General features: G+C 43.8%; 3 protein-coding genes across 12 annotated transcripts; 2 read left to right on the forward strand and 1 right to left on the reverse strand.

The window, feature by feature from the left end:
* Window positions 1–26,120: 26,120 nt before the first annotated feature.
* On the forward strand, window positions 26,121–85,111 carry MTMR1 (myotubularin related protein 1). Of its 6 annotated transcripts, none has more exons than XM_077146842.1 (17): window positions 26,121–26,257; window positions 31,171–31,276; window positions 44,853–44,876; window positions 45,455–45,481; window positions 50,424–50,499; window positions 53,892–53,986; window positions 54,353–54,460; window positions 56,770–56,871; window positions 57,205–57,288; window positions 58,116–58,265; window positions 59,102–59,290; window positions 61,807–61,992; window positions 62,366–62,572; window positions 70,513–70,605; window positions 76,196–76,309; window positions 79,156–79,332; window positions 83,691–85,111. In XM_077146842.1, the coding sequence occupies exons 1-17, from the start codon at window positions 26,121–26,123 to the stop codon at window positions 83,853–83,855; spliced, it is 2,040 nt and encodes a 679-aa protein (XP_077002957.1). In that variant the 3' UTR covers window positions 83,856–85,111. The 6 variants fall into 6 exon arrangements, with proteins under 6 accessions (XP_077002957.1, XP_077002956.1, XP_077002960.1 ...); XM_077146841.1 differs by lacking the exon at window positions 45,455–45,481 and adding an exon at window positions 46,930–46,980; XM_077146845.1 differs by lacking the exon at window positions 45,455–45,481.
* CD99L2 (CD99 molecule like 2) lies at window positions 84,948–179,234 on the reverse strand. 4 transcript variants are annotated; one of them, XM_077146851.1, is made up of 9 exons: window positions 179,098–179,234; window positions 102,049–102,111; window positions 101,161–101,229; window positions 100,718–100,801; window positions 98,980–99,045; window positions 91,484–91,522; window positions 91,108–91,227; window positions 88,101–88,159; window positions 84,948–85,379 (listed from the first exon to the last, which is right to left on the reverse strand). In XM_077146851.1, the coding sequence occupies exons 1-8, from the start codon at window positions 179,162–179,164 to the stop codon at window positions 88,107–88,109; spliced, it is 561 nt and encodes a 186-aa protein (XP_077002966.1). In that variant the 5' UTR covers window positions 179,165–179,234; the 3' UTR covers window positions 84,948–85,379; window positions 88,101–88,106. The 4 variants fall into 4 exon arrangements, with proteins under 4 accessions (XP_077002966.1, XP_077002965.1, XP_077002964.1 ...); XM_077146850.1 differs by lacking the exon at window positions 84,948–85,379 and adding an exon at window positions 86,543–87,082; XM_077146849.1 differs by lacking the exon at window positions 84,948–85,379 and adding an exon at window positions 86,543–87,493.
* Window positions 179,235–233,747: 54,513 nt separating this feature from the next.
* HMGB3 (high mobility group box 3) lies at window positions 233,748–240,751 on the forward strand. Of its 2 annotated transcripts, none has more exons than XM_077144844.1 (5): window positions 233,748–233,885; window positions 238,095–238,249; window positions 238,557–238,696; window positions 239,068–239,242; window positions 239,738–240,751. In XM_077144844.1, exons 1-5 carry the CDS (start codon window positions 233,840–233,842, stop codon window positions 239,873–239,875), a joined length of 654 nt encoding a protein of 217 aa, XP_077000959.1. In that variant the 5' UTR covers window positions 233,748–233,839; the 3' UTR covers window positions 239,876–240,751. The 2 variants fall into 2 exon arrangements, with proteins under 2 accessions (XP_077000959.1, XP_077000960.1); XM_077144845.1 differs by lacking the exon at window positions 233,748–233,885 and adding an exon at window positions 236,071–236,169.
* The last annotated feature ends 47,607 nt before the right edge of the window (window positions 240,752–288,358 follow it).

Below are 288,358 nucleotides of genomic sequence, written 5' to 3' on the forward strand. Positions count from 1 at the left end.
CTCCTGGGATAAATTTCACTTGGTTGTTAAGTTAGAGGAAAATGTTGGGAGATATCTTATGAAACTTACAATTGGAGGCGGTTTTATGGACCTTAAACCTAAAGCAAGAGCACTGAAGAAGGAAATAAATAAATGGGAACTCCTCAAAATTAAACACTTTTGTGCATCAAAGAACTTCATCAAGAAAGTAGAAAGACAGCCTACACAATGGGAGACAATATTTGGAAATGACATATCAGATAAAGGTCTAGTATCCAGAATTTATAAAGAGATTGTTCAACTCAACAACAAAAAGACAGCCAACCCAATTACAAAATGGGAAAAAGACTTGAACAGACACCTATCAGAAGAGGAAATACAAATGGCCAAAAGGCACATGAAGAGATGATCAACGTCCCTGGCCATTAGAGAAATGCAAATCAAAACCACAATGAGATATCATCTCACACCCACCAGAATGGCCATTATCAACAAAACAGAAAATGACAAGTGCTGGAGAGGATGCGGAGAAAGAGGCACATTTATCCACTGTTGGTGGGAATGTCAAATGGTGCAACCACTGTGGAAGGCAGTTTGGCGGTTCCTCAAAAAGCTGAATATAGAATTGCCATACGACCCAGCAATACCATTGCTGGGTATCTACTCAAAGGACTTAAGGGCAAAGACACAAACGGACATTTGCACACCAATGTTTATAGCAGCGTTATTTACAATTGCAAAGAGACGGAAACAGCCAAAATGTCCATCAACAGACGAGTGGCTAAAAAACTGTGGTATATACATATGATGGAATATTATGCAGCTTTAAGGCAGGATAAACTTATGAAGCATGTAATAACATGGATGGACCTAGAGAACATTATGCTGAGTGAGTCTAGCCAAAAACTAAAGGACAAATACTGTATGGTCCCACTGATGTGAACCGACATTCGAGAATAAACTTGGAATATGTCATTGGTAACAGAGTCCAGCAGGAGTTAGAAACAGGGTAAGATAATAGGTAATTGGAGCTGAAGGGATACAGACTGTGCAACAGGACTAGATACAAAAACTCAAAAATGGACAGCACAATAATACCTAATTGTAAAGTAATCATGTTAAAACAGTGAATGAAGCTGCATCTGAGCTATAGGTTTTTGTTTTTTGTTTTGTTTTGTTTTGTTTGTTTGTTTGTTTTTTGTTTTTGTCGGTCTGGTTGTTTGTCTTTTTTTTTTACTATTATTACTTTTATTTTTTTCTGTATATTAACATTCTATATCTTTTTCTGTTGTGTTGCTAGTTCTTCTAAACCGATGCAAATGTACTAAGAAACGATGATCATGCATCTATGTGATGATGTTAAGAATTACTGATTGCATATGTAGAATGGTATGATTTCTAAATGTTGGGTTAATTTCTTTTTTTCCCTTAATTAAAAAAAAAATCCATTTATAAAATTTAATATACTACCAAATTGAAGGAAAAAACCAAAATGATCATCTCACAGGATGCAGTTTTAAAAGTATTTGATAGAACTTAAGAACCATCCATGATTTAAGGGGGGGGGAAGCTTTCAAACTAGGAATAGAAGAAAACTTCTTAATCTTCACGGCATTTGTTTTAAAATAATGGAGACAAGGCTACTCTCCATCACCATTTCCACTGAACACTACTAGATGTCCAAGCCAGGGTAGGAAGGCAAGAAAATTAAATAAATTGTAAGAGCATTGGAAAGGAAGTAACAAAACTATCTGTTCTAGTCTGCTAGCCGCCAGAATGCAATATATTAGAAACGGAAAATGGCTTTTAAAAGGGGGAATTTAATGAATTGCTAGTTTACAGTTCTCAGGCCAAGAAAAATGTTCCAATTAAAACAAGTCTATAAAAATGCCCTAAGTTGTGGTAGTTAGATTCAGGTGTCAACTTGGCCAGGTGAAGGTACCTAGTTCTGTTGCTGTGGACATGAGCCAATGGTACGTGAACCTCATCTGTTGCTGATTACAGCAGGAGGCGTGCCTGCTGCAATGAATGATGTTTGACTTAATTGGCTGGTGCTTAAATGAGACCGCGCAAGGTAGCACAGCCCAAGCAGCTCGGCATACCTCATCTCAGCACTCGCAGCTCAGCCCAGGCCTTTGGAAATGCAGAAAGAAATCACCCGTGGGAAAGTTGTTGGAACCCAGTGGCCTGGAGAGAAGGCCAACAGAGATCACCCTGTGCCTTCCCACATAAGAAAGAACCTCAGTTGAAAGTTAGCTGCCTTTCCTCTGAAGAACTAACGAAATAAATCCCCTTTTATTAAAAGCCAGTCCATCTCTGGTGTGTTGCATTCTGGCAGCTAGCAAAGTACAACAAAAGGCATCCAGGGAAAGATACCTTGGTTCAAGAAGGCCAATGAAGTTCAGGGTTTCTCTCTCAAGTGAGAAGGCACATGGCAAACACAGTCAGAGTTTCTCTCTCATCTGGAAAGGCACATGGTGAACATGGTCAGGGTTCCTCTCTCATCTGGAAGGGCACATGGTGAACAGGGCATCATCTGCTAGCTTCTTCTCCTGGCTTCCTGTTTCATGAAGCTCCCCAGGAGACATTTTCCTTCTTCATCTCCAAAGGTCGCTGGCTAAGCAGTCTCTGCTTCTCCTGGCTATGTCGTTCTGCTCTGCTCTCTCTGAATCTATTTCTTTCTCCAAAATGTTTCCTCTTTTATAGGACTCCAGAAACTAATCAAGAACCACCCAAATGGGTGGAGACACGCCTCTACCTAATCCAACTTAACAACCACTCTTGATTAAATGATGATCTAATTACCGTTTCAAACATGCAGTGCTGAATAGGGATTAGAAGAAGCGGCTGCCTTTACAAAATGGGATTAGGATTAAAACATGGCTTTTCTAGAGTACATACATCCTTTCAAACCAGCACACTATCGTTAGTCACAAATAATATGATTGCTTTCACCTAAAGGAGGCTACTAAAACATTATTAGAATAAGAAACCTTAGTAAGGTTGTCAAATATGAGTGCCAATTGCATTTCTATACATCAACAATAAACAATTAAAAAATGCACTGTTTAAAAAAAGAGAGTGAGAGAAAGTATACAAGTGCTCTGGAACAAATCTAAAGGTGTGCAAAACCTTTAAATAGAAAATTATAAAAACATATTGAAGAGGGTGCAAGGGTAGTGCGGTGGTAGAATTCTCACCTGCCATGCAGGAGACCCGGGTTCCATTCCCGGTGCATGCACTTCTCAAACAAGCAAAACAAACAAAGGAAAAAACAACAAAAAATTCAACAAATGGTGCTGCAATAACAGGTTACACACATGGACAAATAATGAAATGTGACCCCCACCATACAGCATACAAAAAAAAAAAAGTATTGAAGGTGTGAAAGAAGACCTAAATAAATGGACAGAAATGACTTGGTGGTGATGGGGAAGACTCCCCCTCATGAAGATTAGCCCTAAATTGATCTATAGGTATAATGACATCCCAATAAAAATCCCAGAAATTGTTTTATGTGAAACTAGGCAAGCTGATTCTAAAATTCTCATGAAGGAACACAGACTCAAGAAAGCCAATATATTCCTGAGGAACCAGGCAGGGCAACTTGCACCAGATATCAGGAATTATTATAAAGTTGTAGTCATTGAGAAAAGTAATTTTGTCACAGGCGGAGACAAAGAAACCAATGGAAGCAAATACAAAGGCCAGAAATAGATCCACTTCTACATGCTGTGGGAGGCAGAAGCATTGGCCCCCAAAAGATGTCCACATCCTAAGCCCCAGAACCTGTGACTATGTTCCCTTACATGGCAGGGGGAACTTTGCAGAAAAGATTAAGTTAAGGACATTGAGATGGGGAGATGATTCTGGATTATCTGGATGCCCCTAAATGTGATCACAAGTGTCCTTACAAGGGCAGAGGGAGATTCAACTATAGAAAGGAGGAGATGTGATGATGGAAGCAAGAGTTTGGAGTGATTTGAAGAAGGAGCCACAAGCCAAAGAATGCAGACAGCCTCTAGAAGCTAGAAAAGCCATTAGCCAGATCATCCCTAAAGCCTCCAGAAGTTACCAGCCCTGCCAACACCTTGGCTTTAGCCCAGCAAAACTGAGTTTGTACTTCTGGTCCCCAGAAAACATCGATTTTAGTTTTCTAAAACTACTGGAATGCAACACCAGAAATGCATTGGCTTTTAAAAAGGGAAATTATTAAGTTGCAAGTTTACAGTTCTAAGGCTATAAAAACGTCCAAACTAAGGCATCCGGGAGAAAATACCTTGGTTCAAGAAGGCTGATAATGTTTGGGGTTTCTCTCTCAGCTGGAAAGGCAGATGGTGAGAACTGCTAGCTTTCTCTTCAGTGGCTTCCCCCAGGCTCTGTCTACTCTGTTGACTCTGTTGGTTCTGCTGGCTCTGTCGGTTCTGGTTGCTCTAAAACTTTTTCCAAAATGGTTCCCTCTTAAACAGCTCCAGTAAGCAACCCCACCTTGAATGGGTGGAGACACATCTCCATGGAAACCATCTAATCAAAAGTTACCACCCACAATTGGGTGGGTCACTTCTCCATGGAAACAATAAAAAAAAAATCCCACCCAGCAACATTGAATGAGGATTAAAGAATGTTGCTTTTCTGGGGTCCACAACAGATTGAAACTGGCACAACATCAGAGAATAAATTTATTTTTAAGCCATTGAGTTTGTGGTAATTTGTTACAGCAGCAAGGAGAAACTTACATGTATGGAAACCTGATATATCCTAGGGTTGGTGTTGTGAATCAGTGGGGAAAAGAATCTCCCTGGAGTCTGCAGAGGGAGTGCTGGCCTGAAGACACCTTAATTTCAGCCCAGGGATGCGGATTTGGGACTTCCAGCCTCCAGAACTGGAAGAGAATAAATTTCTGTTGTTTTAAGCCACCCAGTTTGTGATAATTTGCTACAGCATCCATAGGAAATTAATACAGATCATGTGTGGACATGTTTTCATTTCTTTGGGAAAAATACCTAAAATTGGAATGGATAAGGATATGGTAAGTGTACACTTTATAAGCCAACCTGCTTTCTAAAGTGGTTGTACCATTCACGAGAGCTCCAGTTGTTCCACATCCTTGCCAACACTTGGCATGATCAGTCTTTTCAATGTAGCCATTCTAATGGCTGTGTAGTGGTATACCACATTGTATTTCCCTGGTGACTAAAGATGTTGAGCATCTTTCATATGCTTGTTCACTATTTGTATTTCTCCTTTTGCAAAACGTCTGTTCAAATATTTTACCCATTTTTTTTGAAAATTGTATTGTCTCATTATGATTGGTTGTAGGACTTCATAGCATTTCCCCCAACATTTTATTATGAGTATTTTCAAACATACAAGGAAGTTGAAAGAATTTTACAGTGAACAAGCATATACCCACCATCTAGGTCCCTACTATTAACATTTTATTATATTTACCTCCATACATATCTATCTCACCATCAACCCAACCTGTTTTTTTGGGAAAAGCAGGAAAATATGGGGTGCAAAGAGATTTAGTCACAAGTTCTTGAGATGGAATGAGTTGCTTTGCAAGATGCATAGCAGGGAAGGAACAAAGCTCTGCTGGATGTCAATTTGGGTAGTAATGAAAATAATCTGCTGAGGACCATAGCAAAATTGTTTCCTGGAATTTACTTTGGAATATACAGTTGGTTTCAGTCAAAATTTGCAATAGTAGATAGAGATTGAAGTTTACCCATGGAAGGGAAAGACAGATACAGTTTAAAGGGCATATCCCACCTCACACACACTATTTTTTCCATGTTATTAACACTTTGCATTAATGTCCATCCAATTTGTGATGCATTTCAAATGGAAGGCATCATTACATTTTCCTCTAAATATTTCAGAAAGCATATCATTAGCTAGCATTCAATATTTGTTTACAGGGCTTTTTTTTTCTTTTTTAAGATAAAATGTACATATGATGGTGTGCTGATTTGAAACTCTATACCCCAGAAAAGCCAGGTTCTTCTAATCCGATATTGTGGGGCAGACCTATTGTAGGGTGAGACCTTTTGATTAGGTTGTTTCCATGGAGATGTGACCCACCCAATTGTGGGTGGGACCTTTTGATTAGATGGAGATGTGACCTTGCTCATTCAAGGTGGGTCTTAATCCTTTTACTGGAGCCCTGTATGAAGAGAATAAAAAACAGAAAACAGAGAAAGAGCTGAGAGCTGACACAGAGAGCAGAGATGAAATGAGACACAGATGTTTGGAGATGCTGAGCTAAGAGATGAACCCAGAGTCTGCCCCAGAGAAGCTAATTGAGGCCCCACAGATGCTTAGAGATAGAGCTACTGGAAACAGGAGCTGAGAGAGCTGTTTGAACCCAAAAGCCAGGAGAGAAGGACAGCAGATGTAACCATGTGTATTCCCATGTGACAGAGGAACCCCAGTCAATATTGGCCTTTCTTCAGAGTCAAGGTATCTTTCTCTGGATACCTTAATTCTAAATTTTCATTGGCCCTAGGACTGTAAATTTGTAACTGAATAAATCCTCTTTGAAAAAGCCAATCCATTTCTGGTATGATGCATTCTGGCAGCTTTAGCAAACTTAAACAGATGGCATGTACAGATTTTAAGTGTGTTGGCTAACTTTCGATAAATGTGTATACCTGTGTAATCCAAACCTCTGCTAAGATCTAGAACACCACCATCACCCTGGAAAGTTCCCTTCTGCCTCTTCCCAGTCAATCTTCACTGCCAGCCTTCAGCGGCAATCACTGTTCTTACTTTTTTTTCCACCATAGATTGTTTTTCATGTTGTAGAACTTCATACAGATAGAATCATCAGTGTGTTTACTTTTGTATCTGGCTTCTTTCACCTATTGTGAAGCTTTTGAGATTCTTCTGTGTTGTTGAGTGTATTGGTAGTTTTCTTTTCTTTTCTCTTTTTTTTTTTCTTTTCTTGCTAGATGGTTTTCCCTCATATAAATATATAGATAGTTTGTCTATCTACTCTCCTACTGATGGATCCTTAAGCTGTAGGTTTTATTCGTGGTGTGGGAATGGATGTTACTTTCCCTCGCTTCAGTGAAGTCAAGCACCCAAGGTCAAAATTCATCCTGAAGATGACATTCCCTCTTCATTTGGCTTCCATAAGTCTCCCCCTATTTCTGACTCTTCTGCCTCCTCTGCAGAGCCCACCTCCTCAGCCCCCTGCTGAAATTTGGCTGTCCCAAGGGGCTCTATCTTGGGGGACTTTATGGAAGTGTTTACTGAGAGAGGCTGAAAGTATGTCTCTGAAACCTGCTTGGCAGTTTGAGGCAAATGTTGTCTTGGAGCTTTGGGAGTTGGGGGTCTCTGGGCAGCAGTGTCCATGTGAAGGGGTTGCTGCATTTGTACAGGACATGGCATAAGACTGAGAACATGTTCATTTCAATATCAAAGACTGATGGGTGGTGGAGATAATGGGTGACTACTCCACCACTACTGTTTCATTTGCTAAAACTGTCTGAACACAACATACCAGAAATGGATTGGCTTTTATAAAAGGAATTCATTGAGTTACAAATTTACAGTTCTAATTCCATGAAAATGTCCAAATTAAGGCATCAAGAAGATAGTTCACTCAAGCAAGGCTGATGGTGTCTGGGGTTCCTGTGCCACATGGGAAGGCACATGGTGACATCTGCTATCCTTCTCTCCCAGCTTTTGGATTCAGTTGGCTCTCTCAGCTCCTTCTGCATCTCCAGACATATGTGTCCTCTCCAAAATGTCCCTCTCTGAAAGGACTCTAGTAAGTGGATTAAGACCCATCTTGAATGGGTGGGGTCACATCTCCATGGAAACAATCTAATCAAAAGGGTCCACCCGCGGTAGGTCTGCCCCTGCAAGATTGGATTAGAAGAACATAGCTTTACCAGAGTACATAACAGTTTCAGGCCAATACAACCACCATCATCACTCTTCATCCCTGCTACTAATTGAACTTATGGCTGAGAACCTTCCAGATAAATTAGAAGGCAAAGTTAAGTAATCTGTGGCATTTTCTAAATCAGCTCATGAAGCCACCAGTATGAGTAGTTTCACTCATTTAGTTGTACTTATTTGAAGCATCAATGAGAATTTCTTTTTTTAATTAAAAATTTTTTTAAACATAACAACATACAAACATAAACATTCTTACCATCTGATCATTCCATTCTTAGTACATAATCAAAAACTTACAATATCATCACCATGATTATTTTTTAGAATGTTTGCATCAATCCAGAAAAAGAAATAAAAAGAAAAAAGAAAATAACTCGTACATACCATACCCCTTACCCCTCCCTCTCAATGACCGCCAATATTTCCATCTACCCAGTACATTTTAGCCTCAGCTTCCTCTTTTTTCTATACCCCTTACCACTCCTTTTCATTGATCGCTAGCATTTTCAATCTACTAAAGTGATTTTAACATTTGTCCCCTCCTATTATTTATTTTTAATCCATATGTTTTACTCATCTGCTGATAAAGTAGATAAAAGGAGGATCAGACACAAGGTTTTCACAATCACACAGTCACATTGCAAAAGGTATATCATTATCCAATCATCTTCAAGAGACTTGACTGCTGGAACACAGCTTTACATTTTCAGGCAGTTCCCTCCAGCCTCTCCAATACACCTTAACTAAAAAGGGGATATCTATATAATGCGAAAGAATAACTTCCAGGATAACCTCTCGACTCTGTATGAAATCTCTCAGCCATTGACACTTTATTTTGTCTCATTTCTCTTTTCACCCTTTTGGTTGAGAAAGTTTTCTCAATCCCATTTCAACCTCAGAAAAGGACCTTTGGACCTGTGGCCTGAGGTAGGCAGTCTTGTCCCCTCAAAATATCCATATCCTAACCTCTAGAACCTGTGAATGTGTTATGTGTAACAAAGGGGGACTTTGCAGATGGGATTAAGGTTATGGAGCTTTCATCCTGAGTCATCCAGGTGGGCCCAGTTTAATCTCATGAGTCATTCAAAGCAGAAACCTTTCTCCAGCTAGAAGCAAAAGAGATTCTGGAAAGGGGAATCCAGAGAGCTTGGAAGCAATGACTCAACATTGTGAGAGGGGGCCACATGAAAAGCATAAAAAGAAACGCAGGCTGCATCTGGGAGCTGAGGGCCAGCAAGGAAATGGAGAACTAAATCCTGCAACCACAAGAAACTAAATTCATCCAACAACTTGAATGGGCTTAGAAGTGGATTCTCACCCCCAGAGACTCCAGAAAGCAGCACAGGCCCACTAACACCTTGATTTCAGCCTGGTGAAACCCTAGACAGGAGACCCAGCCATGCCATGCTGGATTTCTGCCCTTTAGAAACAATGAGACAGGGGTGCGAGGGTAGTTCAGTGGTAGACTTCTTGCCTGCTATGTGGGAGACCTGGGTTCGATTCCCGGCCCATGCACTCCCCCCACCCCCCATAAAAAACCAAACAAACAAAAGAAACCAACAAAAACAAGCAAACAAAAGTTCAACAAGTGGTGCTACAATAATGGGATACTCACATGGAAAAAGATGAAATGTGACCCTACTGTACAGCATACAAAAAAAAAAGAAAACAAGAAAAGAAACTGTGAGACAATGAATTCATGTTGTTTTAAGCTGCTAAGTTTATGCTAATTTATTATGGCAGCAATAGGTAACTAGTACTGTGCCTAATGCTGCACAATATCAAGCAATGATTTATTCATTTAAATTTTCTGTTAATATATATATAACACAAAATTAGCCATTTTAATTAAGTTTACAATTCAGTGGCATTAAGTACATTCACAATGTCACCATTACCATCTATTTCCAGAACATTTTCATCATCCCCAACAGAAACTCCCGTTCTCCTGCCCCCCAATCCCTGGTAAACTCTAAGGAATTTTCTGTGTCTGTGGATTTGTTTACTCTAGATATGAGGGAAATCATACAATATTTGTCCTTTTGTGTCTGGCCTATTTCTCTTAGCATAATGTTTTCAAATTTCGTCCATGTTGTAGCATGGATTAGACCTTCATTCCTTTTTCATGACTGAAAATTGCATTCTATAGCTACACCACCTTCTGGTTATCCATTCATCTGTTGATGGACACTTTAGGTTGCTTGTACCTTTTGGCTTTTGTGAATAATGCTGTGAACATTAGTGCATGCTTTCGTTCCTCTGGCTGCTCAGGCAAACACCATGAAATGGGTCAGATTAAACAATGGGAATTTATTTGCTCATAGGAAAATGTCCAAATGAAGGCAACATCAGGGTGATGCTTTCTACCTGAAGACTGTGGCATTCTGGGACTGGCTGATGACAATCCTTGGTCCTTAGCTTGTCACATGGCAAGACACATGATAGCATCTCCTGGTCTCTCCCTTCCCCGACAGGCTGCATTGATATTCACCTTCTAGCTGCTCCCTCTGGCTTTATCTCTCATGTCTGAAATGCATCTGCTTATAAAGGCCTCCACTAATGGAATGATGGGCCATCCTGATTCTAGGGGGCCACATCTTAACTGGAGTCACCTCAGCAAAAGGTCCTACTTACAATGGGTTCACAACAATAGCAATGGATTAACTTTAAGAATATGTTTTTCTTAGGTACTACATTATTTGTTAAGCTGCCAGAATGCAATATCCCAGAATGGCCTTTACAAAGGAATTTAATAAATTACAAGGTTACAGTTCTAAGGCCATAAATATGTCAAAACTAAGGCATCCAGAGAAAGATACTTTGGCTCAAGGAAGGCTGAGCTGGGAAGGCACTTGGCTGGTGTCTCCTGGTCCTAGTTCCCAGTTTGTGGCTTCCAGCTTCTGATGCCAGTGGTTTCCTCACTAAGCATCTGTGGGCCTTCACTTAGCTCCTTCAGGACATAACTCTGAGTTTTATTTCTTAGCTTAGTATCTGCCAGGGCCAGAGATTTCTTCTCTTCAGGTTTTGGCTATTTCTATGAGTCCTTGCTTAGCACCTGGGCTGTTTCTGTCTCGATCTCCAAATGTCTACATCAGCTCTGCCTCTCAGTTCTGAGCTCTCTCCAAAATGTTTCCTCTTTTAAAGAACTCCTGCAAATTAATCAAGACCCACCTCAAAAATGGGTGGAGTCACATCTCCATTTAATCAAAAGGGCATACCCACAATTGGGCATGTCATATCTCTGTGGAGATACTCTAATCAAAAGTTTGAATCAGGATTAAAAGAAATGGCTGCCCCCACAAGATTGGATCAGGATTAAAAATTGCTTTTTGGGGGGTACATACTAGCTTTAAACCAGTGTATTTTGCCCTCTGGATGACCCCCAAGACATGTTCTTTTCATACATAAAATATATTCACTCCATTACAATATCACAAAAGCATTAAGCCATTTCAGTAACAATACAAATGCTAAAAAAGTCAGAAATAGAACAAAATCTCATCAGAGTTAGTTACAGGCATGATCTGTTCTAAGGCAAAAGGTTCTCCTCTGGCTGTGAACCTGTAAACTTAGAATTATCTGCTGCCAATATACAAAGGTAGGACAGACATAGGATACATGTTTCCATTGCTATAGGGAAAAACTGAAATGTAAACAGGGGTCACTGGACCCAAACACCTCCAAAAACCTGCAGGACAAACTCCATTGGGTTTCAAAGTCTGAGAGTCATTTATCCTTGAGGCTTTAGAAAGTGGCAATCCCACCCTTTCCAAGGGTCTATGCAGCAGCCTAGTTCTCTCCAAATGCTAGGGTTGGTTGCAACCTTGAGGGACATTGGGGAGACCACCGTCCTCTCAGCTCCATCCTCTCCAACAATGGGGTGGCAGCCAGGCTCCCACCAATCCCCAAGGAATGTGCTTCACATTCTCTAAGGCCTGAAAGGGGCACAACTCTTCCAGAACATCTAGGTGGAAGGCCCACCCTCTGTATCTGGGGCAAAGTCACCCTCTTCAAGTGTATGGGTCGGTCTACTCTCCTGGCCCGAGGTTTCTTGGCTTCAGACCTTAGCTTCCATGTTTCTGCCTCTGAGCCATTTTTTTTTAATTTTTTTTTGTTTTTTATTTTTTATTTTTTTTATTAATTAAAAAAATTAACTAACACAACATTTAGAAATCATTCCATTCTACATATGCAATCAGTAATTCTTAATATCATCACATAGATGTATGATCATCATTTCTTAGTACATATGCATCGATTTAGAAAAAGAAATAGCAAGACAACAGAAAAAGAAATAAAATGATAATATAGAGAAAAAATAAAAATAAAAATAAAAATACAAAAATATATAAGAAAAAAAAACTATAGCTCAGATGCAGCTTCATTCAGTGTTTAACATAATTACATTACAATTAGGTATTATTGTGCTGTCCATTTTTTTTTTTTTTAGAAATCATACCATTCTACATATGCAATCAGTAATTCTTAACATCATCACATAGATGCATGATCATCGTTTCTTAGTACATTTGCATCGGTTTAGAAGAACTAGCAATATAACCGAAAAAGATATAGAATGATAATATAGAGAAAAAAAATAAAAGTAATAATAGTAAGAACAAAACAAAACAAAACAAAACAAAACAAAAACCTATAGCTCGGATGCAGCTTCATTCAGTGTTTTAACATGATTACTTTACAATTAAGTATTATTGTGCTGTCCATTTTTGAGTTTTTGTATCTAGTCCTATTGCACAGTCTGTATCCCATCAGCTCCAATTACCCATTATCTTACCCTGTTTCTAACTCCTGCTGAACTCTGTTACCAATGACATATTCCAAGTTTATTCTGAGTGTTGATTCACATCATTGGGACCATACAATATTTGTCTTTTAGTTTTTGGCTAGACTCACTCAGCATAATGTTCTCTAGGTCCATCCATGTTATTACATGCTTCATAAGTTTATCCTGCCTTAAAGCTGCATAATATTCCATCGTATGTATATACCACAGTTTGTTTAGCCACTCGTCTGTTGATGGACATTTTGGCTGTTTCCGTCTCTTTGCAATTGTAAATAACGCTGCTATAAACATTGGTGTGCAAATGTCCGTTTGAGTTTTTGCCCTTAATTCCTTTGAGTAGATTCCCAGCAATGGTATTGCTGGGTCGTATGGCAATTCTATATTCAGCTTTTTGAGGAACCGCCAAACTGCCTTCCACAGTGGTTGCACCATTTGACATTCCCACCAACAGTGGATAAGTGTGCCTCTTTCACCGCATCCTCTCCAGCACTTGTCATTTTCTGTTTTGTTGATAATGGCCATTCTGGTGGGTGTGAGATGATATCTCATTGTGGTTTTGATTTGCATTTCTCTAATGGCCAGGGATATTGAGCATCTCTTCATGTGCCTCTTGGCCATCCGTATTTCCTCTTCTGGTAGGTGTCTGTTCAAGTCTTTTTCCCATTTTGTAATTGGGTTGGCTGTCTTTTTGTTGTTGAGTTGAACAATCTCTTTATAAATTCTGGATACTAGACCTTTATCTGATATGTCGTTTCCAAATATTGTTTCCCATTGTGTAGGCTGTCTTTCTACTTTCTTGATGAAGTTCTTTGATGCACAAAAGTGTTTAATTTTGAGAAGTTCCCATTTATTTATTTCCTTCTTCAGTGCTCTTGCTTTAGGTTTAAGGTCCATAAAACTGCCTCCAATTGTAAGATTCATAAGATATCTCCCTACATTTTCCTCTAACTGTTTTATGGTCTTAGACCTAATGTTTAGATCTTTGATCCATTTTGAGTTAACCTTTGTGTAGGGTGTGAGATATGGATCTTCTTTCATTCTTTTGCATATGGATATCCAGTTCTCTAGGCACCATTTATTGAAGAGACTGTTCTGTCCCAGGTGAGTTGGCTTGACTGCCTTATCAAAGATCAAATGTCCATAGATGAGAGGGTCTATATCTGAGCACTCTATTCAATTCCATTGGTCGATATATCTATCTTTATGCCAATACCATGCCGTTTTGACCACTGTGGCTTCATAATATGCCTTAAAGTCAGGCACTGCAAGACCTCCAGCTTCGTTTTTTTTCCTCAAGATGTTTTTAGCAATTCGGGGCACCCTGCCCTTCCAGATAAATTTGCTTATTGGTTTTTCTATTTCTGAAAAATAAGTTGTTGGGATTTTGATTGGTATTGCATTGAATCTGTAAATCAATTTAGGTAGGATTGACATCTTAACTATATTTAGTCTTCCAATCCATGAACATGGTATGCCCTTCCATCTATTTAGGTCTTCTGTGATTTCTTTTAGCAGTTTTTTGTAGTTTTCTTTATATAGGTTTTTTGTCTCTTTAGTTAAATTTATTCCTAGGTATTTTATTCTTTTAGTTGCAATTGTAAATGGGATTCATTTCTTGATTTCCCCCTCCGCTTGTTCATTGCTAGTGTATAGAAATGCTACAGATTTTTGAATGTTGATCTTGTAACCTGCTACTTTGCTGTACTCATTTATTAGCTCTAGTAGTTTTGTTGTGGATTTTTCTGGGTTTTCGACGTATAGTATCATATCATCTGCAAACAGTGATACTTTTACTTCTTCCTTTCCTATTTTGATGCCTTGTATTTCTTTTTCTTGTCTAATTGCTCTGGCTAGAACCTCCAACACAATGTTGAACAATAGTGGTGATAGTGGACATCCTTGTCTTGTTCCTGATCTTAGGGGGAAAGTTTTCAATTTTTCCCCATTGAGGATGATATTAGCTGTGGGTTTTTCATATATTCCCTCTATCATTTTAAGGAAGTTCCCTTGTATTCCTATCTTTTGAAGTGTTTTCAACAGGAAAGGATGTTGAATCTTGTCCAATGCCTTCTGTGCATCAATGGAGATGATCATGTGATTTTTCTGCTTTGATTTGTTGATGTGGTATATTACATTAATTGATTTTCTTATGTTGAACCATCCTTGCATACCTGGGATGAATCCTACTTGGTCATGATGTATAATTCTTTTAATGTGTTGTTGGATACGATTTGCTAGAATTTTATTGAGGATTTTTGCATCTGTATTCATTAGAGCGATTGGTCTGTAGTTTTCTTTTTTTGTAATATCTTTGCCTGGTTTTGGTATGAGGGTGATGTTGGCTTCATAGAATGAATTAGGTAGTTTTCCCTCCACTTCGATTTTTTTGAAGAGTTTGAAGAGAATTGGTACTAATTCTTTCTGGAACGTTTGGTAGAATTCACATGTGAAGCCATCTGGTCCTGGACTTTTCTTTTTAGGAAGCTTTTGAATGACTAATTCAATTTCTTTACTTGTGATTGGTTTGTTGAGGTCATCTATGTCTTCTTGAGTCAAAGTTGGTTGTTCATGTCTTTCCAGGAACCCGTCCATTTCCTCTAAATTGTTGTATTTATTAGCGTAAAGTTGTTCATAGTATCCTGTTATTACCTCCTTTATTTCTGTGAGGTCAGTAGTTATGTCTCCTCTTCCATTTCTGATCTTATTTATTTGCATCCTCTCTCTTCTTGTTTTTGTCAGTCTTGCTAAGGGCCCATCAATCTTATTGATTTTCTCATAGAACCAACTTCTGGCCTTATTGATTTTCTCTATTGTTTTCATGTTTTCAATTTCATTTATTTCTGCTCTAATCTTTGTTATTTCTTTCCTTTTGCTTGCTTTGGGATTAGTTTGCTGTTCTTTCTCCAGTTCTTCCAAGTGGACAGTTAATTCCTGCATTTTTGCCTTTTCTTCTTTTCTGATATAGGCATTTAGGGCAATAAATTTCCCTCTTAGCACTGCCTTTGCTGCGTCCCATAAGTTTTGATATGTTGTGTTTTCATTTTCATTCACCTCGAGGTATTTACTAATTTCTCTAGCAATTTCTTCTTTGACCCATCGTTGTTTAGGAGTGTGTTGTTGAGCCTCCACGTATTTGTGAATTTTCTGGCACTCTGCCTATTATTGATTTCCAACTTCATTCCTTTATGATCCGAGAAAGTGTTGTGTATGATTTCAATCTTTTTAAATTTGTTAAGACTTGCTTTGTGACCCAGCATATGGTCTATCTTTGAGAATGATCCATGAGCACTTGAGAAAAAGGTGTATCCTGCTGTTGTGGGGTGTAATGTCCTATAAATGTCTGTTAAGTCTAGCTCATTTATAGGAATATTCAGATTCTCTATTTCTTTATTGATCCTCTGTCTAGATGTTCTGTCCATTGATGAGAGTGGTGAATTGAAGTCTCCAACTATTATGGTATATGAGTCTATTTCCCTTTTCAGTGTTTGCAGTGTTTTCCTCACGTATTTTGGGGCATTCTGGTTCGGTGCGTAAATATTTATGATTGTTATGTCTTCTTGTTTAATTGTTCCTTTTATTAGTATATAGTGTCCTTCTTTGTCTCTTTTAACTGTTTTACATTTGAAGTCTAATTTGTTGGATATTAGTATAGCCACTCCTGCTCTTTTCTGGTTGTTATTTGCATGAAATATCTTTTCCCAACCTTTCACTTTCAACCTATGTTTATCTTTGGGTCTAAGATGTGTTTCCTGTAGACAGCATATAGAAGGATCCTGTTTTTTAATCCATTCTGCCAGTCTATGTCTTTTGATTGGGGAATTCAGTCCATTGACATTTAGTGTTATTACTGTTTGGATAATATTTTCCTCTACCATTTTGCCTTTTGTATTATATATATCATATCTGACCTTCCTTCTTTCTACACTCTTCTCCATAACTCTCTCTTCTGTCTTTTTGTATCTGACTCTAGTGCTCCCTTTAGTATTTCCTGCAGAGCTGGTCTCTTGGTCACAAATTCTCTCACTGACTTTTTGTCTGAGAATGTTTTAATTTCTCCCTCATTTTTGAAGGATAATTTTGCTGGATATAGGAGTCTTGGTTGGCAGTTTATCTCTTTTAGTAATTTAAATATATCATCCCACTGTCTTCCAGCTTCCATGGTTTCTGCTGAGAAATCTACACATAGTCTTATTGGGTTTCCCTTGTATGTGATGGATTGTTTTTCTCTTGCTCCTTTCAAGATCCTCTCTTTCTCTTTGACCTCTGACATTCTAACTAGTAAGTGTCTTGAAGAACACCTATTTGGGTCTAATCTCTTTGGGGTGCGCTGCACTTCTCGGATCTGTAATTTTAGGTCTTTCATAAGAGTTGGGAAATTTTCAGTGATAATTTCTTCCATTAGTTTTTCTCCTCCTTTTCCCTTCTCTTTTCCTTCTGGGACACCCACAACACGTATATTTGTGCGGTTCATATTGTCCTTGAGTTCCCTGATACCCTGTTCAAATTTTTCCCCATTCTTTTCCTGATAGTTTCTGTTTCTTTTTGGAATTCAGATGTTCCATCCTCCAAATCACTAATTCTATCTTCTGTCTCTTTAAATCTATCATTGTATGTATCCGTTGTTTTTTTCATCTTTTCTACTTTATCCTTTACTTCCATAAGTTCTGTGATTTGTTTTTTCAGTTTTTCTATTTCTTCTTTATGTTCAGCCCATGTCCTCTTCATGTCCTCCCTCAATTTATCGATTTCATTTTTGAAGAGGTTTTCCATTTCTGTTCGTATATTCAGCATTAGTTGTCTCAGCTCTTGTATCACATTTGAACTATTGGTTTGTTCCTTTGACTGGGCCATATTCTCAATCTTCTGAGTGTGGACCGTTATCTTCTGCTGCTGGCGTCTGGGCATTTAGTCAGATTTCCCTGGGTGTCGGACCCAACCAGGTTGTAAGATTTTTCTGTGAAATCTCTGGGTTCTGTTTTTCTTATCCTGCCCAGTAGGTGGCGCTCGTGGCACACGTTTGTCTGCGGGTCCCACCAGTAAAAGGTGCTGTGGTTCCTTTAACTTTGGAAATCTCTTGCTGTCTGGGAGGTTCGCTAGCCGAAGCGGCTTGGAAGAGTGCCAGCTGGCCGGGGTCCGAACGAACGCGGGGAGGGTCGCTGGCCGACGCAGCCCGGGAAAGCGCCCGTCCGAATTTCCTAGTCAGCCCGGGGCGCCAAGCTTGGCGGGAGGGAGCCAGCCGCAGCGGCCCGCCTGGGAGAGTGCACGCTCCCGGGGAGTCACGGGTTTGGAAGGGGCCCCCCCCCCCGGTCGCCATTCTCTGCGGCCTGGGGATTTCCGATCCAATTATCTCAGTTGGTCCGGGGGGCCGCGGTTTGAGGGGACTGCCTGTCCAATTCTCCCAGCCGGCCCGGGGAGGGGGAAGGGAGTGACTCCGGCCGCTTGCCGCCCCACCTGGTGAAGCCCGCGCCCGTCGGCGATCTCACCAGAGCAGGTTCTCTCAGCCAGCCAGCCGTTCCAGGATGGGGTACGCTGTCTTTTTTATCTGTGTTGTGGCTTTGGGAGCTGTTCTGTATCGTTTCTACTCCCCTAGTAGCTGTCCTGGAGGAGAAACTAAGATCTGCACGTCTTACTAAGCCGCCATCTTCTCCCTGAGCCATTTTTCCTTCAGTTTTTCCCTTTTCTGTCCTTTTAGTCCAGACTTGCAGTGGGTCCATTCATACAGATCTTGCAAAAAAAAAAAAAAAGTTGATTTCCCATGTAGTACACAAGGATCAAAGCCATCAGACAATAGGGCTTTCCACAAATCCTTTCTAGATAACTCTGTATCTAATCCTGGCTTTTTTTTCTGAAATGGCTTACCAGTTCCACGTTTGATTAAATCCTATTTAGAATAGGGCGTGGAGCCCTTTTCACTGGGGTCTCACTTTCTGGTAGCCCAGAATTTTCCAGACCATCAGTTTCTGTTTTCTTTGTACCCAATAGTTCAGTTCTCAACTTATCTCTTCCTTTCGCATTTTACTATAAGCTTCAAGGAGCAGCCAGACTACATTTTCCACATTTAGTTTAGAACTTCTTCTGCTAAATATCCAAAGTAATTACTCTCAAATTCTGCCTTCCATCTACAGAGAGTGCCTTCCTTCCAGTTTGCAAAGACACATGCATCATTTTTGTCTAAAGTCTGGTCAGAGGTATCTCTAGAGTCCACATTTCTACCAACAATCTCTTCAAAGTCTTCTGGGCCTTCTCTTTCAAAATCCTCACAAGTCCTCCAGAATCCTCCCTTATCTATTTGAAAAGCTGTTCCAACATGTCTGGTATTTGTAAACTGCAGCACCCCATTTCTCTTGTATCAAAATCTGTATTAGTTTGTTAAGCTGCCAAATGCAATATACCAGATGTTCTAGTTTGCTAGCTGCTGGAATGCAATATACCAGAAACGGAATGGCTTTTAAAAGGGGAAATTTAATGAGTTGCTAGTTTACAGATCTAAGGCCGAGAAAATGTCCCAATTAAAACAAGTCTATAGAAATGTCCAATCAAAGGCATCTGGGGAAAGATACCTTGGTTCAAGAAGGCCGATGAAGTTCAGGGTTTCTCTCTCATCTGGAAAGGCACATGGCGAACGCAGTCAGGGCTTCTCTCTCAGCTGGAAGGGCACATGGCAAACACGGCGTCATCTGCTAGATTTCTCTCCTGGCTTCCTGTTTCATGAAGCTCCCCGGGAGGCATCTTCCTTCTTCATCTCCAAAGATCGCTGGCTGAAGGACTCTCTGCTTCGTGGTGCTGCAGCATTCTCTGCTCTCTCTGAATCTCTCTGAGTCCAAAATATTTCCTCTTTTATAGGACTCCAGAAACTAATCAAGACCCACTCAGATGGGTGGAGACATGTCATCCCCTAATCCGTTTAACAACCGTTCTTAACTAAATCTCATCAACCAGGGGGATGATCCCATCACAGTCCCAAATACACAGCATTGAATAGAGACTATTCTACCTTTAAGAAATGAGATCCATATTAAAACATGGCTTTTCTTAGGGGACATACTTCCCTTCAAACCAGCACATTCCACCCTCTGGCCCCTAAAAAAGACATGTTTTTCCCAAATACAAAATACATTAATTTCATAACAATATCAGAAATCCTTAAACCTATCAGTAGCAATACAATGAAGTAAAAAATTAGAGACAGTATAAAATCTCATTAAGTCAGTTACAGGCATGGTCTGTCCTAAGGCAAAATTCTCTCCATTTGCTCTGGACCTTTGAAAACTCACAACAAGTTATTTGCTGCCAACATACAAAGGAGGAACATTCATAGGATATGTATATGCATTTCCATAGGGAGGAAGGAACACAGGGGTCACCGGACCCATACGGTTTCGAAAACCTACAGGGCAAAGTCCATTAGATTTCAAAATCTGAGAGTCATTTATCCTCAGGGCTTTAGAAAGTGGCAGTCCCACCCTTTCCAAATGCCTACGCCTGCCTCTCTCTGAATGCAACCTTGGGGGATATTGGGGAGACCACCTTTCTCTTGGCTCCACCCTCTCCAAGCATTGGGGCCACACCCGGGCTCTCTGCCATCTCCGGGGCACACGCTCAACCCCTCCATGTGGTGGCAGCCAGGCTCCCCCCAAACCCCAAGGAATGTGCTTCACCTTCTCCAAGACCTGAGGCGGCATGACTCTCCCACTGCAATGAGGTGGAAGGCCCATTCTCTGCCTTTGGGGCAAACTCACCCTCTCCACGGGCTTGGGTGGGTCCACTCTCCTGGCCCGAGGCTTCTTGACTTCAGACCTCAGCCTCCACGGTTTTGCCTCTGAAGTTATTTTTCCTCCAATGTGTCCCTTCTCTGAACCCCTCAGTCCAGACTGGCAGCAGCCCTGTTTATACAGGTCCCACAGCACTCTCGTTGGCTTTCTATGCAGTAGCCTTGGATCATGCCCATCAGACATAAGGAGTTTCCACAAATCCTTCCTGGATAATTTCATGTCTGATCCTGACTTTCTCTGAAATGGCTGGCTGGTTCCACATTTGGTTAAATCCACACTATACTCTGTAGTCTCCCTTTCTGTAGGCCCAGAATTTTCCAGGACCTCAATTTCTGGTTTCTTTTTACTCAAGAGTTCAGTTTTCAATTTATCTCTTTCCTGTCGCATTTCACTATAAGCTGCAAGGAGAAACCAGACTGCACTTTCGACATTTAATTTGGAGATCTCTTCTGCTAAATATCCAAGTTCATGGCTTTTAAAATCTGCCTTCCAGCCAAAACTACCAGTCAATTTTGCCAGATTATCTGCCATTTTAAAACAAGGATCGCCTTCCTTCCAGTTTTCAATAACATGTGCCTCATTTCTGTCTAGGGCCTCATCAGAGGTATCTTTAGAGTCCACATTTCTCCCAACAGTCTCTCCAAAGCATTCTAGGCCTTCTCTATCAAGCTTCTCACAACTCCTCCAGAATCTTCCCCTTATCCAATTAAAAAACCGTTCCAACATGTTTGGTATTTGCAAACTGCAGCAGTAGCACCCCACTCTCCGGTACCAAAATCTGTTCTAGTTTGCTAGCTGCTGGAATGCAATATACCAGAAACGGAATGGCTTTTAACAAGGGGAATTTAATGAGTTGCTAGTTTACAGATCTAAGGCCGAGAAAATGTCCCAATTAAAACAAGTCTATAGAAATGTCCAATCAAAGGCATCTGGGGAAAGATACCTTGGTTCAAGAAGGCCGATGAAGTTCAGGGTTTCTCTCTCATCTGGAAAGGCACATGGCGAACGCAGTCAGGGCTTCTCTCTCAGCTGGAAGGGCACATGGCAAACACGGCGTCATCTGCTAGATTTCTCTCCTGGCTTCCTGTTTCATGAAGCTCCCCGGGAGGCATCTTCCTTCTTCATCTCCAAAGATCGCTGGCTGAAGGACTCTCTGCTTCGTGGTGCTGCAGCATTCTCTGCTCTCTCTGAATCTCTCTGAGTCCAAAATATTTCCTCTTTTATAGGACTCCAGAAACTAATCAAGACCCACTCAGATGGGTGGAGACATGTCATCCCCTAATCCGTTTAACAACCGTTCTTAACTAAATCTCATCAACCAGGGGGATGATCCCATCACAGTCCCAAATACACAGCATTGAATAGAGACTATTCTACCTTTAAGAAATGAGATCCATATTAAAACATGGCTTTTCTTAGGGGACATACTTCCCTTCAAACCAGCACACCAGAAATGGAATCCCTTTTAAGAAGGGAACTTAATAAGTTACAAGTTTACAGGGTTCTAAAGCCATAAATGTGTCCTAGCTGAGGCATCCAGAGAAAGATACCTTGGCTCAAGGAAGGCTGATCTGGGAAGGCACTTGGCTGGCATCTGCTGGTCCTTGTTCCTAGTTCATTGCTTTCAGCTTCTGATGCCAGTGGTATCTTCTCTAAGGGTCTGTGAGCATTCACTTAACTGCTCCAGGACAAAACTCCGGGTTTCCTCTCTTAGCTTTGAATCTGCTGGGACCAGAGATTCCTTCTCTTTTGATTCTGGCTATTTCCCTGAGTCATAGCTTAGCACCTGGGCTATTTCTGTCTCAATCTCCAAACGTCTATATTGGCTGTGAACTTTTTCTAAAATGTTTCCTTTTTTAAAGGAGTTCAGTAAACTAATCAAGACCCACCTTGAATGAGTGGAGTCACATCTCTCTCTAATCAAAGGTTAATGTACACAATTGGGTGAGTCACATCTCCGCAGAGATAGTCTAATGGAAAGTTTCTGCCCTATAATATTGAATTAGGATTAAAAGAAGTGGGTGCTTCCACAAGATTGAATCAGGATAAAACATGGATTTTTTGGGGTGCATAATATTTTCAAACTGGCACACCAACCAGCTGCCTACTGGACCCCTCCATTTGGTCATCCCATAGGCACCTCACAAGGCTGCCACACAGTCTTGCTTAGGTTGTGCAGTGCACAAGACATCACATTAAGGACTTTGTAGATTTCTGACTATTAACTGGCACATGGCAGTCCCGGGTTGGGAAAATACGATCATCCACCCCTCTCCAAGACCTTGCTGGGGCTCCTGGTGCCCTCTAACACAATTTCCCAAAGTGTGGTCTGAGGTGCTTTTTAAAAATGTGGATCCCTGGCACCCTGTCCTTCCTTCCCCACTCACTAAATCATCAGAGTCTTCGATTAGACACATGCATCTGCATATTAAGGGGTGTAGCAGTCATTTTTAAAAAAAATTTATTTATTAATTAAAAAATTTAACAAATGAACTAAAACATCAACGTATATAATCAGTAATTCACAATATCATCACATAGTTGCATATTCATCATCATGATCATTTCTTAGAACATTTGCATCAATTCAGAAAAAGAAATATAATGAAAACAGAAAAAAAAACAAAAACAGAAAAAAAATTATATATACCATACCCCTTACCCCTCCCTTTCATTGATCACTAGCATTTCAATCTAAATTTATTTTAACATTTGTTCCCTCTACTATTTATTTTTATTCCATATGTTTTACTCGTCTGTTGATAAGGTAGATAAAAGGAGCATCAGACACAAGGTTTTCACAATCACACAGTCACATTGTGAAAGCTATATCATTATACAATCATCCTCAAGAAACATGGCTACTGGCACTTCCCTCCAGCCTCTCCATTACATCTTGAATAACAGGTGATATCTACTTAATGCGTAAGAATAACCTCCAGGATAACCTCTCTGGAATCTTTCAGCCACTGACACTTTATTTTGTCTCATTTCACTCCTCCCCCTTTTGGTTGAGAAGGTTTTCTCAATCCCTTGATGCTGAGTCTCAGCTCATTCTAGGGTTTTCTCAATCCGTTGATGCTGAGTCTCAGCTCATTCCAGGATTTCTGTCCCACATTGCCAGAAAGGTCCACACCCCAGGACTCATGTCCCACGTAGACAGTGGGAGGGTGGTGAGATTGCTTGTTGTGTTGGCTGGAGAGAGAGGCAACATCTGTAGCAGTCATTTTATACATGAAATTTGGAGGCTACTGCTTTAGACAGCACACTGTCTAAACATTTCATAGACGAGCACTGCACACTCAAAAGCACTTCCCATTTCCCCAGCAGGAACTTCAGAGTGCAGCTGGGAGAGGAAGTGGCCCTGCCTGTCCCCAGGGAGTAGCAGCATGGCCTGTGAATCCACCCTTTACCTGCCCCCGCCACACAACTCCACCTCAGGAGGGCTCTGGAGTCATGAGTCGTTAGGGTGACTCCTGGGAAGGCAGGATGGTCAACCCCACGAATATGGGTAAGTCTTGATGTAGGTCTTCTGGAGCAGAAGGAGGCAGGGCACATGTGTGTTGGGAGACAATTGTGTACGAATAGTTCCTGTCTCTGCACAGTGCACATCCTCTGGGCCAGTACATTCACAGCCAAGTAAGCAAGTTTCTATAGAGATATTCTCTCTCTCTCTCTCTCTGGAGGGGAAGATGTGCTGATCTCTACTGCCCTATATATGATCAGTTTCCTGGATTGGGGGTTCCTCTCTTGTGATAGCGTATGCAGGTACCGTCTGGCCCTCTATTGGTCAAAATGGGTTACAGGGACAGCTCACATTCAAGAGGATGTCAAAGTGGCAAAAGGTCACCGTGCAGAAGAACATGTGGGATGGGAAATATTATTGCAGCTGTTTTTGGAAAGCCAAGTTACATGGCGGGAATGGTAATATTTCTCCAAGAGCTGTGAGCCCTACATCAGAATCACCTGGGGCACCTGCTTAACATACAGATTGGGGTGATTCTTACACACTCAAATTTGAGAACCACTGATCTGTGGAACAAAATCCAACCTCCTTAGCCAACTAGAAGCCAGCAGGACCTTCCATGCTTCAGTGAACCACCTTTCTCGTCCTGCCTTGACTTGAGGCTCCAGTAATGCTGAATTCCTTGGAGTTCCCTGGCCCACCATCAGCTGCTTAATCCACCCCACATCTTTGTCCATAACTGTTCCTCCTGCCTGGAACCGATTGCCTTCTTCCCTTCATCCGTGACTTACTCATCCTTTAAGATTCAGCTTTGTGTCACCTTTTCTGGGACATCTTCATGACCTCCTTGGCCCCCATGGGTTGGGTTACATGTTCCCACAGCCCTTTGCAGTTGCCCCTGTTATAGCGCCAACCCGCCTGTAATGTCATGATGTATCTGTGTGTCTCCTTCACTTGACTGTGAACCTGTTAGGCAGGGATACATATGTCAGGTGCGTCTCTATCCCCTAAACCCTAAGTGTCGGAAGGTAATTGAGAAATTTTGTCAAACTGAATTAGAAGTCAAATAGTGTCACACTGCATTCCCCTTTGGCCTAATCGTCCTTGAAGAATATGATACTTAGAATATGCTTAAAATTTCACTGTTTTCTTTCTGACAAATCTCAGGGCAGCTAGGGTGCTTGCAGGCACCTGTAACAGAATACCTGACTAAAAGTGGCTACAACACCTATTTGATGATTTGGGATGCCCGGAAGCCTGCAGGAGGCAGTTCCCCAGTGCTCCTGGCGATTTTTCCTTCCTCCCAGCCACCTCCACCTTGCCAGCCCAGGCTCCTCCTGTCTTGGGTGCAAGATGGCTGCTGGGGCTGCAGCACCACATCCTCAAGGCTCAAGGGTCACCTGTCCATGGCCAGGACAAGGGGCTTCACCAGAGCCGAGCTCAGACGGCAGAACTGCTGGACATGTGACCAAAGCAAAATGGGCAGGGAAAAAAACTTAGCTCAGGAAGCAGATGGCCTAAATGCCTTCTCCATCAGACACTGGCTTGCTTCTCCTAGCGCTGATTCCTCCCAACAGAAGTTGAATGTTCCTGTCAACAAAAGCCGCAGGCGGCGCTTCCCAGGGCTGCTGGGGCAGAACAGGTGGCGGGAGGGGGCGTGGCCAGGAGGGAGAGGGGTCACCAAAGTGGGTGGGACGGCTTGTGTTTCGAGGTGGCCAGACGGGGGGCGCCCCAACCCAAAAAAACTCTTCTGGAGGAAAAACTGAGAACAGATTTGTTTGTACTCCTTGAATTTCCCCGGGTTCCCAGGCCCTGCAGGCCCGCGCGGATCTGTCCAGCTGACGTGGAGGGGCCCCTCGGGGCATACTCCCTTGGCTGATTTTGACCCCGAGTGGCCCCCGCCGTCCCCAGGTGCTCGCTGGGGCGGTCCTCCCCAACCCGGGCTGCGCCCTCCGCGCCAGGTGCGGCCTGGGGGGCGGGGGGGGGCGGTGAGGGGAAGGCCCGGCTTCCCACCCCCTCTCGCCCCGCCCCGCCCCCCGCGCCGCGAGGCCTTGTGGGTAGCGCGGCGCCTCCAGGTGACAGCTAATGGCGGCGGCCGCCTGAGGCGGGCGGGCCGTAGCGCGGGGACAGGGGCCGCCTGGCGGGGCTGCCCGGCCGCTGCGCTCCGACTGCGGCCTCCCGCGCCATGGACAGGCCGGCGGCGGCGGCGGGCGGCGAGGCCGGGGGTGCGGGCCCGGGCCCGGCGGGCGGCAGGAGGCCCCCCAGGGCCGCGGGGGGCCCCGCCGCCGGCTCCCGGCAGCCGAGCGTGGAGACCCTGGACCGGTAAGCGGGCTCCGGCCTGGGCCTGCGCCGCCCGCCCGCCCGCCCCCCGCACCCTCCTCCCCGGGCCCCCCGCGTCCCCTGCTGGCCCGGCCCGCACCTGGCTCACTGCCACCGCGCGCGGCCTCTCGCCGAGCCCCTGCAGGCCTTCAGGACTCCGGGGCTGCCACCCGGGGCCCGGGCCCCCGCGTCCTGCCCCGGGGCGGTGCCTTGGCCGTCCTTGCCCCGCCGCGGATCCTTTGGGAGGAAGTGGCCCCCTTGAAGCGTGACGCTTCCTCTCCCGGGCTTTGAAGATCCGCAGCGCGCGGCCGCGGCCTGGGGGCTCTGATGTTGGGGTTCCCAGTGGGGACTGAGGGGCGCGGCCGAGATTCCGGGACTCAAAACGCAGAGATGGGAAACTCCCCAACTGCTCCTGATGCAAGGACCTGGTTTGCCCTCCTCTGTGGGTACCCGGCCGTGGGGTTCTTGCACAGAAACCCGTACTGCTTCTTAGGCAGCTGCGGGACCGACAGACAGAGGCCAGAAGCGGGGACTGGCCGTGTGCAGCCAGGACGGCCACCTGCACGCACGCTCTGGGGCTGAGGGGTGCAGTCTCCCCGAGCCTGGGATGCTGTTTCAGTGACAGTACACTGCAGTTAGGCAGGCCGCTGGTCGGGTGGCTCAGACAGGCTCCCATGCTCATTCCTGACTGCCTTACTCATACAGGGGTGCTGAACTTTGGGGAGTTTCCGCGGCCATAGAAACAAGAAAAACTCCCTCGGTTTCTCCCTCATTATGTGATCACAATGTATTTTCATAATCACCCAAATGATGAACTTTAGTGAAGACTTCACATCTAGAACAGTACCTGTGATGGTCAGGATTTCACTCCTTGGTGGATTTTCTGTAACGTACAAGGTCTCCGTGATCCAGAGAATAATAGGAAATGCCTTGTGCTCTCTGGCTTACTGTCTAGTAGAGAGTACAAGCAAGCCAGTGACTTAAATGTGACAAGTACTAGGTTAGAGGTATTTGCAGATACACTGGGTGGGTGGGTGTCTCTGGATGGGCATACCTCAGAATCATCTCAGAACTTTTTTTAGAACTGCATGGGGCCAGGCCACACCCCTGAGGATTCTGATTCAAGATCTTCAGCATTCAAAAGCACCACACCCTCAGTTGTGGGTGGGTATGGGAAAGTGGGGTACTGATTTGTTTTGCGGCAGAATGAGGGCAGGGAGTCAGGGCAGTAAGCAAGGACCTTCTGAGGGGGCTGACATTTGAACAGAATGGTGGAGAATGAGTCGAAGTTAGCCAGGGTGTGGGCTGGGGAGGGCTTTTGGGTCACAAGATAAAAGGGACCAGAATGCAGACAACCCAGGATGGGGGAAACTGGTCAGAGAGATTTGCAGGGGTCAGATCTTGCAGAGGCTTATATGCCTTCATAAGGAATTGCACCTTTAGCTTCTGGGCCACTGCTTCTCAGAGTCTAGTTCTGTTTTACTTGCTTCAGAATCAAATGCAGTGCTTCATTCGAATGCAGATTCCTGGGCCCACACCTATTCTAGTAAGTCCACCTCCACAGTAGAGCCTGGAGTCCTGCATTTTTAACCACCACCACAGCTAAGACTAAGGTGGACCTTTCTGTCTGTCCTGGTTTACCCTTTGTGGATCATCATTATTAAAATCATCCTCCTCCAATCCTCAGTTGTGTTCCAGTTTGGATGAAAAATTCTGTGGTCACTGTAGCTGTAGTGGACCCAGAAAAGGATTTCAATCAGGCGAGCTGCAGGATCCAGTTGACACTTTAGAACAGTAACTCTGCAGTAGTGTGGAAAATGGACAGGAGGCAGGGAAGATAGTAGGTGATCAAAATGTTACTCTTTCATTCATTTGTTCTGCACATAGGAGTACCAACTCTTTGTCAGACATTGCATTGGGCCTGAATATACAGTAGTGAACAAACACACACAAATCCCGGCCCTTCTGGAACATACATTTGGTGAGAGAGGTTGACAGTAAACAAGTAAGAGGTTTTCTGTTAGACGGTGACTGATGCTGGGGGAAACAGTAAGCTGGGCAGGAGATAGGGATGTTAGGGGTATGTGCTTTGGGCAGTCATTGGAATTTTAGATAGGATGGTCAGGGAAAGCTTAAGTGAGAAAGGGAACATTTGACTAAAGGCCTGAAAATTGCTGAGGGATCCAGCCACACAGATAGTGGTAACCTCATGAGCCCCAGGGTAGGAATAAGTGCAGTGTTCAAGGATCAGCAAGACCAGGGTCACTGGCATGGGGAGAACAATAGGGAACGAGGTCAGGTCTGAGAGGCAGACGGTGGAACACTTTGGAGGCCATGGGGAGGACTCTACCATGGCGAGCCACTGGGGGCTTTGGAACAGAGGAGAACATAATCCGGAGCAGACTTCAGTAGGATCTCTCTGGCTTCTCTGGACAGTAGCTCAAAATGGGAAGGTATGGGAGCTGGGTACCTAGCAGATAGGAGGCTACTGCATAGTCCTGTGAGGATTATGGTTTAGACCAGAGTGAAGGAGCCGAGGAAGTGAGAAGTGGTCTTATTCCAAGGTATTTGACGTGTGGGAAATGGGGTTGCTGAGGTGGAGAACACTTTCGTAAGTGTGTTATAACTGTTATAAGTGGGGTGCCAGTTATATGTCTATGAGCAGGTGTGGCAGAGGCAGTTGGTTTATATGAGCCTGGAGTTCAGGGGTGATGTCGGGGCTGGAGGCATAACTTTGGGAGTCATTGGCATATAGGTGGTGCTTAAATTCATGAGAAGGAGAACATAGAGGGGTGATGGGGGCCTGGAAAAGGGAGTTGGGGTAAGAATAGGACAGGGTGGATTCTCAAGGCAGTTAACAGGTAAAAGTGACCCGACGCAGGTAATATTCAGATGTGAGGGTAAGGTGATGGGGGAACTATAAGATATGTCCCTCCCATCCAGGTTCCTGGCCCAGGGTAGCTAGGTAATTAGCTGAGTCTCTCTCTGACTTAGGAGGATGGGGCAGGTTGAATGGGCAGTGTCTGTGGTTCAGACAAGTGGAATCAGCTAGTAGGAAGTTATCATCAAGGTCAGGAGAGCCCAGGTCCGAGATAGAGAGCTTGGTTCTTCAGGTGTGGTGTGACCATATCCTGTGACCATCAGCCCTTCTCTCTCTTCTGAGTTCTAAACTCATGATGATAATGGAGCCAAGGTCCTGCGAGAGGATGTGGCTTGCTGAAGGTCACAGAACTAACTGGTGGCAGATAGATGACTCGAATCTAGTCCTCCTATCTACTAGTCCCCTACACCATGCCACTGGTGACTGTATCAGCCAGGGTGCTTTTGGTTGCAGATGACAAAAAACAACACAATCTAACTGAAGCCGCAATATACTTGGCCACAATTGGAACTAGGCTTGCAGTGTTGTCAGGATGCCTCATCTCTTGTTTTCTTTTATCTAGCTTTTTGTCTCTGAGGGTTCCTCACCGTGGCAGCAGGGGTGGGGAGCGGCATCCAGCAACTCTGGGGCACATTCACGCAGCTCAGCATTCAAGGGTTTAGACCTCCCCAAGGAGCCTGTGACGTGAGAAGGGCCAGGTCCCCAAAATAAAGAGAAGGGCCGTTATCAGCAGACAGAGAGGGGTGTGGGCAGACAACAGCTCACCATGGTCGGCAGTGGGTTCCTCCTGTTCATTTTAATCAGGGCTTGGTGGCCACAGAGAAAAAGGTCAGAGCAAGGCAGTGTAAGGAAGAGAAGTGCGATATAACCAGGCGGTCATCCTGGCTGTATCTCAAGTCAGGCTCCTCAGATTGGACCACTTCTCACCGGGTAACCTTGGATGAGCACTGGAACCTCAGTTCTCCCCAATGTAAAGGAAGTATGATCGCTTCCCTGTCTACTTCCCAGGGCCCCTGGAGCCCGGTGAGGCCATGGCTATGGAAATGCTTTGAGTCCTTTAGAACACTATGCAAACGGAAGATGCCACTTTCCTGACATTGCTGTGTTCACATATAAGATGGTTTGCTAAGCACTGGTGGCAGTGACTTCAGTCCAAGGATTCGGCAGCTAGTGATTGTGCCAGTTTCTGGAAGGACAGCCATGGTGGAACTGGAGGCAGGCCTGCCACTTTCTAGCAGGCATGTCACCTCTGTGCCTCAGTTTTCTCATTTGAAAGTGAGTTGGCTAGTCCCCGATCTGCCTTCTTGTCACACGGTGGTTGGGAGGTTCAGATATAATAATGGGTGCAGAGAGCTCTGTAAGTTGTTAGAGCCCATAGAGAAACGTAAGGTGGCATTATTACTGCATGCAGAACATCATTTTTCTAGTTTGTTGGTTATAAAATCTTATAATCAGCTTTGTTCTATTGAGTCGCTTTGATTACATTGTTTTCTAGATTTAAAAATACCAGTGTGAAGTTGAATCTTTGAAAAGCAGATGCTATAAAATACATATTAGAAAACAATATCCTTTTTGTGAAGGTACAACTTGATTTATATTTCATTTTAGAAATAATTTTCTATAGATTGTATTCAAAATGTTTATTCCATATAATTGTAATAGAGTAAAATTTCATTAAATGATAAAGAATCACAAATAATTAGTACCTAGAATCTTATATAATTTGTTGATTCATTTAAAATTAATCTGGAATGGATGGGCAGTGGTGGCTCAGTGGCAGAGTTCTAGCCTGCCATGCCAGAGACCTGGGTTTGATTCCCAGTGCCTGCCCATGCAAAAAAAAAAAAAAAATCTGGAATATAATCTTCCTAGTTGTCAAAGTTGTAGTTCTTATTAGTAAATGTAAAGATAACCAAGTGGTTGAATAGAAGTTCATTCATCTAAAAAAGAATATGTACATATATCCCTATTCAGAAATCATTTTTCTCACCAAGGTCCTATGTTAAAAAATTTTTAATGACACTATTTCTTTTAGTCCTACAGGATCACATGTTGAATGGTGTAAACAGCTTATAGCTGCTACAATTTCTAGTCAGATTTCAGGTTCAGTGACGTCAGAAAATGTTTCCAGAGATTACAAGGTAAGCAATATTAAGTGCTTGATTCATTTCCAGTATACTGAGTAGTCAAGAAACTCTGCAGATTTATTTAGCTGATAACCTGTGCAGAGGGTGACTCGAGAGGTTGCCATCAATGCTGTCGATTATACATATCAAAATCATATTTGTGAATAAGTGAAAAATCAGATAATTTAAAGACCAGGAGACCGTCTAGGAGAGTGACAGTGTATTCCTTTTTCTTTTTGCATTTATCATCACAGTTGACTCTTTTTTCTTTGTTGTGAAAATTAAAATACATACAAAAAAGCAATATATTTCAAAGGACATCACAACATTTAGTTGTAGATTTCAGTTTGGTATGGGTTACAATTACATAATTTTAGGTTTTTATTTCTAGCTGCTCTAAGATATTGGAGACTAAAAGAAATATCAGTATACTGATTCAGCAGTCATACTCATTTGTTAAACTCTACTTTCTCTGTATAACTCCACCATCACCTATGATCTTTCTCCCTCTCTTTAGGGGTATTTGGGCTATGCCCATTCTAGCTTTTTCATGTTGAAAGGGGCTGTTGATAATATGAGATAGGAGGATGGAACTAGTTAATATTCTGGAGAGGCTGGACCCTCTGCATTTCGGTACTTATCTGGTTCAGGGACCCATCTGGAGGTTATAGGTTTCTGGAAAGTTACCCTAGTGCATGGAACCTTTGCAGAATCTTATATAACAGCCTAAGTATTCTTTAGGATTGGCAGGAATGGTTTTGGTTGGGGGTTGGCAAGTTATAGTAGGTAGCAATGTCAAACTGAAGCTTGCATAAGAATGACCTCCAGAGTATCCTCTCGACTCTATTTGAACTCTCTTAACCACTGATACTTTATTAATTACACTTCTTTTCCCCCTTTTTGTCAGGATGGCATTGTTGATCCCACAGTGCCAGGGCCAGGCTCATCCCTGGAAGTCATCTACCATGCTGCCAGGAAGACTTTTACCCCTGGATGTTATATCCCATGTAGGGGAGAGGGCAATGATGTCACTTGCAGAGTTGGGCTTAGAGTGAGAGAGGCCATATCTGAGCAACAAAAGAGGTCCTCCAGAGGTGACTCTTAGGCATACCTATAGGTAGGCTAAGCTACTCCGCTACATACATAAGCTTCACAAGAGCGAGACTCAAGATCAAGGGCTCGGCCTATTGATTTGGGTGTCCCTAATGTTTGGCACAGTATCTGGGGTTTCCCGGTGGTAGAGTTTAATAGTTCCATAAGTTTTCTCCCATCCCTCAACGGACTTTGCCAATACTTCTTAATTATCTGCTTAATATACTCTGGGATGTATCCAAGTATTACATTAAGCTATACAGGATTACAGTCCCTCATTCTGTTTCTGGGTTCCCTGCGTTTGGATATGTTTAAAATGATCTATCCAGACAGGTTGAGTTAGATTATGTGCTACAGAAAATTTAGGTTCTGGACATAATAAAACTTTCTTCCTTTGGTTTCAAGAGTAGGCAAAGTTCTAAAATACAGGCAATGTCTTCCTTACCCCTGTATTCGAAATTATCTTAATCGCAACCTGTCCGGCTTCATTCTTATTCTCTAAATACCAGGTTATATATATATGAAATAGCCCCTCAAAGTCCAGAAATAACAATTACCACTCCAGACTAAATGTGACTGCTATAAGAGCTTGCAATCTAAGCCCTGGTTTTCTTATAAGTTTTTTCTAAATGAGATCATACAATATTTGCTCTTTGTTTCTCTCTTATTTTGCCTCACCAAATGGCCCACAGGTTCATTCATATCATTGCATACCTCACAACTTCGTTCGTTTTTGTAGCAGCACAATATTTGATCATATGTATGCACCATTGTTCACCAGTCTACTCAGTCACTGCATCTTTCAGCCACCTGCATTCATTAGGCATTATGTATAATGTCCAAAGTCCATAGTCCACCAACACTCTCAATTTTAGATAATTTCATTGTTCCTAAGAGACAGATAGCCAATAAACACACCCTCACCAAATAGAAAATCCAGACCTCCCCCTAACTCTTGTCCCTTCCCCCCATTATGTACCCCTGGTATTGCTGTGGTACTGTTGATGCTTTCCTGTTAAACATAGCCCATAACATGCAATAGCAGTTTTGTCCCTGCCCCTTGGACTTAAACACTCTTTGTAAATGAATCATATATTTGAAGTAGTTCTTGGAAGAACTAATTTATATTTCTAGTGTTAATCAGTGGGATACATAGGTCTATACAGCCACTTTCAATCTTGTTTACCTTCGATATGGTAATATTACTTATAGACTCACAAGAGAATGACCTTCGCTTCCATCTGTTCCTCACATTTGAGTTCAACCTCATTAGCTAATGTTCATCCATCTGTAGCTTCTTTCTCCAAGTCTCCTATGTTCTATATTATAAGCCTCTGATTATACCTTTATGCTGGTCATAAAAGTGGAATCATACAGTATCTATCCTTTTGTGTCTGGCTAATTTCACTCAGCATTATGTCCTCAAGGCTCATCCGTCTTGTCATGTGCTTCAGGACATGACAGTATGTTTCTTAATAGATTTCCCTGCTATCTGTTTTTCACGTTAGCCGACAGCATAGGAGGGCTCTTGATCCTTAAGTCCTGCTGGGCAAATCCTTAAGTCCTGTTGGGCAAATGCACTGTCTCTGGGAGGGTAGCATTTGCTGCATCATCCGTGCCTGGGGGTGGGGGTGGGAGGCTATTCACTGAGCAGTCACTGTCCCCACCTTAGCTGATAAACTGCCGTTTTCAGCACTGAGGCTCGAGGTTCCATATTGTCAGAGAGTAACTCTCAGGTCTTAGAGGGATTTTCTTTGCAGACAATTAGGAGTTAACTGTAATGTTTTTGTTATTGTTGACTAGTTGATAGTATTGTTTGGGTTCTGTACAGGATTGAATGTTGACTGTGTGCATAGCTTTCTAACCTTAGTAGGTCACACTGAATCTGTACTTTAATACAAAGTAACTGAGTTTCTTTGATTTTAGTTTATTTACAAATAGACTGTCTTTGTTTATTTGCCCTGTATCTAAGTCTGGAAAGTTGGTATTAAATTTATAATTCAGGTATTGTTCTAGTTTCTTCGAGGAGAGAGGTTTTTTTTTTTTTTTTAATAATAATAGCATAAAAGTTCCTCAACCACAAGGATAATTTTGCATGGTACTTATAAAGCAGTTCTTAAAATCAGCACAACTGAGATGGGCCTTTGGAACCCCTGTGGTATGGAAGCCAGTACATAGGGTCAGCCCTGAAGGTCCAGATCTAGTTCCTTGAGGATTTAAATTTTCAGTGATCAGTCAGTAATGCTTGAAATTATCTATTATGTAAATATCTTCCTTGAAATATACACTTAATTTGGGAGTTAATTCTATAATATGTTAAACTCAATATCAGTAATTAAATGGGAGCAGGTGTTTATATGGGACAGAGTTTGCCTCTTCACCTGAAGTACTGATTGTCCTCTGAGTTGCAGGCTGCTGAGAGTGTGCATCCTCACCATTGTCACCATCCTTCTCAACCATCTAACATACACAGGGCTCCACGGTCAGGTAATACTTTTAGATAAATCATCTATTCAAGCTTTAAAACAACCCAGTGAGGTAGCTACCTTTATAATCATTTAACATATGACGGAACAGAAGCTCAGAAAGATTAAGTAACTTGCTTAGCATCATAGAGTTAGACTTAGGGTTTGGAACAGGTCCTGCTGATTGAAAAGTCAGAGTAATTTTTTTTTGTCCTGATCCCCTTTCTACTATTTTTCAAAATGTCATTCGGTCTACCTGTGAAAATGCAGGTTCTTCGACACCATCTCAGACTTGGTGAATGAGTATCTTTGAAGGTGGGGACCAAGTGCCTCATATGTTTTTTATGCACAGTAAAATTTGGAAACCACTTCTATAGGCTTTCTAGGTATATCTGCTGAAATTGGTGATGGGACCATTCATATCTGGTACATTCCTACAGATCTGAATAATGAGCAATTCACCTTAGATGTTGGAAAACAATTGTTTTATTATTTTATTTTTACACATACCATAAATTGATGGTCAGCCCAGGGTCAGATCACCCAAATTGAGGCACATGAGATGAGTATGATATGTCCTGGGACATCTTTAATTGTAGTAGTTATGTATTTCAGTGTGTATTAGAAAAAATTAGCACATCACGGTTTGTGATGTAATGGATCTTATTGCTTAAAGCAGGGCAAAGTATAAAAAAGTAGATTTAGTGGTGTGATGGTGGCTCAGTGGCAGAATTCTCACCTGCATGCTGGAGACCTGGGTTCGGTTCTTGGTGCCTGCCTGTGCCAAAAAAAAAGATTTGCTGTCAATATAAAGCTAAATATTAAGAAGATAATAGCACAGATGGTATGCAGGTGCAACAGGCAAAACTTGTCAAGGTGGTATGTGAAATGAAGAGTTTGGGAAACACTGTCCCAGCTGAAAGAGTACATAGCTATTATGTCAAATTGTGGATCAACTAAATAGATAAATGTATGCTTTAGTATCAAGTCATCCTGAAGATTAGTCTGATATTTAAGACTACTAGAAGTACCCTGCTTTACCCCATAGCCAAGTCAAATTGCTTTCATTTTTCCTAGGCTAACAAGCAGTAAAAAACCTCTCAACAAATTTAAGAACAAGATCTGAATGTAATCTGCTATAGATAAGACAAAATAATACTGTTAATAAAGGTAATGAAACATTTTTAGGAGTGATTAGTACAAGTGACACAGTTGATCACAGCTTCCATTGTTTGGAAAGTTGAGCTAGACCAATAAAAAAAAAACATAACAGAGTAGTGAAAACAGTACTCAAAGGCAGGCCACGGTGGCTCAGCAGGCAGAGTTCTCGCCTGCCATGCTGGAGACCTGGGTTTGATTCCCGGTGCTGCCCATGTGAAAAAAAAACAGTACTGCTTAGTTTTGCGATTTGTAATCTTTCTGAGTCTCAGTTTCCTTAACTGTAAAGATAAGAGGGATTGGACTAGATGATAAGTCTTTAAATGCCTTTTTTCCTAGAATATTCTTCAATTCTCTTTTGTCCAAAAGGATTTGATTTGGGCCAGTCTTATGGAAATTAGGCTGCTATGGTTTTAGTGTGATCATCTTCCTTCCTCTCACTCCACTGCCATCATCATCACTTCTCTCTTAAAGAAGAGCATGGAGATGGTCATATACTAAGTTTACTCATTTAAACTAGTTAGTATTGTGGTTAAATTCTGAATCCTTAACAGTAATTTCCAGAAGGGCTTTGAGTGAAAGGGGAAGGGTATGGGAAAGGCTTCATTATGGTTTAGCTATGTGTTAGTTAGTATTCCTTACATTGAGAGTACTCTCTTTTCATAGAGAGTACTCTATGAAAGGGAAATTGGAGCATGAGCTTTCAAAATCCATTGTTGTTGGCCTAGCCTCATGACTTATTTGTTAAATCAGGACTTGCAAATCTCACATGCCTACGCTGGATGGTTAACAAGCTAGGCAGGCATGGGGTCAGGGGCTGGGGGCTATGAGGAACTGGAGAATACAGTATGCCCCCTAAAGGCAATTAAATTAAGAAACAAACCTTCTACTGCCTGTTTATAACCACAGAATTAAACGGCTAGAAAAATACTATCCTGTCTCCCAGGGTTACTTATGAGGAAGAATTACTTCTTTAAAATGTCAAGATTTGGACTTCTGCTTTGGGAAGATGCAATAGACATACTTCCCCCTTTTTTTCTTATAACTAAGAACTCTGGACACTATCTCTAAAATAAACATAAGAACACCCTGAAAAGCAGAGAGAAGGCAGACTGGCTAGGAATCTCAGGACCCAAGGAACAACACGGTAGCAAGCTGTCTAGGTTTTGTTTTTGCCACATATATCCCAGACTTGTTGAAAAAGCCAGCAACCTGGAAATGCCAATGGGTATAGACAAGAAAAGCCTACACTCTCTAGCCAAAGGACCAGGAAAAGGTCAGCCTAGCCAAACAGAAACTGAAAACATTTATACACTAACCACTCTACTCCAGCCAAACACCACAGAGAAAACTGTGACCACACTCACCCTGCCAGCAAAGGCCAAGTAGGGAACTTAGATTTATACCCTCACTGAGCTGTGACAAGGCACCCCAAGCCCCACACAGGGGTGGTGTTAGAGAAGACGGGTGAGGGGGCTGGGGCTTTCATCCCTGCTGGGTGGTAACCAGGCCTCCTCCCCTTAGTGTCAGTGGAGACTCTACTAGGAGCCTGGACTCCCACCCGCATTTGATGGTAATGAGGCCACCCTTCCACTGGATGGTATAGGAGGAGGCCTATTGGACAATCGTGATTTGTGCCATTGTCTAGCAGTAATGAGGCTATCCTGTCCACTGTGTGTTAGTGAGAGCCATTTGGGGAGCAGTAATGGGGCACTCTTACCCCTCCCAGCCAGAGAGGCTCAGTGGAAGCCCAGTGAGGAGCTGGGACCCCGACCACCGCCCTGTAGGACTGAAGTACCGTCCCTTGGGTGTCAGTAGAGGCTGGCTTGGGAATCTGAATTTCTACTCCCCACTGGGTAGTAACAAGGGAGTGCACCTCTTCTGCTGGAGCAGTGTCAGAGAAAGGCACCTAAAACAGGAGGTTTAACTAATATCTGGAGTCTCATAACATGATACCCAATGAAGGCAGGAAAAAGAAAACAGGGAAACCCAAAACAGAAAGAACAAACAGAAAAAGAGAAATAAAATGACAGATTTAAGCTCTGACATTAAATGTAAATGGTCTAAAATATACCAACTGTATTAGTTAGGGTTCTCTAGAGAAACAGAATCAACAGGGAACACTTGGAAATATAAAATTTATGAAAGTGTCTCACGTGACCGTAGGAATGCAGAGTCCAAAATCCACAGGGCAGGCTGTGAACCCAATGACTCGGATGGCCTGGATGAACTCCACAGGAGAGGCTCACCAGCCAAAGCAGGAATGGAACCTGTCTCCTCTGAGTCCTCCTTAGAAGGCTTCCCATGATTGGATTTAGCATCACTAATTGCAGAAGATACTCCTCTTTGGCTGATACAAATGGAATCAGCTGTGGATGTAGCTGACGTGATCATGACCTAATCCTATGAAATGTCCTCATTGCAACAGACAGGCCAGCGCTTGCCCAATCAGATGAACAGGTACCACAACTTGGCCAAGTTGACACCTGTCCCTAACCATGACACCAACTAAAAGAGAGTAATGTTGACTGGATTTAAAAACAGGGCTCAGCTATATGCTGTCTACAAGGAACTCATGTCAAATATAACAATTTGGGCAGTTTGAAATTAGAGCCACTGTGGAAGACAGTTTGGCATTTTCTAAAAAAAAAAAATAAGTTAGCAACTACCACATGACCTAGTAATTGTACTTTTGGGCATTAGTTCCAGAAAAATGAAAAGCTGTGTTCACACAATATCTGTTCTAGTCCAAACCTGGGAGCAACCAAGATGTTCTGTAATAGGTGTATGATTAAAAAAGACTGTTGTACATTGATACCATGGAATACTATTCAGCAATAAAAAGAACTGTTGAAACATACAATAACTTGGATGAATCTCCAGGGAATGATGCTAAGTGAAAAAAGCCAATCCCAGAAGGTTACTTAATAACAAACTTATAGAAATGGAGAACAGATTAGTGGTTGCCAGGAGTTAAGAGTGTAGGGGTAGAAGGGAAGTGGATGTGGCTATAAAAGTGCGACACAAGGGATGGGTCCTTGTGGTGATGAAATTGTTCTGCCTCTTGATGGTGTCAGTGTCGGCATCCTGGTTGTGATGTTGTACTCTAATTTTGCAATATCCTACCACTGGGGAAAATTAGATAAAAGGTACATGTGATCTCTCTGAATTATTTCTTACAATTTCATGTGAATCTACAGCTGTCTTAAAATAACATGTTTAATTTTTAAAAGTCAAGATATTTATAGTCTGGTGAATAATTCTAAATTGAATGTAAAATAAATTTTTGATTAATATTTATAACAACTCATGATATACCAGTATTATTTAAATGAAAAATATAGTTATGCTACTATTATTTAATTTTGTTAACTAAAATGGTATCAACAATTACACTTCTATTAGTTTCAATTACAAAAAATGGTATCAACAATTGCACTTCTATTAGTTTCAATTACAAATATACTTATTCCTTTTGGAAGTGAAAATTGGGGCTAGCATACCTCAGCAAGAATGGAATTGAACTGCTCATTTGCCAGTTTTCTTGGAGCGCTTTATAGAGTGATTTAAATAGACTGGGTGGGTGTCTCAGCCCACGTGTGACACAGGAGAGTTCAGGCATGGCTAGTCTTCTGTAGACCAGGATTGTGTTTTGTTGGAAAAATACTTCTTGGAAAGTGTATCAGGAAGCTCATTTGACTAATTGAGAGTTTTTCTGGGGCCTGTCCTTGGCCTCTGACTGAGGTTGGCTGGTAAGTGCAAGCTGTGTAGTGAGCTCCTACAGAGCATGCCCAGCTTTACTACAGCAGGAGGCACAGGCTCCTGACCTAACAACAGTCAGATCTTCTTAGGGTAAAACTCCTTCTTCTTAACTTATTTTAAGTTTGCTTGCCAAAGCAAAATTAGTTTATTTATACACTTTATACCTAAAACAGATGAGTGGGGTTTTTTACTCCAATATTATTTACTGTGTTTTCTTGAAAAGAAGCCTTTTAGAGACTTCTAAGTAATGAGTTCAAAGATCTTTGTACCCATCTTTTTTTTTTTTTAATTTTTTTTTTTGCATGGGCAGGCACTGGGTGTACCCATCTTTAATGAGTTTAGAGAGAGCCCATTTATTTAAAAAAAATCTGTTTGACTAATTAGAATTGTCTTATATGGTTTATTGAAAAAAATCATGAAATTTGGAATCAGAGCAAAGCATGAACTAGCTGCCTAGTGAGTTACTTATACGATGTCCTCATTGTATAATGGGTATCACAGCAGAGGTTTCATGTATTAAATGAGGCAGGATATATATGAAGCACACACAAATGTTCATTGTACATTATTACTTTGCAGAAGTTTATATGATCTGTCAAAGCAAATACAATTGCTGGACTCTAATCCAATTCTATAAACATGTTCTGGGCACCTATGAAGTGCAAGGAGCTGGGCTTGGCCTGCATGGAATTCACAGTAGAGGAAAGAGACACGTAATTATGGTACAGGCTGGACTGTGGTGAGTGTTAAAATAGACCTGTAAACAGTGTGGTGGGAGGAGTGTGGAGGGCAGGGTGGAGCATTCTGGGTACCCAGACTTCCTTGGCCACTAGAATAAGAGGAACCGGTTTAGGTGGGGCTATGTCACGGTCAGGAGCATGTGTGCTCAAAAGCCAAATGGCTAGGGTTTGAATCCCTTCTCTGTTGTTGCTGGCTGTATGACCTTGAGCAAGTTACTTCACCACTTGTTGCCTCAGTTTCCTCATTTGTAATTTGGGGAAAATAGTAGTAACTCCTTCTCAGGGTGGCTTAGAGGGTAGAGGAAACACATGTAAAGAAAGCATTTAGCTCAGTGCCAGGTGTGTGGGAGGCCTTCAGTAAAGGCTTGTTATTGTTGGTATTAGCTGTGTTTGAAAACTTTCTGAAATACTTTCATGCTGTTGGGGATTTAGGGTGTCAACTGTTCCCTTATCAAGAATTAACACTCAGGAGCCAAACAGAGTGAGACCCAAATATCAGCTTTCTTGATTGATGAGAGCAGTCTTGGAGGACATGGCTTAGATGTGGGTACACAGTGGGCTGCCTCATCTGTCATTGCAGAGTTAAACACTCACCACAGGCAGCGTGGGACAGCTATGGCTTCTCCTTTGGGGCAGGGCCCACACGGGAACTTGCTGCTGTGAGTCAGCTGGCCAGACCAAGTGGTCTGGAGAGGCCCCTGGCCATGGCCGCAGTGGAACCAGAGGGCAAAGCAAAGGAGTATTAGCCCCAGCACAGACTTTTATACAAATTCAGTTGTGGTGCTTTTTCTTGATTTAGTGAACAACATTTAGAGTGTGGTAAAGGCAGGTAAAATTTAGTTAACTTCAGGGCAGTATACTTGCTTTCTTAAATAGATTAGGACCATTACTTTTTTTTTTTTTCAACACCATCTCATAGCTTCTTGGAGCATGTAGGAGTTGAGGAAGGGGATGTGGGGCAGGTTAAGATAGTTTGTGGTATAAGTTGGGGAAGCTGAGATGGGGCACCTAAAAAAGGTTGCCTGAATAGTACAGGTATTAACAACTCCCACTTGAGTACTTATGCCACCGCAGGCATCGGTACCTTAACCAATTTAACCTTCCCAATAACCTGTGAGGGAGGTACACTTAGCACCCCCAATTTAGAGAAGAAGAGGCCAAGATTCTATGAGATTGTAGGGTGGAGCTGGGATTCGACTCCAGAACTCATTCTTTTAAGCTTTATTCCTATTTGTACCACCCTCAGCTCCGGTTTAGGAGATGTTCCCTGAAGTCTCCCAATGAGGTTTAGATAATCTGACTCCTAGGGTTTTCAGACCATGTCAAGTCCCTGGAGTCATTTGGTTGACTCCCCTCATTTCTTCTGTGAAAAACCTGAGGCTCCAAGTGCATTGGTTGCAATTGGTGAACCTATAGACTGAAGTCTTTAGGTAACATTAGGGTTCACTCTTGCTGTCACATGGTTCTGTGGGGTTTGACAAATGCATAATGTCATTTATTCACCATTACAGTGTCACACAAGATAGTTCCACTGCCTTAAACATCCCCTGTGTGCAGCTCTTCATCCTTCCCCATCTCTCTTGAACCCCCTGATTTTTTTACTGTCTCTATGATTTTACCTTTTCCAGGATGTCATATAGTTGGAATCACACAGTATGTAGACTTTTCAGACTGGCTTTTTTCACTGAGTAATATACATTTAATGTTCCTCCATAGCCTTTTGTGGTTTGATAGTGCATTTCTTCTTATCATAGAATAATATCCATCACAGTTTATCCATTCACCTTTTGAAGAACATCTTGATTGCTTCCACTTTTTGGCAATTATGAATAAAGCTACTGTTAGCATTCATGTGCAGATTTTTGTATGGACATAAGTTTTCAGCTCATTTGGATAATAAGTAGGGCCGTGACTGTGGAATCACATAAGACTGTGTTTAGCTTTGTAAGAAACTACTAAACTGTCTTCCAAAGCGGCTGTACGATTTCTCATTCCTTCCCAGTGATGAATGAGACTTCCTGTTGTGCAGCAGCCTTACCACTATTTGGTGCTGTCAGCTTTGGGGATTTTATCCATTGTAATAGGTGTGCAGTTGTATCTCATTGTTGATTGTTGGTTTTTTGGCCAACTTTTTTTTTTTTTTTTTAACATGGGCAGGCACCAGGAATCGAACCCGGGTCCTCTGGCACCGCAGGCAAGCATTCCTGCCTGCTGAGCCACTGTGGCCCGCCCTTTTGGCCAACTTTTGATGTATAACTGTTAAAAAATAAACTGTACATATTTAAAGTGCTCATTTTGATGTTTGTACACACTCATGAATATGTACACACTCATGAAACCATCACCACAATTAAGTTAATAAACATGTCCATCTCCCCACCCCAACACCCCCAGAAAAGACAGGTTTAAGCTTCTTAGTCTAAGAACTTTGGAACTTACGAGTTTTAATCCTCTTTGAGCTACAGCATCGCTTAATTCAGAATACCTTTTTCTGCAGAAAAATCACGCAGAAAATACAGAGTTTTCATATATCTCACTATTATTAACACCTTGTGTTAGTGTATATTTATTACAATTAATGAAAGAATGTGATTATAATTGTACTACTAACTGTAGTCCATGGTGTACATTAGGGTTCCCTCTTTATGTTGTACCATTCCTATTTTTTTTAGTTTTTATTCTAGTAATATTTATATATTCTAAAATTTCCCCTTTCAGCCACATTAAATATATAATCCAGTGCTGTGAATTATGTTCACAATGTTGTATGGTCATCACCACCATTCATTACCAAAACTTTTCCATTTCAAGAAGTATTTTCTTCTAATGATGATAGTGATTTTTAAAAAATGTTTTTTATTATAAATATAACAAATATACAAAAAAGCAATACATTTCAACATTGTAGCAAGTAGTTATAGAACAGATTTCAAAGTTTGGTATGAGTTACAATTCCACAGTTTCAGTTTTTCCTTCTAGTTACTCCAAGACACTGGAGACTAAAAGAAATATCAATATAATGATTCAGCAGTCATACTCATTTGTTAAATCCTATCTTCTATGTTATAACTCCTCCTTCTCCTTTGATTCTCCCAATCTTTGGATAATTTGTGTTATGCCCATTCTAACATTTTCATATAATTCTCATTTTGATAATGTGGGATGGGGGATGGAACTAGTTGATGTTCTGTGGGTTTCAGGGCTTACCTAGCCTAGGAACTATTTGTAGGTTATAGGTTTCTGGAAAGTAAACTTAGTGCATGAAACTTTTGTAGGAGCTCAGATAGAGACCTGGGCATTCTTTCAGGTTAACAGGAATGGTGTTGCTTGGGGTTTAGCAAACCATGGCAATTAGCGATATCCATCTAGCTGAAGCTTGCACGAGAGTCACCTCCAGAATACCACAGTGATGTTTTTTGAAATCTATCTCTTTGCATTCATGTGATTCTTGTCTATTCTGAGTAAAATCTGTGAAGTTAATAAGAATGTCTGGTGTTGTTTTTTTTTTTGTCATGTTTTTCATAGTACATATAATGGTTGATTATAGAATTTTAGACTTTGGAATGGGGAGCAGAGACAATTAAAAGTGTTCCCCAGATGACTTACCACTCTTCACTGTTCAGAAGTCCCATTCTGTGGACTGTGTGCAGCCAGGCTTTCCGAGTGTGGGCACTGCCTGTTCAGAGAGGACTGCAAGCTCGGGGGCGGGAAAGGTGTTGCTGAAGCCGGTCCTCGATGTCATACGGCTTGGCCTCCCCTCCTGCCTGGGGCCGCCTTTCCCAGGCAGCAGGGGCTGGGCGGCCTCCCAGGAGGTACAAGTTCAGTGTCTCATGAAGGAATTAGAAATACAATTTCAGTAGAAACCAGGTTGAGATTTGTACTTAACTAGGTTTCATGATACCATCGATGTTTTAGCTGAGCTGCTTTCTGTCAAATGGGGATTTTTATGGGTTGTTTTGTTTTGGTGGGCTGCTTTGGGAGAAATATTTCATTGTTTCTATGGGGGGAAATACATTTAGCATTCCAAACAGATGTATAAATTAACTTCTCAAATACAGCCTGTTCACAATCGCCTGTGATAGCATTTGACAGAAGGGGTTTATGTTTCAAGTAATGTAGTTTGCCTTAGCCTAAGGGCAAAACGTTTGTCCAAATCATTGACTGACCTGAAAATTATAGGGCAAATGTTTTAGGATTGATTTGATATGGAATGAAACTTAGAGGGCAATTGTGTTAGGAATGACCTGGTTGGCTTTATTTAGATGAGTAATGCCGTTTCTTAGGGGATGGCTGCTCGACCTAATGACATCTCTCACGGGTCGGTAGTAAGGTAAACATGTCCACGATGATGATGTTCTGTATTTTAACTGACAGGTCTTCAGGAGGCCTGATATAAGGGTAAGGGTGTTTGGCTTTCAGCACGCGGGCCTCCTTGTGTGTCTGTGCTTTAGTGGACACTTATGTATTTAGTGTTCTCTACTTCTCACTGGTGTTTATGAGTCACTCAGATCAATTTGCTGTGCAGTGTCCTAGCTTTAAGTGTTCACTAGAAACGCTTTGTTTGTTATAGTGTTTTTATGTGCAGTAAAAGCAGATGTGTGTGAGGGCAGGGTATTATCATTGTTACCAATGGGCAATATGGGCTTTTTGTTGTATTACATGAATTCTGACCAAATGGGCCTTCATGGCATAAGCCTAGGTCTACAGAGTCCTGTTGGAAGCTTGTTTGTTGTGTCATTCACGTGAAAGAATTTAGCTATCAAAGAAAGAGAGTGGTCAATGGTTGTCTGTCCTAAGTAAGATTTCAGTTCATGTTCATGTTTGCACGTTGAACCCAAAAAGCAATTGTGCTAATCTTAAAGATAAATTTAGCAAAATCAGCCCTATCTGGTATTCCTTAAAATATAGATGTAGCTGTTACAACTAGTAGATTATAGTTTGTATTTTCCTCATTATTTTCCTTCCCTTTTTTTCAGAACATTCATAAAACAAGACAAAGATTGGTAATGTGCATGCATTTAAATTTTAGCATCAGGTGTTGAAAATTAACCCGTTTTCCATTAAATGAAAATAATGTAGATTTTGACAGTATCATTTAATGACTTCAAGATTAAATTTTTTATCTTATCAAAAGAAATGAAGTAGTATAAAATAAGCAGGTTAAGTCAAATTTTTATGATTCTCCTTGATTTATCTTTTTTTTATCTTGTTTTGACCATGTTTCGTTTTGCTCATGAGAATCATTTTCTTTCATTGATTCATACTGTTAAATATTAGTGTTTGGCTTTACATTTGCATGGACTTTAAAATGCTGGCTTCTTGTTTGTTCATTCATTTTTTTAGTTTTTAAAAATTTTTATCAAAGAATGATTCTATTTTATTTGTACTTAAAAACAGAAATTCCAAAACATCGGCTGCATTTTAAAAACTATGTTCTTTGAAGGGTAGCAATACTATGTACTAAATTGAATATGGCGATAATATATAAAAATATGTTAAATAACTCTTGTGCTCTATTGACCGAAATTCAAGATGAGAAATAGTAAATCCTTTCAAAGCTTTACCACCTCTTCACTCGTTGCTTTTTAAGAAATAGAGTCATTGGAACCAAACATTGGAAACCAATGTTTCATGAAATCAAGATAAATTTGATAAATTTTAATATTTTCAGTCCCAGAAACTTACTGCAGTTTAAGAGATTCTAATCTCATTTTCAGTATTCATATTCTTTATACCAGCTGCTGAACTAAAAGTCCAATTTTTAAATTTTTAAAAAATAGTTGATTCTATGGAGAAATTATATTAGGAACAGTGTGTTTTAAAGGGATCAGAAAAAGGTTTTTAAAATTTAAATAATTGATCTTTTAGCTAATTTTTTTGAAGTTGTAATTAGAAACATTTAATATGCATGCACACACATATATGATCTGGAAATTTTGTTTGTATCAGTGGAGTTGTTCCCTGGGCAATCCAACCGTTCTTTAGAGTATAGGAATACTTAGGATGTTGAGGATGCATGCCTGTGAACTTGCTTTGTGCTTTGACTTGACTTTGCCCTTTCCCTTGTTTCTGTGGTATGCTTTATTTTCTATGAGCATAATATGTCTGTTATTTTGTTTCTTTGCTATATACCATAGTATTGCTTGATTTTTAAAAGACGGTACATTCTTTGAAATCCATGATATTTGTTTGCTTTTCATTTTCCTGCTCCATCACAGACACAGAATAGATACTCCATTTTAGGCCAAGAATGCTATAGATGACCTACATGTTTCCTTAATTCCTCGGGGGGAAATGTTGTGAGTTGCAAAGCTGTGAAGGGTGTGTCAACTTTTACATGCTTATTGTCTCTTTTAAAAAAAAAGAAATTCTGTCCTTTCACCTGTCTGTTTGCACGTGTTTCTCTTTCTCCTCTTTGCCTTTTCTTGTTCATGCACCTGGTGCTGTGCAGGAGATTCAGGAAGAACACAATGGCTACCCTTCTGAAGCTGAAGCTGACCAGGTGGCAAGTTCTACGTGTTCATCTGTTTGTAGCTACGGATTGTGTATTTAGAAGCCATTTCATACTAGATTTCTAGATGATGAGCAAAGCTTTCCAAATGCTTTTACCACTACAGTAGTGCCCTCATGTCCAAGTTTGGTAGATTATATTATGACATTATTTGCAAAAATTGGTTTATCCAACATTTTGTCAACCAGAAATGTGTTCATCTGTGCTTCTTGGTTTCCCCAGAGAAGATTATTGCTATTTAGATTAATGACCCTCAGTTGCTGTAGAATTCCAAGTTGCCCTTAAAAAGACTTAGAAGGGACCGTTGCATAGGCTGACCCCTTGAGGTGACATGGTCTGGGTCCACTATAATACCTGATGCCTTGTAGTATTTGTGGAAAAATTCATTCCTTAGGTATTGTTCAGTTCAACTAGACTCTCTGGTATCTTTCAAGGCAGAACTTTCCTGAAAATTTATGAAAGAGCTGCTCCAGGGAAGCTTGGGAAGCCCCAGGTATTCATTCAACTGTGCTTCTTTGCAATACCACTCAGCCCCACTCTCCCTTGAGACCCCAAAGCACCTTGAAGTGCCCAGTTTAAAAACCATTGCTTTGGGCATGCAGCTATTATTATAAACTTTCCCCTTGCAGTTTAGATGGGAAATGAGGAGAAAAGCAGTGAGGAGGGGGTTCAGGTATTGAATGCTGGTGAAGTAGAGAGGCCCCAGCAATATGGATGGGATGGAGCAGTCAGGGACAAATTCAGGGAGCTGATGGACTGTCGGCTGGACCTGAAGGTCACCAGGACAGGGATCAGATGAGATCATCGGAGGGAATTCCTCAACTGGGCAACACTTGAGCAAAGGCACCAGGAAAAATGGGTGTATTCAGGATATCAAATTTAAGTCATAAGAATATTCCATTCTCTGATCATACTGTACATGGGTTGGATAAATCAAGGGTCAAATCATGTCCTGTCCCATGCGGTAGTTTTAGTAAATGCTTAATATAGCACAAGTGTGAGCCCCATCTTCTAACACCAGCTCTGTAAGAGTAATCCACCTACTCACAAAACATGAGCCTTTAGAAACTCTTCTCTTGAGTTTACATGCTAAAGATAGATGTATTTCCTTTACAAAATGAACTTCTTATGGGGAAATCAGAAGCAGTGGTGTCACCTATTTGTTTTATTCTGATAGTTGCTTTTTCATCATTTAAAAAGAAATCCTAGATTCAATTATTGTTAGTGAGGGGTTTGTCTCAGCAATGTATTTGTGCTTTTCAAGCCAAACTTGATATGACTATGGGAAAAGAAACTTTGATCTTCAACCTTGAGAGCCTTGCTGTCTCCCGTATGTCACATTCTATTAGCTAGTCCTGGGTAGAGGACTTTAAAAAATCTTATGTGGCTTGTTATAAAGCTCAAAGTTAGTCAGATTTTCTCCCACCCCTTCCAGGTTCAGTTGATTAGAACAACTTGCTTTGGTGAATATATTTTAAAAAGCTTATCCCCATTTAAAAAGTAAGTTACAGTAGTGTTAAGGAACTTAAGTCTGTAATATATGATGATATTTAGCCATTAAAATAACCCTTCACAACATAACATTGGATGTCATTTAAAACTTTGGTATTGAAAATACTTTCTTACCTTATGACTGTGTTATAAAATTAGTGGCTAGTTCAGGCAATAAATTAAAGGAAGTAGGCTTTCAAATTAAGGCTTCATGTAAGACTGGTGATCATTCAGTGTTCCTAAAACTGGACATTTAAAAGTATAAATATTGGTTTATAGTTTGTTGTATAAAAGAGATACTTCCAAATCAGGTGCAAGTACAAAAATGAATCCATAAATGGGCCCCTGTGTCCCATTTAGCGTGTTTACTCCTCGAACATTTTGGCTGAAAAGTGTCTTAAAAATGAACCTAAACTAAACATTCAAATTGAATGAAGTGTTTGATGGTAAAGATGAATTCTAATCTATACTATTTTAAGTGTGCACATTTTGATAAGGAAGATGGATTCTGTCTTTTTTTGTGCCTTCCCAGTAGAACAGACATACATACCACTGATCAATATTTAGCATTAGATCTGCTATTTTGACTTTTTTGTTTCTTTTATAAAATGATGAAACTAGTCTTTTAAAATTGACCTTTAAGCCCCTTTAATAAAACATATTGAAATAGTCTTAAAATTATGAAAAATAATTATTATTTTGAATTTCAGTAATATAGAGTAATACTGTAAAAGGCATTGCTTTTAAATATCTTGCTTTGCAAAATTATGCTGAAAACTTGGTCTTGCCCCAGTTGTTTTCCGCGGAGCACTAGTATCGTTCCCGATGTTAACAGGTGTTCCCTGGAAAAAGCCGTCCTTGGTCGACTAGGTATGGGAAATGCCACGTAGCCCAGCGCCCTCTTGCGGAGTCAGTGTGCATTAACACACTAAAGTCGCAATAAAAGAAAGAACAAAATCCCAGTTTAACCTGTTTTGTTTAACCTAGCATTTCCCAAATGGTTTTTGTTTGGTTTTGCTTTGTTTGTCATTGTTTCTGTTGTTTTAAAGAAGACCTATTCACATCTCATGGGAAATTGATGCTCTGTGAAACACAGCTTGGGGATTGCTGTTTTTTTGATCACCTTATTTTTATTCATGACACATTCTATCAGACATGCCAAGGAGAAAATGACTGGTTTCCTTGGCTCCATCTCAAGGTGTTCAGTCTCTGGCCCCTCGCTTTGTTCTCAGCTCCCCTGAATTACTAGCTCACCCTATCCAACCAGGCTTACAACCACTGTCCCAATCTGGTCATAAGAAATGTGGGCTTTTAGCCTTCCAGCCCTCCAAGACATCAGGGAACATAAGACTTCATTAGGTTTGCTTGGTGAGCATGCTCTCGTGGCCTGGACCGGATAAACAATTCATTCCTACTCTCCACGTCCTGTCCACAGGTAGCTGAGCTGCAGTGTGGGTGCCCACAGGGTTCCTTAGTTAGGTTACTGTTCTGAGACCCTACTCTGCTTACTCTAATTAGATGTTTCCCAAACCCTGGTATAGCCCAAGTCATTTCTATAGATAGCTTAGCACCTACATCTACAGTTGATTTATTTGTATTAGTTTATGCTTAGAAGGTAACTTTTTCTGGCCTTATTTCTAAATTCTGGAGTCACCTTTTACAGCTGTCTGTGTAGTGATTACAGTATCTATCTGTCATGTCAAGCCATTTATGTATTAATGCTTTCTAACTGTGAAATTTAAATATGTTGTAACAATTTGCTAGAATAGGCAGCATGGTGTCCTGTGATGCTGAGCTTTGAAATTGTCTTTTAAAAAAGGGGGTGGGGTGTGGTGCATACATTCTGCATGCTTCTGTAGCCTTGTAGCAAGAGCATAGCACATCAGACTTCATCCCAGGTATACAGATGGAAGTGAGATTTACTCCTGTTTGTCTTTCACCAGGCTCTAAGGGATGGGAATAAGCTGGCACAGATGGAAGAAGCCCCTCTTTTTCCAGGAGAATCAATCAAGGCCATTGGTAAGTTTTACACTTTGCTTTAGTGATCCAGAAAATGAAATGGCATTTACTTGCCAGCATAGATGATACTGGTTTGGTGATGTATGCTGGAGATCAGCCAGACCAATTTAATTAGTGGAAAAATAGACCAGGTCCATTAATTTGTATTAATGTCATCTTGACCTTATGAGATTGAAGCCAGTATAGGATTGCCTAGCACTGCTATTGGGTGGCATCGCCGACGGAAGAGGGGTGCCTTTTCCTGCTTTCTCTCTCTCTCTGTCTGTTTGTCTGTCTCTCATATATGCCACAATACCCTGGGTAAATACCTAAGAGTGGAATGCTGGATCATGTGGTTAAGTTTTTAAGAAAGCACCTTTCACTCTTTCACCATTTCTATATTAGCTGTGGGATTTTTTGTAGATGTTATATATTGTTGGAGTTGATTTATCAAAATTTTGTTTAGAAGGTTTGTATAGATACTCATGAGGGGTATTGGTCTGTAGTTTTCTTTTCTTGGTCAGGTTTTAGTATCAGAGTAATGCTGGCCTTTTATATGAATTGAGAATTATACTCTCCTCAGTTTTCTGGGAGAATTTATTTCTTCCTTAAATATTTGGTAAAATTAACCAGTGTCGCCATCTGGATCTGGAGTTTTCTTTGTGAAAAGATCTTAACTACATATTTAACTTCTTTAATAGTTATAGGATAATCCAGGGTTTGTTTTTCTTTTTGAGTTTGTGTCTTTCAAGGAATTTGTCTGTTTAATCTAATCTGTTGAGTTTATTGGCATGAAATTTATAATATTCCCTTGTTTCCCCATTACTATCTATAGAATTTGTGGTGGCATCACCTTTATGATTTCTCAGGTTGGTACTGTGTGTCTTCTCTCAGTCTAGAGAGAAATTGAATTTAAAGATTTAATTGATCTTTAAAAAATATCATTTGGGATTTCATTATTTTCTGTTTTTTTTTCTGTTTTCTATTTCATTAATTTCTACTCTGATCTTTATTAATATCCTCCCATCTGCTCACTTTGGGTTTAATTTACTCTTCTTTCTCTGGTGTCTTAAGGTAGAAGCTGTGGTCATTTATTGGAGACTTTTGTCCTTTTCTGGTATAAGCATTTAGATACCCCCTCCCCATACTCTGCTTTAGAGGCATCCCATAAATTATGACATGTTGAGTTTTCAATTTTGTTCAGTTCAAAATGCTTTTGAATTCCACTTTTGACTTCTTATTTGACTCTTGTGTTATTTAAGAGTATGTTGTTCAATTACCATATACTTTTGAATTTCCCAAATTTCCTTCTGTTATTTATTCCATTGTGGTCAGAAAACAAGCTTTTAATGACTTGGATCCTTTTGCATTTATTGAGTCTTATTTTATGGCCCAGAATATGGGTTTTCTTGGTAAATGTTCTGAGTGCACTTGAGAAGAATGTATATTCTGCTTTTGTGGGCTGGAGGGTTCTATACATGTTACTTAGGCCACGGTGGGTGAATGTTGTCTTCTGTGTTCTTCCTCATTTTCTTTTTGCTAGTTCTGTCAATTAATGAGAGAAGATTTTGAACTCTCTTGCTACAGTTGTGTATCTCTTTCGCCTTGCAGTTCTGTTAGTCTTGCTTCATTTATTTTGAAACTCTGTTATTAGGTGCATAAACGTTTAAGATGTTTTTGTCCTGATGATTTGAGCACTTTATTATTACAAAATGACTTTCTTTACTCCTAGTCATATTCTTTGCTCTGAAAGCTACTTTGCCTGATATTAGTCTAGCCACTCCAGCTTTCTTTTCCAACAGGCATGGTGTCCCTGTTGCTGTCTGTTGACTTCCAAATTATTTGTGTCCATATATTTTAAGTGAGTTTCTTATAGACCACATATAGTTGGGTCTTGCTGACAGTCTCTGCCTTCTAATTGTTTACACCATTTACATTTTATGTAGTTATTGATGTGATTAGAGTTACATCTACCATCTTGATATTTGTTTTTCCTTTATCCAATCTGTTCTTTGTTTTTCCTTTCCCTCCTTTTTTTTTTTTTGCCTTTTTTTGGTTTGAGTATTTAAGATTCTATTTTATCTCCTGTGTTTTGTTTGAGTATTCGCAATAACTCTTTGTTTTTTTCTTCTTTAACTTAGGTGATATTGTGTCACTTTATGTATAGGATAAGAATCTTATAATAGAATACTTCAATCTGTCCCCTTCCAGCCTTTCTGCTATTGTCATCATCCATTTTACTTTTTATAAACACCGTTGTTATTTTTTGTTTAAAGTCAAGTATCTTTTAAAGATGACAATGATGATGTTGGTGATGATGATAGTAATAATAATAATAATACCACCTCAGTATCCCACAAAAGACCTGCCTGAGCCACCCCCTGCACACCTGTCTGGCCTCAGGCTCCTTCATGCTTCCTGCACCTTTCATTCAAGGACCCTGGCCCCTATCAACTCACAGATGCTGCCTCCATGGCTGTGATTGTGTTGCTCTCTTCCTCCTCCACTTTCCTGCCAAGTTAAGTTGATCCTTTTCTGAGCTTTTATCACATTGTGTCCACATCCTCATTACAGCATTTATCAGGCTGTATTATGATGGTGATTTTCTTCATAGTGTCTCTCACAGGTCATGGGCTGCTGGTGGGCAGGACTGTGACTAATTATGCCCAGGGCTCAGCAATCAAAAGCACTCAGTAAATATTGAGTTACAGACCAATGTAATGACAGTGTTTTGAGAATTTGGTCAAATAACAGCTTGAGAACCTTTAATTACCCCACTCTGACTTGCCTATAGCTGGGTATATTCTTGGGAGGGAATGCCGTGGGGAGGCTAGTGAAGGTCTTTGTGAGGGGTGTGAGCTTCTAAAGATTCATGTGAACCAAATGTGGTGAGCACTTGAGTGATAGTAGTAAAAAGAAAGTGAAAATAGATATTGAAGCTGGTAAGGAATTTGAAATTGAGAGGTCTCTTTCCGTTTCCTTGATGTGGTTCTAGATTCTGTCATCCATGAAGTGCTTTGTTTCCTCTGAGGGTGCATTAGTTAGTTTTCAGTACCAGTACTTTATGAAATGGGAGCCCTGGATCTTTAGAGTTCAAGTAATATGTTTCTGCATAGAATTAATTTATCACGCTGGGAAAATGTAACCACTTGGGAAAAAATGTCAACTTTTAACTAATTATGAGGCCTTTTACTTAAAACCTCCTTAAGTAGCAAATCTGAATTTTGGTTAAGGTTTGTAACTTTCATTAGAAGGCTCTCCATCTATGTTTATTTAAAGTAATAATTGACATAATTCTATACAAATTTAAATTCCTAGAAAACTGGAGTCACAAATATATATGCTGAAAGTTGTTAAGACTTATTGAAGCAGGACAACAGCAATAGTTGCTACTCTGGGCTTTTTTCTTTCAGTTAAAGATGTCATGTATATCTGCCCTTTTATGGGGGCAGTGAGTGGAACCCTGACTGTGACGGACTTTAAGATGTACTTCAAAAACGTAGAGAGGGTGAGTGTTTAAAAGTGTGTTTTACTTTTAAAAATACGTCAGGACAGTACAAAGCAGAACGTAAAGAGTCCTCTGAAGTCCCATCAGCCTGAGATAACCAGATGTGCACATTTGCAAACAGAATGTGTATCCTGAAAATAAAGCAGTTCAAATAGCACATAGAGCCAGAGGGGAATTTTAGTTGAAGTCTTGCTATATATATTTCATAAAGCATGCTATAAATCAGACTTCAGTTTCTTAGCTGGGACATAGAGGAAATGCAAAGTAAATAGACATGATTGATTTTTCTTTAACCCAGTGAAGATTTAAATGTGAAAACTCTGTTGACTGGCATTGATAGGCATTAATCCTGATTTTTAAATCTAGGACCCACATTTCATCCTCGATGTTCCCCTTGGAGTGATCAGCAGAGTTGAGAAGATTGGAGCACAGAGCCACGGAGACAATTCCTGTGGAATAGAGATTGTGTGCAAGGTATAGCACAAACCGAAATGAAATTTAAAAGGGGAACGTTTTCTGAATTGTTCCTTGTGGTCTTTGTACAGTAAGGATAATGTGTCCTGTTAGTAACTTCAATGTTTTCAGGACAGAGAGCCTTCCAAATCTCATATCAGCTAATTCAAACCATTATATCACCCATTAATATAAGCTTTTATGTTTTCTATTGAAGTGTTTCTAATTACTGTGGACCTATAACTTAAGTTTTGTTAGAGCTCAGAGAAATCAAGTGGAAAGCTAAGAGCAATTCTTTTTTCCAGTTGGGTGTTTTAAATTGCTACTTTTCAGACCAGTACATGGTCAGAGTCTTTCTGAGGTTTAGTAGTATCCTATAAATTCTGTGCTAAAAGGCATAAGTAAGCTTCTGTATTGGTGGAATTTGCACCTTGAACTGTACTTATTTTCACTGTGGTGCCTTCCTCCAGTGAATTAAGTAGAAATGTGTGTGGTAACTTTAATACTGAATATTCATTTAATAAACAGTCTGAACTGACATGTTTTATTCCCAATGACTTGACCTCATATAATACAGTTTATTAAAACTAAACTAAATAAGGCACCCAGGAAAGAGATCTGGCCTCTGGATCAAGAATCCTTTCATATTTGGGTTTGGAATTCCTCCCAATCGGTTGGCCTTGATCAAACCTGTGAGGACACCCCTCTCTAGCTGGACCTAGACTGCAGTTGAATCTGTTTTTCAAAGAACCCTTTACTCCTTCCTGATTATGTATCCATTGGCTTAGCAGACTAACTTCTGCTTTTCTCCTTTGGCAAAGGAGAGTGTTCCACAGGCAGAGCAGAGGGGAGCAACTGAAGAATTTAAAGCAGAGGAATGACTGGATTGGTTCTGCAGTTTTGAAATATGCCGTTTCCCTACTCCAAACTCTTCAGCGGCTTCCTATTCTCCTTAACAAGACCCTGCACATCTGAGCCTGGTGTACTTTTCCGTCCAGTTTCATCTCGAGCCACCCTTCCCTTTGTTCATTGCCTTAGCTGCTCACACTGGCCTTCAGTCCCCTCCCCCTTGGTCTTTTCACCTGCTCTTTCCCTTAGCAACCCTGAGAAGCAAGGGAGCCAGTCAGTTGCTAAGGGTGTCACCAGCAGAGTTTGAGAGAGTATGTGACAGGAAATTGTGTTGCTTAGGCAGGTGTCCTGTGGCTGTTTTCCTAAGATATTAACAGGTGATGCATCATTTAAAAGGTACAAAAGTTGTGTATGGTTAAAAAGTAAGTCTCCTCCACCCCACACCAGCCACCCAGTTGCACTCTGGGCAGGTACCCCTTGTTATCAGTTTCAGATGTCCCCCTTCACAGATGCCCTGTGCATGTACATGTGCACATATGTGTAGTCTTTCTTTGAAAATGTAAATGATAGCATATTATACACACTGTTTTGCACTTTTCTTTTTCCTCTGGGCAGTATATCTTGGAACTCCTCTAAACCAGTAAGTGGAAAGTTCCTTCTTGTTTTTAACAGCTCTGTGGTGTTCCAGGAGCTGTACTGTAGTTTATTTAACCAGCCTCCTATTGATCGAGATTTAGGTTATTTCCTTTCTTTGCCATTATAAATCATATCATAATGATGATTTTTAATTTCCCAAATGAGTATTGCTTTACTTTTTTGTGGCCATATTTATTTTCAATTTTCACATTAAAGGAGCAAAGCTTAACTAACAGGAGTGTAGGTTTGAAAAGGTTGGGGAGCACTGCTCTGAATGTCGTCCTGGGAAGACGTCACCCCATCTAAGTAGGCCTCCTTCCTACTCGAGTGTGCTGGGCCTTTGGCAGCTAGCAGCACTGGGGGACAGGGTAAGGAACTGTGGAGCGGCATTGTGATTACTGTAAGGATGGTACTAGGGGTGGCAGTCTTGCCATGACACAGAGTCTTTTCTGTGAGGGCCAGGGGAGCAGCGCCCCGATTTCTCTTTCATGGCTGGTAGGACTTCTGTCACTGACTCTGGGCAGCTTACAAAATCACAACTAATTCTGTGGCACACCTTTAGCAAGCGTATGCAAGGACTTACCTGCACACTTTTATGTACTAACCTTATTCTTGGTTTCATCTGATGTGGGTTCCCCCCCACACACACCCTTTTTGATCCAATTTCCTCATTTAATTATTTTATCTTGTTGGAGGTGTTTTTGTTCATTGCCCTTGGTCGTTGGAGCAAAATAGAGAATAAAATGAGAAATTGATGAAAATATTTTCCTCTATTTATGACGTGTTATCTGGCCAATAGGTACTGAGTAAATATTGAATAAATGGCTTTGCTAATCATTTAACAGGATATGAGGAACTTGCGACTTGCTTATAAACAGGAAGAACAGAGTAAACTGGGGATATTTGAAAATCTCAACAAACATGCATTTCCTCTTTCCAATGGGCAGGTAAACACGCCAAAGTAAACCTTTCTTTGCATAGATTTGTAGCAGTCCAAAAATTTTATGTTTATTGTCCTTTCCAAGCATTTCCTCTCTCTCTCTTTTTCCCTTCTATTGGTAACTGATATTAGAATATTTGAAATTTATCAGTTCTGTATCATGATTACGAAAGGCTGCCAATTGGTTACTTCAGAATTTACTGATTAAAATAAGAGTCTTAATAAGTTCAGTTTGTATCACAATGAAAAGCTTTAAAATTGGGCATCTGAAAAAAAAATTGGGTTCCTGGTATAAAAAACAAATACTGACATATGGATTTTTTATGGTTTTTGTGTCCAGACACTATTTGCATTCAACTATAAAGAAAAATTTCCAATTAATGGCTGGAAAGTTTATGATCCAGTAGCTGAATATAAGAGACAGGTAAAGTATGCTGCTGATCAAATTGAGAATAATAGGTTGAGCCTCGCTTTGTCCTTTAAACGGTTAGAAATGCAACGGAGAAAAAATCTTTAAAACAAATTGTGTGTTGGTATGACTTATTGAGGTTGTGGGTTCTTCATCTTCTAGATGCCCCTTTTTTGCCCAAATCCAATCCTTTAACTATGTTACTGTTTCTTCATCCTTATTCCAGAGGGTGAGTGGGATATGAGGGCAGGGAATTTAAAAACCAAACCAGCAAGATGGTTTTTATTAGATGTCCTGCTGCAGAGTTGATGAGTAAGCATCAGAACTAATGATAAATTAGATTTTAAATATATAGCATGACCAAATCAGTCTGACATAATGTTTATATTATCTAGAAACTCTTTAGAATGTTGTCAATTTCAAGATATCCCAGTAAGATTTTTTCATTGTGTTTAATTTTTATGTCTACCTTAAATTTGGCATAGTGTTTTGCATTTCTTAATTTAGACATTGGTAAGAAATTTCCATGTTTCTAAAGGACAGTCATGTGTATTTTCATTTTTATCCTTAAAACAACACTGTGGTCATTGTTTTATGGTAAACAGGATACAGAATGTATAGGACTGAGATTCTAGTGAATGAATTTCCATTTTGAGTAAGGTTTGGAAATTCTTATGCTTCATTAGATTTTTAAAATGACAAGGTGATAGGTTATATTAGATGAATATATTTAAAAATTTTTAATTAGCAATGAACCACACATAAGTGGATTGTGGTTAGTACTTTCTGAAAGTGTAAAAGTATTCTTTTCCCACCCTTCCCTCTTCTCTACCATCCTTCAGGGCTTGCCAAATGAAAGTTGGAAAATATCCAAGATAAACAGTAATTATGAGCTCTGTGACACCTATCCTGCCATCATTGTTGTACCAACTAGTGTAAAAGATGATGACCTTTCAAAAGTGGCAACCTTTAGAGCAAAAGGCAGAGTCCCTGTAAGTAATAGACACTGTCATTTCATTTAGATGGAAGCATATACTGTGTTAGATCTAATATGAAAAGACACAATACAGAAAGGAACCTAGTGAGCAAAGTGGAAAGTAGAAAAATAAGCCTAAAGGCATGAAAAGCTTTGAATTCTCAACAACTACCTAATTATATAAACATTCTGTTGGCTGTGACTCCCCAGTGGATAATTTCGTTTTACTAAGCACTAAAACTCTTGTACCTGGTTAGACAGTTGTGCTTTCAGAATGTAGTAGAGAATAACAAAGGAGTAGTAAGAAGGTGTTAGCCTGCTATTTTATTAATTTATGTTACTGGTTTCCACGACTCTTCCTAGAGAAAATATGCTGTTAGATGCTCAGTGGGATGCTCTAGCTGCATGGGAGGGAAATCATTACAGAAATAAACCTGGCAGCCAGCAGGCAGTGGATATTTGTGATTCCAGAGTTTGCATCTAGTATAATCCTGAGTCACTTGGCCGCTTGAGGGAAGTGGGGAGGTTTGGAGCATAGTTTTCGATTTTCTGAGAGACCATATGTACACTTTGCCCTCACCCTGCCGGATGTGTCATTGACAATGCAGGTCAAACAGGAATAGGGCTGGATTTTAGTGATGGATTGACTTCATTTTTGTTTTACTTAGACTCACAGAATTTTAGTGGTTGGAAGGGGATTCTTAGAGCTCATCTAGTCAGACTTGTTCTCACCTTTGCGGGGAACACGCCGCAGAGGCTGTGTTTGAGAAGGGAACTTGTTTGCACTACCTAATGATTAAAATATGTGCTGTTTTAGGAACTGTACTCATATTTGTTGCTTGAAAATACTAGGTGTTGTCATGGATTCATCCAGAAAGTCAGGCAACGATTACCCGTTGCAGCCAGCCCCTTGTGGGTCCGAATGATAAACGCTGCAAAGAAGATGAAAAATACTTGCAGACAATAATGGATGCTAATGCACAGTCACACAAACTCATCATCTTTGATGCCCGTCAGAACAGCGTTGCTGATACCAACAAGGTACATTCTCACTTTAGAGCTACAAAGCATGGCTGGTTCCTTACATATTGTCTGTGAATCGGTAAGCCGCTGGGAAAAGCCTCGCCTGCGAAGTTGGATTCTTTCTGAGCAGTCCATTGCTATCCCTCTCCAGTGTATACCCCTTGGGCTATGTTTGGTATCGCATGTGAGTTGGAATCTTGTCCCTCTCCTTGCTTCCCTACCATTTTGTCTTTTGAATTAGGCGAAGACTTAGAAGGAGAATTATCATCTAAAGAATCAAGTAAGTAAGTATTTTAGTGAAATGATTGTGAGGGCCTTGGCAGTCCCTTTAACTTTAGAAATGTAGTGATTGCTTGATTAATTCATGTCTGCTTTGGAAGGTCTTTTCTAATGGAGTTATCCAGTCAGCCATGCAAAAATATGCAAATACACTAAGTTTCCATAGTCACAAGGAGCATAACAAATTACTACAAACTGGGTGACTTAAAATACCCAGTGTTAAGCTTATTCTTTTCCAGTCCTGGAGGCTAGAAGTCTGACATGAGGGTGTCAGCAGGGCCATGCTCCCTCTGAAGCCTTGTCCTGGGCATTCCTGGGCTTGTAGCAGCATCACTCCAATCTCTGCCTCTGCCTTTTTTTTTTTTAATATTTTTATTGTGATATCTTCACATGTATACAGTCCGTCCAAAGTGTACAATCAGTGGCTCACAATATCATCACATGCTTGTGTATTCATCATGATGATCATTTTTAGAACATTTGTATCATTCCAGAAAAAGAAATAAAAAGAAAAAAAGAAAATCCATACATCCCATACCCCCTTACCCCTCCCTCTCATTGACCACTAGTATTGTAGTCTATCCAATTTTTTTTTTACCCCTTATCCTTCCTACCTATTACTTCTTTCTTTTTTGTCCTTTTTTTTTTCTTAACTCATCTGTCCATAACCTGGATAAAGTGAGTGCCAGCCACATTGTTTTCACAATCACACGGTCACATTGTAAAAGCTGTATAGTTATACAGTCATTTTCAAGAATCAAGGCTACTGAAGCATAATTCAACAATTTCAGGTACTTCCCTCCAGCCACTGCAATACACCATCACCTAAAAAGAGATATCTATATAATGCATAAGAAATGCCTCCAGGATAATTTCGTGACTCTATTTGAAGTCTCCTAGCCACTGATAATTTATTTTTCTCTCATTTCTCTTCCTCCTTTTGGTCAAGAAGTCTTTCTCACTCCCATGATGCCAGGTCCCAGCTCATCCTGGGAGTCAGGTCCCATGTTGCCAGGGAGATTTACACCCCTGGGAGTCATGACCCACGTTGGGGGCGGGGGGAAGGGAGGGCAGTGAGTTTGCCTGTGAAGTTGGCTTAGAGAGAGAGGCCACATCTGAGCCACAAAAGAGGTTCTCTGGGAGTGACTCTTAGTCATAATTAAAAGTAAGCTTAACCTATCCTTTGCAGGAGTAAGCTTCATAGGGACTAATCCCAAGATCAAGGGCTCAGTTTCTTGAATTGTTTGTCCCCACTGCTGGTGAGAATATTATCTGTCTCTCTCTTCACATGGCCTTCTCTTCTGTGTGTCTCTGTGTGAATTTCTTCTTCTTACAAGATCCACTCTAATTCAGTATCACCTTATGTCAACTTGGTTATATCTGTAAAGACCCTGTTTCCAAATAAGGTTATATTCACAGGTACTGGGGGGTTAGGACCTGAACATATCTTTTTGGGGGACACAGTTCAACCCATAACACTAGATTTTATGGTAATTCTATGTTTATCTTTTTAGGAACCAGCAAACTCTTTCATTCGTACCAGTAATGTTTCGAAGTTCCAATTTCTCTACATCCTCATCACAGATGTGTTTTGAATGCTGACCTCTAGAAAGTATAAGCTAATTGCAGATCATATTTTGTTATGAGATCACCAAGGGGTGGGCCCTATCTCCCTTTTTTGCTATATTTGCATTTTGTTATGCTTACATGACTTAAATCAGTCTGGTTGTTGGGACTTGCGAATTTGTTGTATTAGATATTTTGTGGTAGTACAACCTTTTTGTTCAAATATATAGCACTAATAGATGGAACCTTTTTAAACCTGTTTTTGTCTGAGTAAGATCCAGTTGTCAATGGTTTAAAAACTTACAATGGTCATGAAGGATGGAGGAATTTTATTAACAGATCAGTAGATTGCATCTTTTTTTATTTTGGTAACATATATATAGCATAAAATTTGCCATTGTAACCACTTTTAAGTATATGGTTCAGTGGCATTAATTGTATTTATTATGCTATGCCACCATCACCACTATTTCCAAAACGTTTTCATCATCCCCAACAAAAAATCTGTACCTATTAAGCAAGAGCCCTGCTTCCCCGCCTCCTCCCAGGTCCCAGTAACCTCTCATACACTTCATCAATTAATTTGTTTATTCTGGATATCACTGCTTCTTTATATAGTCCATATCTGGCAACACTAGAAAGAAAAGTTAAATCCAGATAAGGTAATCTGTATCTTTTATTTTTAACAGGCCAAGGGTGGAGGATATGAAAGTGAAAGTGCTTACCCAAACGCTGAGCTGGTGTTCTTGGAAATCCACAACATCCATGTGATGAGAGAGTCACTCCGTAAACTCAAAGAGATTGTCTACCCTTCAATTGACGAGGCCCGGTGGTTCTCCAATGTGGATGGGACGCACTGGCTAGAATATATAAGGGTAACAGTTTAGTTCTTTCAGCGCTTTCAGGTTCAGACTTCTCTGCCCCGTCCCTTCTCTGCTGTGTACCTGGCCTGACATAATTGTCACAGGCAGGATCCAGATGTGATAAAGAGGGGACAGTGCTTTCCTCAGATCAGGTTTGAAAAGAACTTTGTGGCCCTTTAATAAAGGAGCCTATTTACCATTTGTACTGTATCTTAAAATGTTTTCACATGCTGTGCTTCCTGGTGATTCTCTTAGCAATTCTCAGTTTATTGCATGGCATTCTTGTTTTGCGTATTGTCTTAACTTCAAAAGTTCCCCCCAGAATCATTTTATGCTGTAGTAGAAATTGAATGTAGCATCATTTAATGGGACTTCTTTTGTGAAGATGCTTCTTGCTGGGGCGGTGAGAATTGCTGACAAAATAGAATCTGGGAAGACCTCGGTGGTGGTGCACTGCAGCGACGGTTGGGACCGAACGGCCCAGCTCACAGCCCTGGCTATGCTGATGTTGGACAGTTATTACCGGACCATCAAAGGATTTGAAGCGCTCATAGAAAAGGAGTGGATAAGCTTTGGACATAGGTTTGCACTAGTAAGTTGAGATGATTAGTTTCAAGCTTGACTGTTTCACTCTGTCAGATGTGTGTGGATCACACGTAACATACACACATATGCATGCCTTTTAGCATAAGCAGCAGCTCATTCCTGGTCCGTCAGGGCTGTTGAGCTGTTTAGGATTCCTCTGTTCCATGTAGTGCATCAGAATCCTTCCAGAAGTCCCCCAAGACTTCCTGGTGGAAAGTAGGAAGGTGGGCCTCCAGCCGTGTTCCTGGTGGAAAGTAGGGGGATGGGGCTCCCAGGGAGGAGAGCCTTAGAACAGGCCCTGCAGAGAGAAGGGGCAAGTCCACATCCTCTAAGCTCCCTCCACTTTGGAAGCTATGGTCAGCTTCTTGGGCAGTTCCCTACTTCCCCTTGCTATGTCTTGGTCTGCTCATCTCAAAAATGGGCTGTTGTGAAGATGAAATGCATTTGTAGACATCAAGTGCCTGACCCTTGGTTCATGGCTGGTGAAGTTTTAGCTCCTGTCATTTTAAAACATTATCATTTATTCCTTTGTTTCTTCTTACTTCAGCAAAGGCTGTGTTCCATGGGGTAGGTGAGAGAGCATGTAGTCTTCCCAAATGTTTGTACCTGGCCATTGCTGAATTGTCAGAGGCCATTCTCCTCTACCACTCTTCCCCAGACTGTGTATATCAATGGGGAGAGAAAGCTGGCAGGGCACTTCCCTAATGGAGCCGTGGTAAAGGCTAACTATGGACATGCCAGGGCTGGCTGGGGGCATGCAGCAGGGTGTCCCCAGCACTCCACTCCATCCCACTTGCTAACGCTGACCTGGCCAGGCCACAGTTAAGGCAGTAAGATCACCAGGTTCATAATGGCCTCAATTGACTAAGCACTTACTGTGCAGCTGGCACTTGTTGGGTTTGTGTTGTTTACTCCCATAACTACCCTAGAAGGCAGACTATTATTCAGAGATGAGGAAATTGAAGTTTCAAGAGTGCCTAAGTTTCCTAGGGCTGCCATAACAAAGCACCATAATCTGGATGGGCCAACTGAAATGTATTGTCTCCCAGTTCTGGAGGCTAGAAGTCTAAAATCAAGTTGCCAGCAGGCTTGGTTCCTTCTGGAGACTCTGACGGAGAATCTGTCCCATGCCTCTCTCCTTGGCATCCCTGGCTTGTGCCTGCATCACTCCAATCTCTGCATCTGTTGTCACATGGCTTTCTTCCCTGGGTGTGTCTCTTTGTGTCTCTGGCTCTGTGTGTAAATCTCCCTCTCTTTTCTCTGATGAGGCTGCCAGGTGCTGAATCTAGGGCCCACCCTAATCCAGTATGACCTTGACGATATCTACCAAGACCCTATTCCACATGAGGCCACATTCACAGCCACTGGAGGTCAGAACGTGAACAGATCTTTTGGGGGAAAAACATTACATCCCTCTCTTGTGGAAACCCTTCTGAGAGTAAATTCCCCATTTCACTGAAAGCCCATATCCTTAAGACTGGTCCCTGAACACCTCCCTGACCTCACCTCACCACTCCACTTCAGGCCACATTGGACTGCTTGCTGATACTCAAATGTGCTAAGCATATGCCTTTTACGTCAGGGCCTTTGCACTTGCTATTCCCTTTGCTTCGTACCTCTACCCCCAGCTATCTGCATGACTTCTGCCTTTACTTCCTCCCAGTCTTTGGTCAGTGAGGGCCTTCCATGACCCTTATTTAAAATTGAAACTCCTGCCCCAACATTTCCTATCTCCCTTTTCTGCCTTGTTTTTCCTGTAGCACATCACCATTTATATGCCATATATATTTTTTTATTAATTTTTAAATTTTTTAAAAAAATATAACAATAAACAAATGCAAACATTCTTAACTTATGATCATTCTGTTCTACATATATAATCAGTAATTCACAATGTCGTCACAAAGTTGCATATTCATCATTATGATCATTTCTTAGAACATTTGCATCAATTCAGAAAAAGAAATAAAAAGACAACAGAAAAAAATTCATACATACCATACCCCTTATCCCTCCCTTTCATTGATCACTGGCATTTCAATCTAAATTTATTTTAACATTTGTTCCCCCTATTATTTATTTTTGTTCCATATGTTTTACTCGTCTGTTGATAGGGTAGATAAAAGGAGCATCAGACACAAGGTTTTCACAATCACAGTCACATTGTGAAAGCTGTATCATTCTACAGTCATCTTCAAGAAACATGGCTACTGGAACACAGCTCTACATTTTCAGACACTTCCCTCCATCCTCTCCATTACATCTTTACTAACAAGGTGATATCTATTTAATGGGTAAGAATAACCTCTAGGATAACCTCTCAACTCTGTTTGGACTCTCTCAGTCATTAACACTTTATTTTGTCTCATTTAGCTCTTCCCCCTTTTGGTTGAGAAGGTTTTCTCAATCTCTTGATGCTGAGTCTTAGCTCATTCTAGGATTTCTGTCCTATGTTGCCAGGAAGGTCCACACCCCTAGGAGTCATGTCCCACGTAGACAGGGGGGAGGGCGGTGAGTTTGCTTGTTGTGTTGGCTGGAGAGAGAGGCCACATCTGAGCAACAAAAGAGGTTCTCTTGGGGGTGACTCTTAGGTCTAATTTTAAGTAGGCTTGACCTATCCTTTGCGGGGTTAAGTTTCATGTGAACAACCCCCAAGTTTGGAGGCTCGGCCTATTGCTTTGGCTCTCCCCACTGCCTGTGAGAAAATCAAGAATTCTCCACTTGGGGAAGTTGAATTTTCCCCCTTTCTCACCATTCCCCCTAGGGGACTCTGCAAATATTTCCCTATTCACTGTTCAAATCGCTCTGAGATTTATCTGGGCATCACTCTGGACAAACCTACAAAATCTTATGCCTTACGCAAGGTTCCAAGTACTATGGTGTTCAGTTAAGCTGTCCACAAAAGTTATATTAGGAAATGCACTGGTTTGTACCAAATAAACATTTTTTGCTTGTCTCACACATACGTTAAAGTTTTAAAATATTAATTACTATCTATTTTCAGTACCCTGCAATAATGACATTCCTTTGTTCTCCCTCATGCAAAAACACTTTTAAAATTGTACCTTGTACATTTCACTATTATTATACACTCTAGGCATTCCTAGATTATACCATCTCAATCTTTAACATCTATCTTTCTTTCTGATTTCATTTATGTCCCCAGCCCTCCTCCTTGTATCATTCTCACATGCAGCTTCATTCAGTGTTTAAACAAAATTACATTACAGTTAGGTAGTATTGTGCCGTCCATTTCTGAGTTTTTTGTATCCTGTTTGTGTCCTGTTGCACAGTCTGTATTCCTTCAGCTCCAATTACCCAATATCTTATCCTATTTCTGTCTCCTGATGTTCTCTGTTACCAACGAAATATTCCAAGTTTATTCACTAATGTCAGTTCATATCAGTGAGACCATACAGTATTTGTCCTTTTGTTTCTGGCTAATCTCACTCAGCATAATGTCCTTAAGGTCCATCCATGTTGTTACATGCTTCTACATGCCGTATATTTTAACTCATTTGTTTTCCAGTGTCTGTCACCCCAGCTATATAAAGTGATCTCCATAAGGTAGAGGATTTATCTCTTGTTCAAGATTGTATCCTCAGCACCTAGTATAGTCCTGGTTCATAATTAAGTGCTTGCTGACTATTTGTTGTATGCATGAAAGGTACTCCAGAGCTGTTAGGGGAAGAGGTTCCTTTACTTTCAGCTCTCCCACTTTATCCCATAACACTGCATTCTTATCTTCGTTCTGGTTTCCTGTGTCTGGACTCTGCCCATTTTTTCTCCTATTCTCTCTCTCTCTCCCTCCCTCCCTTCCTTCCTCACTATCCCCACTCCCTTCCTCTTCCTCCTTCATTTCTTTCCCTGTTCATCTCTGTTCCCATGTCTGCTTTAGCTTCTCTCTCACCAGCACCCTCACCTGCTTGACTTCTTTGTCTCTCCTTTACAACATCCTGCCGTTCTCTGGTTCAGAGCCTGCCACCCTGTCTTTTGTTGCATGTGGGCTGCTAAGCGTATTTGGAGCAAATGAATCATGCTCCCCATGGAACATTACTGATGTGGTTTCCAGCCCCAAGTGAGAGCACTGTTGATCTGCAGTCTTTCTCTTCATCCTTGTCAGGTCACTTGCCTGTTCCCCAAGAAGCTATTTCAGACCTTCTCCATGATTCTAAGCCTTCTTTTCCCATCCCACCCACCATAATTACTTAGTTTTAGCAGATACCGTGGCCTCCTAGCTTACAGAGAAATCCACATTCTCAGGTATTAACTCCCTCCCCTCTGTGTGCCCCACCCCCACCTTGGGAGCCCTTGACCTTGCAGATTTGCCTGCTTTCCTAGAGGTGCCTTCCTCTAAGTAAATGAACTTAGTTTCTTCCATCCTAAACAACCCTCCCTTCGTTTTCCTCTCCTTCTCCTTAGCAACCAGGTTTTCTACTCCCTTGCCTCCCATTCTCCTCCTCTATGCATGGTACTCTGGATTCCACTCACCACTCCATTGACACTGTTCTCACTAGGACAACCAGAGACCTTCGAGGTGAAAGCCCACTGGATGTTTTCCCATCTTTATATTGCCAGCCCCCTTTCTAGCACTTGGCTCAGTGGGTCTTCCCCTGTTAAACCTTCTGTTTTCATGACTTGCAGGTTCTGTAAACTTGGTGTGTCCAAAATGAAGCAAATGGGCCTCTAGCTCAGAACAGGGCTTCAGAGGGTAGTCAGAGCAGGCTTCTCAGAGGAGGGGATCTTTTTATCTAGCAGACAACCAGAGCAGCAGAATAGAGCCTCCAGTAACCAACCCTGATAAGCATAAGGATTTAGGGAATAAGTAATATATGAACACAAAACTTGGGAAGAGGAAGAATCCCTCAGTAAATGGTGTTGAGATCATTAGTTAAATGTTTGGAAGAAGTAGAGATTTTTGGCTAAATACCATGCCCCAAATGAAAGTAGACATGGATGAAAGAGGTAAATATGAACACTTAAAACAGAGTTTAAACTTTTTTGGTTAATGGACTGAGGAAAGGTTCCACACACACATATTCATCCTTTATTTTATTTTATTTTTTTTGTATAAGAGCAGCAGAAGACCCGCTAAAAGAAAAGAATAGCTACATTTGACTGTATCAGTTTCAACGTTGGTATGTTAGAAACTATCATAAACAAAATCTAATAGATTAGTAGGGAAAATAAGTTTGTATAAATTCAATGAAATAACATTGAGGCACAGGTGACATCTCTTGCATCCAGGCTACCACCTGCGTCTCTGCTGATGGCTTTTCAGGCTCCTCTACTATTTTTTCCTTAAGATTTGTAGTGAAAAATCTTCACACACATACTTTCCATACATGGTATACAATCAGTGGCTCACAATATCATCACACGGTTGTGTATTCATCATCATGATCATTTTTTAGAACATTTGCATCCCTCCAGAAAAAGAAATTAAAAAAAGAAAAAATTCATACATACCATACCCCTTACCCCTCCTCTCATCGACCACTAGTATTTCCACCTACCCAATTTATTTTACTCTTTGTCCCTCCTATTATTTATTTATCTTTTATCCATATTTTTTTACTCCTCTGTCCATACTCTGGACAAAAGGAGCATCAGACACACAAGGTTTTCACAATCACACAGTCACATTGTAAAAGCTATATAGTTATACAATTGCCTTCAAGAATCAAGGCTGCTGGAACACAGCTCAGCAGTCTCAGGTACTTTCCTCCAGCCACTCCAGTTTACCGTAAACTAAAAAGGGGATATCTATAAAATGCATAAGAATAACCTCCAGGATAATCCCTTGGCTCTCTTTAAAAATCTCTCAGCCTGTGAAACTTTGTTTCATTTCTCTTTTTCCCCTTTTGGTCAAGAAGAATTTCTCAATCCCATGATGCTGGGTCCCAGTTCATCCGGGAGTCTTGTCCCATGCTGCCAGGAGATTTACACCCCTGGGTGTCATGTCCCACATAGGGGGAGGACAGTGAGTTCACCTGCCAGGTGGGTTTAGAGAGAGAGGCCACCTCTGCAGGCTCCTCTATGTAACCTCTCTGAGCCCATCTCCTCATCTATAAAACTGGGGTAATAAAATGACATACCTCATGGATGTTGTGACGATGCCATTTGAGTGACGTGTGGTATTCTGCTTGGACCATGGGAAATGTACCTTCAGGTGTAGCCATTATTACCTTCTTAGAAGCACAGCTTCTGTCACATAGTAGGCACCTGATAAATGGTAGCTATTTTCTGCTTACTCCAATTCTGCATTTTTAGACTTAACTCCCAGCTGCCCAAGCCCAAACCCTCACATCAAGCAAATAGGCCGTGGCCAAGTCCTGCCAAGTTTTGCTTCCAGGAAAGCTTTCAAATCTGTTGCCTCCTCACCTCCCTCCATCCTCATTGATATGCCCTTAATCCAGGACTCATCCTCATCTCCCTCTGGAATGTTGTGGCAGTCTCCTAAGTAACCTCTTTGCTGCCTGTCCCCTTCCAGTCTGTCTTCCACACCCTAGCTGGGCGGAAAGCAAATCTGCTGCCGTCTTCCCCAGCTAAGCCCCTCAGTGCCTTTCAGTGGCCTGTGGAGTTATGGGCCCCTTCTCAGTGTGGCCTGCAAGGCCCTAGGTGATCTGGCTCTTGGCCACTTCTCCTGCCTCCTCACTCACCCTCCCTGCCCCTGCCCTAGCCTCATATGCCTCAGTCAGGCCAAACCACCTGCTTACATGCCATCCCTGCTACTTAGAGTGCTGCCACCTCCCTGGTCGCCAGGGAAGCAGGCACCTGCCTGCCCCTCCTGGTTTATCTCAAATGAGACTGCCTTCCCGTCTATGGTTTTGGACTCTCATACTCATTTCCTTGCCCACCTGTCCTAGGATGGCCCATCACAGACTTAAAACCCTCGGAACACTTGCTTGCCTCTTTCTTTACTAGGCCACAAATGAATCTATCAGGCAAGGATACTGTATCTCATTTGTCTTGGTGCATCAAGGCCTGCATTCTAGTAGATGCCAAGAAAAGAGTTGAAATTCCCAGAGCCAAGCATGGTGTCTTGCAAACCCCAGAGGAGCTCAGTAAAGGTCTGATGAAAGAATGAATGCATCCTAAACTGTAGACTGTCAGTGAAACTGCTCTCTAGGCCTCTTAAATACTTCTGAGTATGGTCTACAAATGATTTGATGGAGGTCAAGTATGGAAATATTATTCTGAGGGGTTGACTTAGTTATTTCCTTTTTTATATCTTTCTAGATGGCAAGTTCATAAATCCAGTATTTCCCATTCTTTCTATGTGGTGATTGTGTTGTATTTTCATGTTTTTTTGTTTCTGATCATTTTTGTTTAGTTATATTATTTAAAGTCTCCTCTTAGAATGCTCACTTGTTAGCTGTTTTGTAGTTTTTCACTTGTGACATTTTCAGTGTTTTTGTTGATCCTACTTATCTCTTTTATCTTTTATTATGGGCCTCCACCCCATTACCACTTCAAGAACGAGCTTTTGGGGTCACTGACTCAAGTAGAATCAGTTCAAACTTGTAGATTATTAGTTATTATTTAACCCCAAACTTCCTGACATTTCTGCAAAATGGAAACAAATGTTTTCATACTTTGAGAGAAACTGGTATTCAAACTGTACTTTATGCCATGGTATGGTGTCTGGCATTGACGCCCATCATTCAAACTGCAAAGTGTACTGGCCAGTTGCTTATAACTTCTTGATTTCAACTATATTAATGAGAAATTATAAAACAATATGTAAAAATAGAGTAGTCTGAAATTTTGTTTCCTAAAAGTAATGGAAGGCACTTCAATTCAGTAAGCATTTTGAGTGCCTTTTATGTGCCAGGAATTATGTTAGGCCTTGGGGCATGCAAATGAGACATGATTCCTGCCAGCAGGCAATAGCCAGGGGCTCCTGGAGCATACTCTGATGTGCACAACCTTCTCTTTCTCTAGCGAGTGGGCCATGGTGACGACAACCACGCTGATGCCGACAGATCCCCCATATTTCTCCAGTTTATTGATTGTGTTTGGCAAATGACAAGACAGGTGAGAGATGTCAAGTATATTTCTGACCTATACATTCTGACTCAAACACAAGTCTCTCTAAGATTGAAGATTAGATAAACTTTCAGTGCAGTTTCATTCAAAATCATGTCAAATGCGACCTCCTCTGTTACTTAACTCAGTTTGATTCAAATTCATTTAGAAACATCAGCAAGAAAATTAGAAACAACCAATTCACACCAAAATTAGGTTTCTTGTGGAAATTTGTTTTGTCAGTCATCTTGTCCACCAGCTGTGCAAACCGAGCTCCCTGCTGCTCGATTGGCTCTGCTCCGGACTTCCTTTTACCAGGCTAAGAGCCCTGGTAAGCAGGGGGCCCTTCAGGGTCCCACCCCCCTGAGCTGGCCTGGCACAAAGGGCTTGGCCTGTGCTGTTTTATCCCTTGATCTCCTGAGTTAGTGGTCTTACCCTCACAATAGTGGATAGTATCAGGGGAACTAAGGGACCTGGAACTAGAGAGAGAAGTGGCCAGAGAGTAGTCTTCCCACGTGCCTGAGGCCAGGCTGGCTGAGGCAGGGCTGTGGGGAAGAGGGAGCTAAGGAGAGGGAACCAGTGTCTGGGCCCTTTCTGATCACCAGCAGCTCTGGCCTTTCTGCTTCAGCCTCAGGGAACGGCCATGTGGGGCCTCACCCAATAGCTGTGATGTTCAACAGGGGACCAATCCTCCAGGGAGCTGCTGCCCAGCACCAGTATTTCCCCAGTAGACCCTGGGAGCCTGTGCTGGGGGCAGAACAAAGGTTGGAAAGCACCGCTTGCCGGGGCTGTCTCTGTCCACCCGGCCGGGCCTCCTCCCCAGCCGCACTTCCCATGGCACTGAGCACAGGTGTTGGCACCCGGGAACTCTTAAGGATGTGCACTGGGCCCACCCCACAGCCTCCTCCGAGCTGGGCAGGCCACAGGTGCTCTCCAGGTGGTTCGGATGCAAGTTTGGGACCAGTCATCGAGAATGTGGTTTTTCTGACCAGCAGCCTCAGCACCCCCTGGGAATTTAGGCATGTAAATTTCCAGGCCCCCTCCCAGAACTCCTGACTCAGAACCCCAGGGTGGGGATTCTGATGCGGCTCCGATCAGCACTAGTCACACTTGTTAAAATGCGAGTCAGAACTCAGGGCAGCTGGAGTGGGCCTGCGAGGCTGCAGTTCTGGCCGCCACCCCAGGAGGACTGCGCAGCTGGGCGGGTCCTCAGCCCCCTCCTCGTGGGCCCTCCATCAGCAAGCTGACCTGGAGCAGGAGGAATGGTGGGGAGGGGTGGTCTCAGGTAGCAGCAAACATAGAGGCAGCAGACTGGCCAGGAAGCTGACTGCTAACTGTATTGGGTGCAGTCCCTGCTGCTCGTAATGATGAAGCAACATTAAATGCTCTTTATATTCAGGTTAAGACAAGAAGGTAGTTTTAGAGATTTTTAGAATTTTTTTAGAAAAAATTAAACACACAAAAAAAATTCTGATGGTCCTACAGGGATAAGCACCAAGTATACAGAAAACTTATGGACATGAAGTAGCTTCTTCCTCCAAAAAGCCTAGATGAATGCGTGTGGGGGGGATAGTGGTTTAAATGTCTTCAAACTGACTTCCATTCTCCATAATGCTTAGTGCCTGTTTTCATTTCTAAACTACATCGTTTATTTTTATTTTTTTAAAAAAATGTTTTTTATTGTTAAATATATATACAAAGAAAAAGCAAATGTTTTCAAAGTATACTTCAACAAGTAGTTACAGAACAGATTTCAGAGTTTGTTATGGGTTACCATTTCACTATTTCAGATTTTCCCTTTTAGCTGCTCCAAATGCTGCAGGCTAGAAGAAATAGTTTTTTCTTATTTTGTGTGAAAAATAACATGTATACAAAACCAGTAAATTTCAAAGCACATGGTGACAATTAGTTGTAGAACAGATTTCAGCGTTTGGTGTGGGTTACAATTCCACCATTTTAGGTTTTTACTTCTAGCTGCTCTAAGATACTGGAGACTAAAACAAATATCAGTATAATGATTCAGCAATCATACTCATTTGTTAAACCCTACCTTCTCTGTATAACTCCACACTCACCTTTGATCTTTCTCCCACTTTTTAGGGATATTTTGGTTATGGCCATTCTAACTTTTTCATGTTGGAAGGGGCTGTCTATAATATAGGATAGGGGGATGAAACTAGTTGGTGTTCTGGAGAGGCTGGCCCTTCTGCATTTTGGGACTCATCTGGTCTAGAGACCCATCTGGAGGTAGTAGGTTTCTGGAAAGTTACCCTAGTACATGAAACCTTTGTAGAATCTTATAAAACAGCCTAGGTGGTTTTGGTTGGGGTTTGGCAAGTTATGGTAGGTAGCAGTGCCTAACTCAAACTTGCATTAGAGTGACCTCCAGAGTAGCTTTTTGACTCTGTTTGAACTCTCTTTTTCCCCTTTTGTCAGGATGAAATTGTTGATCCCATGGTGCCAGGGTTGGATTTATCCCTGGGAGTCAACTCCTACATCACCAGGGAGACTTTTCATTCCTGGATGTCATGTCCCATGTACAGGGGAGGGCAATGATTTCACTTGCAGAGTTGGGCTTAGACAGACTAAGCCCATATCTGAGCCACAAAAGAGGTCCTCCGGAAGTAACTCTTAGGCATACCTATAGTCAGGCTAAGCTTCTCTGCTACCTACATAAGCTTCACATTGTTTCTCCCATCTCTCAAGGGACTTCGCCAATACTTTTTAATTATCTGCTTAATATACTCTGGGATGTATCCAGGCATTACATTAAGCTAAACAGGATTAAAGGCCCTCATTTTTATTCTGGGATCTCTGTAGATTATTTAAATGTTATATCCAAATAGGTTGAGTTAGATTATGTGCTACAGAAAATTTAGGTTCTGGACATAATAAAACTTTCTTCCTTTGGTGTCAAAGAGTAGATGAGGTTCTGAAATATAGACAATGTCTTCCTTACCCCTGTGTTCTAAAGTACTTTAATCCTGACCTGATCGGCTTCATTCTTATCTCTAAATACCAGGTTATACATATATAAAACAGCCTCTCAAAATCCCCAGAAATAACAATTACCACTCTGGACTAAATGTGACTGCTATAAGAGCTTGCAGTCTAGGCCCCTTAAACTACATCATTTTTGAATTGTTTATTGGCTTTTAAGAAAGAAGAAAGGAGTTTGGATTAGAAAATTTCAGATATCAGTCACAGCCCTAAAAGTCTATCCATGAAATGTATATTTAATTGTTCTTTAAAATAGCATTGTTAATGCATTAGAAGCAGAAACATCAGGAAGTCACAAGTGAACGAGATATGTAGTTTGTTCAGAAAAGATGCATTAATTTAACAAGTTTGATTTATTTTTAAATTGCCTACTGTTAAATCAAGTAAACTAAATCAGTGTAAAGTTATCAGAAATTTCAGAATAAAATGAACTAGTCTGTATGTGCATGAATTACATAAAGTAGAATTAAAGGAAAAAGTAATTGAGGGGCTTTTCAGAGAATAGTCTGCAATATCATAGTTTAATAGAATCTTTACCATTTTGGATAAGTATAATAGTCATTGATATTTTTGCCCCCTAAGAGTTGCTGAATTTTATCATAGATTATTTTATTATTACAGATTTTTTTTTTAGGTAAAATGGTATCATTTTCAAGAGACCAAAACAAACTATGAATTACAGAGTTAATCTCTCATGTGTTCCAGTTTTCATGAGTCGTACTGATAGGCTCATACTGAGTCCCTCTCACCTGTCACACCAGTTGGCTGGAATAGGCTGGTAGTGACACCAGAACATGCCCAACTAACCTCCCAGATCCAAAATGCAGGCCTGGGGCTAGGAACAAAGACTTAAAGAACTTAAAAAGCAGTCTGTCAATGACAGTCTTGCTGTCTTGTTCATACGCATATGTATTTACATGACTTAAAAATGAAATGTAGGGCAGATTCCTTAATCTTCCATTCTTATCCTTGATTGGATAAATTTTAAATATACCTAATTGTTATATATTTATTTAAAATTCATAATTTGTGCTAATAACCTACAAAGGTGGTATGAGTAAGCTGCCTAGATACATGCTGGTTAAGGGGTCATAGATTCCTTGGCCCTTTCACAGTTGCCAGCCACTCCGGGGTGACAGGGGAAGATTAACCACTAGCTGTCCTTAGATTTTTAGCTGGAGTCATAACATCTTGCTTTAATTCATCTAAGAACAAGAATGTTGGTAAGAGCAACCACCATGGCTAGTTTCCAGAGGTTTCTGAAGAAATAGGCTCCTTAGGACAGAGTTGTCCATTTCTATGAGAGGCAGCTGTTCATTTAAGGTAATTGGGCCCAACTCCTTAAATTAGCTAATTTAACAACTGGTGAAGAAAATGACTATTTTTAGGTAGAATTCGGACAGTCCTGGATTGGCTGTTGTTTCTAATTGAAAATCATATCTTGGGTCTAGTAAATGAATAAACTTATCAGCTAAAAAATAAACTTGTCTGTCAGCTGCCCTGATTGTCATTCTAGAGGTGACAGGACTAGTCATGATAGTGTGCAGCCATCACTAGGATTAGGAAATACTTAAGAATATACTAGGTAGTTCTATTTGGTTTTGCTTCATTCCAAGTGATCTATTTTTGTAGTTGATTGATAAGTTCTTCACTGTTTTTAATACAGAACCCTGGCCACCTGGTAGCATCATTTCCAGATTGTCTTCACACAGCTACTAAATACCAAATATTGGTTAAAACCTGCTGGTGATTGTAATACAGTCTTAGTTGGAATTCTGTAAAACCCCATTAAGAATTACCTAAAACTATCAATTGAGATGAATCTGCAGTTTTTCTTTCTTTGGTTAATATGGTGCATTACAATAATTGATTTGTTGTTGTTGTTTTTGTAGCATTGATTTTCAAATGTTAAACCAACCTTGCATTCCTGACATAAACCCCACTTGATTGTGTCTTTTCTTTTCTTTTTTTTTTAATATATTGCCAGGTTCAGTTTGCTAAAATATTGTTAAGAATTTTTATAATATGTTGATGGAGTTGTCTTTGTGATAAGGTTTTTATATTAACTTCAATTTCTTTACTAGACACAGAACTATTCAGAATTTCTCTCTCTTCTTGAGTCATTTTTGGTCTGTGCTGTTGTGCTGTGCCTCCCTGCTCCCCTCCCTGCTCCGTGGTGGCCCAGAACGTGCCTCCAGGAGGAAAGCCTGCAGGAATCAAGGGGTCCCCACACTTGTTTCCCTTCGTCCTGTGATGTCTGGAAACAATTGTTTCCTTTATTGTGTCCAGCTTTCTAGTTGTTTTTGGCAGAAAGGTGAATCTGGGCAGTTATTCCACAATGGCAAGAAGTGGAAGCTACATGAGCTTTTTTAGGCATTGCAGAGTACAACAATTTGTGTTGCTTCTGGTTGTTTCTCAGACAGAGCTATAAGCTCAAACTTGAAACTGTAGATATTGAAGTTCTGCATGGGCTCAGTCTTCCTTTTAATCTTTGACTATATCCCAAGTTACAGTTTAGCTGTCTTTCATAAAAATTTCTATAACCTTGTTTTAAAAATTGGACCTTAGGACTAAACCATATATATTTTTTCTATTTAAGTTTCCTTCAGCATTTGAGTTCAATGAACTATTCTTGATTACAATTTTGGACCACCTTTATAGCTGTCTGTTTGGGACTTTTTTGTGCAACTGTGAACAGCAGAGATTCAAAGAGGTAAGTGATTCTATTTTTGTCTGTTATTTTCCTTATTTCTCTTGTGCCTTTCCCATTAAGCACTGCTATAGAAAGAGGACTGAGCAGACTTGTGTGTAAGTGGAATAGATGCTCACTCAGGGTTCTTCCACCCCCCGTGTCTAATCTCAGAGGTTGTCTGATACCAGCCCTTTCCTTGGTGAACAGGTAGAGGTGGAGACTGGGAGCCAGCAAGCCCACTGTCTGTAAGGGGTAGGGCCCATACTAAACCCTGGACTAACTACATGTTTGTGTACTTTCTACTGCACCAACTCCAAAATCCACTTAGTGTTTGATGATGTGATGTGATTCTCCTTTGAATTCTCTGTGGTGTTGGACAGAGGTCATTTGGAGAATGCATCCTGTAGATTAGCCAAAAATGTCACTCTAGGTAGCAAGCTAAACTTTTCTCCATCAAGCTCATAAAGAAGCAGCTACCAAGCTTCTAAAGGTACATTGCCCCTCCTCTACCTTTTCTTTTCATTTTGGGATAAAGGAAAGAAGTGAAAAAGTACCTGAAAACAGCAGCGTAAAGCATCCTCTGGATAGTAGAAAAGGATTATAGCCTGTGAGCTAAGCATATTTGAAAATAGAGAATTTGGGGAACTACCGACTACCTGCCTGGCTCTCAGCAGCATCCCCTCCAGCTGACCACGCCCCCACCTTCTCCTGGTTCCAATTTGCCTTTTGAATTATAAATTCAGTAATCTTAGTTTAGTCACAGAAGTGTGCAACTGTCACCACTATCTCATTTCATAAAATTTCCATCAACTCCAAAAGAAACCCCATCCCCATTAGCAATCACTCTCCGTTCTCCCCTCCTCCCAGCCCCTGGCAGCACTGATCTGCTTTCTGTCTGTATGGATTTACCCACCCTGTACATACCACATAAATGAAACCATACAATACATGACCTTTGTGATTGGCTTCTTTTACTTAGCATAATGTTTTCAAGGTTCATCCACATTGTAGAGCATAATCAGTATTTCATTCCTTTTGATGGCTGAATAATAATATTCCATTATATGGATAGACCACTTTTTATTTATTCATTCATCCATTAATGGACACTAGAGTTGTTTCTATGTTTTGGCTACTATGAGTAAGGCTGCTGTGAACATTTATATACGAGTTTTTTGCATGCACCTATGTTTTCATTTTTCTTGGCTGTATACCTAGGAGTAAATGGCTGGCTCATATTGTAGTTCTATGCTTAACTTTTTGAGGAACTGCTAGACTGTTTTCCAAAGCAGCTGCACCATTTTACATTCCCAGCAGAAATGTATGAGGGTTCCAGTTTCTCCACATCCTCAGCAACTTATTACAGTCTTTTATTTTAGCCATCCCAATAAGTGTAAAGTGGTATCTCAGTTGTGGTTGTGATTTGCATTTTCCTAATGGCTAATGATGATGTTGAGCATCTCTATGTGTGCTCATTGGTCATCCGTATATCTTCTTTGGAGAACTGTTTATTCAGATCCTTTGCTCAGTTTTTAAGTGGGCTGTTTGAATTTTTGATCTTGAGTTGTAAGAGTTCTTTATATATTCTAGATTCAAGTCCCTTACCAGATACTTGATTTACAAATGCTTTCTTGAATTTCATGGGCTGTCTTTTCACTTTCTTAATGGTGTCTTTTGAAGCACGAAGTTTTTTAAATTTGATAAAGTCCTATTTATCTACTTTGCTTTTATTGCCTGTGCCTTTGGTGTTCTAAGAATCCATTGCCTAGTCCAACGTGTCAAAGATTTGCTCCTATTTTTCTTGTAGCGTTGTATACTTTCAGCTTTTAGATCTGTGGTCCCTTATTTAATTTTCCTATATGATGTAATGAAGGAATCCAACTTCATTCTTTTCCTTGTGGATATCCGGTTGTCCAGTACCATTCGTTAGAGACTATTCTTTCCTGTATTGAATTGATTTGGCAGCCTTGGGGAAAATCAGTTGACCATAGATATGTGGGTCTCTTTCTGGCTTCTCAGTTCTATTCATTGGTTTATATTGTCTGTTCTCATGCTAGGATCACACTGTCCTCATTACTGTAGCTTTATAATAGGTTTTGAAAGTGTGAGGCCCCTAACTTTGTTCTTCTTTTTAGGGATTGTTTTAGCTATTCTAGTGCCCTTGAATTATTATATTAAAAATGAAAGGGGCATAATTAACTGTTCCTATATTTAGATAGCTTGTGAGGAAGTCAGCTGGCTTGTGAGCAGAATGTAGAAACTGTCTCTTGGCCTCGCCATTTTCTCCTGTTGACATTGTCATTGTGACTGATCACAGTTAACGTTTTCTTGCCCCACCAGGACTCGTGGGTTTGGGTGTTTTCTTTCAGATGAATAATGCAAATAGTTACAATGATTCTAAAACTGTGTATTGTAAATTTGCGGGGGGGATACTTTAATAATGTGTTCACGTCTCTATATAAAGCATCCGAAGAAAAAGAGTCTTGTTACTAGGGCAGAGTTTTCCCCCAGTTGGCCATGATTCTCCAATGAAAAGACTCGTAACTATAAATCCTACCCACATTCTTTAATGTTAAGAGTGAAAAAAGCAAACTTTTTTTTTCAGTGTCTCCACAGACATTGGCCAGATATTACCTGACCTCAGCAAAAGTTTTCCCAGGACATTAGCCAGTATTTGTTTTCATGTCGTCCCAGCATCTGGCCATGCGTGCTGTATGGTGGGATGGGCTGTGCTTAGTGAATGTCCCAGAATTTTCCAGTGTTTAAATTCACTTCATTATTGAAGTCATTTCACTATGCAATACTAATTCTTGAGGATATGAAGGAAAGTTGAATTTATCTCAGCATGTTCCATTTTTGTTTTTCAGGATGTATATACGAAGACTTTATCTTTATGGTCTTATATCAATAGCCAGCTAGATGAATTTTCTAATCCCTTCTTTGTGAATTATGAAAACCACGTGTTATATCCTGTTGCTAGTCTGAGTCATTTGGAACTATGGGTAAACTATTATGTACGATGGAATCCACGAATGAGACCTCAGGTATCTTTTTTTTCTTTTCAAAAGAGCATGTCTTTGTTTCCAGGTAAAAATGATATAAAAACATGTGCCTGGTAGGTATTAGCATGTAATACTGAGGACCCCTTCCCTCACCTTCTAAGGTTCAACTTGCATTTGGGCAGGTCCCCCTGCCTCCCCCCCACCCCAGATCCTGTTTGTTGGGTTAGAGTTAATACTCTTAGCAGCTGCTGAAGGTGCTAGGGTGTCCCCCCTCCCCTCCACAGGGTGCAAAGCAGGGGCCAGGCCACTGGGTCTGGGTTCATCTCTTGAGGAACCACCAGTTAGTGTTCCCAGGAGCACTCTCATCCTGCACAACCGCTTCCATAACCCAGGGACACCCAAAGCCTCTGCAAGCCCTCAAATCTACCCCTCCTCTCTGACCTCCTCCTCACTCTCCAGGTGCTTTCATTCTCTAAGCCACACTCACCCTGGCAAAGGCCGAGCTGTCCACCTGGCCTGCCCTGCATTTTTAGACTTAGCTCCAGGCTCCATCTGACCTGAGCGGCAGCTTTTCATTGCCCACTCCTTTTCTCTCTGACTCCATAGCCTAAGCTCCTTCCTGTCCATTTAATGTGTCCCATGAAGCTGTAGCTGCAAAGGTCATTTCCTCTTCTGACCACTCCCCCCATGCCTGTGCCTCCTACCTGCTCTTCCACCCAGGCCCCTAAACCCTTTGGCCTGAAGCACTTTCCCTGCCCATAGCTGGTGTGCTGTGGGATCCTTCTGAAGGAGGCCTTCCATGGCTTGTACCCAACCTGAACCCCCCCCCACCATTTACCCTTGGTCAGCTGCTGTTCCTGACGTGGTGTGAGGGCTGCTGGTTGCTCCTGGTGCCCACTGCAGGAGCATTTGCTGGTGCATTCCAAGCAGCCTGGGTTCCCTCCCTCTGTCCCCCTCTGAGTCTTCTGCAGGCCCCTCAACTGGTCCCCTGGGTACCTGGGGCCTGTGTCAGGCTGGCTGGCACATGAGCCCCAGGGGTTGACTTGGGGGCGGAGCTGAAGGTGCTAGGGTGTCCCCCCTCCCTGCCATAGGGTGCAAAGCAGGGGCCAGGCCACTGGGCCTTCACCCACTCCCACCGGGGCCCTGCTGCTTATGTTGGTGTTCCTGCTGCCAGCAGGGTGGCACTGCCTACCTTAAGGTCCTGTGAACGGAAGGCAGGACACCAAGGGTGAGGTGGAAGCAGGTGTGGGCTGTTCTAGAGCCAGTGCCACTTCACTGCTCGGCTTTTTTCCCGTGCTCCCTCCCCCAGTTGAAATTAGGGGGAAGCTGCCTCTTGAGATTTCTTCTGCCAAATCTGATTTTGGTTCATGCTTTCATTGTAAGTTTCGGATAACACTTCCTCAGTGATACAAAGAAATTGCTATTAAAGGCCTTCAGCTGTAAGATAGCCAGAGCATGCTTCTGAACACCTACCTGAGTTTGGTTTGAGTGTGTGTTTTGAGTAGTGAAAATGCTTTTACGTTGTAAAATATTTTCTTTATTGAAGAGCACCTGAGGCTGGAGTGTCATAATTTCAGCTTTCTCCCTCATGAAAACAAGCAAGTAGTATGCATTTTGTCAGATTCTTTGGTTGGTCTTTAAAATATAGGTTTTCAATTTTATTTGCAGCTAGGAAGCTATTAAGTAATTGTAAGTGTTCCATCCTTCTGCTTATACCAATTAGGGTTCGCAGTCAGGTGTGGTTTCCACAAAGCCCTTGCACAAGCACCACAAATCTGTGTCCTGAGAAGCTCTCATCCCCCAGTGATGTGGCCCAGAGGTGCTCCCACCAGTTCCGAATGGCCACCCCTGCCTTGAGAACCTGTCCTAGGTGGAGGTGACTGGGAGTCAGGGAAAGGCAGTTCTCACCCCCTCTGCAGGACAGTCCAGAAGTGGGAGAGCAGCTCCTTGGCATTGGGGGCAGCGCTGGCTGTGTGGGAGGACAGCCGGCTGGGGCAGTGGGAAGTCAGCCTGGTGCCTCTTCAGGACCCTCCCCACAGCTCTGCCTGCCTCTGCTTCCCCTCCTGGGAGAGCCTGCTCAGCCCTTAGACCCCCACTCCCAAATCTGAATGGCCCCCTGGCCACCTTGTGTCTCCCTCTCCACTCATCGGCCAGTCCCCGGACTCAGAGAGCAGGACTGGTGCCTTCCACCTTGTACCCCCCCAGCGCCTTGTGTCCCTACAGCCTCTCCTGACTGGTGCCCTCCTCCTGCTCACCTAGTCTGACAGTGACACTCTGCTTCCTGTCCAACTACTGCAGTCCAAGAATGAAAGGGGGGAAGAGGAAGAGGCACACCCCGTGCTGCTCCCGACCCTCCAGCCTTCATTGCTCCCCTTGGCCTCCTACAGCCCTTTCCCCTCAGCCTGTGAACAGCTCAGGCAGCCCCCTCCTAAACCTTTCTGGCCTCTCCCCTCACCTCTCCCTCTAGTCTCCTCTCCATGTGCAAACTACGATCACCATCATTTTAATTACATTGTTAACTCCATAGTTTACATCAGGGATCACTTTGAGGTGAACCTATGGCTTTGCGTTTCTTTCTGTTCTAGTAACATATACCACTTCATATTGCTAATCCTAACTTTGTAATTGATTTGCATTTCTTTCTCCATTTAGGCTTTGCCCTCCACAAGGATAGGTCCCTAGAAGCAGCTGCTTGTTACCAGATTGAGTCCTCTCCAAAATGAGAATTGAGTTTGAGGAAGAGCTATGTTTTGAATTGGCATGCATGCCCAAAAAAGCCCTCAGCAGGCCAAAGTGGCTGCCATCCCATTGGCAGCAGCTTTTCCAGCTTTCAGCTCCCCTTTCTGGTCTCAGCAGTTTCATTTTGGAATGTTCAGCCTGGAGGGCTCTTAGCATTTCCTTCTGGTTTGCTGTCAGTGCCCCCAGCTCCCCAGTAACTGCTGTTTTGTTGCTGCCCTGCTTAGGCTCTGCTGTGCTCTTTGCTGGGCCGCTTCTGCTCCACCTGTTGGAGCCATGGGGCAGGCAGGTTGTAAAGCAGGGTGTCTGTAGTGCACTGCTTTAAACTGCAGAAGGGACAGCTGAGAAAGCAAGCCAGTGAGCTGCACTCTATCCTCCATGCACCAAACATGGGTTGAACACCTCTGGGAGCTGCTGAGTTGTTGAGTCGGGGGGCAAGGGAGACAGAGAGGGCTGCTGGGCGTGTCCATTGGGGGACTGCAGCAGGCAGGGTCAGAGACGCAGAAGGGGCAGGGACAGGGAGGAAGGAAAGGCCCTTCCTCCTGGGAAGAGGAGGCCTAACTGGCTGCTGGCAGAGGGGCAGGGGTGTCCCTGGGCCTGTCGTCAAGCCTCACTTTTGATTTATTCAAGCAAAGATACAAGGGCTGCCTGCAGCTGGGAGAGGAAGGCTTGGCCTTGGAGCAGCCTGTTTGTGCCACAGGGATCAGCAGCCGCAGTTTCTCTGGCCTTTGGAGGCCACTGCCACCAAACCCAGCGTACCTGTCCCCTCCTTTCTTCCTGGCACCTGTCAAAGTGCTGAGTGTGTTCTTGACCTCCTGGAACTGGCTCCTGCCTGCCTGCTGCCCTCTCTGGCTCTCAGTTGGTCTCTCAGCCCTCCAGGAGGGCTGGTCTCTGCTGGGGCCCCAGGTGCTCAGTGCACAGTCTACTCCTGTAGGCTGTGGGAAGGAGCCACAGAGGGTTAAGTGGGGGGCCCTGATCTGGCCAAGGTGTAAGAAGGGGCTTTTGGGCTGCGTGTGCAGGATGGATGGCGGGGGGGGAGCCAGGAGGAGCAGGGCCCCTGGGCCCTGCCTTGTGCCTGCTGAGCACCCTCAAGGTGCTGCACCTCCAGCCCCCAGCAGGTGCCAGGACAGCTTGGGGGGAGGGCTATAGTTATACACACAGGCCCCTGAGAAACCCTTCTCACTTCTCTATAGCCATGGGCAGGCTGGAAAGAGCAAAGGCCATGGGGGTAAGGCGGTGTGGTAGGGAGCCTGTCACCACCAGGGCCCCCAACTCTGCTGGCAGTGCCCCCCCCAGCCCTCTTTGCAAGCTTCTGTGCTGAGGAAGCAGAGCAAACACAGCTTTAAGTTGTACAAAGTCCTGAGTTAACAGAAGTACTTCCCATCAGCAGAGCTGTTAATAAAAGTGCAAAGTTACCTACAGAGGTGATTGGGGGAGGGGGCAGCCACTCCTCGAAAGGTGCTCCTGTGGGCACCTGGGTCCTCGCCTGGCTTGCCCTGCCCTCTGCTTCTCCTGGGCACCACCCCGCGCCCGAGGACACCTTGGAGGACACGGAGTGTGGGCTTTGGGGTCATGAGCAGTGGCCTGGTGTGCGGGCGCTGTGTTGGCAGCAGCAGGTGGGTGGAGGCGGCCTGCTGAATGCAGCTGTCTCTGTCCCCCGTCAGATGCCGATTCACCAGAATCTCAAGGAGCTGCTGGCCGTGAGGGCGGAGCTGCAGAAACGGGTGGAGGACCTGCAGCGTGAGGTGGCCACGCGCTCCATCTCTTCCTCGTCCGAGCGGGGCTCCTCCCCTTCCCATGCGGCCACCCCCGTGCACACCTCCGTGTGACCGGCACATCCACTGTCCTCGGCCAGCCAAGGCAGGGGTCCGGCGATGGCCGTCGTCAATGTAGCTTGTGATCTCTCTCCTAGGAGTAGGCCCGGGTCCCTCTGCGGCTGGATGGCCCCGGCCCTGGGGCCCGGCTGTGCACGTGGGGGTGGTGCTGCAGGGCCCCTCTTGCCGGCCAGGCAGCTTTGCAGGAGCTGGGGGCGCCCAATGCCCTGCTTGGAGCCCAGAGACTTCCAGCCGCTGCATCCCTGCGTTCAGTCCTTCATTCAAGGCCTGGGCCTCTCTCCACGACCACCTTGGCCAGCCGCGAGCTGCGCTCAGCGCTTCCTACAACTTGAAACTGTTTTTAAATGAAATCTTTGGTGAGGGAAGACAGAACATTGCCACCTTTGTACATTTCTCTTCACAAAAGGGGTCCTGTACTAATGACTGTTGCATACATACAAGGTATTTTTAAAAAAGAGAAACATGCCTTTATTTTCCTATGTCCTTTTTTACGTTTAGACCAGCTGCCCAGGAGGCGCTGCCCGGCGGCCCAGGTGGGACCGGGCTCTGCTCCAACCGCGCCTGCCAAGGGAGGTGCCGGGGGCGGGGCCGCCCCGCCCACATCACCCTGCCCCGCCCACGTGCTGACTGGGTTTCTGAGGACATGTTCTTAAAAGTTTTTTTACACTCAAATGTTTAGAGAATAGGAGCTGTTTCACCTTGGAACCTTCTAATTCTTAGGCTTCTCCTCAAGTAAGAAACCAGAAATACTTCTTAGAGGTCATTTGATAATCTAGAATTCTCATTTTTTATCGTCTGGGTGATTTGTTTCTAAGTCATAGTTTAACTGAGATTAGTTTTTAATTTATGCTCTGAGCATATAGAAAAACTTATTTATGGATGAAGAAAACAGATTATTGTATTCACTGCTTTTTAAAATGGGAACATGTCCCATTTTCCCCGAGAAATACCACCTGCCACTGCCCCAGGCCTGGTGCACGCGGGGGAGGGGGGTGCAGCCCCCAGCAGCCCCCCACGACGCAAAGAAGCACAACAGACTCCGTCCTTTGTGTGTCCCTAGAACAGAGCGGAGTTTCTCCAACAACTTGACGCAGAGCTTTGCTACCTAAGCAGTTCTTTTTTCGGTTTTATTTAAGTATACTAGAATGTAAAGCCTTTATGGTTTGGGTTTTAAACAATTGGTACAGTATTGTGTTTGCCTTGTCTGATGCACTGTATTTCGAGTTACAATTAAATTGTTAGTATGTCTCCTTCGTCGTCTTTTCTGTTGTCTTTTTTTTTTCTTCAGGTATTTTGGTAGATTTTGCCTGTGGGGGAAATTAGTAAAATAACCTGTGTGCCAGGCACGGTGCATCTATGGGAAGCACCTTTACGCAATCTGAGTCATTTCCTCAACCTTCAGTGTAACCGTAGGTGGCGCCGGAGATGACAGCATCCCTGGGCAGGCCAAGGGGGTGAAGGCAAGACTTCTCGGAACCATGCGGGCCTTTCCTGTGTCCACGTGAGGCCTCTTCAGGTCTGCAAAGGGTGAGGTGAAAGCACCCCACTTCATGCGGGCCTAAAGGCCCCCAGGCTCCTGTCCTCCTGTATCAGGCCCTGCCTGGGGCTGGGAAGAACGGCGTGGTGGCCAAGGGGGAGGATGCGGGCATATTTTGCTACAAGCCTGGTTTGACATGAAAATGCCATTTGATGTCAACCTGCTCCCAGCCCTCCAGAGCGCAGCGCCGTGGGCTTGCGCTGCTCCAGCTGGCCAGGCCACGCCACGGGGTCCTGGATGCGGGGGACCATCCCTGGGCCACCGCTTTCCCGAAGAGGTAGGGCGGCCGGCTAGTTGGCCCAGGCTGGGGTTCTTGCCTCGGCCCTGCTCTGGCCCGGCCGACCCCACCCTGCAGACTTTCACCTCCTGAGCCCCTGCGTGGCCACGTGTGCCCCAGAGGCCCTGACCCTGCGCCTGGGCGGGGCCACCTTGAACCAGAGTGTCCGGCAGAGGAGGGGCCCAGCAGCAGCAGCCCGTGGGTGTCCGGCGGGGCCGCACGGCTCAGGCCAGCGACACGCCCACCACTTGTGGACGCCCACCCAGGCTGCCGGGCCCGAAGGAGGCCAGTCATCGCGGGAAGGGGTTCACTCCAGCCCGGCACCCAGCGCCTCGGGGTCAGCTGGGCCGCCAGCACAGCAGGGAGTGGAGCTTCACACCTGCGGGGCCAGGCGGCTGGGCAGGTAAGGCCGCACCTACACAGGGCTGGAACTGCCCGGGTGTAGGCTCAATTCTGGACCGGTTGTGTGGGAATTCCACTAAGGGCTAGGGAGTCACGCAGTGAGGGGTATTGCCAAACCCGAGATTCTGAGAATAGTCCCCATTTTTTCTTCCTCCGGGAATGGCTACTGGCCCCAAGCCAAGTGGCCTCCTGTGCAGGTGCCACAGCCCAGATGCACGTGTGGCTGCAGCAAGAGCCCCCCGACCCCACCCATGCCTCTGCAAGCACCAGCACCCCAGCACCCCAGCATGTCAAATGCCAGAAGGAGAGGTGCCTTGGGATGAGTGCCCCTCAGCAGGCCTGTCCAGCCCCTGGGTAGCACCACCTGGGTGTCAGGGCTAGGCTGTGGACTTCATGCAGAAGGCACCATGGCGTCTAAGGAGCAGCAAGATGGGGCCCTTTCCACAGAAGTCAGCACTATGAGAAAAGGTTTTGCGGAGACTTTATTTAGTATCACAGCTGGGGGGTTCAAAGGTCTTTAGTATCAGACAAGCCTCAGCGGAAGGAGAAAGGGAACATTTCCTCTAACTGGAATCACACTCTATGTGCCCAAGGGGGGCGGGAGCTCCTGGAACCAGGCAGCTCTTAGAAGAGATTCCCTGCCTTGGGCCTGGGGAGGGTCACGAGGCCACATTCACCTGCCTTCCTGCTGACTCCCAGAGGAGTTTGCTCAGTGCTCGGGCCCCACCGTCAGACACGGAAGGCCAGCATGTCTGGGAGCAGCAGGCCAAGGAGGAGAAGGGGTATCTTGGGGTCTGCGTGCATGGGGGTGGGGGGGCTCGTTGCTAAAGGCGGCCTGGAGATGCAGCTGTGCAGCTGACTACCACCGGGCTGCAGCGGGCTCAGAAGCAGCGGCTGAGGCAAACACGAGGCCTGCATGCTGTACAGCATGGGCTCTGCTCTGGTTCCAGAGGAACCTTAGGGAGGCAGGGTGGCCTCATCCCCGCTTAGCACGCGTGAAGGAGCCTGTGGGCCAAAGAGAACCTTGCAAGGATGCCCAGCCGAAAGCAGATAGTGTGAGGGCAGGGGAGGGGCCTCTCCACGACCAGTTACCAGCCTGGGCGTTTCCCGAAACCAAGGGGACACCCCCATCCCACCCCCCAATAGGTATACAGGGTGCAGGGCAAGCACCCCCACCGCCTGAACCCAGCATAGACCTAGTGTACAATGAAAACATGATTCCTGGAGAGTGCACTCATGTCAGCCCCAAGCCCACACCTGGCCCCCTATGGAATCTGATGGGAATTGGGCCTGAACGTCACAGTCTCCTACTCATCTGGAGGATTCCTAAACCCCCAGGGCAGCCATGGGATGCCACCTTTGCACTGAAAGGACCGAAAAGCCTCCACTTGGACCAGTGCTCTGGAAGCCTTGTGACTGAAAGACAGACAGAAAGCCAAGTGGCCCAGGCTGTCGGGGGGCAGGCAGGCTGGGGACCCACGGAGTTACTTTTTGCAGCGGCTCTGAGGGCCCCAGGCGAGAGCTGGCGTGGGGGGGGGGGGGGCGAGGCGGGAACTGGCCACGATGAGGCAGGGGCGTGTAGGTGGGCGCCCCCAAAGCCCCAGACCCCAGGGCAACTCCAGAACACAGGGAGCAACGGGAAGCAGTGATGGCAGCGGAGAGGGCGGGGAGCAGGTCACAGGGTGTGTGCCCAGGCCCCCCTCCGGGGCTGGGTGGGACAGGTACTGGCGGTGCTGACGGGTCACTGGGGACAAAGGGGGCCGAGCATCAGTGTGGAGGCACTTCTGTCCTGTGCAGTCACGTCTTGGGCCACCTGCCCTCTGCTGCCTGCCCCCCACCCTGCCCAGACACCGGAGTTCCAGGGGCTGTGGGTTCCTCATCTCTGAATTGGGGCCACCCCTCGGGGGTCGTGTCGCAGTGGCTGTGCTTCTGCCCAGCCCCACAGCCCTGCACTTGGTGGGCAGTGCCGGGACTGGCTGCCCGCAGGGCCCCCCACGCGGGGACGGTGACAAGAGATCCTCACCTTGCCTCACACGACGGCTTCCACGTTCTCCCCCTTCACATAGTTGGCGTTGAGGCCCTCTGCAAGGCACGGGCGGTCAGCATGGTCCCCGTGGCTGTGAGGCGCCCAGGCCCTGGACCCCAGCACCTCGGGGCAGCGTGCAGGGTGCTCCCCCAGCCAAGCGGGTGCGGGACACGTGGGGATGTGGGCTGGGGGCCTGGCGGCTGCGGGGACAGGGGGAACGGCTTCTCCTTCACCAGGAACAACTGCTGTTCCCGCCCAGGCCGGGGGCCGGGACATGCCAACAGCGCCCGGGTCCAGTCATTTGTCCCCACCTCCTTCCCTGCGCTCGGGCTGCTGGGTGGCCCCTTCTGCTTGGGGATGCCAAGGGTCCTGCACCACATCCCTGGATAACGTGGGGCCTGCAGCCCTCTGAGAGCCATGCGGCTCAGCCAGGACTCACAGGCTCTGGGCACACAGCCGCACAACCCATCCCCCCACCTGAGCTCTCCACCTGCTGAAACACCCCCCGCCCCCATCTCTGCCGCTGTTGAGCAGCCCTGTAACACTGGGGGCCCGGCTGCATGGCGGGGTAGGGGGGGCGGCCTGGGGACAGAGGCCCGCCACTACATGGCTGCGGTCACAGCCAGGCTGCGGGAGGCCAGGGAAGTGCGGGGGTGGGGGGTGGGGTGCTGGGGATGGGGTGCACAATGAGGTGCCGAGGCCAAAGCAGGGGGGAGGCGGCCCGCGCGAAGCAGCTCGTTACCTTGGCCCTCTGCAGCGTCGGGAGGCAAGACCCACGGCTGAGTGGCCAGCCCGGCCCCGGGGCCTCCCCTGCCCCTATCCCACCAACCGGTGGGGGGCCCAAGGCCCCGTGGGATTAGCCACCCCCAAACACCCAGGGGCCCGCACACAGCAGGGGACACCCCGCAGGAGGCTGCTCCCCCCAGACGGGGTGGGCAGGGAGCAGCACTACCCTCAGGGGCTCGTGCTGAGCGGGGCTTAGGAAGCACGGGGGAATGGGGGAACCCAGGAGGGTTCCCAAAGACGAGGTGCTGAGGAGCACCAAAGGAGCAAGGGAAGGAACCCGAACATGAACTGTCCCCCCAGTTTCAACAGCCCCCCTTGATTCTATATCTCCCCCCCAAACCACTTGATTCTGTATCTGTCACCCCAGGCGGCAGGTGCACCCCACCCAGCCCCGCAGGCAACACCCTCACCTCCTCTGGGTTTATTCTTCCCCTAGTAGCACTTAAATTGTGAACCTCGACATCCATTTTATATGGCTTTCCTGTTGATCCAATTTGCCATACATCACCCCAAGGTGTTTTAGGAAACCATGTATTTTCATTGGAACAAAGACATCTGCACCGTGGTTTAAAAATCACCCTTTTGCCCTGCCCATTCCTGCTGGCACTTCAGCCCTGAGCCCATACCTTGACGGGGAAACCGAGGCCCTTGGCATCTCCCCCACAGTCTGACCCGCTCTTGGCAGGCCCAGGGGTGGCGGCCCAGGGCAAGGATGAGCAAGACAGACTGGAGGCTCAGAACCCCATTGACCTTGCCGTTGCTTCCTCTCCCAGGCCCCAGTTGCCCTGCCTGCATGCCCGGAGTTGTTCTAGAAGCTGGAGGTTCACACCGAGTCCTGCGTGGGGGCAATACCACCAGGCAGTGCTTTCCGAGTGCCTGTGGCCTCAGGGCCCTTTGGACAACTTGGAAGCTTGGGTTTGTGCAACCAGCCTCTGCGGGTCACAGGGTTCCAGTGAGCAGAGTTTGGAAACTGAGGCAAATATGCCTCAGGCTTGGAGGCTACGGGCTGAGGCAGTTTGGCTGCTTTGCTGTTCGTGCCACTGGTTTCTCCTCTGTGAGCTGAGGGGCCATCCTGGACCGGGGGCCCCATGGGACTGAACGTGGTCACAGCCTCTCCTTACCCAGCGTGCCAGCGGCAACGTGGGCTGGGCCCCTGGGGGGTGACCTTCTGCCTCACTGCCCAGGCCCGAGCCCGGAGCTGCAGGGTTCCCATCACCCCAGCCCCTCCCCAGCCTGCCAGGCCTTTGTGCGTCTGACACCTCCATGCACTTCTGTCCCAGAGGCCTGTGCGGCGTCCCCTTTTCTTTCTTTCCAAATGCCCTGGGTGCCTTGCTCTACTCCCAGCCCAGGGGTGCGCCACACCTGCCCCTCGACAGACTGGGCCCTAAGTTCCCTTTCACACACACACACACACACACACACACACACACACACACACACAGGTCAGGAGGTAGGCGTGCCATCCTTCCTGCTGGTTAGAAGGTTAGAGTGCTTTGGAGTGGGGACAAGGACAGCAGCAAGGCCAGGCCAGCCCCTGCTCTCAGCCCTCCTGACTGCACTGTTAACACGCTTGGAAACCCCACAGCACGGAGCCCAGGAGCAGCCGTGCGGCCCAGGAGCAGCAGTGTGGCTTGCACGCTGGGCCCCGCCGTGCCGTGTCGTGCTCAGCCCGGGCAGTGGCCATGGGGCCCAGCCATCCGGCCACCACAGTTAAGGGCAGAGGCCCAGCGCTGGGGCAGCTGAGCTCCCGGGCACACGCCTAGTCACTCCCAGGCCCTAATGGGGCTGCAGAGGACAGGAGGGACTGTCACCTGAAGGAGACGCCCTACCCGGGGCCTCCTGCAACAGGATCCTACAACTCCATTCATTCACCGCAGCTCAGAACCCCAGCTCCAGCGGAAAGGGGGGCAAAAGGCAGAGACCACATTTATTCCTCCCCTGCACACCAAGTCCTTTAAAGCGTATGTTTGGAGCTCTCCAGGCTCAAGGGGAGAGCAGGGAACGCCACCAACCCTGGGGCCTCTGAAGGCCACAAACCCCCTCTGGGAGACCCGAGGACACACAGAAGGCCGCCCCTGCCCCGTGGGAGGGAAGCAGCGGGCGTGGGGCCCTGCCCTCCACCCGATGCCCACCTGCCCCAGATGGGAAGTGGGACTCGCCCCCCTCAGCCCCCTTCCTGCAAAGGCCACAGGGGTCACGCCGAGGCACGGCCACTTACGCTGGATGCTGAAGCAGAACTTCTTCTGCTGGTAGGAGATGTAGCTGGACACGGCCCCGATGAGGGCCATGGCCAGGGCACTGGCAACGCCGGCGATGGTGCCCGTCTCCGCCGACATTCCTGACCAAGGAAGAGGGGAGAGAGGCAAGCAGACAGCTCAGCCCCCAGCCCCACACAGCCACCCCCCGCCCCGGCCACCCGGCACAGCAGTCACCCAACCACAGTGCCAGGATGGGGACAGCACCGCACCCGCTGGGTCTGCCCAGGGCTCCCAGGTTTCCCAAGGGCGCCCACATTTAGAAGCCGGCCAGGTGCCACCTGCCTCATGGCTCTCTGTGGGAGGCGGTCAGGGGAAAGTGGGGCTTCAGAAACCCACCAGATCCAGAGTCGTCACTGCCACCATGCCAGTCGTCACCTAGACAAAGGACAAGGACACTCAGCGCCTGCACCCAGCAATCGCCCAGCTCAGGGCCACAGGGTTTAATTCCTCAAGGCCATTGCAGAGTTTGGGAGCTACAATGCCCTGGGCAACTCCCACCACCCAAGGGCCAGCTGCACCCAAGAGGGGCACACTGCTTTGCCCAAGCATGACCCCAGCTGGCATGGCGAACCCACAGAGAGAAGGTTGCAAAGGGACATGAGGGAGGGCTCTGAGATGGCCTCTGCCCCCCAACAAGTGCCTGGTGCCTTTGCAGGGGCCTTGAGCTCTTCCCTCTTCTGTGCCTGGGTGATGCAAAAGTTTCAGTAATGGATGGTGAGGACAGTAGCACAACACTCTGAAAGGACTTGTATTGCTAAAACAAAATTTTAAAAAACCCAACAACACAGGAAATACAACACATGGACCCTGGTGTAAATTACTACAACTCTAATACTATTCTTCCATCAATTGTAACAAATGCACCACACTAATGCAAGGGATTCATAAAAGGGGGATACTGGGAAACTCTGTATTTTCTGCATGGTTTTTCTATAAACCTACAACTTCTCTAACAAAAAAATATTTGGGAAAACAGACTTCTGGCATGAGGGAAGGAAGAGATCAACAAATCCTCTGCTCAAAAAGCAACTATATGTTTATCACAAAAAAAGAATAAAAGACAGGAGGAGGGTAACAGAGAAGACATGATTTAACAAATGAGTGTGATGCTGAATCATCATATTGATCTTTCTGTTGGTCTCCAGTGTCTTGGAGCAGCTAGAAGAAAAAATGAAAAATCGTGGAACTGTAACCCATACCAAACTTTAATATCTGTTCTATAACTATTTGTTAAAATGTACTTGGAAATTTATTGCTTTTTTGTATATATGTTTTATTTCACAACTAAAAAGAAGTTTAAAGAAAAAAGCAACTATACGGTGGGCCATGGTGGCTCAGCAGGCAGAGTTCTCAGCCACCATGCCAGAGACCCGGATTTGATTTCTAGTGCCTGCCCATGCAAAACAAAACAAAACAAAACTATAAACAGAGATCACCATTTTCAGTGCTCTGAATTTTGACCAAAGGCATATAACAAACTGAAAAGAGTTTATTCATGAAAACTAATTTAGTTCCAGTAAGAATAGCTTGAGTTGCTGGTAATTTTGGCTGGGGTGCCTCCCATTTTCCCTGCCTGCAGGTCTTTTAATCCCTGTGGGAGCGACACCTCTGGGGGAACTGCAGCCATGCATACACTACATGCCTGCAGTTGGCCGAAGGACAGGCATGTAGCTCAATGGATCAGAATTGAGAGTCCAGAAATAAACTATTATATTTATGGTCAGTTGATTTTCAACAAAGGTGCCAGGGCAATTCACCAGGAAAAGGAAAACCTTTTCAATAAATGGTCCCGGGACAACAGGATATCCAAATGCAAAAGAATAAAGTCCTGCTCTTACTTCATACCATTTATAAAAATTAACTCAAAATGGAATCTAGACCCAAAAAATCTTTCATGACTTTGGGTTAGGCAGAGTTCTTAAACACCAAAGCATGATCCATCAAAGAAAAAAAATGATAAATTGAACTTTATAAAAAATATGTACTTTTGTTCTGCAAACAACATTAAGAAAGTGAAAAGATAAACCACATCCTAGGAGAAAATATTTGCAAATCATACATCTGATTATTTAAGGAAATCCTAAAACTCAACAAGGAAACAAACAACCTGATTAAATAATGGGCAAAAACTCTGAACAGATGACTGTAACCTCCCATCCCATGGAAGAGGAGGCCCAAAGACTGTAAGCCTGGTGGGACGGGTGTATTGTAACATAATGATGTTTTTGCATTTTGTTACATATGCAAGGGTGATACGGGTGCAATATCCCCCACCCTTCCAACATTGTCAGCACTTATGCACATATACATATATTTTATAGTGCTCTCCCAGCTCTATAAAATATACAAAATTCATCCCTCAACCTCCCTTTAAGATGAAAGGGATTTAAATCTTCATGGGGGAGGGGACTGAAGCTGGATAAAATAAGACAACTGTAAGTCCCTGGTTTCCTATTCAACTCTGAAAGAGTTGACAACGCAAGTCTCTTCTTTCTTATCTAGCTCCAAAGGAACTAATATGAGCTGCACACTTCTTGGGAAAAAAATTTCCCTGAAGATCCTAAACTTCTCCAAAACTATGGCAACCACCCCAAGCCATCAAAGCTTGTAAAATCCTGGGCCCAAAGCAGATTCTTAGTTAATAATAGGGAGCACAGGGTCATAAAGATTGGTAACCATTTGCCCAAAGACAGATTTTAGGTGTGTGACAACAAACCATGAATTCTGCCAGCTAGCTCCTCCTAGAACAAAGAAAACACCTAGTGTTCAAAGGTTACTATGGAAAACTGCTGCCAACAAAACTTTCCTATAAAACAAGATGGTCCACTCCACTCAGTGTGTGTGCCTCCCTTGGGTACATCCGTGCTAACCTCTCTAGCGTGTACTCTCTTTTTCTGATAAACTTCTCTTTTGATAAACTTTACTACTTACGCTTAAAATAAAATCTGTACATACACTTCAGTAATGAGTATCAAATAAGTCTAGAAACAGATGCTCAACATCATTTCTCATTAGAAAAAAGCAAATTAAAACCATGACATACCACTACAAATCTATTAAAATGACTAAAATAAAAAATAGTGATAACACTGAATGCTGGCAAGGATGTGGAGCAACAGGAACTCTCATTCATCACTGGTTGGAATGGTAAATGGTGCAGCCGCTTTGGAAGAATGTTTGGCCATTTCTTACAAAATGGAACATAATCTTATCACACGATCCAGCAATCACACTCCTATGCATTTAGCCAAGTAAACTGAAAACTTATGTTCACATAAAACCCTGCACATGAATGTTTGGCTTTTTTATTCATAACTGTGAAAAACTGGAAACAATAAAATGCCCTTCAGTAGCCGAAAGGGTAAATAAACTGTAGCACATCCATACAATGGAATATCACTCAGCAGTAAAGAAATTAGCTGTCACATCATGAAAAACCATGGAGGAAACTTAAATGCATGTTGCTCAGAGAAAGAAGTCAGTCTGAAAAGGCATGAGTCCAACTATATGACGTTCTGGAAAAGCTAACTGGGTAAATAGATCATGGGCGCACTGACAGAAAATAGATTATGGAAGAAGGAGGGAGGGCCAGCTGCCTAGAAAGGACACTTGATGGTGAGCATGTGACTTGGCATTTATCAAAACTCATAGAACTGCTTATCTCAAAGAGTGGACTTGAATGTATGTGAGCAAAAGTACAAAATAAACTAAAGAAAAAAGGAACCAATCTAAATAACTTTGGAAAGCAGTATCTTGACAGGAAACTGTAAGATTAACGACAAAAGGAACTGGACATAAACACCATAGTCTAACTGGTAAAGTTGTTTCTTACAGGAGAACGGGTTAACAAGTCAAGATCCACAAACACAGTACACATGTGTGGCTGAACAAAGAAGTATGGTGGTGGCGCCAGCTTTCTCACTGTCAGAGAGGCAAGGTAGAGGTAAACAAGAATAGACCCCGTACTACAGGATGGCAGGTGGACACATCAGTATGAACTCGTGTTCAAGTTAATATAGATACTGATGGATAGGCAAATAATGTAGAGATGTGTGTATACATGGATTAGTATACAGACATACCTTTCCTAGCAACTTCCTACCTCTGTCTGCTTGGAAGTTCTAGAAGGAGTGACACCCCAGTATCTGTGAACATACCAAGCACCCAGTTCTTGGTTTCTAATATCATTCTCTCCAATAAAAAGATTTGGGGCTCCTTGGAGGAATGGCTGGTTCGAGGGCTGGGGCAGGGGAAATACAAGGTTACTCTGGAATATCTTGTCATGCCAGAAAGTAAGGAAGTGCTCAAAAGAAAAACAGGCCGGGTCAAGGAGCCAAACTGAAAGAGCTCCCCAGAGCCAAAGTCAGAAAAAAATGAGCAACCAAATTAATAAAAGTATTGGATTATAACTTAAAATATGAACTAGCCATGAGTCTGTAGTGATATAAATAAGTGATAGAATAAACAGATAAATGGGGGGACAGAGCCAAATCTACCTTACAGAATAATTCCAAATAATCATGTGGATAACTCCCTTCCCCAAGGAATACAGCTTATTTCTCCACCTCCCTTGATTGCAGATTGAGCATAGTGACTTGTGTCCAAGAAATAGTGGGTTTTGAAAAGGGGGAAAAAGTCATCTCATATCACCTTACTCTAATCCTAAGAAAAACATCAGAGAAATCCGAATAGAGGGGCACCCTACAAAATCCCTGTTCAGTCCTCCTCAAAACTGTCACAGCCAAGAGGAGACTAAGGAAACAGGATGATTAAATATGTTGTGGATTCCTGGACTGGAGCGTAGAAGAGAAAAAGGATACAAGCGAAAAATGGTAAAATCCAAATAAATTAGGAGGGTACTAATATCGGTTTCTTAGTTGTCACAATGGGGAGCAGGGTAAGGGGTATACCAGAACCCTCTGTACTATACAATCTTTCTGCAAACCTAAAATTATTCCAAAATTATAACTTTATTTTACAAATGGGAAAAAGATTTGAATCACCATTTCTCAAAGAAGATGCATGAATGACCAATGAGAACGTGAAAAGATGTTCAACATCATTAATCATCAGAAAAGTGCTAATCAAAACCACAATGAGATCCCACCACTTTTTGGCCTATATAAAAAAAACAGAGCACAAACAAGTGGTGGTGAGGATGTGGAGGGAATTGTTGGTGGGAGTGCAATGTCATATAGCCACTTTGGCAGAGTCCAGCAGTCCCTCAAACTTAAATATCAGCTTATCAAATGATCCAAAAATTCCACTTCTAGAAATCTCCCCAAGAGATATGAAAGCGTGCGCTCACACAAGGACTCGAATGCAAGTGCTCACAGCAACATTATTCACAATATCCAAATGCCGGAAACAATTAAAAAATCAACTGGTAGGGGGTGCAAGGGTAGTTCAGTGCTAGAATTCTCGCCTGCCACGCGGGAGACCTGGGCTCCATGCACTTCCCAAAAACCAAACAAACAAGCAAAAAACAAAACTAACAATACAAAAAATTCAACAAATGGTGCTGCAATAACAGGATACTCACATGGAAAAGTAACAAAATGTCCCCACCATACTGTATACAAAACAAACAAAAAATCAACTGGTGACCAGTCGATCAGCCAACTAAAATGCACTACTCAGGTCTAAAAGGAATGTGAAGTATTGAGACATACTACAACAAAGATGAACCGCAGAAACATTATACCCAGGGAAAACTCAATCCACGAAAGACTGCACAGTTTATCATTCCACTGATATGAAATGTCCAGCAAATTCAAATTTATAAAGACAGAAAGCAAATTGGTGATTGCCTGAGGCTGGGGTGGGTGGGCGAGGAGCAGGGACTGTTTGCAAACAGGCTCAAGGAATTTTGGGGAGTGACAGAAATATTTTAAAATGATTTTGGTGATTGCTGAATGACTCAATAAATTTGCTAGCAATCACTGAGCTGTACTCTCACATCAGTTGAATTTAAGGCATGTAACTTAATTATACCGTAATGAAGGTGTTCTAAATGGGTAAGGGATTAGATGGAGGGTTGTAAGGAATCTAGGCTACTGTGCAGGTTTGGGGTTTCGTAGCACAGTTCCCAGAGGAAGGGAATTCCCAAGGAACAGGTTTGTGGGAAAAGACAAGGAGGAAGGATTCTGGGCTACACAGAGATTCTGCTGTGCAGGGTGACTGGCCTACAAGGAGATTTCCGAGAGCAAGATAGGGCTGGGGGGCTTCCGAGGTGGGGCAGGGGGCCCAGCTGGGGGTGTACGCAACGGGGCGGGCAATGAGGAGTTGAAATGTATCGGCCTCAAGCTTTTCGGTCAGGGAAGTGTGAGGGACAAATGGGGGACTCGCGGGAGAGGGGTGAGGGCAGGGGTGGGGTCCCCAGACCACCTTGTTAGGGAAAAGCAACAGGATTTGTTGGCAGAAAAGTGTCAGTGCCACCTACTGACAAGGACAAGCAGAAACGTTTTCTTGAGAAAAAAAATATTTTGCAGATAACACATTATTTCAAAAAGGCAGCCCCAAAATACAGATGAGCTTCTATGCATGCCCAGACCCAAGGCTGGAATATTCATTAATGAGGATGCATTTTATGCTGAAGATAATCACTGATTTAAAGGCAATGTTTTCCCTCCACTCAGGGCCTTAGCATGTCTGTGCAAAGGGTAATTTCACCGGAACCCCTTTATCTTCATTTACTGACACCTATAAGGACAGAGGGTATGACTTCAGCTGGCAATTCCTTACAAGAAAGAAGTTCAAATATGAGCCTAATTAAAGAATTTCTGAAAACTTCTTCCTTGCTAGAACATGGACTTTTAAGAAGAAAAAGCCCAGCGTGTCACTCAGCCTTTCATCACAGCCATTGGAACACACGCACCTGCTGCCCCCGTGTCCCCATCTGGAAATAGCATTTGTCACCCAGGAGTAATTGGCTAATTTGCTGCGTTGCCCTTTAAATGTTCCATGTTCTCCTGACACCTGTGATTTCACAGGGCAGCGTTCAAGCTTCTTACTAGGGATGACTTGGGCTGGAGAGGTGTTTAGAAGGACAGATGTGACTGTGGCCCCCTTTGATCTGTTCCCATATGAAGGTCACTCTGTTCCTGCAGGAGCATGGGAGAGGGTCAGTGCTACAATCAGACACACTCCCAACTTGTCACAGGCACGAGCTACAGCCACAACAAGCTACAGCCACAATTTACAGCCACAACGCGTGCCGATCCTAACTTGTTTGGCTACAGCAACAAACCTGGCTAACAGTCTCTCCCTACTTAGGATCTGACCTGGATGCAAAGGATAACGAAAGCTTTAAATCTCTGCGACCAGAGGGGGCATGGATGTGACTATGAGGGGCCAGGGCCACGGCCTTTCTCTGTAGTGATGGGACAGTCCTATCGCCTAGTTTTACAACTTCTTGTGGGCCTTAAATACTTTCAGGATAAAAAAGCATTTAAGAAAAAGCCTGGGACTTGCTGTGGATCTCTTTAAAAGACAGGCTTTGATCATAATGATCCATCTCAAGACTGCCAGGCTCCCCAGGTTGGGGGGCTGCTCCTCATGAGTCTCCCCAACTCTCAGTTCCTGGAACTGGCATCCGGGCTTCTGAGTCCCTTGGCTAGCGCCCAGCAGGGGAGCTGTGCAGCTTCCCCAAGTTGGTTCATAATTTCCCCTTGAGCTTCCCAGCCCACATCATTCCCGCTGAATCCTGACTGGCTGGCCCAGATGTCTAGAGACTACCTCTCAGTCGACAGAGGTGCAATGTCAGGGATACAGTGTAATCACCTTTTCAACAAGCACAAGAGGTGTTGGCTGCGTGGAATCAACACTCCTACCTTTATTGCGGTCAGGTTTGTATTCGCCACCCCCTAAAATGTCTGCAAGATCCTTGTCTGAAAATCCTGGGGAAAATAAAATACATGTTTTAATTACAAAAAAAGAGAAAAAACCCCACCATTTTAAAGTAACAAGACAGTTCTGTTAGCTGATGTTGCCCAACACTCGCAGAAAATTATTGCCAGCCCCACTCAGAATGCCCCTGATGAATGGGGTGGGCAGAATTCTAAGTGGCCCCCCAAATTCCTATCCACTGGTGTCCAAGGCCTATATACACCCACCAATTTGAGTGGGGGAGGGGGCCTGTGAATACCATGGATGCCACTACTGTGATTAGGTTACACTAGATGGCAAAGGTGAAGGGGTTTTTAGGTGGGCCTGGCCTAATCAGGCAAACCCTTTAAAAGCAGGCTTAGGCCTTCCCTAAGCTCAGCAAAGACAGCATTTCCCCCACCTCCTCTGTCTCTCCTTCTCACTGATGGGCCTTGAAGAAGCAAGCAGTCATGAGTTCTACAGCTGCAAGGAAATGTATTCTGCCAACAACCATGTCAGCTTGGAAGAGAGCCCTGAACGTCAGCTGAGACACAGCCCTTCACTGCAGACTTACGGGAACTGAACAGAAGACCCAGCTTAGCTGTTCCTGAACTCCTGACCAACACAAATTAGAAGGTAATAAATAAATGGATGTTGTCATAACCTGCTAAGTTTGTGGTCATTTGTTATACTGTAATAGAAGACTAATACAAGGAAACGGAAATATTTTAAACTTTATTATAGCTCAACCCTTGAGGACATGTGTTCTTTTTAATTGAGTGTGATGAAATGGAAGCATGCGAAAGTATTTCTGCTGCACACACGGTATGATGGTTGAAACTCAAGGAAAACCACATGTGCGACTATTTCAGCTCTGAACTCTATTAGCTGCTTTTCACAAAGAACTTAATTCTATCTTGAAAAAGTGAATGACGGACAAACTGGGGTTGCAGACTTGAATATTTGGCGGAGGTTTTCTTGAAAATGAATGAAATGAGCCCATTAATCCAAAGAAAGCAACTGACAGTATTCACTGGCAATGAGAAAACTGGAGCTTTCATGCAAAAATGAGAATTTTGGAATGTGTATCTGGCACTGGGAGTTTGACAGCATCTCAAAACTGAGATCAAAAGTGAGTTTGGTATTAAGTCATGAAATGTGTCAACAATTGGAAGCTTTGCCTAACCCAGTGAAGTAATATTTTCCAAATGCCCAATACATGAAGTTACAAAATCATAAATGGGTAAAAGATCCATTCAAAGAGCAAGAGAATTTAATGGGTTCAATGGATTGAGAAGGGAAAAGTCACTGCTTTGGGTTTATATTATTGGTAAGTTGAAATTAATTTGTAAATCAGGGTGCAGTGGTAGAATGCTCACCTTCCAGGCGGGAGACCTGAATTCGATTCCCAGATCATGCAACCCCCCCCCCAAAATTAATTTGTAAATAAATACTTAAAGATTTTTCAGTTTTATGTTCTACCATAAGTATTGATAGAGATAACGGGCATAAACATAAGCTCTTACGGTTCTCAATGACTTTCAAAAGAGGTCCTGAGATGATAAGCCTGGGAACTACTGTTTTCGTTTTCTCGTGGCCCCTGAACTCAGGACCAGGGTGCCCGTGTGGCTGCTTTGCAAAGGAAGCTGAGCTCCGGAAGGGAGCTGCAGGGCTGGCCAGTAGGCCCGCTCAGCTACCACTTACCTCCTCCTACAGTACTGGGTTTCCTGTGGCCACCATCTCGATCATTCGTATCATCTAAGGCATCAGCCAAGTCAAAACCATGATCTTCCATGCGCCCCCAAACATAAAGAAAACAGCCAATTAGCTAACAATCCAGTATAAGAGTCCATTGTTCTCACAACACAATACTATGGGCTTGACCAATCAGGGCAAACAAGTTAAGACAAAGTAACATTTCAAGTGAAATCTGAATCCGTGTACAGCTATCAGTGAAGAGTGGAGTGAGCCCTGGTTTCTGGTGTCTGGCAGTACATTGCCAGGTTAACACAGTGTTGGGATGGGGTCCTTGGGTGGCTTTGCACAGATAGGGCTTAACAAAATAGAGAGCTCATTTGGACACTGTCCCAGGGACACTCCAGGCTCCTCCCTTATTGCACCCCCCACCCCCAGGAGAGCCGTGTTACCTGCAGGATTTGCCGGAGCATTGACCATTCCTGGCCTCCTCGTTGTGGTGGTGAAACGGTTCCATCTCTCTAAAAGAGAGTGAGGACAGCAAGGGGAGGGTGTTTGATAACAGACACAGCAGCCATCCTGGCTCAGGATGTTGCACTGTGAGTAGAATATTCTTGCCTTGCTCCTTGAGGCCCCTTCAGGGCCTGTGAAGCATCACTCTGAGTGGATGACTACGAGAGATGCATGAGAGCTAGCGGAGATGGGCCTTGCTCACTGTCTTTTGGGGTGAGGGCAGAGGTGGTCTTGCATGTTATCTGGGGAGTGGTGGAGCTGGTGGTACTTGAGCACAAGTCTGCTGGGTGTTGACAGCAGGGACCTTGGACTTCTCTAGTGCTGACACTCCCTTGAGAGCTTCTAAGCTTTGGTTCTACCACTATCAAACTGTCACCACAACTGCAGATGGTCTCAGGACACAATCCCAGCAGAGCACAGATACGTTATCAACAGAAAGCCATTTCAACACACACACACCAAGTATTTTCTATAGGTGTGGTTATTACTGTAAATAACAGGACTTTGGATTCAATCAGACTCCTTAAAAAATATAGACTTCTGGCACGTGAATTACACAGTACGCATGAGCTTTCCAATAGTTTCCTTTCTCAAACATAAGACTGTGCCATAGGTATTCCTACTGCTAGAAGTAGTAGAGAGTAAGAAAATTTAAGGGCGGGGAAAGGTAGAGATGAAACAAGTTGAGCTCTATATGCAGCAAACACTTAATAATGATCAACCACTCATAACAGAAACAACAATGTTTCAGGGGAATAAATCTGATTAAATTTTACCGTTCAAGAATGTGCTCCCCAAAGTCCCCATGGCCATTTATAGCACGTCACCTGTCTTTTTCGGGTAGGTCCTTGGGGTTGTCCGTGCATCAAAGAAATGTACATCTGAATCTTCTGCAAAGAATGTATAAAAAACAAACAAAAAACAGGCATCACCAGAAAATTCTCACGAGACACAAATGGGGACATTACACGATGATAAAAGGATCAACCCACTAGGAAGATATAGCAACCCTAAACATGAAGCAATAACTGAGAGTGCTGAAAAGAGAAATAAATCCACAACTATAGTTGGATATTTCAACACCTCACTCTCAGTTATTGATGTAACTTCTGTATTTCTAGACAGAAAATCAGCAAGGATACAGAAGAACTGAACAATGTAATCAAACAACAGGATTTAATGGGTATTTATAGAACCCCTCACCCAACCACAGCAGAATAAATTTTCTTTTCTTTCCTTTCCTTAGTGCCAATGGAATATTTGACAATGAGATCATACAGTGGGCCAGAAAATAAATCTCAACAAATCTCAAAATATTGAAATTATACAGTATGGTCCATGACCATAACGGAATAGGAAATTAGAAACAAAGAAATTGAGCAAAAATAAGAAACTCTCTAAACACTTGGAAATTAAACAATATACCTCTATTAAAAAAAACACAGGTGAAAAAGTAAGTCTTGAAAGATAAAAAAGCATATAGAAAACGAAAATACAACATATACAGATATGTGGGATGCAGCTAAAGTCTTGCTGAAAGGGAAATTTATAGCACTGAGTGCATACATTAGAGATGAGGGCAATCCAAACTCCCATCTCAAGAAGCTAGAAAAAAGATGAGCAGAACAAACCCAAAGGAAGTAGACACAAGGCAATAATAAATGTATGAGCAGAAATCAATGAAACCAAAAACAGGAAAGCAATATAGAAAATCAATAAGATAAAAAGCTGCTTTTTTTTAAGTCAATAACATTGATCAACCTCTAGGCTTACCAATAAATATAAAAAGAAAGGAGACACAAAACACCAATATAAGGGATAAGGTATGAGATATCATTACAGATCCTGTGGCTATGAAAAGGATAATAAGGGAATACTATTAACAACTTTATGCTTATATATTCAACAACTTAGAAGAAATGGATTTCTTGAAAACCACTAATGAGCAAAACTTAACCTAGATGACACAGAAAATTTGAATGTTCCTAAAACTATTAAATAATTGAAATTTGAATTAATAAGCTCTTGAAAAAGAAATCTCAAGACACAGTAGAGAATTATATCAAACATTTAAAGAGGAATTAGCATCAAATTTACACAATCTCATCTAGAAAACAGATGAGAGAATACTTCGCAACTCATTTTATGAGGCTAGTATTACCCTGAAAATAAAGTTAGACAAAGACCATAAAAAATTGAAAACTACAGACTAATATCTCCCATGGACCTATATGTAAACCCCTCAACAAAACATGAGCATGCTGAATAGAATGCATAAAAATAATTATACACTATTAACAAATTGCTTTATTCCAGCTATGCAAGGCTGAATCAACATTTGAAAAACAGTCAATTGTAACCCACCAATTCAACAGGCTAAAGAATAAAAATAATATAATCATATAAAGGAATGTGGAAAAATTCAACCCACAAAAAACCCAAGTCTCAGCAATTCATGAACAAAGGTAAACTACCTTTGCTGGTGAAAATATCATGTACCCCAGAAAAGCCATGTTTCAATCCTGATCCAATCTTGTGGGAGCATCTGTTTATTTTAATCTTGATTCAACACTGTAGGTTGGAATGTTTTGATTAGATGGAGATGTGACTCCACTCATTCCATGTGGGTCTTGATTAGTGGGATCCATTAAAAGAGAAACATTATGTAATAAAAATTGTTGATGAGGTTACTTCAGCTAATCCATTCTCATTCAGGATGGGCCTTAATCCTATTACTGGGGTCCTTTATAAACAGAATGAATACACACAGAGAAGGAAAGCCTTGGAAGCAAGAAGCTGAAATCAAGGAAACCTGGAAGAGAATGAAGAAACCAGCAGACACTGTCGAGTGCCTTACCTTATGGCAGAAGAGCCAAGGATTGGCAGCTGGTCTTCAGGAAGAAAACCCTGCCTTGATGATGCCTCTATCTGGACATTTTCATGGCCTCAAAACTGTAAGTTAATAAATTCTCATTGTCTAAGCAAACCCATATATGGTATCTGCTTTGAGCAGCCTAGCAAATTAAAACAGAACCCCAATAAAAGTGAAGGTGAAGCCCCACCCTACTCAAGATGGCAGCGTGAGAGTAAGCAATCAACATGTTGACATAAGACATCTATGGAAAACTTCTCCCTAGAGATTCAGTAAAAAAAAGGACAATTCTCGCTTGTTTAGAGCTCTGGAGAATGTATACTGGAGAAGGATCCCACAAATGCTGACTCAAAGAAAGAGAAGAATATCAGGTAGGAAACTTCTGTCCCAGACTGGCTCCCCCTCACTTGGTCCCACACAGCTCGGGAAGTTCCCAGATGCAGCAGCTGGGATCTGTCCCACCTCCCACTGGAATCACAGACAGCAGTGAGACAGAAGCCCCTATATCCAGACACAGACACAGAAGCCCACTGGACCCACCTCAGGATTAAACCATGGGGTTGGGCAGAATACAAAAGGGCAGCAAGGAGGAGTTTCCAAAACAGAGGATAAAGGAGGGAACTGCAGAATCTTCCCTAAAAGCAGCAAGTAGCCAGGCAGAAAATACCCAATTCAACTGTTGGGGGACCCGGGGGACAGGGGAGGACATCTCCAGGCCCAGGTCAGTGAAGGATGAAGAGTCCAAGAAAACGTGGGCAGAGATGTTTCCAGCCCCGGGTCCTGGTGCCCATCCCCCACTCTACAGGAAAGCAGCAGTGGGCGGTCTGATCCTTGCCTGGGAGACGGCCACAGATTGGGGAGCCAGGGGAGTCCTCCACCCCAGTAAAGTGGGGGACACAGCCCCACACGCAGCAAAGTGAGGGCACAGGAGCCCCCAGTTTCAGCCGCACCTGTTAGCCGCAGCCTGGGCTCCGGGAGGCAAAAACCTTCTGAGGACAATTGAGTTAAGAAACAACGCCATCTGCTGGACATGCTGGAAAGTGCAGGGGAACTGCAGGGCTGTTCAGAGCCTCTCCAGACCCTATCCCAGGCCCACTGGAGCTGGCCTACACCCCTGTACGGGAACCCGGCCCTGTTTTGGCTGCAAAATACAGACAACCCACTACTAAAGCACTGCTGTAATACAAATCCAGGCAACAACTAAATTCTAGACAAGACAGAGAAATCTACCTTCTGAATAGACCCATCAAGATAAGCAGATGACCAGATATCAGTAAAAACTGACAAGGCAAATTAAAACACAGAAAGAAATGGCCCAGTCAAAGGAAAAATAAAACAGTCAGAGGAGACACAGAATCTAGAACAACTCATCATACATGTTGAAACAAATTTCCTGAATCAATTCAAAGAAATGAAGGAAAATATGCATAAACAGATAAAGGATATTAAGAACTAGGAGAACATAAAGAAGAATTTGAAAGAATACATAGAAAAATAACAGATATTATGGAAGTTTTGAAAGAAAGATACTGTAGATGAAATTTAAAATATACTAGAGACACACAACAGCAGATTTGAAAAGGCAGAAGAAAGGATCAATGAACTAGAAGACAACAACTGAATTCACTCAAACTAATCCCAAAGCAAGCAGGGGAAAGGAAATAACAAAGATTAGAGTGGAAATAAATACAGATAGAAAAATAACAGAGGGAATCAATAAATCTTGGGGAAGATCAGGAACATCAACAAATCCTTAGCTAGATTGACAAAGACAAAAAGAAAGAAGATGCAAATAAATAAAATCAGAAATGAAGGGGTTCATTACCTCAGACCCCAAAGAAATAAAAAAGATGAGAGGATACTAAAAGTAACTGTATGCCAACAAACTAGACAATGCAGATGAAATGGGCACCTTCCTAGAAACACATGAACATCCTACACTGGAGAAAAAATAGAAGATATCAACAAACCAATCACAAGCAAAGAGATTGAATCAGTCATAAAAAAAATTTTTTTTTAAAAAACTAAAAAAGAAAAGTCCAGGACCAGATAGTGTCACAGGGGAATTCTGCCAATCATTCCAAGAATGAAGAGCAATCCTGCTCAAACTCTTCTGGAAAATTGAAGAGGAGGGAACACTACCTAACTCATTCTATGAAGCAGGCATCACCCTAATACCAAACCCAGATAAACATATTACAAGAAAGAAAATTACAGACCAATCTCTCTAATGAACATAGATACAAAAATCCTCAACAAAATACTTGCAGATGAAATGAATGAACAGGGTCTAAGGGTACATCGACTGATGAATGGAAGGTAAACTGTGGTGTACACACATGATAGGATATTGAGAGCTGCAAGAAAGAATGAAGTTGTAAGCCAGGCAATGAGGTGAATGAATATTGAGGATAGTATAATGAGTGAAATAATCCAGAAACAAAAAGAAAGATATTATAATGCCTCACTAATATGGATAACTATAATGTGTAAACACTGAGGACACAATTCAAGAGCACAGGTTATGAGAGGAGGGTTTCCTGTAAAGGTTTCTAGACTGTAAGCTCTTACAACAGTCACATCTATTCCCGAGTTGTAACTGTTATTTCTAAATTCTGAGATGCTGAGCTCTTTCTGTATTACTTGCTCATTCCCTGGAATTTTGGGTATCTGTGTGACACCTGAGACTCAGAGCTAGAGTACTGAAGCTATGAAAGTCAGCATTACCCCATACAGCAACTGTTTAAAAAGATGAAAAAGAGACCAGACTTCAATTAGAGATATAAATGAAGCTGATCTGGATAGGACTAAGGTAAATCAGAACACAGGGTGAAAGGATGATATTGATTGTATTTTAAAACTTCAACTTCTGTGTGAGACCAAAGGAACAAATGTTTATTTGGTACAAAATTTATATTTTCTGTAGCACACAAACTAATTTAACCTGAATGGTCAGTTTATTCAACAACATAATTACCTGGAACCTTGAATTGGGAATAAGATCTTGTTACTTTGTACAAGTTAATGTAATACCCTGATACATCCCAGAGTATTTGGAGTAGGAAACAAAAAAGTATTTGCAAAATCCCCTTGAGGGAATGGGGAAAAAGTGGAAATATTCTTCCTCAACTGGAGAATTCCTGATATTCTTGCAAGCATAAGGGGTGTAGGATGTTTTGGGTGTTCTTTTTTACTTTTAGTTTTAAAAACATAACAAAAACACTTGCAAATCAAATCTAATAGCACATTAAAAGAATTATACACCATGATCAAGTGGGTTTTATCCCAGGTATGCAAGGGTGGCTCAGCATAAGAAAATCAATTAATGCAATACACCACATTAACAAAAAAAACACAATATCATCTCGATTGATACTGAAAAGGCATTTGATAAAATTCAATATCCTTTCTTGATGAAAATACTTCAAAGGATAGGGAATAGAAGGGAACTTCCTCAACATGACAAAGGAATATTTGAAAAACCCAAAGCTAGCATAATCCTCAATGGGGAAAGACTGAAAACCTTCCCTCTAAATCAGTGTTCTAGCTTGCTAGTTGTCGGAATGCAATATACCAGAAATGGAATGGTTTTTAAAAAGGGGAATTTAATAGGTTGCTAGTCTAAGGCTGAGAAAATGTCCCAGTTAAGCAAATCTATAGAAATGTCCAATCTAAGGCATCCAGGGAAAGATACCTTGGTTCAAGAAGGCTGATGAAGTTCAGGGTTTCTCTCTCAAGAGGAAGGGCACATGGCAAACACAATCGGAGTTTCTCTATCATCTGGAAAGGCACATAGTGAACACAGGGTCCTTCTCTCTTCTGGAAGGGCACATGGCGAACATGATGTCATCTGTTAGCTTCTTCTGGCTTACTGTTTCATGAAGCTCCCTGGGAAGCATTTTCCTTCTTCATCTCTAAAGGTTGCTGGCTTGTGGACTCTCTGCTTCGTGGTGCTGCAGCATTCTCTGCTCTCTTTGAATCTCTTTCATTCTCCAGAATGTTTCCTCTTTTACAGGACTCCAGTAAACTAATCAAGACCCACCTGAATGGGTGGAGACATGTCGTCACCTAATTCACTTAACAACCACTCTTGATTAAATCACATCTCCAGGGAGATGATCTGATTACGGTTTCAAACATACAGTATTGAATAGGGATTATTCTACCTTTATGAAATGGGATTTTGATTAAAACATGGCTTTTCTAAGGCACATATATCCTTTCAAACAAGCACAATCAGGAACAAGACAAGGATGTCCACTGTCCCCATGGTTATTCAATATTGTGCTGAAAGTTCTAGCCAAAGCAATTAGATAAGAAAAAGAAATAAAAGGCATCCAAATTGGAAAGGAAGAAGTAAAACACTCACTATTTACAGATGACATGATACTATATGTCGAAAATTCCAAAAAAATCTACATCAAAGGTATAAGAGCTAATAAATGAGTACAGCAAAGTGGCGGGGTGGAAGATCAACATCCCAAAATCAGTGATGTTTCCATACACTAGTGATGAGCAATCTGAGGAAGAAATCAAGAAAAAATTCCATTTACAATAGCCAATAAAGGAATCAAATATTTAGGAATAAATTTAACCGAGGATGTAAAGGACTTATACTCAGCTAACTACAAAAAATTGCTAAAAGAAATCAAAGAAGACCTAAATAATTGGAAGGATGTTCTAGATTCATGGATTAAAAGGCTAAATATCATTAAGATGTCAATTCTATCTGAAATGATTTATAGATTCAACACAATCCCAATCAAAATTCCAAAAGCCTACTCTGAAGAAATGGAAAAGCCAATTATCAAATTTATTTGGAAGGATAAGAGGCCCCGAGTAGCCAAAAACATCACATAAAAGAAAAATAAAGTTGGAGGATTCACAATACCTGACTTTAAAGCTTATTACAAGGCTACAGCATGGTGCTGGCACAAGGATAGATATATTAACCAATGGAATCAAGCTGAGAATTCAGAAATAGACCCTTACATCTATGGCTAACTGATTTTTGACAAGAGTGCCTAGTCTACTCAATTGGGAAAGAATAGTCTCTTTAATAGATAATGCTAGGAGAACTGGATATCCATATGCAAAAGAAAGAAAGAGGACTGAACTCTCACACAACATATACAAAAAATTAACTCAAAATGGATCAAAGACCTAATTAAAAGAACCAGGATTATAAAAGTACTAGAAGAAAATGTAGGGAAGTATGTTCAGGATCTTTGTGTCAGGCTTAAACCCAAAGCACAAGCAACAAAAGAAAAATTGCATAAATAGGACTTCATCAAAATTTAGAACTTTTGCACTTTAAAGACTTTATCACAAAAGTGAAAAGACAACCTCCTCAATAACAGAAAATATTTGGAAACCACATAGCTTATAAGGGTTTAATATCCAAAATATAAAAAGAAATCCTTCAACTCATCAATAGATAAACAACCCAATTTAAAAATGGGCAAAAAGACTCAAATAGACATTTCTCCAAAGAGAATATACAAATGGATAAAGGGACCCTAAAATGATGGTTAACATCACTAGCTTTTAGGAAAACGCAAATCAAAACCACAATGAGATACCATTTATAACCAATAAAATAGCTACTATTTAAAAAAAAATCTGAAAATTACAAGTGTTGGAGAGATTGTGGAGTAATAAGAACACTCACTCATTGGTGGTGGGAATATAAAATTGCGCATTCAATGTGGCATTTCCTCAGAGAGCTAAATTTAGATTTACCATATGACCTGGCAATCCCACTACTAGGTACATACCTGAAGGAATTGAAAACCAGGACTTGAACAGATATTTGCACACTGATGTTCATAGCGGCATTATTCACAATTGCCAAAAGATGTAAGCAACCCAAGTGTTCATCTCCTGATGAATGTATAAACAAAATGTGGTATATACATTGGAATATTATTCAGTCCTGAAAAGGAATGAAGTCCTGATACATAAGACAACATGTATGAACCTTGAGGATAGTATGCTGAGTGAAATAAACCAGACACAAAGGATAAATTTTATATGATCTCACTGATATGAAACAATTTGAATAAGCAAACTCAAATAATTAGAACCTAGAATACTGATTACCAGGGGCTGGGTTGGAGGTAGAGAATTGGGAGTTAATGCTTATTTTGTACAGAATTTTTATTTAGGTTTATTGTAAATTTGTGGAAATGGATGGTGGTGATGAGCACATTTTCAGTGTAATTAATAGCACTGAAATATTTATGTGAATGTGATTAAAAGAAGAAAGTTTAGGTTGTATATATGTTACTAGAATAAAATTGAAAACATAAAACAGGACTGGATAACAGTAGACCCTATTGTAATCGATGACCTATAGTTATAGTAAAGTTATAAAAATTTTCTTTCATTAATTATAAGAAATGTACCACATTAATGCAAGGTGTTAATAATAGGGTGGTATATGGGGAAAATACACCTAATGTAAACTATAAACTATAGTTAATATTAAAATTTTAATATTCTTTTATCAGTGGTAACAAAGGTACCACACTAATGCAATGTCAACACTAGGGGTATAGGGGAATGCTGTAATTTTTACATAATTTTTCTGTAAACCTATAACTTCTTTAATTAAAAAAAGTAAATAAATTATTTTAAGAAAACAGTAGGATCTTATGGCACCCTGACTGGCCCCTCCCCCATACACTTACCAGCTCAGTTTAGAGCTAGCCTGTATTCCAGGGTGAATTCCAGATCCCGGTTCGAGAGGAAGCAGAACAGCCCTTAGTGCACATATTGGGAGCATGCATGTCTGCCTCAGTCTGTCTGATGGCAATCTGAGGTATTAAACCAGGGCACTTATTGCAGGCTCAACATCCTAGAACCTGCCCTACATGTAGAAGGTAGCTCATATAGCTCTCCTACAAATCACTGTGGAGTGCAGTCAAGTCATGGCTGCCCTGGTACAAAGGATTGCTGGCTATAGGACATAGATTTCAGTGCCCAGACTGTGAGGAAACTGTGTCCTAGGGAAGAGGGCACATTGTAAATAAGGGAATTTCTAGGGCCACACCAGCATGGCCAAGAAAAGACAGATTCATGGAAAGGATCAGGGAGGCCTCTCTGCTTTGACCTTCAGCTATTCTCTTAATTCACTGTATGGTTAAACTCTGCAGGAGAGCACTCACATAGGTCAATCTGCAAAGACTGGGAAAGGTGTTTTTGTTGTTGTTGGCTCCTGGCATTCAAGAGAAACTCTGTCATAAAACTAGCTGAACATAAATTTAAGGAAAAAATGCCTCAGAGTTTAAATTCCAGCAATAAAACATTAAAATATGAAAATGTCCAGATTTCAACAAAAGATTGCAAAACATACAAAGAAACATGAAGTGATGGCTTGTGCAAAGGAGAAGATGGAAACATTAGAAACCTTCAATGAGGGGGATGAGACCTGGGACATACCAGATAAACACTTTAAAAAATGATCCTAAATATGCTCAAAGGAGTAAAGTAAAACAAAGGAGTGAAGTAAAAAAGAAATAAATGATATCAGGAAAATGATAGAAGAATAGCACTACAGAAATGTAAATTGTGAAAAGGAACCAAACAGAGCTGAAGACCACAGTAAAAGAAATAAAAAATTCCCAAAAGGGGTTTAACCTCAGATTAGTTCTCACAGAATAAAGAATCAGTGAACTTGAAGATAAGAAAATTGAAATCATCCAGTCTGAGAAGTATAAGGAAGAATGAAGAAAAGTGAACAGAGCCTGAAGAACTTGTGGGACACTACCAAGCATTTCAATATATGCATTGCGGGAGTTCCAGAAGGAGAAGAAAGAAAGACAGGGCCTGAGAGAATATTCAAAGAAATAATGGCTGAAAACTTCCCCAATTTAACAAAAGACTTGAATATACATATCCAAGATACCTAATGAACTTCAAATTGAATAAATCCAAATAAATCTACACTGTGACATATTATAATGAAACTAGTAAACGCAAAACAGAGAATTCTGAAAGTCATGAGAAAGAACCAATGCACCACATACAAGGGCACCTCAATCAGATTAAACGCCAATTTCTCATTGGAAACCACGGAGGCAAGAAGGCACTGGATGACATATTTAAAGTACCAAAAGCAACAACAACAACAAAAACCAGTGCCAACCAAGAATTCTATATATAGTAAAACTGTTTTTCAAAAATGAAGGCAAGGTTAAGGCATTTCCAGATAAACAAAAGCTGAAGGAATTCACCACTAGACCAGCTCTACAAGAGATGCTAAAGGGATTTCAGTATGTTGAAAGGAATGGACAGGAGCCAATAGAGCCAAGCTACATGAGGAAATAAAGATCCCCTATAAGCATACGGACATGAGTAAATATAAATGCCAGTACTTTGTGTTTTTTGTTTGTGACTCTACATTTTATATCCAACAGGATCTGTGGTAGTTAGATTCAGTTGTCAACTTGGCCAGGTGAAGGTGCCTAGTTCTGTTGCTGTGGACATGAGCCAATGGTACGTGAACCTCATCTGTTGCTGATACCATCTGCAGTCAGCTAGGAGGCATGCCTGCTGCAATGAATGATGTTTGATTTAATTGGCTGGTGCTTAAATGAGAGAGACTCAATGTAGCACAGCCCAAGCAGCTCAGCATACCTCATCTCAGCACTAGCAGCTCAGCCCAGGCCTTTGGAGATGCAGAAAGGAATCACCCCGGGGAAAGATGTTGGAACCCAGAGGCATGGAGAGAAGGCCAGCAGAGATCACCCTGTGGCTTCCCATGTAAGAAAGAACCTCAGTTGAAAGTTAGCTGCCTTTCCTCTGAAGAACTAATGAAATAAATCCCCTTTTATTAAAAGCCAATCCGTCTCTGGTGTGCTGCATTCCAGCAGCTAGCAAACTAGAAACAGGATCTAAAAAGCAAATGTATACAATGTAATGATAAATCAGTGGTTTTGAACTCTGTATAAATTTGTAATTTGTGACAAGAACTACCTAAAGGTGAGGGGACAAAGGATATGGGAATATAGTTTGTGTATGCTGTTCAAGTTTGGCATCAAATGAAAGGAAATCGTTATAGATTTAGGATGTGCAATCTAAGCCCCATGGTAACTACAAAGAAATTATTGGAGAATATGCAAGCTTATAGAGGCAAAAAATAAATTACAGGTTGCCAGAGGCAGAGGGGCAGAGGGAATGGGGAGTTAATAAATAATGGGCGTGGGCTTCCTGTTTGGGGAGATGGGAAAGTTTTTCTTTTTTAAAAAATATTTTTATTGAGAAGTCTTCAGACACAGTCCATCTATAGCATACAATCAGTGGTTCACAATAACATCACATGGTTCTGTATTCATCACCATGATCATTTATAGAACATTTGCATCACTCCAGAAAAAAAAAGAAAAAGAAAAAAGAAGAAACTGATACACTCCATAACCCTTACCGCTCCCTTTCATTGACCACTAGTATTACACTCTATCTAATTATTTTTACCCCTATCTACCCCCCCTGCCCATTAGTTCTTTATTTATTGTCCATATTTGATTTACTCGTCTGTCCATACCCTGGATAAAAAGAGCATCAGAAACAAGGTTTTCACAATCACATGGCCACACTGTAAAAGTTGTATTGTTATACAATTGTCTTCAATAATCAAGGCTACTAGAACCAGTTCAACAGCTCCAGGTACTTTCCTCCAGCCATTCCAATACACCATAAACTAAAAAGGGATATCTATATAATGGATAAGAATAACCTCCAGGATAACCTCTCTCTTGACTCTGAAATCTCTCAGCCACCGAAACTTTATTTTGTCTGATTGCTTTTCACCCTCGTGGTCAAGAAAGCTTTCTCAATTCCATGATGCTGGGTCCTGGCTCATCCCAGGAGTCCTGTCCCATGTTGCCAGGGAGATTTACAGCCCTAGGAGTCATGTCCCACATGGGGGGTGGGGGGTGGGCGATGAGTTCACCTGCCAAGTTTGCTTAGAGAGAGAGGCCACATCTGAGCAACAAAAGAGGTTTTCTGGGGGTGACTCTTAGGCATAATTTTAAGTAGGCTTAGCTTTTCCTTTGCAGGAATAAATTTCATAGGGGCAACCCCCAAGATGGAGGGCTCAGCCTATTGAATTGGTTGGCACCACAGATTAAGAGAAATACTTCTTTATTCTCTGCCCAAATTACTCTGGGATATATCGGGGCATCACACTAATCTGTACAAACCAATAAGATCTCATGCCCTATTCAAGAGTCCATGTAATTATGGTGTTGAAGTAAATTGACCACACAAGTTAAATTAGATAATGTACTACAAGATCGTAAAGTTTCTGTAATGGAAGGTGGTGAGGGTACTGCAATGGTTTTAATGTGATTAATCCCATCGAATGGTAAGCTTGGGAGTGGTGGAGATGGGAAAGTTTATGCTGTATGTATGTACTAAAAACTTACAATAAAGAATGAACAACTAAAGAGACAATGACAATTAAATAAATACGTGATCCTGAACAGGATCTAATAAGGGAGTAAAGACTCAAAAGGAAATTATTGGAACATGAAAAATAGGAAATATAGGCTGTATGCTTTATATCATTGTTAAATTTCTTGAACTTGATAACCTCACTTATAAGGTGGTTACATAACTGAATATTCTTGTTCTTAGGAAATGTATAGTATTAAGTGTTCAAGAGCATGATATATATATATAACCTATATTCTAGTGTTCAGGAAATGGATAGACAGACAGAGAGGCAGATAAATGGACTGACAGACAGATGGATAGATACAATGATTCAGCAAATGTGGTAAAGTGTTAATATTGGTAATCTGGGTATCTGGGGGAATCAGGATATTGTTGGAATTCTCTATATGAGGTTTGTATTATTTTTGTAACTGTTCTGTAAGTTTGAAAATATTTCAAAATAAAAAGTTTTCAAAAAGTATTGCAGAACCAAACAACAAGTATCAGGTGACTCCTTGACAGGAACAATGGAGGCCAGAAGACAATGGGATTCTATATTTAAAGTGCTCAAAGAAAAAATGGTCAACCGAAAATGCTATGTCCAGCAAAATTATCTTTCAAAAATTAAGGCACAGTAGACCACAGTGGCTCAACAGGCAGAGTTCTTGCCTGCCATGTTGGAAACCCGGGTTCATTTCCCGGTGCCTGCCCATGCAAGAACTAAAATACAATAAAATAAAGGCAAAATAAAGACTTTCCCAGATAACCAAAATGTAAAAAATCTATTGAAAGCAGACCCACCTTACAAGAAATATTAAAGGAAATTCTTCAGGCTGAATGCAAGTAAGCCCAGATGGGAATTCAAATTCAAGGAAAAAACAAAGAGTACCATAAAGGTAATTATGTAATTATAAAAGAATACAAATTCATATTTCTTCTACTTTCTTCTCTTAACTGAATCAAAATGCAGTTGTATAAAATAATATGCATATAATGTTGGGTCTAAAATATATAAAAATGCAATATATGTCTAATATATTTGGCAAATAACAACACAAAGGAGGTAGGTGGGAGCAAAACTGTATCCAGCTAAGGAAATAACTACAGATGGTAAAGTAATAATTCAAATAATATATTATTTCATTTGTAACATTAGTACATATAATATGTATAACAATAATAATGCAAAAATGGAAAAAGAAAATAACTATATAGGAGTTAACTGTCTATGTATCACTGGAATTGAAGCTTAATTGAAGTTAAGTTGTCTATGGTAAGCCCTGGAGAAACCACTAAAATTTTTTCAAAAAATATATGGTGAAAAAAATCATTAAGGAAATGAAAGTGTTACAATAGAAAATATTAACTTAATGCAAAATAAATCAGTAAAAGAAGAACAGAGGGACAAAAAAGACATGAGACACAGAAAACAAAAAGTAAAATTACAGACATAAATCTAACTGCATAAAAAACAAATTAAACGTGAGCTCAAGATTAGCCCTGCTCTGCGGAGAACTTAGAGAAGGGACAGGAGGGCAACTGAGGCAGTGATTCGTGAGTGCAGCTGACCTGGGAGAGCCTTCTGCACCACATGGGGTGGCCCTGGTTGCAGAGGCCGAGGACCTGAGAGGCAGAAAGCTGGAGCCTGGCGCGGAGGCACAGAGACCACGGGAGTGCATGGGCAGGAACATGAGATTAGGAAGTAAGCCAGGCCGTGTTCCTTGGGTGTTACCCTCACCAGCACAGATCCGTGATCGGCAACTCACCCTACACCCCACACACCTGAACCCCTCATCTGTTCCCATTCCCTGCACTCCAGGCACCCCCACCCCACCAGCCCCCAGTGCACATATCTGCCCCCCACCCCACCCCACCCCAAGTGCAGCCCGGCCCACCTCTCCTGACACTCCTGAGCACTACCTACCCCTCCCTGTTCCCTGCAGGCTGTTGCCAGCACATAAAAGCTGCGGGCTCTGACCTCCATATATAGGTTACCCCCGCCCCCCCCATATTGTGGCACAGCCTCACCCCGCCCACCCTAAGCTCAGCGCATCCATTTACGGCACTCCCAGGCCCACACATGCGCATGGGGCCCCAATCATCTCATTCAGCTCTGAGATCCGCACTTTACAGCAGTCCAAGAACCGTGCATGTGCACAGTTCTCAGCCTCACTTCCCAGCTCTGAGGAAGTGCTGACTTATGCAGCTGGGTCCAGGAAGGCATAAGCCGACCTGCTGCCACAGTTCTACACATGCACACAAAGGGCCCTGTGCCTTAGACCAGCACACACCAGGATTACACCTCTAGACCACAGCTACATCCTCCCTAGCCACTGGGTGCCCATGTTCACAAGCATCAGCTTAACATCCCCAACCTGTGCCTATACCTGCCCTGAAACAAAACTCACCACACTGAGTGCCCCATCCTGTGCCCTGCTCCCTGCTGTACAACCATCCCACAAACAGAAGGCCGTAGACTTCTGAAAAAAATCAACTTCCAAAGTAAATCAGTGAAGATATTTATATGCAACGAAGACAGCAGAAGATCACTAAGCATATCGCAATGCAGACTGATATAGCCCTGCCTAATGACCAAATTAAAACACCAGAGGAGACACAACGTTGGAACTAATCAAAGACGTTCATACAACTCCACTTAATAAAATAAGTGGGACAGAAAATGACATAAAGGAGATCAAGAAGGCAGTAGAAGAGCATAAAGAGAAATTTGAAAGAATAAATAGAAAAGTGGCACAAATCACAGAGATTAAAGACTCTGCTGACCAAATAAAAAACATACTAGAGGCACACAACACCAGATCTGAAGAGACAGAAGAAAGAATAAGTGATATAGAGGACAGGATAATTGACTTCAAAGACTCAAAACAGCAAAAGGCAAAAATGATGGAAAAAATTGAATGGGAACTCAGGGAAATGATAGACAAAACAAAGTGCACAAATATAAGGATCATTGGTGTCCCAGAAGGAGAAGAGAGGAGTAAAGGGCTAGGAAGAGTAGTTGAGGATATAATGGGGGAAAACTTCCCAACCCTCATAAAGGAGATAAATATACACATCAAAGAAGCCCAAAGAACTCCAAACAGAATAAATCCAAATATGCCTTCCCCAAGACACATACCAATCAGTCTGTTAAATGTTGAAGAGAAGCAGAAAATCATGAAAGCGGCAAGAGAAAAACAATCTACTACATACAAGGGAAATCAAATAAGACTGAGTTCAGACTACTCAACTAGCACCCTGGAGGCTGAGAAGGCAGTGGCAGGATATATTCAAGATCTTGAAAGAGAAAGACTTCCAGCCAACAATTCTGTACCCAGCCAACCTCTCCTTCAAAACTGTGGGAGAGATTAAAGTTTTCACAGACAAAGAAGTCCTGAAAGAATTTGTCAACAAGAGACTGGCCTTATAAGAAAAACTAAAAGGAGTTCTGCCGGCTGAAAAAAAAGATAAGGAGAGGGAGGTCTGGAGGAGGGCACAGAATTGAAGAGTACCGCTAAGGGTAATTTTAAAAATACAAAGAGAAACAGGGAAAAGAATATACAGATCAGACAAATAAAATAAAAAGGATAAGATGGTAGAATCAAGAAACACCTTTTCAGTAATAACTTTGAATGTTAACAGACCAAACTTAGCAATTAAAAGATACAGATTGGCAGAATGGATTAAGAAAGATAATACAGCTATATGCTGCTTAAAAGAGACTCATCTTAGACACAAGGATACAAACAGATTAAAAGTGAAAGGATGCAAAAAGATGTACCATGCAAGTTGTAACCAAAAGAAAGCAGGAGTAGCTATACCAATGTTGGACAAAATGGACTTTAAATGTAAAGACATCATGAGAGACAAAGAAGGACACTATAAACTAATTAAAGGGTCAGTTCACCAAGAAGATATAATAATCATAAATGTTTATGCTCCCAATCAAGGAGCTCCAAAGTACATGAGACAGACATTGGCAAAACTGAAGGGAGCGATACATATTTCAACCATAATAGTAGGAGACTTCTATACACCACTCTCCTCTATAGATAGAACAACCAGACAGAAGATCAACAAGGAAATAGAGAAGTTAAATAACTTGATAAATGAATTAGACCTAACAGACATATATAGGCCATTGCACCCCAAAACACAAGGTCATACATTCTTCTCTAGTGCTCGTGGAGCATTCTCCAGGATGGATCATATGCTCGGGCACAAAACAGGTCTTTACAAATTTAAAAATATTGAAATTATTCAAAACACTTTCTCCGATCATAATGGGATGAAGCTGGATCTCAGTAACCACGAAAGAATGAGAACATATGCAAATATGTAGAGATTAAATAACACACTCTTAAACAACCAGTGGGTCAAAGAAGAAATTGCTAGAGAAATCAGTAGCTATCTGGAGATGAATGAAAACGAGAATACAACTTATCAGAACTTATGGGATGCGACAAAGGCTGTGCTGAGGGAAATTTATTGCCTTAAAGGCTTACATTAAAAAACAAGAAAGAGCAAAAATCGAGGACTTAACAGCAAACCTGGAGGAACCTGAGGATGAACAGCAAACAAACTGCAAAACAAATAGGAGAAGAGAAATAACAAAAATTAAAGCGGAGATAAATGAATGAGAGAACAAAAGAACAATAGAAAAAAAATCAATAAAACTAAGAGTTGGTTCTTGGAGAAAATCAATAAAATTGATGGGCCACTAGCAAGACTAACAAAGAAAAAGAGAGAGAGGATCCAAATAAACAAAATCAGAAATGAGAAGGGTGCGTTACCACAGACCCTGAAGAAATAAAAGAAATCATAAGAGGATACTATGAACAACTATATGCCAACAAACTAGACAATGCTGGTGAAATGGACAAATTCCTGGAGATGCACAAACAAGCTACACTGACTCAGGAAGAAATAGAAGATCTCAACAAACCAATCACAGTTCTCAGGAAGAAATAGAAGATCTCAACAACCCAATCACAGGCAAAGAGATTCAATCAGTCATCAAAAATCTTGCTGCAAAGAAAAGCCCAGGGCCAGATGGCTTCACAGGGGAATTTTATCAAACATTCAAGAAAGAAGTAACAGCAATCCTGTTCAAACGTTTCCAAAAAGTTGAGGAAAAAGGAACTCTACCTAACTCATTTTATGAAGCTAATATCATTTTAATATCAAAACCAGGTAAAGATGCTATAAGAAAGGAAAACTACAGGCCAATCTCCCTAATGAACATAGATGCAAAAATTCTCAATGAAATATTAGCAAATTGAATCCAAAAGCACATTAAAAGATTACACACCATGACCAAGTGGAGTTTATACCAGGAATGCAAAGGTGGTTCAGCACAAGAAAAGCAATTAAGGTAATACAACACATTAACAAATTAAAAGGATGAAATCACATGATCATCTTGATTGATGCTGAAAAAGCATTCAACAAAATTCAGCATCCTTTTCTGATAAAAACACTCCAAAAGATAGGAATGAAAGGTAACTACCTCAATATGATAAAGGGCATATATGAAAAACTGATAGCCAGCATCACACTCAATGGAGAGAGACTGAAAGCTTCCCACTAAGATCAGGTACATGACAAGGACGCCCACTGTCACCACTGCTATTCAACATTGTGCTTGAAGTTCTACCTAGAGCAATCAGGCAGGACAAAGAAATAAAAGGCATCCAGATTGGAAAGGAAGAAGTAAAACTCTCATTATTTGCAGATGATATGATACTATACTTGGAAGATCCTGAGAAATCTACAGCAAAGTTACTTGACCTAATGAACACATTCAGCAAAGTGCCAGGATATGAAACTAATGTGCAAAAATCAGTAACATTTCTGTACACATCAATGACCTAGCTGAGGAGTCAGTTAAGGAAAAAATTCCATTCAAAATAGCAACTAAAAGAATCAAGTACTTAGAAATGAACTTAACTAGGGACATAAAGGACTTGTACACAGAAAACTACATAAATTGCTAAAAGAAATAAAGAGATGTAAATAGGTAGGAGAATGTTTCTTGAAGATGATTGTATAATGATACTAGTGTGACTCTGTGATTGTGAAAACCTTGTGTCTGATGGTCCTTTTATCTACCTTATCAACAGACATAAAACATATAGATTAAAAATAAATAAATAATAGGGGGAACAAATGTTAAAATGAATTTAGTAGATTGAAATGCTAGTGATCAATGAAAGGGATGGGTAAGGGGTATGGTATGTTTGAACTGTTTTCTGTTTTCTTTGTATTTCTTTTTCTGAAATGATGCAAATGTTCTAAGAAATGATCATGACGATGAATATACAACTATGTGATGTATGTGATGATACTGTGAGTTATTGTTTATACATCAAGAATGGAATGATCATATGATAAGAATATTGGTGTTTGTATGTTGTGTGTTGTTATGTTTAATAAATAAATAAAAAGTAAAGAGGTGGAAAGACATTTCCTGCTCATGGATAGGAAGGATACATATAGTTAAGATGTGAATTCTCCCCAAATTGATCTGCAGATTCATCACAGTACCAATCAAAATTCCAACAACCTACTTTGAAGATTTGGAAAAGCTAACTAGCAAATTCATCTGAAAGGCAAAGAGACCCCAAATAGCTAAAAGTATCCTAAAAAAGAAGAGTGAATTGGGAAGATTAACACTCCGTGATTTTAAAACCTATTATAAAGCCACAGTGATCAAAACAGTACTGGCACAAAGACAGCAGCAGTGACCAATGGAATTGAATTGAGAATGCAGAAATAGACCACCAAATCTATGGTCAGCTATTTTTGATAAGGCCCCCAAATCTCTGAACTGGGTCAAAATAGTCTTTTCAATAATTGGGCATGGAGGAACTGAATATCAACAGCCAAGAGAATGAAAGAGGATCCCTATCTTACACCCTACACAAAAATTCACTCAAAGTGGATCAAACACCTAAATATAAGAACTAGCACCATAAAGCTCCTAGAAGAAAATGTAGGGAAACATCTTCAAGACCTAGTAACAGGAGGTGAGGTAGCTTCGTCAACTTCACACCCAAAACACAGGCAAGAAAAGAAAAAATAGATAAATGGGAACTCCTGAAAATCAAATGCTTCTGCACCTCAGAAGACTTTGTCAAAAAGCTGAAGAGGCAGCCAACTCAATGGGAGAAAATATTTGGAAATCACATATCAGAAAAAGGTTTGGTTTCCTATATATACAAAGAAATCATAAAACTCAACAATAAAAGATCAAAGAATCCAAGTATAAGATGGGCTAAAGATATGAATAGGCATTTTTGTGAAGAGCAAATACAGATGGCTCAAAAGCACATGAAGAGATGCTCATTTTCACCGGCTATAAGGGAAATGCAGATCAAGACTTCAATGAGATACCATCTCATACCTATAAGAATGGCTGATATTAAACAAACAGGAAACTATAAATGTCGGAGACGATGTGGAGAAACTGGGACACTTATGCACTGCTGGTGGGAATGTATAATGGTGCAGCCACTATGGAAGACTGTTTGGTGGTTCCTTAGGAAACTAAATATGGAGTTGCCCTACGACCCAGCAATAGCACTACTTGGTATATGCCCAGAAGAGCTGAAAGCAACGACACAAACAGACATTTGCACGCCAATGTTCATAGCAGCATTATTCACAATCGCCAAAACATGGAAACAAACCAAATGCCCATCAACAGACGAGTGGATCAACAAAATGTGGTATATACATTTTTTATTTCTTTCCTTTGTATATATGTTATACTATACAATTAAAAAAGTTAAAAAAAATAAGAATGCACTAAATAATCCATTAAAAACATAAATTGGATCCCTCTAGATTACAAAAAAACTATAAGCTGCTTACCTTAAACATAAGTAGACAGAAAGGTTGAAAGATATACCATGAAAACCAAAAGGTGATATAGCTACACTAATATCTGACAAAGAAGACTTTATGGAAGGAACATTGCTAGAGATAAAGAGAAACATTTCATAATGAAAAAGTAGATTAACGCAACAGGAATATAAAATAAGTCTATATTGTTTATGCCTAATAACATAGCCTCAAAATACACATGGAACAAAATTTAAAAAGCTAAAAGAAGAAACAGACAAATCCACAATCACAGTGGAAGATTTTAACATACCACTCAGTGAAATAGGTAGAATAAGCAGACTAAGAAATCAGTAAGTATTAAAGAAGTGAGCAACAGTATTAATAAACATGACCTAAAAAGAACAATGCAGAAAAGGACCCATAATACACCCTTTTAAAATGCATATGAGCTTAGGCTTTAACAAATAACTGTAACCCCTGAAACATTATACTGAATATTTCTTTTTAGTGTCCAGTGTCTTGGAGTAGCTAGAAGGAAAAGCCTGAAATTGTGGAACTGTAACCCATACCAAACTTTGAAATCTGTTCTATAATTACTTGTTAACATGTACTTTGAAATGTACTGCTTTTTTGTATATATGTTCTATTTCATAATAAAAAAAATGTTTAAACAATGGGGAAAAAAGTATAACATAATTTTATTTGTCAATCCCTAGTTGTCCTTGGATTCAACAGACTCAAACATTTGTGGACAAAACCATTCAATCCGAAGCTAGATTCTGAGCTATTAAGACATTTTCAGAGCCTATAGCCAACATTGCTGCTAAAATCAAGATGGGAACAAAAACTGGTGGTCCTATCCCCAGACACCCCAGCGGCCTGTGTGAAGTGACTTCCATCCCTTTGGGAGGGAACACAAGCTCGACCTCATATCCCACCTGCCCCAACATAACCGTCACCCAAAGCCCAGGATGAAGAGCAAGGCCAGCAGGCCCTGTTGGAAGGTTCCACTGTGAACTGGCTGTGACCGAGCACCTGCAAGGCCTTGAGCGAGACCGTATGATGGGCCCCTTAAGTAGCCTTTCATTTTTATGTGATTATTTAGGCACTCTCTCCTCCGAAGTCCCTTCTTGCTGCATTTAGTTCATCCTGGAAGCACACCCAATCCAGTTGGGTGTCTGTGGATGGATCTTGCTGGGCCTGTGCTGTCTACATGGGAGCCACTAGCCACATGTGGTTGTTTAAATGAAAATTCAATAAAAATTTAAAATTCAGTTCCTTGATCATACTAGCCATGTTGCAAACACTCACTAGCTGCATGAAGCTGGCGGTGCAGACAGGTTTCCATCATCACAGAAAGTTCCATCAGATGGCAGCACCTCCAGACACTGGGCTGCTTGAAGCCAGGCCTGGGGCTTGGCCATCTCCATGCTGACAGCAAACACAAGCCTGGCAATGAACAGGAACTCCCTAAATAAAGGTCTGTTTGCCCTGGTTGTCCAAACTCTGTCTCCATGCTGTGAAAGTCCCTACGATCTGTCTCCATAGAATGACAAGTATATAGCACCAAATATCACTTTGACAAATCCCTGTTTGGGTTTCATGCCAGGAGCAAACATCTCTGTAGAAGATCATGTCTGCTCCCTGCTGCTGGATAAGGAACTGCCAAGGCCGCCCTGACCCCAGGTACCTCATCAGGACTGGATTGCGGAGATGGGCTCTTCTCAAGTGCTCGGTTAAATCTATTGCCCCCTGCTCTCTTAGCATGGCATCTGTTCCACCTTCTTCCTACATGTAAGCAGCTTTCCATTCTTTTGGAGGAGGGACCAGTAGACTCCCAAATGAATAAATACTCATCTAAACTGCTTTGTTTTTCAAATTTTAAAATCTTGATTCTTTTCTGTGGATGGACAAGAACACATGGGTCGGATATTATTACTCAGCATTAAAAAGGAATGAAGTTCTGAGCAGGCAACAATATAGATGAACCTTAAAGACATGATTTGGAGTTAAAAGTTGACAGATCTGAGTGCCTGGGTAGGGAATATGCTGGAGTTTTCCATATAGGTTTTGTATTATTTCTGCAACTGTCCTGTAAGTTTGAAATTATTTCACAATAAAAAGTTTTAAAAATGTCTTTTTAAAAAAAGAACTCCTGGGGATCTCAGACTCTAAAGACCGGTGAATTGTAGATGCGTCGTCTCAGGATTTTCCATTTGTCTGCCGTAATAGGGGTGCTGCAAATACACTATACTTCAGTCTGTCCGGGCGGGGCAGGGTACCATCCACCTGCTTGTCGTCTGGGCCTGGCCCCTGAGTGCAGAGAGCAGCAACACAAGGACTCCCAGAATCACATTCACACCTACGGGGTCAAGCCATGGTCCGGCACACAGAACCACGGCGCAAGCCCTGCAGCGCCCGCTGCTGGTGGTCAGGGAATAAAGCTAAAGTCAGCCCCAAGAGACTGAGCCAACTGATGGGGGAGGGGGCGCAGCTTGATCTAAGGTGAAATGAGCCATGTGATAAGGCTGTTCCGCCGTAATACAATAAAGACCTCATCTCTCATGTGATTGGTGCTGCGCTGGCAAGCCAGGCCCTTCCCTACCTTCTGGCTGGGGGGCGGGCGGCGGGGGTGGGGGGGTGGGGGAGCAGAGCACAGGGACCGTGATTAATAAGAGGAAAAGCGGCAGGTCCGGAAAGCAACCTCATACCTCCCTGATGCAGGGAGATCCCCACGGGCCATGCAGACAAATCTGAGAAACGGCTGTGTGTGTGGCGGGAAGGGGGGCGGGAGGGGGGTGGGAGGGGGATACTGTGCAACAAATTCACTGGCTCGCATGGTCAATTTTCAGGTCTCTCTGGTGAAAAGAGCGTCTCTCCCTTCACACCAACAAGTAGGCATCCCTTTCCCGCCGCATGCTAGACAGGGGTAGGGCAAACTCCAAATGCTAAATTCTGCTAGTCCCTGACTGCCCAGACATTTTGCACCGTCTTAACTCTTGTTGCCGCAGTCTAGAGCTGCATACATTTGTCTTGATAAATTTATGCTTTTACACCTCAAAGCATGCCGAGTAATTAATATCCTCTGGGTTAGCTAAGCACTGCAACATTGCAAGGGAACAGGAAAATGGCTTTCCTTTTATTCTGATTGCTAAATGGATTTAGCTTTTGCCACCTGAGCTCCAACTAGCTTCATGAATAAATTTAAAGCACTCACAGAAAGGAGAATAATGACACCAGAAGGCAGAGATCACTGTGGCCACTGATTTCAGGTACTCACAGGTCCCCAACTACGGCCAGGTAAATGTAAAGTTGGGGACCAAGGGGATGGCTTAGATGCAGGAGCCATGGCTTAGAAGCCTGTTTCTTTTTACATCTTTCCAGGAAGCGGCAAGTTGCTTGATTTTAAAGGGGAGGGGAAGATGGTTTACAAATTGCATGACTTCATTTGCTAATGAATTTGGTGACTGAAAGGCCAGTTTCTTTCTTCCTTTCCACACCAAAAAGAAAAGGGCACGAATGGATGTTCACAGAGGAAATCCCAAATGTGCTTCACATGCCTACAAGGATAACCTTTTCCGCACAAGTCAGCACCCAGTGCCAGGGGACTCCTTAGCACGGGCAAAATGCTGGTACAACGTGAGTCTGCACAAAACCACTGAATTATAGACTTTAAAAAGGGTGGGTTGTATGGTATGTGAGTTGTATCTCACTGAAATACAGCGAGGCTGTCTCCAAGTGTGGTCCCCAGCAGTCAGCTCTGTGATGGTGCAGAGCCTCCGAGATCAGCCCCAGGTTTTGAAGGGAAAAGCCCTTCATCTTCCCGAGGGTGGCCTGTTGTCCATGTGGAAGATAAAGGCATCCTGGCTGCTTGCTCCTCCCTCCACAGAATAAGGTAGATGACATGTGAGAAACAAGTTAGGGCTCATTGCAGTGGGGCAGGAGGCCTGGGGTCTCATGACAGTCCTGTGACAGGAAGCCTGCTGCTCTCAGGGTTGCAGTTTCTATGAAGCAGTGCAAGGTACTAAGGTACCTTGCTAAAGGTGACACTGCTGGCATCAGGTTGGAGAGCTGGGGCTGGACAGCCAGGAGCAGACTGCAGCCCTGCCACTCAATAGCAGAGCTACCTTGGACAAGGGGCTGGAGAGCTCTGTGCCTCAGTTTCCTCTTCTGGGAGGATTAAATTGATCATTATATGTACAGTGTTAAGCACAGTGTTTGCATATAGGAAGCCCTCAAATATTAGTTGCCATTATTTTGTATTAAGTATGAGTTTGTATAAGCAAGTAAATAGCTTATAGGAGAGTCTTATTACAATGTTCACGAATTTAATAGACTCAGAGAGAACAAATCCACATTTCCACTGAAACTCACCCAGTGTCTCATGAGCCTTTAGATTTTACTGATATGACATAAGAATGTCAGTGATGTTCAGAAGGGCACTCCAAAATACTTCTAAGCCACAACCTTTGGACTAAAAATACCTCACATGGCATTTCCTTTTCCAACAGCCAACATAAATACACACACAAATGGATTCCTGCATAATTTCTTCAGTGAGGCGAAAAGCTGTCTCTGGCTGATATTACACATAGGGAAATTTCCAGATCAGAACCAGGCAGAGTTAGTCCAACCCACTCATTTTACAGATGAAGAGAATCCATTAAAAGGTTGACTCTATTTTGGGTTTTGTTTCGAGTTGGTTAAACAAAAACAGTAGAATCTCATTAATGAGACTGCTCATTACGCAGTGCAGATGTGTCTGGATAAAACTAGGTCCCTGGAGAGCCAGCCCAGACAGAGGGCCCGCTCTAACCCAGTCTCTAAGGCCAAAAGGACACATCTCAGGGTGCAGCTTCAGCGACGGGCAGCCCCATCCATGCTCCTAAGCAGGCTCAGTGGTGGATGGGCCCCTTCAGGTTTTCGGTCTTTGCTACCTGGCCAGGCCAATGCAAAGGGAGAAAGGCGTAGCCAGCCCAAAGCACCTGCTCAGATATATCCCCAACCCAGACCTCCCTCCCGAGCGCCAACCCTGCAGGTCCTTCTGCCCAAGGAGATCTCCACAACTCCTCCAAGGAAACATGTCCAAACTGACGTTGGTTTTCCCTTGCCTACGCAGCCTGCCTTCCTCCAGCCCAGGTGAATGCAGTGCCATCTACCCAGGTGCCCGAGCCTGAAACTCGGCCATTATCGACTCCTTCTGCTTCATCCATGACCCATACAGGACCAAGTTTTGTCTATTTTACCACCAAATGCCAAAATATTTCTCATATCCATCCCACAACCTCCACTTCTGTGGCCATTTCCTTAATTTCTCATTTCAATTACTACAACAGCCTTCTAACTGCCCTCCTTACTTCAGTCTTTCTTCTACTCCACTGCCAGAAAAAATGTGATGTATCAAAGATCTAGTTGGGTCTCCCTTAATACACAAAAACTACCAGTATCTCCCCATCCTCCAGAATAAGTCCACACCCCTCGCATGCCATTTAAACCCAACGATTTGCACAATTTCCTACCTCCTTGCCCACCGCTCTCTTTACCCAAACCCCTACTTTTCCTATGGAAGTTGCTGGCGGTCTCAGAGGCACTTCCTTCATGGAACCCATTTGATGTCTTTCTCTCTCCCCAAGTAAAGCTTATCAGAATGGTCATCCTTCATTTTCCATCCTAACTATATCACCTAACTTTATCAGATGTATCTGGGCCTGTCGCCCCCACAGTTCACTGTAAATGCTATGAAGACAGGAACTGGGCTTTGTTCTTTCCTGTATGCTGCCACATACCACACCGTCTTGTCCTATAACAATGCCTGGTTCACTGCCTCAAGTTGTCTTGCTAGCAGGTGCTGAGATTGGAAACCCAAGACCAGGGACTCAATACTTACAACTTATTCTTTAAGAGAGATCTTCTGCCAAGGAAAACCCAAGCAGTTTCTCCTTGAAGCACAGAATTTTTGAAAAATAATAACTTTGCATCAAGTGAACACCTCAAAATTAGGAAAAGAATGAACCTAGAGGCCTCAAACCTCCACTATGAAATGCTTCCTAGTAATCCAGCTGTTCCTGGTAATCAGACTTTGGATGCAATTTTGACATCTGGGCCATTCAGAAAACAGAAGCCACTTTCAGGGAAGACTTTTCCCCCTGGCAATTGGCCTAGAAGATGTGAAAAGTCATCTCACCAAAGAGGACAAGTACGATATTAGAAAAGGGCCCATGAGGAGAAATGTCAATTCAGATCCTTGGCCTATATTTGAATTGGGCTGTTTGTCTTTTTGTTATTTAGTTCTAATAATTCTTTATATAATCTGGGTAAAAATTCCCTATCCTAGATATGAGTTGCAAAAATATTTACCCCATTGTGTGGGTTGTACTTTTACTTTCTTGATGGGTTCTATTGAAGCACAAAAGTTTTTCATTTTGATGAAGTACAAATTAATATTTTTGTCACTTGTGCTTTTGGTGGCATATCTAAGAAAGCTCTGCTTAACCAAAGTCATGAAGGTTTATTCCTATGTTTAGCTTCTGTGAGTTTTACAGTTTTCACTCTTATACTTAGGTTTATGATCCATTTTGAGGTAATTTTATAAGTTTGGGTTTGAAAAGGAAGAGAGAGAGAAGGCAGTAGGAGGATGGGGATGTATAGTCAAAAGAGGAGGAGAGGAGGAGTATATAGTAGGAGATATCATAGTAGGAGAGATTATTTGAGCATGTTTAAAAATAGATGGGAGGGGGCGGGCTATGGTGGCTCAGTGGCAGAGTTGTCGCCTGCCATGCCAGAGACCTGGGTTCGATTCCCAGTGCCTGCCCGTGCAAAAAAATAAATAAATAAAATAGATGGGATGATACTCTCCAAAACTGACACTGTCTTGCTCCCTTCTCTTCCAACCACTCCTCATACTTGGCATGCCCTGAACCAAATACCCCTTCAACCTAGATCCGTCCTGGGCTGCCCATCTGTCTCACTGAATGACACAGCAACCCCACCCCCATTCTCCAAGCCAGAAACCGACACATCATCCTAGACATTTTCTTCTCCCCATGTTCCACAGGCTTGCCATCTCCAACAACTATCAATTTACTAACACATGCTGGCAGTCCATCCAATTCTCCCCATTTCCACTGCCACCACACTAGCTCTGGCAGCTACCAAAATGAAGTCACAGCTGTTCAGCTGACCTTTCCCCTTTTTACAACTCTGACTTGGGTCTCTGTATACAAGCATGGGGGAGGGGGCAAGTATACAGATTTTTCCAGAATATAATAAAACAAACAATCCCCTGGAAATGGTAAGCCTCCTTAAAGTCCTAGATTTCTTGTTCAATTTGGAGGGGAGGGAGGAACCCTAAGAAAGTTTCCTGTGCATCCTGGAGCAGAATCTGACTTGCCTACTTTCCAGGCCTCTTCCCACCCCAAATGCATCTCTTAAAATGTGAAGCAAGCCAGGCTTAGCAGGTGTGGGAGACAACCTTTTACCAGTGAAGAGCTGAGGCTCAGCAAGATAGAGCTGCACTGGATCACACAGTTGATCAGACCCATCCGCTTCCACCCCAGCCTGCCTGCCTCGCAGATGCCTGGAGGAGAGTAAAGTGCTGTAAGACAGCTGTATTAGTTTCCTGCGACTGCTGTAACAAATTACCTCAAACTCAGTGGCTTAAGACAACACACATATAGTATCATACAGTTCTGGAAGCCAGAGCTCCAAATGGGTCTTGCTGGGCCAAAATCAAGGTATCAGCAGGACTGTGCTCCTTCTGGAGGCTTTAGGAGAGAAGGTTTCCTTGACTTTTCCAGCTTCTAGCAGCTGCTTAGCTCATGGCCCCTTATTCCATCTTTGGAGCCAGCAGTATAGCATCTTTACATCTCTCTCATGACATTTGTTTCCATCATCAAATCTCCTCTACCTTCCTCTTATAAAGTCCCCCTTTGTCATGGAAGGTGACACATTCCAGGTTGTGGGGATGAGGACATGTGCTGATTTGAAACTATTATGTACCCCAGAAAAGCCATAGGGTGGGAAACTTTGATTGGATTACTTCTGTGGAGATGGGACAAACCCAGCTGTGGGTGTGACCCTTTTGTTAGATTATTTTCATGGAGATGTGATACAGCCAATTGTGGGTATGGCCTTTTCATTAGATGGAGACGTGACTCCAGTCATTCAAGGTGGGACTTGATTAGTTTTCTAGAATCCTTTAAAAGGGGAAACATTCTGGAGAAACGTCAGATGCAGATGCTTGGAGAACAGTTGCTTCAGAGCAGACAGAGATACAGATGTTTGGAGATGCTGGGAGTGCCGACAGAGAGGGCAGATGCTGAGATACAGGCAGAGCCCAGAAGACATCACACGTGATGTTAAGCAAGCCAGAAATCTGCAGAGAGCCAAGGGCAGCCAGGAGATGAAATTCAGCCCCGGAGAAGGCAACTGAGGAAGCCCCACAGGAACAGAGGCTGAAAGCAACGGAGCCCAGGAGCAAGGGACCAGCAGATGCCAGCCACGTGACTTCCCAGCTGACAGAGGGGTTCCTGTCCCATTGGCCTTTCTCTCTGGATGCCTTAGTTTGGACATTTTTGCAGCCTTAGAACTGTAAACTTAAAACTTAATGAATCCCCTTTGTAAAAGCTCCTCCAGTTCTGGCATCTTGCATTCTAGCAGGTTTAGCTACTACAGGATGTGAGCATCTTTGCACAGGCATCGTTTTATCTACCACAAACATCAGCTATTTTCCCTTTTTAAGCATTTGAGCTGTTCACTGCTTGAAGGAAAGAGCTCTTCCCCAGGTTGTTACTTGGGGAATGAAAACCGGCTGTGGGCTGGGTAGCTGGGGAAGGTGTCTTCTCACTCTTCAGGTGGAGCTCCCTTCCCAGACTAGGCTCACCCTCTGACTTTCCCCCTGCACTACTCCAACTGTGATCATCTGTGTGATCGCCTGAGAATGGCCCCAACCTCGTACTAGTAGTTGCTCAATAAATGTTACATGTGCCTTACACCTGCCTTACTTGTGTACCTGATTTGATGTTGAATAAATGAGTAGGTAGGAAGAAAAGTGCATGCGAGGGAGCAGAAAGAAGTGAGGTTGAAGGAGCAGGTGGGAGCCTGGCGAGAGAATAGAGGAATGATTGGAAGCCCCTGCCCCTTGCTCCCATGCCCCTTGCTCCCATGCCCCTTGCTCCCATGCCCCTTGCTCCCATGCCCCTTTTCCCCACACTCAACTGCACTGGCTGCTTCAGCAGCTGGGGTCACCGCTATGGCACAAAACACTCTGAGGAAGGAGAAGAGGAGCTGGTGACAGGACAGTGTGGACTGTGTCCAAGGGGAGGGAGTCGCTGGACTTCCATTTGGTCCCATTTCAAGAAGCACCTCTGGCTAACCTGAGGTACATTCCTGCATTGCTCAGCACCAGGAATGTGCTTATTAGTGCTTGTGTGTGTGTATGTTTATTGAGATACAATTCATATCCCATTAAAAGGAACCCTTTTAAAATGTACAGGTCAATGATTTTAGCATATTCATTGTTGTGCAACCATCACCATAATCTCATTCCAGAATACCATCCCCAAAAGTAATTCCATACCTATTACATTACTTCCAATTTTTGCCTTCCCTCAGCCCCTGGCAAGCACTAATCTACTTTGTCTCTATAGAGTTACCTATTCTGAATATTCTTATAAACGAAATCATGAAATATGTGGCTTTTTGTGCTTGGCTTCTTTAACTCAGCATCATGTCTTCAAGGTTCGTCTGCGTTGTTGCATGTATCAGAATTGCATTCCTTTTTATGGCTGAAAAATATTCCATTGTGTGAATATACCACATTTTGTTTATCCTTTCATTGGGTGATACACACTTAGACTGTTTCCATCTTTTGACAATTGTGAATAATGCTGCTATGAACATCAGTGTGCAAATAAATATCTGTTGGAATCCCTGGGAGTGCCAGGTCATGGAGTAATGCTATACTTAACTTTCTGAGGAACTGCCAAACTGTTTTCCATAGCAGCTGCACCTCCTCTAAGTCTTTTTTTCATTTCCTGTTTTCATAAAGTCTGCAATAATATATGCCAATATGTTAATAGTTATCTATAGGTGATGACTATTTTCTTATTTATTTTGGGAGCATTTATTAATTTTATATGCAACAGTAATAAAACTATCTTTTAAAAGAATGTAATGCAATGCGAAGGTAATGCTGTAACATCAATAGCTCCCTGGGGTACACAAAAATAGCCCCCCCAATTCCTAGAAACTGTGAATATGTAACTTTACATGGCAAAAAGGACTTTGCAGATGGGATTAAATTAAGGATTGTAAAATGGGGAGATTATCCTGTATTCTCCAGCTGGATTATCCAATGTAACCACAGGGACCTTATAAGAGGGAGGCAGGTGGGTCAGTCAGGGAAGGAGATGTGACAGCAGAAGAAGAGGCGGGAATGATGCAAGGAAGGGGCCAAACCAAGAAATGGGGGGGCCGCTTGATGCTGTAAAGGGCAAGAAAACAATTCTCCCCTGAAAGCCTCAGAAGCAAAACAGCTCTGCCGACACCCTGAATTGAGAATTCTGACCTCCAGAACTTTAGGAGAATGAATTTGAGTTGCTTTTACACACTAACTTTATGGTAGTGCGTTAGAGAAGCCAAAAAAACCCGATCCTCTCCTTCCTTTCTTCTATGTACCTGTTCGTTCATCAACAAACTTGTGCTAAACATGTACCCCATGAGAGGCGCCACCCTAAGCCCAGGGTGGAGCAGGCTGCACACAACAGCCTCTGCCCCACGGAAGCTGCTGAAGCAGCTGGCATCCATTTGAAAGACTCCAAGTGCCCACCTTTTTTTTTTTTTTTTTGTAATTAACTTTTTTTATTGAATAGTATAACATATATACAAAGCAAAGAAATAAAAAAAGCAATAGTTTTCAAAGCACTCTTCAAGTGGTTACAGGACAGATCCTAGAGTCTGTCATGGGCTACCATACAGTTCTTTCAGAGTTTTCCTTCTAGCTGCTCCAGAATATAGGAGGCTAGAGGGCTTAAATACTTTTTTATCATCACCATCGATTTTTTTTCCTTCTTTTTTTGTGAACAATAACATACACAAAAAAGCTATAAATTTCAAAGTACAGCACCACAATTAGTTGTAGAACATATTTCAGAGTTCGAATGGGTTACAATTTCACAATTTTAGGTTTTTACTTCTAGCTGCTCGAAGATACTCGACACTAAAAGAAATAATCAATTTAGTGATTCCGCAATCATATTCATTTGTTAAAACCTACCTTCCCTGTATAACTCCACCTTCCCCTTTGATCTTTCCATCCCTCTCTTTAGGGGTGTTTGGGCTATGGAAATTCTAAATTTTTGATATTAGAAGGGTCTGTCACTAATATGGGGTAGGGAGATGGGACTATCTGATGTTCTGGAGAGGTTGGGCTAGGTTTCAAGACTTATCTGGACCAGGGACGCATCTGGAGGTTGTAGGTTTCTGGAAAGTTACTCTAGTACATGGAACCCTTGTAGAATCTTACATATCGCCCTAGGTGTTCTTTAGAATTGACTGGAATGGTCCTGGTTGGGGGTTGGCAAGTTATGATAGGTAGCAAGGTCTAACTGAAGCTTGCATAAGAGCAACCTCCAGAGTAGCCTCTCGACTCTATTTGAACTCTCTCTGCCACTGATACTTTATTAATTATACTTCTTTTCTCCCTTTTGGTCAGAATGGAATTGTTGATCCCACGGTGCCAGGTCTGGATTCATCCCTGGGAGTCCTCTCCCATATCACCAGGGAGACTTTCACCTCTGGATGTCATGTCACACACAGGGGGGAGGGCAATGATTTCTCTTATAGAGTTGGGTTTAGAGAGACTGAGGCCACATCTGAGCAACAACAGAGGTCCTCCAGAAGTAACTGTTAGGCATGCCTATAGGTAGTCTAAGCTTCTCCGCTACCTACGTAAGCTTTACAAAAGAGTAAGCCTCATGATCGAGCAAATGCCCACTTTTTTCTTAACAGGTCTGAAGTGTTCCTTTGGAAGTCTTTCCAGATCCTGTTTTGATAACCCTGTAATGGCACACTTTCAACAAGCAATTATTCTTAAAAAAAGAAAAGAAAAAGATTGCTACTTACAATTATGTATATTCTAATTGGGTAATATGACTGACAAAGCCTTCATTGTGGTCCATAATTCACATCTAGTACATTATTAGGCCTTTGTTACAACTTGGCATTTGTGAACATGACACGATTTGCACAGCTCCTCCAATTATTGAACTTCAGGACATTTGTGCAAGGCGAGATGCCAAAAGATGGTGGTCTAACAAACCCTTTTTTTTGGTCACTCCAACCCTAACAGAGAGGAGCTCTCGGTGGGTATCAGCTCTAATTATACATAAGGAGCTTAATTTGCTAATCTTTTGAGTTCTGTCAAAACTCAAGAAAAGCGAGGCTGATTCTATTATTTTCAAACAAGAAACCTAAAGCACAAAGCAATAAGAGCCACCAGGTCAAGAATCTAGAATTCAGTGGGTGACCCATCTCACTTTTATATGTGGATCTCGAAGTGTCCAGTTCAAGGAACAATGGCCACGTGGACTTCCCAAGTGGCTCGTCACTGGGATGTGGTCAGTCTTCTCCTGGTGGTTTTTCATGGACTTGTACGTGCTGTCATGGAATCTGCCTACAGCACTACCTAAGTGGGTGGGCCCCGCTGGTGAATCTGGCATGTGTAGGAACCATGGTCTCAATCCCACTCCTGTGTACAGCTCCAGTGGTGGGGATGGGCAACTAGATCCAACCTGGGTGTCTATGACTAGCAAAGCAGCAAGATACAATGTGGCAGGCACTTACACAGAAATCTTCATCCATTAGGGCAGCTAGAAGCAACAAACCAGAAAGAGCAACATGGAGAAACCTTTAAAACATGGTACCAAATGTAAACTGTAGGACACAGAAGGGCACAACACTACTTGTATAAAACACACACACTCAATATATTTTACATACTACGTATTTCCCTTCCCCACCATAAGGTATGGTGTGGAAAGGAAAAGTGAGTGGAGATGTGGAATGAAGGAGAATAAAAACTAATATAATACAAGATAAGAGATAGGCCTTGTGGTAGGTTGAATTATGTACACCCTCTCCCCGACCCCAAAACAAGTTCTTAATCTTATTCTGCATCGCTCTGGGTATGAACCCAAACCTTTTGAAGATGTTATCTTTAGTTACAGTGTGACCCAGCTGAATGAGATTGGGCCCTAATCCTATAACTGGAGGGTTTATGAAGAGAAAGGCATGTGGTAGAAGGTGGAAGTCACCAGAACCCGGAAAGAAAGGAGAGGCCATCACCATGTGATAGGAAAGCCAAGGAATCCCGAGGACTGTTGGCCAGCCAGGGTGATGTCAACCCAGAGGCTTCTAGCGTCTGAAACTGTGGGCTAATAAATTCATGCTGTTAAGCAAACCCATGTGTGGTGTTTGTCCTAGCAGCCTAGGAACTAAAACAGGCCTTGCACAGCCCTGACAGCGGCAGTGGGCTGGCATGCGGAGTGGGATAAACTTGATTGTCCACACAAGAGAACCAATAAAGAAAGTCAAAGACAAACAAGAACTCGGCCTATCCTGGTATCTGGGGCACAAGAGGGCCTCAGGAAATGGTAGCTCTCCCCTACCCAGATGAAACCCATATTGGAGCTTGGGTAGTGGTTTTTCAAAAAACCCAATTTAGGGAGCCTTCAACAATTCCAGCTACGGACAACCCCAAGACATGGGGAACTCCAATCTTGGAATTCTTGACCAGTCAGCTCAGTAATTCTCAGATGCAAAGTGTCCAGGTAAGGGGTGGATTCTGGAACAGAGAAAGGACATTAGGGGAAATTTTAGGAAATCTGAATAAAGTATGGACTTCATCTAATAACAACCTACCACTATTAGGTCATTAACTATGACAAAAGTAGCAAACAAATGGAAGATGTTAGTAACAGAAGAAACTGGAATTGTAAAACTATTCTAAAATTAAAAGATGATTTATTAAAATGTCCAGATAAGTTCCCACAATACTTCTTAGCCTGTGTATGTAAGAAGACAGAAGCTCATGGAGGTAGATGGCTTCCTATGAAGACAGAACTCACTGCAGTATATGAGTGAAGGTCTCTTGGAAGAAGCTAAAAACTGAGTTACACAGATCAGATCCAGTAGCAAAGAATGCTGAGACCAAAGCAGATTCCTGACAGCTTCTCCGTCCTAATCTGCCGCAATCTCTGCTCCTTGCTGGATGATCGGATTAGTGTTTCTGGGAATAAATTTGCCCTCAAGTGGCCCCAGATAGTGCTGGGCAAAATGCCTCTCCTTGGGCCCTGGGAGAGGCTTTCCGGGTGGATTTTTTTGTGGTTCTCTACCCACAAGGAGGAAGCCTTTAATGTTTAAATCGAGGGCTGTATCCAGTCCAACAACTTCCAAAGGAACCGCCTTGAAATTTTATTTCATTTGTCTCAGGTAGGATCTAAGCTCTTAGAGAACATTTAGACTCGGTAAATTCTATTGCACAAATAATCTGCCCAGGCCTCCGGGCCACCTCCCCAGCCAAGCAGGCTCGGTCTGCTCACAGGTCAGGGCCTGGTGCTCAGGAGATGGAGACTCCACCCTGCCCTCAGGAAGTTAAGGTCTAAATAGCAGAAACAGACTTGAAAGAGTCCTAACAAAGAGCAGTTACCAAAAGCATCGGTAAGTGTGTTACTGATTTGTGCCTATTCTAGGGGAAAGCACTGTCTTCACAGTACACTGCTAGGGGGCAGGGGTACAATTTGGCAGGTTCTATTAGAAATGTATACTCTGCATGCACTTCCCAGCATGCACCTCGCACTTATGTACAAGGACAACAATGGCAGCTGCAGCACAGGAACAGGGAACATGTGGCAACAAGTGACATGCTGCCCAATGGCATTTATTATTATTGTAAAATTTTATTTTTATAAAATAAAGTCCATGGATAGTATGGAGAGGAGGCAGCAGTTAGGGGAATGATCAAGAACTACATGGAAAGATCCTCCAGACATCCCACTCAGTGGAACAATGGTGTATGGAGAATAATGGCATTTAGGTAAATATTTGCAAAGAGACATCCATTAACTGCGGAACGGACAAATGAAATGTGGTGTATCCCTACAATGGAATATTATTCAGCCATAAAAAGGAATCAAGTTTGGTACATGTGACGACATGGATGAACTCTGAAAACATTATGCTAAGTGAAAGAAGCCAGACACCAAGGATGACATATTACATGACTCCACTCATATGAAATGTACAGAATAGGCAAATACACAGAGACAAAAAGCAGACCGGATGGTTGCCTGGGACAGGGGGAAGGGGGAAAGGGGAGCAGCTGCTAATGGGTACAAGGTTTGTCTCTGAGGTGACACCAAAACTCTGGAATTAGACAGTGATATTTGCACAACTCTGTGAATATACTAAAAACCACTGTACTGTACACTTTAAATGGGTGAACTCTATGATATGGGAATTCTATCTGAATAGAACAGAGTTATTAACAGAAACAGAAAGAGAAAACTGGGATAATGTCATATATATATAATGGTATATCCATGGCATAAAGAGTTTTTGAAAGTACCCCATGAATGGCTGTAAAATATGCCTCCATACACTTCAAGATCACTAAAATGGCAAATGTTATGTTTTTATTTTACCACAATAAAAAAGAATAAGCCTTCATATAGATGCATCATGGCTTGCTGCTGGTTCCTCACAGAATCCGGAAGGCTATGCACAGTTGCATTTAATGTTCAATGCTGTGCACAAGTATTTTAGTTCTCCTCCTTCTCAATACCTTTAGTTGGGAGTCTGGGGGCCCTGATGTGCTCTGCTCAATGAAATGCAAGCGGAGTGCACACATTTACTATATTCCCTTCCCCCTGCCATGGCAACAGCATGAAAGCCCAGTGGCGAAGTGGAGCTTCCATCCCCCTGAGTGAGACCCCTTCCCATCCTGGCTGGTCACGCAGCAGGGGCGAGAAATTCAACTTTGCTGCGGGAAGCAATGAGATTTGTGGCATCGTTACCACAATTACCTAGCACACCCTGAATGATAAACCATTCGCTGATTTCTTCCTGAAATGATGCAAAGTGCATTACAAAGAATTTTCTTCCACTGACAAGGTCTTCCACAATGAACTAACTCGACCTGAATCTACTCACTCCATTAACAAAGCACTTTGTATGTTCCTTGTTCCAATGATCATTTCCAGTTTATTTTTATCTTGTATCTGTAGGTAAGTCTAATGTCTTTCTTTTCCTTCTAATGTCTTTTTCATAGGTGTTTGTCGTGCCTTCCCCAGCACAAAGGGCCATCGGGAGACGGTGCATTCACGCCACATCGCCAGTGAGACCCCTGCTTGGACCCTTTTTGCCTTCCTTAATCAAAGAGTTATTTTATAACCTTTGCATTAAAGAGAGGAAAATAAACAGCCTCTCTCTTTGGGAAATTTTCATTAACGATAAAGAAAAGCGGGTACATTTTAAATGTAAAAATAAATAAAACCTTTCAAATATGTGCGTGCCTTTGGCCTTTTAGGAGAGGTGGGAGGGAAGGAGGAGAAAGGAGGGCCGACTGTGAGGGCTGTGCTCCTTCCCACTGCTGGTGAGGTGTTTGATTTCAGAAGCATTAATCAAAATCACTCTTGATTATAGCCAAAACAACCTTTGCTATAATTTTGATGCAATTAACTAGAATATATGGTAATTCTAAGCAATCTTGCTCTTGAGATTAAAGAACAGCCTGCCAGGAAACATACGAAGAAAGCTTTAAGATCAAAATTTGCATAATTAGGTTTCTCCCCCACCCCGCCCCCGCCCCCCTCCAGCACCTCTAGCTCTGAGAAGCTCTGTTGAAAGGAGATGGGTAAAGCCAGCAAAGCCTCTACAACCTGGACTGGCCGCTGCTACTTCCCTCCAGGGTTGGAATGTTCCCACAGAACATCCCTGACAACAAACAGACAGTCAAAGACAGGCGGACACGTTACAGAATGCAGAGCTTTTGAGCTATGCTTTCAGAGGCAGGGGCAAAAAAGTAGAAATGCCTTTGAGCTTATGAAACTGCTTTCTGGATGTCTGGTAAAATGTGAATTTGTCCATCCTAATCTGTAGGGGTGTAATATTCTCTTCTTGGGAAGGTAACAACCTAAGCAATACATCAAACCCCAAATCTACAGGTTCTGTTTACGAAGCAGGTTTTAACGCCTGACCACAACTGATGTCCTTATCACATGCCCCTCCACATCCCAGGAACTGCTGCCACCCTCTTCACCACTGCTTCATCCCCACCCTTTACACCTCCGCCTGACCAGCCCTGGAGATCCTAATGCTCTGGAGAGAGCCTACATTGCTCCAGGAGAAAAGAAAAGGCATCCAACAATGACTTTCCTAAAGATGTAACAAGACCATGCACACACACTCCTGAGCAGAGGCAGGAATGCAAGGAGTGATGGTACCACCCATACCCATGGGCACCCCAAGGCTGGGCATTGAAGGGACCAGGGAAATGAGCCCCACACCTCCCCTTCTGCCTTCTTTCACACAGAGACCTTTTCCATCTGATCCCACCCACACGAAAATCTTTACCATTTCAAAACATTCAAAATGTCAACAGTTCTGTTTTCTCTTAAATCAGTTATTCTTGGATACACAATGAGGTTTAGGCTGAAAGGTTAATAATCCCTTATCAGAAGGGTGGTAGTTTGAAGCTATCTGTACCCCTAGAAAAGGCCATGTTCTTTTAATCCATTCCTGTGGGTACAGAACTATTGTAAGTGGGACCTTCTGATTAGGTTATTTCAATTGAGACATGACCCACCCCCTTCGAGGTGGGTCTTAATACTTTACTGGAGTCCTTCATAAGACATGAAATTCAGAGAAGTATACAGAAAAAGACACAGAAGCTGAGAAAGGAAGCCACAGATGGAACAGCCAGAAGCTGGAAGCAATGGAACCTGGGAGAGATGTCACCATGTGCCTGGCCATGGGACAGAGGAGTCCAGATTGTCAGCACCCTTTCTTCAGGAAGATGGTCCTGCTGATGCCTTAAGTTGGACATTTTCACTGCCTAAGAACTGTACATTGTAAACTTCATAAATCCCCATTGTAAAACCAACCGATTTCTGGTACAATGCATTCTGGCAGCTTTAGCAAACCAAAACAGGATTGGAGGAAAGAGAAATCATCATTTTAGTTATCTGCTGTTTTGAAAACAAATGCAGAAAAGAGAAGAAGTAAGACAGGTGAACAGCTGGTGCTTTTTTCCAGAGACCTTTGGATGTAACTCCGCATCAGAGATGATCCAGGTAAGTAAACATATGTCCTAGCTTCCAGTTCAAGATGGTTGAGCAAGCATTCATCTGTCTTTTGCAAGCCCTGTGAAATATCAGCAAAGAAGCATACAAATGAGTACAGTCATAAAGGTGCTAAAAGCAGGGAAGGTGGAGAAGATGTGGTGGCACTGGAAGTGCCATACACTGCTGGTGGCCATGTAAAATGATACAACCTCTTGGGAAAATCAAGCAGCTTCTTAGAAAGTCAAACATATACCTACCCTAAGAGTCAGTCATTCTACTTCCAGGTCTTCATCCAAGAGAAATGAAAACATGATAATAAATACACTGTGATATACCCATACCATGGAATACTTCTCAGCAATAAAGGGAACTGCTGATACTTGCTACAGTATGGTTGAACCTCAAAAAGATGATGTTGCATGAAAGCCAGACACAAAAGAATACATACAAAATGATTCTATGTATGTGAAATTCTAGAAGAGACAAAACTAACATAGGGTTTAAAAATCAGACTGGCTGTTGCTGCAGGGGAAGGAGAGACTGCCTGGGATGTGGTATAAAGGAACTTTCTGGAGTGATGAATATGTTAGGTCTTGATATGCATTCAATGAAACTGATTGAATTTAAAGATCATAATATCTGAGCATTTTACTGCATGTAAATTATACTCAACAAAAAAGTACCTAAAAACTATATTAGGACTGAGGGAAAAGAAATTTTAAAATCACCATCGAGGAGGACAAAAGAAGACATCAATAAATGAAAAGACATACTATATTGGAGCTAGGAGGACTCTGTATCATAAAGATGTCAATTCTCCCTAGGTTAATTTCTAATTATGACATATTCTCAATAAAACAGTGTATTTTGGTTGTGGAATCAAAATAACATAAACTGAGTATGGTTTCAAATAATAGGAATTATAAAAAAATAATAGGAATTTATTCTCTCACAGCTATAGAGGCTAGAAGTCTGAAATCAAGAGCACAGGTCCTTGCTCTCTGAAGGTTCTGCGTGGGTGGGGGTGGGGGGCCTTCTTGGCCTCCTCCTGGTCTCAGATGTTGGCCAACGATCCCTGCTGTTCCTTGTCTTAGAGACGCATCAGTCCATCTGCATGTGGCCTTCTTCCCTGGGTCACTGGTCTTGGGACTCACCCGACTCCAGTGTGATTGCATGTTAACTCGATTAAGCCCGCCAAGACCCTCTTTCCAAATGAGGTCACGTTCACAGGTGCTGAATGCATTTGGGGGACACTCTTCAACCCAGTACAAAGAGCAGCAAAGAAAACAATGGGGAGGCACCTAGCCCGCGCGCGAGGGTTGAGGAACGGTGCTCCCGGGCGAACGCAGCAGAGAACGTGGACACGCCGGCTCTGAGCACACCCTGCCACCCGCAGCCTGCAGCCTCCCCACCTCCACGCTGCCCGTGGGCTTCCAGGATGTGCATGGCAGGTGAGGCCCAGCCACAACCAGGAAGCGTCCCCAGACCCAGACAGGCACAGAAGGAAAGCAGAGGCGGCAGCGGGATGCGCTCTGGGCCGGGGGACGAGTGCCCTGTCTGCTGGGTGGAAAAGCGGTTTGCAGAGAGCCCAGACAAAAGCCGAGACACCAGGCAGGAAGAGACTGCTGTGCTCCAGGTAAGGGCCCTTGGGGGCCTGTGTCCAGGCGGGTAGGGGAGAGGTGGAGAAGGGGCATTCAGGAGAGTTTGGGAGGTGCACGCGGTGGCTACAGCCCTCATCCAGGTAGGTCATCGGGGCCAGACCCAGTTTTGACGCTGGGGCCTTTCTGGCAGGAAAGGGCCTCTGGCCCCAAGGGGCTAGCTGAGCCAAGACTTGAAGTCAGTATGGGCCAGGCCATCTTCGAAGTGCTTCTTTATCTACTTTAAGAGTATTTTTTTAAATTTATTTTTATTTTTTTACATGGGCAGGCACCGGGAATCAAACCCGGGTCCTCAGGCATTGCAGGCAAGCACTCTTACATGCTGATCCACCGTGGCCCACCCTTCTTTATCTACTTTAAATTACTTACAACTTGGAACAACGCTGTGAGTGTTCAATGTGTGCCAGACAACATAGCCCGCCCCTCTCCCGCAGAGGTTCTGAACTGGGGTGACTTGGCACCACCCAGGGAACATTTGGCACTATGGGGAGACAGTTTGCATTGTCACAGCTCGGGGGAGGGGTGCTCCCAGCATTGAGCGTAACCAGGGATGCTGCTGAGAAATCCTACAATACGCAGGACAGCCCCCCCACAGCAAAAAATGATCCGGGCCCAAAGGTCAACAGTACCAAGGGGGAGAAACACTGTTCTAAGGTAAGGCATGCGATTCTCCCCTTTTCTCTATATGAGGAACTCAGACACGGAGAAGTCCTCATCCAAGGCCACACAGCTCGTAATGGATGAAGCCAGACTGTACCCACCTCTCCACAAGGTCCCGCTGAGTCCACCTGACAGTGCCCTCCATCACGCTACCACTTCATTTCTTATCTCTCCCAGCCATGAAAGAGAAGAATTTGACTCAAACTCCAGGTCCAATATTTGTTATATTTTTAGCTTAGTTTTTTTTTTTTAACTTTTTAATTATATACTATAACATACTTACAAAGCAAAGAAATAAAAAAGCAATAGTTTTCAAAGCACTCTTCAACAAGTGGTTACACGACACATCCCAGAGTTTGCCATGGGCTACCATAAGATCCTCTCCTATTTTTCCTTCTAGCTGTTCCAGAATATAGGATTAAATATTTTTTTATCATCACAATGGACTTTTTTCTTTTTTTGTGAAAAATAACATATATACAGAATAGCTATAAATTTCAAAGCACAGCACCACAATTACTTCTAGAACATATTTCACACTTTGACATGGGTTACATTTTCAAAATATTAGTTTTACTTTTAGCTCTCAATTTACTTCTAGATATCAATTTAATGATTCAGCATTCATATTCATTTGTTAAGTCCTGTCTTCTATATATAATTCCACCATCACCTTTGATCTTTCCATCCCTCTTTTTGGGGTTGTTTGGGCTATGGTAATTCTAAATTTTTGATATGGGAAGGGTCTGTCACTAATATGGAGTAGGGAGATGGAACTATCTGATGTTCTGGAGAGGCTGGGTTAGGTTTCAGGACTTCTCTTGGCGAGGGACCCATCTGGAGGTTGCAGTTTCTGGAAAGTTACCCTAGTGCCTGGAACCCTTGTGGAATCTTATATATTGCCCTAGGTGTTCTTTAGGATTGGCTGGAATGGTCCGGATTGAGGGTTGGCAGGTTACGATAGGTAGCAACGTCTACCTAAAACTTGCTTAACAGCAACCTCCAGAGTAGCCTCTCAACTCTATTTGAACTCTCTCTGCCACTGACACTTTATTAATTATACTTTTCCCCCCATTTGATCAGGATGGAATTGTTGATCCCACGGTGCCAGGTCTAGATTCATCCCTGGGAGTCATCTCCGACATTGCCAGTGAGACTTTTACCCCTGGATGTCATGTCCCACATAGGGGGGAGGGCAATGAGTTCACTTGCAGAACTGGGCTTAGAGAGACTGAGGCCACATCTGAGCAACAACAGAGGTCCTTCAGAAGTAACTCTCAGGCATGCCTATAGGTAGTCTAAGCGTCTCCACTACCTACATAAGTTTCATAAGAGTAAGCCTTATGATCGAGGGCATGGCCTCTTGATTTGGGTGTCCCTAAAGTTTGACACAGTATCAGGGGTCCCCTGATGGTAAGGTTTAATCGTTTCATAGTCTTTCTCCCCTCCTTTAGGGAACTTTGCCAATACTTTTTTTTTTTTTTTTTTTTTTTTTAAGAAAGACAGAGAAGGAAGGAAGGATAGAAGGAAGGAAGGGAGGAAGAAAGGGAAACATCTTTAAACATTTTCTTATTTTTATTATATTTTGTTTGTTTGTTTGTTTTTTACATGGGCTGGGGCCGGGAATCGAACCGTGGTCCTCCGGCATGGCAGGCAAGCACTCTTGCCCGCTGAGCCACCGCGGCCCGCCCTTTGCCAATACTTTTTTATTATCTGCTTAATATACTCTAGGATGTGTCCGGGCATTCCAATAATCTATACAGGATTTAAGGACCTCTTTCTTATTCTGTTGCTTCCTGTGTTTCAATTGCTCAATTGAGCTATACAGATAGGTTGAATTAGATTATGCATTACAGAAAATTTCAGTTTCAGATCAAATAAACCTTTCTTCCACTGGACTCAAAGAGTATGTGTGCTTCTAAGGTATAGACACTGTCTTCCATACTCTTACATTCTGAATTACTTTAACGCTGACCTGTTTGGCTTTGTTCTTATCTCTAACTATCAGGTTATATATATATATATAAATCAGCTTCTCAAAATCCAGAAATAATAATCACCACTTCTGGACTTACAGTGTCTGCTCTAAAAGCTTAAAATCTAGGTCTCTGTTTTCCTATAAGCATTTTCTAAAGGTGACCATACCATTGTTGTTTTTTTGTTCCTGGTTTATTTTGTCTCACCAAATATCCCACATGTTCATTCACATCGTGGCATGCCTCACGACTTTGTTTCTTTCTGTAACAGCACAACCTTCATTCATAAGTATACACCATCGTTCACCAATCTATTTCTCCATCAGTGCATCCTTCAGCCACCTGCATTCATCGGGCATCATGTAGAGGGCCTAAAGTCCACAGTCTATCAACATTCTCAATTTTAGATAATTTCATTGTTCCCAAGAGACAGAAAACCAATAAACACACCCTTGCCAAATAGGAAATCTAAACCTCCTCTTAACTCTTGTCCCTCCCCCCATTATTTACCTCTGCTGTTGCTGTGGTAGTGTTGATGGTTTCCTTTTGAACATAACTCATAGCATGCAGTAGCAGTTTTCCCCCTGTACCCTGGACTTAAACACTCTTTATACAAGAATCGTATCTTTGAAGTCATTCTTGTGAGAACTAATTCATATTTCTAGTATTAATCAGTGGAACACATACATCTATACAAACAATGCCCTTCAATCTTGTTCATCTTAATATGGTAATATTACTTATAGACCCATCAGAGAACCATCCTCACTCCTATCTATTCCCTTACATTGGAGTTCAACCTCATTAGCTAATGGTTCACCCATCTCTAGCTTCTATGCATCTCTAAGTTCCATATATTCTGTATTATAAGCCTCTGCTTGTACCTTTATGCTGGTAATAAAAGTGGAATCATACAGTATCTATCCTTTTGTGTCTGACTAATTTCAATCAGCATTATATCCTCAAGGTTCATCCATCTTGTCATGTGCTTCAGGACGTCATTTCATCTTACTGCTGCATAATATTCCATCGTATGTATGTACCTCATGTTGTTAATCCACTCTTCTCTTGATGGACACTTGGATTGTTTCCATCTTTTGGTAATTGTGAATAATGCTGCTATGAACATTGGTGTGCAAATGTCTGTTCATGTTACTGCTTTCAGCTGTTCTGGGTATATACCAAGTAGTGCAATTGCTGGGTCATAAGGCAACTCGATATTTAGTTTCCTAAGGAACCACCAAACTGTCTTCCATAGCAATTGCACCATTATACATTCCCACCAGCAGTGCATAAGTGTCCCAGTTTCTCTATATCCTCTCCAACATTTGTAGTTTCCTGTTTGTTTAATAGCAGCCATTCTTACAGGTGTGAGGTTGTATCCCATTGTAGTATTGATTTGTGAAGCCCCTCTTAACTCTCCCCACTGCCTACCCTCCACCCCCTTGTCATCTGTCTTCCTCTTCTCTGGCCATTCATTCCTTGGCACACACTCTGTTCCAGCCCTCATTTGTCCCTCCTCACAAACATCTCACTGTTCTTTGAGAATGGTGGGCTCCTAGCCCTCTAAGGCCCTTTAAGGTCTAACTCAGGAGGGGTCCTCTGCCTCAATGCCCTCTCCCTCTGCTCTCAGAGAAGTTCTGCTCCCTTTTCAGCACCTAGCTCAGCAGACACCTACGCCCCAAATCCTGCCAGGTGGAGCATGAGTCCCATCATAGCCTTACTTGTTTAAATGTTTCTGCATCTGCCTCTAGATTAAGAACTCTGTTTTTCTCATCCTTCTGTCTCTCCCACTATCTGGTACTTGGTACGTCTGAACTGTTTGATGACTGAACAATCTTGTGCTGACTTTCTGGTTCCATAATCCTATCAAAACACTCCTCAAGTTATGGAAAATAGATAGGACTTGCAGAAATTTGAATTACAAGCAGCAGGTTGGGAACACTTCCCTTATGTTCAGGCAATACACCTGGTCCCTGGAAGCACACCTTGTTCCATGTTTGAGAAGTCATGCTCAGGCCTTGGTTAGAGGCCTGGTATATTTATAGTGAGCAGGACATCCGACCGCTCTCTCCCTCTTTGAACACCATGGGTGCTAGATTACTCTTCTTCCCTGCTGGAGCCCAGTTCCCCACAGTCTTTGACCAGAATTGCCTTTACACTGGCTTCCTTGTGAACACATGATCTTGAAATGCATTGTTCTTTTTTTATAACTTTTAAAAAATTGCGATAATTCACATACCATAAAATTCACCCTTTAAAAGTATACAATTCAGTGGCTTTTAGCATTCTCACAGGTTGTGCAGTCATCTCCCCTATCAAATTCTGAGACATTTTTGTCACCCCCAAAAGAAACCCTGTACCCATGAGCAGTTCCTCCCATATACCTCTACTCCCAGCACTGGCACCCACTAATCTACATTCTGGCCCTATGGATTTGCCTATGCTGGGCGTTCCATATAGAAATAGCATTTTCTGTCTAGCTTCTTTCTCTCAGTTTATTTTCACAGATTGTGTATGTTATCACATGCATCAGAACTTCCTTCCTTTTCACGACTGAATAATATTCCATTGTATAGATAGACCACATATATTATTTATCCATTTATTTATCCATTCATCCAATGATAGCCAATGGCATTGTTTTCACTTTTTTGGCTGTTATGAATAATGCTGATGTGAACATTAACGTTTAAGACTTTCTGTGGTCATTTGTTTTCATTTCTCTTGGGTGTAAATCTAGAACTGGAATTGCTGGCTGGACAATACGGTAACTGCATGTTTAAACTTTTAAGGAACTCTCAAACTGTTTTTCACACCAGCTGGATCTTGCTACATTCCTAACAGCAATGCGTGAAAGTTCCATTTTCTTCACATCCACGCCATGTTATTTTTTCTGTCTTTTGGATTTTAGGTATCATCGTATATATGAAGTGGTATCTCCTTGTGGTTTCAATTTTGTATTTCTCTGATGGATAACAATGTTAAGTATCTTTTCATGTGCTTATTGGCCATTCCAATATCTTCTTTGGAGAAATGATTATTCAGGTTCTTTGCCCATATTTAAATTGGGTTATTTGTCTTTTAAATGTAAGTTGTAAGAGATCTTTATATATTCTGGATACCAGACCCTTAACAGATATAGGATTTAAAACCATTTTCTGTGGGCTGCCTTTTCAAAACCTTCTGGATAGTATCCTTTAAAGCACAAAAATTTTTATGTTTATGAAGTCAAATCTATCTTTTTATTTCCTTGATTCCTTATACTTTTGGTTTCATATTTAAGAAAGTGTTGTCTTTTCCAAGGTCATGATGATTTACTCCTGTATTTTACAGTTTTTGTTCTTAGGTTTAGTTCTTTGATCCATTTTGAAAAGTTAAAGGGTGGGCCATGGTGGCTCAGCAGGCAGATTTCGATTCCTGGTGCCTGCCCACACGAAAAAACAAAGCAAAAAAAACCATTTTGAGTTAAATTTTGCAAATAGTGTAAGGTAGGGGTTCCAGCTTTATTCTTTTGCATGTAGATATACAGTTTAATGTTTGATATAGTTGATAATAACTTCTGTTCATAAAGATCTTTACAGTTTTCTGAATACTCGGGAGTGTGGATGTCAGCTAACACCATCTATGAGTAAAGGTTTTCTTTACTCACAGCAAAGAGTTTAGATGGAGAATGTTGACAAAGAGTGAACAGGAGGAAGGAGAGGCAGCAGGTGCCACTTCTTCCAGAGGTTGATCTGTGGATGGAGATAGATAGGGATATGGGTCATTGGCGGGGGGGGCGGATTGGGGAAGATGGGGAATATCAGGGTATGTCTGAGTGAGGCTGAAGGTGCAGGAAAAAGCAGGAATAATTCACCCTGCATGTCTCCGAATAGGCAGCTCAAATTTGATGTGTCCCCTTACCTAGAGGGCAGCATAGCCTGGTTGTTAAGAATAATGGGCCCTGGATTATTCAACTTCATCTCAGTCAGTCACACTTTCCCCCTTAAGGTTGTTTTTGCCACAAAGCTGGAAAACACATCTTAATATATTGCCAAGTGTATGAGTTTCCTGTCGCTATAACAAATTATTACAAATTGGGTGGTTTAAAACAACAGAAATATATTAGCTCACAGTACTGGAGGGCAGAAGTCCAAAATAATATCACTGGGATGAGATCAAGGTGCTGGTAGGGCCATGCTCCCTCCAAAGACTCTACGGGAGAATCCTTCCTTGCCTTTTCCAGCTTCTGGTGGCTGCCAGCATCCCTTGGCATGTAGCTGCATCACTCGAATCTCTGCCTCCATTGTCACATGGCATTCTCCCCTGGGTGTGTACCTGTGTCTCTTCTCCTCATTATTAAAGACACTAGTCATTGGATTTAGGGCCTCCTCCAAATTTATTATGACCTCATTTTAACTTGATTTCATCTGCAAAGACCCTCTTTCCAAATAAGATCACACTCACAGGTACCAGGGATTAGGACAGGATATCTTTTGGGGATACATTTGTCAGCGTACCACATCAAGTCCCACTTTGTTAACCTCAAAATATATATCCTCCTCCCAGTGCAAGCCACTGTCATCACTGTCCCTTAATGTTCTTCACCCGATTTTTGACACAGCTGACTCCCTCTTACGGTTCAGATCACAGCTCAGATGTCTCCTTTTTAGGGAGGCCTCTCTGATTGCTCTGTTTCACTGACTTGCCCAGTTGTCATTCATCCATGATGTCAAGGTTTTAGGTCTCAGAGATACACTGGTGAGCACAACAGATATGGTCTCTGCCCTCATGGAGCTTCCATTATAGTGGAGAGGACAGATTACATAAGGAAAACATTCTTTCAGAGCACTATTCATAGTTTGGAATTACGCTTTTATTCAATAAGTGACTATTTCGTTAATGCCTGTTCCCTCACCAGTACACAAGAAGCTCTGTTAAGGCAGGGACCATGTCTCTGTGCCCCAGCCCCAGTGCATGGCATGATGCCTGGTACTTAGTAGATTTGTCCTTTCTGTGGTTTGAAAGGAGGAATGAACTGGGTCAAAAGGGAAGCTGGGAGACTGTTTAGGTCTCCTAGAAGCAGGCCATTCTCAGTATAGCCTCATCCACACCTGGGCATCAGCAGCTGTGTCTCATCGGAGCAGTGCCCACTTGTCAGCTGCCTGGAATGTGTCAGATGCTTCCTGCACATTATCTCATGTTGTTCTGCTCCACCCCACAATCCATTTTAAAGTTAGGGAACCAGAAGCTTAGAGGGGTGAAAGCCCCCACCTGGAGCCTTCCAGTTAGTATGTGGCAGTGTTCTAGTTTGCTAGCTGCTGGAATGCAACACACCAGAGATGGATTGGCTTTTAATAAAAGGGGATTTATTTTGTTGGTTTTTCAGAGGAAAGGCAGCTAACTTTCCACTGAGGTTCTTTCTTATGTGGAAGGCACAAGATGGTCTCTGCTGGTCTTCTCTCCAGGCCCCTGGGTTCCAACAACTTTCCCCGGAGTGACTTCTTTCTGCATCTCCAAAGGCCTGAGCTGAGCTGCTAGTGCTGAGATGAGGAATGCTGAGCTGCTTAGGCTGTGCTACTTGGCGCTCTCTCATTTAAGCACCAGCCAATTAAGTCGAACGTCACTCATTGCAGCAGACACGCCTTCTAACTGACTGCAGATGTAATTAGCAACAGATGACGTTCACATACCATTGGCTTATGTCTGCAGCAATAAGACTAGGTATGCTCACCTGGCCAAGTTGACAACTGAATCTAACTAACACAGGCAGACATCTAGAACAGGAATTCCAGACTCTCTGCCAGCCCACTATCACAGTAGGCCAACCCGCCTCTACTGAGCCCATACTGTAAGCTCAGCTGTGTGCAGTCAGTTACCAGAGAAGAGAAGGCAGGACAGCATTTTCCCACTGAGCACTCAGTCTGGTCAACACTGACTGTGAATTAACTGATTTGTGATGTAACTGTCAAACTCATTTAATCCTGAGCTGCTTTTCCTCTGCTCTTCAGCCCAAATTCCTGCCAACTCAGGTATTGTCAATTAAGTGTAAGGTGAACTTGGCCCAGGCATCACAATAGTTCTACTCAAATGAGTCCATACAGAGGATCAAGGTCAAGTGGATTCATTTGTCTTTCACTGTTAGTTGCTTGATATCATGCCATGTTTTGGTTTGCTTTACACTGGGCCCATGACTTTCATTACAGTGTCCTGTTTCCTTTGAGTACTCAACTGCTTTTCCTCATTGGCCAAAGCAAAGATAGCCCTTCCTCTCCAGGTCAGTAGTAACTAACAGCTGCATAGCTGCCATATTGGGATCTTCCATCACTACTCCCGGGCTCATTCCACTGTTTGTTGGGTCTCACATTTTCTTTGAAATGGCTTAGACTCCTAGGGTTGCATCTTCTCAGATCAAATTACCCGGTCCTGTGGTGGGTGGCATTAAGGCAGTCATAACCATGTAAATGTGGTTGACTAGCTTTCAACTTTTCAAAACAAGCTACAGATAAATTTAGAGTCCCAAATACAGTTATAAAGATGACTGTAGATATACCTGCTTTGACAAGGTAAAATTAAAGGTAGAGACGCCCACTGCAGAGAAGGAAGGGGAAGGGAAGAGAAGGACAAGGGCTCCACAGCAGAGTCATGAGATAAGGTTCAAAGTTGACACATCAAAAGACAGAAGGGAGAATTTTTATTTAAATTTATAAGGGTAAATAATAATAAAAACTAAGCTAGACTTCCAGGAAGATGGCTGACTAGAGTAGTTCCAGATTAGCTCTGTTGCACAGAAAAGTTAGAGGAGGGACAGGAGGGTGACTGAGGTGGCGATTCAGGAGTGTGGCTGACCTGGGAGAGCTTTTGCACCACATATGGCAGCCCTGAATGCAGAGGCCGAGGAACTGAGAGGCAGAAAGCTGGAGCATGGGGCAGAGACCATGGGAGTCCACGGACGGGAACACAGGACTAGGAAGTAAGCCAGGCCTCATTCCTTGGGTGTGCTACCCTCACCAGCACAGCCTCATAACCTGCGACTCACCCCACACCCCATGCACCTGAACACCCTCACCTGCTCCTATTCCCTGCACTCTAGGTACCCCCCCACCCCACTAGCCCCCAGTGCACATACCTGCCCCACACCCCCACTCCAAGGGCAGCCCAAACCACCTCTCCTGCACGCCTCCTGAGTACTGCCTCCAACTCCCTGTTCCCTGCATAAAGGCTGCAGGCACTAACCTCCATACCTAAGCTACCCCTGCCCTCTGCCCATAGTGTTGTACAGTCCCACCCTGCCCTCCCTGAGCTTAGCACATCCATTTACGGCACTCCCATGCCCAGACATGTGCACAGGCCCCCAATCACGTCATTCGCTCTGGAAATCATATTTTACAGCAGTCCTAGAACCGTGCATGTGCACAGCCCTCAGCCTCACTTCCCAGCTCTGAGAAAGTGCCAACCTGCGCAGCTGGGTCACATCTGCCCCCAATCCATGAAGGCGTAATGCTGACCTGCTGCCACAGCTCTACACATGCGCACAAAGGGCCCCATGCCTTAGACCAGCACACACCAGGATTACACCTCTAGACCAGTGCACCCACACAGCTACATCCTCCCTAGCCACTGGGTGCCCATGTTCACAAGCATCAGCTTAACATCCCCAACCTGTGCCTATACCTGCCCTGAAACAAAACTCACCACACTGAGTGCCCCATCCTGTGCCCTGCTCCCTGCTGTACAACCATCCCACAAACAGAAGGCCGTAGACTTCTGAAAAAAATCAACTCCCAAAGTAAATCAGTGAAGATATTTATATGCAACGAAGACAGCAGAAGATCACTAAGCATATCGCAATGCAGACAGATATAGCCCTGCCTAATGACCAAATTAAAACACCAGAGGAGACACAACGTTGGAACTAATCAAAGATGTTCATACAACTCCACTTAATAAAATAAGTGGGACAGAAAATGACATAAAGGGGATCAAGAAGGCAGTAGAAGAGCATAAAGAGAAATTTGAAAGAATAAATAGAAAAGTGGCACAAATCACAGAGATTAAAGACTCTGCTGACCAAATAAAAAACATACTAGAGGCACACAACACCAGATTTGAAGAGACAGAAGAAAGAATAAGTGATATAGAGGACAGGATAATTGACTTCAAAGACTCAAAACAGCAAAAGGCAAAAATGATGGAAAAAATTGAATGGGAACTCAGGGAAATGATAGACAAAACAAAGTGCACAAATATAAGGATCACTGGTGTCCCAGAAGGAGAAGAGAGGAGTAAAGGGCTAGGAAGAGTAGTTGAGGATATAATGGGGGAAAACTTCCCAACCCTCATAAAGGAGATAAATATACACATCAAAGAAGCCCAAAGAACTCCAAACAGAATAAATCCAAATATGCCTTCCCCAAGACACATACCAATCAGTCTGTTAAATGTTGAAGAGAAGCAGAAAATCATGAAAGCGGCAAGAGAAAAACAATCTACTACATACAAGGGAAATCAAATAAGACTGAGTTCAGACTACTCAACTAGCACCCTGGAGGCTGAGAAGGCAGTGGCAGGATATATTCAAGATCTTGAAAGAGAAAGACTTCCAGCCAACAATTCTGTACCCAGCCAACCTCTCCTTCAAAACTGTGGGAGAGATTAAAGTTTTCACAGACAAAGAAGTCCTGAAAGAATTTGTCAACAAGAGACTGGCCTTATAAGAAAAACTAAAAGGAGTTCTGCCGGCTGAAAAAAAAGATAAGGAGAGGGAGGTCTGGAGGAGGGCACAGAATTGAAGAGTACCGCTAAGGGTAATTTAAAAAATACAAAGAGAAACAGGGAAAAGAATATACAGATCAAACAAATAAAATAAAAAGGATAAGATGGTAGAATCAAGAAACACCTTTTCAGTAATAACTTTGAATGTTAACAGACCAAACTTAGCAATTAAAAGATACAGATTGGCAGAATGGATTAAGAAAGATAATCCAGCTATATGCTGCTTAAAAGAGACTCATCTTAGACACAAGGATACAAACAGATTAAAAGTGAAAGGATGCAAAAAGATGTACCATGCAAGTTGTAACCAAAAGAAAGCAGGAGTAGCTATACCAATGTTGGACAAAATGGACTTTAAATGTAAAGACATCATGAGAGACAAAGAAGGGCACTATAAACTAATTAAAGGGTCAGTTCACCAAGAAGATATAATAATCATAAATGTTTATGCTCCCAATCAAGGAGCTCCAAAGTACATGAGACAGACATTGGCAAAACTGAAGGGAGCGATACATATTTCAACCATAATAGTAGGAGACTTCTATACACCACTCTCCTCTATAGATAGAACAACCAGACAGAAGATCAACAAGGAAATAGAGAAGTTAAATAACTTGATAAATGAATTAGACCTAACAGACATATATAGGCCATTGCACCCCAAAACACAAGGTCATACATTCTTCTCTAGTGCTCGTGGAGCATTCTCCAGGATGGATCATATGCTCGGGCACAAAACAGGTCTTTACAAATTTAAAAATATTGAAATTATTCAAAACACTTTCTCTGATCATAATGGGATGAAGCTGGATCTCAGTAACCACGAAAGAATGAGAACATATGCAAATATGTAGAGATTAAATAACACACTCTTAAACAACCAGTGGGTCAAAGAAGAAATTGCTAGAGAAATCAGTAGCTATCTGGAGATGAATGAAAATGAGAATACAACTTATCAGAACTTATGGGATGCGACAAAGGCTGTGCTGAGGGAAATTTATTGCCTTAAAGGCTTACATTAAAAAACAAGAAAGAGCAAAAATCGAGGACTTAACAGCAAACCTGGAGGAACCTGAGGATGAACAGCAAACAAACTGCAAAGCAAATAGGAGAAGAGAAATAACAAAAATTAAAGCGGAGATAAATGAATGAGAGAACAAAAGAACAATAGAAAAAAAATCAATAAAACTAAAAGTTGGTTCTTGGAGAAAATCAATAAAATTGATGGGCCACTAGCAAGACTAACAGAAAAAGAGAGAGAGGATCCAAATAAACAAAATCAGAAATGAGAAGGGTGCGTTACCACAGACCCTGAAGAAATAAAAGAAATCATAAGAGGATACTATGAACAACTATACACCCACAAACTAGACAATGCTGGTGAAATGGACAAATTCCTGGAGATGCACAAACAAGCTACACTGACTCAGGAAGAAATAGAAGATCTCAACAACCCAATCACAGGCAAAGAGATTCAATCAGTCATCAAAAATCTTGCTGCAAAGAAAAGCCCAGGGCCAGATGGCTTCACAGGGGAATTTTATCAAACATTCAAGAAAGAAGTAACAGCAATCCTGTTCAAACGTTTCCAAAAAGTTGAGGAAAAAGGAACTCTACCTAACTCATTTTATGAAGCTAATATCATTTTAATATCAAAACCAGGTAAAGATGCTATAAGAAAGGAAAACTACAGGCCAATCTCCCTAATGAACATAGATGCAAAAATTCTCAATGAAATATTAGCAAATTGAATCCAAAAGCACATTAAAAGATTACACACCATGACCAAGTGGAATTTATACCAGGAATGCAAAGGTGGTTCAGCACAAGAAAAGCAATTAAGGTAATACAGCACATTAACAAATTAAAAGGATGAAATCACATGATCGTCTTGATTGATGCTGAAAAAGCATGCAACAAAATTCAGCATCCTTTTCTGATAAAAACAGTCCAAAAGATAGGAATGAAAGGTAACTACCTCAATATGATAAAGGGCATATATGAAAAACTGATAGCCAGCATCACACTCAATGGAGAGAGACTGAAAGCTTCCCACTAAGATCAGGTACATGACAAGGACGCCCACTGTCACCACTGCTATTCAACATTGTGCTTGAAGTTCTACCTAGAGCAATCAGGCAGGACAAAGAAATAAAAGGCATCCAGATTGGAAAGGAAGAAGTAAAACTCTCATTATTTGCAGATGATATGATACTATACTTGGAAGATCCTGAGAAATCTACAGCAAAGTTACTTGACCTAATGAACACATTCAGCAAAGTGCCAGGATATGAAACTAATGTGCAAAAATCAGTAACATTTCTGTACACATCAATGACCTAGCTGAGGAGTCAGTTAAGGAAAAAATTCCATTCAAAATAGCAACTAAAAGAATCAAGTACTTAGAAATGAACTTAACTAGGGACATAAAGGACTTGTACACAGAAAACTACATAAATTGCTAAAAGAAATAAAGAGATGTAAATAGGTAGGAGAATGTTTCTTGAAGATGATTGTATAATGATACTAGTGTGACTCTGTGATTGTGAAAACCTTGTGTCTGATGGTCCTTTTATCTACCTTATCAACAGACATAAAACATATAGATTAAAAATAAATAAATAATAGGGGGAACAAATGTTAAAATGAATTTAGTAGATTGAAATGCTAGTGATCAATGAAAGGGATGGGTAAGGGGTATGGTATGTTTGAACTGTTTTCTGTTTTCTTTGTATTTCTTTTTCTGAAATGATGCAAATGTTCTAAGAAATGATCATGACGATGAATATACAACTATGTGATGTATGTGATGATACTGTGAGTTATTGTTTATACATCAAGAATGGAATGATCATATGATAAGAATATTGGTGTTTGTATGTTGTGTGTTGTTATGTTTAATAAATAAATAAAAAGTAAAGAGGTGGAAAGACATTTCCTGCTCATGGATAGGAAGGATACATATAGTTAAGATGTGAATTCTCCCCAAATTGATCTGCAGATTCATCACAGTACCAATCAAAATTCCAACAACCTACTTTGAAGATTTGGAAAAGCTAACTAGCAAATTCATCTGAAAGGCAAAGAGACCCCAAATAGCTAAAAGTATCCTAAAAAAGAAGAGTGAATTGGGAAGATTAACACTCCGTGATTTTAAAACCTATTATAAAGCCACAGTGATCAAAACAGTACTGGCACAAAGATAGCAGCAGTGACCAATGGAATTGAATTGAGAATGCAGAAATAGACCACCAAATCTATGGTCAGCTATTTTTGATAAGGCCCCCAAATCTCTGAACTGGGTCAAAATAGTCTTTTCAATAATTGGGCATGGAGGAACTGAATATCAACAGCCAAGAGAATGAAAGAGGACCCCTATCTTACACCCTACACAAAAATTCACTCAAAGTGGATCAAACACCTAAATATAAGAACTAGCACCATAAAGCTCCTAGAAGAAAATGTACGGAAACATCTTCAAGACCTAGTAATAGGAGGTGAGGTAGCTTCATCAACTTCACACCCAAAACACAAGCAAGAAAAGAAAGAATAGATAAATGGGAACTCCTGAAAATCAAATGCTTCTGCACCTCATAAGACTTTGTCAAAAAGCTGAAGAGGCAGCCAACTCAATGGGAGAAAATATTTGGAAATCACATATCAGACAAAGGTTTGATTTCCTGTATATACAAAGAAATCATACAATTCAACAATAAAAGATCAAAGAATCCAAGTATAAGATGGGCTAAAGGCATGAATAGGCATTTTTGTGAAGAGCAAATACAGATGGCTCAAAAGCACATGAAGAGATGCTCATTTTCACTGGCTATAAGGGAAATGCAGATCAAGACTTCAATGAGATACCACCTCACACCTATAAGAATGGCTGATATTGTTTTGTATATATGTTATGTTTCACAATAAAAAAGTTAAAAATACATAAATAAAAGGAACAATAAAAATCCCCCCCCCCAAAAAAAAGAGGGGTTGCTGGGCAAAAGGTTGATGAGGATGGTCACCTCTTTCTTGGCATTGGGCAAGAATGGTGACCCCATCGACCAAGATGGGGAACACAGGAAAGGTCTTGTCCAGGTTTGCACAGGGCAGACTTGAGGTCCCACCCTACTGACCTGCTCACTGGGTGTGACACCATTGAGCACCCTTCCTTGGAACACTTTGTCCTTAATCTCCAGGACCCTTTCCTCCCCAGTTTTTGTAGTACTCTCTCATCACCACTGCTTCTCAGTGTCCTTTGCCGATCCTTCCCTGTGTACCCCTTAAATGTTAGTGTTCCCTAAATTTCTATCTTGCATGTTTACCCACTCTCCTGGAATGATCCCTCCTGCTCCTATGGTTTGAGTTCCCCCACATCTAGATCACCATGTTCAAAGTGGCTCCTGAACTCTGGACCCAGCGCTTCCAGCCAGACGCCTCTCTTTACTTGGGCATGTAAGCCCAAGAGCTGTTTAAAGGCTTCAGTGCTCACTGCCAGCTCTGTCTACCCAAGACTGCCCTCTTCTGAGTTCATTATTTTGTATCACCTCCTGCTTGGCTGTTTTATATTATTAAGTATTTTTTCCAGGAGGGTTTCCAAGTAGCTTGCAGCATCTAAAGGCTTACATTTTTTTAATGCTACAAATTTCCCTCTAAGCACTACTTTCACTGCATCCTACCAATTTCTCTGAACTGCATTTTCACTTCATTTAGAAGCTCTCTTTTCACCTTTTATTTGCACTGTCACAGTAAGTGAATAAAGGCATGAGTGTTGCTTTCAGTTTGGCTTGTCCTAATTGACCACCTCCACATCTTGTTGCTGGACACCTAAGTTTGTTTTGTTTTGTTTTAATTAATTTTTACTTACAAACACCATAAATTCTTTTCCCCTCCTTCATTTCCTGGTAACCTTTAATCTACTTTCTGTCTTTGAGCCTTGCATTTTTTAATTGAAATTCTTATTGAGATAATTATAGATTCACATAAAGTTGTAAGAAATAATAGAGATTCTTTGTACACTTTGTCTAGTTTTCCTAAACAATAATAAGCAAAACTATAGTACAATACCACAGCCAGGATATTGACATTGATACAACCCACAATTCAGATTTCCCCAGTTTTACTGGCATTCATTTGGATGTGTTTATTAACTTCTGTACAATTCTATTAATTTCATCACCTTGTTGGTTCTTATATACACCACCAGTCAAGACACTGAACATTTCCATCACTACAAGGATCCCTTTTGCTGCCCTTTTATTAATTTGAAACAGTTGTGGGTTTACAGAAAAAGAATGCAAATAATACAGCATTCCTCCTCCCTCCCACCTTCCCTCTACCACCCGCCCTGGCCTACAATCCCTGGCAATCACTAATCTGTTCTCCATCTCTATAGTGATATGATTTCATGAATATTATATAAGTGAAGTCATGCAGTATGTATCCTTTTGAGATGCTTCTTTCACACAGGGTAATGCATTTGCAATTTGTCCAACTTGCTGCATGTCAGTAATCTCTTCCTGTTTATTGCTGAGTCGTGGTCTATGGTATGGGTTTACCATAGTTTATCAAATTCACCCATTGAAGGACATATGGACTGGATCCCAGTTTTTTTGGTGATTAGGAATAAAGCTGTTATGAACATTCATGTGCGAGAAGACTTAGGTTTCCAGGATGCCTTTGGGTGCTTGTCTGTGAAAGTGCCAACTTAGATCACACCCTTTTCCCTCAAAGCTATGTAGATGTATTTCCCCAACGTCTTCTGATATAAAATACTGTCGTGAAGAAGGGTGAAGTGAGCCTGCCTTCTTTCTCCCTAGTAGATGGCCCGCCTCTTCTGCCTAGGCTTTTAAAAAAAATGTTCAACAAGAGATAAATCACTAACCTAATCAAGAAAAAAAGGAGAAAAGAACTGACACACAATTTGAGAATGAGAAAGGAGAAATAACTACTAAAACAAAGGAAATCAAAATAATTATAAGACAAAACTTTATACATCTCTATCCTCATGAATGTGAAACCTACATGTCTTCATTTGATTATCACTGTCTTTTACAAGTGCATACAATGTGCCCTCCCTATTCTAGGCCCTGGAGATCCAGCAGTAAAAAAAAAAATCAGACAAAAATAAAAGACAAACTTCCCTTAATCAAACCTATATGCAAATGGATGAAATGGATGATGTTCTGGAAACATGCAAATTTTCATAAATTAGTTAAAAAGAAAACCTAAACAGAGCTGAAAGCATGTGGGGAAATGGGAAAGCTGTCTATGAACTATCCCTCAAAAAGACTCAACTAAGCTGAATCCACAGGAGAGTTATTTTACTCCTTAACAGACAGATGATTTCTCTATTGTTCAAATTTCCTAGAGCAGAGAAATAACAGTAATGTCCATTTCTTTTAATGAAGTGAAATCTGAAAAAGGAGCCCAGAAAAAGTAAATTACAGACCAACCTCACTTTTGAATATTGATATGAAAATCCTAAATAAAATGTGCACAGATAGGATACAATAGTGTATTAAAAAAAAATGCATCCAAACCACAGAGGGCTCACCCAATCACCCGGAAGCTCAAAAGTAGGGGAACTGTTAACATAATTTACTATATTAATGGGTCAAGGGGAGCAGACATCTCGAGAGATGCCAAAATGCCACTTCATCAAATTCAGCATCTAATTCTGATTTTTAACAAAGACAAATTCTGAGTAAAATAGGAGTGAGGATTTATCCTTGACAAGATAAAATCATGTAGCACATACCAAAGTTACAAACAAGGAGACCCATTAGCACCACTACTATTTAACGTAGTTGTGGGTGTACCAGAATCAGACAAAAGAAACAAGCAAGGGATTACAAAGGAAAAAAAAACAGAAATACTGGAAAAGAGGAGGCAAAGCCACCACCATTTGTAGATGATATGATTATATATCTGGAAATGCGAAGAGAATCAAGCGAAAAACAAGTTGAAATAAAAAAGATTATTTGGGGGCAGTGCGACGGTGGCTCCATGGGAGAATTCTAGCCTGCCATGCTGGAGACCCAGGTTCAATTCCCTGTGCCTGCCCATGGAAAAAAAAAAAAGATTATTTGGTAAAGTGGTTGGTAATAAAGAAAAGTATACAAAAATCAGCACCTTTCTCAGACACTTAGAAAAGTTAATGGAAAAAAAGATCCCATTTATAACAGTAATATATGCTGTAAAGTACTGGGGAATAAGTCTAACAAGAAATGTGAAGAACAAACATGAAGAAAGTTACTGGGAAAAAAAGATTGAACGAGATAACTTGTGCATGGATAAGAAAACTCAATACTGTAAAAAATAAAAGTAAAAAAAATGACAGGTCTTCCAAACAACCTGCCTAATCAATGCAATTCCAGTCAAAATCACAATGGACTTTTTTTTTTTTACCTTGAGAAGTTGATTCTAAAGCGTACCTGGAAGAATAAGCATGGGAAATAGGACATTTCAGAAAAAAATTAAGGAAGGCCTGCCCTATCAAATATGTAAAAGGCTACAATTAATCACAGCAACATCTAAATACATTTTTCTTCTTTTTTTTTTCCTACGTGGGCAGGCACCAGGAATCGAACCCGGGTCTCCTGCATGGCAAGCGAGAATTCTGCCACTGAGCCACCGTCACACCGCCTCTAAATACATTTTTAAATTGCATTACAGTGTGACCCAACTGAATCACTGATTCTGCTAACAGACAGTGTTGAGTCCAATGCCAACTCAAGAGCCCTTGCAGCTCACTATTTGGACATCACTAGTCTAGACATTTCCTGCCACCATTCTAAGTTATCTGTCACATGCCCCACAATTTCCATTGCCTGCTCTCTACTAAACAAACTCAAGAGGCTCCTTGAATACACACCCCCTGACAGCAACTCTACAGGAAGGAGTGAGAGTTATCCTTCCAATCTCACTCTCCAGAAGTCACCAGTGTCAATGGTTTGAGATCTGCTATTTCAATAATCATCTTTTAAAATATATTTACTCTGGTGGCCTTAGCAAAACATTCTCAACCAAAATCGATCAGTTAAAGGGAAATGAGGAGGAAGGGCAGGGAATGGCGATTTGAAGGATGGAGATGAGGTATTGGCTTAAAAGTGAGGCAGGGGAAGGAAAGATGTTACAGAATGAAGGAAAACTTGGCCTGTTTTGAGGCTGATTGAGAAGAATCAAGGAATGGGAGAGAGGTAACAACTGAAAATGTAGAAGGTAAGTGATGGATTTGATTAAAAAGGTCTCATTCCAGGGGTGGGTGGTAAGATTCATGCAGTAAGATCCATTACAACAGAACAATATACCATAAAGTACCTGGGAATCAATCAGTGTAAGAGGAAGCATGAAGGGCCCATTGAGTCAGGAGAGGGGTAAGATTAGCCCTATGCCTCCTGGGTCCTATGTTAGCACCCTTTGCACTGGATGGACTTTCACTCAAGAACACATGATCCAACAAGCATGTGAAAAGATGCTCAACATCAATAGTCATCAGAGAAATGCAAATCAAAACCACAACGAGCTACCACTTTACAACCACTAGGATGGCTATAATAATAATAAATTAAAAAAAAACAGAAAACAGTAAGTGCTGGTTAGGATATAGAGAAACTGGAGACCTTCTATACTGCTGATGCGGATGTAAAATGGTGCAACTCCTGTGGAAAACAATCTGGCAGGTCATCAAAAAAGTTAAACACAGAATTACCATATGGCCCAGCAATTCCATGCCTATGTATATAGCCAAGAGAATTGAAAATGGGTGTTTAAACAAAAACCAGTACACAAATTTTCACAGCAGCCCTTATTCATAGTTGCCAAAAGTGGGAATAATCCAAATATCCAACATTGGATGAATGGATAAACAAAATGTGGTCTATCCATACTATGGGCTATTATTCAGCCATAAAAAAGGCATGAAGTACTGGTATGTGCTACAACATAGGTAAACCTTGAAAACATGCTGAGTGAAAGAAGCCAGACACAAAAGGCTAAATATTGTGTGATTCCATTTATGTGAAATGTCCAGTATAGGGAATCCACCGGGACAGAAAGGAGATTGGTGGTTGCCTGGGGCTGGAGGGGGTTGGGGGAGGGTCTGCTAATGGGTACAGGGTTTCTTTTTGGGATAATGAAAATGTTCTAAAATTGGACAGGGGTGATGGTTGCACAACTCTGCATATATAACATCCACCTTGCCTAACTGCCCGCTGGACCTGCAGAGCCTACCAGACAGTCCTCTGCCATCCCTTCTTGTTCTCCTCCTGTGCCACCTGGCACAGTCCCAGCTTGGTCACTAGAGACACTTCAGCAGGACCAGCAATCCCTGTTACAATGCTCCCCCCTTCCTCCTCCCCGTAGATCCCCAACTTTAGGAGGAGACGCCACTCTCCAGCCTCACTAGCATGTGAGCCCCTGGAAGCAGGACAAGTGCCTTAGTCCTCTCCATTGGGCCAGGACTGAGCATCACTCATTAAATGGTCCTTGGAAAAAAATGACTGTGCCAAGCGATCCAGACACCTGCCTTGCTCCATTCCAGGCAGTGCCACGTTGCAGGAGCAGGTCCCACATCACTGAGCTGTGTGGCACTGGCCCAGTTGCGAGCTCAAGGCTAGCAACTCGAGCCAGGCCCTTGGGGTGCCACGGCAATCCAGGTTTCCTTTATCAGCTCCCTCTGTCCCCTGGTGTCACTCCTTCCAACCTTGACTCCCTGCACTCTAAGTAAAAGACCTTCACAGAAATGACACAGGCCATCAGGCAGGGCGGCTCCCCAAGCCCCCTCACGCACCCAGTGTGGACAGGTGACAATACCAATATTAGGAGGTGATTTCAATTGAGCACTGACTAAGGTGCAGATCTTCTCTCTCCAACCGCTGTCAGCCACCCTCAGCCAAATATTTATATACACATATTAACTATTGAAACACAACTTATAACAGCGAAGACCTGAAGTCGACCTAAATATTCAATCACTTGCCCTGAGGGCATTTGCCAATTTGGACACACTTTGACTTTGGTTTCAGCAGCCTTTGAAGGCTGACAAAGGGTCCTTTGAAGTCAAGGCCATGGCCACCTAAGCTAAGGAGGCCAATAGAAGATTCTTCCCACATCGAGCTGGGACCCCAAAGGGCTACACTTTTGAGGTAAGGGTAACTCAGAAGCAAACCAACCCCAAGGGGGTCTGCAAGGAAAGCTGCTCAGGTACTGGGCAAACAAGGAGAAAAGGTTAGGAACTTGTTCATGGTGGCCCCAGGCTAGAGATGCAAGGCAGACAGCAAAAGCAGACACAGGGCAGGTAATGGTGGCTCAGTGCCAGAGTTCTTGCCTGCCATGCCGGAGACCCGGGTTTGTTTCCCAGGGCAAATAACCACACATAGAAGAAAATAAGGCATAGTGATTAAGAACCAGTAGAAAAAGAATAAACAGAAATTGAGCAAGAGTTGACCAGGCAGTTCATAAAAGAGGAAATCTAATAGGACAATAAACTTACAAAAGGATGCTCAACCCCATGAGTAATTGGAAAGATGCAAATTAAATCTTAGGCTACAATTACATACTTACAGTAGGCTAAAATTAGAATAAAGTCTGACAATACAGTGTTGTGAGATGAGGATGTGGCATTATCTGGTAAAACTGAAGTTACAAACCCTGTAAAACCCAGAAATTCCACTCCTCGGTATATTCCTAGAGAAGCAATTTTCAAACTTTTTGGTCTTAGGACTTTTTATATACTCAAAGACTACTGAGGACCCAAAAGAGCTTTTGTTTATGTGTGTTATATCCCTCAATGTTATGGGCAGTCACCCAGTATCGAACCCAGGTCTCCAGCATGGCAAGAGAGAATTCTGCCACTGAGTCACCGTCGCACCACCCTGTTTACGGTATTTGAAATTGAAACTGAGAAATGTTAAAAACACCGGAAGACCCAAGCACATGCTCCATTAGTAGTCAGAGCAATGAAACAGTTTCAACCTTGTAAAAAGGTCCCAGGGATCCCCTAATAGTTCCTGGACCACAATTTGTGAACCGCTACCTTAGACAAAGTCCTGCACATGTACAGAACAATACTCATGATAGCACTGCTTAAAATGGCTCAAAACGGGAAACTACCCAAATATCCATCAATGAAAGAACAGATAAAATAACTTGTGTATTCAAACAGTGGCATAATACATAGCAATGACATTACAACGGATCATCAACAATGTGGGTGAAAGACAAAACTACAAAAGATTGCACACAGTGTGATTCCATTTCTACAAAGTTAAAAGACCGGCAAAACAAAGAAATTATTTAGGGCTGCATATACAATTGGTAAAACTATATAAAGTAAAGCAAGAAGATGCCTGTCATAAAAGTCAGGGTGGCAGGTACTTCTGAGGGCAGGGAGGGAGCTGGGATCAGCTGAGTCTGCTCAGGTGACAGCAGCACCCTCTTTCTTGACCTGCTTGGGGAGTTCTTCATTAAATTGCAACTATGGGCCTTGTATACTTTTCTATATGTTATAATTCACAATAAAGGGAAAAAGCTGAAGACATGGTTCAATACCAATAATACGAAATATATATTTCTGCATAGAAACAAAATCTATTTAGGACGGTATGATGGTGACTCAGTGGCAGAATTCTTGGCTGTCATGACAGAGACCCAGGTTCAATTCCCAGTATCTGCCCATGCAAAAAAAAAAAATCTATTTACATCATTTTTTATTTCCTTTAGCAATTTTTTTGTAATTTTCTGTGTATAAGTCCCTGACATCCCTGGTTAGGCTTATTCCTAGATACCTGATTCTATGGTTGCCATTTTGAATGGAATTTTTTCCATAGTTGTCACCTCAGATAGGTCATTGGTTGTGTATATAAACATTAAGAATTTTTGTACATTAATCTTGTATCCTGCCCCTTTAATGAATTTGTTTATTAGCTCAAATAGCTTTGCTGTAGATTTCTCAGGGTTTTCTAAGTATAGGATCATGTCATCTCCAAACAATGGAAGTTTTACTTCTTCCTTTCCTGTTTGGATGCCTTTTATTTCTGTCTCCTGTCTAACTGCTCCAGCTAGAACTTCTAATACAATGTTGAATAATAGCCATGACAATGGGCATCCTTGTCTCGTTCCTGATCTCAAGAGGAATGCTTTCGATTTCTCAACATTAAGTATGACGCTGACTATGGGTTTGTCATATATGCCCTTATGATATTGAGAAAGTTTTCTTCAGTTCCTAACTTTTGAAATGTTTTTACCAGGAAAGGATGCTGGATTTTGTTGAAAGCTTTTTTGGCATCAATCGATATGATCATGTGATTTTCCCTTTCAATTTATTAATGTGCTGTATTATGCTAATTGATTTTCTTATGTTGAACCACCCTTACCTTCGTGGTATAAACCCTACTTAGTCATGATGTATAATTCTTTTAATGTGGCGTTGGATACGATTTGCTAGTATTGTGTTAAGAATTTTCACTTCTATGTTCATTAGGGAGATTGGTCTGTAGTCTTCTTTTCTTGTATCATCTTTACCCAATTTTGGTATTAGAGTAATGTTAGCATCATAAAATAATTTAAGTCACGTTCCTTTTTCCTCAATTTTTTGAAAGTTTGAGCAGGATTGGCATTAGTTCTTTTGGAATGTTTGATAAAATTCTCCAGTGAAGCCATCTGGTCCTGGGCTTTTCTTAGTGGGAAGATTTTTAATGATTGAATCATTAAAATCATTGAATAATCTCTTTACTTATAATTGGTTTCTTGGGATCTTCTATTTCTTCTCGAGTCAGTATAGGTAACTCGTGTGTTTCTAGGAATTATTCCATTTCCTCTAAGTTGTCTAGTTTGTTGGCATATAGTTGCTCATAATATTCTCTTATGATATTTTAAATTTCTTCATGATCTGTGGTAACGACCCTCCTCTCATTTCTGATTTATTTGTGTCTGCTTTCTTTTTTTCTTCATTAGTCTAGCTAAGGGAAAAAAGACTCTGAATAGCTAAAAAATATCGTAAGAAAGAAGAGCTAAGTAGGAAGACAATCACTTCCTGACTTTAAAGCTTACTATAAAGGCACAGTGGTCAAAACAACATGGTACTGGCACAAAGACAGAAGAATTGACCCACAGATCAGAATCAAGAGTGTAGCAATTGACCACCAAATTTATGACATTTGTTCTTTGGTAAGACCCCCAAATCCACTGAACTGGAATGGGAATAGTATTTTCAATAAACAGGCATGGCCATGGCCTAAAAACTGTTAACTTGCAACTTATTAAATTCCCCTTTTTAAAAGCCATTCCATTTCTCGTAGATTGCAATCCAGCAGCTAGCAAACTAGAACAATCTCCTTTGATTTCTTTTGGCAATGTTATGTAGTTTTCTATGTCAGATCCTTTACGTCCCTACTTAGGTTTATTCCTATGTATATGATTCTTTTGGTTGCTATTTTGAATGGAATTTTTTCCTTAACTAACTCTTCAGCTAGATCATTGCTTGTGTGTGGAAATGCTACTGATTTTTGCACATTAATTTAATTAATTAATTTTATATCCCACCACCTTGCTGAATTTGTTTATTAGCTCAACTAACCTTGCTGTAGATTTCTAGGATCTTCCAAGTATAGTATCATAACATCTGCAGATAATGGGAGTTTTGCTTCTTCCTTTCTAATTTGGATGCCTTTTGTTTCTTTGTCCTGCCTGATTGCTCCAGCTAGAACTTTTAACACAATGTTGAATGACAGTGGTGATGGTGGGCATCCTTGTCTTGTTCCTGATCTTGAGGGGAAAGCTTTCGGTCTCCTGCTATTGAGTATGATGCTGGCTATCAGTTTTTCGTGTATTCCCTTTATCGTGTTGAGGTAGTTACCTTTGATTCCTATCTTTTGGAGTGTTTTTATCAGAAAGGGATACTGAATTTTGTTGAATGCTTTTTTCAGCATCAATCAAGATGATCACACGATTTTTCCCTTTTGATTTGTTGATGTGCTGTATTACGTTAATTGATTTTCTTATGTCAAACCATCTTTGCATCTCTGGTATAAGCCTCACTTGGTCATGGGGTATAGTCTTTAAATATGTGTTGCTGGGTTCAATTTGCTAATTAATATTTGACTGAAAATTTCTGCATCTATGTTCATTTTTAGTAGTTTTCCTTTCTTATACCATCTTTACCTGTTTTTTGTATTAAAAAAATATTAGCTTCAAAAAAAAAAAAAAACAGGCATGGAAGAACTGGATATTAATGGCCAAAAAAATAAATGAGGACTCCTACCTTACATCCTACACAAAAACTAATTCAAAATGGATTAAACACCTAAATATAAGAGCTAATACCATAAAACTTCTAGAAGAAAATGTAGGAAAACATCTTCAAGACCTAGTAATAGGAGGTAGCTTGTTAAACTTTACACTTAAAGCACAAGCAGCAGAAGAAAAAATAGACAAATTGAAACTCCTTAAGATCAAAAATAGGCAAATGGGAACTTTTTAAGATCACCTTTGTTAAAAAGGTGAAAATGCAGCCAATTCAATGGGAGAAAATATTTGGAAACCATATATTGGATAAAGGCTTGATATCCCGTGTACATAAAGAAATTATACAGCTCAACAACAAAAGAACAAACAACCCAATTATAAAATGGCAGAGGAAATGAATAGGTAGTTTTCCTTTTTTTTAATTTTTAAATTTCTTTTAAATATAACAACATACAAATATGAATATTCTTACCATATGATCATTCCATTCTTGGTATATAATCAATAACTCACAATTACTGATTCATCAACTCATCACATAGTTTTATATTCATCACCACGATCATTTCTTAGAACATTTGCATCAATTCAGAAAAAGAAATAAAAAGAGAAAACTCATACATACCATACCCCTTAGCCCTCCCTCTCATTGACTGCTAGTATTTAATAAGTAGTTTTCTGAAGAGCAAACAAACACAGATGGCTAGAAAGCATATGAAGAGCTGCTCATCTTTCTGGCTATAAGAGAAATGCAAATTAAGATGACAATGAGATACCACCTCACACCTATAAGAATGGCTGCTATTAAACAAACAGGAAACTATAAATGTTGGAGAGGATGCGGAGAAATTGGAACACTTATTCACTGTTGGTGGGAATGTAAAATGGTTCAGTCACTGTGGAAGTCAGTTTGGTAATTCCTCACAAAACTAAGTATTGAGTTGCCCTATGACCCAGCAATATCAATACTTGGATTGTACCATGAGTGCAATGACACAAACAGACACTTGCACACTGATGTTCACAGCAGCATTATTTGCAATCACCAAAAGACTGAAATAATCCAAGTACCCATCAACAGATGAGTGGATTAACAAAATGTGGTATATACATATGATGGAATATCATGCAGCATTTAGACAAAATGATGTCCTGAAACATATGACAGTGTGGATGAACCCTGAGGATCCCTGAGGACATAATGTTGAGTGAAAAACGTCAGACACAAAAGGACAGATATTGTACAATTTCATTATTATGACTCTGGTAAAGCCACCAATGTTTTGGAGCAGTTAGAAGGAAAAATCTGAGATGAGGGAACAGTAGCCCATGTGTTCTAGTTTGCTAGCTGCTGCCCGAATGCAACATACCAGAAACAGAACGGCTTTTTAAAAAGGGAATTTAATAAGTTACAAGTTTACAGTTCCAAGGCCATGAAAATGTCCCAATTAAAGCAAGTCTATAAAAATGTCCAAATCAAGGTATCCAGGGAAAGTTACCTCGGTTCAGGAGGGCCTATGACATTCAGGGTTTCTCTCTTAGCTGGAAGGGCACTTGGCATCCGCTAGCTTTCTCTTCCGGCTTCTTGTTTCATGAAGCTCCCCAGGAAGCGTCTTCCTTCTACATCTCCAAAAGTCACTGGCTGGTAGACTCTGCTTCGTGGTTCTGCAGCGTTCTGAAGCTTTCTCCAAAATACTTCTTTTATAGGATTCCAGTAAACTAATCAAGACCCACTTAGAATGGGTAGAGGCACGTCTCCATCTAATCAAGTTTAATACCCACAGCTGATTGTCATATCTCCATGGAGATAACCTAATCAAGTTTCCAACCTATAGTACTGAATAGGGATTGGAAGGAACCGTTGCTCTCCCAAAATTGTTTAGGATTAAAACATTGCTTTTTCAGGGTACATAAATCCCTTCACACCGTGACAAACTCTGGAACCTGTTCTGTAACTGCTTGTTGAAGTGTGGTTTGAAAATTATTGCTATTTTTCTTTCTTTGCTGTGTATATATATGTTATATTTTACAACAAAAATGGTGAAGAAAAAAAAACAACCATAGGCAGCTATAGTAGTATTAGATAAAATAAATTACCGAAATCAAAAATTTGAAAATGCTTACTAACATAGGTCACTACTATAGCAAAGTTGACAAACTTTATAAATTGGTTTGTGAAACATATTGTACAACCAGGCTTTGCAATGATTATTTAGATATAAATATGCCTATGGGTAAGCTAACTAAGATATATTTTAGGTAGCGTGCCAGTTTGAATCAGTGGTGGACCCCAGAAAAGCCATGTCCTTTAATCCTCATTCAATATTGCTGGCTGGGAGCTTTTTTATTGTTCCCATGGAGATGTGACCCACCCAATTGTGGGTGGTAACTTTTGTTTAGATGGCTTCCATGGAGGTGTGTCTCTACCCATTCCAGGTGGGTCTTGATTAGTTTACTGGAATCCTTTCACAAAGGAAATATTCTGGAGAGAACCACAAGAGCCCATGCAGCCAGAGACCTTTGGAGATGAAGAAAGAAAACACCCCTGGGGGAGTTCATGAAACAAGAAGCCTGGAGAGAAAGCTAGCAGATGTTGCTGTGTTCACCATGTGCCTTCTAGCTGAGAGAGAAACCCTGAACTTCATCAGCCTTTTTTGACTAAAGGTAGCTTCTTGTTGGTGCCTTAATTTGGATATTTCTATAGCCTTGCTTTAATTGGGACATTTCCACAGACTTAGAACTGTAAACTTGCAAGTTAATAAATTCTTCCTTTTAAAAGCTGTTCTGTTTCTGGTATATTGCATTCTGGCAGCTAGGAAACTACAATAAGTGGTTAAGATTTATATATGTTAATTGTAAAAGCATTTGTATCTTTATATTTTCCTGAAATCAGGAAAATGTTCATAACAGAGGTCATTTCTATAGCAATGTTGATATCTGTAATAACTTTCTACTTGATATTTTGAGAACATTCAGTTTTGATAGCTGATCAAACAGTATTTAAGTTAGCGTTTAATATTCAGAATTTAAGAAACTCTGCAACCTGAATGTGTAGATTTTTTCTTTGTTGCCTTAATTTTAAATTGGTTCATACAACTTACTGTGCAAACACAGGTTCTACAATGATTATTTGGATACTTTATTTAAATATGCCTATGGTTACGCTAACTAAGATATCCATTTTTGGTGGTTCTAAGTGTATTGCTTGTTTTCTTAAATAAAAATATTAAAAAAAAAAGACAAGGTCACCACCTGCCTAAAATGGAAAAGAATAAGGATTAACACAAAAGAGATGGGACAAGCCATTTGTGGAAATCAATATAGAGCCTAACTACCTAAAGAGAGTGGTGAACAGGCCTGATCTAACAAGGATGAGCTCAGGTCTCACCAAGGAGTCTAGGGTATATTCCCAGAGTCGGCTCAAGCTGAGACCAACCCACGATGCTTGGCTGTGATCTGATTTACTCCAACATGTCTATCCTGAGGCAGTGTGACAATGACAGACAATTCTGGTGACTCATGAGAAATTCTGAAAACAGAGAGAGGAATTACAAAGAAGCTGCTGGTCTCTGCATCAATGACAGCTCTCAATGGGGTGCTCCTGCCCCCAGGGACATTCGGCAATGCCTGGTTATCAGGTGGGGGTGTGTGTGTGCCTGGGATCCAGTGGACAGGGGCCAGGATGCTGCTAAATGCGCAGGGCAGTCCCCACCACCAAGAATTCCCCAGCTCCAAAATGGCAACTATACCACACTCACAACCTCCTACTGGGAAAGAACCTGCCCAACACTCAAGGTTTCTTCTCTGAATGGAAAGAATCCCTACCTTGATGGGGTAATATAGCCCCTAAAGCCCCACTCTCTACAGGTCCTCCAAGGCAGCTGGATGCCAGGCAATGTGCTCTGGGAAGTGGCCTTCCCCCATGGCAAAAGTGTGCAAACAAGGCCAGTTCTAGCTAACAGGGTATCAGAAATGAACCAGAGAAGTCAGGCAAGTATTATTACCAACTGGTAGAACTGGAGGAGGTTCCCGAGGTGGTAGCATTTGAGCTGGGCCTTGAAACCTGAGTGGACTTTTATGACTGTTTTAAAATTGGACTACAAATATTTTGACCCTGCCACATTGAGAGGTGGGATATTTGGTCTCACCTCTTGAACATGGACTGGCCATAGGGACTCAGAGCCTATAGAAGTCAGTGAAGGCATGGCTGAGTGACCTTCAAGACTAAGTCATAAAAGGCCATGCTTGGACCCTGGGCAGCCAGGTAAGAAGCTCAAATATAGCCACCATGTTGTGAGGAAGCCATGTGTAGGTGCTCCAGTCGAAAGTCCTAGCTGCGCCCATCCTTGATGATATATGAGGGACAAAGCCTCCAGACTCAAGTTTTCTGAGTCTTCCCAGCTGAGGTCCTAGACATCACAGAGCAGAGATGAGCCATTGTGCCTGTGCTTGAACTTCCTAGCCCTGGCCCAGTAACCCCTCAGTCATTCATTAGCAGATAATAAGTGAGTAACAGGCTTGCTAGCTGCCGTGCACCCCCCACACACACACCCCAGATCCACCCTCCGTGCCCCAGGCAGCTGATGAATTTGAGCTACATCAGTGGGTTCTTGCCCTCTGGCTTCCAGTTGGGTTTAGCCCATAGATTCCCTTAGTGTCTCAGTGATTTTTACACAGTGCCCCAAAACTGAAAGAAATATCCAACAGCTCTATTTATTAGTTAGACCCAAGCAACCTAATAGCAGGATCTGCACGATGTCTAACAAGTATTGCTGCATTTGCCTCGAAGATTTTAAACAGCCACCATGAGTTCACTGCCGCTGCATGTCTGCAGTGCCCAGAGCACCCGGTGCACAGTTTGCAATACACTGGTTTAGCCATCAGAGCCATCAAAGGTGGGAAGGCGGGAACACTCACAGTATTTACAATCCTGGCTCCCTCCCTCCAGGCTGTCCGAGGTTGGCTGTGTCCCTGTGAGGTGGCCCAGCTCTCTCCCACAGCCATGGATTCTAGAATCCTTTGCTGCCCTTGCCCCGTGAATGCCAAGGGTGGGAAGCACTCCTGATGTTGCTCACCAATGGCCTTTGCCGCCTCTTGTTGGTTTGTCTTACAAAGAGTCCCCCAATTAGACTTTCTTCAATTACTGTGTTTGAGTGCCCCATCACAACTGTGCCAAGTGTTGTTTTAAATACTGATGACAAAGCAGACACCAACCAAGTCCTTGTCCTCAAGAAGCTCAGAGTCTAGCAGTAGAGATGGATTGTGAGTACACACAGGTGGATACATCGTATCTGGGGTAACTGCTTTAAAGAAAACTAAAGCGGACTGCAGATAGAAGGGGATTTGGGAGACCCTTTTAGGGAGGGTGGTCAGAGAAGAGATGAGGGAGAGAACCATGTACCTATCTGGGGGAGGAGCTTCAAGTCAGAGGGGACAGCAAATGCAAAGGTGCCCAGACAGGGCAGTGGTTGGCAGACGGGAGGACCGTTAGGACGGGTAGGGAGGCAGGTGTGGCTGGAGCACAGAGAGGGGGCAGGGGAGCTGAGGGACGTGGAGGGATCTGGGCAGATGTGGGAAGGGATCTGATCTACATTTCAAAGAGGCTCTGGCTGCTGCATGGAGGCCGGACTACAGAGGGCATCTGAGGATGCTCAGACACGGGTTGGGAAGTCTCTGCTGGAGGTCCAAGTGCGAGGGGACAGTGGCCCAGACATGGGACATAGCAGAGGAAGGGGAGGGAAAAGGTTAGAATCTAGATGATTCTCAGGATGGCCCTGGTAGTCGTGAGGGAAAGAGAGGTGTGGAGAAGTGGCCAGAGCCACCCAAAAAAAGAGAAGTGGCCAGGGCTTGAGGGGGAAAAATCTGGGGGAGGAGCAGAAGCTCAGATTTGAATAAAATCCCTCCAAGATGCTGAGTAGCAGGGGTAATATTCAGCCGTGCAGGGCATTAGTAGTCCTTAGGTGGCTGGGTTACCGGGAGGTCCAGGGCTCCGGAAGGAGGGTCTGGGATTCAGTTGTCAAAGGGTACCAGCAGGCCAGCAGCCCACATGTGGAGATGTGGAGCAGGCGACCAGGAAGCACTGATACTAGCGCTAAGGTCAGGAATGGGTATGACCTCCTAGGACTTGGGGCAGTGCTTCCAGGAGATGCCAAGTGGCCATCGGATTTAGCCCCACAGAAGTCACTGCTGACCTTTGCTCAGGAGCAGTTTCAGTGGAGAGGTGGAAGGACAGAAAAGGGAGCCCCAACCTGCAATTTGCTGGTACACCCAGTGTGAGCTGTGAAGGATTAAGACAGTGTGGTTTGGGCGTTTCTCTTTTGGATTCTTGCATAATTTTGAACAGGACTGACAAAGCCCAATGAATGGACAGTGACTGTGTCAAAAAAAGTTCAAAGGGTATGTCCCTTTGGGAAAACTCAGAACAATGCAGGAAGCCAAAGGAATACAACAAGCTACCAGTGCAGTTACTCCTGGGTCAGTTCTTCTAGATGAGCTGATTTGGGGTCTCTGAGCCTTCCCTGATAATTTTGGTGGCACTTGGGTTCTGGCCAAGTAAAGGCTTATGTTAACCTGAGTCCCTGAAATGTCATCAGCACCTAGACTTGAAGACAACACTCTGCTTATTAACATTAGCAATTCACCGGGCTTGTCCTCCAACAATTCGGACAGGCAACAAAGCTACCCCTTGGTGCAGGCAAGGTAACTGCTGCCAGCAAATGGTGGAGCCCCGCGGAGACGCAGCCATAGAAAAGAAAAAGGTCAACATGAACCCCTTCAGAGCAGGGCGTGCTCTGTGATAATGAATTCTGCACTGCAGCAGCACTTCCTGCAGAGGGGACCGCCTCAGATTTGGAAAAGAATCCCAAAAGGAAGCTCCTAGCAATGCAGCCAGGTGCGGTGGTGCCTCCCCTTCAAACACATCTTCACTGAGCTGGGGCCTCTGTTCACTGGGGCTCAAGGACAGCAGCAGTTTTCAAAGTTTGTTTATTTAAAGCTGTAGAACCCTCTGACAGCTTAGGAGAAGCACTAGCTCACCTAGTTGGCTGAAGCTGGGGTGAAGTACAGGCCTACTCACTCCTGCTCTGATCCTCTCCCCTCAGCACAATTAAGTGCAGCCAGCCCGGGGAGGGTGGGCTGCAAAACACCCCCGCCCTGACTGCCCACCCCATGCTCTGTAAACTTTCACTGCGGTGCCAAGAACTCATTGCAAGTCAGTCTTCTGCACACTTCTTTTCAAATCCTGAATTTTGAGTATAACTGGGGACTGATTTTAAATGGTGACATTAAAACGATGTAAAGAAACCTCACAAAGTAGTTTTTTCCAAAGAATGAAGAGGACGTTAAAATGTAACTCTTGGCTTCCAGAGTCTTTTTTCTACTGCTGCTGTAACAAATTACTCCACACTTGTTAGCAAATGAGGGCATCTTGGGGGGCCATTATCCTGCCCACCTCAGCTTTCCACCACCTCCTGCGTGGGACACCTACACACATGGTTCTAATATATGTTTAGGATGCCTGGAAGCACTTAAGTGCAAAGCGGGATCTGCCAGTCATTGAACCCCTGAGGGCCATGTCCAGGTTCGGGGAAAGGAACAGGCAGCAGAGGAGAAGCATGCCAAGAAGGTACAAAGCCCAAGAATGCACATGCGGCAGGAAAAACAAACACCAGGCATGGGGGCGGAAAACAGAGTAGGCAAGCCAGTCTATCTGGAAGGCCCCTTCCCTGAAGGCAGGAGGGAGGATGGAAACCAGCCACCTGCCCCCTCCTCGCCCTGGTCCCCAGTGGTCAAACGGGCCTCCTTGCCATCAGCTCCACGAGAGGCAATGCCAGGCCCTTCCACTGGCCCGCTCCTGCCAGCTCCTGTGTGGTGACTCTTGTGTGGGCTCTGTGGCTCATAAACAAACCAAACCTGTTTTAGTTACCTGGTTGTCAAGGCAATGGAGGGGGGTGGAGGGTGTCACCTGAGACAGCAAGGAAGGGGCCATAAACCAATCAAAGCAGGTGAGACTGGAAGGCAAACAGTCCCCACACTCTCTGTCCAGTGTGATGACTGCTGCCCCAACATGAAACCCTGTATCCATTAGCAGTCCCCCCCATTCTCCCCTCCCCGTGGGTCCTGGCAGCCCATGGATCAACTTTATTTTTTTGTCTCTAGGGATTTGCCTGGTGTGGACATTGCACAAGCACGTGGCCTTCTGTAGTCTGGCTTCTTCCACTTACTGTGTTGCCAAGGTTTGCACAGTGGTTTGTTTTTTTTTAAATGTGCCCTGGGAGGTCTAGGGTAACTTGAATAGTGATCATACACATGAAAACAGCTGACTGTGCCAGGCACTGTGCTCAGCGCTTTACACATTATTCAGTTAATCCTCATAACAACCCCCATGAGGTGGGGGGGGCTCCATTGTACAGATGAGGAAACTGAGGCGCAGGTTGAGTGGCTTGCCCAAGGCCCTAGGAATGCTCCATCTAGGCTGGATTACCTCTCTTCAAGGGAGCAGGTGCTTCTTGGTTTGCTAATACTGCTCACCTCACTTATTCTTGGCTCACTTCTCACATTTCAAACAACTGCCCAATTCATATTGGCTTCTGCATTCAGGGTTCCTGCTTTGGTTGCTTGGCAAAACCTGAGTTCAAATCCAGTTCTGCTCCAGACTAAATGTGACCTTGGGTAAATTACCAAACCTCTCTGGGTCATGCCTTTTTCATCTTAGGTATGAGTGGCTTACCACCCAGGTACTTTTCAAGGTTGTAACCAAAGGGCCATCAAGGACATCAGGGGGTTGCAACAAGGGACAAATGTGTGTGCATTGAAGGCGTTCTGGAAACAGAGCCCTTGTTCCAATTTCCACCTCTGCCACCCCACACACAGAGATGGCATATCTGTCTTCTGAGGATTTCCAAGGCTAGTAAAATACACATAGAACTAAAAAGCAATCCATGATTAGAGCAAGAATGACTTGTTAACTGCCCTCTAAACTCTTGGGAACCTGAAGTCTGTCTCTACTTGCCAGAAGTTGGAGGGACTGCCCAAATCAGGCAGGGAAGTGACCGTGTACTGAGGCCCAGGACCAGGAATCACGTGGCCCTCTGGCAGGCCCAGCCAGACCCACCACTCAGAAAGTGGGGCTTCCTTGAGCCCAGAAGCCCACCAAGGCAAAAGGCCCATTTGTCACCTTGTTTGGGATAAAGATCCTGAAAGCTGGGTCCCTAACATGAAACAAAGCTTCTTCTGGCTCAGCTTTCTTCATTAAAACAACAAAGAAAAGACGGCTGGGGCAAATCCTGGCCCTACCTCCCCCATGCTATGTGACCCACGGCTGGAACAAGGGGATAATCCCTGGCCTGTGTGATACTGGAGAAGTGCCTGGTGCACAGCATGCACTCAAGAAGTGGGAGCTGGTGGCATCATTCGGATGAGCAAATTGAAGTTCAGAGAAACTCACTTTCCTAAGGCCACTTGGCCAGGAAGTGGGGCAGCCTCGAGGTCTAAGTGCCTAGTGTTTAAAAGCAGGAACTCTGGATCAGTCACACATTGGCTCTAGCTCTATCTGTACCACTTATAGCTGTGTAATCTTAGGCAATTATTTCACCGCTCTGTGCCCCCGTTTCCTCATCCGGAGAATGGGTCACTGCTTCTCAGTTTCCTCTACCACCTCCTAAATCAACAGTGAAAATGTGAGACCCAATCATTCATATCCCTCAAAGACAGTGTCACTTTTCTAACTTTTTCGTGCTTCCACTTTCAAATTTTCCATGTCATTAGGTGCAAATCAATCAAATGAGAAAGCTTTATCCCACAAATGTAACCTAAGCAACATGAAAATTATATTCCATGAGGGAGAGATTTAAAAGAAAGTTCAATGATTCTTTATCCCATTAACTTGCTTTATTTTTCATCATAGCACTGACAAAGTTTGTGCTTTTCTCTATGGGGATGTCAGCTTCATGAGCATAGGTGTGGCCTCAGGGCCTGGGACAGAACCTGGCCCCTTTGTCCTCTGTTAAATGGCTGCTCTTGTATCAACTCCATGAGGGTTGGCCATGTGAAAAACATTTCCACATCTTTTGCAAAACCGTCCACTGTTTTTTTAGTGGGCCTTATCTGCGAGATAAATCTTACTAGAACTCGGTACTGGGCCAGCTGAGCCCTGTTTTTCTCTAGTCGAGTGTGCCTGTTTGGCCAGGAAGCTCAGAGCACAATTCTGTGCTCAACTGCAGTGTTCTCCTTACACCCTTTTTCTGACGCGTAGATGGGATATAAATAAGTGTGAGAAGAGTCTATTGGTACACGTTTGGGACTATTTTTAACCGCAGATGGCATCAGAATATTCAAAGAAACTGCTTCTCAACCCTGAAAGTGCCTACCAATTCCCTGGTGACGTTGTTAAAAGGCAAAGATGGACTTAGCAGCCGGCTCAGGGGCGGGGCCTGAGATGCTGCATTTCTAACCATGTCCCCGATGCCGGCCGGGCCCTGGACCACGCTCGGGTGTAAGAAACTTGCTCCCTTGACTCAGCAGAACTCCCTTCTCCTCTCCGTCTCCACAACTCGAGCGGGCAGCAGTAGCAGCAGTTGGGGAGCAGGTTACCCACCGCCGCCACCCCAGCCCGCCCGCCGCAGGAAGGGGGCTGGAAATCCGCCCGCAAGGTCGCCAGGTGCTTGGGCCGCAGGTGTCCTCGCGGCAAATTCTCAGGAGCCCTGCTGTGAGGGATGCGTGCTCTCCTCAAGGCTTCGCCAACGACACCGCCCTGGGGACAACTGTGGCACGGGTGGTGACACCTGCTTGTGGAGGATTTGGGGAGCGTGCGTGGGGGTGGGGTGGGGGGTGGGAACCATTCGGGTGTTTCTAGCCCAGCAACAAGAGCGGGCCCAGCCCGTCCTGTCCGGCCACACCGACCAACGGCGAGGTCTGTACGGCGGGTTCGGGACTGGGACCCCCGCCCACCAGCCCCGCACCGCCCCGCCCGTCCACCGTCTCCTTCGCGGGCCGCGGGCCGAGGGCCGGGCCGCTCATGCGCAGAGCGACCCCCGGGCCGACGGGACTCCGCGCCCCCGCCCCGCGCGCCCCCCGCCCGCCTTACCTCTCTGGGCCAGGGTGGCCAAGGTGAAAGCCAGACAGGCGAGGAGCGCGGAGCGCCTGGCCACCATGGTGGGAGCGGGCGGAGGGGCGCTTCAGCACCGTTAGCGCGAGAGCGCCCGCGGGCGAGGCCGAGGCGCGCGGAGGGGCGGGGCGAGGGGCGGAGCGCTGTCGCCACCGCAGGGCGCGGCCCCGAGCGGGCGGGGCAGGGGCGCGCGCGAGCGCCAGCTCCAGGGAGCGCGCCCGGCTGGGGCGCGGCCGCGACCGCAGCCTGAGGGGCGGGGCTTCCGGGCGGTAGGCGGGGTCGCGCGAGGGGCAGGGTCGGGCCGGGTGCCTCGGGGCGCTATAGCGTGGTGGCAAGGCTGGGGCCTGAGGGCCGGCCGGGAGCGCCGGTGACCTTGGCCAGGCTCTTCCCCTTTCACCCGGGGGCGCCAAGGCCGGTCCCCGGGGGCCCCTCCGCTGCCAAGGCCGCCTTCGCAGGGCCGGGCCGGGGCAAGCCGTCACCAGAGGGGCGCCGGGAGGGCCAGGGCGCAGGGGCGGCCCTCCCCGGGGTTCGGTGACTGCGCGGACGGCCGAGTTCACCTGCGCGGGGCGGTGCGCACAGCGGGCCGAGGGGGCCCGAGGAGCCGTCCGTGGCCACTGACGGGCCCGGGCTGCAGGCAGCTGGCGAGGACAAAGAGCAAAAGCGACCTGGCCCGCGCCGGCGTCGAGCCTAGCCCTGCCTTTGTGCCGCTGCCCCGAGCCGCACTCGCCTCAGAGGGTGCCAGCTGCCACCCTGCCCCCGGTCCCCGCGGCAGCCTTCCTGGGCCCCCACGCCGCCCGGGAGCCCCCCAACTGGCTCCTGCCTCACCCCCACCCCCCCAGTTCGTGTGCTTCGTGGCCTGCCGCCAAGGGAGAGAAGGGTCCTCCCGACAGGGAGCCGAGGTCTTTACCTCTTGGCCTTCCATGCACCCGGGCTAGGCGGTCGGAAGGATCGTGGGCTCGGAGGGTGTTGGCACTCCTTCCCTGACTCCGGCAGCTGCGGAATTTACAACAATAGCTGGTGGTCGCGGAGCACGTGCTATGTGCCCCCGATGCCTCCCGGGCATTCTACCCATGTTTTAAATTCCTCCTGCCAACCCTCAGTATCACCTAAATGCGGAACAAGGAAAAGGAGCCAAAGGGAGGTGCTCTGAGGTGGCAGGGTCAAGCAGGTCACGTCACACGGGGCCACCAGGAACCTGAGCCGGTGAATGGTTAAGACCAGGTGCTCCAGAGCCAGGCAGAAGGAGTTCACATCCTGGCTCCAGGTTGGTGGTGTGCAGCCAGAGCCACCCAGCCGGAGGTCTACTGGGGAAAGGTAGGGCCGGGACACCCGAAGTTCCCCCTGGCCAAACACCAGCCCCCCTCAGCCTAACTCTTCCAAGACAGTCCTCCAGCACCAGGCCAAAGGCATGCCGCAGCCCACCCACCTGCAAAAGCTAAGAATGATGTTTGAGCTTTTAAGTGGTTGAGAAGAAATCGGAAGAAGAGTTTGTGAAATGGGAAAATTTGAGGAAATTCCAGTTCCAACGTCCATGAAATGTACAGGGGCTCCCCCCCTGCCCATTAGGTGAGGTATTGCCTTCGGCTGCTTTTATGCACCCACGGCACAGGTGAGCTGCTGCAGCAGAGGCCGGTGGCCCACTAAAACCTAAAAGGCCTCCTCTACTCTCTGGCCTTCTATAGAAAGTGTTTGTCAGCCCCTGCTCCAGCCGATTGAACCATTGCAAGGATGAATGTTAGCAAGTGAGGGTGCGGGACCTAACGATGGCCTTCTCGGACCCAGGAATCAGAAGTGACAGAAAAGGACAATATTCAGGTTAGAGCCTGAGAGGACTGGTGACATCTAGAACCTCAGCCTGGAACTCGGTGAGCCTCCCAGGCAGACAGGGCCACCCTGCTGAATGGCAGTTGAGCATGCAGTTGGTTTACATGCCAAAAGTGCTACACTTAGAAATCATGATTCTGCCCACATGAGAGAGCCCAATGCCACTGCCACTGCATGTGGGTACTGGGGCCCGCATTTGGCCAAGATTTCCTGTTTACACACCGTCCCCTTGCCCACCCTACCCCCCCCCCCCCCCGCCTTTACTAGCCTTCTCGTTCTCTAAAAATTGCCACCAATTGAAAAATCACTTGACCTAACTGGCCAGCTCTTCTCAGAAAATGTCCAGGCAGAGGAACAGCAGCACAGGGGAATGGCCATCAGACTAAGCCAAGAGTACAGGGATAGGCATGGATGGTGGTGGGTGGGCACCACAGGCAAGCTTTGCCTCCCTGGCCACTTGTGCTCCCTGCTGCCCATCCCTGCAGGGCTGCCTGCTGCTGTACTCAGGATATGATCAGTCCTGCGGTTGAACTTACACTACTCTGGGTTAAGTAGGCTTCTGAGGATGAGCCTGGGATTCCACCATCACTCCCCAAACTTTCACTCCCTGCCCCCCTCTCTCATTACACACCATATCCCTGGAAAGATATGTTCCAAATTCCAAAACAACCTCCAAATCCTATTGCTGTCACCAGTGCAGAGTTCCTATTCTTGTTCCCTGTTGCCACAAAGACCCCACCCTCAATATTTCTGGGAGGTCCCTTTGGGGCCTCCCTCACCTGTGGCCCAAATCAGCCCCATCTAGTGGCATCTTCCCACCAGAGTCCTGGAAAAACCATACTGCCACCACCACCACCCCGCCCCCACTACAGTGCCCATCATGAGAGCAGCTCTCTCTGCACCGAGAGTGCCATTTCCCGGAGTTCCCAAACCACCTTTCCTTGGGATGCCCGGGCACAGAGGGATTCCACATAGGGGCAGGGGCAAGAACGAAGCAACCAAAGTAGCTCAGCTCATGCTCAAGGCTTCTCCGGCCCTTCCATCTGCTTCTCATCTCCTTCCCCAGCCTTGGGCCCTAATGCCTCCAACCAAACCAGCTTAAGGGCCCCAGCTGGGTAGGGGCTGGGGGAGGGACAGAACACCCTCTCCCCCTACCATGTAGAGCAAGTAAGAGACAAAGTTCATGATTTCAGAATAAAAGTCAGCACTTTAGCTTTATGGGGCAAAACTTGCCACAACAACCTCATTTTCCTTATAGAGCCAGGAGCTGGGGAATCCGGTGCAGTGCATGGTGCATTTCCATTGATAGGAACTTTTTTTGGAATACAAAAGTCCTTTATTTCATAAAAAGGTGGTAGTGTTTTGTTTAATGTGCTAACTTTGCAAAATTGAAAGTTGGCAACCATACTGTCCCCAAACTAAAAAAAGAGAAAAATCCCTCTATGGTGATGCTCACAAGCCTGGGAACCACAGGCTACCCCGCCACCCCCCATACACCCACCCAGTGTCTGAGCCTCCATTCAGCCCACCCAGAGCCCTGAGACCCAGGATTTTTTGGAATGCACCCCCTATGTAAGCAGAAGCCATGAAAATGGACTCTGAAACAATGTTTCCTCTCATATTTTTTGAGTTGTAAGCCAAGTCCCCAACCCCTCCCCGGCTCCTCCGCCTCTCTGCAGCATCTTATTCTCTTGGGTTCTATAATATTGCAAGGTCAGGCTGGGCCTTGAATGCCATGGCAAGGAGAAAGACTTGGTCCCACGGTCAGAGGGAAGCCGCTGAAGTTTTCAGGCAGTAAGCAGCAGGGCGGTGGGGGCCGTGGTGTGCAGGCTGGGTTGGAGGGAGCTCCAGAGAAAGTGGTCCCCTGAAGCGGCTATTGGCACCTTCTATGGGTAGAGGCCATGAGACTGGAGAAAAGGGTTTGGGGGCAGGGTGTGTGGCGCACAGGTAGCAGTAGCCACAGAAAAGACTGCAGGGTGGGGTGGGGGTTCAGTCGAAGGCACCCATTTGGAAGAGGGGTTCCAGCTTAGCTCAGGCCCCCGGGCATTTTGTCAGGTAATGCAGCAAATGCCCATGAGGTTCGAATCATTTCAGCCTTTTTGCTTCCTGTAAGGAGCCCCATTTTGAGGGTTTTCTTCCCACACCAAGGACGTACATGACGACACAGAAGGAAAAGAGGGCGGTGCAAAATGCCGGCAGATCATAACTTGGAGTCAAGGCTCATTATCATGAGAAGGAGTCCTCTTCTTGGGAAATCTAAATGCACAACACCCCGTCAGCTGGAGGAAGCCTGCGTGCCAAGTCAACCGGGGTTTATCTTCTACCTGCGTGTTTTCCTAATGGCAGAGACTGTTCTGTAAATTTCTTTCTAGTGCTCAGTCGCGTTAATATGCAATTTGCATAGGCACTTGGCAAGAAATAACTTATGTCTCTGTAATATTTCCAAGGCCGCTTTTTTGCACTGCAAATTCTGACCTCTACAAATGGGACTTAACGCTTAGCTCCCTGATGCCCAGGGAGTCTCCAGGAAGTTCTCGGGAGACTCACACCACAGACACCCACATTTGGCCTCTTTAAGTTTTAAATTAAGTCTTTCTTGTAATAATAGCAGCCGAGAGATCTCCCAGAGTAGGTTACAGAACTGTGGAAAACAGCCTCCGATTAATAGCAGAAACGTTTTGTTCAAAAATACCTCTCATTAGTTTTTCTCAGGCATTGTCACCCCTTTGGGATACCAGGAGATCCAACACCCTCTGTACAACACACACACACCACACATTCTAGGATGCTAGAGTACATGCATCTGAGTATTACTGGAGTCAAATTGCAGCCTATGCAATGCGACCATTTGGTTCCATTAACTCCTAAGTACAAACATAAAACCTCTGTTTGGCTATAGACTTTTGCCAGCTGGCTTGGGTAATCTGAGGCAGAGAGAAACTGGAGCAGCATGGTTCTATGTCTAACTGGTTATGTGCGTCTGAACAGAAATTGATTACCATATATCAACTGAGTATCTGGCAATCCTGCCTCCTAAAGATTTCTCAAAGCCACCTACTCCTCTCGGTTCCCACTACAGACACCCAGCATAAGTCACCACCTGGGGACAGCTAAGCAAAACCAGAGCCTCTTAACTGGGACTCCCGCTTTCACTTTCTCTCCTCTCCGGTGCATGCTCCATACACCTCGCAGGGTGAACAAGCTGAGTCCTAAGCCAGGGCAGGGCTGTCCCCTGCTCAATTTCTCCCTGGGGGCTTCTTCCCATGGATCCCAGGACCAAGAATGCAATTTTATGCAAATGGATAAAATGCAACGATAAACCAATGGTTTGGAGCTGATAACGTATAAACAAGTCATTTGTGGCAAGTACTAAGTACAGGAGGTGGGGACAGAGGCGTAGAGGAACATAGTGTGTGCATGCTATTAAAGTTGTTAAGTTGGTATCAAAGCAAACAAGATCATTATAGATTTAGGATGTTAAATGTAAGTCCCATGGTAACCACAAAGAAAATATCACAGAATATGAAGAAATATCAGACAGTATCAGAGAATAGAGACAGTAGAATACAGGTTACAAGGGGTCAGGGCTAGGGGCAATGGGGAAGTAATGCAGAATGCGTATATGGCTTCTGTTTAGGGTGAAGGGAAAGTTCTAGTAATGGAAGGTGGTGAGGGTACTGCAACATTGTAAATGTGATTAATGCAAACGAATGGCATGTTTGGGAATGGTTGGGATGGGAAGATTTGTGTTGCACGTGTTTCCATAATAAAAAAAGAAAGAGAAACTAAAGAGATAATGACAATTATGTGACACTGGATGGGACCTAAGAATGGAATAAAAATGGCTCAAAAGGATATTATTGAGGCAATAGAAAAAAATTGGAATATAGAAAGTAAAATTTATATCAGTGTTACATTTCTTAAAACTTGATAACTGCACCTAAGGTGACCACATAAGTGAATATTCTTGTTCATGGAAAATATGCCTGGAAGTATTATGTGTTCAAGGAGCATGATCTGTGCAACCTGCTGTCAAATGTTCAGAAAATTTATAGATAGATAGTTAGATAATAGACAGATAGATGGATAATATATTGCAAAATATTAAAATTGGCGGGTCTGGGTATCTGAGTGGGGGGGGGCGTTTGTTCGACTTCTCTTTATCTCATTGTATTGTTTTTGCAACTGTACTGTAAGTTTGACATTGTTTCAAAATATCAAGTTAAAAAAAATCCTAGCAGTTAAGCACTAGTATTGTACCCATTTTATAGCAAAGGAAACTGAGGCCTGGTAAAATAGCTTGCACTCTTAGGGAACCCTGCTCTTGACCCCTGCACCTACCTGCGGCTCAGGTAGACAAATGTGTGCTACAGGGCTCCTGTTTAGAAAAGGGAGACTTGGTTCCTCATTCGCATTGTTTCAGATGGGGGAGGGGGATCAAGGGATTCCCCACCCATGACGACTGCATGGTCCTGAGAAGTCCCAGCAGAGCGTTTCTGAGGAGCTGGGGCCCCTCTCTCTACCATATCATTAAACAGGCCAATCCCCCAGATCCCATTACAGCGGCCTGACCAGTGGGAGGGTGTCTGCCCACCATCTGCAGGAACCTTCTAGGTGCAGGCCTCTGCTGCCGCCCTTAGCCCCCACAGCCTCGACAGCAGGGCCAGTAGACCAAGGCAAGTCAGCAGGTTGCTGGTTATCCAAGGGGCTCCATCCTAGAAGGCTGGAGAGGGTCACCCCAACTGGACACAGCTTTCTTGATGCCTGGGCCTTGCCACTGCCCCTACAAGTGCTGGACTTGGCGTCATGACCTGAGGCATAGGAAAGAGGGGGGCTTCTGAAGCCAGTATTGGGGTCCGCCATTGCTTACTGCTGGCAGGAGACTGAGTGCATGGGCCAGTAAGTATAGGGGGGATGGCATTCGGCCATGGACTCTGGAGCCAGCATGACTCTTCATGTACCAGCCAAGGTATGACCTTGGGCAAGCCACTTTGCCTCACTGGACTTCAGTGTCCTGATGTATCAAATGGGTATAATAATAACACTTCTTAGGGCTCTCGTGTAGAAGATAGCACTTCTACCTACACGTGAAGTGCAGAGAACAGCACTTAGTACATCATCAACAGAGCTCATAACACATGGCAGGTAGGGAGGAAGGGAGGCATAATAAGAAAACCATCTCAGTGGTAGCTGCTTCCTGAATCATAACAGAAAGAATTTAACATCTTTTCCCCCTATACCTTGCTGGAGGTCTTTGTTCTGAAGTAGAAGGAGGGCGGTGACTATCCTACTGTCTCCTGGTCAGCCCATGGTGCCTGGACACATGTCCCATTCTGGGGATCAGCAATCTCTCCGACAGACACTGGCAAGCCAGACTTGCTCCAGGGACCAGTGAACAGGACACGAAAGGGAACTCAGAAATTTTCACATCAGAAATCATCTTGGGGTGTTCAGGCAGGAGAAAGAGATAACATTACGTGGGTATAAAGGAAGAGGGAGGCACAAGAAGGGGCTTGTGGGGGATCGGACCTCTTTTGTGTGGCCTCAACTTAGGATAGGAGGAGAAAGAGGACAAGCTACAGGGTGATGGATTCTGAAACATTGAGAGTGGCAGACTTACTGCCCCTGGAGGTAGGGAGTTTCCATTCCCTAGTGCCCCTTTGAAGTCCCTTCTGACCCAGGGGTCCCATGACTTGTTCTCCTCCCCCGCCAGGTTTGGGCCAGGATAAAATTGCAAGGCTGAGTTCCAGAACTGCTGGAGGAAGGCAAAGAGCGGGTCTGGCAGGTCCTTTGTTTAGTCTGAGCTCACGTTCCGCCTGTGGCTGAGCTGAACTGAAAGCAGATCTCTGCCTATCTTTTCACACTTGCCCTGTGATCTGGAGCTGAAAGAGTGAAGCTCTGAGAGAGCAGAATGAGTGCAGGGACACTGCATGGGAACTGGCCTGTTCCCTCCCAGGGAGACTCTTCTGTAGAGGCACTTGGGTCAGGGAAATTGCGCTTCTACCAGGAGCTTTCTGCTGTCAGGAGAGGTCATGCTGTCTTCAGAAACAAGGTGAATGGGTGAATTCCTAGGATTCTATATAGATCAAGGACACGGGCATTCTGCTGAATTGCAGCCCAGCCTGGCCTTTCCAGAGTACACAATTCTAAAGTGTGCTTCTCAATGCACCCCTTTGTGAAACAAAATACTACCACTTAAATTGATCTATGCCTGTGCAGAGTTCTTCATTCACATGGGGTACATGCCACAGTAGGGCAAAAGGCTTCTTCAGCGTCGGCTTGTTCAGCCCCCTGGTTTACAGACAAGAGAGTGAGGCCCAGACAGGGAAAGCAACTTGTCCCAGGTCAGACAGCAACGCAGCACTGTAAGCTTGTGGGTGATGTGGCTTCCTGGCCTGTGGCTCCTCGGTGCCGCTCTGTTTTCCCTGCTCTAAGGCAGCCTTACCCTTTGTACCAGATTCTTCTGCCAAGTCCAGACCAAGTAGAAAGTTTCCTCACCTGCTGCAGGGCTTCCACTAGTAAATAAATCACCAACGAGAGACCGGCCACCAATCCAACAGATGAACAACTTGACTTTCTTTGTGAAGGAGCCTAGCATTTGAAGGGGTGATCATGTCGGTTTAAATGTTTGTGAGTTGACACTTGTAATTTACAAGTGATGCTGTTTCACTTACCTAAGGTCTGCTTTCCTGTGGGTTGTTTGGAAGTGCAAACAATGCTAATACACTGTGGTTATTGGAGGATTTCTCCTTCTTTTGAGTTTGGCTCGCCCATCTGATGAGAGAGAGAGAGAGAGAGAGAGAGAGAGAGAGAGAGAGAGAGAGAGAGAGAGAGAGAGAGAGAGAGAGAAGTTTGGAGAGCCTAATTCTAGCTGTCCATGAGTCAAGTTCTTTTCAAGGGCACAGAACCGAACGAACCAACCCCAAGCATTTAGCTTGCTCGACACTCTCTAGCTCCTACTGCCCCCTTTAAACATACAAGCTCAAGGCCTGTTTCTAAGGACAAATGAAGAAATTGTTACAGACTGTCATTGGAAAGAATTCAACTAATGTTGAAATACCCTGACCTGTAGGTGGCATGTCTTCAAAGAGATTTACTTGAAAGGATTTAGATTGATAGCCTAAATAGTTATTTGTGCATTAAATATGGACAAATTCTTGCTATATAAGGAGTCTGTGGGGCAGCACTTTCTTAGGCTGATTTTAAATTGTGGCTCAATGGGTTTGAAGCCATAGGCTTTCTGGTCTAAAGCAATGATTTGAAAGATGATGTCCAAAGTCAAGTCCATGTCCACCAGTTGGCCACCCCCTTACACCTGCAAACCTGTTCTTGGGGTCATTTCATGGCTCAGGAGGGGAGCTGAAGCTCAAACTAGCTAGTTTTGTGACACAGTAACAGCCCCAGTTGCAGTTTGAGGGAGGAAGAGAGATGGAAATTTGGACTAAAAGGGGTTTCTTTCCATTGCCTTCTGTTTTCTAGGATGTCTATATCAACAGAGACTTGCAGTTGATGCATTAGATTCTACTGCGAATTGTATCCTAATAAACATACAATTATCATATGACTCAGCAATTGTACTCCTAGGGATATACCTGTGGTAGTTTGGAGGCTGTATGTATCCCAGAAAGGATCATGTTCTTTTTAAAAATATATATATTTTTATTGCAATATCTTCACACACACACAGTCCATCCAAAGTATACAAGCAGTGGCTCACAATATCATCACATAGTTGTGTATTCATCATCATGATCATTTTTAGAACATTTTCATCACTCCAGAAAAAGAAAAAGGAAAAACTCATACATCCCATACCCTTTACACTTCCCTCTCATTGACCACTAGTATTTCAATCTACCTCAAATTTTTTTACCCTTATCCCCCACCTATTATTTGTTTATTTTTTTGTCCTTATTTTTTTACTCATCTGTCCATACCCTGGATAAAGGGAGTGAAAGCTACACAGTTTTCACAATCACACGGTCACAGCTATATAGTTATACATTCATCTTCAAGAATGAAGGCTACAGGAACACAGTTCAAGAATTTCAGGTATTTCCCTCCAGGTACTCCAATATGGCACAAACTAGAAAGGTATATCTATATAATGCATACAAATAACCTCCAGGTTAACATCTTGACTCTGTAATCTCATAGCCACTGAAACTTCATTTTGTCTCATTTCTCTCTCCCCCTTTTGGTCAGGAAGCCTTTCTTAATCCCATGATGTTGAGTCCTGGCTCATCCCGGGAGTTAGGTGCAACATTGCCAGGGAGATTTATACCCCTGGGAGTTGTGTCCCACATAGGCAGGAGGGCAGTGCGTTCACCTGCTGAGTTGGCTTAGAGAGAGGCCACATCTGAGCAACAAAACAGGTTCTCTAGGGGTGACTCTTAGGAATAATTATAAGTAGGCTTAGCCTATCCTTAGCTTCTTTCTTCTTTAGAGCAATAAGCTTCATAGGGGCAAACCCCAAGATTGAGGTCTGAGCCTATGGAATTGTTTGTCACTACTATTTGTGAGAACTTCAAGAATTCCCCAGATGGGAAAAGTTGAATGTTTTTCCTCCTTTCTCTACTGTCCCCCAAGGGGACTTCGCAAGTACGTTTTTGTTCTCTGCCCAAATTACTCTGGGATATATCAGAGCATCACACTAACCTGTACAAACCCTATTCAAGATTCCATGTGATTAAGGATCATGTTCTTTTAATCTTTTCCCATGGGTGTAGACCTATTGTAAGTGGAACTTTTTGATCAGGTTATTTCAGTTGAGGCCTCCCCCAGGGCAGGTCTTAATCCTCTTATTGGAGTCCTTTTTAAGAGGATAAAAGACAGTAAAAGCCCAGAGAAGTTTAGAGAAAAGCCCTGGGGAAGCTAATAGAGGACCAGAGAAAACAGAGAGGAAGCCACTGATGCCAGAAGCTGAAAGCAACGAAGAGAAGGGATAAAAGGGAAAGATCAGCAGATGCTGGCCATGATGCTTCCCATGTGACAGAGGCATCCCAGATGCCAGCAGCCTGTCTTCAGAGTCCAGGCATCATCTTTTTGATGCCTTGAGTTGGACATTTACATGGCCTAAGAACTGTAAATTGTAAGTTTATAAATTCCCATTGTAAAAGCCAACCCATTTCTGGTATATTACATTCTGGAAGATTTAGCAAACTGAAATAATACACAAGAGAAATGAAAGCCCACACAGAGACTTGTACATGAATGTTGATAATGGCATTATTCATAATATCCAAAAGTGGAAACAACCCAAATGTTCATCATCGGATGAATGAATAAACAAAATGTGGTCTCTCCATACAATGGAATGCTACTGAGCCATAAAAAGGAATGAAGTTATTATGGTATATGCTTTGCGCTGGTTTGAATCTGTTGTGTACCCCAGAAAAAAAGTCGTTCTTTTTTTTTTTTTTTTTTTTTTTTTTTTAAAGGAAAGACAGAGAGAAGGAAGGAAGGATAGAAGGAAGGAAGAGAGGAAGAAAGGGAAACATCTTTTAAACATTTTCTTGTTTTATTGTATTTTTTTGTTTCTCCGTTTTTTCGTTACATGGGCTGGGGCCGGGAATCGAACCGAGGTCCTCCGGCATAGCAGGCAAGCACTTTGCCCGCTGAGCCACCGCGGCCCGCCCAAAGTCAAGTTCTTTAATCCTCATTCAATATTGCTGGGTGGGAGCTTTTTGATTGTTTCTATGGAGATGGGCCCACCCAATTGTGGGTAGTAACTTTTGAGTAGATGGTTTCCATGGAGATGCATCTCCACCCATTCAAGGTAGAGTTGCTTACTGGAGCCCTTTAAGAAGGAACCATTTTAGAAAAAGCTTTAAAGCCACGAGAGCCACCAGAACAACGGAGTCCATACAGACTGAGACCTTTGGAGATGAAGAAGGAAAACACCCTCGGGGGAGCTTCATGAAACAAGAAGCTGAAGAAAAGGTAGCAGATGTTGCCATGTATACTCCTAGCTGAGACAGAAACCCTGAACTTTATCATCCTGTCTTGACTGAAGGTAAACTTTTGTTGGTGCCTTAATTTGGGCATTTTCATGACCTTAGAACTGTGAACTTGCAACTTAATAAATTCCCCTTTTTAAAAGCTGTTCTGTTTCTGGTATATTGCATTCCGGCGGCTTGCAAAGTAGAACATGTTTCAATATAGATGAACCTTGAAATCTTTGTGCTAGGTGAAAGAAACTATTCACAAATGACCACATATTGTATGATTCCATTTATATGAAATAGGCAAATCCACAGAGAAAAAAAATAGTGGTTGTCTAGAGCTGGGGATTGGGGGGAATAGATATAAGGTTTCTCTTTGGGGTAATGAAGTGTTCTGGAATTAGATAGTGGTGATAGGTACACAACATTGTGAATATACTAAATAATTAAAATAGGTGAAATGGTGAATTTTACATTTTGTGAATTTCATCTCAATTAAAAAATGTATCTGGTGGGAGAAAAATATGGAACAATTAAACCTTACCATCAGGGAATCCCCTGATACTGTGTCAAACTTTAGGGACACCCAAATCAATAGGCCATGCCCTCGATCATGAGGCTTACTCTTGTGAAGCTTATGTAGGTAGCAGAGAAGCTTAGACTACTTATAGGCATGCCTAACAGTTACTTCTGGAGGACCTCTGTTGTTGCTCAGATGTAGCCTCACTCTCTCTAAGCCCAATTCTACATGTGAAATCATTGCCCTCCCCCCTACATGGGACATGACATCCAGGAGTGAAAGTCTCCCTGGACACGTGGGAGAGGACTCCCAGGGATGAATCCAGCCTGGCACTGTGGGATCAACAATTCCATCCTGACCAAAAGGAGGAAAAGAAGTGTGATTAATAAAGAATCAGTGTCTGAGACAGTTCAAATAGAGTCGAGAGGCTACTCTGGAGGTTGCTCTTACACAAGCTTCAGTTAGACCCTGCTACCTATCATAACCTGCCATCCCCCAACCAGGATGATTCCAGTCAATCCTAAAGAACACCTAGGGCAATATATAAGACTCCACAAGGGTTCCACACACTAAAGTTACTTTCCAGAAACCTACAACCTCCAGATGGGTCATTGGTCCAGGTAAGTCCTGACACCTAGCCCAGCCTCTCCAGAGCATCAGATAGTTCCATCTCCCTACCCCATATTAGTGACAGACCCTTCCAATATCAAAAATTTAGAGTTGCCATAGCCCAAACACCCCTAAAGAGAGGGATGGAAAGATCAAAGGTGATGGTGGAGTTATACAGAGAAGATAGGATTTAACCAATGAATATGAATGCTGAATCATTAAATTGATATCTCTTTTAGTCTCCAGTATTTTAGAGCAGCTACTAGACACCTAAAATTGTGATATTGTAACCCATAGCAAAGTCTGAAATATGTTCTATGACTAATTGTGGTGCTGTGCTTGGAAATTTATAGCTTTTTTTTGGTGTATGTTATTTTTCACAAAAAAAGGAGGAAAAAAAGTCGATCGTGATGATAAATATTTAAGCCCTCTAGCCTCCTATATTCTGGAACAGCTAGAAGGAAAAATCTGAGAGGATCATATGGGAACCCATGACAAACCCTGGGATCTGTCCTGTGACTACTTGTTGAAGAGTGTTTTGAAAACTATTGCTTTTTTATTTCTTTGCTTTGTATATATGTTATACTATACAATAAAAAAAAGTTAAAAGAAATGCATCTGGAAGTGAGTTTCCCTATGTGTTAGGAACAGGCACCTCTTAAATACCCTTCATGTCAGTGGCTGAGTCCCAGGTGCCCATCTCTTCAGGCAGGCGCTGTGGGCACAGACAACGTGCACAGTCCAGCCGCCATTTTGAAGCCTTGTCGTGACATAAGGTAGACAGGCCTTCAAAGTAAAGAGCAGGTAAACAGAGGTGCGAGGACAGAAGGGGCAGGAATTTCTTTAGAGGTTGGGTGGGGTAGTGATCTCGTCCCAAATGAAGCCGTCTTTTGGGAAACTTGTGTAGAGAAAAGAATGAGTGAAAGTTCTGGAGCCATATTTACTTCCTCTGGCTGTTGTAGCAAATGACCACGAATTTAGGGATTAAAACAGCACACATTTATTATTTCATGGTGCTGGAGGTGAAAAATCTGGCATAGTCTTACTGGGATAAAATCAAGGTGCTACCAGGGCTGCTTCGTTCCTTGCCTTTTCGGGTACTAGAGGCTATAGGCCTTCCTTGGCTCACCCCCACCTCTTGCTTCCACCATCACATCTGCTAGTACTGTCTCTGACCTTCTGCCTCCCTCTACATTGAGTAAACAACATGGGATTGAAGCAAGTTAAGGGGGTAAAGAGTTGTGGAACTTTATTTTTTATCTTTCCCTCCAGAATACAATTTTAATTTTGCTCTCAGTGCATTTGTGGGCTAAAGCATAATCATCTGATTGACATGGAAAATTTGGAAGTGGAAGAACAGGAAAAGTAGAAAGTGACACCCTGTTTGGGGTGCTTTAGTTTTAATACCGGGGGGGGGGGACTATTTTTTCCTACCTTGCACCATCATAGCATCATTTGTGAAGGGCGAAGCACATACTGGATGCCATCTAGTGAGGACCTGACACCCAGGAGGCATGCACTGCCTCCCCACTGCTCTCAGATAGGTTGGGCCTTGAATACTGAGAGCATTTGGAGAATTTGAGAAGAGAGTGTGGGCTCTCCAGGCCAAAGGAATGGCATAGACTAAAGCACAGAGGTGGTAGTCACATGGTTTGTTCTGGGAGAAGAATGTAGTGCAGGCAGGCAGGAGTAAAGGCTGCAGGTGTTAAAGGGAAGTGTTGGGGGACATAGGACTGACCACTTGTTCTAGTTTATCAGAAACAGAATGCCTTCTAAAAGGGGAAATTTTAAAATGTGGCGAACATGGCAACATCTGCTAGCTTTCTCTCCAGGCTTCTAGTTCCATGGCTCTCCCCTGGGGGGGGGGGGGTGTTTCCCTTCTTCATCTCCAAAGGTCCCTGGCTACGTCGGCTCTTGTGGTTCTCATGGCTCTCTCCTCATTCTCAAGTTTTCTCCAAAATGTTTCCTCTTTTAAAGAATCCCAGTAAACTAATCAAGACCCACTTGGAATGGGTGGAGTCACATCTCCCTCTAATCAAAGGTAAATACCCCCATTTGGGCAAGTCACATCTCTGTGGAGATAATCTAAACAAGTTTCCAACCTATAGTGCTAGATAGGGATTAAAAGAAACGGCTGCCTCCATGAGATGGATCAGGATTAAACATGGCTTTTCTAGGGCGCATCATCCTTTCAAACTGGCACATGCCTTCATAGGCATCCTATCCTCATGAAATGCCTGGATGGCCATATGGGGCTCCTGGGACTTGATCCTGCAGTTAGAGTGGAAGCCACTGAAGGGCTGATAAGGATATAACATGGGTGAGCAGTCCATTAGGAAGTTCACTCTGGGGCAGGCAAGGGGCAGGATGTTCAGCAGGGAAACCCGTGGGCCCTTGGAGGGGAGGTTAGGCTTTGTGAGTAGGGCATCCCTTGGGGCACTGGATGTGTCCCTCTCTGCCTCAACTGTGGCCTATTGACAAGTGGGTGACCCACTGACAAGAAGCAGCAGCTGAGACAGGTGGCTGCTCTTGGCACCAGAAATGGGGTAGACCGGGGTGGGTCTAGAGTCAACTTGAGATCCATCAGGTGCGAGGGCAATTGCTGCCATTGTCACTCAAGCCAGCAGAAAGGGGAACTCTTGAGGGATCCTGGAGACACTCCCACTTACTTTTCTTTGCCATTTGTGGGGAGAAGGTTCAGGTCCTTCAATGTAGATTCCAAACCCACAGGCAGACATTCTCAACTCCACTCCTGTGGGTGGCTGCACAATGGCCCTCAAAGGTATCTGCAACCCAATCCCTGCGTATGTGAATACTACTTTATATGACAAAAGAGACTTTCAGGTGGGTGATTAAGTTTAGGATCTTGAGAGGGGGAGATTGTCCTGGATTATCAAAGTGGACCCTAAATATAATCACAAATGTCCTTTTAAGAGGGAGGCAGAAGGGAATTTGATGACTACAGAAGAGGAGGAGGCTAAGAGATAACTGAAGCAAGATGCTACACTGTGGGCTTTGAAGACTGAAGAAGGGACCACTGACCAAGGTAGGCAAAGAATGCAGCTCTAGATGCTGGAAGAGGCAAAGCAAGAGACTCCCCCCAGTCTACAGCAACCCGATTTTAGCCCAGAACTGTAGGTGAACATGTTTCTGTTGTTTTAAGGCCCCAAGTCTGTAGTAATTTGTTACAGCAGCCCCAGGAATCTCATACAACTCCCCCGACATGATCAGCTTGGAGAAGCTGCTGCAATCAGAGATTTGGGCTCAGGAGCAGAGCATTCCATGTCCATGTGCTCCTTGTTCACTGACTTCCTTTATGTGCAGGGCCCTGGCAGCTCCGGAACTTGCTAGAATGCTCTGTGGGGAACAGTCCTGGCAGACCAGCTTGCTCTGTGTACAGATCCTGTTGTCTTAGCCCAGAGCCCGTCCTTAGTTCTGTAGTGTCTACTGCAAGAAATAATGAGAATTCCTGATCCAGTGACTCAATTCAAATTCGTCTCTGCTCTTTGGTTCCTTCCAGCCAAGACCTGATCATTTAGAGAAACCGGAGTCTAGGGTGGAAAGTTAAAGTAAGGCCTCAAGGGCAATGGAATCACATGAAATAAGAATAAACACGGGAAATCTTATAGCTTCTAATCCCTCTTTGATTTGGACTGTCTGTTACAGGCTACTGAGAGTCTTTGGGGGACTGGCAGGTGAAGTGACCTGGTAGCACATACATTTCCCAGCCTGCTTTGTGATCTGACCTTGGCGGGGGACCTTCCTGGCTCTTTACCAGGTATCTGTTGGCTAGCCTAGCAATCATCAGGCCTTTACAAGTTTCTACTCTGTGCCCTTAACTGTGCTTACCTTAAAGTCTGAGCTCTGTTTGTTTATTCACTCACCAAACATTCCCTATGTGTCTCTTGCCATCCCTCTAGAAGATCTCAGGGAAGCAGGAACGACAGGTATGACAACACAGGCTTTGAAGGAGAAAAGGGGGCACTGAGGAGGCACCCCAGAATCAGCCTGCAGTGAGGAGTGCGGTGTGGGAGGGTAATCCAGAAAAGGAAATTGAATGAAGCCCTTCCTAGAAAGCTCACACTGCTCCCATCTCATCCCATGAAGCATTTGGAGTGGTTTGCTCACTGTAAACCATGGTCAGACCTCCTTCCTCAGTTGTCAGCAGAAGGTCCACTGAGCCTGCTGGCCATTCTGAAATATCCAGGCCCTGGAGATGGCTGCTTTGCACCCAGGTGTCCTAGCTAGCAGAGGGAAAAGAGGCACAGTCCACCCTGGATGGGAGGCATATCTGTAGATTGATACTCTATGTGAAGGTGACAAATGTAGGGCCATTAGCATATGGAAATTCTTCCGAATAAAAACGACATCTTGATATACTGATTGTCTTTCTGAATCTGTCTCTACCTGTCTATCTGTCTGTCTACCCTCCTCTCTTTGCCCCCCTACAAGCTCCTCTCTCACTCTCTCTCTCTTGCATACACATGTAGCTACAAAGAAAAGTCTCAGCTGGCAGGCAGACTATCTTAATCACATCACCAATCCAGTCCTGAAGACCCTGCTTTTAGATGCAGTATGTTCCACAGCACAAGTCTGAATAATAATCACTGGGAGGCAAGGTCAGGATTGTGGCTGCTTTGCAATTTCTGTTTGCATGCATTCGAGGTCACTAGCAAAAATCTCCAACGAGCAGGTAAAGTTGGGGGCAGGAAGGTCAAGGCTGGGCACAGTGAAATACTGTCCACTGGGAGGTAGAGCCTGACTGTGGTAGTTAGATTCAGTTGTCAACTTGACCGGGTTGAAGGCACCTAGTTGTGTTGCTGCGGACATGAGCCAATGGTATGTGAACCTCATCTGTTGCTGATTACATCTGCAGTCGGCTAGAGGTGTGCCTGCTGTAATGAATGATGTTTGACTTAATTGGCTGGTACTTAAATGAGAGAGCACAACGTAGCACAGCCCAAGCAGCTCAGTATACCTCATCTTAGCACTCGCAGCTCAGCCCAGGCCTTTGGAGATGCAGAAAGGAATCACCTCGTTGAAAGTTGTTGGAACCCAGAGACCTGGAGAGAAGGCCAGCAGAGATCACCCTGTGCCTTCCCAAGTAAGAAAGAACCTCAGTTGAAAGTTAGCTGCCTTTCCTCTGAAGAACTAATAAAATAAATCCCCTTCTATTAAGGGTGTGTTGCATTCCGGCAGCTAGCAAACTAGAACACTGACTTAGTCTCCTAGGGCTGTTGTAACCAAGTACCACTAACTGGGAGGCTTAAAACAACTGAAATTAATATCTCCCAGTTCTAGAGGCCAGAAGTCCCAAATCAAGGTGCTGCCAGGGCCAAACTTTCTGAAGTCTTTGGGAAGAATTCTTCCTTGCCTCTTCCAGCTTTTGGGGTTTGCTAGAATTCCTTGGCATTCCTTGGCTTGCAGCTACAGCACTCCAGTCTCTGCCTCTGTCAGGGCCTTCTCCCTGATGTGTCTGGGTCCAAATTTCCTCTTCTTAGAAGGTCATCAGTCATGTTGGATGAGGCCTGCCCAAGTCAGCACAACGAGTCTACCTTCAATGCCCCTCTTTCTAAATGAGGTCACATTCCGAGGTACCCAGGGTCAGGACTTCAGCGGATCTTTTGGGGGAGACACAATTCAACTCATAACAGGCCCCAACATACTAACATGGTCCATGCCCGGCAGGGATAAAAGGACTATTTTCATTTTGGGGGGGAAAATGAGTAAGCATTACTTATAACAAAAGAAAATTCTCATTTTGGTTTTGATTTGCATTTCTATACTGACCATTTTCAACGCCATTGGTCAGTAGAGAAATGGAAATCAAAAGCACAGTGCGATACCACTTCATGCCCACCAGGATGGCCATAATTAATTTAAAAAAAAGCAGAAAATAATAAATGTAGGCGAGATTGTGGAGAAATTGGAGCCCTCCTACATTGCTTGTGGGAATATAAAATGGTGCAGCTCCTGTGGATAACAGTCTGGCAGGTCATCAAAAAGTTAAATATAGAATTACCATATGACCCAGTAATTCTACTCCTAGGTATGTACCCAAAAGAAATGAAAGCATATGTCCACACAACGACCTATATGCAAATGTTGATAACAGCATTATTCAAAGTAGCCAAAAAGCAGAAACAGCCCAGATTTCCATCAACAGATGAATGAATAAGCGAAATCAGGTACATCCATACAATGGAATGTTATTTGGCAATAAAAAGGAATATACTTCAACATGGATGAACCTTAAGCTAATTATGCTAAGTGACAGAAGCCAGTCATAAAAGGTCACATGTTGTATTATTCTATGTATATGAAATGGCCAGAATTGACCAATCTGTAGAGATGGAATGTAGATTAGTACATTAGGGCTCAATAGGAGCGGATAGGGGCAGAATGGGAATTTTGATTTATGCCGCCCAAATTTTAAAATCATCGCTAGGATTCAGTTGACACGCAATAAAGAAACCTGAGTTTACGGAATAACTTGTACCTAGTTCTTTAAGATAATTGCTATTCAACCTTATTCTGTTCTGTCCAACAGTATAAAGCTGACCTTTAGCGTAGTGAAAGTGTCTGTTTCCTACTGCCACTGTAACAAATGACCACAAACTCAGTGACTTAGAGGGACACAAATTTATTATCTTACGGTTCTAGACACCAGAAGACCTAAAGGTAAGGTGTTGGCAGGGCTGCCTTCCTTCTGGGGGCTCTAGGGCAGTCTGTTTCCTTGTTTTTTCTAGCTTTTAGCCTGCCCCAGTGATGTTCCTTTTATGTGGAGTCTCTCAGAAAACCATGAAAAGAGTTAAAAGAGAATGAGGAGACTTCGCAGCCTAGTTGTTCTATGTCTTCCGATGATGCGACCATTTGTAAACACCGTGAGGTAAAATTTCCTGCTTCTCTATGTGACACAGGCTCTCTGTGACCAGTGACTGGGGGGATGGTGCCTTCAGCCCCTGGATGCTCAGTAATCACTGGCGTGAGGCAGATGGGTCTGTACTCCGAGGAGAGGATGGAGGGTCAGTGGATGGACTGTTTCAGTCACCACTAAGGAGTCTTCTTAGTTAACAGTGCCACTGCTAGAAGCTCTTCACTGGAGCGAATTTAAAGCTCTTCTATCATGACTGAAGCCCTTTTTATTAGCTCTGGTTTGGCTCCCAGGGCAGGTGCACAATAGCTTCTGAACAGAACATTCATAGACTTTGAAAGCGCCATTAATTTACTCCTGGGCCTTTTGAGTAGGTGACGTCATCTCAATTGCATTCAGTGTGTCCTTTATGTGTTCTTCACAGTATCTTCTTTCTTTAGAGTTGTCCACACTGCAACACCTCACTGCTATTTCCCTAAAAGACAAAGATACTCCTCAGTGCTCAGTCCTTCACCTCTGAGGGAGACTCATTGAGTGGTGTGTTGTAAGCTCAACTTTCTTGCTCTCCCAGTTGGCCTTCCATCTCAGGCTGATTCTTACTCATTTCATTGTTGGCAGGCATCACGGCAGAATAGAAAGAACATGGGATTTAGAGTCAGATAATATGGATTAACTCTAGTTCAGCTCTGCAACCGAGTGGCTCTGTGACCTTGGGCCGGGCATTTCCCCTACAGAGCCCAAGACTCTTTATTTGAAAGGGTGTGGGCCTAGGGAGAGATACCCACCAGCCGTGAGGATGGAATCTTGCTTTCTCTGAGCCTCTAGATCAAGTTATACCAAAGGAGCACCAACTGAGGTTTACCTTTAGAAACCCAAAATGAAATGATAGCCCTGGGGAATGAAACTTTGAACAGAACTGTAAATTATCAACCAGCCACCCTTGCCATGAACTCAAAATGGGTCAATGACCTAAATATTACAGCTAAAACCATGAAACTGTAAAACTCTTAGACGAAAACATAGATGTCAATCTTCATTACCTTGGATTAGGTAATGGTTTCTTAGATATGACACCAAAAGCACAAGCAACCAAAGAACAGATAAATTGGACTTCATCCAAACTAACAGCTTTCAGACTTCAAAGGGCACTAGTGTGAAAGTGAGATACTGACGTTGCCGGTGAGATCGTAAAATGGTGCAGCCACTGTGGAAAACAGCCTAGCAGTTCTTCAAAGTGGTAAACATAGAGGTTACTATATAACTCAGCAATGCCACTCCTAGAATTGAAAGAGAAATGAAAGCATATGCCCCACAAAAACCTGTACATGAATATTCATAGCAGCATTATTCGTAAGAGCCCAAAAGTGGAAACAACTCAAATGTCCATCAATTGATGAATGGATAAACAAAGTGTGTTATATCCAAACAATGGAATATTACTCAGCCATGAAGAGGAATGAAGTTCTGATCCATGCTACAACATGGGTGAACCTGGAAAACATTAGGCTGAGTGAAAGGAGCCAGACACAAAAGAACAAATATTGCATGATTCCATTCATAGGAAAGAGCTGGAATAGGCAAGGACACAGAGACCGAAGGTATGTTAGTGTTTGCCAGGCTGAGGGGAGGGACGGCTAATGGATGTGGGTTTCCTTTTAGGGTGATAAAAATGTTCTGAAATTGAATACCGGTGATGGTTTGCACAACCCTGTGAATATGCTAAAAGCTGTTGTATACTTAAATGGGTGAATTTTATGATATGTGAATTATATCAATGAAAAAATTGCCAGGGGAGCCTGGGGTGGGGGTGGGGGGTGGGGGGTGGAAGATTGTGGGTGCAGAGGTCAGGAGCATGGTCAGAGGTGCTTGGGTTCTAGGCTCAACTCGGCCCTTGAGTAGCCTGGTGCCTTTCAGTCGATTGTCAAACCTCTCTGTGCCTCCGTTTTATCATCGGTAAATCGAGTCTGGCAGCACCCATGGAGTACTCGTGGGGCTGCAGAGGACAGAGTGGGAAGTACCGCTGTAATCATAGTGGTGGAGGTGGCTGTTATTATTCTCATCCTGGAGAGGAGAAGACTCAAGGGGTGCTGGTAGCTGTTTTCAAGTCTCTTCAGGGCTATTGAGGAGCGAAGGAGTTCGATTTTTCTGCCTGATTCCTGGACTGCGAAAACAGAAGCAACAAGAGGGGATGGGCGTCAGCTCAGGCTAAGGGAGAATTTCCTACAGGGCTTTAGCAGGAGGGAAAGGGCAGTCTTTGGAAGTAGTGAGGTCTAGGTCACTGGAGGTGTGCAAGCAGAGCCTGGATGAGCCCTTGTGGGGCTGCTGTGCATGGGCTCCATGCCAAGCTGAGGCCCACCCAACCCTGAGGCACTCCGGTTTGATGGGCGACTCTGTGGGGAGGCGGCCAGCGCTCTTGGCCATGCTCCCATGCCCTGGAGAAAGGCCAGCTCGCCTCAGGAAGGAGGAGAAAAGAAGCAGCAGACAGTCAATGAGCAGTGAGGGCAGACGACCCTGGGGAAATGGCATCCTCTGTCCGTGCATGGAGGAGCTGCAGTGCCTGTGCATGCAGGTGTGAGCATGTATGTGCCATGTGTGTGTGTGTGTGTGTCATGTCAAATACTCAGGAACTCCCCCAAATCCTGCTTTTCCCTCCTTGGACAATTTTCTCTTGGTAAAGCCGACCGCGGGGTCATCCTTCCTTAGCTGTCTTACCTCCTCAACTCCCCAGGAGGGCCGGGAAGCAGGCTCAGGGCTGGCACTGGCACTGGGGGCCATGGCACTGGGGGTCGCTCCAGGGGGCCCGGCCCCCACCTCATAGGGATTGCAGCTGGCTGGCCAAATGCACCGTGTGCATGCAGCAATGAGAACTATCTGGAAGGCACTTAATATAGTGACTCACAGGGTCATGCTTAGAAAATTAATTCAAATTAGCTTGGAATCAAGCCAAGGAAAACTGTATGAAGAGGCTGTAAACAGAAGGTAATGGATTGGGTTGAAGGAGGGATAGAGGGAAGGCAGCGGCAGCTGGCGGGAGGCAGCTAATGTGGTGGGGATCCGGGGGACAGGGCCCCCAAGGTCCTAGGACCTCTGTCTCATGCCTGCTCCAGCCCTCTACCTGCCCAGCCCTCTGCCCCTCTTGATTCTCTAATGCTGTATCTGTCCCCTCTGGCAATACTGAGTCCTGTCTGGCTGGCATTCGGGATATTTCTAGTTTGCACTGTATCTCCCCTTCACACTGTGAATGCCTGGAGGGCAGAAAGGGGGCAAACTGTAGACAAACCCTAGCTGTGTGCTTAACCCAATAGTATCTGCCCCCTGAAGGCCCTGGTGGGCTGCCCAGGGACCCTGGCCTTTTTACCCACCAGGCGAGAATAATAAATCAGTAGTTGGTGTGTGAAAAATATGTTTCATGTTTTTTTCCCCAAAGAGATGCCATAATGCCTTTTTTTTGTTTTTGCAGATTTAACGAGGTATAATTTAGATACCATAAATTGTAGGTGTGCAATTCAGGGATTCTTAGGAAATTTATAGAGTCATGCAACCATCACCACCTTCGTGTTTTACATTTTCCTAACTAAATATGCCTTTTTAATTTTAAACTTTTTATTTTTGAATGCCTTCAAACTTACAGTACAGTTACAAAAATAATTTTGTGTTTTTGTAAAATAACTCCAACATATCTCTATCCCCCCATATACCCAGATCCACCAATTCTAACTTTTTGCTGCCTTAAATCTATCTGTCCATCAATCAGTCAACCCATCAACACATTTTAGCTTCCTAGCTGATAAAACAGATATCATGCAAGAGTTGACTTAAGCAATGGGGATTTATTGGTTCATGGTTTCAGACAAGGAGAAGTCCAAAACTGAGGCATCAGTAAGGCTAGGCTTTCTCCCAGAAGCCTAGCATTCTGGAGCTGGTTGCTGATGATTCTTGGTCCTTGGCTTTTCCTTTCTTCTCCAGTTCCCATTGACTTCTCCCTCCCCATGGCGTCTCGTGAGACCATACATACAATATAAACTTTTCCATCTCTACAAATTCCCAAATACACCTTTCCAAGGGACTAATCACATTTACAATGTTGCAGGACCTTCACCATCTTCCATTACTAAAACTTTCTTGTCACCCCAAACAGAAACCCTGCACCCATTTTGTAGTAACTCTCCATTCCCTCTTCTCCATGCCCCTGGCAATCTGTATTCTAATTTTTGTCTTGGCAAGCTTGTATATTCTCTGATATTTTCCTTATAGTTACCATGGGCTTAAATTTAGCTGCTAAATCTCTAACAATGTCATTTTCTCTGATACCAACTTAACTTCAATACTATTCACAAAGTACATTCTTTTACCCTCTGTCTCCGCACCTTGATGTAGCTGTTGTCACAAATTACATGTTTTTATTTTATGAGTAAAAAATAAGGATAAAAAATATATGAGTCCAAAACCATTGATTTGTCATTACAATTGACATTATCGTTTTAAATTACATGTGAACTCCCTCAACTTTTGTTTTTCTGGTAATGTCTTAATCTCTCTCTCATTTTTGAAAGCCAGTTTTGTTGGATATAGAATTCTTGGTTGGAAGATTGCACTTTAAATATGTCACCCAACTGCCTTTTTGACTCCCTGGTTTCTGATGAGAAATCAGCATTTAATCTTATTGAGTCTCCCTTGTACATGACACATTGCTTCTCTCTAGCAGCTTTCAAAACTGTCTCTTTATCTTTGGCATTCAACCAAAGATCAGATTCTAATTTGTTATATCATTGGTCTATTTGGGTTTATACTGTTTGGAGTTCACTGAGTGTCTTGGACACATATATTCATGTCTCTCTTTAAATTTGAGAAGTTTTCAGTCATTTTTTTCTTTGAATATTCTCTCTGCTCCATTCTGTCTTTCTTTTCCTTCTGGGACTCCCACAATGCATATAATGGTATACTAGATGGTGTCCCATGGCTTCCTCAGGCTCTGTTCACTTTTCTTCATTCTTTCTTCTTTTTGCTCCTCAGACTGATTTCAGTGGTCTTGTTTTCAAGTTCACTGATTCTTTCTTCTGCCAGCTCCAGTCTGCTGTTGAATCCTTCTAGGGAACTTTTAGTTTCTGTTACTGTGGTCTTCAGCTCTGTTCGGTTCTTTTTCATCATTTCCATCCCTCTGTTGGTATTCTCTTTGTGTTCATCTAACGTTTTCCTGATTTTCTTTTAATTCTTTTCCATATTTTCCTTTAGCTTTCTTAGGATATTTATAAACCTTTTTTTTTTTTTTTTGCATGGGCAGGCACTGGGAATTGAACCTTGGTCTCTGGCATGGCAGGTGAGAACTCTGCCACTGAGCCACCGTGGCCTGCCCTATAACCATTTTTAATAGACTTTGTCTGAAATGTCACAGGTCTGGTCTTCCTCATTGATGGTTCCTAATGCTTTAATCTTCTCCTTTTCCTATGCCATCACTTCCTATTTCTTTTTATGTTTTCTAATCTTTTGTTGAATCTTGGACATTTATATATTTTAATTGTTACCACTGGAATTTATCTGAGCCTTCTGTTCCCTAAACTCTTATTCAACTAATGTTATGACAGAGCTTTCCTTGATTGCCAGAAGCTAACAAAAGAAGAAGAAGCAGGAGGAGGAGGAAGAGGAGAAGGAGGAGGTGAAAGAAGAGGAAAGAAAAAACAAAAGACTTCCCTATCTTTGCAGATTAATCTGTACTCTTTTCAGGGCTTAGTCATACAATAGGTCTGGAGAATAGCTCCAGGCCAAAAAGTGTAAGGGCTTCCCTGATACTTTTTGCCCAGTCTTGTCTTGGACAAGCCCATGTGGCCCTAGGGAATTCTTTTGTTTGCATGGATAGGAATGTTCCCTCTTCCCTAGGATAGAGCTTCCTCAGGGTCCCAGGCCATCCCTTGCCCCAGGCCCCATGACTTGACTGCTGTCCCACAGTGTTCTATAGGAGAGTGTGATGAGCTACCTTCCACATGCAAAGCAAGTTCTGGGACAGCAAGTCCCTCAGGCCACCACCAGACAGATTGGGTCAGATATATATGCTTCCAGTATGTGCACGAGGACTACTCTGCCCCATCCAGAGTTGGGACCAGGGAGCTGCACTGGCCGGCTGGCTCTGTGCCAAGCCTGGGAGGGGGGGATGGGAGGAGGGGCAACCAGGGTGCCAGAAGATCTTGCTTTCAAGTGGCATTTTTCTTGATTTGAGGCTGGCCTGGTTACTATGATCCTTTAACTATTTTGTAGAGTCTCGAGAAAGATGTTTTTACCAGTTTTTGCTGGTTTGCTTGTTGTTCCTAAGTACGCCTATTTTTTTTTTTTTTTTTTGGCATGGGCAGGCTCTGGGAATCGAACCTGGGTGTCCAGCTTAGCAGGCGAGAATTCTTGCCACTGAGCCACTGTTGCACCACCATAAGCATGCTTTTTAAATTGCACATTTCCTCACATTCTGACACATGCAGGGTACAAGATGACATCTTCCCCTCTCTGGCTTTGGAATCACTGCCTGGGTCCTCAGCTCAGCTTCGCCCTTGCGTGAATATGAGCCCTTGGCTGTGTCTTTCCTCTTCTGTGGGTCTTGTTTTCCCTCCTGGCAAGAGAGGGCCTTGGACTAGAAATGGTTCCAATTCTGGCAGCATGTGAGGACCTGTGGTCTTTGCAGTGGCAGGAGGCAAGTCACCAGGGAAGCTGGGGCAGCAGGAGGTCGGGGCAAAGGGCCACAGGCAAGGGACCCTGCAGATCCAACACTGTAGCTGGGGCTTGTTCAGAGTATGGAAGGTTCCAGATACTTCCTGGGCAGAGAGCTCAGGTCTGAGATTCCTTTCCCAAGCACTGAAATGTGCCCACCAGCAATCCCAGCAGATACATTTACCATCCGTGTAGCCAGAGGTGGGACCACAACCAACCAAGACCAATATGGGGCAAACAGAGCAGAAGGTAAGCATCTACTGGAAGCTCAACTCCTTGGGAGAGGTCCCTGGGAAGCCACATACATTCACAATGCCTGCTGCTGCTCCAGTCCTCACTCCTTCCTCTAGCCAAGTGGATTCATGCAAACATTTCCTAAGTGCTTCTTAGCGGTCAGGGGTCAGGTAAAGAGGCCCTGCAAGGGGAACAGACCTGTGTAAGCCACAGCCCAGGCCTTGGAGGGCCCATATTCTCCATGGTGGTGGAAACGAGATATATTGTTTCCTATTGCTGCTATAACAATTTACCACACACTTAATGGTGTCCAATAACGCAAATTACTTTTCCTGCAGTTAGTTCTGGAAGTCAGGAGTCTGCAGCTGGCCTCATGAGGCTAAAATCAAACTGGGGGTGGGGGCCATGCACCTTGCGGAAGCTCTAGGAGAGGCGCCGTCTCCTCACCATGTCCAGCTTCTAGGGCCTGCCCACAGTCCTTGGCTCGTGGTTCCTTCCTCCATCTTCAAAGCAGGGCACTCCGACCTCTGCTTCCGTCGTCACCTCTCCTTCTCCACCTCTGACCCTCCTGCTTCCCTCTTGTGAGGACCCTTGTGATGCCCGTGGGCCCACCCACGGGGTCCAGGAGACACCCCTCTCCATTTCAGGGTCCTTAACTTCATCCCACCTGCAAAGCCCCTTTTGCCGTGTAAGGCACCATATTCCCTGGTTCCAAGTCAGCCAGGTGAGGACATTCCAGGTAGGGAGGCCAGGCCTTGTGACTGTCTTCATGATAGCAGAACTTTGGATGGATTTCTGCTTCCATCCAAAATTCTGAAATCCATCTGAGGATGGATTTCATTTCTAGAAAGTCAAGCTTGAGGACTAGGGTGAGGGATTAAGGATGCTATGCCAGTTTAGAAGGGAAACCAAGACATGCCTGTAAATCAGTGTGTCAGAGTTCATTCACGTGGGGCTCAGTATGACTCTGGTAAAGTCATTCTCATAGGCAGACAAAAACATTTGGGCTGCTTTCGTCATCATTGGATTCAGCATATAAATCTGTTTCGGAGGGATGGGGGTTGGGAAGGGGGCAGGGCGTGGGGAGCAGAAGACCTGGTTTTGTTCATTTATTTTTTTTTAAAGAAAGCCTTTAGTTTGAAATAACATCGAATTTACAGAAAAGTTGCAGGAATAGTACAAAGGACTTTCTTACACACAGATGCCTAATTGTGAACATTTTGCCACATTTTTCTTACCCTTTTCTCTCTCTTGTTTTCTACACACACACACACACACAGACACACCAAGTTATTTTTTTCCTGAACCATTTGAAGTATGTTACTGTCATTATGCTCCATTACCCATAAATACTTCCGTCTATATTTTATAAAATCGAGGACACTCTCCTACATGAGCACAATACACCCATCAAAATCAGGAAATTAACATTTAATAATACTATCTAATCCATAGACCCCATTCAAATTTCTCTGATTATCCGAACAATTAATGACCTGTGTAGCAAAACAAAAACAAACAGACAAAAAGCCACCTTTTCCACCAACAATTACTAGAGAAAAATCTTCTTTCTTTTTCCTGGTTTTCTTTCTCGTCCAGAATCCACTCTCAGGCCATGTGTTACATTTAATTTTCATATCTCTTTATAAAGTCTCCTTCCATCTGGAAGAGTTCCTCAGTCTTTCTTTGTTTTTCATGACCTTGGCATTTTCGAAGAGCACAGGCCAGTTATTTTGCAGACTGTCCCTCAGTTTGGGTTTGGTTGATGTTTTCTCAGGAACACCTTAGAAATGCGTCATAGCAGGAGGCATATGATGCTGATTCATCCCATGACTGGTAACATTAACTTTAATCACCTGATTAAAGTGTTGTTTGCCAGGGTTTTCCACTGTAAGGTGAAATAATAAGTGCTTTGTATTTATTAACTTATAAGTAATTAACAAGTATTTGTGGGGGAGACGCTTTGAGATTACATAAATATCATGTTCCTCATTAAATTCTCACCCACTAATTTTAGCATCCATTGTGATGCTAAATTATGATGACAATGATGGTTGCCACATAATGTATTTCTGCATTTATTAGCTGGCATTCTACTATAGGAAGTGCTTTCCCTCTACTATAGTTTCCCAGCTGCTAAAACAAATACCATCCGATGGGTTGGCTTAACAGGAAGGAATTTATCAGCTCCCAGGTTCAGAGGCTAGAAGGCTTGCTTCCTCCGGGGATCAGTTTCTTCTGGCTGGCCAGCAATCTCTGGGGCTCCTTGGCTTTTCCGTCACATGACAAAGCACATGGCATATCTTCTCCTTTCTCTTCCGGGTTACATTGACTTCCACCTTCTGGCTGCTCTCTGGGGCTTCTCTTTCTGAGACCTTCCCTGTAAGTCTCCAGCAATAGGATTAAGACCCTGGATTGGGCTGGGACACCCCTTACCTGAAGTCACCCCATCTAAAGGTCTTACTCACACCCACCCACCCACAGCCAGCCAGCCAGCCACCCACACACACCCCTGAATGGCCATATACCTGAAACCATGAATTCACACCAATTCCTGCCATTCTAATTCAACAACACAGAGTTCATTCTTGCTTTTCACTTTTCCATAATTGTACCCGCCTTTTCCAACAGTGAGAAACCTGGTTCTTATACTTACTTATTTTCCTCATTCCCCCAAATGTTATGAATCTCCTGGGTACAAAAGCCATCTTGGCTGTGGCCCTGCCAAACATGACAGCTTCACCAGTCCAGTTTGCCCTGGGATCTGTCAGCCCTGAACCTTACTCTAACTTGCTATGAGAACTTAGTCTGGTCCTTTCCTCTCACCCAGGCAAGGGGAGAGATGGGTAGACAAATTCAGGCCTCTTTTGGGCAATACACAGATTGCAAGGACCACCGTGTGTGACCCAGGATGAGAGGTGAGAGTCGTGGCCTGTTTTCCCATCCTGTTGAGTGAGGAGTTTAGACTGGATAGATGCTTCTAAAACTGGCTTTCACAGAGATGCAGGGGTACTACCAACTTGGCAGTGGGGACTGGGGAGCAGGTCTTGGAGGAGTAAGGAATTTGGATTGGGCCTGGGGCCTGTGGTGAGGAGCATTGAAGGATCTAAGCTGGATCCAGCAGATCAAGCTTGCATTTTCTTTAGAGGCTCTTGGGCAGTGTTGTGAATGTGCTGCTGAGCTGGGGGGCAGTAGATGGGAGAGGGGACGCAGAGACCAGTTAGGAGGCTCTTTCAGGAGGCCAGGGATGGGGAATGGGGATAAGAATTAGGGCCGTGGCTGTGGAAGAAATGGTGACAAGCAATGGGTGTGGCTGAGACTAGCCGTTTCCACTCAGCTGCACAGAGAGACCAACTTGAGGCCTTATGGCGATGCCTGGAGTTCAGAGGGTGAGCTGCTGGGATAGGGAGAAGGAGGGGAAGACAGGACTTTGTTGATTTGGAGATGACAGTGGAACTTCAAAGAGAAGCCTCTCCACTCTACCAAGGCCATGAGAAGGGGTGAACTCTCCAAGTGGCATGGGTGGTGGGGCGGGAGGTGGGGGGACATGGGAGTAGACAAAGTAGAGCCCAGGCAGGAGGAAAGAGCTAGATCTCTGACCCTCCTACCTAGAGGAAGGCCCAGCTGGTAGCCCCGGAACTTCCAGACAGGTCACCTTCAAGCCCATGGATTTCTCGAGCAGTCTTTAAACACCCGCTCTCCAGGCAGGTGACCCAGATTTACAGGAGACTGAGGCAGTACACGTTCCTGAAGGGTGGCATGCAAATCCAATCTCAAATCTTCCTTTCTCGAAATTGACAGTTTCACAGGGTGGATCCCCCTCTTGCTTCGCTCTGACCTCAAGTTTCTTTCCAGCCTGGACCGCCCCAGGGAAGCTGCAGGGCGGAGAGTCCTGGTGGGGACTAGGTCGCCCTATAGGGAGAGGAAAGGTCTTGGAATCAATCACCCAGGACCCCGCTGGCCCGCAGGGGTGCAGTGGTGATTACTGTCATTTCAATACACTGTCAATACAATTCAATACACCTTCAATACAATGAATTACTGTCAATTCCATTCCACCCACGTTGCTGCGGCCCCCGGAACAGGCCCTGTTTTGCAAAGGGAAACCCGGCAGAGGGCAAAACCCACACAGTCTCACACTCGCACACGCTCACCCCACTCCCACAGCCTCTCTCCACACTGCCACATCCACACCCCCATGCTCACACCGCACACGCTCACCCAGACGCTCTCACTCATATGTATGTCCGCATGTGCACACACATTCCACACCCACATGTGTGCTCATACACACTTGTGGCCACACACTCACCCCCGCAAGCCTTTGCACACATGCTATCACATCGCACACACCCTTATTCAGACAGCGTTCTCTCCACGCTTGCTTGAGCCACCTGGTGCTCTCGTGGGCAACAAAGAAACACCTTCTTTCATTTGTTCATTCATTTATTCATTAATTCAGTCAGTAAGGAACTCTTCAATATTGATTGAGCACCTACTAACAAGCCTGCACAAGAGGACACCGTCCCTGCCCTAGTGGAACCCAGTGTAGTGGGTAAGCCATTCAGGCAGACCAAGGAGACGTGGCCCACAGGGTGCTGCAGGCACATGGCAGAGAGGGCGGGCCTGGGTGTGGGGTGGGGCCTAAGAACCTGCATTCCTAACAAGTCCTCAAAGCTTGCTGCTGCTGCTGCCGGGCCAGTGGTCAGGCTCGGAGAGCCATGGAACCAGCTCACCAGTGTCAGGCCGTGGGGTGGCGGTCTGCAGAGGGAGGGGAGCTCACCAAGGAGAAAGGGGCACCCTGGTTCCGGGTGACGGCATCATAGGGAGAGGCTCAACCTAGAGAAAGGCACTTGTATTAGTTTCCTTTGGCTGCTGTAACAAATGAGCCCAAACCTAGTGGCTGAAAACAATACTGATGGATTTTTATAATTTTGGAGGCCACAAATCCAAAGTGGGTCCAACTGTGCTAAAATCAGCATGTGGGCAGGGTTGTATTCCTTCTGGAAGAATATGACCCTTGCCTTTTCTAGCTTCTACAGGTCATATCACTTCAACCTTTGCCATCCTTAACTCCAATACACCTGCAGAGTGCCCTGCGCTGTGTCAGGTAACATATTCACAGGTTGTAGGGGACAGACACAGGTTGTGGGGAGAGGGGTGGTGGGCATTACTCAGCCTGTCACGACAACTGAGGTTAGGACCAGCAGTAAATCTCCAGAGACTGCCTACGGGGCCAGCATTGCTCTGAGAACAGGGACTCTCGGGCTAGGGAAACCTGGGTTCAAACTCCAGCTCCATCACATGGTGGTGGTGTGACCTTGGATGAGAGGTGACGTGACGACCTGTTCTTGACCACATGGTAGTTAGGTTCAGATATCAACTTGGTCAGGTGAAGGCACCTAGTTCTATTGCTGTGGACATGACCCAATGGTATGTGAACCTCATCTGTTGCTCATTACATCTGCAGTTGGCTAGCAGGCGTGCCTTCTGCAATGAATGGTGTTTGACTTAATTGGCTGGTGCTTAAATGAGAGACTCAATGTAGCACAGCCCAAGCAGCTCTGCATACCTCATCTCAGCACTCACAGTTCAGCCCAGGCCTTTGGAGCTACAGAAAGAAATCACCCCATAGAAAGCTGTTGGAACCCAGAGGCCTGGAGAGAAGGCCAGTAGAGATCACCCTGTGCCTTCCCACATAAGAAAGAACCTCAATTGAAAGTTAGCTGCCTTTCCTCTGCAGAACTAATGAAATAAATCCCCTTTCATTAAAAGCCAATCCATCTGTGGTGTGTTACATTCCAGCAGCTAGCAAACTAGCACAACCACTGAGGTGCATTCTATTGAGTGGGTACTGGGTCCTTATTGGTGAGAAACCCACATCTCAGATCAGAAGGAGACCCATATCAAAATGGAAGGAATTTTGGGGCTTCCTTCCTCTCCCTGCATTTCCAGCCTCACCCAACTTGCCTCACAGCATGCTTGCTCCCTGCCCCTCTGCCTCCTTTCTACTGGGCAGTCAGCCCTTCTAGTTCCTTTGGTCGTGGTCCTGGAGGCTTCCCCCTCTCCCCAGCAGGAGGAACAGGGTGGGAGGGAGGTGGAGGGCGGTGGGGGGGGGGGTCTGGTGCTTGCTGTTTGACCTCTGGGGGGTCCCCTGTGCAAGGTGGCCTCAGGAGATGGGAGACCCCCCCACCTCCCCAGTCAGCCCATGCAAGTGAGATCTTGGTGGGAGGAGGGAACTTAGAAAGCCCACCTCCCTGTTGGTTTCCTGGTGGATGTGTGAGGAGGGGAGAAGTAGCCTCCTACTCTTGCCTAGCTGTGTGGCCAAAGCTGGCAGGCACTGGAAGTTCCCCTGGGACACACCAGTCAGAGTGTGTGCAGGTGGGGAGGGGGTGCCTGGGTGCCAGCTATGGGGGAGGTGCTGGCCCAGCAGGGGCCCATATCTGGCCCCTGGCTTCAAGTAGGAAGATGCTCCAGGCTCCAATCCAGGGAAGGGGCTTTGGGTCTGGAAGGCAGAAACCTTGATACCAAGCTCCACAAGGCCACTAAACGTTGGATGAGAATCCATGATGTATGCCCCACTACTTCCAGAAAGGACGTCAGGCAGCTTCTTCTAATAAAGACTTGTGCACATTGAGACCACTAATTTTGAAGGAAGAAAAATTCAAAATGTAAACCACAGCTAAAGAAGGGATGGAAGTATACTCAGGACTATGAAAGAACAGGCTCTGAGCCTCCTGGTGAGTAATGCCAAAAGAGGAAACATGAGGTGTATAAATCTCACTGTCTAAGAAAAGGGAATCAACAGTGGTAGACTAAGTCCCATACTGCAGGAAAAAAAACAGGTTCTCAATCCACATTCTTGTGGGTGTGAACTCATTGTAAATAGGACATCTTGAAGATGACATTTTTAGTTAAAGTGTGGCCAACTGAATCTGGATGCGTCTTAATCCTATCGCTGGAGGTCTTATAAAAGAAAACCAGGAAATCCCGGAAGTGAGAAAGGAGAGGACATTGCCACAGGAGAGGAGGCAGAAATGCAAGCCAAGGATCCTCAAGGATTGCAGCAAACCAGTACTAGAGAGCTACCGACTTCTAGTCAAAGACTTGAATAGACTCCTCTCCAGAGAGGATATATGAATGGCCAATAAGCACATGAAAAGATGCTCAACATCATTAGCCATTAGGGAAATGCAAATCTAAACCACAGTGAGATAGCATTTCATACCTACTAGAATGACTACTATTTAAAAAACCCAGAAAATAACAAGTGTCGAGAAGATGTGGAGAAACAGAAGCACTCGTTCATTGCTGGTGGGAATGTAAAATGGTGGAGCTGTTGTGAAAGACAGTTTGGTGGTTCCTCAAAAAGTCAAGTATAGAACTACTACATGACCTGGAAATCCCATTTCTAGTTATATACCAAAAATATTGAATGCAGGGACTTGAACAGATATTTGCATACCGGTGTTTATAGCAGCATTATTCACAATCGTCAATAAGATGAAAGCACCCACGGATTCATCAACTGATGAATGGATAAACAAAATGTGGGATATGCATACAATGGAATATTATTCAGCATCAAAAAGGAATGAATTCCTGAAGCATGGGACAACATGAATGAACCTTGAAGACATGATGTTGAGTGAAATAAGCCAGACACTAAAGGACAGATATGGATATGAAATGATCAGAACAAGCAAAGCCATAGAATCAGAAATGAGAATGCAGCTTACTAGGAGCCAGGGCCAGGGTGGGGAATGGGGAATTAATGTTTAATGGGTGCAGAGCTTCTGTTTGGGGTGATGGAAAAGTTTTGGCACTGGAGGCTGGTGATGGGGGCACAACACTGTCAGTATAATTAACAGCACTGATGGTTATTCACTGTGGTTAGAAAGGAAAAATTTTGTTAAACTTTTTAATCAAGTAGTTTAACATATATACAAAGCAAAGAAATAAAAAAGCAATAGTTTTCAAAGCACTCTTCAACAAGTAGTTACAGGACAGATCCCAGAGTTTGTCATGGGCTACCATACCATCCTCTCAGATTTTTCCTTCTAGCTGTTCCAGAATATAGGAGGTTAGAAGAAATAAATATGTATTTTTTATCATCACAGTTGACTTTTGTTTTCCTTTTTTGTGAAAAATAACATGCATACAAAAAAAAACAATAAATTTCTATGCACAGCAGTACAATTAGTTGTACAACATATTTAAGAGTTTGGTATGGGTTACAGTTCCACAATTTTAGGTTTTTACTTCTAGCTGCTCTAAGATACTGGAGATTAAAAGAGATATCGATTTAATGATTCAGCAATCATATTCATTTGTTAAATTCTATGTTCACTGTATAACTCCACCATCACCTTTGATCTGAAAGGAAAATTTTAGATTGTCCTTATGTTACTAGAAAAAAAGATCTAACCATAGGATTGCAGGACATAAATAATGAACCCCAATGTCAACTATGGACTATATTCGACAGTACAATTTTAATCATATTGTTTCATCAATTGTCTAAAAGCTACCACAGTAACGCAAAGTGTTAATAATAGGGAAAGCTGAGTATGTGAGGGGGGTAATAGGAAAACTCAGTGTTTTCTGCGTGAGTTTTCTGTAAACCCACAACTTCTCTAATAAATAAATACAGTACAATACAGGGCAATGAGGGCTCTGCTTCAGGAAGCCTGACAGCCTGCATTTCTCACAAGCCCCCTTGTGACAGGGACACCGATGTGGCAGGTAAATGACATTCTGTAGGGCTCCAGTGGCCAGGGGGCGCCAAGATGGGTACCCTGCAAGTGTCCCTCCTACCCGGCCCAGGCTGGGCCCGGCACGCCCGCAGGGGGTAAACAAAGGCACGGGAGGAGGATCCCCATGCAGGGGCCGTGGGATTTTGTTTACATCCTAGTTTAAGGCTCTGGCCTGGGATTAGAAGACCAGGAGGACAGGAGGTGGGCACGTCAGGCTGCAGGGAACCCGGGCCCCCAAGCAAAGGCTCGTTTAGGAGTTCCTGGTTGACTTGTCCCTCTATTGGGGGAAAAGCTGTTACAGTTGGTGGAGAGAGACAAGTACAAGGTCACGGGCCAACTGGGCCCCTTGGAGCAAATGGAGCACCCCCTCTGGTCTGCTACTGGCCTTCCCTCGGTCTCTGCTCGCCATGTGGGCACAGGGACCAAGCTGGGCTACCCCAGAAGCTGGGCACCTGAGTCCCAGTCCAGGGCCCCCTCCTTGGGGTCTGAGCCCCCCGGGGGTGGCATGGAACTCTGGGGACAAAGAAACACAGGGGTGAGGTGAAGTCAGACGTTTCTGCACACAACCACTCAGAGACTGGCTCCTGGCACCTTGTGGCATTCCCGCTGTCTCCTAGGGCCCTCACAGTCCTGGCTGGCCTCCCCTCTCCCCCCGTGCCTGCCCTGGCCCAGCCTGTTCCTCGGGTGTCTCTGTGGATGGGTGTCCCGGGGGCCAGCAGAGCCCTGCAGACAGGACAGGACACGACATGATGGAGCTCTCCTGTGTTCCACATGGTGGCAGCTGGGGTGAGCGTGCCGGGAGCACAGGCTCCAGAGCCTCCAGGCTGCAAAAGACCCTGCAGCTGGCCCATGTAACAGTGGCTGTGGCAGAATTCTCACCTGCCATGCCAGAGACCTGGATTCGATTCCCAGAGGCTGCCCAAGCCAGAACAAAGTAAAAAAGACCCTGCAGCTCATCTGGCCCCAGGCCCTCAGAGCAGCCAGGAAAGAGCAGTGGAATGGGGGGCAGCAAGGAAAGATGCTAAGATTCTTTCGGTTCCACCGGTCGCGTGTTGAGCGTCTACCACGGTCCAGGCCCATTCCAGGCACCGGGGATGCAGAAATCACTAGATCAAACCCTGGGCCCCAAAGAGCTCTTCCTCGAGTTCCTGGAACAGGGTAGAGGGAGCAGAGGCCGCAGCGGAAGCAGAAGCTTCGCGAGGATCCAACACCTGAGCTGAGTTTCGAAGGCAGAGCGGGGGTGGGGTGGGGTGGGGCGCAGAGCGAGGGAGGGGCCGAGGGCGAAAGGGGTTTCCCAAAGGAAACCCATTCCCCCATCGATGGCATATCCTAGACGAATTTTTTTTTTTGTATGCTATAAGACAGGGTCACATTTCATTCTGTTTCCATGTGGGGAGCCTGTTATTGCAGCACCATTGGTTGAATGATTTTTTTTGGTGGGTGCATGAGGCCAGGAATGGAACCCGGGTCTCCCGCCTGGCAGGCGAGCATTCGACCACTGAGGTACCCTCGCACCCCCACTAGACAATTTATATGGACAGACTCCTGCAATAGGTGGCCTTTAGTGACCAGCTTCTTTCACGGAGCCAGAAGGTTATCCGATGGGGGGGCCCACATTGGGTTTCTCCCTCCATCTGCGGACAGGCGAGCGCCTTGTCTGCACCCTTGGGCCTGTCACAATGGGGCTGCGGGGTCTCACGGCAGCTCGATGTTCCCCCTTTTGAGGAACAGCCACAGAGTTTCCCCAGCACTTGGAGTGGGGCCGCCTAAGGAGGGGGCTGCTAAGGCGGGGGGTGGGGTGCGGGCAGAGGAGAACGGGCGGCTGCAGGCCCAAAGCAGCCCCGCTGGCAGGGCCCAGTGGGTGGTGGAAGGTTTGGGGGAGCCCCACCCCCCCTTTCCCTCTGCAACACCTGAGGGCTGGGTGGCGGTAGTACCACTTGGGCTGCTCCCTGGGTGCTGCTGAAGCAGAAGTGACGACGGCACTGTGGTGGCAGCTACAACAGGGTGACTATAAAAGGACACCCTCTGCTGCTGCTTGGCCACTTGGCAGAGCCCCGGGGGCCTCTGTCTCATCGAGCACCAGCACCATGGCGTGTCCCCCTAATCGCTGCCTTTGCTGTGTGCTCTCGAGTGGCCCGCATGTCACCTGGGGCGGCACATGGGAGCTTATTGCAAATGCACATTCTCCTGTCTCACCCAGACCTGCTGCCTTAGAAACTGCCAGGAGGGGCCCAGGAATCTGGATTTTCGGAGGCCTGCCACATCAGTGAGAGAAGCCCTGAGCCGGGCCATTTGTGTCAGGAGGGGACAGCTCATTCCAGGGGACAGGCACTGGGCCGGACACTGGGGGGTACAGTCAGTCTGAGACACACACACACGTGTGACTGGTGCTGCACGTGCCCACACCCACTCACACCCAGGGACACCCACACGGACACACACGCACCCCAGCATTTACTCCCCAATCAGTCTGTCCTTCTGTTGGCAGCTTGCAATTAGATGGGTTTGATTACATTAAAATTAAGGATTTCTTTCGATGTAGGGCACCACAGATAGAGTTAACAGACAGCAGATGGCGAGAAGAGATTTGCTATGTTTAAAACTGACGAGGGATTAATGCATAAAATATACAAGAAAATCCTGCAAATCAACAAGAAAAAGACCCAAGGGGGAAATGAGCAAAGCATATGAATAGGCAATTCCCAGAAGGAGAAACCCAAAAGGCTAACAGATAAGTGTGTGGAGACACACTCAGATTCGTTAGTCATCAGCAAAATGCAAATTCAAATGACAGGAGAGCACGCACACATGTCAGATTGGCAAAATCGGAAGACTGTAGGATGCTAAGTGTTGAGTAGGCTGAGGAGGGGGGAAGAGCTGTGCACTGTTGGGGTGTGTGTGTGGGGGGGGAGGGCTCTGGCCATACTCGATGCCAGCTGGACATGTCTGCACTGACCCAGCCGCCCACTCCCAGGTATTCTACCCCAAAATTGTTCTTTGTGCCCACCAGGCAGACATCAAGGAGAAATCAATGCTTCCTCTGCAGGCTCTGGAGGTGAGTCTGTTTGCTGTCTCTTCCGGCATCTGGGGGCTGCTGGCGTGCCTTCACTTGCAGCCACATCACTCCAATCTTCAAGGCCAGCATCTTCAAATCTAGGTCTGCTCCATCTTCACATCACCTTCTCTTCTGTGTGTTGAACCTCCCTCTGCCTCTCTCTGATAAGGATACTTGTAATTGCATTCAAGGATCATCTCTTTATCTCAAGATCCCTAACTTAGCCACATCTGCAATGACTTTGCCATGTAAGGTCACATTTGTAGGTTCCAGAGTTAGGGCCTGATCTATCTGGGGGTCATTATTCAGCCTGCTATAGGGAACTATGCAAGGATGTTCATATGCATTGCTCGTGCAAACTGAGGATCGGTGGCAACCGAGGTGTCCAGCCCTGGAATAAAAGGCACGGTCAGAAACCATCAACTCGGGAGCAGACAGTGGCTGACACATACAGGGCTGAGTGGGAAAAACACCCAGTCAAAAAAAACAAACAAGCTCTGCAGGGCAACATCAGTTACATTTATTGAAAACACACAAACGCACATGTGCACACACATACCACCTGACACATTTTTCCAGAGCACACACTCAAGTGGTTGCTTCTGCAGGGAGGGCAATGGGAGTGGAGATCAAACCATCCATAGACTGATGATGATTGTCCTACTTTCCTGGGGTTGCCATAACAAAGCACCACAAATTAGGGTGCTTCAAACAACACAAATGTCTTCTCTCCCAATTCTGGGGGCTAGATACTGAAGTCAAGGTGTCAGCAGGGCTCTGCTCTCTGGAGGCTCCAAAGGAGGGGTCTTTCTGGCCTCTTTTCTAGCTTACGGTCAACAATGACAAGCCTTGGCATTTCTTGGCTTGTAGACACAGCACTCCCATCTCTGCCTCCACCATCACATGATCTTCTGTGCTGTATCTCTGTTTTCTGTGTCCAGATGTCCCTCTTCTTAAGAGGATGCCAAGCCTACTGGGTTAGGTCCCAGGAAAATCCAGTATGACCTCATCTGACCTTGATTACATCTGCAATGACCCTCTCATGAATTATGGGGCACACCATTCAACCCAGTACAATGATGTTATCGTGAACTGGGGAGTCTCATTACCCAAAGGTCAAAATAAACACAATTAAAAAAGAAAGAAAGAAGACCAAAAGTCCAGAACAATGAAAGGCCCACAAAGGACCTTAGCGGGTTCCTTATGCTACCCCATTAGAAAGGGCCTTGGCATGTTTTTCATAAAGACACGCTGTCCCATTTGCAGTGCACTTCATCCTTCCTTTCTCTTCTGTTTGGGAAGGGAGGAAACGTGGCCACACCAAGGAACAAAGAGACTCACACAAATGCCATTTGCTGTTGTCTGACAGTTGTCTCCCATCTGCCGTGGTGAGTGCCCCCTCCCAGAAGCCCTGAGTGGACAGCTGAGGCTGCTGGCTCTCACGTTGGACTGGATTCCAGTCTCCTATCATTTTGTTTATTCTCAGAAATGCACCTTCTTTCTTTCCAGATATAATACTTCTCCTAATGCCACCTGTTTTGGTTTGCTGAAGCTGCCAGAATGCAATATAACTGAAATGGGTTGGCTTTTACAAAGAGGATTCATTAGGCTACAAATTTACAGTTCTAAGGCCATGAAAATGTCCAAATTAAGGCATCAAGAGGATACCTGGACTCTGAAGGAAGGCTGATGGGTCAGGAACACCTCTGTCAGCCGGGAAGGCATGTGGCTGGCATCTGCTTTTCCTTGCTGCCAGTGCATAGCTGAACTTCAGCTTCTAATTCCAGTGGCTTTCTCTCTGTGCCCTGTGGGCCTTCTCTTAGCATCTCTGGGGCACTTCTCTTTTAGGCATCTTCAAGTCATCTCACAGCTTCTCCAGGGCAAACCCTGGATTTCATCTCTTAGATTAGCATCTCCAGGTCGTTTTCTGTCTTCAAGCATCTGTGCTTTCTCCAAAATGTTTCCCTCTAAAGGGACTCCAGTAAGCGGATTAAGACCCACCTTGAATGGGCAGAGACACATCTCCATGGAAACAACCTAACCAAAAGATCCCCCAAGAATGGATTAAAAGAACAGCGCCAAAGCAGCACACCACCAGGTTCAGCAGCAGTGTGTAAAGCAGAACGAGGCCGGGGCCCTGGAGTGATCCGTATAAATCAAATGGATTCCAGCTGGGTTTGGTACGTGGTTAGTCCTTTTAACCCCAGGTGGGAGGGAGGGCTCTAGCTTGGTTGTTTTATCCCATCATGATCTTCTTAGCTTTTTGTAAAGGTCTCTTTGAAAATGCCATCCTATATTGGTTATGCTTGGTGGAGACGGGAACTAGAATTTCACTGTTTTGTCTGTTAATACCAAGGACAGAGGAAAAAGGGGGAACACTATTTTATTGTAACCTTTTCTTCATCTTCCCAAGGCCTTTTAGCAGAACTGACCTTCAATGTTTTAAAATCTAACAATGAGACAATTCTGATTGTGGCATTCATCTACCGTCCTGCCTGGGCTCTCCTCGATCCACTTAAGAATTCATAGTTTAAGGTACACCATCAGCTGCTTAATGTTGCTCTTTCATTCCTGTCCACCTCTTCACTCCCACTCTTACACTCATACCCAGGAGACTAAATTTCAAATTACAAATGGGGAATCAAGCAATGGCTTTTCAACTCTGAAGATGCTTTACACAGCCTGCTCAAGGCCTGAGCTCTTCATGAACAAATATTTCATCTGAGCCTTGCCACATTTGACACAGTTGGCAGTCCTTGTCCAAAGCAGAAACTGGTGTTGAAAACAAAATCCATCTCAGAGACACCGATGTATTCTTAGTCATTTGTTTGGGAGACAGAGGTTGCATCAAACCATACCAGGGAAGGGGAGGAAGCCGGTGGGGCTGACTCACTGGGCTCTCTCTGTACCAATCACTCCAGCTCCCAGGGCCTTGACTTACTCATCTGGGCAGTGGGGTGGTTGGAACTGGTGGAGAGTCCTGGGAGGTGTTTCAGGAATCACGTGGACGTGGAGGGAGGAGACCGAGAAGGTGGGTTCCTGTTTTCATCTGTTGTTGCTATATGCTTTGCCATATGATTTCATTTGTAAAGTAATTGATTTTGTTGCCAAAAATGTGTGAGAACCATTGGACTAGATGAACTCTAAGGGCTCCGTATGAGTTTCCTGTGGCTGCTGTAACAAATTACCACAGCCTGGGGCCATCAAACAACAGAAATCTCTTCTCTCCCAGTTCCGGAGGACAGAAATCTGATGTCAGGGTGTCAACAAAGCCACACTCCCTCTAGAGGCTCTAGAGAAGAATCCATTCCCTGCCTCTTCCAGCTTCTCATGGCTTCTGGTGGCTGTTTGGTGCTCCTTGGCACATGGCCCCATCACTCCAATCTTCAAGGCAAGCACCTTCAAACCTCTCTCTGCTCCTTCACTTCAACTTCCCCTCTCTGTGTGTGTCAAATGTCCCTCTACCTTCCTCTTATAAAGACACATGTGATTGCATTTAGGGCCCTGTGGTAGGTTGAATTATGTACCCCAACAAACACATTTTCTTCACCTTAATTCTAGTCCCTCTAGTGTCGCCCTATTGTAAACAAGATCTCTTAAAGATGTTATTTTTATTTATTTATTTATTATGTTTGCTGCGATGCCAATTTTCAAGTGTTTTTATTGTAAAATATAACATATATACAAAGCAAAGAAAGATAAAAGCAGTAATTTTCAAAGCACACTTTAATATGTAGCTACAGAACAGATCCCAGAGTTTGTCATGGGCTACCATTCCATCATCTCAGATTTTTCCTTTTAGCTACTCCAGAACATTGGAGGCTAAAAGGAATATTAATATAGTGGATTCAGCAGCCATACTCGTTTGTTGAATCCCATTTTCTCTGCTATATTTCCTCCTCCTTTAATCCTTCTCCCAATCTATAGGGGTCTTTGGGCAATGCCTGTTCTGACTTTTTCACGTTGAGAAGTGGTGTCCACACTAAAGGACAAGGGGATGGAATGAGTTGATAATCTTGGAGAGGCTAGTCCCTCTGGGTTTCAGGATTTATCTGACCTAGGAGCCATCTGGGAATGATATGTTCCCAGAAAGCAAACAGTGCATGAAACCTTTATAGAGTCTCAGCTGGAGCCCCAGGTGTTCTTAAGCGTCAACAGGAGTGAGGTTGAAGATGTTACTTTTAGGGGTGTGGCCCAACTCAATGAGGTTGGGTCTTCATCTTGATTACTAGAGGCTTCATAAGGAGAACAGAAGCTATAAAGGGAGAGGACATTGCCATGTGATGGGAGGCAGACATACAAACCAAGGATTGCCAGCAGCCAGCACCAGTATGCTACAGTCTTTGGAGAGAAAACAAACCCTGCTGATAACTTGATTTGGGACTTTTCTAGCCTCAAAACTGTCAACCAATAAATTCCCATTGTTGAAGCCGTTCTACTTGGTGGCATTTGTGACAGTAACTCTGACAAAGAAAGACAGCCGTACCTGGATAATCCAGGATAATCTCCTCATATCCATTTCCTAAACTTAATCAATTTGTACAGACTTTTTTTTTGTTCCCATTTAGGGTAACATTCACAGGTTACAGCAAGTAGGATGTAGGTATATTTTAGGGAGCAATTTTTTCAGCCCTTTCAATAAAAGTGTCTTCCCAAAGATTCCCTTTGAAAGAAAGAAGTAGATTTCTTCACATTTCCATACCTTCAAGAACCTAAAGAACAGCATGACAGCTTTACTTTTCATTAAATTGAGGATTAGGGGACCCAGATATCATTCCTTCATCATGAAAGATTCTAGATCTGAGAGGCCACCTGACCTGTGTTGTTTTTCTTTCCTATAAAAGTCCAAGTGGAAATCATGGGTTGGGTTTTCTTTGCATGGCCTTGCTTCCAGAAAGTACTGTGGGCCACGCAGGGCCATGAGGCACTGTAGAGAGACACAATGAATGCTAGGATCACAAGCCCGGGTATCTGCCCCTGGCCGAGGCTCTTTCCTTCACCCTCTGATGGTGGTGGGCACCTAGGAGGCCTCAAGAATGGCCTTCTAGGATCTGTTTGGAAAATACTTTGCTGCAAGGTGCTTTAGTTTGTTAAGCTGCTGGAATGCAGTGTACCAGAAATGGAATGGCTTTTAAAAGGGAATTTATTAAGTTGCAAGTTTACAGTTTAAACTGTGAAAATGTCCACATTAAGGCATCAACAAGAGGTTACCTTCACTCAAGAAAGGCTGATGCCATCCGGAACACCTCTGTCAGCTGGGAAGTCATGTGGCTGGTGTCTGCTGGGGTCTTTGGGTTCTGGACACCTCGGTCAGCTGGGAAGACACATGGTGATCTTTCTCTCCTCATTTCATAGGGCTTCCCTGGGGGTATTTTCCTTCTGCTCCAAAGGTTTCTGGCTGTGTGGGTTCTATTGCGTCTCATTCCAAAATGGTTCCCTCTTAAAGGGCTGCAGTTTTAAGCAACCTCACCTTGAATGGGTGGAGACACATCTCCATGGAAACCATCTAATCAAAAATTAACACCCACAATTGGGTGGGTCACATCTCCATGGAAACAATCAAAAAGCTCCCAGCCAGCAATATTGAAGGAGGATTAAAGGACATGGGACACAGATTCAAACCAGCACACAAAGATAGTTTTTTCTCCTTATACTCCATTTTTTTTCCTGGTCATGGAAGTAACCCCTGCTCATTGTTGAAAAGTATTTTAAAGAAATAATAATTAAAAAGCATGAATGATTTTGCCTTTCAAGGACTATCACATTCATTGAGTGCTTTCCATGTGCCTAGGCTCAGACTAAATACTCTCTGTACATTATCCCCTGCAATTCCCACAACAAGCCTGTGAGTGAGGTGGATATTAGACTTACTTCATCTGTGAGGAAACTGAGGCACAGAGAGTCTCAACAGCCGGGTCCAGGACACTTGGCTAGTAAGGGACAGAGTTGACACTGGAACCTGGGTCCGTTTGCCTCCAAAGCCTATGCTCGTGACCTTTGCACCCACCAAACCCTCTCAAGACAATTTTGTATGCCCACCAGGATGCATTCTTGCAGGGCCGTATCCTCACACACTGGGGACGAATAGATGTCACCATCCCCAGGGAGAATGTAAATTCTGTCCTGCTCCAGATCTCATTCTGGGAGGCTGTTGCTCGGTCGGGTGAGGCCTGGGAGAAGCAAGACACCATCAGCAGGGCCCAAGGAGCTTCTCTCCCCATCCCCACCCCTTCGGAGGGAGGGACAGAGTGGTACATTCCAGGGGCCAGTTCACACACTGGGGACAAACAGATGGCACCATCCCCAGGGAGTGGCTTTGCTGGGGTAGGGAGAAGGTCGGAAGGTGGGAGGTCACGTCGTACACTCCTCTCAGTCTGACATGACCTCGCCCTAGACTTCCATTTCCTTTCCCAGAGAATTATGAGCCCCCGTTTTCCTGGGTGCAATATAAACAAGGCCATTTCTAACATCCGTTTCCAAAGCATCTGAAGCTTTCCAGGTCCCACTTTGGCAGGAGAGGCCAGCGACGTGGGGCCCCAGGCAGAGGCCTAGGCAGGGAGGCAGAGCCCCCGAGCCAGCCTCTAACCCTCTCGGGGACGCCATTCCCCATCTAGAGATGGAGAAATTCACACTAGATGCTATTCACACTAGATGCTAATGGTCCTTCTGACTGTAAAGTTCTAGGATTTATAGCACGTCACAATGCTGGTGTGCCAAAAGGTGATTTGAAAGCCCATGGTAGCTAGTGACATATGCTGAGCTTAGCGCATAATCACAGCCCATGCGAATGGAGTGAGATCCAGAAAAAAGAAGGTCGTGTATCATTTGGCGCTGTCTTCCTCTCGGGTCGCCCCATCAGGTGTTCCAGAAGCTGGATTTCGCTGTGATCCCTGCCTTAGCAGCAGCAGCAGCAGCCAACTCTTAAGATTAGAGCTGGGAAGCTGGTGGGCGGCACTTCCCAGAGGCCTCCACGAGACCACTGTGGATCTCTCTTTCTCTTTCCCCACCTTTGTTCCCCACCCTCCTTGACTTATAAGTTGCTGCATTTGTTTTCCAAGCGATGCTGCCCCTCACCTCTGAACACCCTGGAGCCGATACAGTTCTGTTCACACGTCACCCTGAAGACCTAGCAGGGACCATTTGCCTGGCAGTGGGCTGGGGCTGGGGGTGGGGGGCTAGAGAGGTGTGAGGGGCCATCTGGGTGTCCTGGCCTGGGACGGCGGGTTCCAATCTGAGGTGGGTGCTGGGACCAAGGGAGCCCCAGAAAGAAGGTGGGGTTCGAGATGGAAGAGTCGGCAGAGTCTGCGCACGGACGAAGGGGGCAAGGGCCTTCCCACCCTTGGAGGTCATGCAAAGAAAATGGCAGGAGGCAGGAGAGGGCCCTGGTGGGTCACAGGGTCCCCATGTGTGTGATGCACACCTCAAGTGCCCCCCTTGGGCCCCACTCAGATGCATAATTCAGCCGCATTAGTTACGGCCACAGTGCTGTGCTAGCATTGCGACCATCCATTACCGAGACCTTCCCAGCATTGCGGACAGGAGCCCTGCACATTCTCAGCCTGAGCTCCCTGTTCCCTACCCCCACCCAGGAACCTGGATTCTAGATTCTGCCTCTGTGAGTTTGCTTGTGATAGTTAGTTCATCTCAGTGAGATTGTAAAATATCTGTCTTTTTGCAACTGGCTCATTTCATACTCACCACGATGTCTTCAGGGTTTGTCCATGTTGTCTCAGGTGTCAGGACTGTTGTGGATCAGGTCTTGAAGGATCTTTCCAGGCCTTTATCTCAAGGTTACAGGGAGTCAAGAAGGGACTTTTTTTTTTACAAAGGGAAAGTCGGCTTTATTTGTATAAACATGTATAAACACATATACATACATAACCACAAACACACGCATACACAAAACTCAACAGTGACACATCACTGAAAGCAGGCTCATAGAGTCTCTGATTTTAAACCCAAACCATCCAACTGTGAACTGTGAGGATGACAGCACTGTCCCACAACCAAAAGCCCCAGAGAAGTGGCCTTACCATCTTGTGGCATTCACATCTAGTGGAACAAGGACCAAGGCCACCAAAAAACACAAGTACTGAACAAGAGTCACCCTGCCTGATCTTGCAGACATCAGCATCCAGAGATGTGACAAGGTCTTTTTTGTTGTCTTTTCAAGAAGGGATTTTAAGCTGAGCGGCGAGACCAGGTAGGGGAGAGATGATTGCTTCCCACCAGCAGTGAGAGGTGCAGGGAGAGATGGGAGCCAGGCTGGACGCTGGGTGGATGGCGCTGCCCTTCTCTGAGATGTCCAGCAGGATGGGCGCCGGCCCAGGCAGGGGCTGGGTTTGCCTTAGGGCATGCTGGGGGCAGGTGCTGGCAGTTGTGCTCGGGCCCTTTGGCCTTGGTCGTCAGCAGGCAGATGTGTCCTGGAGGGTCACTGACATGGGAAATACCTCCTGTGGATTCAATCCTCTCCTTGTTTGTTTGCCCACTGAAAACCAGGGGGTGGTACAGTCTATTAGACTGAGAGGCAGGAGACCTTGGTTCTAGTCCCAACTCTATTGTCGATGGCTGGGTGCCCTTGGACAAGACACTTGCCTCTCTGGGCTTCAGTTTTTTTCCGAAATGCACCCAAAATATGTGACAAGGCCAGTGTGAGGGGCAGGTCAGATATGCAAGTACCTTTCGAACTGTGAAGAAACAAAATTCAAGGTTTCATCATTCCCCATCATCATTGTTATTATTGTTATGTTCTCTTTAACTGCCTTAGGCTATTTGGAATTTGTTTCCAGTCCCTTATCACTTTATCTGATTGTCCTTTTCTCTGATAACCAGTGGATCATGCAGGCCAGGTACAAACATAACCAAAAGTAAATGGAAAGTTGAGATGATAATCTAGACAAATCATGTAAAAAAAAATTCATATAAGGCTTTACTTAAAGCAACTCCAGGCAGGTTTATCTGCAAGGCTCATCATATTTTTAAAAGCTACCCAGAAGCATCTGAAAGGATTACCCAAAGAAGAACATCAGAACGAAAGGACGTCAGTTTATGAATACAAACGTAGCTTGCCACCTCGCTACAAAATGATAGCGTCAGAGCAGCAGCAGCAGCCGTTCATTCGGCAGGTATTCACTGGACATACATAAAGTCTCTTCTAGTGTCTGGGAAGCAAGGGTGAGGGACAATGAATAAAAATCACTCCCTCGTGTAGCTCATACTCCAGGGTCCAGTGCAACACCCTGAGTGTACCGAAGGGGAAAACTGAGAACCAGTGGGGTTCAGGGGTTCGTCCAGGGATTTCCCAAGGCCCCACAAAACAGTGGAGGAGCAGAAGGCCCAGCTATTTGCCCAGTACTTCATGAAGCAGTATCACCTGTCAGTGGTGCTGAATGTCCCTTTTCCAAACCCACTTTAGTTAGTCCTACTGCGGGTGAAAGACAGTCCTCAGTAGGGGCAGCCGTCTCTCTGTTGTAGACAAACACGGCTCAGGATTGTGTCACTGATGATCTGGATTATCCTCCAGCTGTCGTTCTTCTAGATTGGCTGAAGAATCAGCAAGAAACCAAAGAGGACCCCATTACAGCAGAGACCATCTTCTTGAACATGAATTTTGTGCCAGGCATGGCTTTAGGTGCTTTATAAGTATTCATTTGTGGAATGTGCACAAGCCCTTATGAGATGGGTACTATCACGGTGCTCCGTTTGTGAGTGGAAAACTCGGGGCCCAGGGAGGGGAAGTGGGCTGCCTGAGTCACACGGCTGCCAGAAGGGTGCCTGCTGCCCCCTGCCACGCCACTGCCCCTGCCTGCCTGGCACTGGGAGCCCCAAAGTGCTTTAGAAGATGGAGCCAGAAGCCTGGCCTTCCAAGCTCAGAAGTAGAGTGAGGGAATCACTGGTGTGGATCCTCCATCCTGCTCCCCAGCTCTGCCCTGTAGCACTCGGGCAGGCAAAAGGGAGCAACCTTGGGCCCCCTTTGAGGAGTGAGGTTCAGGTTTGGTGTGCTGGTTTGAAAGTATTATGTACCCCAGAAAAGCCATACTTGAATCTTGATCCAATTTTGTGGGGGCAGCCTTTTCTTTCAATCCCGATTCGATGTTGTAGGTTGGAAACTTTTGATTAGGTTATCTCCATGGTGATGCAGCATGCCTAATTGTGGGTGTGGCCTTTTGATTAGATGGAGATGTGACTCCACCCATTCCAGGTGGGTCTTGATCAGTTTACTGGAATCCTTTAAAAGGAGACACATGTTGGAGAGAGTAAGAAACGCAGAAGCCTCAGAGCTGACAGGGAGAAAGCTGACACAGATGCTTGGAGCCCAGCAGTCATCACCATGAGATGTTAAGCAAGCCAGAACCTGGAGAGAGCCAAGGGAAGCCAAGAGATGAAAGCCAGCCCCAGAGAAGCAAAGTGAGGAAGCCCCACAGGAACAGAGACAAAGTAACAGAGCCCAGGAGCAAGGGACTCAGGATTGTGTCACTGATGATCTGGACACTGATGATCTGGACAGATCACTGATGATCTGGCAGATGCCAGCCACGTGCCTTCCCAGCTGACAGAGGTGTACCAGACCCATTGGCCTTCCTTGAGTTAAGGTATTTTTACCTGGATGCCTTAGTTTGGACATTTTTATAGGCTTAGAACTGTAAACTTGTAAGTTATTAAATTTCCCTTTTTAAAAGCCATTCCAGTTCTGGCAAATCATGTTCTGGCAGCTTGCAAACTAACACACTTGGGAAGTGAATCCCCCGCTCAGCTTAATTCAGTCCTTCATGGAATTGGCATTTGACCTCTAGCTCTGCTCTCCCATGTCTGGATCAAACAAGCCACATGTTCAAGAAAGGGGTTGCTCGCTTTGGTCTGAGAGGGTGTGCCCTCCACGCTGAGCATCCTTCACTTGCTTAGCCTTCCTTCACTTGCTCAGCCTTCATTCATTCATCAAATGTTTCTGAGTGTCTCCTGGGGGCCAGACCTGGAGCTGGTGGTCAGGACAGACAAGTCATCATACCAACAGTGCCTGGATGGTGACTGTGAGAAGTGCCTCGGAGGAGATTGGAGGGAGAGGGGAAGATGTGGCCCAGGGAAGTCAGGGGGCTCTCCTGAAGGGGGCTGGGCTGAGATCTGGAGCTGGGTAGTGCTTGCCTAGGCCCGGGTCGGGGAGGGGGTCTGAGGCAGAGAGAACTGCAGGGCTGAGTGAGAGGGAGGAGATGTCCATCCAGGCTGCAATGGGAGGGGACACCATGGGAGGGCTGACACTTTGCAATTTGTGAAGATCACACTTGCTGCTAGCTAGAGGTTGGATGGGAGGTGGGCAGGGACCCAAAGCTGTCTACTCTCCCCACCCTCAGTGCTCCCAGGTGGAGGCTGAGCCAGTCCCTGAGGGGTCTCTCTGCCTCCAGGCCCCTCTGGCCCTCCTCGCACAGAAGCAGGGGGCGCCTCCTCAAATGTGACTTTGATTGGGTTACATTTGAGCTGCTCTGACTCCTGCAAGGAATCCCCATTGCCCAGTGCTGGGGAGACAGCCCGCACCCCGCCCCTGCACCCCTCCCCTGCCCAGCTCCGTTCCCAGCTCCTGCTTTCCCCAGCCTTCTTCACTGCTTGTTCAAACCTCCTTAACCCTGTACAGCCAGCTCCACAGCATTGGCTTCACAAAGCCTTCCCCACTCCACCCCCAACCAGGAGACACCCTTCCACTCCGCTCATTCCCTGGGTGGGCATTTGTTTCCTCCTGGGCTCCATGTTACAGCTGTGTGGAGCGTGTCTGCATGCTCTCCCATGGGGCTGTGCCTTTCCTGAGGGTGGGGAACAGTCCCTGGGGATTTGTGGGAGCCTCCCCTGCCCCAGGGCCTGTAAGCAGGTCTTAGGGGAGCGTTCAAGGCCAACATGCAGGGCTTGGCTGGAAGGCTTGCGTTGCACATTCTGATGGAGTGAGCACAGGCTCTGTGCCTAAGCTGGGGAGACGCAGTGAGCAGAATGGTTGGAGATATGTCTGGGGGTGGGGTGGGGAGGAGGCTGGCAATCAGTGCTGCGAAGGTGCAGTACCTCACCTGGTGTTAAGTGTGGAGAAAAGTAAAGCAGGGAAAGGGGGTAGGGACTGCTGGGTTGGGGGAGGGGCTTTCAGTTTAAATGGGGTGCCCAGGGAAGCTGACCTTTGAACGAATACCTAAAAAAAGTGAGATCGAGGACCTTGCAGGTTCCTAGGGGTAAAGCAGGTGCCAAGGTCCTGGGGTGGCCGCTGCCCAGTGAGCTGGGGGCAGGCTGAGGAGAGAAGGAAGGCCTGGGCTTAGAGGCAGCGGGGTGAGCAAGACCCTGGGGTTCTTTGGAAAGCCTTGGGCTCTCACCCCGGGGAGATGAAGTGCTGCCCTCACAGGCTCCCTCCGGCTGCTGTGTTGACCCCAAGTGTGGTCAGTAAAGCCACAGCCTTTTCACCCTCGAGTTTTCTTGTCACGGGGGCATGGTGCTGAAGGGCTCTCACCACCTAACTGGAGCCCCTCCCTTGTTGATCTGTTTGCTTTTGCATGAATTTATATATAGATATATATATATTGGGGTGGGGGTGGGTGGAGAGAGGAGCGCTGTTTGCTTTCACATTTGTTTGTGAAGCCCCACGTAGCCATTGTCAGAATGCTGTCACCTCAAGGCACCCAGGGACCAGCCCCTGCCCACCCCACTCCCATTTAATGACCAGAAGGTGAGGCCCAGAAACCCAGAGCGAGATTTCTTTAAAAAGCCACGCAAATCCCATTTAGGGAGCCAAAAATCTTTAAGTGTCCCTTCTTCCCTCGGCAGGAATCCTTCGGTGGAGGGCAAGAGAAAGGGCCTGTACCTTTTCCAGGAGAAAAGCCCATTAGCTGCTCAGTGACGCATGGGGCAGGCACTGCAGGACCAGGGAGACCAGGGGCGGGGGATGCGTTGCCGCAGCCTGACGAGTGGGGGCCGGCCAGAGCAGGGCTCTTGTGGGGAGGGAAACCGGGTGGGGGGCCGCAGGGGGCGAACCGGTGGAGCCCTGCCCCTGAGGGAGTATCGGGGACCCCGGGCTGGGGAGGCCAGGGAGGCTTCAGTTCCAGCCTGGGCCGGAGTTGTTGGTGCATGGCCCTGGGTTGGGGTACAGTGGGGAAAGTCAGATGTGGGCGCCCCCTCTGGTGGCTGACCCCCTTCATCCCCCGCCAGGCCCACACAGCCCTTCCCCTTTGGAAGCCGAGACCCCCTCTCCAGGCCCGCCAGCTCACCGGGGCCCACTGCACCCCCAGCCACTCACTCAGGGTGCACCCTGGGCCACGAAGGGGCTTCCCAGCCAGGCAGCTCTACAGCTCGTATATGAGAGCGCTAGGGCCCCCTCAGCCCCCTGTGACAGCAGCTGCCCCCGAGGGGAAAACAGTGAGTCCCACAGAGGAGCAGAGGGGGAAGGGCGGGCTGGAGCAAGGGTGACAGGGAGGGCGAGGGGAGGCGCTGCCTCCACGTGGTCACTTCCGGCGAGCAGGTGGGGCTGAGCCGTGGGAAGGGTTCCAGGCGGGGGTTAGAGACCCGCTGCCTGAGAATGGCTCAGCTTACAAAGGCGCCTGACCCCATCCTGAGTTTTGCTTGAAGTAGGAGCTTTCCCGCAAGTTCCCTTAACATATTTAAACCGATTGGACAGTCCCCACTCCACTCCTGCTGATCTGTAGAATGCCACTGATTCTCTCCCCCCAACCCCCCTTTTCTTCCTGAAAAATCACATATATCCAAAAAAGCAATAAATTTCAAAGCACACCACAAGTCAGTTGTAGAACAGATTTCAGAGTTGGCTATGGGTTACAGGTCCACAATTTTATTTTCCCTCCATGACACTGGGAGACTAAAAGAAATATCAATTTAATGGTTCATCAATCATATTTGTTAAACCCAACCTTCTCTGTGTAACTCCACCATCACCTTTGATCTTTTTCCTTCACTTTAGGGGTATTTGGGCTATGGCCATTCTAACTTTCTCATGTTGGAAGGGTCTGTCACTAATATGGGGTAGGGAGATGGAACCATCTGATGTTCTGGAGAGGCTGGGCTAGGTTTCAGGACTTATCTGGACCAGGAACCCATCTGGAGGTTATAGGTTTCTGGAAAGTTACTCAAGTGCATGGAACCTTTGTAGAATCTTGTATTTGGTGTTCCTTAGGATCAGCAGGAATGGTAAACCATGATAAACAGCAATATCTAGCTGATGTTTACATAAGAGTAGCCTCCAGAGTAGCTTGTAAATTCTCTTTGAACTCTCTCAGCCACTGATACCTTATTTGTTACAATTCTTTTCCCCCTTTTGGTCAGGATGGCATTGTTGATCCCATGGTGCCAGGGCCAGACTCATCCCTAGGAATCATCTCCCATGCCACCAGGTAGACTTCACCCCTGGATGTCATGTCCCACGTAGGAGGGAGGGCAATGATTTCACTTGCAGAGTTGCGCTTAGAGAGAGAGGGGCCACATCTGAGCAACAAAGGAAGATTTCTGGAAGAGACTCTTAGGTGTAACTTGAGGGAGGCTTAGCTTCTCCACTACGTACATAAGCTTCACAAGAGCAAGCCTCGAGATCAAGGACTTGGTCTACTGACTTGGCTTCCTCTGATTCTTAAGAGGCTGCGCTGAACTGTGGAAAGTACTTTGGCAGTTCCTCAGAAAGTAGAATTACCATGTGACCTGGCAATTCCACGTCTAGGTTTATACCCCAAAGAACTGAGAGCAGTGACTCACACAGATACTTGGATACCAAAGCTCATAGTGGCGTTATTTGCAATTACCAAAAGGTGGAAGCAACCCAAGTGCACATCAGCTGATGAATGGGTAGAGAGAGTGTGGCATATACATACTGTAGGACGGGATATTAGCCATTAAAAGGCATGAGTTCCTGATACATGTGACAACATGGATGAATGCTGAAGACATGATGTTGAGTGAAATAAGCCACACCCAAAAGACAAATATTATATATCAAATAAGACAAATATTTCATATCAGGGAGACTGCACTGATATGAAATCATTAAAATAAGCACACCCATAGAGACAGAAAGAAAATTAGAGGTTACTAGAGGCTTGGGGGAGGGAGAGAGGAGAGTTGCTGCTCAATGGGTGCAGAGTCGCTGTTTGGGGAGGATGACAACTTTTGGCAATGGATGACTGTGGTGGTGACCCGGCACTGTGACTGTAATTAATGTCACTTAATTGTACACTTCAAAGTGGTTAAAATGGGAAACGTTATGTTATGCAGGTATGCTATTGTTTTATACATAGAGAGAGAGAAAGAGAAGAAGGGAGGGAGAGAGGTGAAGCTGACCTAAGCTTTAAGCCCTGAGTCCCCAAGTGAGGCCCCAGGGGTCCCGGGGTAGGGCAGGCAGGGGCACCAGGCTTTTGTCTTTGCTGAATGAGGTGCATTCCTCTGAATCTTCCTGGGGCCTTGAACTGACAGGAACTGTGAACCTCTTTAAAGAGCTTTTGCCATGCTGTGTCCTATTTCCTGTTTACCTTCAATGTTTTCACAACCTCTCCAGGTGGCTGAGCAGCTTATGGAATTCTGGTTTGAAGTTCTCCTTGGTGCTTGGGTTTAGCCCAATGCTGGCCCTCCAAGGTGATGGACTAAAGGGCTTTCCAGGCAGGACCGTTCCATAGGCCCCTTGCACAGGGCACAGCCCACTTTGGGGGCCTGCAGTCCAGGCAGTGCCTGGACACCCCTGGTTTCCTGTCACTTTCTCCCCTCCCACGCTGGTCTGAAGTCTCTGACCCTGGGCCGCCTTTGGAAACCAGCAGCCCCCTCCACTTGCCTCCACCCTTGCTACCATCCCTGGTGGTGCCCAGGGTGGATGCGATGACAGGGGCAGTAAAACAACTTCTCAGAGGACGCACTGGGCAGTCAGCAACAGGGCCCAAAGCCACTGCCTTGCTCCCTCCCTGTAGCCCCGGCCCCCTGCCCTCACCTCCCTCAGCTTGCTCAGTTACCAGGCACTCGATGCAAGAGGCTCATGGGGAAGGAAGCAGGGCTAATGAGCTCATGCCGAACGCACGACTCGGGGACCCAGGTGGGGGTGGGGGGGTGTCTGTGGGGGCTGGAGCAGGAAACCATGGCAACCAGCCTCGGATCTGCCACGTACGGTGATGTCACAGGCAGGTTCTGTGAGGTTCCGACGACCCCTGGTTGGAGCTGCAGGCCAAGGGCTTCAGCTGGAGTGAAGGAGGAGCTTGCTCGCTGGCAGAGATGGAGAAGCTGCCTTGGAAGGCGAAGAAACCTTTCATCATTCGAAGTATGTGCGTGGAGACATGGGCGTGCCTGGCCGGGCGGCGGGTAGGGGAGCCTGGGCCTTTGGACGTGCTCTTATTTCTCTGCTTCTGCCTTCAGGGAGCGGCCCCTGAGAACCCTGGCCCACCCAGCCACCCACCCCACCTCCCCCGGGGTGGGACCTGCGTGCGTGTGCCTGGGTACGGGCTGCTGTGTCTGCTATGTGGCCTTGCCCTTGTGCCTGGTGGACCCTGAGGCCCTCTTGGGTTCATCCACCCGCAGCAGCTGCCAGCCAGTAGGTGTCACGCCCCAGTGTGGCCAGGAAATTGGCAGTAGCTGGACCAGTGGGAGGGCCCTGTCCTGCCGGGCACACCATCTCGCCTCTGCCTTCTCTTCTTGAGAACAGAGCAGCTCCAGACGTTCAGGCAGAGAGGTGGGACTGGTCAGATCCCAGGTGGGCTTCCTACTGCCCTCAGGGCAGGACTGAGACCTGGGAAGTGGGAGAGGCCCAGGCAGGGCACGGCCTGAGAACCTGGTGGAACAGGGGGTCAGTCTGATGGGAAAAGGGCCTGGCCTGCCATCTCAGCCCCGAAGGGGGAGGGCTGAGACCGTGTGCAGGATGGTGGTGCTCAGGATCAGAGTGCTGGGGAGGTGGGGAACGTGGGCTCAGCTCTGCGGAAGGGATTTCTCAGCACAGTGAGCCAGAGATGGAACGGGCAGCCAGAACGGGAGTTAGTAAGCTCCCTGTGGATGGAGGTGTGCAAGCAGAAGGGGGGTAAGGACATGGCTGGTATTAAGAGGGCAGAGGGTTAGATGAAGTGGCCTTAATGTCCCCACCTGAGATTGGGAAGCTGGGGTGGGGATTGCACACCTGTCGGCTCTTGCTTGTGGGTCTGGATAGGTTCTCTGCTGAGGGCAGCCTGGGACTTCCAGCTGCAGGGGCTGAGGCGCTGGCAGCATCAGGTGGGGGTGGGCAGGCGGGAGCCCTGTGAGGCCGGCTCCCTCGCCCGCCTGCAACTCTGCCCCCGTTTCCAGAAACAACATTGGGAAGGTTATCTTCTGGTGGTCTGGTTTCTAAACATGAGAATCCCAAGAGCTGGCTGGATTAGACCTTTCAAAGTGCTTTGGAAAGGGAACTTTCTGCCGTTTGCTTTAATGTCTCCAAATGTCAACCCCTAAAGTGCCCTCCTTTTTCTCACTCTTCCTTTTTCTTCCGTCCTTTCCAGGAAGCTTATGGTATCCCGAAGAGGGAAGGGCTCTCTGGTATTTGTCAACAGAGCTGAATCTAGCATTTGTGGTGGGACGCTTCTTCCTCGCCTGTGACTCTCCTGCTCAATGCGGGACACTAAGCATCCCTGTCCCCCTCGGCTTATTACCTTTCAGCAGTTGAAGTACCCCCCCATTTCCCCCCTAGCGGGGTGCCACTGCCTCCCCCCACTTTAAAACCATTGCCCGGATCCCGCGTACCACCAGCCCAGGGCAGAGTCGAGAGGACGTCAAATCCCATCCATCCATCCATCTGTCCGTCTATCCATCCATCCATCCATTCATTCATTCATTCCAGGAACGTTTCTTCTTCTCCAGAGGGTGTGTCAGGAGAGGAGAAGGAACGAGAGCGTGAAGCGGGGCAGTGTTGCGGGAACTGACCTCATGCTTCCTCCCGGACCACGAAACCACAGTCTCTGGCCCCCGGGGCCCGCGGGTTCCGCAGTTACGGGCGACCCCAACGCCCGGGGGCGGGGCTCGGCTCGCTCGCGGCTGTGCATGGAGGCCGTGTGTCGGAGCCGCAGCCGCAGGTGCCGAGGCCGCCGGGGGCCGGCGGGGGCCGGCGGGGGCCGGGGGCCCGACACCTCCGGACCGGGCCAGGGGAGCGGCTGCTCTCCGCCGAAGCGAGCCAGGCCGGGACCCCGCCGCGGCGGAGCGTCGGCCGTCGCGAGTCAACCCGGGACCTCCGAGCTTGGCGGGGCCCCTCGAGCGCCTCCGCCGCGACCTCCGCGCGCCGGGCGAAGGGGAGCCGGCCGCGGGGTACGGCGGGGTGGGGGGGGTGTCGGCGCGGAGCTCCCGCCTCCGCGGCCGGCGCCAAGCGGGTTGTGCAGTTTGAAAGAACGAGCCCGGTGGCTGCGCCCAATCGGCGCTCGCGCCTGCTTAATATGCATGAGGCGGGCAGCCAATGGCCGGGCGAGGAGGTTGTTTTAAACGGCGGCGCCCGCTGGCCAATCAGGCGGCTCTCGGGGAGGCAGCTAGCGCGAGGCTGGGAGCGCCGAGCCGCGCGTCGTGCCCTGCGCTGCCCAGACCGACGAACAATACAGGTACGCTCCGGCCGCCCGTCCGCCGCCCCGCGCCCGCCCCGCCGCCCCGCACCCGCCGCCCCGCGCCCGCCGCCCCGCGCCCGCCGCGCCGCCGCCGCCCCTGCGCCCGGGGGCTCGGGCAGCGGCACGCGCGCTCCGGGGCTCGTAACTTTCCTGGCGCCGACGCCGGCGCGGCTGCCGTCGGGTTCAGCCTCCTCCCCGGGGCCCTCCGGGAACCCGCGCCCTCCGCGGGCCGCGAGTCGACGGGTGGCGGGCGGCGGGCGGGGGCCCGGGACGGCTGCGACCGGCCCGACTTTTCTGGGCCGGGCGGGCCCGCGCGCTGCTCGGGGCGGGGGGGACGGGTGGTGGCCGGGGAGGGGCGGCCCCGGCTCCGACCCCCGGGCCCCGCGCGCCGCCCGCCTCTCCGCGCGTCCGGTACCGCCGCGGCCGCCGCGTTACCGGCCGGCGCGACGCTGGGCTCCGGGCCGCGGCCGGTGGGCTCGGGCCTCGGCCGGTGGGCCGGCGGGCAACGGGGAGCGCCGGGCCGGGGCGGGGGGGAGGGGGGCGCCGCCGCCGCGGGCCCCGGCGCGGCCGCGCGTCATGGCTGCACGGGCGCCTTTGTTATCCCGCCGAGGGCGCCCGGCGCCGGGGGGAGGGGGTCCGGCCCGCGTCCCCGGGGCGGGCGGGCAGGCGCGCGGGGCGGGGGCCGGCGGGCGGGCCGGGAGGCGGGCGGCGCGCGGGGCCCGGGCCGCTTTGTTCGCCGCCGTCGCCGCCGCCACCGCCGCCTGCGCCGGCCGCGCGGATCAGCCATTTTAGCGAGCGGGACTCGGCGGCGCGGCGGGCGTCCCCGCCGCCTCCACCGCTGGCCGGGCCCCGCGCCCCCCGTGCGCCGCCGCCCCCGCCCCTGGCCCCCGCCCCGCGCGCCGCCGGGGGGTGGCAGCGGCCCATTTCAGGGGCACTTTCTTTCATCGGGAAGCTTCTGACAAAATGGAAGGTGAATTACGGGCGTCCGGTGACCCGGCGCCGGCCCGGGCTGCCCCTGGCGGCCCCGGTTCCCCTGCGCCCCGGGCCGCCCCCGCAGCGGGCGCCTCATACAGGGCTGATGCGGGCGGCTGCTGCAGAGGGGAGCGCCGGAGTTCTACCTGATGACCTTGGGTGTGGGGAAAGGAAAAGATGGCGGGAAGCTGGGGGGGTGGGACAGGGACGATCACACGCCGCAGCTGCATTTTTATTTGGAAACTTTGGAGAAAGTCGGACCAGCGGGAGGTGCATTCCGCGTTACAGATGAGCGAGCCGGGCCCCTTTGGGGTCCCTCCCCCCTTTATGCAGCGACGAAGGGACGGATTGGAACCTAGAGGACTGGGGATGCCTGCTCCCTTTCCAGAATCACCCCTCAAGGAAAAGCCTTTTTGTATCAGCCGCAGACGCGTCGTCAGGATTGAAATTTCAAAACGGTTCCCTCTTCACGGCGCTCCGGCTTCGAGCCTGCCTTAAGCAGCGGTGACATTTCTGTTTTCTGCAGAGTTACAGGGCTGCCCAGCTGGCCTGAAGCCATGCCTTTGCAGCCGACCCCCCCCCCCCCCCCCCCATCCAATACCTCCACAATGGGGCCCGGTTCCCTCAGCCCCTGCGGTTCGTGGTTTCCAAAATGTGGGTAGTTCTGAACCGGAATGTGCTGCCGAGTCCCTCCCTTGCGTTGGGTCCGTTTGGAGAACTTGGTAGTTCCAGGCAAAGTAAAGCACAAACCTGCGCACTCCGTGCTGGTCAAAAGTGAAATGACAAGTGGCCGTGGAGCTGATCGCTTCCTCGTGTCAGCCGTTTGGGGGGCTTCCAAAGGGCAAGGTGCCTTTTATTTTTCTCCTGCTTTTGGTGTCTTTCGCACTTGTGTACTAGTCCTGATTCTTTTTTTTTTCCTTTCTGTTTCCCCTTCCTTCGGTCTGTCACAGTCAGGATGGCTAAAGGTGACCCCAAGAAACCAAAGGGCAAGATGTCTGCTTATGCCTTCTTTGTGCAGACGTGCAGAGAGGAACATAAGAAGAAAAACCCCGAGGTCCCTGTCAATTTTGCGGAATTTTCCAAGAAGTGCTCTGAGAGGTGGAAGGTATTTTTCTTTTGTGTTCTTCCAACTAGTTGCATTTCACACCTTGGCGTTGCTTACCTCTGTAGTAGCCCCAAGTGGCTGGCCGTTTTCTCCTCACACTCACCTTGCACATCTTCAGAGCGTGTGTGTGCATGCTTCTGTGTGCCTTTATTTATTGATTTATTTTGAAGGCTCTACAAGGGGTTTCAGGTCTTCATCTCCTTTTGCAAATGGTTGTGTCAGCTGTCACTTTAATACAGTAACATGACAACTGAGCAGGTACAGGCTCTCTGCATCGAGGAATCTCACATAGCTTATTCTTTCGCAGACAATGTCCGGGAAGGAGAAATCTAAATTTGATGAGATGGCAAAGGCCGACAAAGTACGTTATGATCGGGAAATGAAGGATTATGGACCAGCTAAGGGAGGCAAGAAGAAGAAAGATCCTAATGCTCCAAAGCGGCCACCGTAAGTGATTTGAGGATTTGGGCAAACAGGAGCATTCTGGGCTCAAAAGACTTTTTTATAGAATGCTGTGAGATCTGCACCTGAAGGCGCCTGTGGGCATGTTGGGGGGGCTGCCTTTGCCCCCTTCGACTGGAAAGGGGGCACCTTCTTTCCGAGTGTCAGGGTCTTTGTGTAGGTTTTCTGTAAGCAAATCCAGAGCTTTACAAGCTTGTATATGGTTATCTCTTGATAACTTTCTTGAGGAGGGGAGAAGCTAAACATTGCTTCCCTGTAGGGGTAGGTGATATGCGGATTCTAGAACATTGGAATCAGACTCTTAAACACAGCGTGCTTGTGGCTTCTCTAAATTCATATGATTCTTTTCCCCCGAGGTCTGGGTTCTTCCTGTTCTGTTCAGAATTCCGCCCTAAGATCAAATCTACAAACCCCGGCATCTCTATTGGCGATGTGGCCAAAAAACTGGGTGAAATGTGGAACAACCTGAGCGACAACGAAAAGCAGCCTTACAACAACAAGGCAGCGAAGCTGAAGGAGAAATACGAGAAGGTAAGGTGGACGGCAGTGTGCCCTGCTTATTTGTGGCCCAGCCTCTTGAGCCAGAAGTCCCCGGCAAGGCAGGCATTTGCCCTGGGGATTGGTGGTTGTGGGGCCTGTGCCCGGTGGTACGAGTTTTTTGCTTGCTTTTGAAGAAAAAAAGCCATTTGCTAATCTGGGATGTGGTGGGTGGAGCATTGGCTGCTGACTTTTCCAATGGAAGGATGTGATAGTGCTACTAACGTGAGTGAAACCCCGCTTTTGAATCTCCATGGACTTTTAAATTGGAATGGCTGAGAACCAGATGTGTATTACAGAGGCAGACGCTGCAAGTGTGCCAGCCCTGTCTCACTCTCGTTTCCAGTGCCTATTTTCCCATCCTGAGACCGGGTCAGCAAGTCAATTCCTCCCTTTTGCTAAAACACCTGTAGGCGACGGATGTGTTGAACCCAGGCCCAGGCAGGGGAGCTTGGCTCTTCATTTGGCATGTGTCCTTGTTCCTTCTAGGATGTCGCCGACTATAAGTCTAAAGGGAAGTTTGATGGCGCGAAGGGTCCCGCTAAAGTTGCCCGGAAAAAAGTAGAAGAGGAAGATGAAGAGGAGGAGGAGGAAGAAGAAGAGGAGGAGGAGGAGGAGGATGAATAAAAAAAAAAAACTGTTGCCCTGTCTCCTTGTGAATACCTTAGAGTAGGGGAGTGCCGTGCTGGGCACAGCTCTTATTTGAGACGTGTCCGTTGCCCTCATTAGGTTTAATTGCAAAATTGGATCATCATCATCTTGTAGTCTCTCTCAAAGTGCTCTAGGAATTGTCAGTGGTTTACATGAAGTAGCCATGGGTGTCGGGAGCACCCTGAAACTGTATCAAAGTTGTACATATTTCCAAACATTTTTAAAAAGACAAGGCCCTCTGGTGTTCTCCTCACTCTGTGCACTTTGCTGTTGGTGTGACAAGGCATTGAAAGATGTTTCTGGCATTTTTTTTGTCTGTTTGTTTTCTAATTTGTAAGGTGGTGTTAACTCTGGTTTTTGGCTAGAAATCCTGTTATCAACTGTACATATCTATAGTTTGTAAAAAAAAAAAAAAAAGAATGAAACGAGGGAAATTCTCGGATGGTCCATGCTGGGTGTTAGCAGGGCCACAGCTCAGGGCGTGCACTGCGAAGCTGGACCTGTTGACACTGCAGTGGGCGTCCATTTAGCTTCAGGTTGTCTTGTTTTTGTATATAGTGACATAGCATTCTGCTGCCATTCGTAGCTGTGGAAAGGGGAGGGGGGGTCAGCTGGCATGAGAAGTGTTTGGATTTTTTCTTTTTTCTTTTTTTTAAGTGCGGTAGTTTTAAAACCGTTTGTTTTCCAGCAAACCGTAGAACTCTTCGTTGTCAGCAAAGTGAAGAGCCACTGCATCAAAGTTCAAGAACCGTCTGTACTTAAACACAATTTGCAATGTTCTGTTATTTTTTTTGTATGTTTAGAATGCTGAAATGTTTTTGAAGTTAAATAAACAGTATTACATTTTTAAAACTGTTCTCTATGACAGTCTAAGTTTCTGAGTCACAGCAGTCTTAGCGGTACTGCACCCCACTCCATTGTGTTTGAAGACTGGCCACCCTGTAAATCTGGTAACATTTTTACAGAACAAAGCCAGCTTACTTAGGGTGGAGGTAGAGGTGAAAGAGACGGGGGCTTGACTCTATGGCAGGATTTCGTGTCTGGCGTTAGGTGAAGTCTGAAATGTGAATGTAGGTGCCCAGGTGACTGGACACAGGCAAGATTTAGCAGCCTTGGAAAGGTGTGGGGAAGTGGGTGGGTAGGATTGGGGGCCCTGGTTTAATATCTTGGCCCCCCTCCCCCCTTGTCATACAGCCAAATGCATTAACTGCAAAAGCATCATCCTGACGGCAGTATTAAATGTTCAGGATTTATTTATCCTGCTCCATCCACCGTCCCCGCCATCCGACCCAGCACATGTAGCAGAACGTTGTTTGGTTGACCTACTAAGTATTCAAGGAAGACTTGAGCTTTCTCTCCTGGATTCCAATGGCAGTGGGTTGGTGAAGGGGGCAGTGACCAGCTTCCTTTCTACCTTTGCTCAAACCTAAGGCCCCAAGGAAAGGGTCTGACTGGGGGCACCTGAGCTGCAGGGTAGGCTAAGGTGCATCCTAAAAGATGGACTGGCCTACCCGTGATTGGGGCTCATGCATCATCAATGTGTATGATTGTTAACATGTTCTAAAACTGGAAGAGGCTCAGTTGGTGGTTCAGTGGTTATTTCATTCTGGTGGATGGATTTAAAGGTTTTGTCCAGACTGCGGGGGTGGGATGGTGGCTGCAGAGGTGAATGGGGACAGTAAATACTATTTCGAGGGCTGATGTGTACATCTCCCCTGACTGCAGCAGCAAAGGGTATAGTGGTGTGGCCGAGTATCAGTATTGCTTAGCGTTAACCCTCCCATACTTAGGTTTGAGTCTTGTGAAGCCCGCAGGGATGTTTTGGTGGCATTACTCGAGAGAAAACAACTTTCTCTCAAAATGCATCATTCGGAGCCTTGTATGTCTGGATGCGGTGTTTTCCCCACCCTGTCAGTCCCTGCTGTGTCCAAGTCATGGGCACGGGCCCAGTCTCTCATCCGTGTGTATTCGTAGCCATTGCCTCTTATGCCAGAACTTTTAGCCCTAAATCCATGCTTCTGGTTCTCCTAGAAAATGACTAGTAATTTTAAAACCCAGGGCCCCTTGTTCTAGCATTGCACCTCCTGCTTCGGTCATGCCCTTTTCTTGCACTTAACCCAGAGCCATCGCTTGACATTCTAGCCTGAAGCCGCTGCCATCCGCTACACAATGTACCTGGCTAAGAGTTTGGAGCTGTGGCCAGCCTCATCGAATGGGAAGGAGAAGCTCAACCTGTGCTCAGAAGGGAGTGGTTTCTTGTTGTTTCTTGTTGAGGGGTGCCCCTCTGGCTGGCTGTAACTAGACGTGCCAACTACAGAAGGGCAAAAACTGGAAGAGAGGGACTTTTTTGTGCTCCTGAAGTAACTAGAGAGAGGTGGGGAAGCTGTCTAGCTCAGTAGTCTTTAATTAAGCAGGGCTTCAGTTCTTAAGACACTCAAGTTGAAGCCACCTGGCCTATTAGCTGCTTGCAGCAAGACCACTACTCTGGAATGTTCCACTGGTCACAAGATTGCTCCTCTTAATGGAATGACACTAGCTTCTCTGATTTCACCATCTAAGACTTGGGGCTTAGCTGATTTTTTGGCCTGCAGCATGTGTTCTTGCAAGGCTATGTTAATCTTTCATCAAAAGGACAGTACCTGCTTTCTTTAACCACCTCTCCCAGTCCCCTTATCCTGCTCCTTGAATGACGATATCTCTGGAAAGAAGGCTGTGATGTAGCAACTGTGTTTCTTGTGTGTCTGTTATTGTCGCAAATGTATTTGGGGACATTGGATGCATTCATTTTCTGTAATAAAGTTTCTTAATCAGTTTTCCCAAAAAGTAATCAGTGGGCTGTCTGCAATCTGTTTGAGATACTGAGCCTCTGTTATTACTATTTTTATTTATAATCAAGGTTTTAGAAGTATAAGCTTTCAACTACCAATATATAATGGAATGAAACCATCAAAATGGGCACTTATAAAGGACTCCCAAAGCTCCCGGACTAACGGGGGGGGGGGGGGGGGCGGGTTCAATGTGCTATTTGCAGGATCCTAGTGAGCTGCCCTTGAGAAAATGACTGGGTATTTGTAATCAGGCACCCCTGCCAGCCAGGGCTCTGGGGCCAAGGGTTGAGGCCCAGTTGGCTGACAACCAGGCACAATGAGGGGTTCTGGATGAGAGCCATGGGAGACAGCTTGCTGTTTTTGGCCCACAGTTCAGATTTCTCTGGAGCCCAGGGCTACCTGCAAGGGAGAGGTAGTAGACTAGCTTGGTAGCCTTAGGCTTCCCTCCTGTTTCAACCAGAGCAGGACCCTCCCTCTGCTTTGTATGTTGGGCATCATCCTGACGTTTCCGAAGAAGCTAAAACACCATGTCAATAAAATAAGGGGGAAATAAAATATCATCATCTCAATAGACACAAAAAGCAACACCCCTTCATGATAAAAACGTGAGAAAAATCAAAACAAAACAAAACTAGGAATAGAAGGGAACTTCCTCAACCTTATGAAGGGCACTTAGGAAAAACCTACAGCTACCATCATAATGGCGAGGGGCTGAACGCCTTTCTCCTTATGTCAGGAACAAGACAAGGATGTTTGCTTCCACCACATTTATTCACCATTGTGCTCACCAGAACAGTTAGGCAAGAAAAAGAAAAGCACCCATATTGGAAAGGAAGAAGTAAACTATCTCTGTTTGAAGGTGACATCTTTTAAATGGAAAACCCTAAGGAATCCACTAAAAGCTATTAGAACTAATAAATGAATTTTAGGCAAGGTTTTGGGATATGACATCAAAACCCACAAACCAATCGTATTTGCATACACTAGCACTGGACTGTCTGAAAATGAAATGAGATTCTGTTTGCAGTAGCATCAAAAATAAAATACTTGGGAATATATTTAATGAAGCACAAAACTTACACTGGAAAAACTACAAAACATTGTTGAAAGAAATCAAAGAAGACCCAAATAAGTGGAAAAACATCAGTATTTGTAGACTGGAAGACAATATTGTTAAGATGCGAGAACTCCCCAAATTCATTTACAGATTCAACACGATTCCTATCAGAATTCCAGGTGGCTTCTTTGTAGAAACTGACCAGCTGATCCTAAAATGCATATGGAAATTCAAGGGACCCAGAATAGCCAAAACCACTTTGAAAAGGGAGAACAAAGGAGGAGGACTCACACTTCCTGATTTCAAAACTTGATACAAAGCTACAGTAATCACAACACTGTGACACAGGCATAAGTGTAGACAATGGAATAGAAATGAGAATCCAGAAATAAACACAATTATACCCAACTGATATTTTTACTTTTTGTAAAAAAATTTTTATTATGGTAACATATATACAACATAACATTCCCATTTTTGCCATGTTCAAGTATGCAATTGATTAAAAAAAACGTTTTATAGTAGTACCAGATATGCAATTCGAAATTTCCCATTTTAACCACTTTCAGGTGGTCAATTTAGTAGTAGTTAACTACATTCACAATATTGTGCTGTTATCACCAATCTTCATTGCCCCAACTTTTTCATCACCTCAAACGGCACCTCTGCACCCATTAAGCAATAGCCCGGACCCTGGCCAGTTGATTTTTTTACCAGAATGCCAAGACAATTTAATGGGGAGACAGTAGTGTTTCAACAAATGATGCTGGGACAACTGGGTATCCACATGCAAAAGAATGATTTTGTACTCCTACTTCATGCAGAAATTAATTCAAAATGGATCAAAGACTTAAGCTAAAACTATGAAACTGTTAGGAGGAAGCATAGATACAAGGCTTTGTGACCTTGGATTTGGCAATGGTTTCTTAGGACAACAAAAGCATAAGTAACTAGAAACAATAGGTAAATTGAGCTTGATCAAAAGTAAATACTTTCATGCTTCAGACAGTACCATCAAAAAAGCAAAGCCCAACCCACAGAATGGGAGAAAATATTTGCAAACTAGATAAGGGTCTACTATTAGAATATATAAAGAACTATTACAACTCAACAATAAAAATACAACCCAATTCAAAAATAGGCAAACTATCAGAATAGACATTTCTCAAAAAAGATATACAAATGGCGAATAAGCACATGGAAAGACTGCTCAGCATGTTTAGCCATTAGGAGAGGCAAATCAAAAATCACAGTAAGATACCACTTCTCACCCAGTAGGTGTGGGTGTGGCTAGAAAAATAATAAAACATGGCAATAACTAGTGTTGGCAAGGATGTGGAGAAACCTGAACCCTTATGCACTGCTGGTGGGAATGTAAAATGGTGCAACTGCTGCGGAAAACAGTTTGGTGTTTCTTCAATAACTAAAGCCTAGAATTACCATAGGATCTGGCAATTCCACTTCTAGGGATACACCCCAAAGAATTGTAAACAGGTATTCAAACAAATAATTGTGCATGAATATTCATAGAAGCATTATTCATAATACTCCCCCCCCCCAAAAAATTGAAGCAACCCAAATGTCCATCAACGGATGAATGGATAAGCAGAATGTGGTATAGCCATGCAATGGAAAATTATTAAGCCATGGAAAGGAGTAAAGTGCTGATACATGCTACAATGTGGATGAACCTCAAAAAACATTAGGCCAAGGGAAAGAAGCCAGACATAAAAGGTCACATATTGTACGATTGCATTTATATGAAGTGTCCAGAAAAGGCAAATCTCTGGAGACAGAAAGTAGATTAGTGGTTGCCTGAGGCTGAAAGAAGGGTTTGGGGGAAATGGGGAGTGACTGCTAGTGGGTACAGGGTTTCTTTTTGGGGTGATGAAAATATTCTAATATTAGACAGTGGGATGGTTGTACAACTCTGAATATATTAAAAACTACTTAATTGTACACTTTGAATGGGTGAATTTTATGGAATATGAAATATATCTCAATGAAGGGATGGGTAAAGTCCAGTATAAAGGGTGATATTGAAGCACGGAAAGGAGAAAGTTCAGTTGATGAACCAGGGTCCACTAGGTAGAGACGGGGAGTGGATCTAGAAGAAATGAGGTTGGAATTGGCCTTTTATGGAAGGCCAGACCCTAGAGCTGGTAGTGGGAGGTGATGGAGGGCCCATCTGGTCATTTTAAGTCATAAAGTTTGAGGTGAAGGCAGCAGTGAGGAGTTTGGAAGAGGCCAGGCTAGGGCAGCGTCATGGAGGCCAACGGAAGTCATGTGCTACTGAGAGCCAAGCTATGCAGTGACAGAAAGGTGGCCTTGCAGGTAGCATGGCGAATGTGGATGGCCTGGAGAGCTGGTTCAGGGAGTTATGGGGATGAGACCTAACTCTAGTGAGAGGGGCTGGGCAGAGTAGACTGAAAGTGGAGACACCTGTTTTAGAAGTATGGCCATTAAGGGAGGAGAAAGAAGGCACTGGCTGTGGGGGTGGGGGAGCAGAATCAGGGAGGGCTTTTGGTTTGTTTGTTGTTGTTTTGGAGATGGGAGAGACTTGAGGGATTCTGATTGGTGATAATGCTACCTGTACATGGCCAGGCCAGGCTTCTCCTTGAGCTCCACATGTTCAAAACTAAGCACATCATCTTCCCCCTGAATCTGTTCATCCCACAGCCTGTAATCTGGAACTCCACGTGGGCTCCTCCTTTTCTCGGTCTCCGGAGTCAGTTGGTTCCTAGGTCCTGCCAATTTTATTTCCTAAAATATCTTGGATCCATCCCTCCTCTTGTTCATGCTGTCAGTATAGGTGGATCTCTTGTCTAACTGACTTGTAAGGGCAGTTGGGAGATGTGGTCATCCTCTGAGGCCAGGAAGAAAATGAAATGGATTTTTGAATGTGTCACCTTGGCTCTACCATTCGGGGGATGGGCTAAGGGGTGGTCATGGGACTTTATCTGGATGGGAGATGGTGGGAGTTTGGACCATGGTGGAGAAAAGTGGATGGAGACAAGAGAGATTTAGGAAGTAGAGCTGGGACTTGGTGGGAGAGCAGCTGTGGGGTTGAGGAAGGGGGAGGAGTCGAGAATGAGTAGTTTCTCACATAGGGCACAGGGAGGATGGCAGAGGCTTTCAGAAATATACAGCCCCCGAGGAGAAGCAGGTTTGAGAGGGAACCATATCCTGGCTGAGCAGTGTTCAGAAGGGGTCCCTGGCTGGTCCAAGCATGCATGTCCCTGCAGGCAAGTTTGTAACTTGGAATCACAGACCATCCATGTTGTCAGTCCAAGTCTCTCCAGTTACCAAATTCTCTTCCCTCTTAGGACTAGACGGGAATTTGCATTTTTTCAGACTGATTTTCATCAGTTTCCCTCCAGGGAAATTGGACTAGCCATGATTTTTTTTTAATTCTCTTGTGCTGGAGCTTCTTTTAATTCCTATCTTGAGAAGCTCCCCGGGAAGCTGGGGGGGGTGGGACAGGGATGATCACACGCCGCAGCTGCATTTTTATTTGGAAACTTTGGAGAAAGTCGGACCGGCGGGAGGTGCATTCCGCGTTACAGATGAGCGAGCCGGGCCCCTTTGGGGTCCCTCCCCCCTTTATGCAGCGACGAAGGGACGGATTGGAACCTAGAGGACTGGGGATGCCTGCTCCCTTTCCAGAATCACCCCTCAAGGAAAAGCCTTTTTGTATCAGCCGCAGACGCGTCGTCAGGATTGAAATTTCAAAACGGTTCCCTCTTCACGGCGCTCCGGCTTCGAGCCTGCCTTAAGCAGCGGTGACATTTCTGTTTTCTGCAGAGTTACAGGGCTGCCCAGCTGGCCTGAAGCCATGCCTTTGTAGCCGACCCCCCCCCCCCCATCCAATACCTCCACAATGGGGCCCGGTTCCCTCAGCGTCAGAGCAGGAGATTTTTTTTTAAGTCTGCTATGGTACAATCTTACCACAATGTCAGAGCTGGAAATTTCCCTGGAGGACACTAAATCCCTTGGGCTGAAAGGGGGCTTTCCCCTTTCTGTACTCACACTTCTAAATTTGTTTCTAAACTGGGAGCATTTGAGGAAAAGCTCAAAGAACCTTCTTGTTGTTGGCCTCAGGCCACAATTGGTTTTTCAGTCCACATAGGAAATATGAGATGCTCATTTTCCTAGGCTGTGTATTTTGTTCCAGGCCTGTGGTGGGTTTTTGTTTTAAAAGTCTTTTGGAAGCATGGCAGCGGGGAGACTGTGGCAATGTTGATTGCAAAATTTGACAGTTCCCATTGCAAGATGTGTAGAACATATGATGCTTTTGTCCTCTGTCCAAACCCTCACTAGTTTACATGAAAAAGGACTGATATTTCAGTGATGAAACATTAGCAGAAGGCTGAAATATGTCACTTAAAAATATTGGACTAGCCATGATTTTTTTCAATTCTCTTGTGCTGAAGCTTCTTTTAATTCCTATCTTGAGAAGCTCCCCGTCCTGGTCCTACCTCCCCATGCCATCACACCCCCGACCCCTCCCACCCCCACCCCCACCCCCCCAGGAATGAGAAGAAAGGCCTGGATTTAGTCACTTGCAGGTCCCTCTCTCTCTGAACTCCCCATTCAGAGAAGAGGGGTTGGGTATGTGCAATCTGAGAGTCATCCTATCCAGCTCTTCTAGCATGCCTTCTCCCTTCTCCCTTCTCCCCCTGGGTTTCCTTTCTCCTTTTCTGTCTTCGGTACCCTCTTGGGGTCACCATCATTAACTTTGGAAATGGAATTCACTGTGCCACATCATGAAGAGCCAACACCAGTGCCATGGAGGACTTGCTTTCTATGGAGAACTTACACATTTATCTAGCAAGTAGCAGTAATCCTAGTAACAGCTGGCATTTGTTGGTCATTTACTATATAACAGACACAGCAGTAAGTATTTTATGCCCATTACTTCATTTGATCCTCATAATTTTACAAATGAAAGCCCTGAGGCCCAGAGAGGTTAAGTGACTTGTCTAAGATCAAACAGATACTTGGTGATGGAGTTGGGGTTCAAATTGAGGTCCGCTGCCTCTAAAGCCTGTGCTATTTATTACTCATCATACAAGACAGAACACATACTGTGTGCCAGGCACCCCTCTAGACGCTGGAGATACAGAAATCATGGCACTGTGGAATAATCCGGGCCCCCAAGGAGTTGATAGACTGCTTCAGGGTTAGGTAAATAGGCAACTAAATACAGTGTGATGACGGTGTTAATTAGAAGTCAGCAGGGGACTCTTAGGGAGTGAGGAGGAGGAGCAATTCATGCAGTACCCAATTAGGGAAGTCTTCCTGGAGGAGGAGATGCTTGCGCTATTTCTTAAGGTGGAGGAGTTAGCTAAATGAAGAGGGATGGGAAGGCTCTTTTATGTAGAGGAAATAGCATGAACAAAGGCATGGCATTGAGAGGCAGCATGGGAAGTTGCAAGCAGTTTCTTCTTGTGGGAGGTGTATTAATTATCAGTTGCTACATATTAAGTTACCCCAAATTTCAGTGGCTTAAGTTAACAGCATTTGTTACCTCACAGTTTTGTGGGTCAGGAATCCAGATGCTAAGGCTCAAGGTCTTCACAAGGCCACAGTCAAGTCATCCCGAGGCTTTCCTGGGGGAGGATCTGCTTCCAAGCTCACATACATGGTTGTAGATGGTATTCCGGGTTGTATTTCATTGGCTGTTGGCGGCAAGCCACCTCCAGCTCCTTAACACATGAGTCCCTCCATTGGACAGCTCACGACATGGAAGCCAGCTTCATCTATGCAAGCAAGAGAGAGAGTGTGAGCAAGATGGAAGTCAGTTTTGTGTTATTTTTGTTTTTTTAACTTAACCTCACAAGTGAAATCACATCAGCTTTGCCATATTCTAGTCATTAGAAGCAAGTTATGAGGCCCAGCCCTTCCACATGCAAAATACATTCACCACCTCCCAAAGTCGCTGAAAGTCTCATCCCATTACAGCATTAATTCAAAGTACAGAATCTCATCATCTGAACCAGGCCCAGGTGTGGATAAGACTTCTAGCATGTAGCTCCTTCTCCATCTGTATACCTGTTAAACTAAATACCTGTTAAACTATCTTCTGCGCCCCCAAACATCTAATATACAATGGTCAGGTAGGCTCAGGATAAGTGCTATAGATGTTCCTGTTCAAAAAAGGGGAAATGGATCAAATTTGGTCAAAGGAGTCATTAATCTATAGAAATTTTGAAATTAGCAAGGCAAATATTGATTATGTCTCTTGGTTATGTTTCGGGGTCTGGGGATAATTCTTCATGATTCTGCCCTGGTTCTTGGTTCTGCCCTCTGGGTCATCTTTCATTTTTTGAAAGGTAGCATGTGTTTGGAGCTAAATAGTTTTCTCAGCCTTCTTGCGGGTTGCATTTGGGAGACCTAATGGCCTCTTTTCATTTTATATAATCTCTGTCCCATTTGGTACAAGCTGATAGTGTTTCTGCTGATAGAACTTTCTCAAATACGTAGTGGGCCTTTTGTGGATTTCACTGGGGTTTAGTCTGTTACACAAAAGCCACACCAACAGATCTCTTTGAAATAAGTCCTTTATTTGGGGCTTCTGCTGAATAATACTCTGACCCTTTGATCTTTCTGAGGTCTTAACAGAAGTTTGTGCAGGCATGTTCTAGGCTTTACGTATAGATCACATTTTCTTGCGTTTTACTAGCAACAGTAAGAGGAAACCAGGTGCCACTCTCAACACTTGGTTCAGAAATCTCCTTACTAGATAACCTAGTCCATCACTTACAAGTCCTGCTTTCCACATAACTGCAGGTAACAATGTTGTTAAGCTTTCTGTCACCACATAACAAGTATCCCCCTTCCTCCACCTTCCCCAAACAAGTTCCTCACTTCCTTTTGAGTCCTTACTCGCAATTTTCTCAAAGACCAGATTTCTACTAGCACTCTGTTCTTGGCAATTTAGACTTTCTCTACCATGCTCCCTAAAATCCTTCCAGCCTCCATCCACTGCCAAGTTACAAAGCCACTTTCATATTTTTGAGTATATGTTAAAGCAGCACAACACTTCCGGGCACCAAAATATGTATTCATTATCACATTTCAGAGGGTTCTGACTGAGGCTGCTCCACAGAGAGCAGGTCTTAGAGATGAGGTAGTTATATAATTTCAGAAGAATATACACACATACTTTTTTTTTGCTATATACTTTTTACAATTTTTTAATTGTGAAATATAAGATACATACAAGAAAGCAATACATTTCCAAGTAAGTTTAAACAAGTAGCTATAGAACAGATTTTAAAGTTTGATTCAGCAGTCATACTTGTTTGTCAAATCCTGTCTTCTCTGTTACACTCTTCCTCTTTTCTTTTCTCTTTTTTTTGTGAAAAATAACATATATACAAAAAAGCAATAAATTTTAAAGTACATCACAACAATTAGTTGTAGAACAGATTTCAGATTTTGGTCTGGGTGCTGGTTTGAAAGGATGTATGTACCCTAGAAAAGCCATGTTTTAATCAAAATCCCCTTTCGTAGAGACAGGATAATCCCGGTACAATACTGTATGTAGTTAAGTCATCTCCCTGGAGATATAACCTAATCAAGAGTGGTTGTTAAGCTGGATTAGGGGAGATGTGTCTCCACCCATTTGGGTGGGTCTTGATTGATTTACCGGAGTCCTATAAAAGAGGAAACATTTTGGAGAATGAGAGATTCGGAAAGAGCAGAGAATGCTGCAGCACCATGAAGCAGAGAGTCCATGAGCCAGCGACCTTTAGAGATGAAGAAGGAAAATGCCTCCCGGGGAGCTTCATGAAATCAGAAGCCAGGAAAGAAAGCTAACAGATCTCGCTGTGTTCACCATGTGCCCTTCCAGATGAGAGAGGAACACTTATTGTGTTTGCCATGTGCCTTCTTTTTTGAGAGAGAAACCCTGAGCTTCATCAGCCTTCTTTTGAACCAAGGTATCCTTCTCTGGGTGCCTTTGATTGGACATTTCTATAGACTTGTTTTAATTGGGACATTTTCTTGGCCTTGGAACTGTAAACTGGCAACTTGTTGAATTCCCCTTTTTAAAAGCCATTCTGTTTCTGGTATTTTGCATTCCGGCAGCTAGCAAACTAGAACAGTCTGTATTACAAATCCACAACTTTAGATTTTTTACTTCTAGCTGCTCTAAGGTACTGGAGCCTAAAAGAAATACCAATATAGTGATTCAGCACTCATACTCATTTGTTAAATCCTATCTTCTCTGTACAACAACACCATCACCTTTGATCTTTCTCCCACTCTTCAGGGGTATTTGGGCTCTGCCCATTCTACCTTTTTCATGTTGGAAGGGGCTGTTGATAATATGGGATAGGGGGATGGAACTAGTTGATGTTCTGGAAAGGCTGGCCCCTCTGCATTTCAGGATTTATCTGGTCCAGGGACCCATCTGGAGGTTGTAACTTTCTGGAAAGTTACCAGTGCTTGGAACCTTTGTAAAATCTAATATAATGCCCTAGGTATTCTTTAGGATTGGCAGGAATGGTTTTGGTTGGGGTTTGGCAAGTTATGATAGGTAGCAATGTCTAACTGAAACATGCATAAGAGTGACCTCCAGAGTAGCCTCTCGACTCTATTTGAACTCTCCTAGCCACTGATACCTTATGTGTACACTTTTTTTCCCACTTTCGGTCAGGATGGCATTGTTGATCTCATGGTGCCAGGGCCAGGCTCATCCCTGGGAGTCATCTCCCACACCACCAGGATGTCATGTCCCACATAGGAGGGAGGGTAATGGTTTCACTTGCAGAGTTGGGCTTAGAGAAAGAGAGGCCACATCTGCACAACAAAAGAGGTCCTCCTGAAGTAACTCTCAGGCATACCTATAGGTAGGCTGAGCTTTTCTGCTACCTACATAAACTTCACAAGAGTAAGCCTCAAGATTAAGGGGTTGACCTATTGATTTGGGTGTCCCCAGTGTTTGACACAGTATCCAGGGTTTCCCTGGTGGTAAAGTTGAATAGTTCCATATATTTTCTCCCATCCTTCAAGGGACTTTGCCAATACTTTTAGATTATCTGCTTAATATACTCTGGTATGTATCCAGGCATTACATTAAGCAGTACAGGATTAAAGGCTCTCATTTTTATTCAGGGCTCCCTGTGTTTGGATTGTTTAAATGATCTATCCACACAGGTTGAGTTATATTATGTGCTATAGAAAATTTAGGTTCTGGGCATAATAAAACTTTCTTTCTTTGGTCTCAAAGAGTAGGTGTGCTGGTTTGAAAGGATGTATGTCCCCTAGAAAAGCCATGTTTTAATCAAATTCCCATTTCATAAAGGCAGAATAATCCTTATCCAATACTGTATGTTTGAAACTGTAATCGGATCATCTCTCTGGAGATGTGATTTAATCAAGAGTGGTTGTTAAACTGGATTAGGTGAAGACATGTCTCCACTCATTTGGGTGGGTCTTGAGAAGTTTCTGGAGTCCTATAAAAGAAGAAGCATTTTGGAGAACGAAGGAGATCCAAAGAGAGCAGAGAATGCTGCAGCACCATGAAGCAGAGAGTCTATCAGCCAGCGCTTTGGAGATGAAGAAGGAAAATGCCTCCCGGGGAGCTTCATGAAATAGGAAGCCAGGAGAAGAAACTAGCAGATGATGCCGTATTTGCCATGTGCCCTTCCAGATGAGAGAGAAATTCTGACTGGGTTCACCATGTGCCTTCTCACTTGAGAGAGAAATTCTGAACTTCATCGGCCTTCTTGAATTAAGGTATCTTTCCCTGGATGCCTGTGATTGGACATTTCTATAGACGTGTTAATTGGGACATTTTCTCGGCCTTAGAACTGTAAACTAGCAACTTATTAAATTCTCCTTTTTAAGAGCCATTCTGTTTCTGGTATATTGCATTCTGGCAGCTAACAAACTAGAACAGTAGGTGAAGTTCTAAAATACAGACAATGACTTCCTTAGCCCTGTATTCTGAATTACCTTAATCCTGACCTGCTCAGCTTCATTCTTATCCCTAAATACCAGGTTATACATATATAAAACAGCACCTTTTAAAATCCAGAAATAACAATTACTGCTCTGGACTAAATGTGACTGCTATAAGAGCTTACAATCTAAGCCCCAGTTTTCTTATAAGTTTTTTCTAAATGAGGTCATATAATATTTGTTCTTTTGTTTCTGGCTTATTTTTCCTCACCAAATGTCCCACAGGTTCATTAACATCATTGCATGCTTCACAACTTTGTTCCTTTTTGTTGCAGCACAATATTCAATCATACATATGCACCATCGTTTGCCAATCTACTTCTCAGTCAGTGCGTCTTTCAGCAACCTCCATTCATTAGGCATCATGTATAATGTCCAAAGTCAATAGTCCATCAACACTCTCAATTTTAGATCATTTCATTCTTCCCAAGAGAAAGATAGCCAATAAATACACCCTCACCATATAGAAAATCTAAACCTCCCCATAAATCTTGTCCCTCCCCCCATTATGTACCACTGGTATTGCTGTGGTACTGTTCATGTCTTCCTGTTAAACATAGCCATAGCATGCAATAGCAATTTCCCCCCTATTCCCTGAAAATATACACTCTTTGTACAAGATTCATACCTTTTCAGTAGTTCATGCGAGAACTTATTTATATTTGTAGTGTTAATCAGTGGCACACATGAGTCTATACAACCCCTTTCAATCATGTTCACTTTCAATATGGTGATATTACTTATAGACCCACTAGAGAACCACCTTTCCTTCTATCTAGTCCCTTACTATTAGGTTCAACCTCATTAGCTAACCATTCACCCATCTCAAGCTTCTGTGTTTCTCTAGGTCTCCTATATTCTGTATTATAAGCCTCTGAGGTTATCCTTACCGTGGTCATAAAAGTGGAATCATACAGTATCTATCCTTTTGTTTCTACCTTATTTCACTCAGCATTATGTCCTCAAGGCTCATCCATCTTGTCATGTGCTTCAGGATGTCATTTTGTCTTACTGCTGTATAATATTCCATCGTATGTATATACCACATTTTGTTAATTCACTCATCTGTTGATGGGCATTTGTTTTGTTTCCATCTTTTGGCAATTGTGAATAATGCTGCTATGAACGTCAGTGTGCAAATGTCTGTTTGTGAGGTTGCTTTCAGCACTTCTGGATATATACCAAGTAGTGCTATTGCTGGGTCATAGGGCAACTCGATATTTAGAGTCCTAAGGAACCGCCAACTGTCTTCCATAGCGGCTGCACCATTATACATTCCCACCAGCAGTGCTTAAGTGTCCAGGTTTTTCCACATCCTCTCCAACATTTGAGTTTCCTGTTCGTTTAAAAGCAGCCATTCTTACAGGTTTGAGATGGTATCTCATTGTAGTTTTGATCTGCATTTCCCTTATAGCCAATGAAAATGAACATCTCTTCATGTAGTTCTTAGCCATCTATATTTGCTCTTCAGAAAAATGTTTATTCATATCTTTAGCCCACCTTATAATTGGGTTGTTTGTTCTTTTGTTGTTGAGTTGTATGATTTCTTTATGTATACAGGATATCAAATTTTTATCTGATGTGTTATTTCCAAATATTTTCTCCCATTGAAATGGCTGCCTCTTTATGTTTTTGGTAAAGTCTTTTGGGGCACAAAAGCATTTGATTTTGAGGAGTTCCCATTTATCTAATTTTTCTTTTGTTGCTTGTGCTTTGGGTGTAAAGTTTAGGAAGCTACCTCCTATTACTAGGTCTTGAAGATGTTTCCCTACATTTTCTTCTAGAAGCTTTCTGGTGCTAGTTCTTATATTTAGGTCTTTGATCCACTTTGAGTTAATTTTTGTGTAGGGTGTAAGGTAAAGTTCCTCTTTCATTCTTTTGGTTATTGATTCTTCCATGTTCTTCCAGTTCTTCCATGCCCATTTACTGAAGACTATTTTGTCCCAGTTCAGTGGATTTGGGTGCCTTAATGAGGATCAGTTGACCATAGATTTGGTGGTCTATTTTTGCAATCTGAATTTGATTCCATTGGTCAATATTTCTATCTTTGTGCCAGTACATTGTGGTTTTGACTGCTGGGGCTTTATAATAAGTTTTAAAATTGGGGAGTATTAATCCTTCTACTTTGGTCTTCTTTTTTAGGATGCTTTTAGCTATTCGGTGTCTCTTTCCCTTCCAGATGAATTTGGTAAGTAGCTTTTCCAAGTCTTCAAAGTAGGTTGTTGGAATTTTTATTGGTACTGCATTGAATCTGTAGATCAATTTGGGTAGAATTGACATCTTAACTACATTTAACCCTCCTATCCATGAGCATGGAATATCTTTCCACTATTTAGATCTCCTCTGATTTCTTTTAGCAATGTTATGTAGTTTTCTGTGTACAAGTCCTTTACATCCCTAATTAAGTTCATTCCTAGAGACTTGATTCTCTTAGTTGCTATTTTGAATGGATTTTTTTGTTAATTGATGTCTCAGTTAAGTCATTACTTGTGTATAGAAACATTACTGATTTTTGCACATTGATTTTATATCCTACCACCTTGCTAAATTTGTTTATTAGCTCAAATAACTTTGTTATAGATTTCTTACGATTTTCGAAGTATTGTAGCATGTCATCTGAAAATAATGAAAGTTTTATTTCTTCTTTTTCAATTTGGATGCTTTTTATTTCTTTGTCCTGCTTGATTGCTCTAGCTAGAACTTCTAGCACAATGTTGAATAATAGTGGTGACAGTGGGCATCTCATTTCCGATCTTAGAGAGAAAGCTTTCAGCCTCTCTGTTGAGTACGATGCTGGCTATGGGTTTTTCATATATGCCTTTTATCATATTGAGGAAGTTATCTTTAATTTCCACCTTTTGAAGTATTTTTATCAGAAAAGGATGTTGAATTTTGTCAAATGCTTTTTCAGCACCAATCGAGATAATCATATGATTTTTCTCTTTCGGTTTGTTAATGTGCTGTATGACATCAATTAATTTCCTTGTGTTGAACCATCCTTGCATTCCTGGTATAAACCCCACTTGGTTGTGGTGTATAATTCTTTTAATGTGATGTTGGATTCGATTTGCTAATATTTCAGTGAGAATTTTTGTATCTATGTTCATTAGGGAGATTGGCCTGTAGTTTTCCTGTCTTATAGCATCTTTACCTGGTTTTGGTATTAAAATAGTAGCTTCATAAAATGAGTTAGGTAGAGTTCCTTTTTCCTCAATTTTTTGGAAACGTTTGAGCAGGATTGCTGTTAGTTCTTTCTTGAATGTTTGATAAAATTCTCCTGTGAAGCCTCAGGCCCTGGGCTTTTCTTTGTAAGAAGATTTTTTATGACTGATTGAATCTCTTTGCCTGTGATTGGTTTGTTGAGAACTTCTGTTTCTTCCTGAGTCAGTGTAGCTTGTTTATGCATCTCCAGGAATTGGTCCATTTCATCTACATTGTCCTGTTTGTTGGCATATAGTTGTTCATAGTATCTTCTTATGATTTCTTTTATTTCTTCAGGGTCTGTGGTAACGCACCCCTTCTCATTTCTGATTTTGTTTATTTGCATCCTCTCTCTTTTTTTCTTTGTCAGCCTTGCCAGTGACCCATCAATTTTATTGATTTTCTCAACAACTTTTGGTTTTATTGATTCTTTGTATTCTTCTCCCATTCATTTAACTCTGTTTTAATCTTTGTTATTTCTCTTCTATTTTACATTAGGGTTAGTTTGCTGTTCCTTCTCAAGTTCCTCTAGGTGAGCAGTCAAGTCCTCAATTTTTCCTCTTTCTTCTTTTCTAATATAGGCATTTGGGGCAGTAAATTTTACTCTCAGCACAGTCTTTGCCATATCCCATGTTCTGATATGTATTCTCATTTTCGTTCTTTTCCAGATAGCTACTGATTTCTCTAGCAATTTCTTCTTTGACTCACTCATTGTTTAAGAGTGTGCTATTTAATCTTCATATATTTGTGGAAGTTCTCATTCTTTGGTGGTTATTGATTTCCATCTTCATCACATTGTGATGAGAGAAAGTGCTTTGAATAATTTCAGTGTTTTTCAATTTATAAAGACATGTGTTATGCTTCAGCATATGATCTATTCTGGAGAATGTTCCATGAGCAGTAGAGAAGAAAGTATATACTTGTGTTTTGAGGTGCAATGACCTATATATGTCTGTTAGGTCTAATTCATTTATCAAGTTGTTTAACTTCTCAGTTTCCTTGTTGATCATCTGTCTGGTTGTTCTATCTATAGAAGAGAGTGGTGTATTGAAGTCCCCTATTATTATTGTTGAAATGTGTATTGCTCCCCTCAGTTTTGCCAATGTCTGTCTCATGTACTTTGGAACTCTTTGATTGGGAGCATAAACATTTGTGATTATTATTTCTTCTTGGTGAATGGTCCCTTTTATTAATATATAGTGTCCTTCTTTGTCTCTTATGATGTCATTACATTTAAAGTGTATTTTGTCTGATATTAGTTTAGCTACTCCTGCTTTCTTTTGGTTACAGCTTGCATGGAACATCTTTTTCCATCCTTTCACTTTCAATCTATTTGTATCCTTGTATCTAAAATGAGTCCCTTATAAGCAGCACATAGCTAGATTATATTTCTTAATCCAGTCTACTGATCTATATCTTTTAATTGGTAAGTTTAGTCTGTTAACATTCAAAGTTATAACTGTAAAAGCATGTCTTAAATCCACCATCTTATCCTTTGGATTTTATTTGTCAGATGTATATATTCTTTTCCCTCTTTCTCTTTTGATCTTTTAAATTACCTTTACTGGTACTCTTCAATTCTGTGCCCTCCTTCAGACCTTCCTCTCTTGTCTTTTTGAGCCAGCAGAACTCCCTTTAGTATTTCTTGTAGAGCCGGTCTCTTGTTGATATATTCTCTCAGACTTTTTTTGACTGAAAATTTTAATTTCTCCCTCAGTTTTGAGGACAATTTTGCTGGGTATGGAATTCTTGGCTGGAAGTCTTTCTCTTTCAGTATCTTAAATATATCATACCACTGCCTTCTTGTCTCTATGGTGCAGTTGAGTAGTCTGAACTCACTCTTAAGTGGTTGTCCTTGTATGTAGTAGATTGTTTTTCTCTTGCCACTTTCAGGACCTTCTGCTTCTCTTCAACATTTGACAGACTGATTATTATGTGGCTTGGGGTAGGCCTATATGGATTCCTTCTATTTGGAGTTCATTGTGCTTCTTTGATTTGCATATTTATGTCTCGTGTAAAGGTTGGGAAGTTTCCCCCATTATATCCTCCACTGATCTTCTTAGCCCTTTACTTTTCTACTTCTGCAACACCAATGATTCTACTTGTGTACTTTGTTTTGTCCATCATTTCCTTGAGATCCAATTCAAATCTTTCCATCTTTTTTGCCATTTGCTGTTTTGTGTGTTCAAAATCAGTTATCCTGTCCTCTAGTTTGCTTATTCTTTGTTCTGCCTCTTCAAATCTGCTGTTGTGTATATTCTAGTTTGCTACCTGCTGAAATGCAATATAGCAGAAATGGAATGGCTTTTAGAAGAGGGGAATTTAATAAGTTGCTAGTTTACAGTTCTAAGGCCAAGAAAATGTCCCAATTAAAACAAGTCTATAGAAATGTCCAATTTAAGGCATCCAGGGAAAGATACTGTTCTAGTTTGCTAGCTGCCAGAATGCAATATACCAGAAATGGAATGGCTTTTAAAGAGGGGAATTTTATCAGATGCTAGTTTACAGTTATAAGGCTGAGAAAATGTCCCAGTTAAAGCAAGTCTATAGAAATGTCCAATCTAAGGCATCCAGGGAAAGATACCTTGATTCAAGAAGGCCGATGAAGTTCAGGGTTTCTCTCTCAAGTGGAAGGGCACATGACAGTCAGGGTTCCTCTCTCATCTGGAAGGGCACATGGCGAACATGGCATCATCTGCTATCTTGTTCTCCAGGCTTCTGGTTTTATGAAGCTCCCTGAGAGACATTTTCCTTCTTCATCTCCAAAGGTCGCTGGCTGGTGGACTCTGCTTCTTGTGACTATGTCATTCTGCTCTGCTTTCTCTGAATCTCCTCTTTTATAGGACTTCAGAAACTAATCAAGACCCACCCGAATGGGTGGAGACATGTCATCACCTAATCCAGTTTAATAACCACTCTCGATTACATCACTTCTCCAGGGAGATAATCTGATTACAGTTTCAAACATACAGTATTGAATAAGGATTATTCTGCCTTTATGAAGTGGGATTTTGATGAAAACCTGGCTTTTCTAGGGTCCATACATCCTTTCAAACCAGCACAGATACCTTGGTTCAAGAATGTTGATGATGTTCAGGGTTTTTCTCTGAAGTGAGAAAGCACAACACAGTCAGGATTTCTCTCTCATCTGGAAAGGCACGTGGCAAACACAGCATCATCTGCTAGCTTTCTCTAATAGTTTCCTGTTTCATGAGCTTTCCAGGAGGCGTTTTCCTTTTTCATCTCCAAAGGTCACTGCTTCTCATGGCTATGTCATTTTCTGCTCTCTCAGAATCTCCCACTTTCTCTAAAATTTCCTCTTTTATAGGATTCCAGTAAAGTAATCAAGACCCACCTAGACCTAATCCATCTTAACAACCACTCTTGACTGAGTCACATCTCCAGGGAGATGATCTAAATATGGTTTCAAACATACAGTACTGAATAGGGATTAGAAGAAATAACTGCCTTTACAAAATGGAATTAGGATCAAAACATGACTTTTCTAGGGTATATACATCCTTTCAAACCAGCACAGTGTATCTGTAGCATATTTTTTATTTGGTGTACAGCATCTTTAATCTCTGTGATAATTTGCTATTTTTTCTATTTATTCTTTCAAATTCCTCTTTATGCTCTTCTAGTGTCTTCCTGATCTCCTTTATGTCATTAGCCATGCTATTTATTTTGCTTAGTAGAGTTATATGAATATCTTTGATTAGTTGTTCCAACATCTGTGTCTCCTTTGGTGTTTTAATTTGGTCATTAGACTGGGCTATATCTGTCTGCATCTTCATATATTTAGTGATCTTCCGCTGTCTACATGGCATGTAAATATCTTGATAGGGTTACTTTGGAAGTTGATTTCCTTCAGTAGTCTAAAGCCTTGTATTTGCAGGATGGATGTGGAACAGGATTCGGGGTATGGGGATGGGCACAACACTGTGTTGATGGGTTGCGGTGCAGGTGTATGCACGGTTCAGGGACTCTGTGCTGGTGCCTGTGAGTGTGGGGTGCAAGTCGGGGGGTTGCAGGTGTGTGGTGCAGGGGCCATGGGGGTGGGATGCAGCTCAGGCAGGCCTTGGAGTACAGGTGCAATGAGCGGAATGGGGGACACAGAGGTAAGGCAAAGTGGGAGGTGGATGTGGAGGCTGAGTGTATGTGCTGGGGCTGGTATATGGGGAGGATGCAGGTGGGTGTGTGGAGTGTGTGGGTTGTGGGTGTCAGGGTGTGGGGTACAGGGCACAGAAGTCAGGGCATAGGGAAGGCAGGGTATGGATGTGTCCTTGTGCAGGGGACGGGGCCCGTGGTGGGGCTAGGATGGGGATGTGCAAGTGTGAAGGGGCGGGACCCAGGTCACAGAAGTTCCGGACGTGGGTTGGGGCCGGTGATGAAGGGTGGGCAGGGTGCTGGCGCAGGTGTGCAGATCAGGGTGGGGTGGGTGGGGTAGGGGTGCACACTCATGCAGGGCAGAGTGTATGTAGCACAGTTGCACAGGAGAGATTTGCAAGGTGTGGGAGAAGGGCACGTGTACCATGGGTGACCGCCTGCAGGTGCAGGGAGGGGGAGAGGTGGGTCAACGGGCTGGCTGCGGGGGGTTCGCGGGTCTCTGGAGGAGTGCGGCGGGGGGGACTGTGCTCTTGCGTGGGGGAGGTGGGTTGGGCTGGGACAGGCTTGTGTGCATGTGGGGTGGGGGTGAGGGGCAGGGACGAGTGGGGAGAGGTTGGTGGGGTGGGGGTGCTTGGAGGGCGATGGGGGGGCGGGTGACAGGGTTCAGGTGCATGGGGTGTGGGGGGAGTCGCGGGTCACCGGGATGCCCGGATGAGGTTAGCGTGTTCTCTTTTTGCTATGTACTTTTTAAGGTCATGATGCATCCTGGAGATCTTTTAATGTCAGTCCACCAAGACCTTTTTAATGGTTGCATTGCATTCCATAGTACAGATTCATCATATTTGTTGTATTCCATGGGATGGATGCAGCATAATTGCTGGGCATTTAAGTTATTTCTAATTTAAAAAAAATTTGTTAAATATTCTTCAGTGAACATCCTTGTTTATGTACCTTTGTGCCCTTGTAAATGCTGGTAGAAGATAAATTTACAATAGAGAGTATCTTTTGAACAGTAATTGTATGCCACAACTGATTTTCAGTGCTTTACATGTGAGACCTTATTTAATACTCCAAATTTTATTTTATTTCAGTTTTTAGTGGCTCTCAAACATAGAAGATTGGGTTACTTATAACTTTTGGTCCATGAAACACTCAACAATTATCTGTGAATGAACAACTTTATGCATATATGTTATTTTAAATAATATATTTGATACTCATGACCCTACCGCCTAAAATACAAAGGAAGAGAATGTTGACAAGAACCTACATTTAACTACACGGCCCCCTCTACCAACTCATCCTCCTCCTGCCTGCTCCCAGCCAAGGTAAGCTCCATTCTAAATCCTGTAATTATCATTCCCTTTATTTTTTTAAATATAAATTTATTGCATATATTGTGTACACATATTTACATATTTTCCTAAATATTGTATTTAAAAATTATAATGGTATTTAACTTCATAAAAGGGTACTATGCTAGATGCAGTATTTTAAGGTTTACTTTTTTCACTTAAAATTATATTACAAGGATTTCTCCATATTGTTTGTTCTGCTTTAATTCATTCATTTTGACTTCTGTATTATATTCCATTGTGTAAATATATCATAGATTATTTATTCTTTCTTTCCCATTGATAGGCATTTGGGTTGCGTGGGGCTGAGGGTGGATTTGGGGGAAATGGGGAGTGACTGCTAATTGGTATGGGGTCTCTTTCTGGATTATGTAAATATTCTCAAATTAGATAGTGGTGTTGATTGTACAACTCTGTGAGTATATTAAAAAAATTCATTCACCCCAAGTTACAGTGGTCTCCATTTCAGAGGAGAGACTCAGGCTATCTGAATATACAATTTGATATTAACTTATTTCAAGTACACCATAATTTTGGTTGTTTTAAAGATTCTGCCTTTGTTAATACTGTGTTAAATTTTTTGAAGTTTGTGACAAGATTGTAACAAATTGCTATTTAAGGAAAATAAACTACATACAATAATTTTTAAAACTGTTGAATTATGTACTTTAAATAGGTGGATTGTGTGGTATGTGTATTATCTCTCAATAAAGCTGCTATAAAAAAATCCTAGGGCAATACATTTGAAAAATTGGAGAAATAAGCATTTCCTAGCCATATATAAAATACTCAAGAAAATATAGAAAACTTGAAGACAAATAATCATGAACAGATTAGAAAGGGAATTAAAGGTCTACTATAGAAAGTAAACATCGAGGTGGCCAATGAGCACATGAAAAATGGTTAACATCATTAGCCATTAGGGGTCACACCTACTGGGGTGGCTAATGTAAAAAAAAAGACAACCACCACCAAATGTTGGTGAGGATGTGGAGCAACTGGAACTGTCATGTGCTGATGGTGAGACTATAAACTGGCAGAGTGGTTTTGTAAAACTGCTTGGTAGTATTTACTAAAACTAAACATTTGTATGCTCCACAATCCAGCAATTCCAGTCAGGTATATGTTCTAGTTTGCAAGCTGCTGGAATGCGATATAACAGAAAAGGAACAGCTTTCAAAAATGGAAATTTGTTAAGTTGCAAGTTTACAGTTCTAAGGCTGTGAAAATGTCCAAATTAAGGCACCAACAAGAGGTTACCTTGACTCAAGAAAAGCTGATGACGTTCAGCTGGAAAGGCACATGGTGAGATCTGCTAGCTTTCTCTTCAGTGGCTTCCCTGGGGCTCTGTCTGTTTTCTTGGCTCTGTTGGTTCTTCTGGCTCTGTTGGTTCTCATTGCTCTAAAACTTTTTCCAAAATGGTTCCCTCTTAAAGGATTCAAGTAAGCAACCCCACCTTGAATGGGTGGAGATACATCTCCATGAAAACCATCTAATCAAAAGTTATTACCCACGATTAGGTGAGTCACATCTCCATGCAAACAATAAAAAATATTCCACCCAGCAAGATTGAATGAGGATTAAAGGACATGGCATTTCTGGGGTGCGCGGCAGATTCAAACCAGTACAAGTATGTAATCAACAGAAATGTTTACACACTGTTTTTGTTCCCTAGGCTGTGCAAAGCAGGTACCATGAAATGGGTTGACTTTAAGCAATGGGAATTGATTAGCTCAAGTTTTAGGCCATGAGATTGTGCAAATCAAAGCATCATCAAGGCAATGCTTCCTTCCTGAAGACAGGCTGCCAGTGATTCTTGGCTCAGGAACATGGCGGCATCTGTTGGTCTCTTCCTTCTCTTCCATGTTCTGTAGATTTCAGCTTCTTGCTCCTGTGGCTTTCTCTTTCTCTCTCTCTGTCTCTCTCCATTCCATTTATAAAGCACTGCAGTAATAGGATTAAGACCCATCCTGAATGAGGTGGGTCACACTTTAACTGAAGTAGTCTCATCAAAAGGGTTTGCACTCACAGGAATGTATTAGATTTAAGAACATATTTTTCTTAGGTATATACAACTTGAAACAACTACACATACCCAAGATATATCAGCAATATGTCCATAATGGCACTATTTGTAATAGCCCCAAAATGGAAACAACACAAATGCTCATAAACAATAGAGAGAATAAATAAATGGTGGTATATTCATACGGTGGAATACTGTGCAATAATGAAAGATAGTGAAATATGCAAGAACATGGTTGAATCTTGCAGACATAAAGTTGAATGAAAAAAGCCAGACTCAAACAGAGAACACACTATTTGACTCCATTAAAATGAAACTCCAAATGGGCCAAAATCGTGGGTAGTAACAATGGATATTTTTAGAAGTGGGGTATTAACTGGGAAGGGAAAGGAGGAAATCTTTTAGAGTGCTAAAAGCAGTCCATGTCTTGATCTGAATGGTGAAGGTATGGGTATATACATATATAAAAATGCATTGAGGTGTAGAGTTAAGATTAGGGCACTCTACACTTTAACGTATGTATGTCAACCCTTAAATATTAAGTTATATTAAACAAAAAAGAAATGCTTGTGCATGCTCTGGACTTTTTCTTTAAATAATGGAAGACTAGTTCGTTTGGACCAAGCCTCAGTTGAAGACAACTGAAAAAACTAGGCAGAATGGAAAAAAAACAAACAACCTCCCCCCAAAAAACTACCTTAAAGCATCAATGAGCTAACTTGATAGTGTAAATATATATACTGAGCCAAGATCTGGAACATAAAAGGAACCCAGAGAGGTGAGCCAGGCACTTAGAACTGCTTTGGCCTGGGGGTGTTTGGGGTTTACTGACATAGAAAAAGCAGCTGAGGGGCTGAGCTTCACCGGTGGTCCAAGAATTACCATTCAGAACCCACCAAGAGCAGATATGGATACTGACATGTGAGAAAGGTGTCAACGCAAAGCAGTGAGGCAAGAATGGCCTTTTAAATAAACAGTACTAGAACTATTAGAGATCCATATGAAAAAATGAAATTAAAGCCTTACCTGGCACTGCACACAGAAACAAACTCTGGGGTGGAAGAGACCTGAGGATAAAAGGTAAAATGATAACACTTTTAGAAGATAACATTGGAAGACGTCTTCATAAAATAAGGTATGGAAAGACTTTGCAACCAAGACACACAGAACAGGTACTAATCAGAGAAGAGAGGATTGATAAATTGGCATGAATGAAAGTCAAGAATGTCTTCTCATTCAAAGACATCAAGAGAGTTAACCGGCAAGCTGTGGAGTGGGAGAAGATATTTGCAACACATAAAAGTGACAAAGGGCTTGCGTCCGGAGTATAAAAGAACTCCTACAAATCAGAAAGAAAATGTCAGACAACCCTGTAGAAAAATGAGCAAAAGATTTGAACAGGTATTTCACAAAAGATATCCAAATGACCAATAATAGCTGCACAACCTCGTTTATAATGATGAAAATAAAACTTTTCAACACAGGGAAATATCATCAGATATCCATTAGATTGACTGCAAAGCTTGAGAAGTCCAAGAACTGATGAAGAGGTGCTGCTTCTGGGAGGCAAGGTGGGTGCTGGGAGACAGACTTAAAACTGCATTGTTTGTAAAAGGCCCCCAAATGGAAACAACCCAAATGCCCATGGACAGGAGACAGGATAAATAATTCATGGTATATTCATACGATGGAAATGAATGAACTTTAGATATCCGCAGTGACAGGAATGAACCTCAGAAGCATTATGTGGAGTGAAAGAAGCCAGATGATTTTATTTCTAGAAAGTTCAAAAACAGACGAAGCGTAACTCTGTTTAGAGAGGCCCACGGAGCTGGCTCAGCTCCAGCCTAAAGCAAGTGGTGGTGACACTACAAGTGAAGAGCGTTCAGCCTGGTGGGATGCTTACAGTTTTTATTTCCTGACTAGGATGGGAATTGCACAGGCTTTTGCTTTACCAAACATTCTTACATTGTGTGTTCAAGCTTCATGCACTTTTCTTCTGTACATGTGTTCTATTTCACAGTAAAATGGCAAACCAAACAAGGATGGCCTGGCCTGGGCAGGGAAAAGAGTTTGTCTTTGTCGGATCCTTACACCAATCCTTTGGGAAAGACTCGGCAGGGACACATTTTTTAAAAATTTAATTTTATAGAACAGCTTTATTGAGATATAATTCACATACTATTCAATTCACCCATTTGAAGTGTACATCTACAATTCAGTGGTTTTTAGTATGTTCAAAGAGCTGTGCAACCATCAACACAAACTAATTTTCAAACTTTTTTGTATCCCTCCCCTAAGAAACACCCAACCCCCTCAGTCTCAGGCAACCACTAACATATTTTCTGTCTTTATGGATTTGCTTATTTTGGACATTTCATTGGAATGAAGGCCTACATTATATGCCCTTATGGACCTTGCTTATCTCACCCAACATAATGTTTTTGAGATTCATCCATGTTGCAGCCCGTATCAGTGTGTCATTTCTTTTTTTGTTTTTTTTGCATAGGCAGGCTCTGGGAATTGAACCTGGGTCTCCTGCATGGCAGGTGAGAACTCTGCCACCGAGCCACCATGGCCCAACTGTCATTCCTTTTTATGTATGCATGTATCACACTTTATGTATCTTTTCGTCTGTTGATGGACATTTAGGTCGTTTCCAACTTTTGGCTATTATGAATAATGCTGCAGTAAACGTTTATGCACAAATATTTGTGTGGATGTATGTTGTCATACCTCTTGGGTGTTATACCAAGGCGTGGAATGTCTGGGTCACATGGTAACTGAATGCTTAATTGTTTGAGGAACTACCAAGCTGTTTTCCACGGTGGCTGCACCATTTTACATGCCCACCACCAACAAACACATGAAGGTTCCAATTTCTCCCCATCCTGACCAACATTTGAAATTCTCTGCCTTTTTTGATTCTTGCCATCCTATTGAGTATAAAGAGGATCTCATGGTTTTGATGTGTGCTTCCCTAATGACAAATCATGTTGAACATCTTTTCCTGTGCTTACCAGCAAGCACTCAACTCCATTTTAGGGATGAAGAAACCAAGGTTCAGAGATGTTAAGTGACTTGCTCTATGTCACACAACCAAGATTCCTTTGTCTTTCCAATACACCCTTGCTGTATCCATGGCAGGCAGGACCTTCCTAGCAGGCAAGCAGTCAACATTGGGTCTTGGGGCCCTGCCCCGGGGGGTTGGGTTTGTCTGTGTCAGTTTATGTTGCTGCCACCAAACTCCCGCAGTCTCATTGGGTCCTCTGGCAACACCTTACAGCAACAGCCCTCTCCTGGTTCCATCTGAGGATTTCTTAATACCTGGGAGTTTCCTACAGAGGGGAACTTGGCTTTGCTGAATCCTGATACTCAGAAATCCCAGGTTGGCAAACAGATAGAGAATTCCAGGATGTTAGGGCTGGCAGGTCCCTATGAGAGCATCAAGTCCAAGCCCTTTCCATTCAGAGGGGGAAACTGAGGTTCAGAGACGGCGGGAGCTGTTTGAGGTCACACAGGATGCCAGTGGTGGAGCTGGGGTCAGGGTGCATGATGGAAAAAAAATAGAACATTCTTCCCTTTACGCTCTTCTTATTCCTGGCAGGGGCTGTCTGGAGGGAGGAGGGCAAGTGTTTTCTGGCTGCTGCCCAGGCCAGCACAAGGCCAGAGCTGTTCTCCCACACCCGGGAGTTGATGGGCAAGCAGCCTGCGGCCACAGAAAACGGCACTGGACTCGCACGTTGCACGTATCCTGATAGGGCTGAGCAAGGATCCCTGCCCTGGCGACAGGGTAACCATAGTCACTTGAGAAAGGTAAAGAGAAATGGATTTCTCCTACCAACACTTTGACCTCTGCAAGCCAGCCACAAAGCACACTTTGCCCCAGCGGAGTTGCCAGATGGTGGGAGAGGATGCTAGAGTTTTCCTTTTTCAGATTTTAAAAGCTTTGACCTTCTGTCATTCCTTGTTTCCTAAAACCTGCAGCCTCTCATGCTGCTCAGATTCTGTGTCACTTCTCTGAGTCCCAGTTTCCCTGCCTGCAAAATGGAGTTACTAACAACCTTATCATACCTTCCTCACTGGAGCCTTGTGAGGATAAAGTAAGATCTGCATCTTGACATAGTTTTTGAGTCCAGAATGGGCAGATAAGGGCAATTTAGCAACACATGTAAACTAAACGTTTTTTCAAAAGTACCTTAAGAAAGCAACCAAGATATGTGCAAAAATATAAGTGCATACCATTATATTATTATTTAAAATTTTGAAATAATTCAGAGTATTATGCTCTTTATTAAAGGCAAACTTCCTTAGTGCTTTTAAAACATATAGCCAATTTGTTTGGTACTTGGTGAATAAGATGGGATTTTTAATGCATTGAGGAAAAATGTCTACTGTAAACCAAACTCCTGCCACAAAATAGATTTCAAGTTGCAAATAAAAGCCATATTCTCAAAAAATATATATAGCCAATTTGGAAACATTTATATTAAAGTAAAAAACGTTTTCTTTCTACTTTTTTTCCCAACACTTATGCAAGTAAAAGAATTCAGGAAATTGACAGATTTCCAGTTTGGATATCTTAACCATCAAATCCAGAAATAGACAAATTACACATTAAATATGTTAAGATGGCAGAAACTGACCCCTCTACTAGGAAGTAGATTTGTACTAGGCACTATAGATGGGGGTAAAACCTACAATTGCAAAGGGAGAGTTGCCACAGCTATAAGCTTGCATATCTTTAAACCTGGTACACCTATCTTGTTTTTCATATTATTTTAGACCATTCCTATATATGATATATGTCATCATAAGTTTCCAAAAGAAAATGCACATAAACTAGAAAGCTTGCTGAACAAGGAAGGTGAGCGTGGACTTGCATATAATAGGAATGTAAGTGTGGTGGATTGTTATGACAATTCCCACAGTCGACTGCGTGACTCTCCCCCAACAAAAGCTCAGGTCACCAAGGCTCAGGTGAGCTGCCCTGACTCACAACACTTTACGCACGTTGTCACACACCGTTGCTGCGAGAATGAAGTGTGTCCCCCTGTCACTCCCCTGGGAGGGGGTCTCGGGAAGCTTCACCCCATGTGCCTTTTCCCTTTACTGATTTTGATCTGTATCCTTTTGCTGTAAGAACCCCAAACCATGAATATAGCAGCTTTCTGAGTCCTGTGAGTCCTCCTAAGAAATCATGCAGCCTGATGGTGGGATAAAGATTCTTCTTTATCACAAGAAATAATACACTGATGTTGTTTCAAGGCACCAAGGGATGAATGGGGTGCTTGGTTGACACGCAGAGATAGCTGAAACTGAAAGCGACCAAAACCAGGCAAAAATAGAGATGGATGAAAGTTCTAAATCCTCAAAAATAGGTTAAGGCATGTAAATCGCATACATATTAACATGGAACTTTGTTTGCTGTGTATTTCAATGTGATAAATAAATATGTATAATATTAGCTCATTTAGAAAAAAGTATTAATATATATGTATTTATATGTATATGTGTGCTGGTTTGAAAGGACATATTACCCTAGAAAAGCCATGTTTTAATCCTAATCCTATTTTGTAAAGGCAGCCGTTTCTTGTAATCCCTATTCAGCATTGTGTGTCGGAAACTGTAATTAGATTATTCCCCTGGAGATGTGATTTAATCAAGAGTGGTTGTTAAACTGGATTAGGTGGAGGCATGTCTCTACCCATTTGAGTGGGTCTTGATTAGTTTACTGGAGTTCTATAAAAAAGAAAACATTTTGGAGAATGGGGATTCTGAGAGAGCAGAACGACATAGCCACGAGAAGCAGGGTCCACCAGCCAGTGACCTTTGGAGATGAAGAAGGAAAATGCCTCCCAGGGAGCTTCATGAAACAGGAAGCCAGGAGAGAAAGCTAGCAGATGATACCTTGCTCACCATGTGCCTTCTCGGATGAGAGAGAGACCCTGAACGTCCTCGGCCTTCTTGAACCAAGGTATCTTTCCCTGGATGCCTTAGATTGGACATTTCTATAGACTTGTTGCAATTGGGACATTTTCTTGGCCTTAGAACTGTAAACTAGTGACTTATTAAATTCCCCTTTTAAAAGCCATTCTATTTCTGGTGTTTTGCATTCCAGCAGCTAGCAAGCTAGAACAATATGTCTAATTAGGATAGGCCATGTGCAATTGCTGATATCCAACCATTTCTGTCTACCTAAGCAACAACTTCCTAAGCTTCAGCTAATGCATTGATCTGAAGTAGGCTCCCCAGCAAAATGCTAACAGGCGCTGTTCGGGAGGTGATTAACGGGCATTGAACATGCCATTTTTGCTCTGACACTAAGGACGAATGAGAAGGAAGTTATTATTATTCTTTTCTAAAGTCCTGAACAGACATGCAGAAGCGTTGACGGACCCACGAGGGCAGGGAGGAAGAGTCTGGGATCTCGGGCTCCCACCGTGGGGTTCAGGTCAAGTTCCCACAAGCTCTGGGCAAGAGCCAAAGGAGGGTGATGCCAAGGGTGGCAGCTTCACACTGGGAGGCCGGCTGCTCACCCTTGGGGCTGCTCGGCCAGAGCCGCGTTAATCATTGCCTTTTGTTCCCCACCAGCTTCCCTGTGGGAGCTCAGCCAAGCGCTGGCACCCACGGGCCTCCACCCAGCGAGGAAGCAAGGGGTGAGGGTCCAGCCTGCCCCTCGGGCGGCCGGGGTGGCGAACCCGTGAGGAAGTGGTATAGGTGGTTGTCTCTCCCTTATAGCGAAAGCCTGCCTGGGTGCAGGGCAGGGGGTACCTCAGCTCTGGAGGAGCCCTGGAGGTCAGCTGATGCACTTCCCACCCCCAGTACAGGACCCTTGCCCCCCCACAACCCCCCCCACTGAGGTCACTGCCTCTGCCTGTCCACCCCCCCAGCCCTACCACAACAGTGACGGGGAGCTCAGTACTCGCAGAGGTGCACCCCACACTCATGCTGTGACTAACAGTAATTCATCCTTACTTGGAGTCCCAAATATGCCTTAACCTTCCCCTCCAGAATCCTCTTTCTCCCCTTTGGGCAGCCCTTGAGTCTTCTCTAAAGTGAAATATCTCTCTTAAAAAATACCAATCTTTCTTGACTCATGGTATATTCCAAGCACAGCACTTAGTGTTTTGATTATGCATGCTATTTTTGTTTATTTCAGCAACCCTATGAATCCTACGAATGGGGATGTATTGCCATCCCCATTATACGTATGAGAAACCGAGGCCCAGCCAGGGACTATGAGTGCCCCAAGTTACAGACTAAGATGTGCCAGAACTTGGATTTGAACCCTGGTCTGTATGCGCAAACCCCTGTACTACACAGCTGTCTCCATTTCATTCATTGACGCCTGGCCTCATTCCAAGAGGAATTTGAGGCAGCTGTACAATAGAATGCCACATAATAAATGTAATAAAATAGAAATTGAGACTCAGGCCTAGAGAAAATAGGAAAGAGTGTGGTAAATAACTATACGAACATGCAGAATGTCGGGGCGATATTTGAGAGAAAGGATTGTGGTTGGCTCTGAATTTCCAGGCTGCCAAAACGAAAAGGGAAAGCCAATTATCTATTTAATAGTTTGCATTGCCTGAAAGAAGTTCTTTAGAGGAAGCGCAGCTAGCAATGAATTCTAATGGGCACTTGGCTCCTCCCACCTATGAAATCTGATGTCAACTCTATGAAAAAACTATATCTGTATCTGTAATCTGTGTCTGTGCCTCAATCTGTACTTGCCTCTGTTTGTAGCTCTGTTTGTAACTGTATCTGTAGCTATAAAATACATGCTTGGGGGGTGTGAGGGTAGTTCAGTGGTAGAATTCTCACCTGCCATGTGGGAGAACCGGGTTCAAGTCCCAGCCCATGCACTTTCCAAACCAACAAGTGAACAAACAAACGAAAAACAGAACAAACAAACAAATTCACCAAATGGTGCTGCAATAAGGGGATACTCACATGGAAAAAGAATGAAATGTGACCCCGCCATACAGCATACACACAAAAAAAGTACATGTTTGGTAAAAAGATTGGGAGGGTATGCACAAAAATATTACTATTAATATTTTAGTAATATTAATAAGCTATTCCAGGGTTGTACGGTTAGGGCTGACTTGTCATTTCTTTGTTATACTTTCTGTCTCATCTAGTTGTCTACAATGAACGTTATTTCTTTTTCTAAAAAAATTAATGATGCTTAACATTTTTTAATTACACAAGTAGTACATTAATGCATTCTTCTAAAAAACACAAACAATAGATACAAGGGAAATTTCCCCTCATCTGTTACCACCCTCACACTTTCCAATCCCCGTTTCCTCCTTAGCGGTAAACCATGAACAGTTTAGTTTCCAGCATAAGCTTCTGAATCTTTGACGATACACTTACACATGTGCATGCGGTTTTCTTTTATGCTTTTAGTTTTTAAATAACTGGTATCATAATGTAAATAGTATTTTGCGACTCAACACTATTACTTTTTGTTTTGCTTTTTTCAATGCTATTTTATTGAGATATGTTCACATGCCATAGAATCATTCAAATTGTACAATCAGTGGTTCACAGTATCATCATATAGTTGTGCATTTATCACCATAATCGGGTTTTGAACATTTTCATTACTCCAAAAAATGCATAATGAATAAAAATGAAAAAGAACACCCAAAACATCCCATGCCCCTTATCCTCCCCTGTTATTCATCTTTTTGTCCTTATTTTTTACTCATCTGTCCACACATTGGATAAAGGGAGTGTCAGCCACAAGGTTTTCACAATCACATGGTCACACTGCAAAAGCTATATGGTTATACAATCGTCTTCAAAAATCAAGGTAGTTCAACAGTTTCAGGTATTTCCTTCTAGCTATTTGAATCCACTAAAAACTAAAAAGGGATATTTATATAGTGCATAAGATTTAACCGTAGAATGACTTTTTGACTCTATTTGAAATCTCTCAGCCACTGAAATTTTATTTTGTTTAATTTCTCTTCCCACTTTTGGTCAAGTGGCACCAATCCCTTGGTGCCAGGGCCAGGCTCATCCCTGGGAATCAGGTCCCACACTCAACACTATTACTTTTAAAAATTACTTAAAACATTTAATTCCTTATTATTTAGTTAAATGTGTTTACTTTTTATTAATTTAACAAAAAGAGGTGAGTGCGCAGATCTGACAGACTGTCCAGCCAATACAAATCTGGAGGGCAGAGAAGGATTCTGTGGCTAAAAAGCAGTTTGAGAAGCACTGCAGTACGGGTGTGCTGCCATTTGGGGAAATGGACATAGAGTAGGTTTTGAGTCCATCCAAATGGGATCACGTCCCAGAAGTTAATAATTAAGCAGGCTGGCAGCATTTAGGACAGGCTGCTGGTGAAAAGTCTTTACCCCAGGCTCTATTTGATTTAAGAGTTTTCATCAGATGAGCTGGGTGCAGTTTGAGAGGGACTTGGAGTCTATAGGTCATAAAGCGTTAAACCTGGGACTATATGCTACTGAAATCAGCCCTCCTGAGAAACCACTCATGTCGATGCATCCATGCCTATCTCAGCAAAGCCACTTCCTGATGGACTCCATCCATCTGCCTGTGTCTTGCTGTTGGTTTTTGTAGTCAAACCACAGCAGTGCCTTCCTCTGAAGGTAGTCTTACCAAGATTCTGGGAGGCTCAGGAGTTTACAATAAGATTTAAATTATTTTCTTGGTTGTGTCATTGAGGTTGAGTTTTACCTGCTTCTTTGTGAACGTGGCCAACTTTATTTATCTAATTCTACTTAGTTATTTATTTTAACTGGGAGCTGGGTCTGGTCTCAGTTTGTGAATCATCTGCTTTTAGGGGAATGGGGGAGTGTGGGACCAGGCAGGGATTGGGATCAGTGGCAAGGAGTCTTACCATCACATAAAGGGCTTGCCTGCTTTGAAAGGGCTAATCAATGTAAAAGCAGTTTAGTGGACGGTTTTTACATATGTGTGTGTGCCAAGGAACTAGGCCCAGGGTCCCTCTGCCTTCATCCATGTTTCCTAAGTGCTCATACTTGTAAATGAAAAAAAAAAAGTTTGTTTCACCTTGATTTTTGTAGGGTTGTAAAATAAATTAAATGGCAAAACCTATGGCTTTAAACCACCCCAAAGTCTCCAAGATGGAAAATTAACAATCAAACGCCTGCCCATTGCTTCCTGGATTATTTGCTTTCACATTCAACTTAGGTGACATCTCTTCCAGGAAGTCTTTGGGCACTCTTCCATCCCCCCCATTCCCACATGGGTGAGATAGTCATCCTTCCATCCATCTATCCATCCATCCATCCATCCATGTGATTATTGAGGACCTATTATCTCTGACCTCATGGACCAGACATTCTAGTTGGGGGATACTGATGATATATAAGATAAGGAAGTGGATTCTATAGTACGTTAGAAGGCAGTAAATATTGTGGATAAAAAGTAAACCATGGAAGGGTGGGCCACTGTGCTCAGCAGGCAGAGCTCTTGCCTGCCATGCCAGAGACCTGCGTTCAATTCCCAGTGCCTGCCTATGCCAAAATACATAAATAAATCATGGAACAGCAGCAGACATTGTCAGGTGGTGGTAGAGGTGGTGTTGTCACTTTGGACTTGAAAGAGGTGAGGGGGAACAACAAGGATGCCTGGAACTTTAGCCTTGGGATTAGAAAACTCAAGGCTTTTCTCCTTCTTTGTCTAAGCATATGACCTTGAATGAGCCATTTCCTCCTGCTGAGCTTCAGTGATGCCATCTGTAAATCGGAAGGACTGAGGGAGCATTTCCGTCCCAAGGACCCGTTCTGTGTCCAGGCACTGTGTTGGCTCTTTCAGGAAGCTAATGGGAGTGTTAGAAGATCCAGGGAGACAGAGCCCTTTGTCATCATAATCCCAAACACTTGACCAGAGCATCGGGTCACATGAATGGAGCCTGGTGCTACCTGCTTGATCCAGGTCCGGGAAAAAGAAAGAAGCCCACATGAGTTAAAGGCACATCAGGGTTCTGGGTCACTGCCCTGGGCAACTGGCAGCTGATGGGAGTCCACACCTTGGAGGTACCTAGGGCTGCTGCCAGATTGGCACCAAGGAGATTGAGGATGAATGAGCCTTGGGATAGGTGGTGGTGTTTGGCGTAGCCTGCCTCCTTTGCCAGCTGCCTTCAGGAAAGTGGTGCACCTCCACCCCTAGCAATGGAGAAAGAGGGAGAGAGGGAGGGAGACAGGGAAGGAGGGAGAGAGAGAGAGACAGAGAAAGAAGGAGGAGGAGGAGAAAAGAAGGACGAGCGGGGCGGGGAGAGGAGGAGGAGGAGGGGGAGGAGGAGGAAAGAAGCAGTAGCAGCAGCAGCGACAGTGAGCAAGCTTGTCTCTGTACCTCTGGAGATGAGGGGCATTCTCACGTATGTAGCACATCCCTGAAGCTGAAGAGGTCCGAGGACCATTAACCCCTCTAAACCACATGAAATGAACAGGGGTACCATATAATCATGGTACTAATAATAGCATTGTTGGTTATTAGGGGGAGGTAATGCTCCACCAAAACCCATGATTTTCGCTCAGATTTTCAGGGCCCAGATCTGGCTGTTGTCAGTTTAGCCTGAAATGTTAGGCTCAGGGTGAGGGTGAGGTGAGGGCAGTAACTCACTCTATCTAATGGCCAACCAGCTAGAGGTTAGAGTGGAAGCCAGTGGATTCCTTCTGTGGAAGTGGTCTTTATAGTGATGGGAGCACTAGAGCTTGCTCATAAAGGTATTCCCATTCCACTCTCAGGGCGCCTGGAAAGATCAAATTAGTCATTACATGTTTCTCAGGAACCAAGGGAATTGGCTGGTCTTGAGAGATATTTGCCTCTGGTTGGAGGCAAATGTTGACAAATTCTGCCAGTTCTATGGAAGAACTCTCAGAATTTACTTTGCTAGAGATCAGAACCCTGGGGTTGTGCTACCTACTAGACACGTGGCCTTGGGAAAGTCACATAACCTCTCCATGCTTTAGTTTCTCTATCTTTAAAGTGGGGCTAGTAAAAGTACCTAGCTCATAGGGTTATGTGAAAAATAATGGAGTCAAAACACTAAAGTGATTAGAATCATGCCTGAAACACTCTAAGTACTCAATTTGCATTGCTAGTAGTAGTCTCCTGATTATTATATGTATCCCTGCCTAGTCTGTCTCCACCTCTTTTGAATCCCAAGGGTGGGATGGCATGACTTCAGCCCTGGTCAACAAGTGTACTTCATGTTGGGCAGAGGCAAAGGCAAATAGGGCAGGGCTTACTGTCTTATTATCAGAGAAGTCAAAGCAGAGACAAAGGAGGGGTTCTAACCCAAAATGATTTAATAGTCAAGAAAAACTGCATCAAATATGAGTATCAAAATTCATGAAGAAATAAAAACTACAGAAAATGCAAGGAGAATTACAAACACATTTGTAATAGAGACATTTATCTCTCTCAGCACAAAGCAGAACAAGCAGACAGAAGGTAAGCAAACATACAGAAGGTCTAAATGATATGATATACTTGTAATTACCAGTTTTTGCTACGTTGTGCTGTAGTAAGAATCAACCGCCCAAATCCAGTGGCTTACAATAGCAAATATATGCTTCTTGATTATGTTACATGTTGTTTGCAGTAGACTTTGGCTCTGTTTCAACTGCTTTCTTCATTCTGGGATTCGAACTGAAGAAACAACCCCTCACTGGGACATACCAGGCTCGTGGCAGAGCAAAAAGAGCAAGAGTAGAACCAGTGATGGCTCTCAAAGCTTCTGCTCACTTGTGGTTTACATGTCTTTCATTGGCTGAAGTCACATGGTCAAGCCTGAGGGCAGTGAGATTGGGAGGTATACTCCATCCATAGGGTGGCACTGCAAGGCATATGGCAATAGGCAGGGATGTACCATTTTTTTACGTGACAGCAGCAAGTCATTGGGAACAATAATACAATCTATTGCAATATCTTATTGATATATATATATCATACTCTGTACCATGCAAATATTTATTTCTATGCATACATGTCTATATGTATATTTACACTGTCTGACTATAAAATACTCGTAAGCATCCCTGTGCATTCACAAAAATTGAACATATATCAGGCCACAAAGAAAATGTCAATACATTTTAAAATGTAGAAAGAGTTTTGCTTTCAGCAACAGCAGACTAAGTTGTTTAAGTCCAATAATCCATCTATGAACACCCAGAAAAGCTAGGAAAATATGAAAATAATCTGTCTGAGAGCATCAAAGGGGTTCCACGGCAAGGAAAATTTACAAGGTCAAAATTGGAAAGAGAAGAGAAGCCCAGAGAACTGAGCCTGGAATTTAGCTCTGTTTTTTTTTCCTGTAGGCAATTGTCAATTATGAAAACCACAGCTAAGAAGCTCAGAAGTTGTGAAGATTCATGGGCTGGGGGACAAGCTTAGAATTCAGGGCCCACAAAAGAGAGGCACTGGTTCCTCACACTACATTTTGAGTTGGGACCCTGAAGGGCTACCTTCTAATAGTAGGTTACCCAGAACTAGATCAACTCTAAAAAGGACTGAACAGCACTTAAATTATCTCAATCCCCTATTGACTTCAGCTCATCTACTCCTAGCCCAGTTGTCTGCCAGAAATAAAACTATGGTGCAATGTATCATTAACCAGAGAAATAGTTTATATTTTTTCATAAAAATGTTTGGCACTCAGTAAAAAATAGCTGGGGCTGCAGAAAGACAAAATTTGACCCAAAAGTCTAAAAGAAAAAATTTGACAATAGAAACAGACTCTCAAAAGGCACAGATATTGGAGTGAGTTATCAGCTATGGACATTAAAAGACTATGATTGAAACATTTAAGGAAATATATGACAAGATGGAGATTTTCGGCAGGTAACTACAAAAGAGAATTGAATGGAAATTATAAAACTGAAATGGCAAAACTGAAATGAAGAACTGAGTAGATGGATTCAACAGCAGATTTGACACAGCTGAAAAGACAATTAGATCTTTAGAAAACATTCAGATGAAATTATGGTGAGATAGGAGGATGGAAAATATAGAATAGGGAATTTGGAAATTTAAGAAATTACCCCATAAATTAGAATATATTTTGAATTGAATGATAATAAAAGTATTGCATACAAAAAAGTAGAAATAGTTTAGATGACATTCTCTGATCATATTGTAAGCATATAATGAAAGAAAGGATCTCATTTATAATAGTAGCATCAACAAAAAAGATAGTCCCTTGGAATAATCTTAAGAAATGTGCAAGAGATATACAAAGGAAACTTTAAAATACTACTGAAGGACTCAAAATAACACTTGAATAAATGGAAAGGCCTATACTTTTGTTTTATAGGGAAACCCAAAATCATAAAGATGAATATGATCTTTAATCCATAAATTTAATAAAATACCAATAAAAGTAGAAACAAGATTTTATTTATTACAAAACTATAGTAATTAAAGCAGTGTGTTGTGTCATATGAACAGACAGATCAGTCCAGAAATAGCATCCCCCTTGAGAAAAAAAAATTATGAAGATTTAGTACATGATAGTCATTGCATGTAATTGGGAAAAAATGGTAAGATCATGAAACCATGAAAGTAATACAATAGAGCATGGGATATTTCTATTTCAAATTCCAATTGTTCATTGGTGGTATACAGGAAAGCAACTGGCTTTTTCTTTATGTCCTCAGGTTTACTGAAAGTATTACAGCATCACAGAAAGATTCAAATGGCTCCATGTGGTGTTTTGAAATTCACTCCAACTGTGGGTTGAGTGACCTGCAGGTTGGAGATGCTGCCAAACTTCAAGAGTTTCAGCATTTCCTTAGTATCAGGATCTACTTCAGTGATTTCCTGATCCAAGGCTGAAACCTCAGGAACATAATTATCTTTCCTTTCTCTCTCCTCCTCCTGCAGCTTGATGGAGAGACCTCTCACAGGACCTCTCTGAATCTGGTTCACTAGATGTGTGGCATAGCCTGCTATCTCATTAAAGAGCTTTATACTGTGAATATAGGGATTTTCTAGAGAGACAATCATGTTGTCTGTGAGCAAAGACAGTTTTATTTGTTCTTACTGAATCTGTACACCTTTCACTTCCTTTACTGGTTGTATTAGTTAGGGTTCTCTAGAGAAACAGAATCAACAGGGAACACTCACAAATATAAAATTATAAAGGTGTCTCACGTGACTGTGGGAACACAGAGTCCAAAATCCGCAGGGCAGGCTGTGAAGCTGACAATTCCGATGGAGGGTCTGGATGAACTCCACAGGAGAGGCTCACCAGCCAAAACAGGAAGAGCCTGTTTCTTCTGAATCCTCCTTAAAAGGCTTCCCATGATTAGATTAAGCATCACACATTGCAGAAGACACTCCCCTTGGCTGATTGCTGTGGATGCAGCTGACGTGATCATGATTTAATTCTATGAAATGTCCTCATCACAAGACAGGCCAACACTTGTCCAACCAGACAAACAGGCACCACCACTTGTCCGAGTTGACACATGAATCTGACCATGACACTTGTCTAATTGTACTAGCTAGGATTTCCAGTGCAATGTTAAATAGGAGTGGTGAGAAGGGGAATCATTGCCTTGTATCTTAGAGGGAAAGCATCCAGAGTCTCACCATTAAATATGATGTTAACTGTAGGTTTTTTGTAGATAGTCTTTATCAAATTGAGGGAGTTATACTCTTCCTAATTTGCTGAGTTTTTTTTTTAATTATGAATGGCTTTGGGATTTTATCAAATGCTTTTTCTGCATCAACTGATATGATCATGATGTTTTTTCCTTACCCTGCTGTTCTAGTTTGCAAGTTACCAGAATGTGATATTCCAGAAACAGAATGGCTTTTTGTTATTGTTGTTGTTTTCCCTATTATTTGTTTATTTTTTATCCATATTTTTTACTCATCTGTTCCTACCATAGATAAAAGGAGCATCAGATACAAGGTTTTCACAATCTCACAGTCACACTGTGAAAGCTATATCATTATACAATCATCCTCAAGAAACATGGCTACTGGAACACAGCTCTACATTTTCAGGCAGTTCCCTAGAGCCTCTCCATTACATCTTGGATAACCAGGTGATATCTACTTAATGCATGTCATGGTTAGGGACAGGTGTCAACTTGGCCAAGTTGTGGTACCTGTTCATCTGATTGGGCAAGCGCTGGCCTGTCTCTTGCAATGAGGACATTTCATAGGATTAGGTCATGATCACGTTAGCTACATCCACAGCTGATTCCATTTGTAATCAGCCAAAGGGGAGTGTCTTCTGCAATTAGTGATGCTAAATGTAATCATGGGAAGCCTTTTAAGGAGAACTCAGAAGAGACAGGTTCCATTCCTGCTTTGGCTGGTGAGCCTCTCCTGTGGAGTTCATCCAGGCCATCCATCGGAGTCATCAGCTTCGCAGCCTGACCTGTGGATTTTGGACTCTGCATTCCTACGGTCACGTGAGACACTTTCATAAATTTTATATTTGCAAGTGTTCCCTGTTGATTCTGTTTCTCTAGAGAACCCTAACTAATACAATGCATAAGAATAACCTCCAGGATAACCTCTCGACTTTGTTTGAAATATCTTAGCTACCGACACTTTATTTTGTCTCATTTTGCTCTTCCCCCTTTTGGGCGAGAAGGTTTTCTCAATCCCTTGATGCTGAGTCCAAGCTCATTCTAGGATTTCTGTCCCACGTTGTCAGGGAGGTTTACACCCCTGGGAATTATGTCCCATGTAGACAGGGAGAGAGTGGTAAGTTTACTTGCTGTGTTGGCTGGAGAGAGAGGCCACATCTGAGAAACAAAGGAAATTCTCTAGGGATGACTCTTAGGCCTAATTTTAAGTAGGCTTAGCCTATCCTTTGCGGGGATAAATTTCATATGAACAAACCCCAAGATTGAGGGCTTGGCCTATTGATTTGGCTGTCCCCACTGCTTGTGAGAATATCAGGAAAGACAGCTTTTTAAAGGGTGAATTTATTAAGTTGCAAGTTTACAGTTCTAAGCCTGTGAAAATGTCCAAATTAAAGCAAGGCTATAGAAATGTCCAAATTAAGGCACCAACAAGAGGTTACCTTCACTCAAGAAAGGCCGATGAAGTTCACAGTTTCTCTCTCAACTGGAAAGGCACACAGTGAACATGGCGACATCTACCAGCTTTCTCTCTAGGTTTCTTGTTTCATGAAGCTCTCCACAGGGGCGTTTTCCTTCTTCATCTCCAAAAGTCTGTGGCTACGTGGGCTCTCAGTGCTTGTGGATCTCATGGCTCTCTAACTTTCTCCAAAATGTTTCCTCTCTTAAAGGATTCCAGTAAACTAATCAAGACCCACCTGGAATGGGTGGAGTCACATCTCCCTCTAATCAAAGTTAATACCCACAATTGGGTCAGTCTCATCTCCATGGAGATAATCTAATCACATTTCCAGCCTACAGTGCTGAATAGGGATTTTAAAAATGGCTGCCTCCACAGGATGGATCAGGATAAAAGCATGGCTTTTCTAGGGCACATAATCCTTTCAAACTAGCATGACTGTTAATGTGGTTGTGGTGATTTGAATCTGTTATATACCCCCCAAAAGCCAGGTTCTTTTAATCCATTCCTATGATGCAGACCTGCTGTAAGTGGGACCTTTTGATTAAGTTATTTCATTTGCGATGTGAACCACCCCTTCAAGGTGGGTTTTAATCCTACTACTGGAGTCCTTTATAAGAGGATAAAAGCCACTGTTCTAGGTTTGTAGCTGCTGGAATGCGACACACCAGAGATGGATTGGCTTTTAATAAAAGGGGATTTATTTAATTAGTTCTTCAGAGGAAAGGCAACTGAGGTTTTCTCTCATGCAGGAAGGCACAGAGTGATCTCTACTGGCCTTCTCTCCAGGCCTCTGGATTCCAACAATTTTTCCCGGGGTGATTTCTTTTTGCATTTCCAAAGGCCTGGGCTGAGCTGCGAGTGCTGAGATGAGGTATGCTGAGCTTCTCAGGTTGTGCTATGTTGAGCTCTCTCATTTAAGCACCAGCCAATTAAGTCAAACATCATTCATTGCAGCAGGCATGCCTCCTAGCCGACTGCAGATATAATCAGCAACAGATGAGGTTCACACGCCATTGGCTCATGGCCACAGCAACAGATCTAGGCATCTTCACCTGGCCAAGTTGACACCTGAATCTAACTACCACAGCCACAGAGAAGGTAAGAAATGGGATGAAGAAAAGCTCATAGAGAAAAGCCCCGGCAAAGCTAAGAGAGGACCCACAGAAGCTCAGAGAGGAAGCAACTGCAACCAGAAACTGAAAACAGTGAACTGGGAGCAAGGACCAGAAGATACCAGCCATATGGCATGTGCCTTCCCAGCTGACGAAGGTGTTCCAGATGCTGGCTGTCTTTCCTCTGAGAAGGTATCGTCCTGTTGGTGCCTTAACTGGGACATTTTCATGGCCTAAGAACTGTAAATTGGAATTTAATAAATCCCCATTGTAAAAGCCAACCCATTTCTGGTATATTGCATTCTGGAAGCTTTAGCAAACTGAAATAGTGGTGGATTACATTAATTGCTTTTCAAACATTGACCCAGTATTGCAAACCAGGAATAAATCCCACTTGGTTGTAGTGTATAATTCTTTTTCTATATTATTGGATTGTATTTGCTATTTTTTTTGAGGATTTTGCATCTATGTTCATGAGAGGTATTTGAGATATTTTGTATTTTATAATTAATGTAATGGCTAAGAGCTCAGGTAATAGAGCCAGGCTGCTTGAGTTTGACTCCTGGCTCTGCCATTTAGAAACTCTGGGGCCTTGGATAAGTCACTTACTGTCACTGTGACTTAGCTTCCACAATTCGATAGTGAAGATGATAGACTTACTTCTTAGACTTCTTGTGAGGACTGAATGTATCTGTAAAGCATTTCAAAGAGAGTCTGGCACATGGTAAGCTCTATATGTGTTTCCTGTTTTTAAAATGTAAAATATTGTATCAGTCACATTCACAAATAAATGATAGGTATATGACGCTTGCCATTGCCCCAACCACCCAGCTGCCATTCCCGTCACCAGGTAACAGGGTCCCTGCCAGCCCCCCACAAACCTCCTGGCAGTCCTTGCTATGAACAGGTCCTTTGTGGCCCCGTAGCCAAACTGGGCATGTCTGAAGCCAGTCATTTCTAACTAGAGCTCTCATTGCTATAATCCTCAGATACTTCGGGAAAGACAAGCCCCCTTCTCCACCCAATGCCCCTTTCCTCTTGTTGCTATGAGCAATCTCAACCTGGTTTTCCCCAGGACCTACTGCCCCTCCCCACCAAGTCCTTTCCAAGGGCTTCTAGAACCCCCAATCCACTGCAAACAAATGCCACTGCTTTCTTGATCTCTCACCAGAAAGCTTTCTTCACCGCCTTGCAGCCTTAACTGGAAAATGCCTTCCCCCTATGATGCAACTTCTTGCTCGGAGACAGAGTGGGGTGGGTTCTCTTGGCTCCTCACTGCTGGGTCTGGAATCATGATTCTTCTACCTTTAAAACTGAGTTTTTTTAATGAGTTTCAGACTCTTAAGTTGAATACTTCCTCTTAAAACCAAAGGGCTTTAGGTTCCTCAATAAGTTAAAAATAGAATTACCATATGACCTGGCAATCCCACTACTAGTATACCCAAAAGAACTGAAAGCAAGGACTCAGACATTTGCACACTGATGTTCATAGCAGCATTATTCACAATTGCCCAAAGATGGAAGCACCCAAAGTGTCCATAAACTGATGAATGGATAAATAAAATGTGGAATATGCATACAATGGACTATTATTCATTATTAAAAATGAATGAAGTCCTGATACCTTGGCTTTTTTCTCTGCAACAACCCACATATAGATACATAGAGTTTTGGTGTGTGGCTATGTGTTTATAAAAAAAAAACATGAACGGTATCTCACCACAAACATTGTTCTGTAACTTTACTTTTGTTTCACTCATTGTCCTGGCAATATTTCCTCTTCTGTATATATAATTCTACTTGATTATTGTAAACTGCTGCATTGTAGCTCATTCTGGAAATACCACAATGTTTATTTAACTGTCCTTTCAACATAGACATTTATATTGTTTTCCTTTTCCCTGTTATAAACAACACAGCAATAAACAGCTTTCTATGTGTCAGCTTGCATACAAGTGGAAATGTTTCTTCATTCTTAATTTTTTAAGAGAATAATGGCTGTTGTTTCTGAAAGCAGATACACGCACATTAAAAAATTGGAAGCTATGCAAGAATTATAGTGAAAAAGCTAATAAATAACCCAGAAAAGACAAAAGTTTTATAACCAAGAAAATAAAAAATATATAGTTATCTTCTTTATACACATGTACAGGCAGAAGACAGCAAGCTATCTAGAAATGATTTTATACCAATGGGATCACACCAGTCATGCTATTTTTAACAAATGATGTCAGATCTGGTTTTACCTGAATTTTAAATATAAAAAGGGGGTGCACAGGTGGTTCAGTGGTAGAATGCTTGCCTTCCATGCGGGAGACCTGGGTTTCACTCCCAGGCCATGCACCCCGCCCACACCCCCCCCCCCCATAAAAAAGAGGAACTAGTGTGAAATTAAAGTAACTGCTGAACTTGATATAAATATTTCTTCCACACAAGGTCTATTAGTTCCCATGAGAGCCCTCTGGGGATAAAAGGATTATAAAGTATGATCAGTGATTCGAGCCATTCTTTTCTCCCTTCCCTTCCCTCCATTTTTTTCATCCATTTTTATCTATATCTATCTATCTATCTATCTGTCTATCTATCTATCTATCTATCTATCTATCTATCTATCTATCTATCCATCCATCCATCCATCCATCCATCTATCCATCCATCCATCCATCTATCTATCCATTATCTATCTGATATTTATCCTCTATTTATCTATCTACCTATTATTATCTATTTCCTAAGCATTTGAGGTTAAGTTGTATACATCATGTTTCGTGAACACTTCATGTTTCCCTGTACATTTCCTAAGAACAAGGATGTTTATACATATGTAACCCCCTTAAGAACAATTGTCAAGTTCAGTAAAGTTAATACTGATAGAAAGCTTACAGTCTATATTCAAGTTTTTCATATGGCCTTTGAGGTGTTTTCTCCATTTTTAGATCCAGTCCAGGATCATGTATTGCATTTAATTGTCATTGTCTCTTTAGCCACTCTTTAGTTTTTAAATTGTGGAGACATATATATAACATAAAGTCTCCCATCTCATCCAGTCCCAAGCGTACCATTCAGTGGGGTTAATTACATTCACCCTGTTGTGCTGCCCTCACCACTTTCTACTGCCAGAAGTTTCTCATCACTCCAAACAGAAGCCCCGCAACCAGTAAGCATTAACCCCCATTCTCCTTTAGTCCCACCCTGGCTACCTGGACTCTACTTTCTGTGTCTATGCACTTGCGCATTCTAGCTATCTCATTTAGGTGGGAGCGTACAAACTCTACCCCTTTGTGTCAGACCTCTCTCACTCGACTCTTTAAGATTCATCCATGTTGTCACATGTATCAGAATTTTGTTCCTTTTTAAGGCTGTATAATATCACATTGTATGGATAAACCGTATTTTATTTATCCATGCATCAGCTGAATGGGCATTTGGGTTGTTTCCACCTTCTGGCTAATGTGGATAATGCTGCTGTGAACACTGGTGTGCAAATATCTGTTTGAGTCCCTGCTTTCAATTTTTTAGGAATATATACCTAGAAGTGGGATTGCCAGGTCTTGTCTTTTCATTTTGATCATGGTGTGTTCTGAGGAACAGGATTTCCTAATTTATAAGTCTTTCTTTACTCAGTGCATTTGAGATCTTGATTACGAAACCCTTCCCAACTCCAAAGTCAGAAAATTGTTTACTAGAGGTTTTAAAGTTTTGTTTTTGACATTTAAGCATTTAATCCATCTGGAGCGATTTTTGTGAATGGTGTGTTAACTGGGAGGTGAAGAAGGTAAGGGGGGACTTTCAGTTTATTTTTAAATTTATATTTTGTTGTTTCCAAGTAATATATGAATACAGTTTCAAAATAATACTGTCAATATAATTGGACTGATATTGTAAAATAGCAGTCCTCACCCCTTCTCCCATTCCCACGTATCACTTTCCAAAGATCAAAAATTTAAAAACATAGCTGTCTTTACAGGCATTACCTCCCTATATTTTAAATAATATTCCCTTGTGCTGATATTTCTTGATTTTTCAATTTTACACATTATCTATTAAGGTCCCACTGTGTAAAATGAAGTTATAGTTCTTGTACTAATACTGCCAAGCACATACAATGGGAGACTATTCAGTCATAAAAAGGGATTGGTCTGGAGTTTCTATGTGAGGCGATGGAAAGGTTTTGGCCGTGGATAGTGGTGATGGTAGTGCATCACTGGCGAATGTAATTAGCAGCACTGAATTATATTTTCGAATGTGGTTAGAAGGGGGGCATTTTAGGTTGTATACATGTTGCTAGAATAAATTTTTTTTTGAACCATAAGATTGTAGGACACAGTGAACCCTAATGAAAACTATGGACTATAGTTAGTACTATAATTGTAAAAATATTGTTTCATCAATCATAACAAAGCTACCACACTCAATGCAAAGTATTAATAACAGGGAAAACTGTGTGTGAAGAGAGATATATGGGAACTCTGTATTTGTGCATGATTTTCCTGTAAACTCATAAGTTCTCCCATTAAATATACATATAGCTAAGTAAATTAGGTAGTCTTCTGGGACCTTTTATTTTTTTTGACCCTTGGTCACTACACCCTTGTAATGACTTTTTTTCCTGCTCCAATATGGACTTCCTATTCTTTAGGCATGTTGCATAGTTGCTATCCCAGGAGTTCCCTTATCCTCCTTTCCTCTCTCTCCCCTTTTCCTAGATCCCATGCTATGCTCTTTTGTTTTACTTCTTTATTTTGGCACTGCACGTCCTCAAGTAGCTTCCTGAGAAAAGGTTCATGAGAATTACATTTTGGGGAAGATTGTATATGTTTGAAAGTATTCTCCCCTCATATGTGATTGAAACATTGCTGGAATAGAATTCTAAGTTGGAAATAATTTTACCTAAAAAAATTTCAGGCATGCGCTTCTATTCTTGCAGTTGAGAAGTCTGATATCATTCTAATTCCTAACCTTCTTTTCCTTTCTTGAAGCATTTAGAATATACTTTTTGTTCCTAGTATTCTGAACTTTCATGATGCTATAGATTTACATGGGTTTCTTTTTCATTCATTTTGATGGGTACTCGATGGAGCCATTTCAATCAAATGTCCTTCATTCCCTTCATGCAGACCCATGCCCTTCAGATTTGAGAAATGTTATTGCATCATTTATTTTAAAATGTTCTCTTCTCTATTTAGTCTGTTCTCTTTTTCTTAAACTCCTATTCGTTGAATATTGAAGCTTTTAGGCTGCCACTTTAATTTTAAGAAATATTTTCTTTCCCATTTTCATCTCTTTGATTCTAAGCTTTTGGGAGATTTTCTTGACTTTATTTTCCCACTTTCTATTGAATTTTAAATTTCAATGATTCTATTTTAAAATTTTCCAATAGCTCTTTCTTCTCCTCTTTCCTTTTCTGTGTATTTTCTTCTTGCTTAATTGCTTCAATATTTTTCCTTATCTTTATAAAAATAGTAACATGTTTATGAAATTTGCTTTTTCTGTTTCCACTAGAATATGTGAAGTGATGTGTATGTTTGTGGAGGAGGGGGTAAGGAGTGAGGGGAAGCTTTTTAACTGGTGTTCCCCATCTCTGCGGAGAATAACTCTCCCATCTCCTGACTGAAGCTGTAATCCCTGACTGGCTGGGATAGAGGTGGGACCCTGCTACTTAGTTAGACTTTTATCTGGCCCTTTTATCAGCCCCATGCATTACTCTGCTTTCGTT

The sequence above is a fragment of the Tamandua tetradactyla genome, chromosome X (assembly GCF_023851605.1).
Source record: "Tamandua tetradactyla isolate mTamTet1 chromosome X, mTamTet1.pri, whole genome shotgun sequence".
Lineage (NCBI taxonomy): Eukaryota > Metazoa > Chordata > Mammalia > Pilosa > Myrmecophagidae > Tamandua > Tamandua tetradactyla.

Excerpts from the sequence above, each read along its gene's own strand:
- HMGB3 (XM_077144844.1), top strand. The coding sequence starts at position 233,840 with ATGGAGAAGCTGCCTTGGAAGGCGAAGAAACCTTTCATCATTCGAA. Across the intron at positions 233,886-238,094 it reads GAAACCTTTCATCATTCGAA|TCAGGATGGCTAAAGGTGAC; the intron begins GTATGTGCGTGG and ends GGTCTGTCACAG. Across the intron at positions 239,243-239,737 it reads TGAAGGAGAAATACGAGAAG|GATGTCGCCGACTATAAGTC; the intron begins GTAAGGTGGACG and ends TGTTCCTTCTAG.
- MTMR1 (XM_077146841.1), top strand. The coding sequence starts at position 26,121 with ATGGACAGGCCGGCGGCGGCGGCGGGCGGCGAGGCCGGGGGTGCGGGC. Across the intron at positions 31,277-44,852 it reads ATGTTTCCAGAGATTACAAG|GTCTTCAGGAGGCCTGATAT; the intron begins GTAAGCAATATT and ends TTTAACTGACAG. Across the intron at positions 57,289-58,115 it reads TAGCTGAATATAAGAGACAG|GGCTTGCCAAATGAAAGTTG; the intron begins GTAAAGTATGCT and ends ACCATCCTTCAG.
- CD99L2 (XM_077146851.1), bottom strand. The coding sequence starts at position 179,164 with ATGGTGGCCAGGCGCTCCGCGCTCCTCGCCTGTCTGGCTTTCACCTTG. Across the intron at positions 100,802-101,160 it reads TGCTCCGGCAAATCCTGCAG|ATCATGGTTTTGACTTGGCT; the intron begins GTAACACGGCTC and ends GGCGCATGGAAG. Across the intron at positions 88,160-91,107 it reads GTTCTGCTTCAGCATCCAGC|AGGGCCTCAACGCCAACTAT; the intron begins GTAAGTGGCCGT and ends CGTGCCTTGCAG.